Source organism: Pleurodeles waltl, chromosome 6, assembly GCF_031143425.1.
Source record: "Pleurodeles waltl isolate 20211129_DDA chromosome 6, aPleWal1.hap1.20221129, whole genome shotgun sequence".
Lineage (NCBI taxonomy): Eukaryota > Metazoa > Chordata > Amphibia > Caudata > Salamandridae > Pleurodeles > Pleurodeles waltl.
In genome coordinates this window covers 1,064,602,922-1,064,891,279 of record NC_090445.1, presented here as the reverse complement: position 1 = coordinate 1,064,891,279, position 288,358 = coordinate 1,064,602,922, and the positions used below count along the sequence as shown (strand labels likewise).

The window sequence follows — 288,358 nt, the reverse complement described above, 5'->3', positions numbered from 1 at the left end:
AGAATAGCGTGGTTGAGGGAGCGATGGTAATCGCCTCTGAGCAATTTGAACACTAAAGGGTGTAGCCCTGCGGGATGCCCCTCGATCGGAAGGTGGCCTGTGGAAATGGCTGAGCCGAAGGTATTAACCGACCTATACGCCATCTCTTCAGAGGCTAAATAAGCTAAGAAGTTAATTCTAAGGACAACTCCTGCCCCCATGGGATCCAAGTGTCATTGGAGACACCACCCCAGAAAGCGGTTCCATGCGGAGTTATATCGTCTGTTAGTCCCCTCCAAACAGGCCTTGGCTAGGAGAGAGGCAGCCTCTTGTGAAATTCTGGGTACTTTCCATCTTTCCCAGTAATCCTCCAAGCCATAAGATTGAGACAACCCTTCTCTATCAGGGGATGAGAGTTCCCCAAGGGGACGAGCAGGAGATCCAGGAGAAGGAATAGACGGACTGGAAAATCCCAAGAAAGTTCAATCGGAACTTGAAACCAAGCTCGAGACTTCCAGGTCAGCGTAACTAGCACTAGGTCTGCCTTCTGCCTCAGGAGTTGGGATGACGTTCTCATTATCATAGCAAAGGGAGGAAACGCATAACCCTGTTCCTGGGACCAATCCTGGGGAAATACATCTGTCCAAGTCGCCCCAGGGTCTGGTCTCCAACTGCAATATTTGTCGATTTTGTGATCCAGCCTGAAGGCAAACAGGTATTTGGAGAAAGTACCTTTGAACGCTTGAAAAACCCCTTTGAGGAGTTTCAAGGGCTCACATTGTGACAATGACGCGAATGCCAATCCGCCACCTGATTGAAGGCCCCCGATAAGTGTTCTGCCACCACTGACATTAGATTGTCGAGGCAATACTCCCAGAAAGATTTTGCTAGGTTGGAAAGAGCCTTCGACCGGGTGCCTCCCAGATGGTTCATGTAGCGGACCGCCTCCACATTGTCCATCTTCAGAAGGATGCAACATTGAGACTTGTCTCTTGTCCAATATCGCACTGCAACCTGCCAAAAGCTCCAGGCGATTGATGTGAAGAGAACGCTCTTTGGAAGACCACACTCCACCTGTGGTGTATTTCCCCTCAACGGGATCCCCACCAGATGGCCTGGCACGAGACTCTATGACCAAATCCAGCTGAGAACCAAAGATGGAGCAACCGTTCCATGCCTCCATGTGCATGATCCACCACTGGATTTCCTCCTTGGCTTCGTCCGAGAGGGGGATTACTTGTGAATATGTGAGGCCCAACCGTAAGTGGGAGATCTTCAACCATTGCAAGGCTCGATAATGGAAAGAGCCCGGAAAAATAGCCTGGATGGAGGATGACAGGAAGCCCACAGTGTAAACCAGATGATGCAGGGAAATTGTTTCTCTGACCAGAGTCTGTCTGAGTTTGTGACGTATCTTGGATAATTTGCCAGAAGGGAGACTGAGGGTGGCTTTGACTGACTCCACTACAAAACCCAGAAATTGGAGGGATTAAGCAGGGATCAATACCGATTTCAACTCATTGATGACAAAACCGAGAGATTCCAGCAGGTGAATGGAGAATTGGAGGTTTGTGGAGAGGTGATGTGGACATTGGTACATAAGGAGGATGTTGTCTTTGATGAGCCTGATACCCCTGAACTTGAGGAATTCTTCCATGGTTCTTAAGAGTTTATTGAAACACCAAGGGGTGAAGGAGAGACCGAAAGGAAGGGAAGTGAATTAGAACACCTGAGCTCTCCTATGAAATTGGTGGAAGCAACAGTGAGGGGGAAAAATGGCCACTGTCAGGTAATCGTCTTTCAGGTTGAGACGCACTAGCCAGTGGTTTGCCTGCAGGAGGTCTCGTAGCAGATGGATGCCCTCCATTTTGAAGTGACAGAATACCACCTATTCATTGAATTCTTTCAAATTGATAGCTGGGCAATGACCTCTGTGTCTTTTTTCTACCGGATAGAGGTTGCTGAGGAATCCCGAGGGATGGAAAGAAAATTGGACAATAGCCTTTTTCTCCAATAGTTCAGAGATTTCGGCATCTACCAGGTCCATTTGGGATGTGGAAAACACTAGAGGTAGTGGTCTCCTGGTTTGGACGGGAGAACTGTAAAACTCTATATGAAACCCTTTCACTGTCTGCAGAACCCAGGCATCTGAAGTAAGGTTTTCCGAGTTGTGTGAGAATTGCGCCAATATGCACCCAAAAGGACACCCAATAGAGGGAGTTGCATTTACCTTGATGGGAGTTAAAGGTGTTGTTATTGCCCCTGCCGAAGTCTCTGGAGCCCCGTTGTCTGGGATATCATCGGGCCGGGTGGAAGGTCTCAAACGGGACACGTCCTGCTACTGTCCTCATATGTAATCCGATCCTCTGGGGGCGTTCCGAGAAGGGGGCCAGTAGAGCAACCCCTTCCTTGACCGGCCAAGGCAAAAACTCAGGGTAAAAAAAATTTGAATGGACATCTGTGCCCTATCCAAGATGTTTACAAATCTACTTAGTTCTCGAATAAAAGGTTCTCCGAAGAGACCGCCTCGAGATGTTGGGCCCGCCTCTGATTTCACAAATTCCCACAATTTGGGATCCACCTTGATAAGTAATGACCTGTGCCTCTCTGTTTAGATCCCCTTCTTGGGGCCCTTCATGAACTTCACCAGGATCGTCTCCATTCTGGCATCGATCTCGGGTGAGTGTCACCTTGCCGTCCTGAGAGGTAGAGGGCATTCCATCTTAAGACGGTTCCTCACTTCTTTATCTAGGGGTTTATGGAGGCGCCTCGCCACATACGAGGCCACTATGGGCGCTGGCGTCCATTCCGCCGAGCATAGATGAACCAAGTCTTCGGGGTCTAGCATATCAGAGTCTGCTGGGGGAGTGCTGTCTGATACATTGACCCCTTGTGAAGAACCTGAGGGACCCATGGGAACGCCACGGTCTGTCAGGTTCAGTGTCCCCGTCCTTGGAGTGTGGGGAGTCGTCTGGTTTGGATGGGTCAGGCGATGGGGGGGGGTCCATAAAAGCCTTTTTGAGTTGTGCAAAGGCTTCTAGGTCGATGCCATCTTCCCCTGTGCATTTTCGTTTAGGATCTAGACTTTTCGCCTGCCCCGGCGGTGTAAGGCCTAAGGGCCCAGGAGGGTCTTGTCAGGGGTAGAGGGCATTGAGATGCTATCAAATCTAGTTTCCTCTCAAGGGGGGCCATTAGCTGAGTAGCAACCTTAAAGATAGAAGAGTCCATTATCTGGCAGAAATTGTCATCTATTGGAAGGTAGGAGATCTAGTCCTCTTACACATATTCTACAGAGGGGTCTTCAAAGTGGCGTTTTTCAGGAATATTGGGAAAAATGTGGCAGAAATGTACCAGGTAGTACGTGTCGTGTGTATAACCACTGAGGGAAATTAGGGTTCGGGAAGCAGGCCTGATATTTGTGTGCCAAAGGCAGTCCAAGAAAAGTGGGATGTAAATATCTCCCTTTGTTTTCTGAGGGAAAGCAGGATTATACTGAGCTTTTAATGTGCCTGGGTCACGTCCATTTATTGTAGCCTGAGAGCCTTACCCACGACGGGTGTCAGGCTCCGGGTAGGCTCCGAATACGAGTCTTAATATTATTACTGAAAACGGACAGCTCCCATCAAGTGTAGGGAAAGTAAACCTTCCCGGCTGTTGGAGGCCGCAAACACGCGTCAGTTTCAGTTCTGTCTACAATTGAAACTGATGAGTCGGCTGCCGGGGTCTGATAGCACGCAGCATGCCAGGACTACGAAGAATGCGCAGAACCCTCTGGTGGTCGGAAGACCGCCTGCGATTCGGGACATACAGGCGTGACACTCTTGTTGGTGTAAAAGGTCATTTATTAGAACAGGTTTTAAACATCATTACTCAAAACTTAACTATATCTTCTTTAAACAGACTTTAACTTAAACAATTCCTTTTCCTTTATTTCCTCCTTAAAATATCTCCCTTCAATTTCCCTACCGTATCTACTCCCCTATTCTTCCCATGCCTTCCCTGCCTGTAGCCTACCCCTCCTCGCTCTGATCCTTCAAATCCTTGTTTTTCCCCCTGGAAGGGTGGACAAGCCCGCACCTGGCTCTCCACCCTCCCCCATCTCCTGCCATTGCTTCAAATTCACCTGTCCTAAATGACTATTAACCGCCCCTACTTACCCCTTACTTACCTACCTACGATCTCCTCCTTCTGTCTTCCTAAGCTGGGTTGGTGGGCTATCCTAAATAAATCTCCCTCCTACACTAACGTCGGCGCGGTGAAGAGGCCGACCCCACCCTCCACCCCCCTTATATCCCCTGCCTAAAACCCACCCCCACCTACCTCTCAACCAATGAGGCGCCTTGCGCGCCACTTCCCTTCCCGAAAATGCCCGCGGAGAGACTAGACTGCGTCTCTCCCTCTCCGCGGGCCCCTCCAACGGGACATACAGGCGTGACACTCTTGTTGGTGTAAAAGGTCATTTATTAGAACAGGTTTTAAACATCATTACTCAAAACTTAACTATATCTCCTTTAAACAGACTTTAACTTAAACAATTCCTTTTCCTTTATTTCCTCCTTAAAATATCTCCCTTCAATTTCCCTACTGTATCTACTCCCCTATTCTTCCCATGCCTTCCCTGCCTGTAGCCTACCCCTCCCCGCTCTGATCCTTCAAATCCTTGTTTTTCCCCCTGGAAGGGTGGACAAGCCCGCACCTGGCTCTCCACCCTCCCCCATCTCCTGCCAACCAGGGAAACCTGTGAGGCGTTTCGCTGCCCCACCCTCTCTTATTCCTTGGTACACAAATTTGTACCCCATGCGCTTTCTAACATCAATCTCAATTCTGTAATATAATACACATTGCCCAGTTGTGATAAATGTACCCCATCATCGCGAAACAAATCTTTTTCTTGTTCTTTTAGGTCCCCGTGTCTCAGCACTTTGATCCCCTGGGCCCAGCAGAAAACTCTCATAGCTCTATTTAATTTTTTCCGAGCCCGCTCTATGGCTCCGTGATTGATAGCCCCTCTTCAAGCCCTTCTCGGCACAAATTCCGTCCAAATCAAGCATGTTCCACATAGTTTGTGTTTTAAAAGTTCCAAATCCCTCTGCATCATTTGAATCAAAGTGAGCCCCGATAGTTTCACCAGATCATTCTCCCCCAAATGTATCAATAACAAATCTGGGCACCCCCAATGCGGCAAGTTACTCGTGATAAATGGAAGCAGGCTCCCCCACCTCATACCACTCTTGCCCCACCAACGCACTTCATGGTTTCTGCTGGGCAGTCCCAATGATCTGCCGTAAACTTGCTTCTCTGCAAATTTCGCCGCCCAATGTACAAACGAATGGCCGACCAACCATGTTGTCATCTTTCCCTTTTCTGGCCCAGCCACGCAACCTGTAAAGAAAAAACATTGTAACAACTGCCTGGATACACAAGAAACCCCCCTCCCTCCCCTATCTTTCCTCTTCTGTCTGTACCGTATTCTTCACGGCCTAACATATCTTCCGCAGCACCTCGACTTCCATCTCCCTATGGCCTTGATCTTAGCCCAATCCCATCCCAAGTGTGCCGCCTCTGTTGCCGCGCCAATCCTAAAAGAGTGCGTTCCATAATCACCTGCGTGCCGCCCTATCCTTCCAAGTGCCATTCTCATAACTTGTAAAAGTTGGTAACTCGTTAGCTTCTTTCCTGACGCATGCATGAACACACCTGTTTTACCTGCCCCTGGCCATCTGTCTTTGAAACTGACCCATTCCTCAAACGGGCAAGCTAAATCCACACCCCCTTTTCTCAACCATATCCATTTGCCTTTTCCCAGCTGGTCAGTTTTTGACCGTCTTAACCATATCCCCAACCTGTCTCTATGCACATATACCTCTTTTCTCCTTACCCCAATTTCTTTTCCCACCCCCAACAACTCTGATACTCTAAAAGCGCCAAAAAACATCCACAACATACATAACCTAAACAAGCCCACCTTGTATTCATCCCTACAACAAACTGGTAACACCTGTAACATCTCTACCAACATTTCAAACGTAATGGGCTCCCTGGCTGGCTTGTCTCCGCTCGCTCGAACTTTGCTCCATCCCCTCAGCATTTTGCCCAATAAGTCATTACGCGCTGGATCATAACCAAAAAACAATTTGCCATAAAAAGACACACCAGCCAATTTCCCACCAATAGTAGCTGGAGATAAACCCTCCCCGATCAGAAACAGCACGAAACGTCTAGTCCTAGCTTCCAGCATTGGCAGGCTTTGTGCCCAGAAGTTGCCCCAAAACCGTTCAAAAGATTGAAACTCCAACCATGCCATTCTGTAATTATGCCGCGTGGATACTGCTAATGGCATCTCCACCAGCCCCGTGATCATCATGCCCCCCATTCCCAGATGTCTGCCGGGACCACAGTCTTGTTCCGATCCGCTCCAGGTGCCAATTCGCGGAAACGCCGCCACTGTGAACGAGATAGTGAGTCTGCAATCTCGTTGTAAATCCCCGGTATATGTGCAGCTTTAAAAATAACATTCAATGACAGGCATAACAACATGAACTGACGCAACAAGCGCAAAACTCTGAGGTCCCTTGCTCTCTGTCTATTGACCAATTCTACCACTGCCATATTGTCTATCTGAAAAATCACTGTCCTGTTCGCTAATTCTTGACCCCACACTGCCAGTGCAACTAAAAGGGGAAAAAACTCCAAAAACGCAATGCTTCTCCCTTGCTGCGTCCAAACTGCCGGCCATTTCTCCGCACACCACCTCCCGTCCCAATACAAACCAAAACCTGACGCTCCTGCTGCGTCTGAAAAAATTTGTATTTGCCATACCGTGTCCGACTCTCCAAAAGACATCGGCACTCCATTGAAATGTCTCAGAAAGATCTCCCACACTCTAATGTCTTCTCGTAACGACAATGATACTCGTATCCTGTGGTGCGGAAGCACAGCACCTGACATGGAAAGTCCCAAACGCCTACAAAAGGTTCTACCTCCCCTAACTACCCTGCACGCAAAATTAAGGTATCCTAACAGCCTCTGAGCCGTTTTCAGGTCCATCTTGCGCAAAGTGCGCACTTCCTCTAGGCAATCTAGCATTTCCCTCACCTTTGCCGCTGGCAACCTGGCGACCAAATTTTTTGTATCCAGTTCAATGCCCAAAAAGGTTAGAATCGGCACTGGGCCTTCTGTTTTTTCTGGGGCCAAAGGCACACCTGCCTGTTGTGTCAGCTTTTGGAAAGCGTCCAGGGCCCGCCCACATGCCCCGGATGCCGCTGGCCCTACGAATAGGAAGTCGTCTAGGTAATGCGTCACCCACCTATGGCCGCTCACCCTTACGGAAACCCATTGTAAAAAGGTGCTGAAAGTCTCGAACAGGGCACATGATATCGAGCAGCCCATGGGCAGCACCCTGTCCACGTATATGTTGCCATCCAGCTGCATGCCCAAGAGGTCAAAATCTGCCGGATGAATAGGGAGCAGTCTAAAAGCTGATTGAATGTCGCATTTTGCCAATTCCGCCATCCTGCCACATTTCAAAACTAACTTTATCGCATCGTCAACTGATGCGTAAATTACTTTAGAGTCCTCTTGGGCAATAAAGTCGTTGACCGACGTCCCTTCCGGCCAAGACAAATGATGAATCAACCGGAATTCTCCTTGTGTTTTCTTGGGTACCACTCCCAAGGGGGATATCATAAGAGTGTCACTTGGCCACCCAGAGAATGGGCCTGCTATTCTGCCTAAGGCTACCTCTTTTGACAATTTGTCATGCACTATCTGCGGGCGTTCTTTGGCTGACCGCAAATTGTCAGCCCATCTACGTTGCCGAGGGCCTTGGTAACCTATTCTAAAACCTTCTCTAAAACCCCATTTGAGTAGACGCGCTTTATCCCTGTCTGGGTATCTATGCAACCATGGTAACAGAAATTCCAGTCTAACTGGTGTAGGCCCCTTTTGGCGCAGGAGTGCCATGCCCCCCTCTCCCTCTAGCAGCCCTCCACTGTTCAGCTGGGCTGGACAATGAGAAACATTGGGTGACTGGATGACGGCCCCCGCACTTGGAGCAGTCATGCTTGAATCTGCATTGTGCCCTGGAACAAAAACCTTTGTTAAAGTTCCAACAAGCCCCTGCCGTTGTCCCTGTTGTCTTAGTAGTATTGCCCGCCCCTCCCTGGGCGGGGCGAGCTTGAAAGGGCTTATAAGTCACTGGCAGGCCACTCGCAATGTGAGTGGACGCCGCTGTCTGCGCTGATGCCATCCATTGCATCCACAATTCGGGGTCCACGTCACCCCACGGTTTCTCTGGATTGACGCTCACCCGGGCCCTGAATTCCTCATCATAACTGAGCCATGCAAAACCTCCAAAATGCATCTGTGCCTTTCTAATTATATCCATGTATTTGAAAAGTGCAATGGCTCTGTCCGGGTATTTCTCGCAGTATATACTGGCGAATATCAAAAAGGCCGATGTCCAGTTATCCATTGTTATCGGCACCCGAGGTCTACGCTAGCTCCCATTCCTCCTCCTTGGACCCTTCCTTTGCCTGTATGTCCCTATGCAACTGTTTAAACACGTCCACATATTCGTGTTTCCATATTTTGTTTTTTGTTTTTTCCGCCACATGCGAACCTAGAGGCATGGCTAAACCCATGTACGGTAGTCTCTTCCTGTGGCCTCCCCCTTCTTTGTCCTCTATCGTCTTTTCTCCCGTATCCTCCTTCCCCGTTGTAGCCGTACCACTCGTGGTTGTGCCTTCCTTGTCCTTGTTCTCGCCCGTCTTCTGACTGTCGCTATCACCTGCCTTCTCTAGAACTGACCCGTCCCCTACCCCAATGGACCTTCTTGTGTTAGCCTCCTTCATTATCCCACTCCCTTCGCCCCACACTGACCACCAGTTCTTACCTCCAGCGGTGTCTGCCAGACTCCTTGGTATTCTATTTAGGCTTCTGCCTCGCGGCGTAACTTGACGACCGCCCACAGGGCCTTCCAGCGGAGCTTCCACCTGTAAAACAGAGCACGAAGAGATTGCGCCGCTCCTGCGCCCTCGCCCGCCCCCTTTGGTAACCGTATTCCCAATCACGTATTTCGCCATCCTCCCATTCATTCCCTTCCTCCTCATAGTCCAGTTCAAGCTCGTCATCTCCTTCCCACTGGCCCTTGCGCTGGCCGAAATCTCTAGTATTGTCCGATATACTCGCACTTGCTTCCCCACCAGCATGACGCGTGCCATCGGGACGGTGTCCGTGGTCCCTCGGTGTGGAGAAGGCCGCTGCAGACCCCTCCAGAGCTTCGTGCCAACGCGTTTGGGCCGTATTGCGCCCAGTTGGCGTATTCCGTCTCTTGCCAACCTCTGCCGCTGGCATTGCTGCCCTTCTGCCCCCGTGACCGTCTGCGTCACCGGGTTTCACCGCGCCTACTGCCCCTTCGGCCGCTCGAGCCTCTTGTCTCTGTTCTCCCCTTGCCTGAGGCACCCATACCCATGTTCCACCTCCCTGCCCCGGTTGTTGTGGCCCCGCCTGTCCCTTGGCCTCTCTAAGCTTTGGTGTTGTCTCACTGCGGGCCTGTGCCTCGTCCCTGTCCTTACAGAGCTGCGCCCACCTAGCCTCCGTTTCTGCCACTACCTTGCGCCGTTCCCTTATTCTGGCCTCTAAGTCCAATGTCTCTGCCTGGTCCCAGGCCACCTGCATATGCGGGCTCAGGTCCCCCACGGTCCCTGCTCCCTGTGCTGCCTTGACTTTCCCTCCCTTGGCCTGGCGGGGCGCTGCCTTGGACCTTCCTGGCCCGCCCCTGTGCCTTCCGGCATATTTTCCTCTTTTCTTGACGGGCACCCCGAAGAACCCAGGGCTATAGGCCTCCCCCCTGTGATAAGACAGATCTAAAGGGGCAAAATCCCCACTGGGCCCCGCTATAGGTTGCTCTGCCTCCTTGCTATGACTGTCGTCTGCTGCCTCCCCCGCCTTGGGTCCCCCGCTGCCTGCAGGGTCCGCCCCTACCTACGAGCTGGCTGTCGCTGCGTCCTGCGAAACCTGGGTTTCCCCGCCAAACATCAGCGGGCTCTGCGTCCTGTGGGGAACCTGCTGCGTGATCGTGGCCTGCCCGGGGGCTATCGCCTCGTCATCTCCTTCCCCTTCAGAGTCCTGCGACTCGCACGCCGCTATTGCGGCCGCTACCCGCCCCGTGCCGCCCTGCTGGGGCGTGTCATCCCCACCCAGGCCTGATCTAGGACCCCAGGTCTAACCAATCCGCCCTCCCTGCCTCGCCTAGCACGCGTAGTGCGGCCCTTACTGCCTCCGCGTCGTGGCCGGTGGCCATGCTGTGGCCTATACTTCGCTTGTTACAACTACCCCAGGTTTATTGGCTGCGTATGCGTCTCCAATGGGAGTCTTGGTTTGGTCTATCTTGAAGGCTGTGAATGTATATATTTGCTTGTCTTATTATTATTATTATCCCTTTTTTTTTTTTTTTTATGCCCCAAACTATCTGACCCCGCTCTGGGTGTGCCCTGCGCCGTCCCTTGCCTTTGGAAGTTGTACAGCTAACTGCCTAAATGGTGCCCAGAAATTGTAGAAGCAGAAGAGAAGAACAATATATATATATATATATTTTTTTTTATGTTTTTTTTTTTTTTTTGAAGGCCCTTACACGTGGCCTAGCGCTCGTTAATGGCCCTGGGGGCCCCGCGCGTCGGTGCCAGCAAGGCCTGCACCTGCCGGTTTATGTCCCGCTCCTCCCGGTGTCCTTAATTGTGGCAAGAAACCCCCCGGGGACCGCCTCCCGCAAGCGCGCGGCTCCGCGCTGTAGAATTAATGAAAAAGGGGGTGGGGCCGACCTTCTCCGATCCCCCCGCTGGTGTTCTGCCCAACGGAGCCGCTCCCCCCGTCAAAAACGGGCCGCCCGCACCTTCCGCCGGTGCCTTAATAATGGAAAGTAGGGGAAAAATTACAAACGGCCCGCGAGGCGGGGCGCCTGCCTATTAACAAAAACCTACCCAGCGTAGCCCTGTGGCCTAACTGGCCTGCCCAACTCCTTACCTACACCTCCTAAATAAATCTCCCTCCTACACTAACGTCGGCGCGGTGAAGAGGCCGACCCCACCCTCCACCCCCCTTATATCCCCTGCCTAAAACCCACCCCCACCTACCTCTCAACCAATGAGGCGCCTTGCGCGCCACTTCCCTTCCCGAAAATGCCCGCGGAGAGACTAGACTGCGTCTCTCCCTCTCCGCGGGCCCCTCCATGGAGCCAAGTTGTTTGCAGCAAAGGAACAAGATACTTGCTGAACTATTTGTTGTGATTTTCCCAGTATAGCATGGGAAATGTAGTTCAATGAGTGAGTAAGTGCTTGGTTAACGTTGCTGTTGAATAAACTGAAGAAAGGAAAAGCCTAATCCTCGCATCCAGTCCTGACATGGAATTATCAGTCAATGTAGGTATGTATGTATGGCAAGATTTATAAAGCGCATTCCTACTCAATAGAGCAACGAAGCGCTAGGAGGAGAGAGCGTAAAAGAGAAGACGCAATAAAGGGCACTACCCAGAGAAAGAAAGAATTATAAAATAGACAATTGTGATCTGTTGCTCAAACTAAGCCACACTGGGCATATGAGAATGTCAGCACTGAAGAAACTCAGACGAGCTGTTATTAGTATCCAAGAATGGATGTAGAGGCAGGATCTTTTGGTCTAATAGTGAGAAGTATGTTTGGCATCCGATGAGAACTGTAAGACCTATGTGCCTCTGATGAAAATCACAAAATGGCCAGAAATTACTTTGCAGAAAGTAGGTTTGGATATTGTGGGTGCTTTCAGGAATTTGTCATGTAATCTACAATACACAATTGTTTTGACAGATTACCACTCTGAATGGCCAAAGGTAATGTTTGTAGAAAAAGTGACATCAAGCACGGTGCTTGGCTTTCTCATGTAAGCATTTAGCAGGGAAGGGCTTCCTAAAAAATTGATCAACGATAATGGTGTGCAATTCTCGTCTGCATTATTGACATAGTTCTTACACACACACCCGCACCCACACAATACAGAACATATTAAGGACCATATTTATACTTTTTTAGTGCTGCATTTGTGTCATTTGTTGATGCAAAAACAGCACCACCTTCCAAAATACATGTGTATTTTGTAGGTTTGCGCCGATTTTGTGTCAAAAAACGACGCAAATGCAGCGCTAAAAAAGTATAAATATGGGCCTAAGAGAGCATTGTATTATCTGCAATGTAATGTACTGGTAGAACGCTTTAACGGTTATCTGAAGAGAGTGTGCATTTGCCACTTGTGGGGAAAATTCCTTTTGATTTAACTGTGTGTGAAACATTGTAGTCGTACAGGATTACACCACCAGTTACTTAGATTTGCACCATACCTGTTTATGAAAAGGAGACAGCTTACTCTCTTAATTTGTTCTTGGTGATTTAAATCTAAATTCTTGGTTGATCGCACTATGCATCAATGTGAAATGAATGGAGAGAGGAGAAATGTCAAAACTAAAGAATGGAAATCTAGGATAAGATATACTAAGGAGAATAAAACCCCACCTAATAGTATTTCTGTGGGTGACTGAGTCAGAATTTGGCTGGAAGAACATTTAGGTAAAGGGAAAAGTAATTTTTTTGGGCCAGTTGAAGTGATCTATATAAACAAGGGCACTGCTCTATCCCGAGATGGTAAGTGTTTGAGTTTTAAGAGGTTGGTGAAATGCAGAAGCGACAGTGTTAATGGTTTTCTCAAAACTAGCATAAATCGGATGTACCTCAACCATGAAAATGAAAATAATGTTAATTTGGGTGATGGGTTTATTGATAACCGTGCTGATATAAAAGTGAACTAACTTGATTCTAACACTGATGTAGTCAATCCGCCCACAGAAGTGTATAGGTCGAGTCCTATGTGTCCCCATAATGCCCCAAGTCAAACTATGGTCTTCAAAGATCAATCAGTGGCTGAAAGATTAAAAAATGCACAGAACAAGAGTCAATTCGAGAAAGAGTTTATATGAAGATCAAAAACGTAGCTTCAGCAATTGTTTGAATAAAAAAGGACGATGTCTTGTAATTTTAATGCACAACATTACTATTAGAAATGATATGTGTTTTAGGTGCATTTATATGTACCCTATGTCATTTGTTGGTTCTATGCTCTCCCACCAGCCATTTTTGACTTTCCATTACGGTTGTTTCTGCATCACGCTTAGAGTGTGAGGATTGTTGATGTTCTAAGGCCAATTAAGGCAGTTTGGTGAAAGGATTGACAGAACGAGTGGCAGAATAAAGTGTTCACATCCATGCAAATTAGTTGACTCAGTGGTCGTCATTTAAGCTATGCAACTAGCACCAGTCTTCGATGCACTCACAGCAGGACTGTGAGGGAAAGGATTGGAGGAACCCTCAACTGAATAAGTGTAAAAGTGAGAATGGTACACTGATAAGTGTAAAGGGGTATGCACTCTGATGTTGGGGCAATAGATCAAAACTCATGTTATACATAAATACCAAAAGCTCACTTAAAAAATATTTACATGCAAAATTTAGGAAATTGATGCATTAGTCCTTGTAGAGCTCAACAAATTTATTGACAAGTGTATAATGAAGTACATTAGTATTTAAAAATGTAAGACATTACAAAATGAATGTATCATCAACCTTAAATTCGAAACAGCCTTAACAACGAGGGCTGAACCATTTCCCCTCAAGCTAAACGACGCTTGCCTGAAGCATGCATTGGTGTGGTGTCTGCCTTAACCACGCATGTGCCTTAACCACAAATATGTGTGGTTAAGGCAGACGGTCTAGCTGTTCGAGAAGCAGGAAGAGGAAGCAACAGAAATAAGTGAGGCTGGGGCCGGGTTTTGGGTGTGGGGCTAGTTTTCAGGGGTGGGGGCAGTTTTAGGGCTTAGGGCAGGGGGGAGGTCGGGTCAGTTTTTTTTTTTTACGGAGGAGTCGTGTTACTTTTTTAAGGCAGGTAGCAAGTTTTTAGGGGCTGGGACCAGGTTTGGGAGGTTACCTTTGAGGGGTGAGGGGGGCAGTTTTAGGGCTCAAGGTGTGGGGAGGAGTAGGGTTATTTCTTAATTTTTTTATGGACGGACGTTGCTCTACTTTGGGCTCAGGGCGGGGGGTCTGGTTATTTTTTTACGGGGTGGTCTGGTAAGTTTTTTTGGGTAGGGGTAGAGTTTTATGTCTCAGGGTGGAGGGATCGGGATAGTTGTATGGCCTGGGTCAGGGTTTTAGCACTCAGGGCTGGGGGGTTGGGGTCATTGTAATGGTTGGGGTAGGGTTTTAGGGTGCAGAGCTGGGGTGAAGGAGCAGTTTGCAGGGCTGGGTACAGTTTGAGGGCTCAGGGCGGGGGGTCTGGTCGAGGTAGTTTTAAGTAGTGGGCAAGGTTTTAGGCGTTAAGAGGGGAGTCGGGCTAGTTTCAGGGGCACAGTGGGATCCGTTTTAGGCCTCAGGGCTAGGGGTGTTAAGGATTCATGGCAGGGGGAAGGGGCAGTTTTAAGTAGTAGGGTGTTAGGGCCAAGGGCAGGAGGGAATTTATCCCACATCTTCCTTTGCCATACATGCTTTCACAACAGAATTCGCTGTAAAGGCATGTGTGGTAAAGGCATGCGTGGTAAAGACGTGATCATTCTTAAGACCACGTTGTTCTGACATGTGTGCTTTAGGCATGCGTGCTTCCATCATACAACCATATTAAATGGCAAGTTGAAAATGACCAAAAGGACAGGGTGATGTCCTGACATGTATTTAGCTGGACATGTGTGACAAAAGGTCTGAAAGAAAAGGAGTCTTCAGTCAATAAAAAAAATCACAATCATCATCGTAGTAGGTTGACTCCATGCATGAGTTGACTCTTACACGTTCAATCCGTTTACCTTCCTGAATCATTAGTTTTGTTGAAAAGTTCCACCTCCAGGGTTTGTTCATGTAACTTAACCGACTTGCCAGCATATGAACTCAGGAGTATATTTATTTTGAGTAAAGCGCTCTACCCAAGGTGCTACATTAGTTTCATGGTTGATTCCACTATAATGTACAATTCTATTTTTTCACTTTTTTGGTGGATTGGCCAATAAAGATTTAGCAAGAGAGCCACCAGATGGCATAAATCACTCCACTAGTGTTACAGTTAACAATAGTGTTCAAACCTGCTTAACATCTCTGCAATCAAAGTTTTGGTTTCAAAACAATATTTAAATGGTGCATAACCCCCAAATTTATAGTGCCGCTGTGAATGAAGGGTAGGTGTGATGGCGGTGGGTAGAGCTACCGTAAAGACTTTGGGCCTGATTACGAGTTCGGGGGACGTGAACTTCCAACGGGGAGGTTGCCGCCTTTCAGGCGACCTCTCCACCGGACCTATCATGAATTTCCCACTGGGCTGACAGGTGGAAACCAAGGTTCCCGCCCGTCAGCCCAGCCGGAAAGTGGCAGCATAATTGTCGCCGGCTCATAATCGAGTTGGCGCAATGCTGCCGCCCGAAGGTTTCACCAGCACCCTTGCAATGCTCACTGTCTGCACCTGTTCTCCGCCAGCCTTTCCATGGTGGTGAAACTGCTATGAAAAGGCTGGTGGAGAACCAGGTTGTAATCAGCAGGGTGGCACTGCATGCAGCACCACACAGGCTGATTCCGACCTCTGCCACAGTCAGCCCGCCGGAATGACCGATCCAGGCGGACACGGAGATACTTTAGCAGTCCGACTGCCAGGGTCATAATGTGACGATCAGACCGTCAGAGCAGCGTGGTCCTGACCACCACCGCATGTCTGACGGCCTAGTGACTGCCAGACGTGTAATGAGGCCCTAAATACCTAATGTTTTGACGTCTTGAGAATGAACAGAGTGGTGGGTCCCTACACTCAAGGGTGTCCTGTACAATGTGCCAATGTCCACAATCTATTTTTGGAGAGCACTGCTGGAAGTATTGAAGGAGATCATAAAAATGACCCTGTTGGTATTGGAAGGTTGTTTCAGGACCAATAGGTGTTGCCTATGGGTATACCAGGCCCATTTCCTGGATTGTCTAACAAATCTACCTGGATAATCCCTCTTTGATTCCTTGAAATAGTCACTTTTCTTTGTAAAATTTCAATATATCATTAGAAACTGAATATATATGGAAAATTATCATGAAGTACCCTAGGGCAGTGTTTCCCAAACTGTGAGCCTGTGTGGTTTCTGGTGTGTCGCAAGCAATAAATAAAGATGCCTTCAAATTCTTTATCAATCATGTTACATTTGCTGTACTTCAAAGACAGAGGTCAAATGTCCTGCTATGTCTTCTGACCAATTGCTGCTTATTTTGTTAATATGGGGGAATTGGTGTTTACAAACTCCTCTCACTTTCTGGTAAGAGAAAGAAAAGTTAATTAGATGACAAAGAAAAGGTTGTAGGATGTAATTTTTTGTAACACACAACAAAATGTAAATACCTGCAAATGATCTGTATGCATCCAGGAGTTAGGAGAGAAAAAAAAAAGTACTTTTGTGTAATCTGATTTATGATGGAAACAAAGATTTTATTAGGTCAAAACAAATAAAGGCTCTTTATTTAGTGATGCACAAATGATATATATGGAAGATACTGTGAGTATGCTGACACTGAGGTTGAGGAGCTCTGCTCGGTTGATGATTAAAGTACATCAAAATGGAATTTCTTTCGGTGGGCTTAATGACTACTTTCTGTGTGGCATTTATTGCTATCATATAATTGGGAATGCACCCAATGGAACATTCCATGCTCACCGAATTGTTTCTAGTAGAACAATATATGTTTTAGATACCTATGTAGTTGTAGGAGGCTGGCTCTCTAGAGTATCAAAATGACATACACTGTCCAGAGAGTCCAAGCCCCCACCTTGGTATCCAGAGGTAAAAAGCAGACCACCAAATTCTCTGTTTTTGTTGTAGTGTGGGTGAGCATTTAGGCTTATCTTGGAGATATGTTAAGCATTTGTTATACACACAGTATCAATAAATGGGGACACACATTTAGAAAAATAACTCTAGACAAATTTACAAAAATACTTCAGATTTTTATAACATTTTTAAGACCAAGATCATCAATTTACGGTAAGTACTTTTTTAGTTATGATTTTTTAAACTTTAGAAAATGTTCAGTTTTTATGCGTAATTACGTGCCATAGGAACCAATGCTAAAATCTTTAAAAATGCATATAAAATCAGGTAATGCTCTCACAAGTGTCGCCTTCTGTTTTAAGGTCAAGGTCGTCTAGATGTCCTGTGGTCCAGCCAGAGAAGTTTGGGCAGTTCTCGGTTCAATCGGTAGCAGCCGCTTAAAGTTTTAGAGCAGGTGCACAACAGAGATGGGGGCCACTTGGAAACACACTGCACAGATGGACTTGAAGGTAAGTGCAGTGGATCCCCTTGGGGGGTGGAGGTGACAAGGAGTCAGGAACCCCTAGACCACAGCAGGTTTGTTGATGCAGGGGCCAGGGAGGCTGGGTGCAGGGCAGAGAGGTCAGCCAGGAGTTGTGTGTCTTGCAGTCCTTGGAGCCAGGAGCACATCACTTGAAGGGTAGATTACAGGTCAGCAGGGCCACTCTGGGGGTGTTTCTTGGCTGTCCTGAAGTCCCTTGACTAGTGCTTGCATCTGGGCTTATGAGGGTCCAGAATGGACTTTTCTTCCTGATCTCCGACATTGGGAGTCCAGTACCCAGGGTAATAGTACATCTCAGGCCCTGAAACTCCCAGTGCCACCAAACTAAGCATAATGGTAGGGTTTGTGCTTTGGATCTGTTGTGTGGATTTTGGTTGGCTGTTGGGTTTGGTTTGTTGGTCAGCAGCAGGTCAGTGAACTGGATGTCACTGGTTCCTTGCTTGCAGGGTGCAGGATAGTGATACCTTCACTCTGAGGGAGGTTATTCGCAATTTTCAGAAGGCTTGAGGTGCACTGGGGTTTTGTAGAGCCCTCCAGGTTTCCAGGCGACACCTCAGTGGCAACTGTCAAGTCCTTGGAGCAGCAGGCAGGGTTTGGCACTTTTTTATTTGTCCAGCAGGACTTCTGTTCTCGTGCCTCAGGTCTTCTTTGTTCCAGGTCTTCTTCTGTCCATCAAATCTGATCTGTTGGTCTAGAGATGCCCACTAAGTCCTGCATTTAGGGGGCGCTAGGGTGAGTACCTGGCAGTGGCCAATGGGCCATCTGCCTTAGAGTGGCTACACCCGCTAAGTGACCAGCTCCTGTGGGAAGGGGTCAGATCCCTAACCCTGATTGGAAACATCATTTTCCAGGGAAAAAGTGGGGGGCAAAGGTGTTAAAAGGGGCCCTTTCTCACACTAACCCACTGACCCCCCATAATTGAAAGGGGATGAAACTACCCTTCCCCTGAGGAGTCTTCATCCTCTAAGTGGAAGAACCTGGGAAGGCCATTTGCATTAGCACGGGCAGTCCCAGGTCTGTGTTCCACTTTAAAGTCCATTCCCTGAAGGTAGATGGACCAGCTAAGCAGTTTGGAGTTTTCACCTTTCATCTGCTGAAGGCACCTGAGAGGCCTGTGGTCTGTCTGAACTATGAAGTGAGAGCCAAACAAGTATGGCCTCAACTTCTTCAAGGCCCAGAGGACAGCAAAGGCCTCCCTCTCTATGGCACTCCAATTTTGTTCTCTTGGGGATAGTCTTCCGCCTATAAAAGCAGCAGGCCCGTCATGTCCCTCATCATTGGCCTGGGCTAGGACTGCTCATATCCCACGTTCTGAGGCATCTGTTTGGACAATAAACTGCCTGCGGTTATCTGGAGCTTTCAGGGCTAGGGCAGAGCACATTGCATTCTTCAAAGTGTCAAAAGCCTTTTGACAACTCAATGTCCAGTTTATTCTTTTGGGGCATTTTCTTAGAAGTAAGTTTTGTGAGGGGGGACACTATGATGCCATAATCCTTCACAAACTTCGTTTAGTACCCAATCAAGCCAAGGAATGCCCTGACTTCAGTCTGGGTGGTTGGAGCTTGGGCTGTAGTGGCTGAACTTGGCCTCCACCTACCAGGTGACCCAAGTATACAACTTTTCCCTAGCCTATCAGGCACTTACTGGCCTTTATGGTGAGGTTTGCCTTTTGCAGGGCATCAAGGACCTTTCCCAGGTGGATAAGGTGATCCTGCCAGGTGAAGCACTAGACAGCAATATCATCTAGATAGGCTGCACTAAAGGATTCCATCCCAGCTATGACTTGGTTCACCAACCTCTGGAAGGTGGCAGAGGCATCAGTCTTTAATCCAAAGGGCATTACAGTGAGCTGATAGTGCCCACTCAGGGTGGAGAATGATGATCTCCCTTTTACTCCAGCTGTCAGGCCATCCTGCCAGTACCCAGATGTAACATCGAAGGTACTCAGGTATTTGGCTGCCCCTAATCTGTCTATGAGCTCATCAGCTCTTGGAATTGGGTGTGCATCAGTTTTTGTTACAGAATTAAGGCCCCTGTAGTCCACTCAGAACCTCATTTCCTTTTTATCTTCCTTGGAGTGAGGTTTGGGGACTAAAACTACTGGGCCGGCCCAGGGGCTCTCAGAGGACTCAATGAGACCCAAATCCAGCATCTTGTTGACTTCAGTTTGGATGCTTTCTCTGACATGGTCGGACTGCCTATAAATTTCGTTTTTGACTGGTAAGCTGTCTCCAGTGTCCACATCATGGGTACACCAGTTAGTCCTAACAGGGGTCATAGAAAATAATTCAGCATACTGGTTGAGGACTTGCCTGCAAGCAGCCTGCTGCTGCCTTGTGAGGATGTCAGACAAGACCACTCCATCCACAGAACCATCTTGTGGGTTGCTGGAGAGGAGATTGGAGAGGTTTACTGTCTTCCTCCTGTCCCTCATCTGTGACCATGAGCGTGGTCATATCAGCACTGTCAAAATAAGGCTTCGGGCAGTTGACATGGATTATGCTTTTGCGATTCTTGCAACTACCAAGGTCAACCAAGTAGGTGACCTCCTCCTTTCTTTCAAGTATGGGTTAGGGCCCAGACCACTTGTCTTGGAGAGCCCTAGGAGCCACAGGCTCCAACACCCAAACTTTCTGCCCTGGTTGGAACTCCACCTTAGCAGCCTTTTGGTCATACCAGTGCTTTTGGAGCTCCTGTCTGGCCTAGAGGTTTTTACTTGCTTTTTCCATATACTCAGCCATCCTGGAACGAAGGCCAAGAACATAATCCACAATTTCCTGTTTAGGTTCTTTAAGAGGCTTCTCCCAGCCTTACCTCCAAAGACTCAATGGACCCCTAGCCTGATGCCCAAACAAAAGTTCAGAGGGTTAAAACCCTACTCCCATTTGTGGCCCTTCCATGTTGGCAAAAAGCAGACATGGAAGTGAGACATCTCCCATCTCATTTTGAGTTTTTTAGGGAGTCCTCCAATCATGCTTTTGAATGTCTAGTTAAGTCTTTTAACCAGCCCATTGGTCTGTGGATGGTATGGGGTAGTGAACGTATAAGTCACTCCACATTCCTGCCACATGTGTTTCAAGTACACAGACATGAAGTTTGAACCCCTGTCTGATACTACCTCTTTAGGAAAGCCAACCCTAGTAAAAAATACCCAGGAGGACTTTGCCCACTGCAGGGGCAGTGATGGTCCTAAGAGGAACGGCTTTAAGATATCTAGTGGCATGATCCACTACCAACAGGATATATCTGTTTCCTGAAGCCATTTGAGGGTCAAGGGGGCCAATAATGTCAACCCCTACCCTTTCATAGGGTGCCCCAACCACATGTAGTGGGATTAAGGTGGCCTTCGGTTAACCTACTGCCTTACCACTTGCTTGGCAGGAGACACAGGACTGACAAAAGTCCTTCACTTTCTGGGACATCTCAGGCCAGTAAAGGTGATTAACTAGCCTGCTCCAATTTTTGTTTTGGGCCAGATGCCCAGCTAGGGGAAATGTCATGGGCTAGAGGGAGAAGGAGCTCTCTGTGCTGTTGGGGCACTACCTCCCTCCTGGTTGCACCAGGTTTGAGGTCTCTGGCCTCTGTTTACAGGTGTCCATCCTCCCAATAGACACTCTGGGTACCACTGACACTATACTTTTCTTCCTGTGCAGCTTGATGCCTCAGGCTTTCAAGAGTGGGACAGGTTTGATGTCCCTGGCACAGATCCTCCATAGAGGGTCCCCCTGGTCCCAATAGCTCTAGGTTTTAAGGATACCCTTGCCACAGGGGGGATCTTTGAGACATTGTCAGAGTTGGTAACAGAACACATTTTCCCTATCAGGTACCATAGTGACACTAACCCCTGTATCCCTCAGGGCTTCTACCTTAGTCCCATTAATCAAAGGGTGGTGTCTGTATTTCTGCATGTTAGTAGGCTAGGCAACACAGGACAGGTCTACCCCTCCCTTTGTGACTAATGTTGACTCTGTGGGTTCACTGACAAGGTCAGGACACAACTGTGATCCTATCTGGAGATTTGCAACTGCATTTACTGCAGGTGGACTAGGGGCATTTTTCTTGTTTTTACAGTTAGGGTCTCCAGTTTGGGGTCCTTTGGTTTTGAAATCACAGCACAAAGCCTTGTTGGGATCAGAGTGTCTACCTTTGTACCCAGTCTTAGACTGTGAGGATTCGTGGGGCCAACTCTCCTGGGCAGATTTTTGGGGGCCTGATGAAGATGCTGGTTTTGGTTTGGTTTGGTTCCCATCTTTCCCTTGGGGGAAGGGGGCTTTCGGCCTCTTTCTTTTGGTCTCTCCCACCAGTAGTAGTTTTTGTTACCCTTGTCTTGACCCAGTGGTCTGCCTTCTTCCCCAACTCTAGAGGAAAAAGTGGACCTAGGTCTACCAAGAACTGATGTAGTTTCACATTGTAAGAATTATTCAAAATATGTTCTTTCACAATTAAATTGTAAAGCCCATCAAAATCCTGTACCTTGTTACCTTCTAACCAGGCATCCAACATTTTTACTGAAAAATCCACAAATTCTACCCAGGACTGACTCTGGCTTTATGGAGTCTCCCTGAATCTTATTGTGTATTCTTCAGTTGTAAGTCCAAAGCCCTCAATCAGGGTAGCCTTCATGAGGTCATGGGACTTAGCATCTACCTCATTCAATGTCAGGAGTCTATCCCTGCATTTACTTGAGAACAGTTCCCACAGTACAGAGCCCTGATGTTTCCTATCTACTTCCCTGGCTTTGCAGTCTCTCTCATAGTAAGAAAACCATTTGATGATATCATCACCTTCTGTAAAAGGGGGGACAACTCCTTTGGGTAATTTTAAGTTAAAATACCTCTCTTTCTTCCTATGTATGGGTATACTGACTCCGGAGATAGGGCCTAGGACCAACTATCTTCTTTTAACTTCTATTTCCAAAAGTTGAGCTTCTAAAGCCAGCCTTTTGGTCAATATTGCCAGAGCCAAATCCTCCTCTGAGAGGACCCCTACTTCGGAGACATCTCTACCTGCTCTTCCTCATATATATAAAGAAAAAATATTATATTTCTATTCTCTTGTAAGCTTTACTTTGTCTACCCACACCATATGTCATGTCTCTATCAATCTATCATCCATCCCCACTCTGACTCATCCCAAACCCATTCTACTACATTCATTAAATAACCCTGCCTAAGCTCTTCCCTCCTCTTCCACATCTAACCCACCCAAACCTCAGTTTACTACCATGATCTCCCAAACAACTCTACTCAATTCTCCCTCATTTATCTCACCTTTGACTCACCCAAAGCCCCCACTGCTACTATGATGTCCCTAACCCTTTCCACAGACTCTTCCCTCCTCCATCCCCCCTTTACTCATCCCAAGCCTCACTATAACTATAACCTCCCAATTAACACTTCTGGATTCTTCCCTCCTCTACTCCGCCATTACTCCAGTCAATCCAACTAACAAACTCACATATCCAAATTAACTCATAATAATAGTAAAACTGTACTCATATTTCCCTATACTAATCCACCACTAATTCCTTTTGGGTTCCGGAGTAGCGTGCTACTTGGCGAAAAGCACTTTGACGCCTCATCAAGGTTAGTAAGTGCTATATAAATACTATTACAATACAATATAATAACACTCTAGATGGGTTTGAAGACTGAATCTGTGTATACAGTCATATTTACTGAAGATAAAGCTGCCATTCAGAGCAAAATATATGTGTTTTTTATGTATTAAAAGCTGGTATTTGAAGTGAATAATGTCGAGTAACAGCAAAGACATATCAAAAAGCTGGTACAACAAGTTTGGAAGAGAACAAAACAAAGTATGATATGTCAAAAAGTAGTGAAGGTATTTTTTTTAAAAAGCTAATCTTTTGAAAACGCAGGGCAGAAAAAACAAAAGCAGTACACGTGGAGAAGGACAAGAACATGGATGCAGGCCAACGCGAAGAAAGGCAGCATTGGAGTGGGTCAGGCCAAAAATGAAGGTTACACAGTTGATGTAGGGCACGTGAGAAGTGTCGGAAGGTAGCCTCTTTCTAGCCTGGTTACCCCCACTTTTGGCCTGTTTGTGAGTATATGTCAGGGTGTTTTTACTGTCTCACTGGGATCCTGCTAGCCAGGGCCCAGTGCTCATAGTGAAAACCCTATGTTGTCAGTGTGTTTGATATGTGTCACTGGGATCCTGCTAGCCAGGACCCCAGTGCTCATATGTTTGTGGCCTATATGTATTCCCTGTGTGGTGCCTAACTGTATCACTGAGGCTCTGCTAACCAGAACCTCAGTGTTTATGCTCTCTCTGCTTTTAAAAATATCACTGCAGGCTAGTGACTAATTTTACCAATTCTGATTGGCACACTGGAACACCCTTATAATTCCCTAGTATATGGTACTGAGGTACCCAGGGTATTGGGGTTCCAGGAGATCCCTATGGGCTGCAGCATTTCTTTTGCCACCCATAGGGAGCCTAGACAATTCTTATGCAGGACTGCCACTGCAACCTGAGTGAAATAACGTCCACGTTATTTCACAGCCATTTTACACTGCACTTAAGTAACTTATAAGTCACCTATATGTCTAACCCTCAATTAGAGAAGGTTAGGTGCAAAGTTACTTAGTGTGTGGGTACCCTGGCACTAGCCAAGGTGCCCCCACATTGTTCAGGGCAAATTTCCCGGACTTTGTGAGTGCCGGGACACCATTACACGTGTGCACTACATATAGGTTAACACCTATATGTAGCGTCACCATGGTAACTCCGAACATGGCCATGTAACATGTCTAGGATCATGGAATTGTCAATTCCATGCATCCCCGGGTCTCCAGCATAGAGCCCGGGTACTGCCAAACTAACGTTCCGGGGTCTCCTCTGCAGCTACCGCTGCTGCCAACCCCTTATAGAGGTTTCCGCCCCCCTGGGGCCTCGGCAGCCCAGTCCCAGGAAGGCAGAACAAAGGATTTCCTCTGAGAGAGGGTGTTACACCTTCTCCCTTTGGAAATAGGTGTGAAGGGCCTGGGAGGAGTAGCCTCTCCTGGCCTCTGGAAATGCTTTGAAGGACACAGATGGTGCCCTCCTTGCATAAGCCAGTCTACACCGGTTCAGAGATCCCCCCAGCCCTGCTCTGGCGCGAAACTGGACAAAGGAAAGGGGAGTGACCACTCCCCTGACCAGCACCTCCCAGGGGAGGTGCCCAGAGCTCTTCCAGTGTGTCCCAGACCTCTGCCATCTTCGATGCAGAGGTGTGAGGGCACAATGGACAGCTCTGAGTGGCCAGTGCCAGCAGGTGACGTCAGAGCCCCCTCCTGATAGGTGCTTACCTCTCTCTGTAGCCAATCCTCCTCTGTGGGCTATTTAGGGTCTCTCCTGTGGGCATCTCACCAGATAACGAATGCAAGAGATCACCAGAGTTCCTCTGCACTTCCCTCTTCGACGTCTGCCAGGGATAAACCGCTGACTGCTCCAGGACGCCTGCATAACCGCAACAAAGTAGCAAGAAGACTACCAGCAACATTGTAGCGCCTTATCCTGCCGGCTTTCTAGACTGTTTCCTGGTGGTGCATGCTCTGAGGGCTGTCTGCCTTCACCCTGCACTGGAAGCCAAGAAGAAATCTCCTGTGGGTCGACTGAATCTTCCCCATGCTAACGCAGGCACCAAACTTCTGCATCACCGGTCCTCTGGGTCCCCTCTCATCTTGACGAGCGTGGTCCCTGGAACATAGGAGTTGGGTCCAAGTGTCTTCGACAGTCCAGTGGCCCTTCTGTCCAAATTTGGTGGAGGTAAGTCCTTGCCTCCCCACACCAGACAGTAATCCTGTGTACTGCGTGAACTGCAGCTGCTCGGGCTTCTGTGCACTTTTGCAAGACTTCCTTTGTGCACAGCCTAGCCTAGATCCCCAGCACTCCGTCCTGCATTGCCCCACGTGCTGAGTTTTACTCTGATGTCGTGGGACCCTCCTTTGTTGCTCTGAGTCGACCGTCTGTAAGTGCCTGTTCAGGTGCTTCTGCGGGTGCTGCCTGCTTCTGTGTGTGCTCCCTGTGTGGCTGAGCGACCCCTCTGTCTCCTCCTCCAAGGGGCGACCTCCTGGTCCTTCCTGGGCCCTAGCAGCACCCAAAATCCTCAACTGCGACTCTTGCAACTAGCAAGGCTTGTTTGCAGTCTTTCTGCGTGGAAACAACTCTGCATCCTCCAGCACACCGTGGGACATCTTCTGACCAAAGGAGAAGTTCCTGGCACCTTCCGTTGTTGCAGAATCTTTGGCTTCTTCCACCCAGGGGCAGCCCATTTGCACCCTCATCCGGGGTTTGGTGGGGTCCTGCCCCCCCTGGACATTTGCGTGACTTTTGGACTTGGTCCCCTTCCTTTACAGGTCCTCAGGTCCAGGAATCCGTCTTCAGTGTTTTGCAGTCAGTTGTTGCCCTTGCAGAATCCCCTATCTCGATTTTACTGACTTTCTGGGGTAGTAGGGTAACCTTACTCCTACTTTTCAGGGTCTTGGGCTGGGGTATCTTGGACACCCTTAGTGTTTTCTTACACTCCCAGTGACCTTCTACACACTACACTAGGCCTGGGGTCCATTCGTGGTTCGCATTCCACTTTTGGAGTATATGGTTTGTGTTGCCCCTAGGCCTATTTCTCCCTATTGCATTCTATTGTGATTCCACATTGTTTGCACTACTTTTCTAACTGTTACTTACCTGATTTTGGTTTGTGTCTATATATTTTGTGTATATTACTTACCTCCTAAGGGAGTATATCCTCTGAGATACTTTTGGCATATTGTGACTAAAATAAAGTACGTTTATTTTTAGTAACTCTGAGTATTGTGTTTCCTTATGATATAGTGCTATATGATATAAGTGGTATAGTAGGAGCTTTGCATGTCTCCTAGTTCAGCCTAAGCTGCTCTGCTATAGCCCCCCCTATCAGCCTAAGCTGCTAGAACACCTCTAGTCTACTAATAAGGAATAACTGGACTTGGCACAAGGTGTAAGTACCACAAGGTACCCACTATAAGCCAGGCCAGCCTCCTACAAGAAGTGTGATGAGTTAAGATAAAACGTTTGCAGGGGTTATCCCCTTCTCTATTAGAATATGTTTACAGTGCCTCTGTGTCTGCCCACCTTTATATTATATGTGCTCCATGCATTTTGCGCATGTGTGCATGTTGTATGGAACAAGGCTATTTAATGCTTGTAACAAAAACAAATACAAACAACATCTGGAATGTAATATAGTAAATACTACTTAATACTACTTAATAGTTACCTAGCAAATCTTACAACATTAACCATTTGTTATCTCTTACTTTAGTTACAATATAAAGGATACAGAAGTAGTTTATGTTTTTTTAGTTGTGCCCTGTAAACTGTACGGAGCACATTTAGACAGAGACATGCTGCCAGATGGAAGAAGGAAATGTTACATATATTCCAGTGACTCGTCTTTTTTTTTTTTTTTAATATAGTTTTATTAACAATTCGCTGTTTTACATTATGCAGGTCCATTAATGGTAACATCTTGTTCTTATCATACTCATTGTTTAAAAGATACATATTTATACTAAGCGTTACATATGTTTTGTATCTCGACTTATTGTTCATTTTGACCATCTCTTGGTCTTCATTTATCCTTACATCTAATGTTCTGACATTCCTGTTTCAAGGGGTCCTACACCCTATAATTCTGTGTTACACTTTTATTTTATATGTCCGCATAACAGCTTTAACTCAATATTAAACTATAAATAAACATGATGGCTTCTTGTGGATGGCTCCTGTGTTAACTGGGGGAAGTCCTCCACAGGGGACTGAATTATGTGGGGGGGAACTGACTATCCTCCTTCACTCTCCTATTGCATTGTTGCGACAGTACGTGACAATCCCTGCCCTGTCCCGCATATCCTAGTGCGGCTTGCTGGTGCGCTCGTCAGTCTGCGTTTCTGGTGTCGGGAGCCCTCCCCAAGGGGCAACTCTATTGGGCGCATCCGTTGTCTCATCCTTATACCCACTCATGGTCCTATTTCTACTGGTACCGCATTGGGAGCTATTGGTCCCTTCACTAGGTCGTCCCAACTCGTCACTAAGTCCTCCCATTCTGGGGCGATGGGAGTTTGTCGGATGCCTTTGGCTTCCTCAGCTTTCAGGACCTGTAACTCAGCCCTAGTCCATTTCGTGACGTCGCTTTTCCATTCAGTAAGCGAGGGGTGGCTAGGGGCTTTCCAACCCCTCGTGATCAGCCTTCTATAGAGGGCTAGGGCGAGGTCTAAGAAGCGACTCCTGACTTTCCCTCGTGGGGTACCGTTTTTGAGGCCCAGCAGACATATAGCGGGGGTTAACGGCAGCTCTGTGCCAAATAGTCTTGATATGAACGCTGTCACCGCCCTCCAGCAAGCCTGTAACACTGAGCATTTCCACATCATGTGGTCGAAGTCAGCCTCCCCATCACCACATCTGGGGCATGTCCTAGGTGTCCCCCCATATATACGGAAAAGTTGGTGAGGGGTAAGGTACGTCCTATGTAGGTAGTTATATTGGATGTATCGTAAACGGGTGTTACGTGAGATCACCCGGGGATAAGCCAGAGCCCTACTCCACTCCATCTCGGACAGGTCGCGCCCGACCGTTTTCTCCCACCTCTCCCTCAGGGAGTGCAGGGGATCTAGTGCAGCTTCAATCTGGGCTCGATATATTTTAGCAATCAAATGGGGTTCTTCACCTGATGTTAACAGGAGATGTAACACTCTGTGGACAGTGGGCTCTGCATTAATCATATCCCAGTGGTCTTTCAGAGCATGCACCAACTTCATAAAGAGCAAGAATTGACCCTGGGGAAACCCCCCCCTCCTACTAGGTCGGTGAAATTCCTCACCACCCCTTCCCAGAAAAGGTCTCCCACCGTCCCTAATCCTGCTCCCGTCCATGGTCCCAGCCCCAGGCCCCTCGGTCCCATCCCCTTCGGGTCCACGACTAGGACTGACAACGGCAGCGCCGGGGAGTAAGGTGGGCCCACTCCAACCCTTCTCGTACATCTCTTCCAGCATGTCATCGCAACATTAGTCATTAGTTTGTCTCCAAGGGGGGCAGTCTTCCTCTCTGCCATTCGTGCTACTATTCGAGCTGTGTCCAACGTAGCGTGGGAAGTAAACAAGTCCAGCTGTCCCCTGCCCACCATCCAGCCGGACACCCATTGTAACTGAGACGCCAGATAATATGCCTCGAAGTCAGGGGCGCCCAGTCCACCTACATTCGTCGGCCTGCATATGGTCATCAGTGCCGTACATCTGCGGCCATCGTCCCATATTAGCTCCCGAAGCAAAGCGTTCAATTCACGAAACCACGCCGGAGGGATCCATAACGGTAAATTAGCGAAGTAATAGAGGAGGCGGGGAAGCATAATCATTTTAGCCATTATTATTAACTTCAGTGATCGCCAGAACCCGACCGACGACCGTAGCGAGCGGAGTGTCCCACCTAGGTTGCTGTCCCAGAGGTCGCCCAGTTCATGGAATATTTGAATGCCCAAATATTTAAAGGTCCGTGGGGCCCAGTTCACGTCTCTCGGGCATGTTTCAGGGCGTATACAGTCCGGCAGCATGGGAAATACAAATGTTTTGCCTCGGTTAAGGCGAAGCCCCGACAACCCCCCGAAATCCTCCAGGGTCCTCAGAGCCCACGGGAGACCAGTGACTCCATCTCTCAGATAAACAAGTATATCATCAGCGTATAGGGAGATAATATGCTCAGTTGGTCACCATTTAATTCCTTTACCCACTCCCTCCTGTCGCAGCTGGGCCGCCAGAGGCTCAATTGCCAAGGCAAATAGCAGTGGGGACAGGGGGCATCCCTGTCTAGTTCCCCGATATAACGGGAATGTGCTAGATATTGTTCTGCCCGTCTTCACCCTTGCTAGCGGGGATGAGTACAATAGGTCCACACATTTCACCCAGTCCTCCCCTAGTCCCATTTTTAACATCACAGCCCTGAGGTAGTCCCACCTAATCGAGTCGAAGGCCTTCTCAAAATCCACTGCGAGCAAAAGCCCTGCAGGGGTCTTCTCCTCTTCTGGCATATGTAAGATAGTGAAAATTCGCCTTAAGTTCAACGACATGCTGCGGCCAGGGACAAAACCATTCTGGTCCGCGTGCACAAGTGTGGTCATGAGGGGGAGCAACCTGCCGGCCATGACCTTACTAAGGATCTTAAAGTCGCTGTTCAGCATTGATAAGGGACGAAAGTCAGTCACTGGTGCTTCCCTGTTTTTTATCTTGGGGAGCGGCACCACCAAGGCCTCTCGAAGCGTGCACGGCAGCTCCCCCCGTTGCACAGCCTCCGTGTACATTTCCGCTAGCTGGGGACTCAATAGTGTCTTGTATTTTTTATAAAAGTCCATTGGGAGGCCGTCTGTACCAGGAGTCTTCCCGGGAGCCAATTGCGATATGGCCTCATTTATCTCCTCCGCTGTCACCGGTCCCCCCCAAGCTATCCCTCTCTTCCGGGTTCAATATTGGGAGTGGGATTTGCTACAGGAGGTCTTCAAAGGCCTCCGCCCCCAGGTCGTTAGGCTTCCTATACAGGTGCATATAATATTCCTTAAATGCATCGTTAATTGTGCCTGGGCTATGTCTACGAAGTCCCTCTTTGTCTTGTACACTCGTAATGGGCTCTCCACCCCCATTGGGGCGCACCAGCCACGCGAGCAGCTTCCCTGATCTACCTTCCTCTGATTGTAGTGATGCCAAATATTTTTGCATGCTATGACACCTAAGCTGCTCCTCAATCCGGGAATGTTCCCTGCAGGCTCGGTTATATTCCTCGTTCTCCTGGGCTTCAGGACCCTGTCTCAACTCCCCTTCATGTATTTCCTTCTCTAAAGCAGACAGTTCCCTTTCAAGTGTGCGCTTCACTCCCACCGACTGACCCAGGCAGAAGCCCCTTGTCACCACCTTAAGTGTCTCCCATTCTGTAGCCCTGGATGGGGTGGATCCACCATTGATCTCAATATATTCTGCCAGGTGGGACCGAAGGGCGTCTCTATACGCCTGATCCTCCAGCACCGCAGGGGACAGTCTCAATGATGGTATGGGGGGCCTATCCTCCGAAACTCTTAGTGTCAGCAGCAAGGGATTATGATCCGACAGTGTGCGGGCGAGATAATCAGAATGGGTCATGTTACGCGCTAGGCCCGCCGTGCATGTCACTCTATCGATTCTAGTGTGCAGCCGGTGGAGGCCCGAATAATACGAGTAGTCTCTGTCTTTTGGGTGTTGCTTCCGCCAGACATCCACCAGCCCCCAGGTGCCCAGCCATTCACTTAGCTTTTTGGCTATTCTAGTTGACACTTCCCCCTTCAGCGGCGGGGTTAACCTGTCCATGTTTGTGTCTAGTATTGCATTGAAGTCCCCCCTATTAGCAGTTCTCCTGTGCGTTGGCGGTTAAGGTGGCTCGATAACCTAGTCAGAAAGGGGATCTGGTCCTGATTGGGGGCATAAATGCAACTCACAACAATCGGGGTACCATGTAGCCTCCCCTCCAATATCACAAATCTGCCTTCCCGGTCTATGCTGGAAAAGTCTATTAATAGAGGTGTTGCGTGGGCTCTCATTATCCTAAATGAGACTACTGGATTTCTAGGCAGCAGGATCGATAACGGTGTGGGGGACTGAGTCTGACCCACGTGTAAGGAACTCTGTCACCCTAAATCCGGTTGTTGCTCCGGCTAACTAGCAGTGCCTCATTTCTCCCACGGGGAAGAAATGATTGGGCAGCCGAGCGCATGACATCTTTGGAACTTCTCAGGGAAGTCGTGGTCACTCAGATCCAAACCAACTCTCTCATTCACAATATGGTCTCATATACAAATGACAGAGACAGTATAAGTTTTATATAATGTTTTAATAAAACGACTGTATTTTAGATATTAAGGCGTGAGCCGCAATAACCAGAACAATACAACATAGTAGGATTGATATAGTAACCAGGAGAGTAAAACATAGAAATAAAGCTATCATAATTCCTAACCATTTCTACTCTCCCTCTGCTTGTTCTATTTAGAGCACAGCATGTTAAGCTTTCAGCTTGCCTTTCTGTATCACTAGGGAGACGGACACACTCATACCTGAGCAAAGGCCTGTGATCTGGTTCAGCATCTGCAACGAGGCAGTCAGCGTCTAGTTGTGGTTCCCTGGTCGGAATCTCCCTCTTGCATGTATTGGGACAAGGAAGTGATTTTATAACTAACATGTCATCGTGATCACAAAATGTTCCTACGCAGGAATGGCAAGTCTAGACTCCTACCACGTCTATCGGCAATGTACCAGACTGTATCCTTGACTAAAGCACAGAGTGAATATGTTATGAAGAACTCCAGTGCTGAAGTAGGCAAAACAGTGTGATATGAATAAAAAACAACACCGTAGAACTGGCTATTCTGTAAAATAACAGTACGAAGCCTAATAGAAAGCATTTAGAGTAAAGTGCACAGAGGCTCTAAGCTGTTAGCAAATGAATAAAATATATTTAGGGCAAAGTGCACAGAGGCCTAAGGCCTGAAGCTAATGCGCAAAATATACGTAAAACTGACCACACTACAGAGGGACCCCGGCCCTGACCCATATCACTACGCCTCTTGCATAAGCTGAGTACTCCGTGGCAAACACTTGTCCCCTCCAACTGCGACTCAGTTTCTCCACCTCCCCAGCCACCAAATGGGTCTCCTGTAGCATTGCCACTTGCACCCCTCTTCTCTTGAAATAGGAGAGGATTCTATGGGGGTCATTACAACATTGGCGGTAAAAGCCGCTTACCGCCGTGCAGAAGACCGCCAATACACTGCCGCGGCTGCGGAATTCCGCCACAGCTATTATGACCCACAGCTCGGAATCCGCCAAAATTCAGACACCCACACAAGTCCGCCACACCAAAGATCAGTGATAAATTGGCGAAAACAAAACCTCCACCGTCACACCAACAGAAACACGGCCATGCTATCAAGAACCACGAATCCACGCGGCGGTCTTTCAACCGCGGTATTCCATTGGCGGTACACACCGCCGCGCTCAAAATACACACACATCTCCAAAACACTGCCACATTGGACAATTCCAAATACACACACCTGATACACATACACACACCACTCCCACACAATCAATACTATATAAAACACACACCCACATCACCCACAAACCCCTACGACCAAAAATTTAGACGAAGGCCAGAGAGACAGCACAGCATAGACAACCCCACCACACAGAGGCACACAACACCATCACCCACACTACATCCATGCATAAAACACCACACACCACTACATATCACCACACTCATCACCACATACACCACCCCACACATCACCTACACCACCCCATGGCACGGCAAAGACACCCCAGGTTCTCGGAGGAGGAGCTCAGGGTCATGGTGGAGGAAATCATACGGGTAGAGCCACAGCTATTTGGATCACAGGTGCAGCACACCTCCAGAGCTAGGAAGATGGAGCTATGGCAAAGAATAGTCGACAGGGTAAACGCAGTGGGACAGCACCCAAGAAATCGGGACGACATCAGGAAGAGATGGAACGACCTATGGGGGAAGGTGCGTTGCGTGGTCTCCAGGCACAACATCGCGGTGCAGCGGACTGGCGGTGGACCCCCATCTCCTCCCCCACAACTAACAACATGGGAGGAGCAGGTCTTGACCATTATGCATTCTGAGGGCCTCGGAGGAGTCGGTGGAGGAATGGACTCTCGTAAGTCAAAATCTAACTATCATATCCCCCACCCTACCTGCATGCTATCACAGACCCCCACCCTCACCCCCTCCCCTATCACTCCAACTCCTCACATATGTACTACTAACACAAACCACCCATCCCAACACCAAGCCCTGGATGACACAACAAAGCATGGACACCCCTCACTAAAGCATGCCCACTGCACATACCCATAACACCCCCCAAACCATCATCACACAAGCCCCCACACAGGAATAATAGCACTGGGGTACACGCTCACCCACCCATTGCACACCATGATACACACAGATGCAATAATCATGCTTTTACACCCCTGCAGGACCACTACCCAACGTCACCAGACAGGAGGGTCCAGACATCTCTACCCCACCCACAGAAGAGGCCCACAGTGATGACAGCAGCTCTGTCCAACTGGATCCAGATGACCAGCCCGGACCATCGTGGGCCTCGGGACAGTCGGTTCCACACACCCAGTCACAGGCCACCACAGACCTTCCACCCTCTGGTAACACCAGTACAGCACCCACCCAGCGGGCCCATACCTCCGTACCCAGGACATGTCAATCAGCTGTGTGTCCACCACTACAGGGAACCCAGGAAAACCCACCACCCCAACAACAACAGGGACCTGGGGGCAGTGGTAGTGGGCACACGGTCCAGTGAACGGAGGCCCAGGAACACAGGGGAACTGGGAGGGCTGCTGTGCGACAGGGGGCGGACAGGCTAAGGGAACCCACTCTCCATGAGGCCCTCTCCTCCATCATGGGAGCCTACCACCACTCCCAGGAGACGATGGCAACGGTACTGGCCACATTTCAGGAGACCCAGCGCCTGCAGGAGGAACAGTATTTGGGCTTCAGGGAGGAACTCAGAACCATCAGCACCGCCCTGGGCACCATCGTAGGGGTTCTGAAGGAGATACTGAACACCAGGAGGGACACCGTGGCACTCCAAGGGGCCCCTGACACTAGCATGGACGAAGAACTGCCCACCACCTCCGCCGGCGCTAGTGGACAGGAGGCACCGCCACAGGACCACCACACCAGCACCCCACCCCCTGCAGACGGAGAACCACCCCGCAAGCGGTCCCTGAGATCCAGGAACAGGACAGAGCATGATGCCAAGACCCCCGCCAAGAAATGAGACCACCCTGATTGTCATCCCACTGTCCCACTTTGTTACCCTGTCCATATTGGAACTGCCCCAGCTCCACTTCCTATGCCCATATGGGCAGTGCACCTGTGAGACTAATAGACTGGACTCTGCCATGGACATTCCTCCACCATCACCCCTCACCATTTTACCACCCCCCTCCAATATTTAGCACTTCAATAAACACCCTTGAAGCACAAAACAATCTGGAGTCAGTCTGTGATTTTGAAAATGTGTATTAGCAATGACAGTGACAAAATCCGTTCTCAAATGTAATGTCAACATACCTATGTCACACATCTCAAGTCCATGAGGAATGTAAGCAGATGACACACGTTGGTAACTACACCTGTGAAACCGTAATGGAAATGTACAACTCAGTTACCACATACTGGTTGAAATCGACAGACAGGATAGAGGTAGAAGTGTGAAAGTACTTGTAGTAGGCAGGAATGTGTTCTCACCTGTGTGTCACTGGAAATATTGCTGGATAACTGAGTCCCTGTTGTCAATGTCTTCTTCTTCTGCTTCCTCCTCATCACTGTCCACAGGCTCCACAGCTGCCACAACACCGTCATCTGGACCATCCTCCTGCAGAAAAGGCACCTGGCGTCGCAAAGCCAGATTGTGAACCATACAGCAGGCGATGATGATCTGGCACACCTTCCTTGGTGAGTAGAATAGGGAACCACCTGTCATATGGAGGCACCTGAACCTGGCCTTCAGGAGGCCGAAGGTGCGTTCGATCACCCTCCTAGTCCGCCCATGGGCCTCATTGTAGCGTTCCTCTGCCCTGGTCCTGGGATTCCTCACTGGGGTCAGTGGCCATGACAGGTTGGGGTAACCAGAGTCCCCTAATAGCCACACACAGTGCCTCTGGAGTTGACCCATCACATAAGGGAGGCTGCTATTCCGCAGGATGTAGGCGTCATGCACAGAGCCAGGGAACATAGCATTTACCTGGGAGATGTACTGGTCTGCCAAACATACCATCTGTACATTCATGGAATGATAACTCTTCCGGTTCCTGTACACCTGTTCACTCCTGTGGGGGGGGGACCAGAGCTACATGGGTCCCATCAATGGCACCTATGATGTTAGGGATATGTCCAAGGGCATAGAAGTCACCTTTAACTGTAGCCAAATACTTACTTACCCCTGGGGGAAAACGATGTAGCTCTGCATGTGTTTCAGCAGGGCAGACAACACTCTGGACAACACGTTGGAAAACATAGGCTGGGACATCCCTGATGCCATGGCCACTGTTGTTTGAAATGACCCACTTGCAAGGAAATGGAGCACGAATAGCACCTGCACTTGAGGGGGGATCCCTGTGGGATGGCGGATTGCTGACATCAGGTCAGGCTCCAACTGGGTACACAGTTCCTGGATTGTGGCACGGTCAAACCTGTAGGTGATGATTAAATGTCGCTCCTCCATTGTCAACAGGTCCACCAGCGGTCGGTACACCGGACGATTCCGCCATCTCCTCACATGTCCCAGCGGACGGTGCCTAGGAAGGACAACAGCGACCACAGAGTCAAATAACTCAGAGGTATGTACCCACAGTCTACACAGAACACGAAACATAATCCAAAAAGTTGTCTGTATGTGTGTTGAGTTTAGGCCTAGGTATGTGTGACGCAGTTGAAAATGAAGCCATGTGGGCCCCTGAAATGGCGGCTGCCTGACCTCTAAACTGGGACAATGGGATGTGAGGTAACTGCGCTGGCGTTGTACACCGTCGCGGTAGGCGGACGAAGACCGCAGCGCAATGCTGCATTGGTTAACATTGGACCCTATGGGTCCCAGGAGCCAATGACAAAGTGCGCCGGCGGTGATGATACGCACCGCCGCGGACGTCACCGCCGCGGACATGACCGCCATTTTCTATCTGTTCAATCACTCGATACCTGATCTTCGACAGGAGAGGACCTACACTGCAAGTGCTGCTGTGACCTCGATCTGGAAGAGACAATGGCTTGTGCGTCTGGGGAAAGGGCCCCTGCCTTCACTGCACAGGAGTTGGAGAAGCTTGTGGACGGGATCCTCCCCCAGTACACTCTACTCTACGGTCCTCCAGACCAACAGGTAAGAACACAGGGAGGAAGTTGTATGGGCTATGCCTGTGTGGAGAGGGCTGGTTGTAAGAAGGATGGGGCCACAGTTCTGCGTGCATGAAGGACTGTGAATGCATGTGCCACATGGCAAGGGTAGGGATGTGGGCCACTCACTTTGACGGTGCAGTTGGTAATGACTTCTCTTCTTCCCCTGTACATGTCATGTAGGTCAGCGCCCACCAGAAGAAGGATACTTGGCGTGCCATCGCCAAGGACGTCCGGACCCTGGGGGTCCACCACAGACGGAGCACCCACTGCCGTAAAAGATGGGAGGACATTCGCCGCTGGAGCAAGAAGACGGCGGAGGCTCAGCTGGGGATGGCCTCCCAACGTGGGAGGGGTGCCCGTCGCACCATGACCCCCCTGATGTTCCGGATCCTGGCGGTGGCCTACCCTGAGTTGGATGGGTGCTTGAGGGCATCACAGCAGGCACAAGGGGGTGAGTACAACATCATTCTGCGGACTCTGCGCGCAGTGAAGGTGTCTGGGTGGGGGAGGAGGGCTGTGGGTTCCCCTAGGCCAGGGCGAGTTCCGTAGGCTAGGCCCCTCCGTAATGCAGGCCATGTGGCACTCCACACCACCTCTGTAGAGTGCCAAGTACAGGTATACATGCCCCTGTGTCATCTATGTGTGCTGATGTCCACCATAGCCATGTAGGCCATATCCCAGGAACTGCATCTGTAGAGCCCAACAGCGCGGCGTAGTGTAGGGGGCTGCTGTGTCTGTATTGTCCGCCAACGGTAGCGGTAAGCCATGCACTCAACCTGTCTTTCTTCTGTTGCCCCCCCCCTTTTTGTGCTCTCCCTGTTCTTGTGTGCATCAGCATCATCAGGCGGAGGTACAGTGGCACCGGAGCACGAGGGAGCTGCTTCCCACATGGCCATGGAGGGCCACACCACGGACTCGGAATACACCAGTGGGACGGAGGGCGAGGGGAGCTTCACGGAAGTCACAGGATCAGCAACCAGCGACACGGACTCGTCCTCCGATGGGAGCTCCCTTGTGGTGGCGGCAAAATCTGTGCCCCCCACTTCTACAGGTACAGCCGCCACCCCCCTACAAGCACCGCCCTCCCAGCAGCCCCTCAGCCTTTGCCCCATGCCCGCTCACCCAGGAGGGTGGGCATCACCTTCGCCCCAGGCACCTCAGCCCCTGCCCCTGTCACCTCTGCTGCCCTCAGTGAGGAGGCCATTGACCTCCTCAGGTCCCTCACTGTTGGGCAGTCTACCATTTTGAATGCCATCCAGGGTGTAGAAAGGGAATTGCAACACACAAATGCATTCCTGGAGGGCATTCATTCTGGTCAGGCTGCCCTTCATCGAACCCTGCATACTCTGGCCTCAGCACTGATGGCAGCCATTGTCCCTGTCTCTAGCCTCCCCCCTCCAACTTCCTCCACTCAGACCCAATCCCCTGTACCCCAGCCTATCCCAAGCACACCATCAGACCAGCCTGCACACACCTCAACACACAAGGGAAGCTCAGGCAAACATAAGCACCACACATCCCACAGGCACTCACGCAAGCATCACACACATACAGACACAGGAACATCCACTGCCTCCACTGTGTCCCCCTCCTCGTCGTCTCCCTCCTCCATCCCAGTGTCGTCTACACTCTCACCTGCATGCACTACCACTACAGCCACTAGGTCCCGCACCAGCACACCCACCACCACACCCGCTCACCTGCACTCACCCCCCCACTACCATTTACACGTCCCCTGTGTCCTCTCCCAGTGTGTCTGTGACGCCCCCTCCCAAAGTACACAAACGCAGGCACACACCCACCCAACATACATCCACCTCACGACAGCCTCCAGCGCATGCACCTGCACCCAAAGCCACGAAAGTTACACCTCCTACAACCACCTCCTCTTCCTCCACTCCCAGAACCCCTCCAGCTACCCGTCCCAGTGTTCCTAAGAAACTTTTCCTGACCAAGCTTGACCTCTTTCCCACCCCCCCCTCCAATTCATTGGTCCCGTACTAGCACCTCAGCCAAAATATCGCCGGTACCAGTGGTGCCTGTTAGAGGTATGTGGAGTGCAATGGGGCACCAGGCAGCCAGAGTGACACAGAGCCACAGCTCAGCCAGTCCTCCCCCTGTGAAGCACCAGAAGTTGGACAGTGCCCGGCGGGAGTGGGGGAAGACTACAGCCAGCAAAGCCGCTCACAAGGGTCCCAGGGGGAGTGTCCACTCAGCTGTGACTCCTCCCAAGGTGGGGAAGGGGCAGAAGAAATCACCAAAGTCTAGGAAGAGCAGCACGGCGGAGAAGACCGCCATCATCCCCGCTACCCAGGAGGCCACCGCCAGCCCCATCGTCACTGGCCAGGAGGCCACCGCCAGAGTCAGTGCCCAGGAGGGCAGCCCCATCGTCACTGGCCAGGAGGCCACCGCCAGAGTCAGTGCACAGGAGGGCAGCCCCATCGTCACTAGCCAGGAGGCCACCACCAGAGTCAGTGCCCAGGAGGCCACCGCCAGCCACAGCCCAGGTGCCCAGGAGGGCCCCGGCAGCCACAGCCCAGCTGCCCAATGAAGGACCGCCATGGCAAGCATCGCTCAAAAACTGCGAAGTCAAGCACCGCTGAACAGGGCAAGCACCGCTGAACAGGGCAAAGACTGCCATGGCAAGCACCGCTGAACAGGTCAAAAACTGCAAAGTCAAGCACCGCTGAACAGGGCAAGCACCGCTGAACAGGACAAAGACCGCCATGGCAAGCACCGCTGAACAGGTCAAAAACTGAAAAGTCAAGCACCGCTGAACAGGGCAAAGACCGCCATGGCAAGCACCGCTGAACAGGGCAAAAACTGCAAAGTCAAGCACCGCTGAACAGGGCAGGCACCGCTGAAGAGGGCAAAGACCACCATGGCAAGCACCGCTGAACAGGTCAGAAACTGCAAAGTCCAGCACCGCTGAACAGGGCAAAGACCGCTGAGCAGGGCAAAGACCGCCATGGCAAGCACCGCTGAACAGGTCAAAAACTGCAAAGTCAAGCACCGCTGAATAGGGCAAGCACCGCTGAACAGGGCAAAGACCGCCAACTCAAGCACCGCTAGCCAATGTGCGGCAGGGGCAGTGACGGAACTGGGACCGTCACGGGTAGAGTGATGCACTCTGGGCACCAGTCCCCCTCCAGAACCAGTGGAGACATGCATCCACTCCGTATATCCTTAACAGGATGAAGCACGCTGGGCACCGGTCCCCCTCCAGAACCAGTGGAGACTGTTATCCACTTGAGAGACTGTGGCTTTGCACTCCCCAGGATGGTACAGTGGGCAAACCACCCACTGTAGAGACTTGAGAGACTGTGGCTTTGCACTCCCCAGTATGGTACAGTGGGCAAACCACCCACTGTAGAGACTTGAGAGACTGTGGCTTTGCACTCCCCAGGATGGTACAGTGGGCAAACCACACACTGTAGAGACTTGAGAGACTGTGGCTTTGCACTCCCCAGGATGGTACAGTGGGCAACCCACCCACTGTAAAGACTTGAGAGACTGTGGCTTTGCACTCCCCAGGATGGTACAGTGGGCAAACCACCCACTGTAGAGACTTGAGAGACTGTGGCTTTGCACTCCCCAGGATGGTACAGTGGGCAACCCACCCTCTGTAGAGACTTGAGAGACTGTGGCTTTGCACCACCCAGGATACATCAATGGGCATGGAGCCCCCTTGTGGATCTGGCGTGGTGTACTCATCCGGCTGAGGTGCCCCCCCTTCCCTTCCCCCTGAGGTGCCTGTTGTATTTCTATCTGATGCCCCGGCAGTGTTCTCTCCGTTTTGATCAGGTATCTGATGTGGGCCTCGCCCATACATTTTGGGCCCAGTGGTCCACGGACAATGAATGGTGCATTACCTGCACTACTAATCGTGATGTATATTTTGTTGAATGTGTATATATATCTGTATATATTTGGTTACTGTATTTTGATATATTACAATGGTTGAACTCATTTCCTTTGGTCTTTGCATTCTTCCGGGGGGGTTGGGGGTTGTTACTGTAATGTTTGGATATGCATTGGTGTGTGTGTGTTGTAGTGGGTGAGGGTCGGGTGGGGGTGTTGCGTGTGTGTGTCCCTGACTTTTGCCTCCCCCTCCCCTATGTCGTAGGTGCAGTACTCACCCTTGTCTTCGGCGCCGGCGTTGATGATGGTCGTATAGGAGCAGGAAGACTATCGCAGGGAGAATTTGGAGTTCCGGTTCCATGGTGTCCTCCTTCCTCGTGGAGTGTGTAGAGGTGAGCGTTTTCCTTTTGAAATGGCTGTTTCCACCGTGTTTTTATCCATGACGAATCCGCCCCGGAAAAGGTGGCGGATTGGTAGGTTGTGATACTGTGGGCGGTACATTTTCTTCCGCCTGTCTGTTGGCGGTGACCGCCAAGCTGTTTGTCTGTACCGCCGTGGTGGTCGGAGTGTTAAAGTGGCTGTCTTTGTTGGCGGTTTCCACCACGGTCATAATTCCCATTTTTTTACCGCCGGCCTGTTTGCGGTCTTACCGCCGCATTAACACCGTCCGCCAGGGTTGTAATGACCCCCTATGTCTTTTAGCCGGTGTGCCCATCCCCCTAACATTCCATGTTAAGAGATTGTAGTCTGCCATTTTAATATAATAGTCTGATAATAGTGTCCTTGGTTCCCCCAGACCTCTGACTTACCCCTTCCCATGTTCAGACCTTCGCTGCAGCCAGGTAACGCCACCCACTTTGCCAATTTAACTTGTAACTGTAAACCCCAACTCCCCCTCTCCAGGGCGCCTACCAACCTGTAGGTAGCCCAGAAAACTATGCAACAGTGCAACTTGTTCAAAAATATAACTACAGTTGTCGCCAGCCTAAATGGGACAGGCGAGGTTCTGGACTGGGGGGTGGCCAAGTCCGGAGGGGCCTCTCGTTCACCCATTGCACCGTGTCTCCGGGCCCTCCTGTGTTAGGATTATCCGAGTTCATCAGCAGTTTGCGGTGTCACCCTGGGAGCACGCGCCGAGCAGCCCGATTCCCCAGCCGAGGACACCACCGTATCATCCGACTCCTCTCCCGAACCCTCCGGGGGGGACACTCCTCCACTCACTCGGGTTGCCGCCTCCAAGGCCGCCCTCTTGCCTTTTTCTTTTTGTGTTTGCGTTGGCGCCAGCTGCGGGCGATTCCCGGGCCTCCACGCCCTCGGTGCCCGGCGAGTTCGACTCCCAGCCGTGCCCTCACCCACAGGTCGCCCCACCTGGGATCCACGCTTCTCGAGCCATTCTCATGCTTCTTCCGGGGACTGGAGGAAAGTGGTCTTCCCTTCCAGTATCACTCTCAGTCTGGCTGGGTACAACAACGAGTATTGAATCCCTTCTTCTCTTAGGGCCCGTTTGACTGCTAGAAATGAGTTTCGCTTGTTCTGGACATCCAATGTATACTCCGGGAATAGCGTCACCTCTCCGTTTGCTACTTTAAACGGGCCCATCTCTCTAGCCTTCTGTATAAGAATGTCTCTGTCTCTGTAGTGTAGTAACTTGGCAATCACTACACGGGGCGGTCTACCAGGGGCAAGAGGCCTCGACGGCATCCGGTGTGCACGTTCCAGCGTGTAGAAGGGGGACAGGCATCCGGGCGCAACCGTTGTGCTTAACCATTTCTCCAGAAACTCCACCATGTTGGCTCCTTCAGCCTCCTCGGGGAGGCCCACCATGCGCACATTGTTCCTCCTGTTTCTCCCCTCCGCATCCTCGGCTCTTTGTTCAAGCCGTGCCACTCTGGTAGCAAGGGAGGTCACCTCGGCCGCTAGATCTTTCTGTTTCGGCCCAATGTCTGCCAATGTGGATTCCGTTTCTTTGACTCTGTCCACCAATTTATGGTGGTCTGCTCTCAGTAGACCCACCTCAACCGCTACTTGGTTGATGTCGCGTTGTAGTGTTGTCTTTGTGTCTTCTATCGCCCCTAATATTTTGTCCAGGGTTTCCTGTACGTTGAACTGAGAGTGGCCCAGTACTTCCATTTCTTTGTGCCCCGATGGTGTTTGCGAGGTCCATGATTTTACTCTTATGTCGGGCCTTGGGGGGCATCGATTGTAGAGGGCGGGGGGGTCACACCCCAAGGGCGCAAGCCCGGGTCTTATCGCGAGCTCTCCTCCTTCTGTAGTTCCGCACCTCAATCACCACAGGTCAGGCCACAATCCCCAGGCGGGAAGGGCAAGGGCCGCCCGCCTCCTCCCGATGGCGTGGCAGCCGATCCCCCCCGGCTTCAGGGCCGCGCCGCCAGCACCGTGTTAAATGTCCCCAACGAGGCCCCAGCTGTGCGCTCGCCTATCGGCTCAAGCACCATTCAGGGCCGCGCCCCCCTTCAAAGTTAGTGGTGTGTTCTGTTTCCTTGGGGCGCGGCCCCTCCTATTCCTCAGGGCTCGGGAGCGGCCCCGCGCCACTCACCACACTTCGCGGGGTCTAGTCTTGGGGCCCCGGGGCCTCACCGGCAGGGAGAGCCGCCCCTTCCCCCGGGCTCCGGTCGCCAGTCCCAGCCCAGCAACAGCACTGTGGGGCTTAGCCCCTCTGGGGCCCTCCGGTCACCGCCGGACTTCTCTGCTCTCCGGGGGACCAGGCGCGGCCCAGCGCCACTCGTTTCTCCTCCCGGTGGCAACTCCGGGGCTCCGGCGTCGCTCCCTCAGGGAGAACCTCTTGGGGCCTCCCTGCAGACTTTGGCCGTCTGCCCACGCCCGGGAGCGGCTCACTGCCTCACGCGAGGCCCTGGCTCCAAGCGCGGGGACGGGCCGCCAGCCTCTCCTGCGGTCGACAGCCGGGTCCGTGTTGTCACGCACTTCGCGGCTAGAGTGGGAGCCCGGCTGCTTTCAGGACCGGCCCCCAGTTCCCCACCTTCACTTGGGCACCGGATTGCCCGGAGATGGCACGCCTTTCCTTTGGATTTGTATCGGCCCCTCCGGAGCGAGGGGATTAAGCGTGCGCCATCTCCGGATCGTTGGCCACGCCCCCTCCAGTGACTCATCTTTATAACAAATTTGAATGTAAATAAATTATACTTGGATACATTGACAGAGCCAATAATTCGTATTTTTGTTAGTATCTTACCTTGAAAGTCAATCCACAAAAATACATCACGCTAACGGTTAATCAAAATGTTGTTCTAGTAAAATGAAATAGTATGTTTCTCCCTACATTCTGTTGTCTTAAAATTATAAGCTTGGTGTCCCCTTATCTGTAGCATATTAGTGTTCTCTGTCTACAATTCTGTTCTTAGGAAAATCAAGTACTTGAACCATGGTTGACTGTATAGAAAGGCATCTGTGTTCGGTACGGACCACATTTACCTTACTCAATTTTGTGCTGCTACTTGACGGAGATATCTTATAAAATCCCTTAAAATGGTAAGGGATTGTAGACTTTAAATACTCCTGCTCCTGCTGTGGTACATTTACCTTACTCAGTTGCAGATTTGCACAATTGCACATTTACCTTACTCAATTTTGTGCTGCTACTTGTAGGAGATATCTTATAAAATCCCTTTAAGATAGTAAAGGAGTGTAGACTTTAAATACTCCTGCTCCTGAAGACGTGGAGACATGGGGGAAATGCATTGAGCAGAAATGATGTAATGTTTGGTGGTCATGTACTAGATTTAAAGCACTTCAAAACATAGGGGGTCATTCTTAGCAAAGTCTAATATATGTTGCTGGGGGGTACTAAATGGATGTTTATAATGAAGCATGCCGAATGTAGTCATTATCCTTTACTTTCACGGGTCTCAAACAATGGACTTTGTACTACAAGTAGTAACTTGGGAACTGTTGGGGATCATACATTACTGATGATAGATAATGAAGATCCTTCCGGCCTCTTACATTTGGTTTCATGGAACATTGCAGGCCTAAAACACAAATTGATTGACCCAGATTGGCAGATGTACATCGAACAGTTAAATCTCTGTATTTTTTAGGAAAATTGGCTGCTAGGACCCCCCTATAAGCCTGGGTACAGAACCTTCTATGGAGATGTGGTTGCTTCTCCGTTTTGCAGGCTGAAGGGGGGGCTGACTATATGGAAACAAATTCTCGTAATATCTTCATAGACGTTTTGAGCATTGACTCACCTGACATTCTAGGTTTACTTATTAAAACACCAACAGCTCTGTGCTTGTATCTTTTTAACACATACACAAGGCCAAGGAGGAGCAACCAGAATCCCTGGTATTAGGCATGCTTGTGGGTTTCTTAATAAGCTAGGCTCAAATCATTTAGTTATCCTGGGTGGAGATTTTCACTGCATGTTTTAACCAATTAATGGTCTAGATTTAATAGCAGCTGAGGAGGACCTGACATGGGGTCTCCTCTGTCTTGGAAGCAAAAACACTGCCTCATGCATAGTGGGTGTCATGCAGTTGGTGCATCTCACCTTAGAACATGGCCTTCGTGCCGGCAATAGTAGGGCTAAATCTGATAACCCCAGCTCATTTACCTTTAGAAAAGGCACTTCGCATTTGAAAATTGCCTATGTCATGATTAGTGTAATGTTATAGGATGGACTCAGGGATTTTTGGATCGACCCCAGAGAAGATAGTGATCATCTCACCTTACATCTAATGATGGTGGAATTATTTTCTGAGATCCCGCCCTTTTCTGACGATTCTTTTTCCATTGAGCTAGTTATAGGGAACAACATAGATCAATCAAGTGGACTTCAATTGTGCCAAACCTCAACACTTTAACAAAGAAGTATAACATCTATGCAGAAATTCTAATTAATTTTGTAAAGAGGGAACCTACAGATATTCCTGTAGTGAATATCCATTGTGCCCTGGTTGAGAACTGAAGAACATATTTAACCAAAGAACCAAGTTGAGGTGGATAAAGAGAAAACCTAAGGTTCTCCCCCATAGTTAAAAAGTTGTTGATTGTTGCCATAAAATCCAATAATATTGTAGCTGTTGGGATGACAATAATTGGAATGATATGATTGTGGTGGCTAAAAGTACAGCTACATCAACCTTCTGGAGGATTATTGCCCATGGCAGCAAGGATAGGCACATTTTTCCTTTGAAGATATAACAGTTCATTTATTATGTAATTCAGTTGCTTCTGGTGCTCCAGAAACTTGGAAATGTGAAGAAATAGTGCCTATATTTAAAAAAATAGTACCCATTATTTAAAAAAGGGAATTATTTAAAAAAGGGAACAGGCAAGATCCATCCAATTATAAACCAATTAGTTTAATAGACACCTTGCAAAAAGTATGTTTGTGGCAGGTTTAAAATAAAGGTAGTGACTGGATTGAAAAGATGAAGGTCGTATCCCCATTTCCAGGTGGTTTAAGATCACTGGACCACAAGTTTGGGTTTTTATGCATTTTATGGAAATATGTCAAGCTTAAAAATGGTCATATTTATGTCATAATGGTAGATCTCAGGAAAGCCTTTGATCTGGTCCCAAGGAGTTCCCTGTGGGTGGTCCTATGGAAACAAGATGTCCCATTGGATCTTCTATTACAGATAATGAGACTGCATGCAGGTAATTATGCAAGGGTCCGTCTGAGCCCTCAGGGTGAGCTCACAGATCCAATACCCACTGACAGAGGAGTGAGTCAGGGTTGTGTGCTTGCACCCACCCTTTTCTCACTCTATATTAATGATTGTGTTGGTTATTTAATGGAGTGTAGATATGATTCACCGAAGCTCAATGGGTTCCCTGTCCCTGCATTTCGCTTTGCAGATGAAATGCTTTTGTTGTCACAGACAATGATGGGGTTGCAGTCCCTGCTCAACAAATTTAAAATCTATTGCAAAAGGAAGGGCCTTGAGATAAATTCAACTAAAACAAAATATATGGTAATTAATTCACATATGTGAACACTGGGCTCCACCAGCAAAAATTTGGAAAATGTACCCAGTTTTATCTATTTGGGCATAACGCTGGGCTCTAACTTGTCTTGGGCTCCTCAAATAAACAGCAGAGCATTGTCCCTATCAAACAGCTCCATGGCAATATTGGAAAAGCACAAATCTACTACATCAAGGGCCATTTCTCTGGCATGCAATGTTTATAGAAGCAAGGCCCAAGCAGCCGCTCTATATGGAGCTGAGTTATGAGGAATTAATAAGGTGAACAAGCTCACTTAGGGAAATAATTTTGTTTTGAGATTGTTAGATGACTCCACTCATTCCTTTATATCAAGACACTGATCTCAAGAGAATCATGCAACTAGCGGAATTGAGACCCATATTATTCTGGGTGAGACTATGGACCACACAGGAACTTAGCTGCTATAGAGAAGGGCTAATGGAACTTCTGGAAATAAATGAAATCCGGAGCTTTCCATAGACCCGACATGTTGAGTCTTGGCAGTTAGATTGCGCCTGGACTTCTTTTGGAGTAATTCTCAGGTTTTGACAACACCTTCAAAAAGGCAGTCAAGCTGATTTTTTTTTTGGGGGGGGGGGGTTGTGACCAATTTACTCCATCACCACTCTAGACTGGCTAGTCTGACTGAGCAATTGTCACTATTTAAGCCCACTCCATATTTTGAATCCTTTTTGGATGAAGTCCAACCCCAATTGGTCAAATCACTGTTTCTAAAATTCCACTATGACACTCTTCAAACTAGAATACACATCAAGATGGATAACTGATAATAGAGATTTGGTGGCTGTAAAATGCAATTTTTTTTTATTTACACACTAAAGAAAACACAGTGCATATATAATTATTTTGTCCAACTTATGCAATCCTGAGGAGGAAATGTCTCCTTCCTATATGTTCTAATTTGGGATTTAGGAAGTGTCAATATGCACTAAGGATTCTTAAAACTGAGGGCCTCATTCCGACCCGGACGGGCGGCGGATGCCGCCCGCCGGGCGGAAACCGCCCAAACACCGCCCCGCGGTCAGAAGACCGCGGGGGGCATTTCAACTTTCCCGCTGGGCCGGCGGGCGATCTGCAAAAGATCGCCCGCCGGCCCAGCGGGAAAGCGCCTTCCACGAGGATGCCGGCTCCGAATGGAGCCGGCGGAGTGGAAGGTGTGCGATGGGTGCTGTGGCACCCGTCGCGCTTTTCAGTGTCTAAGCAGACACTGAAAAGCAATGTGGGGCCCTGTTAGGGGGCCCCTGCAGTGCCCATGCCATTGGCATGGGCACTGCAGGGGCCCCCAGGGGCCCCACGACACCCGTTCCCGCCAGCCAGGTTCTGGCGGTGTAAACCGCCAGAACCAGGCTGGCGGGAAGGGGGTCGGAATCCCCATGGCGGCGCAGCTTGCTGCGCCGCCATGGAGGATTCCCATGGGCAGCGGGAAACCGGCGGGAGACCGCTGGTTTCCCGTTTCTGACTGCGGCGTTACCGCCGCGGTCAGAATGCCCATGAATGCACCGCCAGCCTGTTGGCGGTGCATTCGCTGCCCTCGGCCCTGGCGGATTCAATCCGCCAGGGTCAGAATGAGGGCCTGAATCTTTTCCATGCATGGTTTTTAGTGCAAGTCGTTATTTGCTTGCAGTTGGGTTTGTTCAGAAAAAGAAAGGCGTGAACTTCAAAGGTAGTCTCCACCCCACCTGCAATGAAATCAAAAGATGTTCTATTATGATTCATATAAAAATGTGATTTTGGAATTTCTATGGATGAATACCGATGTTCTGCAAGTCTGATTGTATTTTGTACTTGATAATGATTTTAAAATTAATGTTATATGCTAAGGAAAAATGAGAATGATTTTAAAGGATTGTAATTGTTTTTAGATAATTTGATTGTGTATTGATTGTTTATACAAGATGTTTATTTGTGCTTTATAAGGTTTGTACTCAAAATAAAGCTGGGTTACTACTTGTTATCACCCCCTCCAGGAGTGATTTGTCATTTAAGATTTATGTTAATGCCTGCCTTGTGTGTGGCTTGTGTACCATTCAAACAATGGTGAACATTGATTATACATGCTAGTCTAATAGCAGTGTAGTGTTGGGCTTATGGCTCATTGACACTGCATGTTCAGGGAGGTCTGTTGTCATAGTCTCAGGCTGCTCTTAAGGTATGTGTTAACCACTGGTCCCATCTCCGGTGCGAAACACACAAAGGAAAGGGGAGTGTCCACTCCCCTGTCCAGCTCCACCCCTAAGGTGGTGCCCAGAGCTCTCCAGGTGGCCACTTGGTTCTGCCATCTTGAAATCAAGATGGGCAGAGGCCACTGGGAGCATATAACTGGGTAGGCCATTTACGTCAGAGACCCCTCCTGATAGGTGGTCACTCCAAAGCGTGACCAAACCCCCTTTTTGGGTTATTTAGGGACTGCCTTGAGGGTGGGTCCCCAGATTAGTCATGCAAGACCCCACCAGGACTCCTCTGCACAGACATATTCTGCTCCTGGCCTCCAGAACCGCTGCTGGGCAACAGAGGAACCGAACAAGGCTGCAACGCCTGACAAGACTTCTCCTTGCAACATTGTTTCCGTACCTCTTGTCAGCATTCTGCAACATTTCCACGGCAATGCATCCTCTGGCATCAGCAAGGATTCAGCTGCACCAAGGAAGCAAGAGGGAATCTCCCTTGGAGTGAAGGAGTCACTCCCCTGCATCTGCAGGCACCTAAGGCAACGACATCCGGTTTTGATCACCTGTCCTCCAGATCTGAAAAGATTCTCCAACACAGGTAGAGGTTCTGAGGGATCCCCTGGGTCCTCCTTGCCTTCTGTACAGCGTGGAGGCTGTATGCCCGTGCCGCTGCCACTGGGACAGAATCCCTGTGCACCGCGACTGTTGCACCAACAAAGGCTTGATGACTTCTTCTCCAAGGGATCTTCAGACTCCAAGTAGCCCCGGCCCCCAGCACTCTACCTCTGCAAGGACAGTCTCCCCTCTGCTGCTCTAGAAACTTAAGACTCCTCTTCAGGTCTGCTGACTGGGCCTCACTGCGACTTACTGTGCCTGCTGCCAGTGGGTTGCTTGTGGGGGCTCCAACTGATTCTACTGGCTCTCCTGTCTTCTGAGGGTCAGCCCGAACTCCCCTCCGAGGGTTGAGCCCCCAGAGCCTTGCTGGGCCTCCACAGCTCTGAAAAACCTCCACAGCTCCTCTTGCATTTGCTTGTGCTTGTTGGTGGCCATCCTGATCACTGACCCATCCACAATCCAGCGACCGTCGAGGGAGAGCTCGTAGGTGACTTCAGGGACTCCTCTGCAGCTTCTGGACCCTGCAACTGGAATTCATCCATCTCCGTCAACCCAGATCTTCAGCTACTAGAGGTTGGCATTGGCTCCTACCCCACCTGGACACTCCCGCATGGACTGGACTCTGTCCCCTTCTTTTGCAGGTCCTCTTCATCCGGAATCCAACCTTGGGTTCCACTGGTCCGGTACAGCTTCTGCATTTCCAACCATGACATCCCCATGTTACCCTATGGGAAAACCGGGTAACTTACCTCTCTGTACCTGGCCACTGGGGAACTTCTAGGTACTTACCTTTAGGGGTTCCACTCTTTCCTAGCACCTGTTTAACTACTCCATACACTCTGGTGGGGGACACCCGTTCGCATTCCATTTTTTTGTATATGGTTTGGCCTCCCCATGACAGAGCGCCCAATGGTTAGAGCGGCAGACCCTGAAGCAGAGATCTGGCTCAAGACCAGGGTTCAAGTCCCGCTTCGGCAGGTCTTGGGCTCAATTCCCTTGGACCAGATAATTCTCGCCTCGGTGCCTAATCTAATTAATGGGTCCCACTCTGCAACTCTGGGCAATAGCTTGCTTAATCTCCACAACGGCCCCAACAGCGCTTGGATGCCTGGCTTCACCCTGGGGGTGCCCAGGAGTGGGTGCCTCACAGGGAAAAGCCAGGAGGGGTTCCATAGTGGTATGAGTACAGCGCATTGAGACCCTAACGGGTGAGTAGTGCGCTATACAAGTGCAAAGTTTACGTTTTACGTTTACCCCAACTGGGGTGGTGCGACGCTTAGGGCCCAGGGCATCCGTGGCCTGGGCCTGTGTGCCATTCTAGCGTTTGCTGGCTGTGTTTCTTATGCCCTCTTGCCTTGCGAGACAAGGTGGAGGAAGGAAGTCGGGAGTCACGCAGGAGGCGCGTCACTTCCGCATGCTGACGCTGCATCCACGAAGGGGTATTGAGGTGCCCCCACAGCTCGGGCCTCGGCCTTTTCATGGATTAGGCGTGTCAGCGGGCAGAGGTTATCATTGGAGGAATCATCCAGTGGCTGCTTGGACCCTAGAGTGCGCAGCGGTGCTGGGTGCCAGTGTTGCCCCCAACAGCCTCTCACTTGGGCACCCGTGTCACCCGGTGCAGCCTCTACTTTGGGCACATTTGTCTCCCCTGAGCAGCCTTCCTGTCGTGCTGCCCTTTTTTCAGCGCCCGTGTCGCCTGGGCCCTGGAGGGGTTTGCTCCCCTCTGCCACTTCCCCACACATCTCCTCTGTGCCTCACTCACTGGGGCCTTGTAGCCTTGGGGGTAGCGGTTACAGACCCCCTTTCCTAGGAGTTGAGGCTTCTGGGCTAAGTGTGTCTGGGTAAAGGCCCTGATTCAATCCTAGGCAAAGACTGAGCTCCAAGCTTGCTAGCTGTTCTTCTTTCTAATAAGTTGTGGCTATAACCTTTCCTTCCCCCTGGGTTTTTCTCCCTCGATCGTGCACGGCCCACACTAGGCAAAGCTGTGCTGCCTGATACTGTAGGGGACCCCAGAGACATGCATGGTCTGTAGTCATTTCTTACTCTAAATTCCCTCTAGTTGATGCCTGGGTACTTCCCCATCTACTTGCCCGAGTAGCGCTATCCCTGCCCCGCCTTCCTGGCCGTGAGACTGCCCAGGTCGTTTTCAGCCAGCTTGGATCGACGTTGGCTTCGGCCAGGGCCTAGGAATGTGGACCAGGGATAGCTGGTAAGTGTGGGCATTGCGGGAGGGGGATTGTTCCTTTGGTATTTTCTAGTGGTGCATGCCTATATTGTTTGTCTAAGAGGTTTTTTAACTTTTTGATACAAGATTCATTCCTGGTATTAGTCACTGCGCTGGTTCATGGCTTCGTAGAAAAGCTGGGTAAACAAGAGGAAAGGTAAGAACCTTGAGCTGGCCCATTTGTTGAGATTAGTTTTGGAAAAACTGGGTGAGGGAAGTTCCGAGAGCTTTGACTCTGAGAGAGAAGAAGCCAGGGTCATAGGTGACTATCCTTGTCGGTCTCATGTTCCTCCCCATGCTGCTTTCCCCCAGTCAGGCGTAGGATTAGGAAGCAGACCCATGCCCTTCCTGCAGAGAAGGTTATTGAGTCTGTACAGCAACCCACTCCCCCAGCACATCTGATGCTCCTACCCTCGCTATGACTACTACAATATCTCAATCACTCGCTCCTAGCGGGGTGTTCAAGGGGGTCCTTTAATGCAAACCAATGTTAACACCCCCTTGGTTGGGTGCCCGCCCGATGAGCAAGTTTCACCTCCGGCAGGTACACAGGGGGTCTGTGCCATCTTGGCAGACATCAGGCAGGCACTATCGGTCTTGTCCTCAGCTCCCCCGGGGGGCACTGCTGGTGAATTTCAGAACAAGTCATCTCCTTCCGTGGTGGCTCCTCCAGTGCCATCCCCTCAGGCTTCGTCTATGATTTCTATGACCCTGGCGCAGCCGTCGCCTTCCACAGTGGCCTCCTTTCAGTGGCCCAGTTATTGTCCAACCTGGATATTCCTCCAACCCCGGTCCCACCTGCCGCACCTGGGAACCTTCTGATGCCATGAGAAATGCCATTGCTAATCTTAAACACCAGATTAATGCCATCAGTGCATTGCGGTTCACAGGGAAAGCAGGTCATTGTAACAAGAGCTCGAGTGACATGCTACCACAGGGCGGGAGGGACACCCTTAGTTTGGATTCTGAACCAGGTAAGGTCAAGAACCAGAGTGCGAGCAGGATACGTGGTCTTTATGGTTCAGTGGGCACTGGTCAGGATATAATATTGTCTTGGCCAGGGAAGCTAGTGTCACACGTCCCTTTTGACATGAAAGAAAACATTTGGAAGGGGGAGTTTGTCGATATTTTCTCACTAATTAGGGCTAAAAGAAAGGAAGCGGATCAGAAGATAAAAGAGGGTAAAGACACCTCATCAAAGGATAAAAAAAACCAGGGTTGAAGAAAATATAATGAATTTGTTATTTGGTTTTAATGTTTACATGTCTGTAATGCTAGACAAAAAACCTGAATCGGCAACTTCCATGATATTCTATTCTAACAAGATACTGAAAGCACATCATGTTTATGGGAGCACCGCATGGTTAGAGTACGATAGGAACTTCAGGGGGGAAAAAGTAGAGGATCCAGATGTAAGCTGGGACCTGACTGAAGTAAATGCGTGGCTTGAGTACGTGAATAACAAGATACCTGTGAAGCAGCTTTTTTGCCAACAACACACAGGGGACAGGAAGGGGTCCTGTTGGCCCTTCAATAGAAAGTTGTGCTCCCGTCATGCTGGGTCCTGCATGCTCAAGCATAATTGCTCCTTTTGTGGGCATCCATCTCACCCTCAGTTTAAATGTAATAAGAAACCCAACGAGAAAGACAAAGAGGGGAGTACGCCCTCAAGCTAAACATGTGTTGCCCACCCCAATACAGATTTCAAGATTGCTCCTGTGGTTGTATTCATATCCCAACAAAGACACTGCAGAGTTAGTGTACATGGGTTTCTCTTCTGGTTTCAGCATGCCTACCCTCAGTGTAGCCCCCATCCTGCACTGCAGTAACTTGTTGTCAGCTTGCATGCATCAGGAGGTAGTAGCTGTTAGACTTGGCATCCCTGGCATGGTCTCCCCTAATTTTTTGCCTCCGTTTCCTAGGTTGTTGAGGTGTGATGAACTCGGTTTTAGTTGTTTTTGTTACTCTGGGAACTTTACCACTGCTATCAAGTGCTAAAGTGCAAGTGCTCCTATGTAAAATGTATGGGTAATTGGATTTCCATGATTGGCATATTTGATTTACTGGTAAGTCCCTAGTACAGTGCACTACAGGTGCCCAGGGCCTGTAAATCAAATGCTACTAGTGGGTCTGCAGCACTGGGTGTGCCACTTACATTAGTAGCCCTGTAAACATAGCTTAGACCTGCCACTGCAGTGTCTGGGTGTGCAGATTTTAACTGCCAATTTGACTTAGCAAGTGTACTCACTTGTCAGGCCTAAACCTTCCCTTTTCTTACATGTAAGACACCCCTAAGGTAGGCCCCAGGTAGCCCCATGGGCAGGGTGCAGTGTATGTTTAAGGTAGGACATATACTTTTGTGTTTTATATGTCCTAACAGTGAAATACTGCCAAATTTGGTTTTCACTGTTGCAAGGCCTATCCCTCCTATAGGTTAACATGGGGGCTGCCTTTAAATATGATTAAAGTGTAGATTCCCTTTGGGAGCGGATAGACATGTGAAGTTTAGGGTCTCTGAACTCTCAATTAAAAAATACATCTTTTAGTAAAGTTGGTTTTGAGATAGTATGTTTGAAAATGCCACTTAAGAAAGTGGTGATTGTCTTGCTTAAACCATTCTGTGACTCTGTCTGTTGTGGATTCCTGTCTCAGTCAGTTTGACAGTTGGGCTGTTTGCACCTCTCTCTAGACAGTGACACAAAGGAAGCAGGGGTGCAGCCTGCATATCTTGATGAGCCATCTGTGCAGGAGGGAGGGGAGAAGTGGTCACTTACACATGAAAGGGCTGTGCCTGCCCCTCACACAATGCAGTCTCCAACCCTCTGGTGTGTGTCTGGGTCCTGGCTTGGGCAAGGCAGGATTTCACAAACAAGAGAGACTTTCCTTTGAATAAGCCTACTTCAAAGGCCAAAATGGGTATAAGAAGAGCACCCAAAACCACAGACTTTAGATCACTTCTGAACATCAAGAGGAACCTCTGCCTGGAGAAGAGCTGAAGAGCTGAGGAAAAGTGCTGCCCTGCCTGTGACTGTGCTTTGTGGAGCTCTCTTGCAGTTGCTGCTTCTGCCTGTGCAAGAGGACAAAGACTGGACTTTGTTGTGCATTCCTGCTTGTGAAGAAATCTCCAAGGGCTTGTCCTGAGCTTACCTCCTGTTGTTGAAGTCTCAGGGCCATCAAAGACTTCTCCTGCCAGCACCTGGACTCTCTGCTGAGACTCCTGCCCTGCCAAGTCCAGTTCCTGGGGCTCTGGAAGGTGAAGCTGGCAGACCAAGACTGAAAATCCACAGACTGCTGTGTGGGGAAAATTTCAACGCACCTTCTGAGATGCGGCTGAGAAACGACGCGCCGCCAGCATTGCGGCTGAAATCAATGCTCCACCTGCATCGTGGCTGGAAAATCGATGCACGCAGCTGGAGAAACTACGTGCAACACCTGCTGACGGTGGCTGATAACATTGCAACCCACATAGCGCGGTTTTGCTGATATCTTGCGGCAGGATTTTCGACGCAAACCTTGCTGGGTGGGGAAAAACTAATCAAAGCCTGTCCGGACCCGAGTGCTTGCCAAGATCAACACATAGCTCTCCTGCGGAGAGGAAAAGTGACGCACACCGACCCGACCGGAGAAGGAGAAACGACACACGGTCTCGCTTGCGGATGAGAAATCAACGCACCACTAGCCTTTTCCGACACACAGTCACTCGTGCATGTTATTTTGATTCTACCCAGGTTTTGTTTCAGCGCTAACAGTGTTTTTACTGTTTCCTTCAGGATTTAAGACTCTTTTGCTTTTAAAATTAATAACTTGACTTGTGTATGTTGGATTTTTGTTGTTTTGGTCTTGTTTTGTTTAGGTAAATATTTCCTATTTTGCTAAACCTGTGTTGTGTCATTTTATAGTTTTTTCACTGAGTTACTGTGTGTGTTGGTACGACTACTTTACACCTAGACTCTGAAGTTAAGCCTGCCTGCTTGTGCCAAGCTACCAAGGGGGCGAGCGGGGGTTAACTGAGGGTGATTCTCCTTTACCCTGACTAGAGTGAGGGTCCTTGCTTGGACAGGGGGAAACCTGACTGCCAACCAAAGACCCCATTTCTAACAGTAGCTAAGAATATTGAGAAGCAGAAGTAGTTAGGCAGAGTAGCCGGCCCCTTCCCCACACCACTGTTGGCGAAGTTTGTTTGCTAGTCACTTGGAGTGGTTCCCAAGAAGGAACCTGGACAACATAGGCTTATTCATAATCTTTTTGCCCCTAGGGGTTCCTCTGTGAACAAAGCAATCGATCCTCAGCTAAGTTCAGTCCATTACTCCATGGTAGACCTGGCACTTGTGAGGCAGCGCAATCTGGCCCGGGGGGGGCCTCCTGGCAAAGACTGACATAGAATCTGCCTTTCGGTTACTCCCAGTGCACCCTGATGATTACCACCTGTTGGGCTTCCAATTTGCAAGCTCCTATTATTATGATAAATGCATGCCAATGGGATGTAGTGTGTCCTGCACATACTTTGAACAGTTTAGCTTTATGTTACAGTGGAATTTCACCATGTGCACAGGCCATAAGGAAGTTATTCATTACCTTGACGATTTCTTAGTGTTGGGCCCCCTAGATTCAGGGAGGTGTTTGTGAGCTTTGAGGGCGTAGACTGCCATGTGTTAGAAATTGGGGGTTCCCATAGCCCTAGAGAAAACTTTGGGCTCTTCCACTTGCTCGACATTCCTTGGCATCGAAATTCATAAAGTTGCTGGTGAGTGCCGCCTCCCTTTGGATAAGATTATGGCAATTAGGCAATCAATTAGCGCACAAGAAAGTCACCTTGCATCAACTTCAGGTTCTGGTAGGTCAGCTAAACATTGCCCTAGGGATTATCCCCATGGCTCGCCCATTTTCACAGTCCATAGCTAGGGCAAGGACAGGCCTTAAGGAAAAGCATTATCACACCCGGCTTTCTTCAGAGGTTAAAGAGGACCTACAGATCTAGTTCTCCTTCCTGCAACATTTTAACAGTGTAGTGATATGGCCTTCTCACCCCAGATCCAGTTCAACCTTGGGTCTTTTTACTGATGCTGTAGGCACTGTGGGGTTCGGAGCCATATTGGGCTCTGAATGGTGCAGAGGGGATTGGCCGGTGAATTGGCATGACAGGGGCATCACAAAAAACATGGCTTTCTTAGAATTATTCTCCATTGTGGTTGCAGTGAATGTATGGGTGATGGTGTTCAAGGACAAATCTGTCGTTTTCTGGTCTGACAACATGATAGTAGTTGAAGCGATCAACAGGCAGGGAGCCTCGTGTAGGTTTGTTCTCAGATTGCTGAAACATTTGGTCCTATTGTGTTTAAAGCTTAACATTACTTTTCATGCCAAACATGTTCCAATCGTTCATAATAATGCTGCTGATGCCTTATCTCGCTCCATGATGCAGGAATTCCGGAAGTTCCACCCTCGGGTAGCAGAGAAGATGACAGAGTTCCCAGCATATCTGTGGACGATTGAAGTCCAACCCTGCAGGAATTAGTGGTGGCATCGCTAGCAAGACACACATGGGGTCTTATCAGAAGTCATTTAAACAATATAGATCATTCCAGCTCACTCTCTAACTCTCAAACATGTTTGCAACTGAGGCCATTTGCTTTTTTTTGGGTAATCTTAAAGACCAGGGCAAGCCAGTATATTGTGTGAAGGCTCATCTCACAGCCATCTGCTTTTTCACAAAATTACATGACAAGGAGGGCCAAATAAACTCCTTTATCATTAAGAGAGCAGTGGCTGGCTGGGCATGCCTTAAGGGCAATAGGAAGGACAGCAAACGCCCCCTTACGGCCCAGACCCTATGTCTCCTCCTGTCTAATCTCCATAGGGTCTGTGCTTCCCCATTCAAAGTGACACTGTTTGTGGCAACATTTACTGTAGCCTTTTATGGTGCCTTTCGCGTGGGCGAATTAATAGGCTTGTCTAAGAGGGATTTTACGGGGGGGCCTGACTGGTTAATGATTTGGTTACGAAAGTTAAAAACTGATCAAGAAGGAAAAGGGGCAGCAATCAAACTTATGTCTGCGCTTGGTTCCCCCTCATGCCTTGTGGACCACCTGGGGTCTTACTTAGTACTCTGGCCTGCTACGGGTTCCCTGGCTTTGTTCCTTCATGTGGGCAGGGATTGCTTGTCGCGTTACCAGTTTTCAGCAGTTCTGGCCACGGCCCCAGAGGCAGCTGGAGTAGACCTGGCGTTTTATTCATCACATTCTTTTCCAAAAGGGGCAGCCACGGTTGTGGCAGATGCGGGCATGTCATCGGAGAAGGAGAAAACAATTGGCCGGTGGTCATCAATGTCTTACAAACGTTACATTCATCCTGAGTGGCAATGACCGTGTATCGTTTGTTGACAGAGTACTCAAGCTGGTGTCTTTTTTGTTTCAGTAGTATGCCGTCTCGTGTAGTATTTGTTCTTGGTCACTCCTTTGTCCGGTGGGCGGCCTACAGGTTGCAACTGCTCCATAAGTCCAAGCCGGCACCCCTATGTGACTTGTCCTTCTGGTGGTGTGGGATTGGTGGCCTGCATGTCACACAGCTACAGCAGCTGGTGAAGATGGCAAAATGGTGCGAGGGACTCCAGTTCCTGGACCTCACCATTATACATATAGGAGATAATGACTTGGTGCACATGGGGCGCAAGGCCGCCAGGGAGGCAATTTTAAAAGAAATCACTCAACTGTCAGAGGACTTTCCAGAAGCAGCCATCACATGGTCTCAGATGGTACTGCGCCGCTACTGGGGAAATAACATAAGGTCTAGGACAATTAATGTGTTGGTGCGATGTCTGAACTCTGAACTGGCGAGGCTGTGCCCTGGACCGGGGCACCTATGGAATATCCCACACAGACTTTATCCGATGCTGGGACAGACCGTTTTATTGCAGATATTTGGTCTTTCGCACAGAGTTTGTTCTATGGTGGGGAGGGTGAAGGACCTCTTAGCCCCTGGTCTCCCTCGTGGTGGGAGCTGAGATACTAAATTCACCCCCAAGCAACCGGGGTCCCCAAAGCAGGGCCCCCTGGATAACACCAAGGGTAGGGTCCTGCAGTCCTGAACCAACCAGCGGATGTACACACCAGCTTGGGGGCTAGGGTGCCCAGATCGCTGGGAAGAGCACGGGGCTCCCGCTCCTGGCCATCCTATTGCACCCCCATGGCAGCTTGGTGTTTGGGGGGGGTGGAACCTTGACCATGAGGACAAGGGACGGCGAGGTGTTGAGGAAAGCCCCCACAGATACAAGTGAGGTACAGTTTCACCTGTGTGGTCCAACAGAGTTCAGGAAGGCTGGAAGTTCCTGGTGTTGTGGGTGGTAACAAGATACATATTGCTCAGTATGATTATTGCCTGACTGAAATTTGCTTTGCCCGATTCATCAGAATTATTTGTGAAACCTTTTGCTCTGATTTGTTTTGTTTTGTTATGAACTTAAAAATGTGATACTGACTTATTACATTTGAACCTGGCTAGTGTTGTCTGGAGTTATATGATCAATTCTGTAAATAAACTCTTCCACTCTCAAATTCCATTCTGTGTTTGCCGGATTTTCGTTGGGCTGGTGTTGGGATGAGGGCCAACAGGGGGCATCCGGGTCTTATGACAGACCACCACCCCAATTAGGGTAGTGCGGCACTTAGGACCCAAGGCCTCTGTGGCCCGGGCCAGTGCGCCATTCTAGCGTTTGCTGGCTGTGTTTCTTCCACCCTCTCACCTCGCGAGACCAGGGGGCAGAAGGAAGTCGAGAGTCGTGCAAGAGGTGAGTCACTTCCGTCTACCAACGTCATATCCACGAAGGGGTATTAACGTGCCCCCAGCTCAGGTCTCTGCCTTTTCGTGGATAGGTGGTGTCAGCTATCGTTGTGAGAAAGCGTAGCTTATATAATCTATATTAACATGAAATGCTTATGAACTAGTGTGTGATAATGCCGCTTAAGTAATTGTATTGATGTATTTTGTTTAAATGTGTACCTGAAATGTGACCACGGGGAGTGGCCGCTAATGTATACGGGAACTAATAGAAAATACTAATATTGATAAAATATGATATTAAAGTGTGGTTTTGTACTAATTATTAATGATTGCGTTATTGAATTTGTGCTGAAATCCTTGTGGCCTTAAGTTAGAATGAGCCAAAGCTTAGCTGCTTGGCTCTCATATTAAACATATTTTTTCCTATTTTGCAGTGTGCTGACTCGCAAAGGACATGACCCCTTGTTTTCTTCAAACTAGAAGCTAAATGTAACCATAGTAGATCCGTTCCCATGAAATCCACATTGCTTGTACAAAATATTAGACAAAATGAAACAGTGTAGATTAATATAATGTACAAGTTCGTTAAACCCGGTGAAGATAATGGAGTTACTGACCAAAAGATGTGCAAAGAATTACAGAAGGATGAAATCATACCGGACGTGCTACCTCAGAAGCCACCAATCATGTGGACCAATGAAAAGCTTGTAAAATAATATGGGGTGAAAGATTAATGACATAATCTGTTTTCTTACTGGGTAAAGATAGTGGGGTATAACCTCGGACCAATGAAATAATAGGGGAATGTACAACGAAAAAGGGATAAAAACCCATGACACAGGGAGCCATTTAGAATTAGGTAGGGAATGCTATCGATTTTATCCAGAAACTTTGTCACTCTGTTTGGTGACTTATTGGTTTTGCTTAGAACCATCCTCGTCCTTAGATTGCCCATTTTACACTTTACCTCCTTATTAGGGAAGTGCCCCTTTTACCCTGGAGCTGAATTCTGACTGATGGCGATTAGACTGATGTTCTGAAGACGAAGACTGAACCTGAGTGCTGACCTAAACCTTGGAGGGTAACTATGACAATACAATTGTGATTTGTCTGTTTGCTTTTCCTTTCTAGGTACCAACTGCTTACTTTAGACAGAGACCATAGCTAGATGTTTTCCAAATTGGTTTTCTAAATTGTTTTGCATGAAGCCCAACATGCTAATGCTAATCAGTGGTTAGGACAGGGGTTCACTACGCCGACGCAAATAAACAAATGACTGAATCTATGCTTTGTTGAACCAATGCGTTATTGACACTCTGCTAAATTGATCTATGTTTACACCGTGCTATGTCTTGATGTTTGTGATTCTCGCCTTAATGAAATCTTATCAAAGTTTCCATATATCGTGACTATGCTATTATGTTTCTTGGTTTTGAGATTAACACATCTACTTTTAGAATTGTAACTAATAGGGAATAAAACTCATAAAATTCTACTAAACTGGTGTGGTTATTCATGACTACAAGGTCATGGTAGTGTCTTGAATTGATTAATGACTTTGACTAAAGTGAAATGTATTGTTGTGGTAAATATTGATGACATTATTGACGTATTGTTTGACATATTGATTAGTTATCTCGTCCTAAGGTGTCTCTCAACTGGGTCAAAAGATTCATTGGCCTAAAACGAGTCATGATGTGTAATAAATTATCCTAAAGGGACGCGTTAACAGTTGTCTCCCACCTTCCCATCCCTGGGATCTGAAGTAGCGGGAGCTGAGATACTAAATTCACTTCTAAGCAACAAAGGGGTCCCCAAAGCAGGGTCCCCTGGATAACACCAAGGGTAGGGTCCTGCAGTCCTGAACCAACCGGTGGGTGTACACACCAACTTGGGGGCTAGGGTGCCCAGATCGCTGGGATGGACACTGCTTCTGGCCATCCTGTCGCACCCCCATGGCAGCTTGGTGTTTGGGAGGGGCCGAACCCTGACCATGAGGTCAAGGGACAGTGAGGTGTTGGGGAACGCCCCCACTGATACTGGTGAGGTACGGTTTCACTTGTGTGGTCCAACAGAGTTCAGGACGGCGGGAGGTTCCTGGTGTAGTACGTGGTAACGTTACACATATTGCTCAGTATGATTTATTGCCTGACTGAAATTTCTTTGCCCGATTCAACAGATTTATTTGTGTAACCTTTTGCTCTGATTTGTTTTTTTTAATGAATTTAAAAATTTGATATTGACTTACTACATTTGACCCTGCCCAGTGTTGTTTGGATTGCTATGATCAATTCTGTAAATAATCCCTTCCACTCTCAATTCCATTCTGTATTTTTTTTATTTTCGTTGGGCTAGTGTTGGGGCTAGGGCCAACTGGGGGCATCCGGGTCCTATAGGGCTCTCACTAATTTAAGCTTTTCCTGATTACTTACCTGTGTATATCTGTGCGTCCATACCTCCAGAGGGAGGTATAACAATGGTAGTCTCGTTTGGGTTGTCTATAATAAAGTACCTTTATTTTTGTGACACTGTGTGGGTCCTTTCATGTGTGATAAGTTACTGTGTGACTACTGTGGTATTGCAATTGCTTCAAATGCCTTCTAGATAATGCTTGGCTGCTCACTACAGCTACCGTAGAGAGCCCTGGCTGTCTAGACACTGTAACACTATCTAATTAGGGTTTGCCTGGACTCAGTATAAGGTGTAACACCATAGGTGTCCACCACACACTGGGCCAGCTTCCTACAGGCGTCTTAATATGTCTAATAATGTATTCCAAAATGTATGGTGTAAGGGACATCTCCAGGGCATATGCTGAAAATTGGGGGTTGTGTGTCCACACCTAGAGCAGGCTCCCATGTATATTCGACCCACCTTGTATGGGCTGAAGTATGCTCTGTGCAATAAACTAAATTGAATGTATTTGAATGTAGCACTTTCTTTAGGTATTCTAGCACTGCTTGCCACTCTTTGTTAAAGACACGGCCCACTACACTTTCCTATTTATCTCTCGGCTGGCCCAGATAGCTTCTTGTCATCTCAATTAGTGAGGTGTAGAACCAAGAAATCATCTTCCGACCTATAGCCATCGTGTATAATGTCTGCATCATTAGATGCATTGGGAGCTTAGCAGCATCTATATTCCAATGCCGTTTGAGGGCAAGCAGTGCTCTTCCATAGAGCATGAACTGCCCTCTAGGGAGGTCCCGTTCATCGACTATTGTTTGGAAACTCAGTATGCTGTTGAGGAAACGATCCCCTATCGTGTCAAACATCAGTTCGTTCCAGCTCTGCATGACCCGGTGTGTTAAATTGCCCTTCTGTGCTGGTAATCCCTTTAAGGGTACTGCAAGCGCATATGGTATTACCAGTCGTGCCTAACGGACACGTCGCTTTAGAAATTCTGACGCTGTTCTAACCATTAATGGAAGGTCTCCCTTCACTTTCGAAGGTGTGAACTTAGATGCTTGCATGCCCCCCCCCCCCCCCCCCTCCCCGCATATGTGTGTGTGTGTACAGGCGCCTTCACTAATGTGGTACTCCTCCAGAAACAATGTGAGCCATTGCAGGGGGACCACCAAATAGTGACCACTAAAGTCTGGAGACCCCAAAACACCATGTAACCTTTATTACTGTTTTACCTATTTCTTTCGAAATGCACTACATACCTGTTTTTCTCGGGAAACCTATCAATACTTTCTCAGAAAGGTGGTGTTAAATAAACTGGGGGCGCAAGGGAAGGGGGATTGTTGATATGAAGTGTTCAATTTCTGGTCTTTACGTCTCATTTGCTTTAACGTTTTTCTTTTTCTTTTTGGCTACTTGGGGTTATCTGGTTGTGGTAGGAATGGGTCTCAAGTAACATATAACAGAAAAATATGATACGATAAATGGATATTACTTCCGAATGCATTTTCACTTGGTACCACAAGTTCAATGACACATAAAAAAGCGTTTAGGATGCATCGACTCTGCCCATTTTCAATCCCAAGTGTCAATCGTGTTGAAAACACTTTAAAGGGAGTCAAGAATACTTGTCCATTTAAAAAAAACATAAGTCAATACAGTTCGGCGTGTACCTGCAAACTGAATTTACAAATAAGATTTTCACTCAAATATGCACCCGCAAAAATCATTGTTGAAACCACGTCGAGCAAATCATGCAGCAAGCGCCAACACAGTCCGTAACATTCTTGTGTTTTAAAGCCCAATAAAAAGTGCGCTCGAGAGCGAGGCTTGAGACGCACTGTCCGAGTAGTTCTGAGCCAAGGCACTGACTGTATGGTAGAACTATCTAGAATCTGTGTTGTCACTTCCTGTGGAATTTTCCCGGGGAACTTGAGTGCGCAGTGTGGTACCAGACGTGGGCGGGGCAGGCGCTTCATAATAAAAAGGAGGGAGCCAGGCGGGGCCGTGCAGAGTGGATGCAGTCGAAGCCTTGTGCGATTTTCTGAAATTATTATTTCCAGGAGCTGCAGTTATCCTTCGGTACGCCTAGAGGACATCACCTGAACGTGCTGAAATAAAGAACCGATCACATTGTTGTGAATAGTATTAGATTTAAAGAATTCGGCGCTTTTGGTGCTGTTCGTACAGGTAAGTCTTCGTGTGGCGCAGTACCTCTTTGTCGCCCCTTGAGCTATAAAGGAGGCAATAAAAATGGGTGTTGGTTTCGAGGGGTGTTGGGGATGGGTAGAATAAGTCCTGGTTGAACGTATCTCCATGTCGGTGACAGGTGGATGGAAGACTTAGGTGCAACATACGGGTGTACGCCCGCAAGGGTAGAGAAGGGAGTCCGCTTCAATTGGCGTGATTTATGAGACATACGGATTTACTTGTACTAGATCACGGGCGGTGGGGACTAGGTCCAGGTAGGGGTAATGACCGTAGTGGGAGGGCACGTAGTCCCCCCCCCCCCACCTCGAGAGAGTAAGTTAATAGCAGTTCCGCTTTTCTCTCGTGATTAGATTAGGATCTTGAGGGGTCAGTATGGAGTTCTTGAGCAGTAACTGGTTATAGTTCTTATTCAGGTATGTTGGTGATAGGTGGAAGGTGTGGTTCAGTTCTCCTAAAGCCCTATGTGCCGCTGTGGCATGATAAAGGTGATGCTTGGGGCCATATGTACGAACACATTTTCCCATAGACAGAATGGGCAAAACTGCTTGCTAGATCTGACCCTTGATTCCCTCAGAAGCGTCGGCGTCAATGCCTTCCTCTCACTGCTACGTTAGTAGCCTTGTTTAATGGCAGTGTGCGAACAACTCTTGGGAGGAGACATGTGCCAGTGCCACCACACGCCCCTCCCAGGTGCGCTGCTGTGAGAGCCGCCTGTGGTGGCGTGGGACGGTACAGCTTGTTCTGTTGCCCAGGATGCTGGCACTGACTCAGTACAAAGAAGGTGGGGGCAGGAGGAGCGATCGAGGAGAGCTGACCCCCACCCCCCCTTGTGTTCTACCAGAACGGCATGTAGGCGGGCTCGAGCGAGGCTGTGAGGATTACTTCCCTTGTCTAAATACATTAGTTTCGAACATCGCTTTGCGTTATAAATCGGCACACATCATTGACATCGGGGCTTTTTGGTGCCCTATCCCGTCCTGGGACTGTGTCACCTGAATCCATAATCGGATACATCTCTATAAACGTACATCTATCAACTGAAACCAGCATGATGACAGCTACAACCTGTAACGTACAGACTGTGACCTTTGTTCACGCAGTGCAATTTTGCAAGCCCGTGCACCTGTACAGGCGGGGATTGCGGCGTGTCCTGCTACATGGTCAATTTAATGTTACTACTCAAACTAACTCTACGGCGCCCATAAACAGCATTACTTCACACCTGTAGTCATCACGAACGACCAATATATGTATTCCGCATCCTCTTAAATAGTCGACCGGCGGGGAACGGTCGACTAGAGCACGCTTTTTTTGGGGCATTTGTCGTGTAATCTTACCCGAGCACGAATGCTTTTAAGTAAGAAATCGCAAGGTATGCAGTGTATTACGTTGCGGTGACGGTATGAACGTGTGCCGTATTGTCCGTTACTGGACGAAAAAATGTCTTGCAAATCCCAGGTTTTTCCCCAAATAACGAGACTTTACTTCAACATCAAAAAACTTATATTTATTTGGACTGTCGCGATTTATTATGTTCAAGGCTAGTAGTGTGCCTATAAATAAGCCTTCAATATTCGTTGACAGTAATTTGTCGTTTTTTTTTTTTAAGAGTACTCCAAAACCCGCTAGAATGTGGCCAAATGAAAAAAGGCTTAAAACCCAATGTGTACGTTAGGAGTATAGCGTTGCATTTGCATTGTTAAAATGTAATCTACTGAACCCGACAGCATCTTTCCAATCATTTGTTTCAGTGATTTTTTTTTTCTGTTTTATTTATCCTTTTGCCTTTCCTGAAGCCTAAAGATCATCAACATGACATTTTGCGTAGAACGAATTTCTGACATGCCTTGAGATAGTTTATATTTCCAATTATAATGCCAGGGCAGAACATGCAGGGGCTTGATAAAGTTCGAATGGCTCAGAAGTTCTTTCTGACCCTACCCCGATAGCATTCCCATTACTTGATCTTTTATAACGTGAGCCACCCTGTACTCCATAGGCAGTAGTACCTCGCCTTTCCTCAAATAGGTATTAGTAAACAAGTTAATTGAAATACAACGATCAGCTTGATACGTTTTTCTAGGCATTGTGTTAATGGGCCATCATTTTGGTTGCATCTTTTTTCCCCAATCAAGTTTGACTACCAAATTGGCCGCAAAAAGTAGATACCATATCGTTTTCATACCAGTATTGTGAGAAGGACACGATGACTCCAGTACTTTGGGAGATTACCTAGGAATAGACAATTCGGGGTCTGCTCAGGCTTATTCAGTTCTGAATTGACTTGTTCCTATGAGGCTGCCTCTCAAATCCACTTCAACCTGTACCTATTTCTTTTTTTAACATGATAACACAAAATAATGAAGTGTAGCTGGTATGCCCCTCTTCCTTAACTTACGCTGCAGTTCCGATCAGTCCGGTGTCAAAGGCTGGATAAAAGTTGAGGGAGCAGCTAAATAATTGTCCTTTCCTCTGTCGTCCGCTACCCAATATCCCTCAAAGCAAAGCAGTGGTCCAACAACCCTGTTATTATATAAACTTTGTAAAAAATGGGCCAGCTCGACCTCCATTATATATAGGGGCTTGATCAGTCCCCAGCCAAAATTCGCTAACATCCTTTATTTATAACCCACTTAAAGAAAGGACATAGCTGTTCACTACAAAAAGTGGACAAGTGACATAATATTGCAGCAAGGCTTGTACCTTGGTCACCGTTTCTTCTCGGACTCGTACCCGGCATTATTTTAATAATCACCCAAGTCCAGCAAACTTATCTTGTTCATAGCCCTAACTTAATGGGCGGTGGGGATGGGGTTTTCTTGTAGACATTGGTTAAATATTGTGCCCAAACGCCATTGCTCTAGGGCAATGGAGAATAGGTAAATTCTCCTCCAACCTACTGTCAGATTCATTGGTTTCCATCAAACTAACAACATTTCTATATTCTTAACACTCCTTACTGGCTGTATTAACAGCCCCCACTGATTTCCAACTTTTTACTGTACATTTTACTGGACCACTCCATGTCTCCGACCTACTGTTTAGTTGGAACTCCATAAAGTGCACTAGCACTTTAATAATAGCAAGGGCGGATTCTCTGTGGGCCATTCACTTTCTCCAGTTGTAATATCTTTAATATACCCACTCTGTATACATATAAGCCAAAAGTGTATAGTGGTCACTAACTAACTCAACCAGTTTTAAAATTTGGTGGTCAAACCACTCAACAGATACAAAATGTGATCAAATTGTAATGACGCTGTTTCAGGCCTGCACTAAAGATAATGTGTTCCTCTTTGTGACTAACACAAATTGTACATTCCTTACGCAAATATATACAAGAGCCGATATTCGGGTACCTAATCAGTTCCACATCTAAGTGAAGCTTTGTTACGTGGCTCTCATCCAGGCTCGGTTCCAGGAATTTATATCTGGATGGGCCGAGGGGGCGTTTGGGTGGGTCAATGTGTGCCCAATATTAGACTATTCTGGAGGTAGCCTACAACCTGGGCTCTGGTGCCACTGCACCTGCTGCATCATTGGAAGGTAAACCCCTGTCTACTTTTCCTCAACTCACACCTCCCCACTACAGCTTGCCTCAGACATGAGCTAAGGTTGCCACTGGGCTGTTTATTTTTTTCGGCTTGCCCAGAGTTTTGTCTCACACAGTAGAAAAATAGGGAACATTATCTAAAGGCGGTATTTTTCTCCCTATCAGTACACAAGTAAAACAGCTATTAAAACAGTCCACTCATAAGATGTGTTCTTTATTTCTCGTTGACACAAGTGTGAAAAATCACATTTGCTGACATGGAGGAATCGCTTAAACAGTTGATTTCTATGTGGCCTCTTTTGCTGTTACTGGGAGGGGCCAAGGTCATGTTTGAGTGGGCCTGGCTCACGCCAGAACCGGGCCTGCTCCCATCTTAAAAAAAAAAAAAGTCACGCCTCCTCAAGATTAATTCCCAAGCTTGACACTGTCAAAGGTCTGTATAACTTAAGACTGATTGAACAGATTGAAATCTCAAGTTCATTTTCTCTTCTTAAACGTGTAAAATATAACGTTTAGTGGTGGCCTTTGGGCGAAATTTGCAATGATATTTCAGCTTTTTACCATGTTGTGGAGTAAGGTTCTTGTTCTTAAAGGAGTTTTGAGCGCGGAACCTGGGATTGTCCTGGACAATAGTATGGTCCTACATCTACAGGGACACATCAAGCTCCCTCTACATAGAGGCAGTGTACTGTCCTTTTTACAGGTTCCAGCTTGCATCGTGGTGCTAGCACATTACCATAATCCTAGTGTGAGAAGGGTTTTTTGTCATTGGAGTGGTGCCCAAATAGCCCACTCTTATGTAGCTGCCTGCTACAAGCTGACCCAGATTCTTGTGCTAACATCCCAAGCGCTAAGTGTGTGTATGTTTGGTCTGTGTTAGACCCTCATAGGTGCCTGAGTGAACCAGAGAGGAGGCCAGTGGTTTTCATTTTGTAAGCCTATGATTTGTTCATGTGCACAAATTGGAGGTGCCTACTTTCCCAGGTAGTGGAAGTGTATTGTTGACACGAGACTGGAGGGAGCGCAGCTACAAACTGTATTGTGGAAAGAGGGCATAGGCTCCTCTTAGAAATTCAACAAGGTCCTTTTGCTGCAGAGGGCTCCTGGTTAGTCTCCCTGGGCCAGATGTTCAAAGGGATCTAGCATTTGTTAACGAGCTGAATCGCAATTTCGGTCCAGTAAGAAATAAGTGACACTTCGATATGTACAGAGGCATTTAGGAAATTGCAAAATGCGATTTCTACCCAGTAGAAATTGCATTTTTCGATTCCCTAAATAGGAAATCGCGAATCAGGATTTCCTAAACAGGAAATAACAAATAGTGATTTCCTATTGCAATTTCCTAAGCACATACACAAAGCATTTCCTAAATGTGAAATTGGCATTCAGGAAATGCTATTGTTGTACATTCCATTTTGCGTTTCCTAAATAGCGATTTGTTAGGAGTTGCTATTTAGGAAATGAAAATAAGAATTTAGTACATCTGGTCCCCTGATATTCGTTAGATGATGGGAGTAATGTACAGGAATGCAGTCCCTGTTGTTCAGTGTGAATGTCCTTCAGTAGAAGTCAGGCTTTTGTTTATTCTCCTTATCACTGTCAGGTGTGGTTATTGTTAGATAGGAGATGACTGCTGTGAGGTGCATCATGTTGGATCATTTCATTGGTCCGTAACATGTAGTCTGGGGACCCCGGGGGTTTGCAAATACTACCTAGGGGGGCGCAACTGTTTAGAAAATTAAATAGAAAAAGAAAGCTTATAGAAATACATAATGAACGTGTAAAACTGATTTTTAAAATTATGTATATGTGAAGGTGTTTGACATTGGAGATTACAAATTAAGTCAGTGTATTCGGATTTGATTAGGGGGAGCAATGCAAGTGCATCAAACAGAATATAGCGTTGACTGGCCTCAATTGAATATAGAAAAACTCTACCCTTTCTATTAAATTTTTGTTTTGTTAATATTTTTTGTAAATTCAATAAAATATAACATAGTTTGTGTGTATTTGTTTGATTGCTTGTTCCTGGAATTCTTTTGTGTATTGTTTTGCAGTTTCCATCATCGAAAAAAGTTTAGATAGGGGGTCCCTCGAACCCAGTAATGATTCTTTTGGTTTGGGGGGGCGGGAGGAGGTACCCAGTTTCAGTAATGATTTCATGTGGTCCACAGAAGTCAAAGGTTTAGAATCATTGCTCTAGAGTCTAGAGTAAGGCAGACCTGAAAGACAGCCTGATAGGGGCAAATGAAAGTGAAGCTAGAGGATACACATTTGCTGTCTGCTGTACCCGTATAGCAGGAGCTGTTGACCCACTCGTTCTAGTTCAAATTTCTCTCTAAGGAGGGAGTTCTCCAAAGTGTGTCCAGACGACTGAACATGAGGGAAGGAGACAAATCAACCCTGCAAGAGGAATCCGTTGCCAGTATGGGTAAGAGCAGTTAAGCTTGATGCTGTGGGTGTAGCTTGACTGGTATGCTTCTAGCTCAACTAGTCGCTAAAGCAGTTTCCACAGCACTGCTTTAGTATGCCTGAGAGGATCGTGCTTTCGAGACCAAGGGCCAGATGTACGAAAGGATTTTACCCATTCTGTGTCTATGGGAAAATCCTTTCGTACATCTGGCCCCTAGTCTCGAAATCTTGGAACTTGCCAAATTGTACCCGAAGAGATACTGCAATCGCAGCCCGTGGGGCTTGCCCCAAGAGAGCCAGAGCTGTGTGTGCTGAAGAGACCAATGCCTAGTCCGCGGAATTGCCAGTGTGCGTGAATGACTTTGTTATGACTAGAGTCTGTGGCTCTTACTCATTTGAATGAGCAGGCTGCGCTGCTATCAGTGAAGCTACTGCCTCAAGGCACTAGACCACTGTGTGCTCAAGTAACGGGCTGACTTGAAGTGCACCTGATCAGGCTACGGTACTGCTGAACTTTGAAGTCCCTTGACAGCCCAACTCTTCTCATCTAGGAATGAAAACGGACTCCAGTGCCGCCTCCAGCACCCGCAGGCCTAGCGACCTGCACTGCTAAACTCAACAATTCATACAGGTGGAGGAGGTCCTGCCAAGACGTGCAGGACCCGCTCAACAAACAGCCAGTGCTTTGTTAGCAGAAGATGCCTCTGGACACTCTTGCGCAGCCCTGCGTCTGCTTCCCCTACAGATGAGGTGGTCTGACTAATCTGTGGCTAGTATGTCTTTCAGACCACATGGAGGACCAAGACTGAAGTTTAGTAGGCCGGATCAAGACCGACTGACTCCTGTTTGGTGACCTATGAAGACTTGGAAGCAGACTGCACAATGCTGCTTAAAAGGTGATATGGGGAGGGTAATGCTGCACCTGTGCCTAAGACCTACACCAGGATGGAGGGGAAAGAAGTAAAGAGGGGTCATCCTCCCCAAAGAACAAGAACTGTTCCTCATGCTCTTAAGTACCCAACCTTGTGTAGTGTAGTATTGTGTTTTTTAAAATATTATTGGACCATTTTCTATTTTCCCCATGTTATGGGTGCCGTTCAGACATATTTCCTTATATTCATAGTAATAGTAATCTCAGCATTTATAGTATTTAAAGCTGTAGTACACTACTTTCTTTTATACTCTTACTTCCATAACCCCTACCCCCCACCTCTTAATTTTGGCCTCAGCCAAACCATATTCCTCAAAGTGAAAAGTATTAATATGAGAATTTCAAAAGGTGAGGATGTCAAACTATCCTTGAATGTACGTGGAATAAACATTGTCAACACGTTTTCAAACTTGCCTCCCTTCCTTTAGAAATGCAGAGTTGTATTCTGCCTGTCTTTCACACTAAATCTGACAATTAAACAGCCAATGAAATGCAAAGTATGTTATAAGCAATACACGTGAGGCAGGTATTTTCTAAATAAATGGCCAGATTCCTACATATCTATAGTGTGTGTACACACACACAAACACTACGCCCTCCCAGGACCTCACCAGTAATAGGTTCCGCTTCCCCCCTCCTCCCCCTTCCCCTCGTATAACTTATAAAGATAGCAAGACCAATCAACTGGAAACTAGTCCCACTTGATACAGATGCAGGAGCAATATGACTTGGTGCAATAAAGATTAACGGTGAGTAATCCAGGCATCATCCTTCTCCATTCCACCTCATCTCATGAGTCCTACGCATTAGTTCAGAGAACAATATTTGCACAACAAACATCCAGAATAATGAGCTTCTAAGCAGTTGAAACGTAATCCATAGCAATCGCCAATGACTGAAAGGAAGCATGACACGTATTTATGGTGTAAAATAAAAGTATACGGGGATACCAAAGTAGCAGAATCATAGATGTGTGATGTGGATACACCTTTACATTAATTCCTGAAGTCTGCCATTCACCCCCCCCCACCCCCTCCACCACCCCAAAAAGACATTGGACTAGTAACTCCCAGAACCACTAAAAGTGTAGCAATTGGTGATAAATTGTAGCCTCCAATTGTTGATTTGAAAGTCTTCTCCTCTGAAGGGCACAGGGTGTAGATAACTGAGCACCCTACTTAAGGAATGCTTTACAACAAGTCATATTCATCCAGCTGCACAGCCTGCTTCTGGGGAAACACATTCCTCTCTGGCCAGAAGTCTCCAGTCATTGTGAGCAGTACAATAGCATTTGAACAAGTGAAAACCTGATATGAGCTTGGGCTTTAAATTTGGGTAAGGCTTCAACACTAATACCCGAATGAGAAAATATAAATATAGCACCAAACACCTAGCTGAAGTTATGACATCATAATGTAAAAGGAACACCCTCAAATGGAATATTCTTCTACCCCTGAAGAACCAGTTAATGATCCCATAAAGGCAACACAGGCCTGACGTTTGGGGTATGCCAGTCCAAAGCTCCTCATCAGATGAGTCTTGGCCTTGAGGATATAATAAAGATGTGGCCAAAACATGCAAAGGTTCACAAACCAGGCGAGAAGAATTCACGCCGCACACCAAGAGCAGAAAGCCTTCCAATGTTGCACATATGCCTGAAGTGATGTGCACAGAGAAAATCGTAAGGCCCGGGTGGCAATTGAGACTGGGAAATTGCTTTTTGGTTCCAACTGTTGTCAGTCGAATAATGGAACCAAGATGTATAAGACCTCAATGGAACCGTCAGAATGACAGGACTGCACCCTCTTAATCTTGTGGAGACCCCAGGGAAGTGGATGGAAAAGGTGGGAATGCAAATGACAATAACTGGGCAAGTAAAAGGACAATCCATTCCCTACTGGAAGCAAATCACATCCGTTTACCCATTCTGGTCTCTTGAATTGCTGAAAGGCCTTCAGCAGAGGTGCATCAATAATGAAAACACTTGACATACGGGGTTGGCCTGCACACTTTCTGGATTCTGGTGTAGATAGACCATTAAATAAGTGCAGGGGGATTTCTGCACATTTCATCAGAGCAAGGGAAGTAATGGAAGATTTGGTGCTCTTGCCCTTTACTCCCTCAGCCTGCTGCTGTATGATTGTCATTTTATTGTCCATCCAAACAAACTACCTTCCTGTGATGCAGAAAAAATAACTGCATTGCAGTCAAAATAACATTTAGCTTCCTTCAACTTGACAACATATCAGCATCTTGGGATTGTCAACCTATCCTGAGCCAGTGCAGTTACCTAGGGTGACATTCCAGCCCCTGTTGCTGGCATTCATTGTAGGGACCGCGGAAGTCTGAGGCCGAAAGTTGCTTCTTCTTCCTACCTCCTTCAGTGATAAACCTCCTCCATTACCCTTGTGTGGGACTCTGAGAGAAGGAGGAACCTTCAGGAATTGATAGTAGTCCCAGGATGCTGCATCATCAGTGTTTAAGGTTGTACTTAATCTTCTGCTTATAATGCAGTCAACCCAAGCCACCACAAAGCTGTATGCCGCCGTAGATTCTTGAGACCTCATCCATTGATGGGATGGAGTCTTCTCCAGAGACTAGCCTTCTTCAGACCCAGAACAACCCCAAGGTAAGAAATCAGCTTCAGTATTAGCATGTGGAAGAAATGCATGGCAGGAGAGGTGGTGAATATGGCTCCCAAGAACTCCCTTACATGGCATAGTAAACGTTTGGACTTGTTGTTTCAGGATCCAGCCAGAAGCACACTGCAGGTTAGAGATGCAACATGAGCAACCAGTCATCGAGGTTTGGATGCTACCGAATCCCTTTCACATGCCGGAGACTCACCAAAGGGGCTAATAACTTTGTGAATATCCTCTGTGCCAACCTTCAACCCAATGCACAGTACTCAAACCTGGCAAACTGGAAGTGTGAGTGAATTGCAAACCTCAAGAACCTGATGCCTCGAATGGTTCGGTACACGGAAATAGAAGTGCTACAGAACAATGGAAGTCACTTGGGGCAACTTCAGGCATGATCTGTTAAGACATCATTCGAAGAGTCACATTTCTGATGAAAACATTTGGACCCTTCGTATTGGTAATTGGAAAATCTCACCCAGGCGTGGGCACTAGAAAGATTGGAGTACATGCCCAAACACCACTCCTCCATTTGGTGCTACAATGATTACTTTCTTGGCTAGCAAGTCTGACACCCCTTATGCAGTCTTACCTTATTGGTCTGCCGGCCAAGATATTCATTGGTTTCCTGAATCCAGATTAAAACACCAAAGCTCTTTATGGCATAATCTTAATTGACCACTTCAGCATCTAGGTGGCTGAAACAAACTCCTCCCAAACTTTAACAAATGTAGATCGATGACCCTTTGTTCCCGCCCCCCCCACCGCCCACTCTACCTCGCTGTCTGGTGATGCAGGCTTATCCTTCAGGCGGAAGGAAAAGAGAACTTTGACGATCTGGTAAGATTTCCTTCTGCATCACCTGAATCCAAAAGAGAGTCCTTCTCTGGGAGAAGAGTGGACTGCACCTTTCGAGCTATAACATCTAGTGGATAAAGCCAGAGGCCTCAGGACAAGAAAAGGAAGCAAGAGTACTAAACACCGAGGCTCTCCCCCATCCCCTCAAGTTCTTATCCAACATTTTCTGATCCCACTGACCTTTGATCCCATTCTTCCTTTGTCAAAGTCAACTCAGAGATAGTCTTTGGACAAGGACTGATCAATGTAGTGGTGCAGGTCTTCTGAGGAAAAAGGCCTTAAATGTAATAAAAAAAATGTTTCCACTGTATGAGAGTCGGGCTCTGAGCCTGCATTCAAGCAACGAGCCAGGTTGGGCAAAATGGAATCAATATTTAACATATCGGAAGTGTTTTACTTCTGTGGTGGTAATAATATATTTGGAGAATTTGTCTCTGTAATTGCTGTTGATGTTCAGCATGGGTGCAGCGTTGTGGGTGTCTTGGTGCCCTGTCTCAGTGTTTGGCTTTGGTATTGCTCATGATGCAATGACTGGAATAAGGAATTGACTGTAGGGGATTGGTTTAAGTTACATTCTGGTCTTTCATTATTAAATCCTGATTTCGTTCCAGTTATTAGTCCCACCAATTCTCATGCCTTGGCTTGCTGATGGAAGAGGTTGTCTTTCTGGGTAGGTGGTCCTTTTTGTATACCTTCAAGAAGAGAGTAGAACTAAAAAAAATAGTTCGAAAGGAAAGTGTTAAAGAGTGCTTGTCTAATTTGAACATTTCAGCTTGCTTCATATACAAAAGGACGTGTTTACGAATCAGGCTTTGCTTGTAGGAAAAGTGCACGAGTTCCAATGAGCTTTGCAAGTTACCAATACTTGGGTGTACTGGAGATGCACAAATAACACATGATATTCGTTTTTAGGTGGAGCGTACCAGCGTGGAAGCGTTGCTTTTCCAACGTGTTGGTATGTATCTGGGCTTTTACCCACGCCCATCACTATCACTCATTCATGGGCTTGCCTTTCAAAAATCCTTTGTTATTGATAAATGCTTTACGTTTGTCCCTCCTTGGCAGTTTTGTTACTGCCTTGGGGACCGACCCTGTTAACATGGATAACTGAACTTTTGCCGATAACGTTCACTGCAAATCGAACTTCTTTTCTTTTTGTGTCTCCCCTTCACGCTCATGGCGGCTGTGACACTTTAAATCTGCTCACTTATGTCAACTGTTGTAGCTTTTATTTTCAGTTTGTGTGGCAAGAAAAGTCCAGTTATGAATTTACATCTCTAATAATAGCTCTAACAGGGCAAACGCGAGACCCATTGCATTGCAAGTGCTTGTTGACATTCTCATCAATATTGGATTATTTTCCACTTATTTTAATTAAATACTCAAGTAAAACACCGGAAGAGTTTACAGGGAGTGCAGAATTATTAGGCAAATGAGTATTTTGACCACATCATCCTCTTTATGCATGTTGTCTTACTCCAAGCTGTATAGGCTCGAAAGCCTACTACCAATTAAGCATATTAGGTGATGTGCATCTCTGTAATGAGAAGGGGTGTGGTCTAATGACATCAACACCCTATATCAGGTGTGCATAATTATTAGGCAACTTCCTTTCCTTTGGCAAAATGGGTCAAAAGAAGGACTTGACAGGCTCAGAAAAGTCAAAAATAGTGAGATATCTTGCAGAGGGATGCAGCACTCTTAAAATTGCAAAGCTTCTGAAGCGTGATCATCGAACAATCAAGCGTTTCATTCAAAATAGTCAACAGGGTCGCAAGAAGCGTGTGGAAAAACCAAGGCGCAAAATAACTGCCCATGAACTGAGAAAAGTCAAGCGTGCAGCTGCCACGATGCCACTTGCCACCAGTTTGGCCATATTTCAGAGCTGCAACATCACTGGAGTGCCCAAAAGCACAAGGTGTGCAATACTCAGAGACATGGCCAAGGTAAAAAAGGCTGAAAGACGACCACCACTGAACAAGACACACAAGCTGAAACGTCAAGACTGGGCCAAGAAATATCTCAAGACTGATTTTTCTAAGGTTTTATGGACTGATGAAATGAGAGTGAGTCTTGATGGGCCAGATGGATGGGCCCGTGGCTGGATTGGTAAAGGGCAGAGAGCTCCAGTCCGACTCAGACGCCAGCAAGGTGGAGGTGGAGTACTGTTTTGGGCTGGTATCATCAAAGATGAGCTTGTGGGGCCTTTTCGGGTTGAGGATGGAGTCAAACTCAACTCCCAGTCCTACTGCCAGTTCCTGGAAGACACCTTCTTCAAGCAGTGGTACAGGAAGAAGTCTGCATCCTTCAAGAAAAACATGATTTTCATGCAGGACAATGCTCCATCACACGCGTCCAAGTACTCCACAGCGTGGCTGGCAAGAAAGGGTATAAAAGAAGGAAATCTAATGACATGGCCTCCTTGTTCACCTGATCTGAACCCCATTGAGAACCTGTGGTCCATCATCAAATGTGAGATTTACAAGGAGGGAAAACAGTACACCTCTCTGAACAGTGTCTGGGAGGCTGTGGTTGCTGCTGCACGCAATGTTGATGGTGAACAGATCAAAACACTGACAGAATCCATGGATGGCAGGCTTTTGAGTGTCCTTGCAAAGAAAGGTGGCTATATTGGTCACTGATTTGTTTTTGTTTTGTTTTTGAATGTCAGAAATGTATATTTGTGAATGTTGAGATGTTATATTGGTTTCACTGGTAATAATAAATAATTGAAATGGGTATATATATTTTTTTTGTTAAGTTGCCTAATAATTATGCACAGTAATAGTCACCTGCACACACAGATATCCCCCTAACTTAGCTAAAACTAAAAACAAACTAAAAACTACTTCCAAAAATATTCAGCTTTGATATTAATGAGTTTTTTGGGTTCATTGAGAACATGGTTGTTGTTCAATAATAAAATTAATCCTCAAAAATACAACTAGCCTAATAATTCTGCACTCCCTGTATTGTCTCTTTTTTGGTTGATGGTCGCAGGGTATCTGCATAGCAAGGAAGTTGGTGCAGGTGTGTGGAACTACGTAATACACAAACATAAGCGGTAAATGGGGTGAAACAAAAACAATTTTCGATATTGGGTGTTGCTTGTTTTGTTAAAGACAAATGTGACTTGATTCTACAGTGGCGACCTGTGTTTTCAGTTCTGCACTTTTGTAATAACCTAATGCAATGTTGGTGTTGTAGCCTTGTTTGGCTTCCATTGAACTAATTGAAAGTAACTCAGCTGAAATCGATGCTTTGTAGGTTAGAAGTTAAGAACCGCCACCTGTTCCGACCTGAAGTGAGGTGGTCGCCTTACTTGATTATTTTGAGAAGTATTTTTTTCTGGAACATCCTTTAACGTTTATTCGCTTTTATTTCTAGTCCTCTCTGGTTGAAGAGTACCGTCACATTTATCCACAATGTTGATGATGCTGCCTCCTTCGAGTGAGTATTGACTCTAGACTTCAACCTGCTTTCTAAATTTTTATACTTCTTATTCTTTAAGTTGAAAAGGTGGGGCTAAATAACCCAATTAAGTAAAAATGCAGTGGTTTCAACTTTACATGCAAGGATGCAAATGTTGCAGTATTACTTGTGTTCTATGGTCAATGAACTGCAGATGTAAATCAGTTCTCTTTTTCACCCTTCCGTCACACACTTGTGTTGTCTTTCTTGCTCTCATACAGCTACTCTATGACTTAAATACAGTTACAGTTTATTGTTCGTTTTGTCATTGTATATTAACTTGCAGCAATGTTACCTAATTTTGACACACAATTAAGTCAGTGGAACCTTAATGCTTCGCAGCAGCTCTCAGCAGTTGGAAAGAATAAGCAGCATGCTTTTTTGCCGGTGCACTAGCTGCCCATGGACCTGTAGCAAATGATTGTGTTTACAGTTGATGATTGCTGGTGAATGCCTGAAGTTCTAATTACCGTCGAGTCCAGGTGAACAAAAATACAAAGTGAAACGGAATAATGCTGCAGTTAACTAAGGCGTTTATCTCCTTTCTGGTACGTGCTGCTCCCACTAGTACTTCCTGGGCAGATTACGAAAATCCGAGGTCGTAGAGAGTTGAATGGGTTTCCAAAGGGACAAAGCTTGGCATCACCTCTGCAGCTCGTTCCGTTTCAGTGAATGAAACAGGCATTGTATAGAAGATCTACAGCATGCCCCCACAAACCGCTGGTTTTGAGTGTGGGTGATTCAGGAGTCAGCTGTATTATTTTGCAGAACTGTCATGTCTGGAGATACCAGGCTATATATGTGGGTTGATATTCCCAAAGTCCATGCGCCGAAGGGAGGGTGGGCGCGTTGTTTGGTGAGTGGTTGAGGAGCAGGGAGGGTAATTTCAACTCGTAATTGAGGGCATTAGAATTGCAGTGAGCCCAGTTGCCACTGGGAATTTGTTTACACTTCGTGAAATGTCAGATATGGAAAAGTCATCCACTGCAGAGAAAGAACAGATTCCGGATGCCCCTTGTGCACATGGTTACGGTTCTCTGGGAAATTTGCTAAACACTGCCTTTCGTCCCTTCTGCAAAAAGATGGCCAAAGTGAATCTAGTGTAAAGAAAGGAAAAAGTCGGAGCAGCGTAATCCAGTATAATGAAAATCCTCTCCGGTAGAAATAGATAACATGAGGCCAAAATAAAGTTTTTTTCCTTCATCCAGGCTATCCGAGCAGGGGTAATCTTGAATAGAGGCAGTGCAGGGCTGCCCCAATGCTGATCTCACAAATCGAGAATGTAAATACGGTGGTGCCTTTTGGCAGAATATATACCTGAATGACTTGATGTGCATCGTCAACCTTATGTCACAGCAAGCACGGGGTGCATCACATTTTTAATAACCAAAAACAGCAGAGAATTTGCTTAGAGGCAAGGAGAAGGGATAAGTTTGCTATGTACCTTGTGACAGGCAGACATTGCTACAAGATGCATATTTGTCTAAATTCCCTATAAACGTGATGCATACAAAAAAAAATTATGCTTAAGGAGGATACAGTTGTGTAGTTGAAACGATCCTCTTTAGGACGGCGGACAGCCCGAATACCTCTGTCGGATCGAAATTGCTACCAGTCCACAACCTTTACTACTCTTTAAATGTAAGATGGATGGATACTGTAGTTATGATCTGCCCCTCCTTATAATAACCTGTTGTGCTGTTCGTCTTAATATTAGGAACTTCCGCAATTCAATCTAGAAAGGCCACTAGAAGTTGGTATTTCAGGGTATACAATGGCAATTGGTGGCGAGGGACTCCAGAACATTAAGGTATAATCTGCACAAATAATCCATTCTCGGCCTCATCTCGAAGACTGGTATTACAAATGTGTGTCTCAGCCTTCAAAATTCGTACCATGGATTCTTTGAAAACTATTCCAAGTAATGAAGATGAATGCAGCTTGTCAGATGATCCACTTCAGTCTAATAAGCTGATTGACTGGACAGTACAATTCCACTCTAGGAAGTATGGAAGACCGAGGAGGATACTTTCAGTTTTATGAGCCAAAAAGCCACTTCTTTGTGATTGTTCTAATGAGATTTCTGTAGCCAAGACTGCTGCAAATTACAGCTCCAGCTGTTCTTACAGACGGATCAAAAATCAGTCTTTACTCGAAGGACATTAAATGACCCCACTTGGAATTACTTTCATTGGGCTCACGTTTGAAACGGAGCCTTAATGTTGTGGTGAGTGGAACATAAAGACTACTTAAAAGCCTGAAAGCTTTGGTCTGAAGAAAACTGCCGTCTTTACTGGGTGTTATCCGTTGTGGAACAGAGTGAAATTCCTTGCTTCGAAGTCCCTCCTTTCCGAAATAAATGCTTTTCATCCCCGCCGAAGTATTCTACCTCAGCAAGTCCGACAATCATTTTGTCTTTGTTGGCTTGTTATGAACCTTTTGACTGTTGGCGTCAATCTACACTACCTTATGTTTAGAACATAGTGTTGATGTGGCATGTAACTTGGGCATGTTTAGATATTCCCCAAGACCATATGTCACATACATGAACCTGTTTATTACCCTTCCACGGCAGAGGTGGTATCCTAAAGGAGCCACTGTTTCTCATCATTCACGTGGAAGAACGGGATTTCACTTTAGTTACGTAGATCTGGAGTCAAAGTAAGGACCTCGTCCAGTTCTACGTTTACACACTATCTTTTAGTGCAGCACAGCTATGAGAAATTGCATTTCATTGATACTTATTGGCATCATTTTAAAGTGGCTTCTTTTACCACTATGTGCCATTTTGCTCTGTTTTAAATTAATAATGTATTGCCACTATGTGCCATTTTGCTCTGCTTTAAAATAATAATGTACTGTTTGCTATCACAGTATTTGGGCTGTTTGCCTCTAGGAGGCAATTGAAGAAAGCACTGCATTCCCTTACCCATATGACACCCAAAAGGATAACTCCTCTGGTCTCATTGTAGCCAGGATTTGTATAATTTCTAAAGAAAAGTGGCACTAGGGTGAGTTAGGGAATTTGTATATTCAGAATTTCTAAAATGACACAGCACATACCAAGTGAATGTATATTAGTGATTTGTAAATCATGCTTTCTCAACTTCAGAATTTAGCATCTCTTTATCTTGGGTTGAAAGTCATATTCTTTCAAACACTGCTATATGTTCCCTTCAAAAAGTTTCAGCCTGACCTTTTTTTTTCTTGATGACTAACCTTAATCCTAGAGTATTCTGTTTTCAAGAGCCAGATTTTCTTCTGTTCGACACTTTCAGTTGGCAGTTGTGAAATCGTTTTGTTATGTTTTAGCATTAGGGTTTTAGTAACCACTGTTTCGTTCTCTTAGCCTTTTAGCTAAACTCAAAGATGCCCGAAGATCAGATCCATAGTTTAAATGAAATCAAGAGGCTACGGCCACCCATCTAACTCTGAAACTGGGGTGTTGGGTGTCAGAACATTGGTGCTGCATTGTAACCTAGGTTAGTAAATTTCTCACTGAGAAACTGGACTTTGTAGGTTACATTTTTTCTTTTTTTAATTAGGCAATGTTTGCTTTCTTACTGGAGTTAAGAGCAAAGGAAAGTGAGTTGGGCCACAATTGTGGCTTGACTAACGAAAATGGATTGTACCACACTCTGGGCCAAGTGAGGGCTTCTTTTAGAAATTAAAGGTTATGTTCTACATAGTAACTATGCCTTGTTTCTTCCAGTTTTCCTTTGTCCCTTGTAAGACATTGGCATCCTCTAATTTGTAGGTCCTCTGACTTTTTTTTTTCCATATGACCCGGACACTGATAAAGAGGGGGGGGGGGGGTCCTTACCACTGAAGAAAATGCGGAGATTGCATCTACTCCATTTATCCTTGGAGGTTCATTCTCTGGTTTAGTTTGTTGGAAACACGGCATCTAACGTAATTGTTCTCTTCAAAAAAAATTCCAGACTATACTGCAGTAGTAACACAATAAGATGATGGATGGAGTGCTGAAACTTTTAAAATACTCACCCCCCAGTCACAGATCGGGGATAAATCCATCGTTCTTTTGCTCACCATGCCACCCCAGTTTGGACCCAGCCATATGCAAAGCAGTCTTGACACTGTTCCCCATGAGAACAGTCCAGCCCGAACTGCCTGGCCAAGACCTCCCTGGACCGTAAACAAGTATCCTCCGTCCGGTTTCCTTTTGTAGTAAACAAGATACCTAAAAGTTTCATCCTCAGTGGCTTCCTTTTTTTGCTTATTCTTAAAAAATGTTGGCTGTATAGTGAGTGGACTCTAAGCCAGAGGATTGAGTTAATTAACAATAACCATAAAAATCCTGTTATGGTGTTCGTTTATAGTCTCAATTATTCCCTTACTTTACAGTGAGATTGGTTAATCCTGTTCCAGATTTAAAAAAACTAAATCTAAGCTTTATTGGCAAAGATACTTTGGTGTAGTCCAATATTGGACAGACTGGAATAGAAAGGGGGAGGGGAGTATTTTACAGATAGACTTCTCTCTTTTTATAGAGGTCAAAGATTCTCCTCAGGTCGACTGGAATAGTATAACATGGCTGTGACTGTAGAAAGTGCTCATGCTTGGAACTATTGTCACAGGTAAGAAATTTATTTTACAACTTTGGAGTCCATTTCATAATATTAGCATCTGAACTAGATTAGGCTTTCAAATGAAAAACCAAGTGATGTCTTTGATCAGATGTGCGCTTCAGACTTAACAAAAGCCTTACCTTTGTATTATTATTATTATTATTTTTTTTGTAGCAGATCTGCTTGTCCCCCAGTTCCACGAACTGTTCTCCTATTTTGTTATAAATGTAATTCTGTTCAAGGTTAAGATTGTTTGGAATATCATCTAGAAGCTTTCCAAAAACGTTTTCCTTTGGAATTTGCGTAAGCTATTAATAGGCCCAGTGGTTAATTTCTGAAGAGAAATGTCCAGGGAAAATGTGCAATTCTTTTAAGTAGTACTACTTTCCGTTCCATTGCATGCTATTAGTGCCTGGATTCCTAATATTGGAGTTGTTGATGCTGCTTTGAGGTCCAGAAGTGATTCTCAGTCAAATGTTTATTGCACTCTCGGGCAGCAATGAATGTACCAATCGAAGTAACACTTTCATAACTTTCTACAGGACTATGAAGTGTGTTGGTAAAAAAGGGAAACGATGATGAGCAGAGAGCTCCATGAAGCACTTCATTAGCGATGTTACTGAACCAAGCAGTAAATGATGAGACTTGTTGAAGTGTTAAAGTATAATTTGACATGTGTTCTTGTAGCATTTTATTTAGACTGGACACATTAGGAAGGTACCTCTTTCACTGCTTTTGGAGATACGTAGTCACCGCTTGATGGGTAAGTAATGTTTTAATCTCATGTACTGCATCAGGTCACTCATCTTTTCACACTAATCCGTGAGGTGAGCCTACTACTTATTGCTGTTTCCGTCTCTCATTTGTGAGTGAGAGTAAAATCTTTTTAGGATGTATTTATTTATATAAATAAATATGTTTAGAATGAAGAAATTGCGTATTCACACTTTTCTTCCTTAGTTTTGCACTGGATCTCCTGCAAGTTCCTATATTTGAACGTTCTCTCCTATTCATAACTCTTAAACATGAAACTACCATGTTGAAGGCACCGCACGTTTCTGGACCCTTTCTTCCTGAAGCTGAATGTCGCACTCACTCACGGTGAGGAATGGAACCAGTGTCTTATTTTTCTGATCTGATGGTATTTGGTTCTAGAGCTGCTGGGCATGTCAGAATTGTTTTATTTATTCTTCATTGAAATTTGGCATCCTTTCAGCAGCTGATTCTTGTCTGCTGTCATCGTGATTGAATTTCTGAACAGGTCTCTTCAAATTGAGGCGCTTTTATTGATTTATCCAAGAAAACCCTAAACTTTAATCTACATTCAGGATTAACAGTAGATTGTGCAGTATTGAGATTCACAAAAGATCCTCAACCTGCTCAAGTGTTCAGGTCAGTCGTGTTTGTTGCTGAGGTTGTTAATGTTTTAGTATTGTAAGAGTAGCACACAAGGAAAAAAAAGTACTGTCGGTTCCAAGCCAACCCTGCTTCTCCAAGATACAAGTCTGGAGTTTGCTGCTGGAGCAAGGATAAAAGGGTTCCTTTGTTCGGTATTCGAATCGCAGTACACCAGGGCATATTTGATGCATTCTGAAGGTACCCTTCTCGTATGAGTCTAGCTTCCAATTTCCCAGTGTAGAATTTGGTAGGTTTTTCTCACTTTAAAACATACGTAATACATGTTGACCTACTCCTCCCTAGACAAGCCAAAGTTGCAAATAGATAACACAACAGAACGAGTTTTTCTGATTCTGCGTTGACAAGACAGCTTGTGTGTAAGCTTTGTCAGCGAGTTACATGGTGTCTGCAGTCAACACTCAAGTAGTGGAGTGTAAACAGGTAGAGGAAGGGCGATCAAGCATATTAATAGGGAGAGCCAGAGCCGAGCCATGGCTGTAAAAGTTCTTGCACGAGCCGATGTTTGAAAATACTTGCCATGCGCGTCTTGCAAAATAGATCACGTTAGAATATGATCTGGTGTCTTAAATCAAAAAAATTATTTCAGGTGTTTGACCTTAGTACATAAGATACAGTTAGAATTTTTAAATATGAACTGTGGCGTTAGTGCCCCATTAGCATTACGTTGGTATTAATGTACTAACAGGCAAGTTAGTGGTCATGTGTGCCCTGTACGGGCCTAAATCTCTATTAAATGTGGAACAGCATTGTAGTCTATTAAAATAAAACCCTTTTTTTTTTTTGTACAGGTCACATCTTATTGAATGCCCATACTTGGAATTGCTCTTGTGTGTGATAATGAGCAAAAAGGAGGATAAGTGAAATAAAGTATTTGCTTAGGGTCTCACAATTTGGTGGAAGTTGGAATTTGTCTGATTTGCCAGTTCCACACTCCAGCTAAAACACTCGATGCGTTTATTTTTCTAGCATCAAAGGTTGATATGTGTTGCCTATGTTCTTGGTGTAGGAGATTAGAGCTTGGGTGACAGGCTGAATCCATTTTTTGGGGCACTTTTGCATAGCACAAAGCTTGCCCTAGGACATGAGAAGCGTTTCACAACAGGAGTAAACGGTTTATTTTTTTTGTCTTTCTAAGACTGGTGGATTTGCCAGTTTCACAGGAGGTTGAAATTCGGCTCTGGTTCACCGTGTTGCATGGACGGCAGCTGTAACCACTCGGCCCCATCGCCTTCAATCAAAGCTTGGCTCGTGTTGGGCTCCTGGTTCCAAGAGAATCTCAAGTTGATCCACAGCCAGGCATCTGGCTCGAGCTTTCAGCAGCTTGCTGTGCTCTACTAACAGGTTGTGGAAAGAGGGAGGGAAAGAAGGAAAGGGATGATAAAGTGAGTCTTCTTGGTTTACCTGCACCTTGATAGCAAAAATAAAAATTAGAATCTGACAAGGTATCTGGCCAGAAGCGTATGTGCAATTAAGTTTGGTGGAGAGCATGAGGTAGAGATGGATGCGAAGCAGTGTGGGGAGTATTGTAGGTGGGTCCAGCAAGAGTTCAGAAGGTTTCACCTAGGGAAGAAGACAAGAAAAACAAGGGCTGGGCTTATAAAGTGACATTAAGAAGCCCTCGTTAAAAGGCCCTGCCACAATTAACAGTTCTGCATTACTGTGTTTAAATTTTAAAAGTATAGCAGCTATTCCCAAAGAACCACGCAGAGTGTAATGGATAATATTGCACCAGCAGATAGTAATTTGGATTTAGAACTTCTCCAACAAATCGAAATATTTTCTGTTATTTTCGAATTCACCTGAGGCTCGCAGTCTCTAATGTTTGACAGTGCAGTTTCTTGCTGACTTGGCAATGTAGTCCCTTCATGAAGAAAACCTTTTGATGGCTCTTACATTATCAGGTGTTACAACTTCTCTTTTCTGCAACCTATATGGGCCCTTCTCAGGCATATCGCAGATTGACCTTCTTTCATATAAAAAGGCTGGTGGAGATCTTTCAATTCATCGTCTTTGGAACATTCGTTCTGCTAAGTTCCCTCCTGGCAGCAGACTTTATGAAGTATGGAATTTACATCTTGGGAACATTATTTCATGAAAAGCATCCTGCTATCCTGTCTGTACTTCCGCTACTTTTCTTACTCAATAAGTTCTTGTTTGGTGTAATCCTGATTTGAACCTTCACTAGAGGGAGCACAAGTTTGGGGCATGGTGGCTCTTGCATTCCTTTTCAGAGGTTCTTTACTTGGTCGCCAGCTGTATGGCTCCCATCTCAATAAGTTCTTAAGAATTACATATCTACATGGTAAAACCAACTCTTCTTTTTATCCTTGAAAGATAAGAATGGTGATTTAAAGTTTCACGAGAGTTCTGTTGTACTTTAAACAAGCGAATAGGTAGCACAACGCTAGATCTTTTGGATGAGCATTATACTGCATCTTCTTGGATGGTGAACCATCCTTCATAGACTAAAAGTCCTTCGAGAGATCTTGACGTACTCCCTGACACCCAGTTCGAGTGGGAATGGAATATATCCGTATCTTCATTAGCGATTTAATTAAGGTCTCTGGCATTTACGGGTCTGCTACACTACATGATGCTGCACCTTTGGTAAAGGTAATGAAATTGTGTTTGTATGTTTAAAAAAAAAATGTTTTATTATTATACTGGTAAGTTTAAATCATTATTGGTTCCTAGGCCTCATTACCCCTATACCCCAGTAGCCAGTTTATGCTTTCATTTTGGCTAACTTCAATACAAATATTTGTTTGTGGGAAGTGTTTCAAGCGTACCATGTACCCGGAACATATAAATTCGATCATGCTGCACTTAGCAGTTCAAATATGTTCATATTTGGTTCGATTTCTGAATTAAATTCATTATGAGGAGAGCTGTCGGAGGACATGTCAACATTTCCTTTTGCCCTTTGCAATTACAGAGGTCGCTGCTAGACCTTTCTTTCTTTGTCTGACAGTTGCAGTTTAACCAGTAAACAACTTTACTTTATTTTATCTTAGAGCGATGTTAGTCTTGATTTTCTGAAACTGAACTGTGCAGATCTGTTACTGCAATTGTAAGTATTGCCACGTCTATAGCCCGCTCTTGCACTAGAAGATATTAAATGCCAGTGAGAAGTTGCCCACTAAAGCTGAACAGCCTCAGTACTGGGTCTGTGATTTGTGATGAATACACCAAGTTTCGGATGAATGAACTAGTCTGTAGAGAATGTGGGGGCCCTTATGTCTCGGTGTGCCTGGGTGTCGGCTCATGTTTCCCCTTGGGAGGCTGGAAGTTAATTTGCCTTTTAGGCCCCTGGAAATGAGACTAAGGACATCTCTGCTGCATTCCTGGGATACATTTGTGTGTTTTTTTTATTTATTTTTTAAGTAGTATGCACTGCTAGGTGACTAAGATTCATTCCCCATCCTCCGTTATGGGACTCGGCAAGGCTCTTTTGGGTGGTGAATGTCTGCTTGGTTTGTTTTCAGGTTTAGGATATCTCCTACGACAAATGCCTGATAGCATAAAAATTCTGCACGTGGTGTGTTTTCGATTCATTACCAAATTTGCAAGTAGTATTGGTTAAGAGAGTCATTTTAGTAAAAGGTTAAAATAGTGTATAATACCTCGTCTGTCCTGCGTGCTCTAACCTGTGTTAGAGGTCTTACCAGGATACATCTTTTAACTTGAAGAATGCCACAGTTTTCCATATATGATCCGCAATCAAGACCTTTTTGGCTGATTTTAGTTGCTTTTTCAGACTTGAGTCTTTATGATGTACTCAAGTTCTGCTAAAACCTTTGAACCGTTTCGGTCAAGTGATGCAGAAATGCGAGGTCGTAAAGTCACTGATCTATTTTACTTCTACCTTCCTGGTCTGATGTCACCCTGGTGCTGTCTGCCAAAAGATGAGAACGTGATTTCCTCTTGCTCTCAAGCCAGAGGACGCTCCAGGAAGATAATCTTGTGTGTTTTTTTTTTAATTTTTTTTTTTAACACGGCAGTCTTATGTGGTGCTGTTAAAGCAGTTACTACCAGCTACGGTCTTGTGTGTCTCCTGGTAGAAAAGACCTAATGATGACACCAAATAGGTTTACAATAAAGTATTGTTGTCTTAAGTGTCCTGGAATGTTTGACTCTTCACTGCAGGTATTTTCACATACTTTTTCAAGTAAATTCAAGCATTGCTGTCTCGCCTCAAGTTACAAATCAAGACCGCTTCACGACCAGAGTTTTTCCTACACAATATGTAACCATTAATAAGGACATGTTTTTCTTAGATGGCTTAACCTTTACACTTCTACTGTTTGTCCAGCGGTTTATATTTTTTACTTGATGTATGAAGCCTTGTGTTTCCTGATATTGAATTTAATTATATCACCCTTGAACACCCATTTGTGTGTATATATGTCCTGGAATTATCAAAGTCTGCATCAGCAAGACTGACTGACCAATATTGGCTCAGGTACTAGAGCAAATGGAGCTTCTATGGCCTCCTTAAATCTCCCCCACTTCATAAATATGTGGGCCAACCAGTTTAGGCCGCCAGGCATGTGCACTATACTTCTGTAGTCTCCGTGCATGGAATAGATACTTATGCCCTAGAAATGCTGTGCAGCTTGTTTTCCAGGTGGCATACATGGCTTGACATGACTAAATTCCATGTTCTGTCAGCTGTCCACATTGAGTTAATTTTAGTCTTCTTTTTAAAAGTACTTTAACTTTTTTGAAGTGCACAATCTTAATGGGATTCGCCAGTCTAATTATTTAAAACCATGAATCTAAAGCTTACTAATGACGACGTCCTAACGGTGCTCGTTTCCGCATCTCCTAAGTTTTATCTTAAGTTAACTTGCTCCCTCAAGCTCTTGATGTAGTTCTTTGCGAATGGAATCAAAATTTAATAATTCTAGAAAATAAGACTCGGGCATGCTACATCTTTACGCTTTACGTCAACTATGCTTTCATTTGTAATGTTTTTTTTTTTACTCTTGCGTTTATGAAGGAAGACCCACTTCTACATATCACCTTCCCAGACAGCAAATTTAACACACCTGTTTACTGCATGCTGAGATCCTGTTAACTGAGTGCCATTTTTCATACAGTTAATTATATTTTAAATAGACTCTGGACTTTTGGAAGAAATGGTACTCGGAGTTGTACTGTGTTGCATGGCTGGATGCTAAGACTCAATCCTTCGAATGGTGGCACTTCCAAATCTACTTGTTCCGTCCGAAATGAGCTTATATGATGTAGAAAAGGTTCACTGAGCACTGTAAGTGGGCAGGCACTTTGGCTATGGAAAGTAAGCCTCCACAGAGGGGAGTTCAGACAAGTGGATAGGCGCGCTTCTGGGTAGGGTTTCCTGGTTGGATATTTTGAACTTGCAGCAGTGCTGCTATAATCACAAAAGATGGCCGTTATGAACCGCAGTCGTTTTAAACTAGACATAACATCGTTGTGAACCCAGTTTGTAGCATTCTGTCTCTAATGAATTAAAGTGGTATTATGTGTAATACCCTTGAAAAGGTTCATCATTCCTAGGGAATATTTCAATTGCATGTATTCCCACATGTCTGTAAGCTGTTTCTCGAATTTGGCATGAAGAAAACCTTAGACATAAATGGGAAAGGCCACGTTTTAAATTAACAAAATTGAAGAGTCTAGCCAACTGTCTATTCCAAGACTATTCATCGGTGATAGCCTGGGTTGAAAATGACCTTCAGTCTAGTATAGTTTAGAAGTCAGTATCACTAATATGTTCTGGTGGGGCAAGTGGATGAAACTGGCAAATTAGAAGAGAAGAAATACTGATGCCAATAACGATTGTATCAATTCTTAGATGACTTTATGGACCAGGCAGAGGGCCGTATACTTAATCAGCTTCTTCACTGGTGATGAATGAATGCCGGAGCTGTTCCTGCATAGGATCATTTTGTCACACGTTTAGCAGAATTCCAGCAGGCTTATGCTGAATAAGCTGGAGATGCTAGTTTCTTCAGTATCTATCGGTAATCAAGGCTCGACTTTTTTTGGGGGGTGAATGATACAAGTCACAGGCCCATCTCTCTCACCCTTTCTCTCCCCCCCCCCCCCCCCCCCCCCAAAGTCTTCAAATGCTTGGTTCTTTTTCTTATTGCAAACACTGACAATCCTGAGCGGTTGGGCCCACTCCCTCGTAGGTAGGATTGTCTTTGCAATGGGTGTCGTTTTTAAAAAAAAAAACATATATATTTTTTTTTTTACTCAATCTCCAAACGCTATTGTCTTTTATTTTAAGCTGTCTTGGGTACAACAAAAGAATCCACTATAGGACAAGTATTGACATTTTCAAATAACTTTTATTGTTTCAATGGTATTTGCAGAGTTTCGTTCATACCAACCAATATTGTTTCACCCCGTTACAATGTCTGTTAGGCTGGGATTTTCTCCAGACTGAAAATATAAACATCAACAATCGATTTAGGAAGGGATATTTTTCATACCCCAACTTTGCACCACTCATGGCCCGTGTGTAGGGAAAGGTTGATTTAAGGATGGTTCATAGAAGCCAAGTCTTCGGTGCCTACCTTATTCCGTGTTGAGAGGGGTAGCTTCAAACTCTGCAGCCCGTCTCTCTGCGTGTTGCGACCACATTCCCTAAGGACGCCTTTTGTAAACACATTGTAGTCCTTCACAGAATGTGCCCCTAGTACACATGTCATGATTGCAAGAAGTCTCCCGCTATCTTGGACTATCTAAATCTAGAAAGTCAACAGTATTGCCCCTGTCAATTCCTCGATTGACTAAGCTAGATAGGCTTTCTAAGGTGAGAGAAACCAACTTCACCTATAATTTCAGAATGCTTCATTGGTTTATTCCTAAAAACTGGATGGCACAAAAATAGGTAATATGATTATGATGGCCTTCCTTCAGTTTGCATGTGGGAAGGTCACATAGGGGAGGAGCCATTGTAGCAAACCTATCTCTGCGCATTGGTCACCAAAAGATATGACTTTGTAGAACTATTCCCAGTGGAAGGCTAACGCTATCTTACAGTACTCTTGGGCTGTTGAGAACAGATTCGGAACTTAACATGTGTCTGCAAAGTGGTCTAAGTTAGGGCTTGAACTCAACCATCATCTTGCTATGAGGCTATTCACCTTTTTTGTTATAAAGGCTCTTCACACCCAAACTTCATGCGGGCTTTTAGTGTCAAGTGGAGCAGAAGTCCATAATATTAAGGAGATAAGAAAACAGAAAAACCTGTAAGAAAAAGGAAAGGCGGAAGACTTTGCATTCCCCTTAAATCATGAGATTGAAAAAACATTGATATTGATTACTGATGTATGGGGGGGGGTCCTCCTCCCGATTCTGATTCAGAAACCACACGCGGGTGAGACTCATCCCACCCACCAGATCTTTGGACTCAGTGAAGAGGGGGTTAATCAGATTTATTCAACACAAATCAATAACATGAGAAATCTAGACCATATAAATACTGTGACCAATTTGGCTGCAGTAACAAGACTCCTTGTTTCAAATTTTTATTACAACCACAGAGCCAATGTAATGTAAATGTTATGCAAAACTAAGTCATAAACATGCATGAAAATCATAGGCTCACCGAAACGTGGAAAACGATTAAGCCTAATACACATCAATTCAATTAAACACTAAAGGAGAATAACACAAATTATCAGAACTATAATATGCACATCAAAAACAAATTTCAAAGCAGATGATGGTGACATCAGTAAATCATAAAAATTCAGTTAGTAACAGTCAAATTTTAGGTTTGGGCCATCCTTATCCCTATTACGAATTTGGACTTCCATGTGTGGGGACGGGCTAACACATACGGACAAAAATAATTTTGGAAAATCATCTAACTAGTAATCACTATAAAAATACACTAGTTTAAATTCTCTAAGTTGAAAAGGAAATAAGAAGAACCGCATTGCAGATTATATACCTCTCCTCATGGACAGCAGACAAAGGATTTGTCGGTCCAGAGCGCTCACAGGTTCTCAGTATCAGTAGACAGCAGCATCAGGGGGAAACTGTAGGGCAGGACAGCAGTTAGGAATTTGTTGGGCATATTAATACTAAGCAACATCAGTAAAAAGGACATTATAGGATCAAAGGAAAACGCATAGAGTTAAAGGCTAGAAATGGTAGAAGACTTGGGAGTGGAACAAATGGTGACAGCACGAACACTTAAGAAGTCTCCTAAGTTTTCAAAAGTCTCTCCCTAACTAAATGTCCATAGACTTCTGATTGGTCCTCCGAGTGGACCCATCTTGTGCAAATAGATCAGTATCCAATGAAAATTATAGACGCCCATCGGATTTGCAACTAATCTGGATTTTCTCAGGGTAGATGCAAATGGCCAGATGTAAGAAGCCATTTGCATGGTGCAAACTGCGAAAATCGCAGTTTGCGCCATGCAAACAGCCTTCTGCGATACTCATTCACAATTTGCGAGTCGGTTACCGACTCGCAAATTGTGAATGCGACTCGCAAATAGGAAGGGGTGTCCCCTTCCTATTTGCGACTCGCATCGCAATGCAGAATTACTTTGTGACCGCGAATGCGGTCGCAAAGCAATTCGCAGTTACCACCAGTGTCACACTGGTGGTAACTCATTCGCTAAATGAAAGGGGTCCCCATGGGACCCCTTCCCCTTTGTGAATGTGGGCAAAAAGTTTTTTTCAGAGCAGGCAGTGGTCCAATGGACCACTGCCTACACTGGAAAAACGAAACCAAATGGTTTCGTAATTTTTTTTCATTTTGCAACTCGTTTTCCTTTAAGGAAAACGGGCTGCAAAATGGAAAAAAAACTGCTTTATTTAAAAAGCAGTCACAGACATGGAGGTCTGCTGACTTAAGCAGGCCACCATCCCTGTGAGTGCAGGGACTCGCTATGGGGTCGCAAAACGCGACCCACCTCATTAATATTCATGAGGTGGGTCTTTGCGACCCCATAGCGAGTCGCAGACGGTGTCTGAGACACCGTTCTGCATCCGATATTGCGACTCGGAAATTGCGAGTCGCACCGACTTGCAATTTCAGAGTCGCAATATTGGACTTTGCTACATGTGGCCCAAAGTCATCTCGATGACTTCACACAGTTCTGTTGAAAAATAACAATTTGTATAACATTTGAAACATTGAGGTTTCTTCTCATGAACCACAGGATGATCCCACAGTTCACATTTGAATTCAATAATACTTGTCTATCCGATAGCTAGAACAAATATTGCTACAGTTCGAGGTCAGCAGAATCACAACTCAATACAATAAGACATTCTTCAACACATAAGCACACTTGGAAAATATTTCAGGTCAAAGGAAACATGACGAATTAGCACGACTCACTATTGCAGCAAAAATGAATCTTCAGGCCTAGTCTGGCTAAGAAAACCTAAATATATAGTACTAATTACTAAACACTTATGCTAATACGCATCATTTAACTAGCATATGCAAAACTAATTCATTTATTTGCAGACATCATTAAAGCATAATGGTTGAAATAATTAATGTGTGTTTGTCTGCACACAACTCTTCATAAAATCCATATACATCAGTATAAGCACGGTTAATTCATGTTCATTACTCACAATATATTTTTCATCTCAACTGTATCTCTAGAAATAATACCTTTAACATTAATTCATGTCAGTAGTTCACTAAACTATAAATTCACAACATCTGCCATGGCAAAAAGCAATGTTCAAATAAGTGGAGGGCACAATTATAATTGAAACGTGCACATTTTTTACATTTCATGTTAATTTCTATTATAGGCTTTTAAATTAACATCTCCATAACTGATGCTTTTTGAGGTACTGGATAGAACCTCTGGTAACTCTCAGATCGCAATAATGTGCAGCTACAACAGATATCATAAAGCCACTTTTACCCTTGATATTTCTTACAACAAACAGTACTAGGAAGGGTACTTAGCTCAGTAGGTCAAAAATTGAGAAATGATGTGGAATGGGGAGCTTGTTTGGTGTCTTGCATACTTTTTTTTATTTTTATTTTTGTATTTTTTTTTTTATAAATGATATGGATACATTCAGCTGTCAGTTTATAGGAAACACACCATCAACTTGATCCTGGCTGTATTCAGCCCATTTTATTTAAGGAGGATCTTGATGTAATTAAAATGTATATAAAAGTGCTAGAGGAAGCGTATGCTCGTTATAAATTAATGAGACGAAGTCAAAACCAGGGGAAACAAAAAATTGATTGTAGGTAGTCTACCAGCAGAAAGTGCAATTCAAGTGGAAAGGCAGTGTATCTGGTCCATTACTGAAGGGCATGTAGGAACCTTTACCTCGACTTGTTGAAGTCTGCCTTTCTTACTCTATTCTTCTGAAATAGTTCTACTGTGTAATTGTGTTAAGGTGTTATTGCCTACTCTCGCCTTTTGAACTATACCTTCCTGACAAATTTGACTAGAGTGGTTAAAGAAAAAAGTTGTTGCCGGCGGGTACAACATCCGCGAGAGAAATACATTGTTGCAAATGTCAAGCCAGTAGGGGAGATTCTCCATAGCCCGTGTACCGATCCAGTATCTACATTGAAAGATACTTGTCATTACGTTTTTTAGAGTTCGGTAGTTTTGTGCACTACCTATTAGATCATTGTGTAAGTTTCCACATTGATAATGTGGATGTTAAATGCCAACATTTAAATTGTGTTTGACAAACGTATCTGATTTCAAGTCTCTGATTTGACAAATCTTAAAGTGCACACTGCACAAGTCCCAGTTGGTGCTAAGGAAGTGTTTGCATTCTCCACTACATGAGTATTATGCACAGAAGAGAATACTTTGAGTGCACCCTGATCTGATGATTATCTACGTCGAATCCTGTGCAGTATATTCCATAAGATGATGGATCTCTGTACCATTCTTGCTAGTTTGAATTTGGAAGTTATCCGTAGTAATCTGAACTGAGCTACCAATGTCGAACATACGTTTCAATTGTCAGACTCCTATTATATTCCCTGTGAACCCCACAGAGGGCCACAAAGCCCCTTGAATGCATTTACCCCCACTGGTAGTCTTTGGAGGCATACCACATTTTGAGAGATGCTGAAGGATCCTCTGACATTAACAAGTTTCTTCCTAGATGCGGGGCTGACTTCAGTTCTAACTGGAATTGGCCTAATCACCGCTTACACGTGTTTATAGAAAAGCAAGGAACATCCAGATTAATTTGACGATCTGCCTATTCTGAGGTATAAGCAACAGGGCTTGACCAACACCCCAGGTTCGAGTTTCCTCCAGCCAGTCTGAGATGGCTCTGATTCCGCCAATAGATTTCCACTCAGTGGGTTCCTCCGTGTTAGACCAAAACTGGAAAAACGTTGGTTTAATTTCAACCATCTCTATCATAGGACAGGAGGTAATTGGTGAAATCAGATTATTTATGAATTAAATCTATTTTCTAAACAAAATGATTTTTGTAGTATTTGCACACTTGGGTTCAACCATTATTTGAGAGTTAAAACATAAGATAAACCGAGTCCCAGGGTCCTCAGTTATAGGGTTTTAGGATCCTGTCCTATAAGATAATAGTATCAGTAAGTTGTTCAGCTTTGGTATCCCTAGCCTACCCAGGAGGTGAGCTCTCACTTGCCCTGTCCCCTCCTACCATGCCCTTCTCCTCTCCCCACTTTCCTGATGGTTTTCCTTAGTGAAAGGAAATACATTTCTATGCTTTTTTTTAAAGATAGGATGAAGATAATACCCAGTAGTTTAAAATTGTTGACTGGTGTCAAGGGGCACTGCTCGTTCCAAAGGTGATTTAGCGTGAAAAGTAAGACTATTTTCACATCTTGTTTGCTCTTCATCCTGATTTTGAAGACATCCATAACATTTGAATCTGCAGTTGACATCAGTGACGGAGAACCACTACGGCAGGCAAGTAACCAGTTTGTCCTGAGGTTTGCTCAATGTTCTGATGTAGTGTTGGAGCTGTTATTTGAATGTTAGAGTGAAAATGAACTATGCTTAATGTATTTCACAGCCATTTTATAGTTAGAAAGAATATAAAAATGTTAATCTACCTCCTAAATGTCCACTCTTTCTAAAGGTCACATAGCTGATTACATAACATCTGTCTAAAAGAAATTACAATGGCAATATATTTTCTTGAATCCATTGGGAACCAAGGTTGGACTCAAACTTTCAGCACACCTCTAGATTATACACCCACCCCCTTTCCTGGGATTACGTTATAGTCCTTTTGGTTCTTTAAGACCAGTCTGAGCATGGATACTAATTGGGTTACAAACACTAAAGACAGTTTACGAGGAAGGGCCAAGAATTTAATAACTAAAATGTCCTCATCAGAACCGAATTGAGGTACTTTAAGCTAGATTGTGCAGAGTTCCTGCATTGTGCTGTGCATTTTGTAAGGTGACAAGTTAATCACAACAAAAAATACTTTTGCCAAGTACTCTCCATTTAGTTGGGTCGCAAACATAATACCCGAAATATATAGCGTTTTTCTACCATCTGCTGATTAGGTGTGTGTGTCACATTGTGTGTAGGCACAAGACTTTTTATGATGAACTGCCTTGTTGCGTCCTGCTTATCTCCTGTTCTGTCCAGATGGTAAACACTGAAAGCTCACCTTTTTATGAAAATGACTTTAGTTAATTTAATCTAAAACATGTGCATGTTATTCATGTTTTTCTTTAACATAAAAGCAATGAACAAATTTTGTGATGTATTGTCAACGTCTGTATTTGTATTTCTCCAATATAAAGTGGACATTTCACAATTAACAGCTTCAGAAGTGACTTCGAGATGCTGTCAATTATTTTCTTGGAGAACCTGGCAGTTCATCGTTTGGTGGTGATGGTGAACATAGAGGATGGGGTGAAATATCTTAAGATAGTGGGGTATTGAGATTTAAAGCGGTAACGAAACAAACACTAAACCAAACTGACTGGTTTCCATTTTGTGTTGCTGGCTTTGTTTGCTCTGACCTACTGTTTTCTTTCAGATCAAGAATCTCATGAACTTGGCTGGCATTGGAAACCCCTCATGGGCAGGGTGCAAAACGCGCTAGTAGGACTTGATCCGTAACACTTTCTTATAAAGAGTAGGCGTCTAATTATATAAGAAATACATTTTTTTTTAAATATGACAGGGTTTAAGACTTATGAGCATGGTTTTTTTTTTATTCGTTCATTTTATGGTCAGTTTTGGTTAGAGATTAAGTGACATGATGATAGCGATGTTATTTATTTCTAGTGAGGTGTTCCATTGGCAAGGTGGTTTATTGTACCAAGTTCCCACATAAAAAAGATTTCTTTCTTTAAAAAAAAAAAAACTGGATGGGTGCTGTACCATGAATAATTTTGCCTGGAACAAATTGCTTATTTTGACCATTCAAATTAATTCTATTGCATTATTTTCAGTTACCTCATTTATTTACAAAATTGAGGATTGACAGCATCAAAGACTATCATTGCCTTAACCATTGTTTTGATTTATTGGCTACAATTATAGATTAAGTACTTAACTTTTGTAAACCACTGATGCCATTTAATCTTGTATAGCTGCAAGTGTGGTTAAAAAAAGAAAACTTCTCGATTGATTATTTTTTGTGACTACATTATTAACCAGTGGAACTCAATTACCAGAAAACCATAGCTCGTAATTATTCAGATGTTTATACGGTTCGAATGGCTTTATGTTTATTGTATGGATCTGAAACTGCCTTGACTTACCTGGCCATATCGGTTTGGAATGTGAAATCCATGCTTAAATAAATGGTTTAAAGTTGAACTAAGCATTCTATCTGCCTTTTTTTGTGGCTAACCGAATCGTTTTCCTTTAGCTGCAGTTCGTTTCGGCTTCTTTCAGAGACTGAATTCATTACTGAGAGAAAATGGATGCAGTTTAAATCAAATCTGTAACTTACACAACGTGCACATGAAGAATGTTTTCTATTTTTTGCCATCATTACTTGATGGAATACTCAATCTTCCCGCAGAGCTGGGAAGGGTGGCTACTTTACAATTGCACCTTCCGGCTCCATGTCTGGTGCTGCTGGTTTCCAGCAAGGGTAAGCAGAACTAGATTTTGGCGATCAGAAGCAAAGGGATACAACCAGCAGAAAGAAATGTCCTGTAATATGTCTGTAAAATGTACTGCATCGACATGAACATTTTTCAGAAGGTTGGCTTGTGTACCTTCTGCCTGTTACTGATGGGGAACGATCAAACAAAGTTTGAGCACTACATTTTGAGGTAGCAGATATTAGTGACCCACTAAGCTGCGCATCCTCTCCAAATCACGGCGGGCTCTCATGGAATGTTTCATCCCCCAGTTGAATACTACACAGGGCCTCATTAGGAGATGCCCTGGGCATATCTATAGCATGATAGACATTGCTCCTAGGAACATGTTTCTGGACCCAAGATTACCAGGTTTAAAAATCACTGGTTCAGAAACAGTCTCGTTTCTTCGGATTCACGCCCAGTGAAGCTGTGGGCAAAGGCACAGCCTGGCCCCTGCAGCACCACGGGAGTGGTAGATTCGCACCACCTTTTTCTCCCCAACCAGGTTATTGCCATGCTGTGCTGAGCCGTCTCCTTAGGGCCACGCTCTTCAGCACTTCGCTGCTGCTATTTGCCAACAGCACAAAGCAGTTGGCAAATGCCTGTGGAAAACGTCCCAATACTTGGCATGGAAGGAGCAATGGCATCTGGAAAAGTACTTCGTATTCATGTTCTGCAAGTGGTGGTAAATGCAAACAAGTGTCTGGCTGTGTGTTCATGATTAGCACACTAAAACCAAACCTGTTAGCTTTGGCAATGCCTGGTTCGTTCTTTTCTGCCTGCCACTGCCTGCAAGACTTTGGGGGTCGTGCTCAGTTGTTCAAAGATGTTCCTCATTGACTGAACAACTCCCCAGAAAAGAATAGGGGAAGCTAGCACCTGGCCTCCCCCAACAAATACCACGTGGGTGCACCCCCCGAGCTTTGCTGAAAAGGGATGAGAGGGTTATCAAAGCAGAAGCACAAAATTGTATTGAGCTGAACTTTAAAGACATGTAAAAGTACAAACTAGCCAGCAAGATGATCAGAGTTGATGCTGCTTAGATGGCCAAAAATACCAATAGTGCAACAACCATAAAATCTTCCTGAAAGAGAATGCAATCAGGTGACTGGAGAGAGATTCGTTTACTAGCAGCTTAAGTGATGTAAAGAAAGGTCAGAAACCAATGTAGGCCTAAGTTAAATTCATGCTCTTGTTCCTGTGTGTAATACCTGGGATACTACTCAATCTCGTTATAAAACTTATGCTCGGATTTCATTACACTTTGAACAATGTTGCTGACCCAATGTGATTTATGGTGCACATACATGTCCTTAAGTGATGGTGGTGGTGGGGGTGGGGGGGGCTGCCAAACCCTTTGTATAAATGTATTTATATTCTGTCAAGTCAGCACAAACGTAACTGACAAAATGTGCTCCGGAAAAAAATACACTTTAGCAAATGGGTCATAAAATACCAGGGAGAGAACCCTGCCGCCCCTATTAATGTTTCACACTGTTCTGGCCAAGGCTTATTGTCCTGTACTTGAAGGCATTTCTTAATTACCCTAGGTATTTGTAGTGCCATATTAAACTTAAACACCATAAATTATATTTAACCTCTCCATTGTGGTGTTTTTTTGTTTTAAGTTATTCCGGTAACAGCGTTTGCACGCCCCCCGAGACCTCTTATATTTTCGTTAATTGGAGTCGAGCTCGACTAAACATCACCTGGCCGCGGGTCTCGTTCTATCTCACTTGGTGCTGAAACCACATTTCAGCTGTTGGGCTGGGGAAGGTCAAAATTTACTTTTCTGTCCCAGGCTGTTCGTTTGCCAGTCCTTATTCTAAGTGACAGTTGCATGTTCTGGCTCAGATCTTAAGATCAATTAGAAAGGAATTTTCTCGAAACACCATTAAAGAGAATAATAATCTGTTCTGCCAGTGCCTGTGGCTGAAAGGTAATCATCGTGTGCTGCTGTAACCCCGCTAATACAAAGATGGCACCGCTTTGGAACGTCTTTTTCTTCTGGGGAAATTCAAGTTTCGGTGCCTTCGTCTGTCAACGTTAAAAATGTTTTCACTTTGTGGGATGGAAGTGGGCCTGGAGCAGTGGTGGGGCTTTAGGATCCTTTCTGTCACCTCAGCCACAAAAGGGCCTTAAAGGGGCAGTACTAAGGAGAGGAACATGAGCTTGGAACGGCAGGGCCTCAGCAGAAGCTCCTACCCTACGCCAAAGACAAAGAAAATGTTACATGACTACTCCACACGTGGGGGTTGCAGATCCACTGAAAGACTTAAGCAGCGCAGGAGCTTTAAGCTATAAACAGCTTTGTAGTTGGGCTTCTAGCTCTTTTGTGTTCCACCTTGTGATAATAGCTCTTCACAGGGAGATGGTGTGAGTAAAGGCAGCCGATATCTAGTAAAACACTGGCTCCGTGAGAGTGGGCAGGTCTGCGTTGTTAACTTTATATTTATTGTTTTCATTGTGGGTCTCACACCAGTCCTTTTTAATAGGAGATAAATAGGTGCAGGTACTCGGTCTACTGAGCTGTGGATTGGAGATGGGGCCAGAACAGGTCTAAGGACGGGACGAGGTGACCAGTTTTCAATGAACCTTCTTTCTCAGTTCTCTCCTTCACATCGTTTTATCATTGGATACAAGCCATCTGTTCTCTCACATTTTCTGTCTTTCCCTTTAGCCGCCCCTTTATCTCCTGGATCTATATTTTTCATTTTACATTTAGGCCTTTATTTTTCTCTCCACTCCTTTCCTCCACCTCTTTATTACCCTCTTCACTCTATCCACTATCGTCCTTCCCTTTCTCCTTGGCGCTTCCCCTCCTTCCCAGTTCTGTTTTGCTCATGTTTCTTTTTCATGGTCCCTACTCCCCGATCTCAACTCTCGTTCCATTTCCCCCTACTTGACTTTCTCTCGTTCTCTTGTACTGCTTCCGCTCTTTTTTTTTTTTTTTTTTCCTCCTTGCGCCTCAGACTCTTTCCGTAGTTTCTCATCCCTCTCCCCGTCGATATATTTCTCCCTTTGTATTTCTCTAAATCCTTTTCATCTGTGCTTGCTGCAGGCAAAGTTTGTGTTTTAAAAGCAAGGCAATCGACAGTAAAAGCAGACCCTAAAACAGGCCCACAAACAGCTAAAAAACGGCCCATCACACCGACCTGAAAGACTACCTCTTAGTAATGCCAGGTTGTCCTATAGGCCAAAACGACCCTGGAGGGTCCTGTAGATTTGCCTGCCTCTGCACTGGGCTGTGGCCACCGAGAGAGAAGGGACTGGGCCTGTGCTTGCTTTATTTATTTATTTTGTTTTTAACTTGTAGTTCGGGCACTGTAGACTCGCCCATCTTCTTGTTGACTACATAAGGCCAGTCTCTGCTTAGCTGTGCACCGGTGCCACTCCTGGTTATCGGACACTTTATCTGTGGCAACTGCATTCATACTTCTGGTCTAAAAGCTTCACTTTGGCATTCCATTACTAGACCCTGACATCCATCCACATATCCTCTAGAATCGTACATCTTCATGATCGGCTTTCCTGGTCTCCCGAGCAGCACTTAGGCGCAGGTGCCTAGAGGTGCATAAACAGCGCTGTGGAACCGGAAGATAACCAGGCCGTTATGACATCTTAATTTGTGTGCTGCTTACACATCTCTTGAATAGTTTTGGGCACGTACTTGCAGCAGTATAAACCAGTAGAGGACACTCTGGGGGGAGGGGGGGGGGGGGGGGGGGCAATGCTCCAGAATCTTAAAGACGGGAATGGTGTTAAAGTGCTCGTTAGTGCAACTAAAGTTATTGAACAAATCAAGGCAGACATGCTGGAGTCAAGTTTTAGAGCTTGAATAATCCTAGCGCTACAAACTGAGTTACCAGAGAGCTAACGGGTCATGTTAATAGAAAGAGTGCTACACACTTGCACTGCTGCGTCGGTCAATACACGAAATGGGTGTGTAGGGTGTTTGCTTGAGCAACCATGCTTTCTGCGTCCTTGTGGGCTAAAGGGAATGCAAGTTGCTTTATGCCACTAATTGCAAGAAGAGTGGGTATCTGGAGGGAGAGAGGGAGATTAAGTGTGGGCAGTTTATTTACATTTTATATTTTTTTGCAATTTTATATAGTGCAGGCATGAGCCAAAGGCATCACAGTGCTTTACAACACATAGGACACAGGTTTACATTAATAGTTGAACCTGGACGTTTACATCAGTGTATGTATTCAGGTTACCACAAGAGACTGGTGCAACAATAGGGCAGAGGACACGAAAAGTTAACAAAGGGAGTCAGGGCGCAGTGGAGAAAGTAAACACGTCTGGTCGAGGGTGAATTAACCCAAGATGTCTGTTGAATGGGGGAAGCTTGAGGTCCTTTTTGAAGGTTGTTAGGCAGGTGGTTAAATGGAGTGAGGGAGGCAGAGTTTCAGATTTTAGTGGCACTACAAGAGAAAGACTAGCTTCATGAGCAGGTATTGGGAATTCCTGAAACTCCTATTTGCTCCAGAGATTTTCAGTTTCTTGTTTAGATGGGGGGGGAGGGGGTAGGAGGAGTGCAGAGCTCTGTGGGTAATACAAGCAATTTTTTAATTGGGCCCGTGCTTCAATGGGGAGCCATTGGAGGGTTAGCAGGGCAGAAGAAATGTGGTCATATTTCTTGAGACCTAAGATGAAGTATGCTGCAGTATGTAGTGTTGCTCTCAGTGGGCCTAGGTCAACTTTGGGAATGCCTGAGAGAAGAGCAATTCCATAGTCTAGCCTAGAGAGAATGAGAGACTGCATCACTGTTTTGATGTCTTGTTCTAGAATCAATTATCTGATGCCCCAAAGCTGCCTAAGTTGGCGTGCGCTGTTGGCCATGGCTGCTATGTGGCTGTGAAGATTGAGACGATTATCAAGGGTGATACTGAGTGACCTGGCACTTGTGACAATGGCAGGGCAGCTTTGGAAGGTGGGAAAGTTGGCCATCCATTCTTGTATTGGCGTTTTTGCACTTGGATGTGAAATAAAAAGATTCTGTTTAGTTGGGTTGAGTTTTAAATGGTGGTTGGACTTCCAATTTTGAATCTTTAAGAGTGTGTTTTGAAAACAGGGCAACATCCTCTGGGGATGATATTTTAAGTGTATTTGGGTATCATCGGTGTAGAGGTGGAATAGAATCTCACAGAGTTTCTGAGAATCAAACATACTGTTTCTAGGTACAGGTTGAAGAGGTCTGCGGAGAGGATCGAACTTCTAGGGACACCTTGGTGAAGACTGACTGGTTTGGAGAACGAGTTGCACATTTTCACAATTTGGTAAAGGTTGGATAGGTAGGAGGAGAACCAGTTGACAACAGTGCCTCCACATCCTGTGTGTAGTCATGACGGTTCACACTGTTGAATGTGGTGGATAAATCCAGGAGACCGGTGTTGCTGGAGTTAAGGATTCTATGGGAGTTGTCAACTCTTCGGGTGATCAGTTTCTGTACTGTGACCTTGGTAGAAACCAAATCGGAAAGTGTCAAGGAGGTTGTTTGTATGGAAGTGCGAGGCTAGTTGGGATACTATGCAACTTTGGAGGACTTTGCCTAAAAATGGGAGTGTGGAGACTAGGCCATTAGAGTCCATAGGGCTGCACTGGTGCCTGCGCTCCACTCTGTGTCGACAGTAGCACTTGAGCAACACCTGCACTGCAGAACATAACTCCGCTGAGCCTGCCCTGCTGCCTATGAGTACCATTTCTCTCCACAGCTGAGACGTTCCAGTACTCAAATGGAGAAAAATATCAGGTACGGGTACCCCGTACTGGTGAGTACTGGCCCATTTAAAGCACCCATATTATGCTAGTTTGCATGTATCCAACTAGACTGTGATTGACTTGTCTAATGAGATTCGTGTTTCAGGAAAGTTCTGTGGGGGTGCGGGCGGGGGGGTACATTGTTTATGTCCTAGCATATCATATATACCCTGTAGTACAAAGGACACAGTTTAGTGCTGAAGTAGAAAGGTAATGTCTATGATGCCATATCTTCAGTAAATCCTGAAATTTGTAAAGCGTGGCGTATCACCCCGAAGGATATCCAGGTTCTGTGGGTGGTTGCTGCAAACTAGCAGCTATTTGTTGAAGAGCCAGGTCATAAGCTTCTTCCTGGAGTCGAGGAGGGTGTTGATGATATTATTTGTGTGGGGTGAGGAGGTGGGGGGGGGTGTTGGGTAATTTCAGATCTTGGTGGTGAGGTGGGAGAAGGAGTGTCCACCGTAGCGGCTGTGACGGAGTCTGGGGACTTCTGCGAGGGTGGAGGAGCAGAGTTCCCTGGTGGAATGATGGAAGGAGAGTGTTGTTGAGATTGGGTCCGATGTTATGGAGGGATTTGTATGCGAGGGTGAGAACCTTGAATTCGCACCTCTTGTGTACGGTCTGCCAGTGGAGACTTCCGAGGTAGGGGGGGTGATGCGGGTCCACCTGGGAAGGTCCAGGATGAGTCTTGCTGCTGCGTTCTGGAGGTGGAGCTGGGGGGAGGGATGAGGGAGTCCGACGTAGATGGCGTTTCCGTGGTCTAGTCTGCTGGTGAAGATGGATCGTGTTGCCATCTTTCTGATTTCAATGGAAATCCATTTGAAGCAGATGTTACACCAGAATTCACTGACACCACTGAAGGGGACAACTTGTTCGGCAAATTTGTACTTTGTGTAAGAGACGAATGCTGACTGAAGTGGGCTGGCAATTATTATACACAAACATTAATAAATAACAGCAACAATAACATTGAAACACACTGGGTCAGCAACATGACTTAATATACAGCCCAACTCATTTATAATGCACCGTTGTGCAAGTTTTCTTTAGACCCCACCCCACCTTAATTCCCAAGTGTTTGACCACAGTTGCTGGCGTGAGACTTGCTGTGGTAATCTGCCTTTGAATTGGGTCTCGTTCAAGACGAAACAAATTGGTGTCTATATAACCTAGTAGTTGTGTTACAGCAGGCCTGAGTGCTTTGCTTCAAATACCGTGTTTAACATTGTGTTTATTAGATTCTAAAAACAACGACTGATCCTCCGGGCATATACTCGACTAGGAAAACATCAGTCATAAATAACAGGTCAAGCACATATATCAGCCAGATTATGGTTAGTGTTCCAGCAACTGGGGTAAATATCAGCGATAGTTTTCCGATCACATCCACGCCAGGCAGAGGTCCAGAATAGTTGGTGCTATCTTCGTCCTAATCGGCTGCAGATGTTGTAGTTTCTCAGAAGTGCTGGTGGGCATCAGAGTGCACCAGTGTGTTGGGAGCACCACTGACTGCTCAGACGTGTCCTCTCTAAAAATCACCAAACTCTTGACCTGCCAATGTCTGCCACCCCAGTGGCGCAGGGTTGATGGAGGTAGTGGCTGCTCCTCGGCTGGACAAATTGCTTTCCTCGGTTTCAAATATTTTTTCGTTTCTTTCCTCTGTATAGTAGTTTGAAAGATAATATTGATTTGAAAATGGACCCCATCTCTCTCATCAGTGTAAAAAGACAAGTATTTTTAAAGGATGATTACAATGAGTAATTTGTTTCTTTTAGTATTACCGTTGGCACAGGCCTTTCATAAGGATCTATAATGGACCTGTAAGAAAACGAAACGAAGTCCACAATAGGTTCCTATGTAAGCAAGAGCTGTTCTTATAAAGGAGTACTTAAATACTAATAAGACATTGTGGAAACCAAAATGTATGTTTTTAAACCCATAGAAGAGGAGATTAGACCTACATATGGAAAATGTAAAAGTAAAATACAGTTAGAATTCTAATCGTTTTACAGACTACGTTACGATATATTACCACATAAGGATGTTAATGAAAGTGCTATGCTCCAAATGCTTAGTTCAACTTTAAAACATTTCTTAACGTTATTATTTACCCAAGTAATGTTTGTCATTTGTCCATCTCGGGATTTTCTAAGAAAATGGACATCTGGACAACCCACTAAAGCAATTCTGTTTTGATCTAATTAGATGAAAACGTAACTTTCTGTAAAGCATTTTGTTCTCTAGCTTGGCCAGAAATGTGAAATTAAAGGCAAGCCCATACAATACACATACAGGTCGCTGAATGGACTGAAAAGGCAGTTGTTAGTAAAAGAGGGTGAAGGTATGGGGTGGAGAAAGAAAAATCCTCTGTATTGGTGGTTAACATGATGGCTCACTGAGAGATGATTTAATGCTCCAACATGGGATCCTCCTGAGAATAATATGCTACAGAAATCTTCTCCAAAAAAGGGGACAAACCTGTACAACTTGCCAGCATTTTAATTCTCAATATTTTCAATGTAAAACTTGTGGCTCTCCTACCCTGTACGAACATAGTCCAGCTAGTGAAGAAAGTGACTCCTGCAAAACTTTACCTCCGTGCTTTTCTCATTTTTGTATAATTTTGATTAACCCTAAGGGTCTCTGGAAGCCGACCTGATTTTAGGAATTTATATTGTCCCCAGCGTCTTCATGTGTGTGTGTATATATTTCCTTCACTTGTATTTTTCCCGTCATGGAAAAGTCTGGCCTGTCCTATGTCAGTTTTTTGAGAGCTTGATCACATTAGAGGAGAGTAATAACGTTACAAGTTTCAAATTCTTTCTGTAATGTCACACATTTAATCTTTATCTCAGTATCCAATAATTGAACCCCCTACTAACACACCTTGCTCTGTGAGGGAATTGTTGATGAAGTTTGCATCATTGAAAGGGATGGTGGCAAGCACCTGTATGACCTATTTCATGGTCATGTGTGGTACCTCGCCACAGATTATACAGTGATCAGTCTTATGGAAAGGAGCGTTGAGACACCTAGAAAAAAGCTGGACTGGAGGTCTTCACATCTTTTAGGTCTGCCATACCCTTGGCGAGTAGCATTTCTTGCTTTCACATATGATCAGATTACCTCTTTGGCACTGCCACTGCTGCTCATGCTGCATGTGCTCAAGTTTTCAGGTCCACTAGATGGAAAGAGAAAGGATAGCTTTGAAAGGCCAGACACTTGGGTGCAGCTTGATTCCTTTGGTTTAGAACAATTGCCTTGTATGAGAGGTGCAAATTCATTAAAGGAATCTCCATTCAGAACACAGTGACCTTGGGCTGTACCAGCTGGGCCAAGATGGTGCAGTTTAAAATCCAGTCCAGTAGCTGCATGCTCCCCAAAGAAGGGGCATGCACAGTAAATGATGAAAATATTCCTTTTAGAGTCTAGACTACCACTACAAATGGAAAACTGAAGATTTTCACTCTCATGAGTTTGATAGACCTTCTTCCAAATTGTCCTGTAGGATGATCAGGGAGCTTTAGCTGACACGAGTTTGGTACGGCTTCTAAGAGATTTTGGAATGCACTTTTGCCTTCATCCAGGCCTTTCAGCCCAGAAACATGAAGCAAGTCTCTCCCTGCCCCACTTGGGTAAGTGCAAGTTTGACATAGACAACCTTGTGTCAGCTGATTGACTCTCCAAGCAGGAACTCCAGCTTTCAAGAAGGAGGGGGATGGTAGCTGGAGCTACTTCAACACAAGGTACCATGTGATCAAGGGTCTTGACAGTTTAAAAAAAAAAAAAACACCGTAACCATTTATTTTTGAGACTAAGATACTGCTCTGAGTTACCGGCCACGTCTAAAGTTCCAAACCTGGCATGTAAGCGTGAAAAGGGAACAGACAACGCAAATGGGGGGTCACTAAGGTGGGGAGAAGTAATGCAGGGTGCCTCATGCAGTGAAAACTACCAGTCACCGCCACCTGCTGTCACTCCACAGCCGAATTTTAGAGGACAGCAGTAGTCTTTTATGAGAACATTTGTCACATGGTACACTTCTTAAGCAAAGTGTAATGCTCTGCAGTAGAAATAATAGATGGTGTATATGCAGAGTGACTTGAGCTACTCGTTGAATTCCATATGCAGAAAAATAAAAACAAATCACAAAGTGGGGCAGAAAAGCAGATGAGGAACATGTCAAATTTTGCATTGGACCCACTATCAAAAAGGAGGCTTAGAGTTTTCGTTACAGCTAAATGGTTAGGTCAGTGTAGTTGATTCAGTATTATTGCGATGCAGTGTAACACATGCAGTATAGATGGGTGGGGATAGGCTTGCAATATATGGGCACTGTTCATCCACCCTTTTCGGGGATCACTGGGTAGACAAAAGTGCCATGTCCAGTGCCCATTTTCCCCCATGATTCTTGAACTTAAGTAAAATCCAGTTATCAAAGTACATGAAAGTGGTATCAAGCATCCAGGAGCTGAGCATCATTTATAGACTATACTCCATGCGTCTTCACAGTCTGCACTTTGTTGTACTTGCAAGTCGAGTCCCACGCCTGTCTCGGCATGGGGATTCTGAACCATTGTTGCACAGAAGAATCAAGTCTTGTCTGTCATGGGCAAAGGCATTGATATCATCATTGCAGTTGAGATTTTCCACGAGAACAAGGAAGTTAATGTCCCGATTTTTTAATTTTTTAAAAATATTTTTAAGGCAGCACACCAGCCACGTAGGTCTCTTACTCAAGTATGCTAACGGCAGCGCCAAAATAGCAAAGTAGGGGACTAAACCTGTGACATAGTTTTACTTCTCGTAAGTACTAGGACCTTGAACACACTACATATTGAAAAACACGGCTGAGGTTTTCGATTCGCAAGCAAAATGCTCAGAATAAAGTTCTGAACATCTTAATTAAAAGGTAAAACATCTTTGAGTTGTCAGTGAGGAGCTTGACCTGGAGGCCCTCATTGATATTGATGGATGGATCAACTAACGGTGATGACTGGACCTTGTGCCGTTTTTCAACTGGCAAAGGCTTTTCAGTCTTCAATGTTCATAATCTATTTCAACATTAACTGGCAAGACAGTTTCTGTCAGTCATGCTCAGCTTATCAGTTCAAATGGAGGTGCTGCAGGCGAAGCTGCGGTCGCATCGCAGCCCCCAACAGCAGAAGAGGCTTAGAAGTATGACTGGTTATCCTCAGTGCTCCACTGCTAAGTCCCAGCCAGACCTGCCAAACTTGGCAGCTGGGTAATCTGCAGGAGGTTAAGCAACTCCTCTGTTTTTTTTTTTTTTTTAGTAATGGCGCTGGTCTCATCCTAAGAAAATGGCCATCACTCTAAAGCATACTGTGTCCTTTAGCGAAATACTTGAACTTTACGTTCTCAAGATGCTGACTTGGAATCAGGTCCTGGAAGCAATCCAGAATGGTAAATTGTGGTGTCCGCTGCATGTACTAGACATTCACTTTCATCCACCTATCCTGCAGGAACAGAGGAAGTACCGCTGTTTCATGGAAGGAAACCATTCTGCTAGTTACTGTCCTACCTTAATGCATCCCCTAATTCTTTAAAGTTCTTGGTTTCTATGGCTGTCTTTCAGTGGCAATGTAAGGTTGTATTTAGCTGGATCTGTATCGCACTTCGTTCCCCTGACAAGATGAGATGGATGGCATGTTAATCCATCGAAGGGGTATAGATGGAAGAATGGGTCTTGTGGCCTGTATTGACAGTTTTGATGTCATACCTAAGGACCAGAATGGTGCTCTTTTTGAGATTTGTTCCTGCATCTAGTTGTGAAGCTGAAGCAAAAAGCAGCGAGGGATGGGACTCTTAATATTCAGAGTTGTTGTAGAAGTGATAATGAATGCAGTGTCCACAAGTAGGAAGTGTTGGGTCATACATGTATGGAAGATACTTCTCATACCATCTTCCCACAAGCACGAGGCTGTGCGTGTTCAAGTGTATGGGAAAAGCAAGAGCACACATGACGTAACAAGTCAAGCTGGTAGCTACCATCTTTAAAGTGGTCTGTATCATGTAGTTTAATCCCTTAGAGCTTAAAACCTTGGAAAATGCCACAGGTTGAACCATGCTACCCTTCATAGTGCACGATGTCATTGACTATTATATAAACTAGTCCACACTGTAGTGACATACGACCATAATGCATTATGAAACAGAGTTCCACTCAGGAGTGATAATGGATCAACTACTTGAAATCGACGTGCAACTAGTTGTGACGTCTGCTTTAGGGGACGATCGAGGAATGTCAGATGAGAAACTAATTGGAATGTTACGCATCTGTAAGCAGCATAGCCTGGGGTCCACCCACCAGCAGAGAAGCAACTCAGTGGAATCTGCATCGTACAGTAAACAGTAATGTTAATTAGGGGGATCAACCTGGGAACAGCAGATGAGAACCCAGTAGGACTCGGCATAATACAAGCGGCTATAGCATATGCTTTTAGGGTCTGTCAGGGAGCATCAGAGGAACAACCTTCGGAAAATGGCAGTAAGCAGCCAGCCATGATATGGACTCCGGTTTCCAATGAGAAGCAGCAGTAGAATAACCCCTGGGAGTGAGATGCGGACACCTGTAGATTACGCTCTGGGTTCTTCCTGGTTATTGCAGAGGAACATAAGGAATGGGCATTCTAGAACCTGTTGCAGTATATGATTTGGTGGCTCTGCCTATGAATGGCAAGGATGCAACCTACTGGAAAGTAAATAGGAATTCTATCCTCTTCATGCTAATCAACATTACCAACAACTTTAACATCTACTCTGAGTCCACCCAAAAGCAACAGAAACACAGATATCTGTAGCAGAGACAGCTGTAGTCATTTGTTTTTGTGCCTACCAAGATGTGGCAGAAGAGAATCTTCTGGGAACTGGCACCATACAGAGCATCCTACAACCAGTCGCAGTGTGTGCCCTAAAGAGTCTACCCAGGACCATAAAGAGCTGTCCATGTGAATAGCACTTCAGAGACTGCTGTAGTAGTTGGAGGGTTAGGTGGTGTAGTCGTGTGGCAGAGGAATATCCCATTGAATGGGAACTATGCAACCAGCCCTAGGATCTGCTCTTCGATGCCCACCCAAGAGCATCAGCAGCAAACAATCGGAATTGCCTTTGTAGATGGAACTAGTTTTGTGGCAGTAGGTGTCATTTGATGGCCTCATTGGCTGTTAAAAAGGATTTCTCTAACCTGTTCCTTTAAATCCTCATGGCCGTAAAATGAACCTTACCGGTATTGGAAGGACAGCGGCCATGTCTATGAAGATATGGCATTGTGTCTCTGCCTCTAAGATGATGCACTGGGTGTGTTCATTTTATCTAGCAAAGGTTTTGTACTGTAAGTGTCCCCTTATAGCACAACAACTTATTCCAAGACATACTTTAAAACACTTCCAAGACTGGATTAGCTCTTCCCCCACCAGTCTATGGCTGACGTGCACGCCAGTCACTTGAACGTCTATTCAAAAACGCGGCAGGCATTACTGTTTGGGTTCTGTTGAGTCTAATTTTTTGTCCGCCATAGGCATCACACCTTTTCAAATGTGCATTTCTCTCATACCCCCTCCCAGGCCTTAAATCACGGTTTGCCACTCGTTTAGAGCATGTTAACCTGTGAATGACCCCATAGTGAAATTGAAAGGTTACTTACCTGTCCCGAAAGGTCTCCATAAAGTTTCTTACCTTGATTAATAGGGTGGAGCACTTGAATGCTTCATTAAAACCGAAGAACTAAAACTGTAATTTCTGGTGTTAAAATGGAGTGTGCTTAGAAGGTCGGGGGACTCTTGATTGCAAGTCTTTACATTGATAATATTCAGGTTTAAAAATATGCTGCAAGTGTTCAGATAGTATTATTGTGGCCTTCTGGGCTTGGCTATGGGACACCAATGTACAACACATTAATCTGCCGAGGATACCCATGCTGGATAGATACCTGTTCTTAAAGGTAAGTATTTTTTTCTTGGGAAGATTATCAAGAAAAAGTGTCGTTGAAAGCAGCTTCTCCCTTTTGCACACGTTTTAGGTCTGACGTATAAAGTGGGCTTAAAAAAATAGAAACCAAGTGCAGACATCCTGAATTACTGGCTAGTCCTTTAACTCTCCCGTTTTTAGATTGTTGGCATGCAAGGGAATGTATTAAACCAGGTATTTGGGTCCCCTTAAAAGTTTAGCTTATAGTTCTGCACTGTTGAAAAGTACTCGGTGTTTGGCATTATGGTAATTCTGAAAGCAGGCATTTTCTGCAGTGCCTATCACAGACAATTTAGCCTGTAGAAACTTTATATTTTATTGGGGTTACACTGAAACTGTTCATTTTCTTTTAATTCGGAGCCAAGCGATGTCACATGCTGCGTTTTCAGAACCCTACATTATCTGCCATTTCCAGCTGTTTCACATCCATTAGAAAGAGTTTGCCCCGATGGAAGCATCAGTGGGATTCTTTTGATAGTTAATGGTTTCAAGTATATTTGTTGATTGCTTGCTTGCTTATAAGGTTTTTTTAATCTGGTATTGTCTTCGTTGGAGATTTTTCTTTTGTTCTGTGACCCTAATTCGCCTAAGTGGCTATACTCCGATCTGTCATGAATCAAAGATTCCTGCTAGTTTAAGAAAGACTACTCCCTTCCCATTCTTAGTTCGTCTTTGCCCTTTGCGGTCAGAATGACGTCAGGTATTGTCAGCATATTCAGGAAACTGAAACACAAAATACCTTTAAAAAAAATTAAAAAGCGCGAGTTGTGTGGTGTTTTTTTTTTTTTTCCCCGCAGTCTACGCAGACATTTTGGTCCCCCTGGGAATGGCAGCCCCTGTAGCCTCTGGCGGAACATCGGGCTATTTTAGAGAAGCTGAGCAGGTTTTCTGCCTTTCAGCTCATGAATCCCATCAAGGTGCCCTAAAACTAAGAACGCCTTGAAGTCGAAGACTCTTGACAGAGCAAAAGCGACCACTTTTCAGCAGTTTCGATAGCAGTGAAATTTTACCAGCACAGAGGAATATGCCGTTGATAGTCTACCCATCATCCCTATAATGGGAGTAGAAATATTTTGGGAGGCCTCTGCTGAACAAGATTGTCGTGCATTTGTTGATGCAGTATTTTATTTGTTACCGTTTTTTTTTTTAAACCTGTAAATTGAACTGTTAAACCACAGTTTACAGCGTTAACAAAATCGTTATTATAAAATAATGTAAGTGTCTTCTGTTTACAGTGCAATCACCTACTGCGTCTTGCTCTGAAAAAGTACCCAAGGCTTTAGCTCCCTAAGGTGCTGATAAATTGCCAAACTTCACATGAAACTGAAATGCAATTTCCATGCGCCCCATATTTTATGAAGTTTCTTCGGACAGCCTCCATCCAGTCTGTTAAATCATCTTCGCAGCGTCAATGCATCAGTGTAGGCGTCTGTTCCCCTGCCCCTCTTTTGGCGTCATTAGACTGCCACATTTATGAACATTATATCATATTGCCGTCACTAGCGCCAAATTAACTAATACTTTATGCATCAGCCTCCACAAGACTTCCAGAGGGTTGTCTCTTAACAAACCTCCCAAAAGCCTTCATTTTATGGCACAGTTACAGTTTAAGATAGAATGTTACATACAACCCACAATCCCTGCAGGAATGGCCTTGATTTTCTGTATCCGATCACATAGGCGTGTTTTTAGAGCAGTGGTTCCCACCAAGTGGCCCGGGGATCCCTGGGGGGGTCCACGAAGCCTCCTCAGGGGTCCTGCGGCTGCTTAGAAAATGTAATAATATTAACAGATTAAGTACCCATCTTTCAGTAATGACTCGTTGGGGTGGGAGGGGGGGAGGCGGGGTCCCCAGATTCCAATAATGATTCGAGGGGGGGTTCCCGGGTTCCAGTCATGCTAAAGTCCACAGAAGTCAAAAGGTTGCGAGTAGAGTCTTAGATCCTATGTAGGACTTTGAGCTAACTGAGCCTTAATCTCCTTATTTGGTGGGCGCATTAATGCCTCTTGCCAGTCATCCTGCTCAAATATGCCCGCAACATTTTCCCTTTTTTTAAGCGTCAGTTAAGTGTTGCTTTTAAGCATTAGTACTTGTAGCAGAACTACGTCTCTTTGTCTTTTTTTTGTATTGCTTGGATAAAATCTGGGAACAACACAAAGGCCATTTGATTCTTATGTGGAATAAATCCGGTCTTCTCATCTGTTGTACAATGGCTTTCTGCGTATGTAGTTCATAAAATTCGGTACAGTTGCTCTGGGAAGGTCCTAGGCGGTATCAGAGGAGGTTGTGTGGCAGATTAACAAGTACAGAATTATCGTGGGGACAAAATATCTTGGCAAAAATATCAAGGACCAAAATATCATGAATGTAAGGGCAGATCAGCATTGTACGCATCTGTGTATCTTGAAAATGTACAGGGTATGTAGATGTAGAATTAAGTATAGTAAATCTATGCTTACCTATATAGACTTGCATTCACCAGAATTTGGTCCTTCATTATTTATTGCGGTTTACGATGTTGATGTCTTATTTGCCATATTTTACCTTTTAAACGGAAACCTCATAATGGCCATCAATCCCCTTCTCTGTTTTGAGACTGGGCTGACAGTTTTTATTTATGATTTACCACTTTCTTTAACTTGCACGAAGGGGAGGGAGAGACCACAATACAGATTAATTTCCAGGTCCTTATCGTAAATAACCAGTTTTCCCTGTTACAATGTTGCTTCTTTGTGAAACTTCCATACCATTCGCCACTGCACTTTGCTCCCCAGGACTCCTTCACTGACTGGTCACTCTCTTAGTTGGATAGCATTACCTTGTATCCAGGGCTTTATTCAAGACTTGCAGGCACTGCCTGTGTGTAGTCTATTCTGATTAGGCTGAAGCATTGTCCCCTGAGTTTCCAAGTCATCTTACTTACTGTTACTTGTTTAGAATCTTTTCCGCAACCCCATCGTCACTGCTGTCTATCCTCTTCTTCAAAGGGCATATTTTATTCTCTGGCTAGATCTTTATTCAGTCATTCATCATATGTTGCACTTCCTAAATAGCCTCCTGCGCCCCCTTCTGCTGCAGATGTCCCCCATCAGACAGTTGTTTTCGGTGTTGGATGCTGTTACAGCTCTCACCCTCCTTCTAACACTGCTTCCCTTTTGTCTTCTCTTGGCCCTTATATGTGGCCTCTTGCTCAGCTGCTTGAATGTAGGTTGCTGAGGAAGGAGAGCATCTGTCCCATACTGTAGCTCAACTCCAATGGACAGTTGAACTCCTGACAGGGCTCTTTCAGATGCCTGTCAGCACCCTCCACCACTGAACCAGATTGGTGCTTTAAAGCCGATATCGTGCTCCTTGATTATTCAGTCTTGTCCACCAAGTACTCATTTGTGTTGTTATTGAACTTGACCACTCTCCTATAAAATGAAACTTGGAGGGCTTTTTGTATGTGCACAGTTCCAGGTTGTTAAACCTTCGCGTTTCCTTCTTCACATCTGTTCCAGATTCCGCATTATAGGCTATTCTGTCTTCTTCAGTTTAATAGAAGGGACCCTGCATCCCTTCATTATTTCAGCTACCTTCGTCTGCTCTCACCACCAAATTACAAGAGACTGGAAAACTTGTAGATAATGTGTTTCTTCAGTCAAGAAAGCATGGAGCTCTGACCTTAAGTATAGTCATCTGTGATTCTATTAAAGGTTGTAGTATATGGCTTACTTTGTACCGCTATTGACTTCTAAAGCGTATTTACTGATTTTTTGCAACAATGCACTTATGATAGTGGACACTTTGAAGAGCAAAGGAGCCACTTGAGATTTCATAACAAGAAACCAACTGCAATGTGCCAGGGTGAGGCACATGGTTGTTAGTAGTCCACTATACCATTCTACATAGTACTGATCAAGCCTGTTTCTGAACTAGGACAGGTGTTTGGTTCTGTTCTTCATTTCATTGGCATGCACTGAGAAAGATAAGTTATATTGTGTATATTGTGCTGCACGGAACTCTATAGTCATCATGATGTTGTTCAGAATATATTCTATTCAGTTTTTGCTTTTTAGAAAGTCAAATCTTTAACAGATTTGTTTGACCACATTGTATAACTCCATTTGTTTCTTTCTGTTTTCTTTAAACACAGTCCCTTTTTTTTTTTTTCTTTCTTTTTTTAAAATCTGGAGCACGTTTGTTTCCGCATTACAAACTCAAATTACACCCATGCCCGTTTCTTCCCTGTTAACATTGACTGCAAATCTTGGACATGACGTCTTGCTACCTAAAAGCCAAAGCTGAAAACAGACTTTTTTTTTTACCCGTAGTTATGTACCCACTTCCCAAAACCTAATTGGGATCCTGTGTTCATTGCTTTCCCAAATGGCGTGTTGTTGAATTTTAAGTTAAGATTGACGCAGATTCTTAACTTTTTCTGTAAATGTTTATCTAAGCATCTAGGCTGCCTCCTTTTCAGTACTTTGTAGGTCAAGATGGTTGGAAGAGCCAAATCCATCTCAGATTTTCAGACGATCCCTATAAGATACATTTGCATACGTTTAATATCCAATGAACACAATCAGCCAGCAGTTATCTGGAAACTAAAATGAGCCCAGCTTTCGTCACACCTGTATTGGACACTCCGATCATGACAGATGTCCGGACAAGGACTTTGTTGTCCTTTTAGCTAACGTCCCTGAAATTGAACCACGGTTTACAGAGTGAACTCCAGCGGAAGAGTACTTGTTCCTTAAGAAGCAAAATACAGCTCAGTACCAATCCAAATATCGTACAGTAGAGCCCTTTGGATGATTAACCAAATGTCCATTAACCGGATACAGCCAGCTAATCCAAAACAAAGAAAACACCTTTATGTGACACACCTCTGTTAGTAGGAGTCAAGACACAAATTACTGTGACGTTTTAGGCCATAGTCTGTCTTTATTGTTGGCCATAGTAAAATGGATTTGAGGAGGGTTAGACCTTTCTCTAAAGGTGCTAGATCCGATGCTTTTATGTGGGCTGAGGTGATGGGCTTCTTTATCACAAGGCACAAGGAAGTAGCTCCTTCATTCACTTTCTAGATTAATTCATACATATGTCAGCACTCTAATATTGTACTTAAATCTGCCTTTGATTAAATTCCTTTTTTTAAACATATAGATCGTTTAGAGACTTGTTGCATAGTAAAATGAGTCTTACTTGAGATGAATAAATATTTATTGTTTATGTATTATCTTTCAAGTGCAGTTGAGAAATGGCAGATGGTGTCATGTCAATATGAAGCGGGGAGGGGTCCATGACTGATGTCCTAGTGCTCCAAATTAAAAGAAATATATATACATATATTGGCCTCCTTTTTTCAAGACGTGATAATTTTGAAAGTAATGCAGTTTTCCCTGGGGTCTTTGGAATTTTAATGTTAAAGCAAGCTTTTTAAGCTATGTTTTACTTCCCCCAACTCTTGCCCTAATTCTTTTTTAGATCACGGGAGAAGGCGGAATGACTGCCTCTAAGGAGGAAAACGGCAATGTTTTTCAGTTCCACCTGGATGATATGCGCAGAACAGTATGCGGATCACTGTTTCAGTTCTTGCACTAGACCTACATTTGAGCCATTTATAATTACATATAAAATCGTTGTGGGGAACTCAGATATTTGGGACAATTTCATGTCCATTTTGTATTGTCAGATATAGGTCACTGAATATGAATGATGGTAAAAGAAAAGTCATACATGATTTTTGTTTGATTTTCCCCGTTCCATCAGATACATTGTAACAGCTGCTGAATCTTCTGTGGGAAAGTAAAAAAAGCACCCCTTTGGGTTTACATATTACTTTGTCAAGGGTACCTGACTTGTGGGTAATAGCAATAAAGCCCAGCTGATCTGACTAGAGAGGTTTGATTTAGAAGTTAAGTGAAATGTTCTTGCTATGAAGTCATTTGAAATGTTAGGGAGGAAACATTTGAGTCTCACTGGCATTCAATAAATACTTTGTTTGCTACTGACCAGTGAAGGCATATGTGTTCTGGCAGTATAAACCAATATGGATAATTGTTGGCTGTAGCCCCTTGTTAGTAGTCTGTATACAGTGCCTTAATTTGATCTGGTATATGTCAAACTTGTTACCCTCTGCACTTACCATGGATAAGCCATTGAAGGAAGGGGCATAACACAATCTGAACGGTGCATACATTACACAAATATAGCCAGAAATAAAACATTAGCATCTAGTCCTGTTAAAACGAACAAGGTTCTCTGTGTTAGTTACATTAGTATCGGCTGAATGGAATTTTGAGTCTTAAAAACAACTGCAAGAGCATGATATTCCTGTTCCGAATTAGATGCCAGAAAATCTATTCTCCAACAAAATACAGAGAAGACAAGTGAAAGGTTTCTCAAACCCCACCTGTGTAGGAGATTCAGGTTCCCTAGCCAGACCTTTGATGCTCTTTTGCTTAAAGCCTGCCGGGTACTAGTTTCTAGTCTTGCCTTTAACTAAAGGACGTTCTTACTACTTTCTTGTTCTAACTACTTTTTGTCTGGTCTTTAGGCGTGTTTCAGAGCACCAAGAAGCTGTTCCTGAGTGATCAGCTAGGATGTACCCAGATAGCTGATTTTGCCCGTAAGAATGCTGCCAACGCCTTGTCCCTGGCTAATATGGTTATGGGCCTTTCATCAATTCTCTGCAGTCTGAATGGGTGAGTGCAAACGATGCTACCTAATGAGAGCTGTGACAACTCAGTGAAAAACTACATTGTTTTAGTGTGACACAGACAAATCAGATTAAATATAAATGTGTTTCTTCCTGTAGGAGACTGAAGCTGTTCTAGCCATTCTAAATTTTTATTGTGATAAAGGGATGTTTCAGTTCTCTTAATATCCTTATCACCTGTTGAAAGCTCTGAACTGATTTATTTAGCTTTCGTTCCAATTTCGCTGCTGTTCATGATGGATATGTGGTATGCGAACTGGCATAATAGATCAGCAGAGCTATAATCCTTATTGGCTTCAATCATAGACCGTCTTGCCTAGCCATTCTATTTGAATCAAGTTCTAGTATTCCTGTGGGAAAGCACTAATCTCACACGAAAGCCTAGATTGAATCGTAATTTCCTTTATGGCAGTAATCTAAATGGTAGGACATTTCGGTATCCTACATACAAGAGTTGCCTTTAGTAATTTTATGTTCGGTGGCATGTGTTGCTGCAGATACACATGCTGTGCATAGTCCGCCGTCTGGTGTTGGGTCGGAGTGTTACAAGTTGTTTTTCTTCGAAGAAGTCTTTTCGAGTCACGAGACCGAGGGACTCCTCCTACTTTGGTTCCATTGCGCATGGGCGTCGACTCCATCTTAGATTGTTTTTTTTCCGCCATCGGGTTCGGACGTGTTCCTTTTCGCTCCGTGTTTCGGGTCGGAAAGTTAGTCAGAATCAACGGAAAATTCGTCGGTATTGTTTCGTTCGGTATCGGGTTAGATTAGAATCGACACCGAATCTTGAAGAGCTCCGGTAGCCCTTCGGGGTAATTTCGATCCCCCGTCGGGGCCTGGTCGGCCCGACCGCGTGCAACATCGAGACTGATGGAACGGACCCCGTTCCGATTCTGTCCTAAATGCCACAGTAAATATCCCTATACAGACCAACATTTGGTCTGTAACTTGTGCCTGTCACCCGAGCACAAAGAAGAAACGTGTGAGGCCTGTCGAGCGTTTCGGTCGAGAAAAACGCTCCGAGACCGAAGAGCAAGAAGGTTGCAGATGGCGTCCACGCCGACAGGACAACAACGGTTCGAGGAAGAGGGAGAAGAAGAAACATTCTCCATCCACGAATCGGATTCCGAAGAATTCGACGTAGAAGAAACCGTGAGTAAGACGTCGAAACAAGCATCACACAGAAAAACAGACAAAGCCCAGGGGACGCCACTGCCGACAGGCCATGGCTCAACCCATAAAGTAGGTGACCGTCCATCGGCACCGAAAAAGGGCGAGCTGGTGCCGAGATCGTCCGACTCAGGTCGAGACACAGGCACGCAGCAATCTCGGGACCGAGAAACTGCCGCACAAAAGGGTCGACACCAAGACAGCGGCACCGAAGCTGCTCGGCACAGAGATAGCGGCACCGAAGATGGTCGACGGCAAGAAGGTACGACACCGAAAAAGAGGAAAATCTCTTCGGAGCCGAAAACAACAAAAGACACGGTTTCGGTGCCAAAACGCCCAGCAACCGAACCGAAAGCCAGTTCCTACTCAGAGGAACAATCACTGTCCTCCCAACTTCAAAAACACAGATTTGAGGAGGAATTACAAACAACAGATGTAGATCACACGCAAAAGCGGATCTTTATACAAAGTGGTACAGGGAAGATCAGCACCCTTCCCCCAATCAGAAGAAAAAGGAAACTAGATTTCCAACAACAAGAAAAAACACCACAAGCAAAAGTGGTGAAGAAGGTAACTCCACCACCCTCTCCACCACCGGCAACTCATATATCACCGGCACAGACTCCGTCACAATCACCAGCTCATACCACCATGAGCCAAGATGACCAGGACGCATGGGATCTCTATGACGCCCCAGTATCGGACAATAGCCCTGAGTCGTACCCCACTAAGCCCTCACCACCTGAGGACAGTACAGCGTATGCTCAGGTGGTAGTTAGGGCAGCAGAGTTTCATAACGTATCGCTACTTTCAGAGCCTATCGAGGATGACTTCCTTTTTAACACCCTGTCCTCCACCCATAGCAATTATCAAAGCCTTCCTATGCTCCCGGGAATGCTAAGGCACGCTAAACAAATCTTTAAGGATCCAGTTAAAAGCAGAGCAATAACCCCAAGAGTGGAGAAGAAATACAAGGCACCACCCACAGACCCTGCTTTTATTACCTCACAACTGACACCAGATTCAGTTGTGGTAGGAGCAGCTCGTAAAAGAGCCAACTCACACACATCAGGCGACGCACCACCTCCTGACAAGGAGAGCCGAAAGTTTGATGCAGCCGGGAAAAGGGTTGCAGTACAAGCTGCAAATCAGTGGCGCATCGCCAACTCGCAGGCACTCCTAGCGCGATATGACAGAGCCCATTGGGACGAGATGCAGCATCTCATCGAACACCTCCCCAAAGAATTCCAACAACGGGCAAAACAAGTGGTTGAAGAGGGACAAAACATATCCAACAACCAAATCCGTTCTTCTATGGATGCAGCAGATACAGCTGCAAGAACTATAACTACTGCTGTAACGATAAGAAGGCGCGCATGGCTGCGCACATCCGGCTTCAAACCTGAGATACAACAGGCAGTGCTCAATATGCAGTTCAATGAACAACAATTGTTTGGACCAGAAGTGGACACTGCAATTGACAAATTAAAGAAAGACACTGACACAGCTAAAGCCATGGGCGCACTCTATTCCCCGCAGGGCAGAGGCACATTTGGCACATTTCGCAAAACTACTTTCAGAGGAGGGTTTCGAGGTCAAGCCACACAAGCCAGCACCTTACAAACAACACCGTCTACCTACCAGGGACAGTATCAAAGGGGAGGCTTTCGGGGCCAATACAGAGGGGGCCAATTCACAAGAAACCAGGGAAAATTTCAAGGGCCCAAAACCCCTCAAAACAAGCAGTGACTCACAAGTCACTCAACCCCTTCACACAACACCAGTGGGGGGAAGACTAAGCCAGTTCTACAAATCTTGGGAGGAGATAACAACAGACACTTGGGTCTTAGCAATTATCCAACATGGTTATTGCATAGAATTTCTCCAACTCCCTCCAAACGTCCCACCGAAAACACACAAGATGTCCAAACAGCATATAGACCTTCTAGGACTAGAAGTTCAAGCATTACTGCAAAAAGACGCAATAGAATTAGTACCAAAAACACAAAAGAACACAGGAGTTTACTCACTGTACTTTCTAATACCGAAAAAGGACAAAAGTCTGAGACCAATATTGGATCTCAGAACACTAAACACCTACATCAAATCAGACCACTTTCACATGGTCACGTTACAAGACGTAATACCACTACTGAAACAGCAAGACTACATGACAACGTTAGATCTAAAAGACGCGTATTTCCATATACCGATACATCCCTCGCACAGGAAATACCTAAGGTTCATATTCTAAGGAATACATTACCAATTCAAAGTGTTGCCATTCGGAATAACGACCGCACCAAGAGTCTTTACAAAATGTCTAGCAGTAGTAGCTGCACATATCAGGAGGCAGCAAATACACGTGTTCCCGTACCTAGACGATTGTTTAATCAAAACCAACTCGCTAACAAAGTGTTTACACCACACAGATTATGTTATACAAACCCTTTACAAACTGGGTTTTTCCATCAACTATGCAAAGTCACACCTTTTGCCGTGTCAAACACAGCAATACTTAGGAGCGACAATCAACACAACAAAAGGGATAGCCACTCCAAGTCCATAAAGGGTTCAAAATTTTCACAAGGTGATACAAGCTATGTATCCAACACAAAAGATACACGCAAAGATGGTCTTAAAACTCCTAGGCATAATGTCCTCATGCATAGCCATTGTCCCAAACGCAAGATTGTACATGCGGCCCTTACAACAGTGCCTAGCATCACAATGGTCACATGCACAGGGTCACCTTCTAGATCTGGTGTTGATAGACCGCCAAACATACATCTCGCTTCTATGGTGGAACAGTACAAATTTAAACAAAGGGCGGCCTTTCCAAGACCCAGTGCCACAATACGTGATGATAACAGATGCTTCCATGACAGGGTGGGGAGCACACCTCAATCAACACAGCATCCAAGGACAATGGGACGTACATCAAAGAAAGTTTCATATAAATCACCTAGAATTGTTAGCAGTATTTCTAGCGTTGAAAGCATTCCAACCAATGTTAACCCACAAATACATTCTTGTCAAAACAGACAACATGACGACAATGTATTATTTAAACAAACAGGGGGGAACACACTCGACACAGTTGTGTCTCCTCACACAAAAAATATGGCATTGGGCAATTCACAACCACATTCGCCTAATAGCACAGTTTATTCCAGGGATCCAGAACCAGCTAGCAGACAATCTCTCTCAGGATCACCAACAGGTCCACGAATGGGAAATTCACCCCCAAATCCTGAACACTTACTTCCAAATGTGGGGAACACCTCAAATAGATCTATTTGCATCAAAAGAAAACACAAAATGCCAAAACTTCGCATCCAGGTACCCACACCGGCAATCTCAAGGCAATGCTCTATGGATGAATTGGTCAGGGATATTTGCATACGCTTTTCCCCCTCTCCCTCTCCTTCCATATCTAGTAAACAGATTGAGTCAAAACAAACTCAAACTCATTCTAATAGCACCAACATGGGCAAGACAACCTCCAACAGGCCAGATCTGTTAACACAACACAAGCAACAAATCAGGCATCCAAACCCAGCATCGCTGAATCTAGCAATTTGGCTCCTGAAATCCTAGAATTTGGACACTTAAACCTCACACAGGAATGTATGGAGGTCATAAGACAAGCTAGAAGGCCATCCACTAGACACTGCTATGCAAGTAAATGGAAAAGATTTGTTTGCTACTGCCATAATAATCAAGTTCAACCATTGCATGCATCTCCAAAAGATGTTGTAGGGTATTTACTACATTTGCAAAAGTCAAATCTAGCTTTCTCTTCCATAAAGATACATCTCGCAGCAATATCTGCATAGCTGCAAATTACTCATTCAACTTCCCTATTTAGAATACCTGTCATTAAAGCATTTATGGAAGGCCTAAAAAGAATTATACCACCAAGGACACCACCTGTTCCTTCATGGAACCTCAATATTGTCTTAACAAGACTCATGGGTCCACCTTTCGAACCCATGCATTCTTGCGAAATGCAATATCTAACGTGGAAAGTTGCATTTCTCATTGCCATTACATCTCTAAGAAGAGTAAGTGAAATTCAAGCATTTACTATACAAGAACCATTTATTCAAATACACAAAAATAAGGTAGTTCTAAGAACCAACCCAAAATTCTTACCAAAGGTCATCTCACCGTTCCACTTAAATCAAACAGTAGAATTGCCAGTGTTCTTTCCACAGCCAGACTCAATAGCTGAAAGAGCACTACATACATTAGACATCAAAGTAGCACTAATGTACTACATTGACAGAACAAAACTAATTAGGAAAATAAAACAACTATTTATTGCATTTCAAAAACCTCATACAGGAAATCCAATATCAAAACAAGGTATAGCTAGATGGATAGTTAGGTGCATCCAAACCTGCTATCTTAAAGCAAAGAGACAGCTGCCTATTACACCAAAGGCACACTCAACCAGAAAGAAAGGTGCTACCATGGCCTTTCTAGGAAATATTCCAATGAACGAAATATGTAAGGCAGCAACATGGTCTACGCCTCACACATTTACTAAGCACTACTGTGTAGACGTGCTATCTGCACAACAAGCCACAGTAGGTCAAGCTGTACTAAGAACTTTATTTCAAACTACTTCCACTCCTACAGGCTGAACCACCGCTTTTGGGGAGGTAACTGCTTACTAGTCTATGCACAGCATGTGTATCTGCAGCAACACATGCCACCGAACTGAAAATGTCACTTACCCAGTGTACATCTGTTCGTGGCATTAGTCGCTGCAGATTCACATGCGCCCACCCTCCTCCCCGGGAGCCTGTAGCCGTTTAGAAGTAGATCTTGAACATTTGTACATTTGTAAATATATTACATTAAACCTTAATTTTGTACATACGTATTTGTTCCATTGCATGGGCACTATTAGCATTCACAACTCCTACCTCACCCTCTGCGGGGAAAACAATCTAAGATGGAGTCGACGCCCATGCGCAATGGAACCAAAGTAGGAGGAGTCCCTCGATCTCGTGACTCGAAAAGACTTCTTCGAAGAAAAACAACTTGTAACACTCCGACCCAACACCAGACGGCGGACTATGCACAGCATGTGAATCTGCAGCGACTAATGCCACGAACAGATGTACACTGGGTAAGTGACATTTTCATTCCTTTACATACATAAGTAGCATGGGAGTGGTAATTCAACCTCAGTATATCAAGACAGTGGTCACAGGTACACATTGTGCATGTCAAGCTTTTGCCAGTGTCACATGTCAGAGGGTTGTCTCAGTACCTCAGTTGTAACAACTGGCGTGCCCTAGCCTAGTGGACAAGAAGTCATGGCCACCTATTGCCATAGTTACCTGTATGAATTCCCATTTTACATTACAACATATTGCTCGACTTGAGCACAGGGTTTTCAACCACTGTTGAACCATTTTCAGGTTTTTGTAAGCGTGAATTTCATATACGGTTATGATGCCATTGGTAATGCAGCATTGATGTAGGAAGTATGAATGTTTATTTTTGTGACAAACGTTCCCAAAGGTTAACGCTCTATATTCTGGAGCGGTCGATGATGTAAAGCCATTCTGTAATCGTATAAATGTTTCAGATCTCAACCTATAGCAGCAATATGAGATAGTTGGTTAATAGGTGTGTCAATGAATGAAGGAGTTGGAATCATCACGGCAAAGTAAGTAAAGGTTTTGTGATGCGGCTTTAGGAGCATGGTAACCACAGATGTCATGCTACCGCCCTGGTTTACACATTGAAGGGACTGTGTACTAAATATTTTTATGGTGGTTTCTGGCAAGGAAATTGCTCAGTGGCCCTCCACATGCGTGGTGAAATCTTTCTTCATGTCACCACTTATTTTATATTTTATTTTTTTGAAGGAAAAAGGCACAGTTAATATGGAGCCTGGGCATTCTCCCAACCCGTATGAGCCTCAAGCATGGCCTGCAATCTCATGAAGAAAACTTTATATAGTGGAATTTGAATATTCGTTTAAGGGTGCTGTTATTTAAGAAATACCAATTTTTCACAAAAAAACTCTTCTAACCAGAGAAAACGGCAGCATAAGCCACAGTTCCATTTGATTCCCTATTTTCTCCAGTGATGGGACATAAATGTCTCTCAGTACCACCTCTTTGTCACGGTTGACTTGAATCTAGGTATCTCTTAGATCCAGTTCACCATTGTAAGGAATATTCTAATGGATATTCTATTTCTACCTGTTATTTGGCGTTGGCAAGAGGGAAAACACACTTATCCCAAGTTGATGTTTATGCATGAGAAATCAGAACTTCAATTCCCTAATTACAGATGGCAACTTGAATGCAGAGGCTTTGAAAAATAAGAGAATGGCATCAGAATGTAACAATAGCAATACTTTTCAGGCTGCGATGGAGCTGCTATGGGGATGAAATTTCCTAAGTTGGCATGCCTGTGGCTTCACTACTAGCTCAAAAAGCATGAAGGAGATAGTGAAGACATCCCTCACACGTACCCCTGCCACTCGCAAACGACCAGAAATACATCCATTTATGTGGATTTTGCCTTTTGACTTGGTATAGATGGCTGCTCTAGTCAAATCTAGAAACGAATCGGGCACACACTCTTTAATATAGCCATGAGAAATGGCCATACCAATGTATCAAAGGCCTCTGTATCCAAGAACACTGAGACTGCCTCAACTCCAAAGTGATCTGATGCATAACAGCAAATAGGGTCCACAAATTGTGAGAAATGGCAAACCCTGTTAGATATGGAAGCAACAGTTTATCCATCATCAGCGTGACTGTTCATTTTCACACTGGCCAATACCTTTTGTCTGACTATCTGTATACCTGGCATAGCTCCTCATCGAGTTTCAGCAGTGCCTTGTATTGTCGCTATTGTGGTCTCATCAAGATGACTAGGGCCTCAGAATACACCAGCCAATAGGTGTGAAGTCAATACATCCTTATTTCTTTTAAAATGTAGCAGTTAAGCCACCAGACCAGTTATTTGCCACCTACAAAACTTTCATCTCACAAATATTGTGCTTCACCTAGCGTAACTAAACAACATTGCTTAGACATCACTAGCCCTCCAATATAGAACTTGTAGGTCTTCTGGATTGTCTAATAATGGGGGTCGCAACCAAAAGTTTTTTTGAAAAAAAAACAAACAAAAAAACATAATCAGTGATGGTGGAGCACACTTACTCGCGAAACACCACATCCAGCAACGTCCCTCACGGAAACCTCCATCTGCAATACTCCCAGCCGAACTGGGTATGTGCAAGGTGCACAGGGGAGTAATTCAAAACCATCTTGGCTAAGTAAGCTATATTTGGCGCCCGGTTGGTTACATTTGTGGACAGTCCAAGAGTAGGACACATGATGTATAGAATGCGTATGCTTAATTTGAAACATTACTGGCTCTCCATATGACAAATTAAGTATGCCATATCCTTAATTTGGCACAGGTTGACCCCGCTTTCACAGAAGGCCAGGCTAGGAGATATCAATAGGTTGAAATCTCTACCCCATAGATTGTGCATCACCCTCTTCTCCCACCGAGTTCCAGAACATCAGGTAAAAATCCTCAAAAACCAAATTAGGAGCCTATTTCTTTTCCCATGTAACAGGATTATCGTGAAGCTGGCAGGTGAACAGTAGCAGCCTTCCATTATGTGTCAGTGTGTACATGCTGGGGATACAGGACACCTTTACAGATTAAGAGTAGCCATGATCCATGCTCCTGGGACAAGCAAAGCAACAAAAAGAAGCCCCGTTTAACAGTAAATGAAAGGAAAGGGGGCTTATGTGTCACTGTAAAATGCAATTTCAAGTTTATGGTGGTCCAGATGGGCCTCCACCAGTCATGGCTTTCTCAGGTTATTCAGCTCTTTCACACTCCATGAAATAAGAGCTAGTATATGTCAGAATGAGAGGGTATGCTCTAATGGTAAATTCTGCTGCACCATCAGTTATTTTATACATTGCATATGCCTGTTAAGTGTTAACTAAACATTACTCCGATGGTATGTAATGATTTATTATTTACCGGGTAATCTTCATTACTGCAAATGCCATTTTTCCTCGGTCCAGTACTTACTTCATGAGGTGTCTAACCCCTAGACAGAACGTGACCCATCTGGCTCCAGTCGAAGCAAAAAATACACACTCCGTCTCTCATCAGTGCCTATATCACCATTCTGGCAATAAAGAGGGCTGGAACCTATCACATTTGCTGTATATCGCCAAGCTATTAAGGAATCCAGGTTGTGAATGGGAATCTGGAGGGAGGGTCGTAAGTGTTACAAAGAAGAGGCTATTCAGAGTATGAGAATGTACCAGTTAGTAACTGAATCCTTACCTCTTCAAGTCATTTTCTCGTACCTTTGCTAAATTCATGTGGATATACCATAGCGATTAACAACACGATTCCACCGAATATGGCAAATAATTCTCACCTAATGCATATTAATTTGTAAAGCAAAAAACAGGAGTTACAATCTTCAAAGCATAGTGGCTGTTAATAATCTGGAACCAAATTCCATAGATTTGAGTCTCCCTGTATCTAATTTATAATGCAATTGCCCAAGCGGCTGTTTTGCATGTATCTAAAACAGAAGCCCAAGAAGCAGACTTTCTGTGAGTGGACCTGCCCCTATACTTTTTAAGCTGCGTCTATTTAAAATCGGAGTAGAAGCCTTTTTCCCATTACGAATGACCTCAAAATTAACGAACACATTTTCACATTGTCTATAGTCCTGTGACCCTAAAAAATAGATCTTTACGGTCATTAACGTCCTGTCTGTGTGTGAAGGTTTCATTTCAGGAGTAATAGGTGCTGAAAAAAGAAGGTAAAATGGTGACTTCATGCTGATGGAAAGAAGACATTACTTTAGGACAGTAACCTAATCCTAACCTAAGAAATAGTCTGAAAACATTCTTAAATAGGAGGGCCTAACAGACAAAGCCTGATTCCCTAAGTCTACGGGTTGATGTTATAGCCACCAAAAAAGAATACCTTCAAGGATAAGCATTTTTGATCTGGCTCCAGTGGCTGAAAGGGATGGTAGCTCCTTAAGCACCAAAGGAAGGTCCCAGGAAGGGGCAATCAGTTTAGTATTTGACCTCATCAGTAGTCTGGTACCTAAGGAATCCATTTCAGAAATACCACAAAGAGCTCGAACCACTCTTATTGGGACCTTTTGCACCTTTGAGGTGGCAATGGCTAGATCTTGGTGAAAAACATTTTTGAAGAAATTGCAAATTCAATTTAAACTCAAAATAGCAGGATTCAAATATCTGTTCATACACCACGTAGAAGAGTATGACCAATGATGATCATAGGATTCATTAGTAGTTGTCTAGATTCCTGAACTAAACTGGCTATGGGACAAAAAAAAAACGTACATTTTCAAACCCTCCTCCCAGCTGCCATACCCTCAGTTGTATTCTCTTGCATGTGCCTATAGAGAAAAGGAGAGATGAGTAACACTGATCTGTCGCAGGGACCCATTGCAGCACTCACTCTATCATCCTCAAAAATGGAAATCACCCCATCTTCTGCCAAAAGGGGCCTACCAGAATGAGACCACCACCATCTTCCTTAACCTGGCGCACATTCTGCGTACCAAGGAAAAGGGAAGGAAGGCACACAACAGATGAGGATGCCATGGACGTGTCGGACATCTATTCATCAACAATCTTCCTCTTCAAAACTGTACAGAAAATACGAGTTGCCAAACAAAAGTTGTGGAAAGAAGGAAACACCCTGCTTAACAACATGTCTGCTAAGATCTGTCCCCTTAATGTAGGTTGCTGACAGGGACATTATATGGCCTTCAGCCCATATGATTATTTAGAAGGTGAGATCCACAAGAAACAAACCCTGTGCCTGGCTCCTTCGTTAGAGAGGATTTCTTGACCAACATGTCTGTTATCACTAGCTGATTCAGAAGTAGCTGAGAGAAGTGAAGGAGCGCATGGTAAAGTGCCTTCCAATTTGAAGAATGAGGCGGTTGTTCTGGAAGTCATCTCCCCTGTATTGATTTACTGCCCAGAGCTGCACCCCATCCAATTTTGGTTGCCCGTTCAGAAGGCAAGGTGATGGCTTAGCCACGGAGACCCCCCCCCCCCACCGTTTAGACTGCTAGAATTCAGCGGTCACTGCATTTTCCCCCATTTGCCTTTTGTTACAAGCAGTATTTCCTCCATATTGTGTGTTGTTGGATTCCAGTATCCCCAACAGATGACGGACCAGGTGAAGGCAAGCCCAAGGAACCACAAATACACACGAGGCCTGCAGCAGAAGAAGCAAGCGAGATATGAGCATTTTATATCGTAAATCATTGTCTTGCAGACACTGCTTTCTTTCCTCTGCCCTTGTATGAGTAACAGACTGCATATTCTCTGTGTTCTCAGTCATGCCTGGCTCACCATCCCCAGATGAGTTTGAAAGCCGGGTTTGATGAATACCAGAACTTGGTTGGGTGTAAGGTGAACTTTCTCCACTTTTTTCAAAAGTCTTTGACCTTCCAATGTTGAGCAAACTATTTTGGTATTATATTTAAGAGCAGTCTTTGAGGCATACTGATTAAACCAGTTGTTGAAAATAAGGATGGATTAGTAGTCCACTGCTGTGAAAAATAGCCACAATCGGTGCTAGGATTTCTGTAAGAGGCAGTCAGTCCTAGAACCCGTCAGTCAGTAGTACCCGAAATTGCCAGGAATGACCCTCTGCATAAAAATAAAACCTGAGGAATTTCTGATTAAAAGGATGTGCTGGAGTGTGTATAATGAGGTCATCCCGTCTCCTGAAGTTAGAGGTATTATCCTCTAAAGACTCTAAATTTTGAAGCAGGTGTTTATTCAGGAGCTCATTCAATTTCTTTAGATTATCAGGTTGTATTTTTCTGACAGTGTTTTGTCTAGCAAACCACTGGTATGGAATCCTACCCTTTTCTCGCACACTGGAACGGGACATATTGCATTCTTCATCCATAGTTAAAATATTATCGAGTCGGAGCCAAGCTTTTTACTGGATCTGAGTATGCGTAATGGGCCTGACCTGGGTCTTGAGGGATTTGTTTGAATTCCAGTGAACAACTTATTTTCAATATTTACAGAACTTGTGTACCCAAAACGTTTTCCTTCCACGTCTGCAAAAAGAAAGAGATGCCCTTGGACAAGAAGCTCAGCATGGATGATGACAGTCCCTGGGCTATGGCAGAACACATGCAGGGATTTAGAGTTCTGACACATGACAGAAAATAGCCAGTTAGACTTGTTCCTTTTAGCCTGGAACTGAAACTGAACTTTGTCTTCTTCATGCTCTTTCAGGAGGGTCTGTCTTAATTTGTGAGTATGGTTCTTGAAAGCCCTGTGTAACATTTCTTCTAATAGGTCTTCGGACAATTTACTAAAATAAAAAAATATGGCGTAATTTTGAGCTCATTTTGCTTTACAGTCAGTCTGATGAGTGTGTCACTGGGCCGTCAAATTAGAAACCATAGAAAAAGTAGATGCTTTTAAAATATCACGAGAAACACCAGAAAGGAACTTGGCTTGCATTTACATTTTCGTAAACAAGTCAGAGTACTCCACTCCTTCCTGAATGGCTGAACTCCAGCCCTGGAAATCCTTTACTAGAGATTGGGAAGCATAAACAGCATTTATTGCGGCCCTCAAATCAAGCTATAAACATGAATAACTGCTTTCAGGAATGCTTCCATTTTATAATCCTCAAAATCGGCCACAAGGACCTCCTCAGCTATAGGCGAATCTAAAACACTTGGGGCAGATTTGTGAAAACAAAATTAGAGCGCCCCTTAACGCCCTACCCTAACGCCACCATGCATGGGCCGCATTTAATATATGGCGCCCCATGGTGGTAGTTAGGGAAGTAGCGTAAAGTATTTTACACTAGTTTGGCGCTTTGCAGGATTAGCATACATTTTTTTTTGCTGCAAAGCACCCAGAGGACGCATGCATTGCGCTTCTTTGTAAATATGGTGCAGCGTTTTTGGCCTAATGCCAAAGCGTAAAAAATATGATGCTAATGTGTCATTAGAATTGCGCTAGGCCCTCTTAAATCCTGTCCTTACGCTTGAAGGTATTCTTTTTGGAACCATCTGTTAGGTAAGCCATCATCAGATCAATTTTGATCGTTGCAGGTATTTTCAGAGAACCTTTGGCCAAGGGTTATAAATGAGCCAAAAACTTTGTAATATCGGCTTTCTATTTTCCATTATGAAATCCATAATTTCATTTATAATTGCCAAACAAGGAGGAGGGCTGAATTGTAACTGTTCACTAGACTGGAGCAGTGGTGGCTGGTGAGGTTTGAGAGTGGCGGGGCTGGACTTGGTCCCGCGGGGTGCGGTATAAGGGTATTAGGGGGGATTTCTGCTTTTTTACTGCCTAGCCACTGGGATCGGGGGCATTTCTTTGCATTGGGGTCCATGCCAGCCTTGCTGCCACACCGACTACTGTGGAGGATCAACATAACTATGCTGCTGCACCAGTCGTGTCTGAGACCGCCTCCCCCATGTAAAAGGACCCCTTGTGCACTTTCTTGTGAAGCCCGAGGCTGCTGCAAACTATGCCTACAACACTTGTAGCCCAGCAGTGTGCACTTGCAGTTATTAGTGCAGCAGTGACTATTACATTCCATTGAACAATGCACAGTGGCTCCTCTTTGGTTGTGATTGGCATCAGCTTCTGTTACAATTTCCACAAATTGCAATATAACTTCTATTCAAACAATGTCAATGTCACATTTAAATGGCATCACCAAATATCCAGTGTGTAAGGAAAACACTGAAATAGAGTATAAAGGTGAAAGGCAGAGGGGACAAAGCGCAATAGAGAACAAAAGCACACCATAGGAGCGGCCAGAGGCCACAGGAAGACACCAAAGGAACAGCAGGTAGAGAAAATACTGGCTTAAAAGAGAACAGCAGGAAACTCAAAGATAATGCGTGAAGCCGGTCAACCAACCCCAACTCCCCACTTGATTCCCCCAACTCTGTCAGCAGGTTTACAGCTTTACTAGCAGTAGCTTCTGTCTCCCCCTTGTATGCTCTATTAATTGCTCCAAGTCCACCCCTACTTCGTCCACCCCTGGGTGCAACAGGACAGGAACATGACCTGGTCAGCACCACCAGACAGATTGTACGTTGATCAGCAGGATTTTAGCGTCCTGATCACCGTCTTGAAAAAGAGTGCCAGTTGCTGTTGGCACAATACAAAAGCTAGTCAATGGCTGTTGGCACAATACATACTAATTAGTACAATTATAATGTACTTAAGGCTGATTTTGTGAAGCAGGAAGATGTTCTGCAGATGTATTCCAACCACAATACTAAATATGAGCCATAGGTGCGCTGCAGGCAGGCCTACCGCTTGTATAAACATCGTACTTTCTTTTAATCAGGAAGCATGCTTGCTTGTTGAATAAAGGTAGCTTGAAAATCGCCGACTGTGACTGACACACAAGAGTGGCTGGAAGCTGTCAGTGCAGCCACGGAAGGTCAGTATTAAGAGTTGTGCTTTTAATTATAATGGTGTGCTGATCTGTGACCAGCACAGAGGCTCATGAGCCCTAGCCTAACCACATGCAGGAATGGCCATTAACACAAGAATGCCAGGTAAAAGTGCTCGAGCAGAGCCCTCGAGCCACGGCACATCAACTGACATCCGCGTTGAGCTGGAAAGTGCTAATCAAGCAAAAATGTTTAAAAAAAACAGGTTACCGTAACTTGTACAAACGTGTCCAAAGTGCTCCGCACACATATTTTGATCAGGACGGGCAGCTGAAGGCTGCTGCCAGGAATCCTGTATGTAATCTTCGGGGCTCTGTGTGAAGTGAGGAATATAGGAAGTGATGGGGACACTCAGACATGGACGGTTGAACTAATAAAAGATGTATTGGTAATAAGGAAGGTTTACAAGTAATAAAGTACAGATCCCAGAACAACACAAACGTGCAGTGCTATATACAAGGACTCTGCAGACTGCAGTAAATATTCAGCCATGTGTCTGAACACTCAGCCACAGATCGGAGCTAAAAGGCATCCAGCTTCAAATCATGTGCGCGAAGCAGTGTTTCTCATTCACACCACAAATTGACTTGAGTCTGCGCAGACTCGATTTTGTGCCTTCCAGCTTGCAGCCAGACTACCACACCCATTTCCATCTCGTCACAGGGTGTGTGTCCCACCCCACCTTGTGACAAGTTGGGAAAGGGTGGGGTGACAGTGCTTTCCAGACCCTGATTGACGTGGAGACTTGGAGCTACAGGGCTTGCATATGAAACGCCTGTGGCTAACTTTTCCTCCACGTCATCAGGGGGTGGAGGCTGGGCCTTGATGCTCAGTCTTTGCCGAGCTGGTGACCTCACAGGCCTCAGGGCTGTGAGACTGTCAGCCCAGCAAATACTTAGACTTTTGGCCCACCCAGGTTGAGAAACGCTGTGAAAGAGCGCGAGTCACGTGTCCCCACTAATTTTATCGACAATCACAGCAGTAACACAGCGAGTGAGACAGACAGTGCACCAAAACAATTTACAAGCATATATTAAACAGATTGTTTGATGGCATGTGTAGCTGCAGATACACATGCTGTGCACATCCCGCCATCTGGTGTTGGGCACGGAGTGTTACAAGTTGTTTTTCTTCGAAGAAGTCTTTTCGAGTCACAAGACCGAGGGACTCCTCCCATTTCGACTCCATTGCGCATGGGCGTCGACTCCATCTTAGATTGTTTTTTTTTCCGCCATCGGGTTCGGACGTGTTCCTTTTCGCTCCGTGTTTTGGGTCGGAAAGTTAGTTAGAATCTCGGAAAAATCGTCGGTATTGTTTGCGTTCGGTATCGGGTTAGTTACAACAGATCGACACCGAATTGAGAAGAGCTCCGGTGGCCCGTCGGGGTTTTCGATTCCCATCGGGGCCTGGTCGGCCCGGCCACGTGTCTCTTCAAGGCTGATGGAACGGACCCCATTCCGCTTCTGTCCAAAATGCCATAACAAGTATCCATATACAGATCAACACCTGGTCTGTAACTTGTGTTTGTCACCAGAACACAAGGAGGATACTTGTGAGGCCTGTCGAGCGTTTCGGTCGAGGAAGACACTCAGGGACCGAAGAGCAAGAAGACCGCAAATAGCCTCGGCGCCGACAGGACAAGGGTGTTTCGAGGAGGAGGAAGAAACATTCTCCATCCAGGATTCGGAGGAGGTCAATCCCGAAGAAACGCCGAAAACCGTGAGTAAGACGTCGAAACAAAAAACTCACGAAAAGACTGCCAAAGCCCAGGGGACGCCACCGCCAACAGGCCATGGCTTAACCCGAAAAGTAGATGGGTCCATCGGCACCGAAAAAGGGCGAGCTGGTGTCGAAGTCATCCGACTCCGGTCGAGATACAGGCATGCAGCAATCTCGGGCCCGAGAGAGTGGCTCCGAAAAGATTCGGCACTGAGACAGCGGCACCGAAATTGGTCGGCACTGAGAGGGCGCTACGCCGAAAAGCAAAAAGATTTTGTCGGAGCCGAAAAAAGCAGCAGAAAAGGTTTCGGTGCCGAAACATCCGGCCTCCGAACCGAAAATTAGTTCCTATTCAGAGGAACAAGGACTGTCCTCTCAACTGAAGACACACAGGCCCATATTTATACTTTTTGACGCAAAACTGCGCTAACGCAGTTTTGCGCCCAAAAAATTAGCGCCGGCTAACGCCATTCTGAAGCGCCATGCGGGCGCCGGATTTATTGAATGGCGTTAGCCGGCGTTAGCCGACCGGCGCTGCCTGGTGTGCGTGAAAAAAACCCACGTACACCAGGCAGCGCCGGCGTAGGGAAAAATTGCGTTTGGGCGTCTAAAAATGGGGCAAGTCAGGCTGAGGCAAAAAAATCGTCTTAACCCGATTTGCGCCATTTTTTTACGACGCCCATCCCCCATTGAAATGACTCCTGTCTTAGCAAAGACAGGAGTCATGCCCCCTTGCCCAATGGCCATGCCCAGGGGACTTCTGTCCCCTGGGCATGGTCATTGGGCATAGTGGCATGTAGGGGGGTACAAATCAGCCCCCCTATGCCACAAAAAAAAATATAAAAAAATACTTACCTGGATTTACCTTAATGTCCCTGGGGTGGGTCCCTCCATCCTTGGGTGTCCTCCTGGGGTGGGCAAGGGTGGCAGGGGGTGTCCCTGGGGGCAGGGGAGGGCACCTCTGGGCTCATTCTGAGCCCACAGGTCCCTTAACGCCTGCCCTGACCCAGGCGCTAAAATCCAGCGCAAATGCGGGTTTTTTAGACCCGCCCACTCCCGGGCGTCATTTTTGCCCGGGAGTATAAATCCGACGCAATAGCATCGGAGTCATTTTTTAAGACGGGAACGCATACCTTGCATATCATTAACGCAAGGAAGGTGTTCACGCAAAAAAATGACGCTAATTCCAGGAACTTTGGCGCTAGACGCGTCTAACGCCAAAGTATAAATATGGAGTTAGTTTTGCGTCAAATTTGCATCGAAAAAAACGACGCAAATTCGGCGCAAACGGAGTATAAATATGCCCCACAGATTTGAAGAAGAATTACAGACAATAGAGCCAGATCACACGCAAAGGCGGCTCTTTATTCAGAAAGATACAGGGAAGATCAGCACTCTTCCCCCAATCAGAATGAAACGAAAACTTGCCTTCCAAGACAAGGACAAACAGCCACAAGCAAAAGTGGCTAAACAAATAACACCACCACCATCCCCACATCACTCTCCACAACTATCACCGGTAGCCACTCCACCAATGATGCAATCCCCAACACATACGGGGATGAGTCAAGATGACCCTGACGCATGGGACCTTTACGACGCACCAGTGTCAGACAATAGTCCTCAATGCTATCCAGCAAGACCCTCGCCACCTGAGGATAGTACAGGCTACATTCAAGTGGTATCAAGGGCAGCAGCATTTCACAATGTCAACCTTCACTCAGAACCCATTGAAGATGACTTCCTTTTTAATACACTGTCGTCTACGCACAGTCAATATCAAAGTCTGCCAATGTTGCCCGGAATGCTAAAACACTCCAAACAAGTGTTTGAAGAGCCTGTCAAAGGGAGAGCCATTACTCCAAGAGTAGATAAAAAATATAAACCGCCACCAACAGACCCAGTGTACATCACACAACAGCTATCACCAGACTCTGTTGTAGTTGGAGCAGCGCGCAAAAGAGCCAACTCTCATACTTCAGGAGACGCGCCACCTCCAGATAAAGAGAGTAGAAAATTCGACGCGGCAGGCAAAAGGGTGGCGGCACAGGCAGCAAACCAGTGGCGTATTGCAAATTCGCAAGCTTTGCTAGCCAGATATGATAGGGCCCATTGGGACGAGATGCAACACCTTATTGAACACTTGCCAAAGGAGTTTAAAAAAAGAGCGCAGCAAGTGGTCGAAGAGGGACAAAATATCTCCAATAATCAAATTCGATCAGCAATGGATGCTGCAGACACAGCTGCTAGAACTGTCAACACAGCAGTAACGATAAGGAGGCATGCATGGCTGCGTACATCAGGATTTAAACCAGAGATACAGCAAGCTGTGCTGAATATGCCATTCAATGGACAGCAGTTGTTTGGGCCGGAGGTGGACACTGCAATTGAAAAACTTAAAAAAGACACTGACACGGCCAAAGCCATGGGCGCACTCTACTCCCCGCAGAGCAGAGGCACATTTCGAAAAACACAATTTCGAGGGGGGTTTCGAGGGCAAACCACAGAAGCCACAACCTCACAAACAAAGCCCACTTACCAGAGCCAGTATCAGCGGGGAGGTTTTCGGGGACAATATAGAGGACAGTTTCCAAGAAACAGAGGAAAGTTCCAAAGTCCCAAAACTCCTCAAAACAAACAGTGACTTCAAGGTCACAAATCCCCAACACATAACACCTGTGGGGGGGAGACTAACCAAGTTTTACACACATTGGGAGGAAATAACAACAGACACTTGGGTCTTAGCAATTATCCAGCATGGTTATTGCATAGGATTTCTCAAAATCCCTCCAAACGTCCCACCGAAAACACACAATATGTCAAAACAACATATAGATCTTCTAGGACTAGAAGTTCAGGCATTGCTACAGAAAGAAGCAATAGAATTAGTACCAAAAGATCAATTAAACACAGGAGTTTACTCGCTGTACTTCCTGATACCCAAAAAGGACAAGAGCCTGAGACCGATACTAGATCTCAGAACATTAACCCCTTCTGTGCCGAGGACATAGTGGTTACATCCTTCGGCACAGTGCTGCTGTGCCGAGGACGTAACCACTACGTCCTCGGCACACAGCCCAGAGGGAGCGCTCTCGCTCCCTCTGTGTGCTTCCCCCCCCAAAGTCAGGGATGGAAAGGGAAGCCCTTCCCCTCCCACCCCTGACCCCCCCAACCCCCCCTGTGACGTCAGCGCGCGAGCGCCCGCTGATTAGTCACACGGTCTCCCCCATCGCGCTGGAAGCAGAGCTTCCAGCGCGATTGAAAGAGAAATGCTTTTGCATTTCTCTTTCAATCCCATGGGGGAGGCCCCGAGAGGCTTCAAAGGGAAGGAAATGTATTTCCTTCCCTTTGAAGTCTCTCACAGGGTTTCAAAAGCCGGATTGCTTGCAATCCGGCTTTTGAAACCCCACTAGACACCAGGGATTTTTTTTTTTTTGAATGAAACTGTCAAATGGGAGCGACCCCTTGGGCAAGGGTCGCTCACAGGGGGGGCATTTTTTTAGGAAGCCCTTTTTGGCCTATTAGGCCTATCTGCCCCCAGGGGGGGCAGAAACCTCTAGGCACCAGGGAGCTTTTTTTTTTTTTTCTTTTTTTTTTGTGATGTTTTCTTTTTTTTTAGGTGGGGAGCGACCCCTTAGGCAAGGGTCGCTCCCCTAGGGGGCAATATATATTTAGGCCATTTCTGCCCCCCTTGGGGGCAGATTGGCCTATTTTGATGAGGCCAATCTGCCCCCAAGGGGGGCAGAAACCATTAGACACCAGGGAGTTTTTTTTCCCGCGAATTTCACGCAACGGGAGCGACCCCTTGGGCAAGGGTCGCTCCCAGGGGGGGCATTTTTTTTGGAAAGGCCTTTTCGGCCTATTGGTATTAGGCCGATCTACCCCCAGGGGGGGCAGAAACCTCTAGGCACCAGGGATCATTTCTTTTTTTTTTTTCTTTTTGTTATGTTTTCTTTTTTTTTTTTAGGTGGGGAGCGACCCCTTAGGCAAGGGTCACGCCCCTAGGGGGCAAATTATATTTAGGCCATTTCTTCCCCCCTTGGGGGCAGATTGGCCTATTTTGATGAGGCCAATCTGCCCCCAAGGGGGGCAGAAACCATTAGACGCCAGGGAGTTTTTTTTTTTTGCATGAATTTCACGCAAGTGGAGCGACCCCTTAGGCAAGGGTCGCTCCCTAGGGGGGGGGATTATTTTAGGCCATTTCTGCCCCCCGGGGGGGGTAGATCAGCCTATTTTGATTCGGCTGATCTGCCCCAAGGGGGGCAGAAACCACTAGGCACCAGGGATTTTTTTGTTTTTTTGTTTTACAGATGGGGAGCAACCCCTTGGACAAGGGTCGCTCCCCTGGAGGGGCAAAATGTATTTAGGCCATTTCTGCCCGCTTTGGGGGCAGAAAGGCCGATTTAAGTCAATCTGCCCCCAATGGGGGCAGAAACCACTAGGCACCAGGGATCTTTTTTTTGCGCCGTCACGCAAGGGGAGCGACCTTGTAGGCAAGGGTCGCTCCCTGGGGGGGGAGTAGGGGGGGCAAAATTATTTTAGGCCATCTCTGCCCCCCCCCCCTGGGGGCAGATCGGCCTATTGGTATTAGGCCGATCTACCCCCAGGGGGGGCAGAAACCTCTAGGCACCAGGGCAATTTTTTTTTTTGTGTTTTTGTTTGTTTGGTTTTTTTTTTAGATGGGGAGCGACCCATCAGGCAAGGGTCGCTCCCCTGGGGGACAAACTGTGTTTAGACCATTTCTGCCCCCCTTGGGGGCAGATTGGTCGATTTGAGGTCAATCTGCCCCCAAGGGGGCAGAAACCACTAGGCACCGGGGATTTGTTTTTTAGCGCCAATGTCGCGCGGGGGAGCGACCCCGTAGACGAGGGTCGCTCCTGGTGGGGGGGGTGGGGGTTGGGGATGCAAATTTATTTTAGGCCATTTCTGCCCCCCCTGGGGGCAGATCGGCCTATTAGGCCGATCTGCCACCAGGGGGGGGGGCAGAAACCTCTAGGCGCCAGGGCCAAAAAAATGTTTGTGTTTTTTTTTTTGTATGTTTGTTTTTTGTAGATGGGGAGCGACCCATCAGCCAAGGGTCGCTCCCCTGGGGGGGCAAACTGTATTTAGAGCATTTGGTCGATTTGAGGTCAATCTGCCCCCAAGGGGGCAGAAACCACTAGGCACCGGGGATTTGTTTTTAGGTGCCAATGTCACGCAGGGGGAGCGACCCCGTAGGCGAGGGTCGCTCCTGGTGGGGGGGTTGGGGATGCAAAATTATTTTAGGCCATCTCTGCCCCCCCCCTGGGGGCAGATCGACCTATTGGTATTAGGCCGATCTACCCCCAGGGGGGGCAGAAACCTCTAGGCACCAGGGCAAATTTTTTTTTTGTGTTTTTGTTTGTTTGGTTTTTTTTTTAGATGGGGATCGACCCATCAGGCAAGGGTCGCTCCCCTGGGGGACAAACTGTGTTTAGACCATTTCTGCCCCCCTAGGGGGCAGATTGGTCGATTTGAGGTCAATCTGCCCCCAAGGGGGCAGAAACCACTAGGCACCGGGGATTTGTTTTTTAGCGCCAATGTCGCGCAGGGGGAGCGACCCCGTAGACGAGGGTCGCTCCTGGTGGGGGGGGTGGGGGTTGGGGATGCAAATTTATTTTAGGCCATTTCTGCCCCCCCTGGGGGCAGATCGGCCTATTAGGCCGATCTGCCACCAGGGGGGGGCAGAAACCTCTAGGCGCCAGGGCCAAAAAAATGTTTGTGTTTTTTTTTTTTGTATGTTTGTTTTTTTAGAGATGGGGAGCGACCCATCAGCCAAGGGTCGCTCCCCTGGGGGGGCAAACTGTATTTAGAGCATTTGGTCGATTTGAGGTCAATCTGCCCCCAAGGGGGCAGAAACCACTAGGCACCGGGGATTTGTTTTTAGGTGCCAATGTCACGCAGGGGGAGCGACCCCGTAGGCGAGGGTCGCTCCTGGTGGGGGGGTGGGGGTTGGGGATGCAAATTTATTTTAGTCCATTTCTGCCCCCCCTGGGGGCAGATCGGCCTATTTTTAGGCCGATCTGCCACCAGGGGGGGGGGCAGAAACCTCTAGGCGCCAGGGCAAATTTTTTTTGTGTGTTTTTTTTTTTGTATGTTTGTTTTTTTAGAGATGGGGAGCGACCCATCAGGCAAGGGTCGCTCCCCTGGGGGGCAAACTGTATTTAGACCATTTCTGCCCCCCTTGGGGGCAGATTGGTCGATTTTAGGTCAATCTGCCCTAAGGGGGCAGAAACCACTAGGCACCGGGGATTTGTTTTTTGGTGCCAATGTCACGCAGGGGGAGCGACCCCGTAGGCAAGGGTCGCTCCTGGGCAGGGGGGGGGGGTGGGGGGTCAAATTTATTTTAGGGCATTTCCCCCCCCCCTGGGGCCGGCTGAGCTAGAGGCCAAAATCCACAGGTAGGCACTTTGCATAAAACACCTCTGTTTTCTGTGAAAAAATATGTTGTGTCCACGTTGTGTTTTGGGCCATTTCCTTTCGTGGGCGCAGTCCTACCCACACAAGTGAGGTACCATTTTTATGGAGAGACTTAGGGGAACGCTGGGTGGAAGGAAATTTGTGGCTCCTCTCAGATTCCAGAACTTTCTGTCACCGAAATGAGAAATGGTTGCAAAGGATTCTGGGTAACAGAACCTGGTCAGAGCCCCGCAAATCACCCCATCTTGGATTCCCCTAGGTCTCTAGTTTTCAAAAATGCGCTGGTTTGCTTGGTTTCCCCAGGTGCCGGCTGAGCTAGAGGCCAAAATCCACAGGTAGGCACTGTTTTCTATGAAAAAATGTGATGTGTCCACGTTGTGTTTTGGGCCATTTCCTGTCGCGAGCGCTAGGCCTACCCACACAAGTGAGGTATCATTTTTATCGGGAGACGTGGGGGAACCCTGGGTGGAAGGAAATTTGTGGCTCCTCTCAGATTCCAGAACTTTCTGCCACAGAAATGTGAGGAACATGTGTTTTTTTAGCCAAATTTTGAGGTTTGCAAAGGATTCTGGGTAACAGAACCTGGTCCGAGCCACACAAGTCACCCCATCTTGGATTCCCCTAGGTCTCTAGTTTTCAGAAATGCACAGGTTTGGTAGGTTTCCCTAGGTGGCGGCTGAGCTACAGGCCAAAATCTACAGGTAGGCACTTTGCAAAAAACACCTCTGTTTTCCTTCAAAAATTTGGCTGTGTCCACGTTGCGCTTTGGGGCGTTTCCTGTCGCGGGCGCTAGGCCTACCCACACAAGTGAGGTATCATTTTTATCGGGAGACGTGGGGGAACGCTGGGTGGAAGGAATTTTGTGGCTCCTCTCAGATTCCAGAACTTTCTGCCACAGAAATGTGAGGAACATGTGTTTTTTTAGCCAAATTTTGAGGTTTGCAAAGGATTCTGGGTAACAGAACCTGGTCCGAGCCACACAAGTCACCCCATCTTGGATTCCCCTAGGTCTCTAGTTTTCAGAAATGCACAGGTTTGGTAGGTTTCCCTAGGTGGCGGCTGAGCTACAGGCCAAAATCTACAGGTAGGCACTTTGCAAAAAACACCTCTGTTTTCCTTCAAAAATTTGGCTGTGTCCACGTTGCGCTTTGGGGCGTTTCCTGTCGCGGGCGCTAGGCCTACCCACACAAGTGAGGTATCATTTTTATCGGGAGACGTGGGGGAACGCTGGGTGGAAGGAAATTTATGGCTCCCCTCAGATTCCAGAACTTTCTGCCACAGAAATGTGAGGAACATGTGTTTTTTTAGCCAAATTTTGAGGTTTGCAAAGGATTCTGGGTAACAGAACCTGGTCCGAGCCACACAAGTCACCCCATCTTGGATTCCCCTAGGTCTCTAGTTTTCAGAAATGCACAGGTTTGGTAGGTTTCCCTAGGTGGCGGCTGAGCTAGAGGCCAAAATCTACAGGTAGTCACTTTGCTAAAAACAGGTCTGTTTTCTGTGATGTGTCCACGTTGTGTTTTGGGGCATATCCTGTCGCGGGCGCTAGGCCTACCCACACAAGTGAGGTATCATTTTTATCGGGAGACTTGGGGGAACATAGAATAGCAAAACAAGTGTTATTGCCCCTTGTCTTTCTCTACATTTTTCCCTTCCAAATGTAAGACAGTGTGTAAAAAAGACGTCTATTTGAGAAATGCCCTGTAATTCACATGCTAGTATGGGCACCCCGGAATTCAGAGATGTGCAAATAACCACTGCTTCTCAACACCTTATCTTGTGCCCATCTTGGAAATACAAAGGTTTTCTTGATAGCTATTTTTTACTCTTTATATTTCAGCAAATGAATTGCTGTATACCCGGCATAGAATGAAAACCCACTGCAGGGTGCAGGTCATTTATTGGCTCTGGGTACCTAGAGTTCTTGATGAACCTACAAGCCCTATATATCCCCGCAACCAGAAGAGTCCAGCAGACATAACGGTATATTGCTTTCGAAAATCTGACATTGCAGGAAAAAGTTACAGAGTAAAACTTAGAGAAAAATTGATGTTTTTTTCACCTCAATTTCAATATTTTTCTTTTTCAGTTATTTTCTGTAGGAAACCCTTGTAGGATCTACACAAATTACCCCTTGCTGAATTCAGAATTTTGTCTACTTTTCAGAAATGTTGCGGTTTCTGGGATCCAGCGTTGGTTTCATGCCCATTTCTGTCACTGACTGGAAGGAGGCTGAAAGCACAAAAAATCGTAAAAATGGGGTATGTCCCAGTAAAATGCCAAAATTGTGTTGAAAAATTGGGTTTTCTGATTCAAGTCTGCCTGTTCCTGAAAGCTGGGAAGCTGGTGATTTTATCACCGCAAACCCTTTGTTGATGCCCTTTTCAGGGAAAAAACCACAAGCCTTCTTCTGCAGCCCATTTTTCCAATTTTTTTTAAAAAAATCGAAATTTTCACTGTTTTTTGGCTAATTTCTTGGCCTCCTTCTGGGGAACCCACAAAGTCTGGGTACCTCTAGAATCCCTAGGATGTTGGGGAAAAAAAGGACGCAAATTTGGCGTGGGTAGCTTACGTGAAAAAAAAGTTATGAGGGCCTAAGCGCGAACTGCTCCAAATAGCCAAAAAAAGGCTCGGCACAGGAGGGGGAAAAGGCCTGGCAGCGAAGGGGTTAAATACCTACATCAAATCAGACCATTTTCACATGGTTACTCTACAAGACGTAATCCCACTGCTCAAACAACAAGACTACATGACAACACTAGACCTAAAGGATGCATATTTCCATATACCAATACATCCTTCACACAGAAAGTACCTAAGGTTTGTATTCCAAGGGATACATTACCAATTCAAAGTGTTGCCATTCGGAATAACAACTGCGCCAAGAGTTTTTACAAAATGCCTGGCAGTAGTAGCTGCACATATCAGAAGGCAGCAAATACATGTGTTCCCATACCTAGACGATTGGTTAATCAAAACCAATACGCTAAAACGGTGTTCACAACACACAAAATATGTCATAGAAACCCTACACAAACTAGGTTTCTCAATCAACTACGCAAAGTCACACCTGCAGCCGTGCCAAACACAGCAATACTTAGGAGCAACAATCAACACAGAAAAAGGGTTTGCTACTCCAAGTCCACAAAGAGTACAAACATTTCACAATGTAATACAAACCTTGTATCCAAAACAAAAAGTACAAGTCAAAATAATACTGAAACTACTAGGCATGATGTCCTCATGCATAGCCATTGTCCCAAATGCAAGGTTACACATGCGGCCCTTACAACAGTGCCTAGCATCACAATGGTCACAAGCACAGGGTCAGCTTCTAGATCTGGTGTTGATAGACCGCCAAACATACATCTCGCTTCAATGGTGGAACAGTATGAATTTAAACCAAGGGCGGCCTTTCCAAGACCCAGTGCCACAATACGTGATAACAACAGATGCTTCCATGACAGGGTGGGGAGCACACCTCAATCAACACAGCATCTAAGGACAATGGAACGTACAGCAAAAACAGTTACACATAAATCACCTAGAACTGTTAGCGGTATTTCTAGCGCTGAAAGCATTTCAACCCATGATAACCCACAAATACATTCTTGTCAAAACAGACAACATGACAACAATGTACTACCTAAACAAACAAGGAGGGACACACTCAACTCAGTTGTGTCTCCTAACACAGAAAATATGGCATTGGGCTATTCACAACCACATTCGCCCAATAGCACAATTTATTCCAGGAATTCAGAATCAGTTAGCAGACAATCTCTCACGGGATCACCAACAGATCCACGAATGGGAGATTCACCCACAAATACTGAACACTTACTTCCAAATTTGGGGAACACCACAAATAGATCTATTTGCAACGAAAGAAAACTCAAAATGCCAAAACTTCGCATCCAGGTACCCACAACATCAGTCTCACAGCAATGCGCTATGGATAAACTGGTCAGGGATATTTGCTTACGCTTTTCCCCCTCCCACTCCTTCCATATCTAGTAAACAAGTTGAGTCAAAACAAACTCAAACTCATACTAATAGCACCAACATGGGCAAGGCAACCTTGGTACACAACACTACTAGACCTGTCAATAGTACCTCATGTCAAACTACCAAACAGACCAGATCTGTTAACACAACACAAACAACAGATCAGGCATCTAAATCCAGCATCGCTGAATCTAGCAATTTGGCTCCTGAAATCCTAGAATTCGGACACTTAGACCTCACACAAGAATGTATGGAGGTCCTAAAACAGGCTAGAAAGCATACCACTAGACACTGCTATGCAAATAAATGGAAAAGATTTGTCTATTACTGCCATAATAATCAAATTCAACCCTTACACGCATCTACAAAAGATATAGTAGGATACTTACTACATTTGCAAAAAACAAAACTAGCTTTCTCTTCCATAAAAATACATCTTGCTGCAATTTCAGCTTACCTGCAAATTACGCACTAAACTTCATTATTTAGGATACCAGTCATAAAAGCGTTTATGGAAGGCCTAAAGAGAATTATACCACCAAGAACGCCACCAGTTCCTTCATGGAACCTCAACATTATCTTAACACGACTCATGGGCCCACCTTTTGAGCCCATGCACTCTTGTGAAATGCAATACTTAACGTGGAAAGTTGCATTTTTAATTGCCATCACATCTCTAAGAAGAGTGAGTGAAATTCAAGCGTTTACCATTCAAGAACCATTTATTCAAATACACAAAAATAAAATTGTTCTACGAACAAATCCCAAATTTTTACCAAAAGTAATCTCACCGTTCCACTTGAATCAAACGGTAGAATTACCAGTGTTCTTCCCACAGCCAGATTCTGTAGCTGGAAGAGCTCTACATACATTAGACATCAAAAGAGCACTAATGTACTACATTGACAGAACAAAACTAATTCGAAAGACAAAACAACTATTTATCGCCTTTCAAAAACCTCATACAGGAAATCCAATTTCAAAACAAGGCATTGCTAGATGGATAGTTAGGTGTATTCAAACCTTCTATCTTAAAGCTAAAAGAGAACTGCCTATTACACCAAAGGCACACTCAACCAGAAAGAAAGGTGCTACCATGGCCTTTCTAGGAAATATTCAAATGAACGAAATATGTAAGGCAGCAACATGGTCTACGCCTCATACATTTACCAAGCACTACTGTGTAGATGTGCTAACTGCACAACAAGCAACAGTAGGTCAAGCTGTACTAAGAACATTATTCCAAACTACTTCAACTCCTACAGGCTGAACCACCGCTTTTGGGGAGATAACTGCTTACTAGTCTATGCACAGCATGTGTATCTGCAGCTACACATGCCATCAAACGGAAAATGTCACTTACCCAGTGTACATCTGTTCGTGGCATTAGTCGCTGCAGATTCACATGCGCCCACCCGCCTCCCCGGGAGCCTGTAGCCGTTTAGAAGTAGATCTTAAACATTTGTACATTTGTAAATAGATTACTTGAAACTTTATTATGTACATACGCATTCACTCCATTGCATGGGCACTATTACTAGCATACACAACTCCTACCTCACCCTCTGCGGGGAAAACAATCTAAGATGGAGTCGACGCCCATGCGCAATGGAGTCGAAATGGGAGGAGTCCCTCGGTCTCGTGACTCGAAAAGACTTCTTCGAAGAAAAACAACTTGTAACACTCCGAGCCCAACACCAGATGGCGGGATGTGCACAGCATGTGAATCTGCAGCGACTAATGCCACGAACAGATGTACACTGGGTAAGTGACATTTTCCTTGTATTGCTATGTTTGCGATGTTTTAGTCTAAATGTAAGGAGGGCGGAGCCCCGACACCCTTATACAGAAACCGCCACTGCACCGGAGTTAGTGCTTAGCATTTCATCTGTTACTGCAATCTGGGTGGGTGGGGATTAGTGCCTGCATACCTAAATAGGGAACAAAAGTCTGCCTTCTGAATAAATTTGCTCATATGAGTGGTTTCAGGGACTTGAACTTCTGCTGCCTCATATTCAGTAGATTGCCAGAACGAAAGAGAAGTTGGTGAAGAAATATTCACTGAAGAAATCGACAAAGCAGGAGAAGGAGAATAATGGCTGCTAAAATAATCCTTTGATTTCTGGAGAGTGCCAAGAACTAAAGGCCAATGAGAATAACTGCTTAAAGTTCTGTCCTTAGTGAATATTTGCAACACTGTGTTTTACTCTGGGAGTGCCACTTGAAGTAGTATATCGTCATAGTGAGAAAGTGTCCATTAATTGGTCTTCGTGTGTCCTTTTCTATATGATTCAAGATATTTAATCTTTTTTCTTAATCTTCAAGACACCACCAATCTGCCTGCTGGTTGCTTCTAGTTGGAAATATTCTGGACTTGGCCGATGGTGCAGTTGCAAGGCGACTTAATACCTGTTCAGCTCTAGGTAGGTTTAAATGTACCTTTTTAAGATTATGTAACATCTACAAAGTTTCTTTAGGTCAGATAAAATTAAAGTGATGTTGAGTAATGGAAATGAAGTCATTTGGGGCAGAAAAGCATATGCCATAGATGTTACATTGGGTGTTTTTGTTTGTGTATGTGGCAATAGATCTATGCACCACTGGTGAGAATTTCTTTTATATCTTATTGGTCATTTCACCCATTGCTTACTATTGGCTTTGTGGTTTGTAACTCACAGTTGCTTGCTTTCTGTTTGCTGCCTTTTTTCTTGCTTTAGGCTGCCCAGCTTGAGTTCGTCCCTCCCATGAGCATCCATTGTTTACTGTAGCCTTCCAAGTACACACTTTCTGAAAAAACGGCCTTTAAATCTTGTTCTTATCTTGTCACATTTGCTGTGTTTTAAGAGACAGATCAAATCTCAGGTCCTGTCTTCCGAGGGAGCTTGGTTTTACTTTTCTTTCTCTGACTTCAAATCAAGACAATTTATGTGACAATCCTGTGAGAGTAGAAGATGTAGGATGTTATTTTTTCTAGCACACAACAAAAATGAATTGTGCTGATATTTCAGAATATTTCAATTACGAAAGTGGAAATGAAGCTCGAATTTTTGTAATTGTGAAGTGGAAACAATTTTTTGTGTGCGATCAAACCACATCAATATATTAGGTGATGACATTTTGCAAGTGTAATTGTCTTCTGAATTGTAAGTGCTGTACCACACCATGCATATTCTGCATATTCCACACTACATCACTCCATTTTACAGCACTCCACTTTACAACACTCGACTGCTCTCTCTGCGCTTCCACTTTGCCATGCCACTCTGCTCTATGACGCTCCAGTCTACTGCATGCCACTCCACTCTGACACTCTACGACACGCCACTCAACTCCATTTACCTTACTCCAATCTTCCCAACTCCACTCTTCCCCAATATATCCCACTCCCCCACTCCATGCTACCCCCAGTTCACTCCAATCTGCCCCAGTTCATCCCATTCCACTTCACTAAATCTATCCCAATTTCTCCAGTTTTGGATCTTTCATAGATTCACATGTTTGAATCATCCCCGGCATCGAGATGGGAGTCCCATTGTACCTTTCAATATAGCAGTAAGTGAACTACCCTAGGCCTTACTGGCAATGGACAGTCACCAATATAGCCTGTCCACATTGTTTTTAAAGAAAGAACCAAACTTGAACTACAACCAATATGGCAACAGCACCCTTTATAACACTCCAGTAGGAAATTGGCTCTGTATATATTATCTTAAAGTGAGAGATAGTGTGCACAGAGTCCAAGGGTTCCCCTTAGTGGTTGATAGTGGCAAAATTAGATAATACTAATGCTCTATTTTGTGGTAGTGTGGTCGAGCAGTAGGCTTATCAGAGGGTAGTGTTAAGCATTTGTTGTGCACACACAGGCAATAAATGAGGAGCACACACTCAGACTTAACTCCAGGCCAATAGGTTTTTAAATAGAAAAATATATTTTCCTAATTTATTTAAGAACCACCAGATTCAAGATTAGCGGTAAGTACATAAAATGCAAGGCACTTCACACAGGTAAGTATATAACATTGATTTAAAACAGTAGTAAACACAGTTTTGGTTAAAATGGCAAATAGCTATTTTAAAAGTGGACACTGCAAAAATCAACAGTTCCTGGGGGAGGCAAGTTTGGTTAGGTTTCTCAGGTAAGTAAAGCACTTACACAGTCAGTCTCCTGAGCATATGCAGCCCCCATTGAGGGTTCACGGAAACGCCACAGCACCAGCAACACAGGGCCGGTCAGGTGCAAAGGTCAAAGGAGGGCCCAAAACACATAGGCACCTATGAAGAACATGGGTGCTCCGGTCCTAGTCTGCTTACAGGTAAGTACCTGCGTCCTCTAGGAGCAGACCAGGGGGGTTTTGTAAAGTACTGCGAGGACACACACAAGCCTACAAAACACACCCTCAGCGGCACAGGGGCGGCCGGGTGCAGTGGACAAAGTAGGCGTCGGGTTTGCTATTGAAAGCAATGGAGGGACCTGGGGGTCACTTAGACGATGCAGGCAGGGCACAGGGGGGCTTCCCGGGCCAGCCACCGACTGGGCTAGGATGAGGGCCGCCTGCTGGTCACTCCTGCACTGGTAGGTGGTTCCTCTCGGTCCTGGGGGCTGCGGGTGCAGTACTTGGTCCAGGTGTCTGGTTCCCTTGTTACCAGGCAGTCGTGGTCAAGGGGAGCCTCTGGATCCTCTCTGCAGGCGTGCGTCATTGTGGGTGTGCAAGGGGGTTGTCTCAGGGTGTCCAAGTCGTTTGAGTCGCCTGAGAGTCCTCTCTGCAGTGTTGGTTTCTCCAAACTCGAGCCGGGGGCGTCGGGTGCAGAGTGTGAAGACTCACGCTTCTGGCGGGAAGTGGAGTCTCTCTTTAAAAGTTGCTTTAAAGTTTCACCTCGTGGCATCACTAGTTCTACTCGTTAGCCACATTGGTTGCCTGCAGTAGTTGTGTTGTGTTTGGTAATGTTCTTTCTGGGAGATAATGTAACTGCAGGTTCCTTATTGCACCCACCTTTCCTTTCTGAGTGGTTTCTTTTTAATTAAAATGGTCCAAAATTAGATACTGCCAATTGACTTGTGCTCTGCTTCCACGGAACATGAATATTCAAAGAAGAAACTGCCTGTACACAGGGGTGATGCTTAGATGCAGCTTCGCTCCATCACTTCTGAGGTGGAACTAAACAAATGCAGAGCTGCAATGTGCCCCTAGCGCGGGGTAGGAGAACTGCTGTAAAACTTTTCCGGACATAATATGTTGCCTGGGAATATTCTAAAGGTGAGGAATTTAACATTTCCTAGCAGTCATAACAGAATTTTTAAATTCTATTAAGGACCCGAAGACAAGGGTTATGCTTTTTTCCTTTGCTTTATTTTATACAGCAGCCGTTTTTAAAGTGAAACAAAAGACTACCATTCCCAGCAACCCTTGTGAATGAGAACTTGAATGTCAAATCAGGTTACCCCAGCCCCGTAAAGTCCTTCCACTACTTCACACCTCTTTGTTCGCTCGAGATATGCCATCGCACAGTCTTCAGCCATCTTGTTTAGATCAGTAAGATTATAAGAAATAAAAACACAGCACTGTAACTTGCCCAACACAATCACATCAGTGAAATCAAATACTCAGCCTAACCAACATCATAAATTACAGTCTCTTATGCACACTCCATCACCATTACAGAAACCGATTTTAAAACATGTACTTACTGGTCACATTGAGGGATGAGGTTGAACTTCCCTGGGAAGGATAATCTTCGCCTCCCTGTATTTAATAGAATTGAAACTTTCCGTTAAGACAGCTAGGAAACGTTTCATTCTATGTCAGGACTGGAGACTTGGATTATGCTAGTTTTGCTAGGCTTGCCACCACCAAAGGGGCCACATCGACCACCGACTTAAAGTAGAATCTCTTAAAGGAGGAATCTGAGGGTCAATCTGCATACATGATGTCCCCCAAGTGGGCTCTCTGGCAGAATGCCTTCGTGGTGATTGCACCCCTTGCCAAGTGCGCTCTAAACACGTTGGAGTCCATGCCCACTTCTGCATGATCTATTGAACCCAACGGGTAATAGTAGATGTCACTGCCCTATGCTGTTTCCAAAGAGATGCCGTTCACCCGGAAGTCGCAACTCACCCGTCATCTCCTCATAGCCCTTAAGGCACTGACCACACGCAATTTAGGCATGTCTCAAAAAGCAGGATATGTATTAACCCTGGTTTTGGACTTGGTACGTCTGCTGACAATAAAGCTAACCCCATCCAGGGAAAAGACTGTAGCTGAAATATTCAGGGTGGGAACATCAGGCACTTTCCGACACAACACTTGGCAAAAGAGCTTGGCCAATTTTCCAGATAGCTTCTTCCTGGAGAGGAACCTATTTGGCTGCCACAAGAGAAACAGGTTGAGCACCTGGTTAACATCCCAGAGAACCAAATTGTTTGAGGTCTGTAGCTTTTCTCAAAAAGCCTGGCATCATCCAGCATCTCCTGTAATCTGCCGTGCCATCAAGGACCAGGAGCCTTCAGGTGGGGAGATTGGTCCAGGTTCAGCAAGAGGTTTGGAAACAGGGAGAAGAGGGATTGGAAAACCACAAGAAAGTTCTATCAGAACTGGGAACCAAAATTGAGACCTTCAAATCAGAGATATGAGTACTACTTCCGCCTGTTGTCTCCTGACCTGGGCAGAAGCCCTGATGATTACTGAGAATGGGAGAAATGCATACCCTTTCTTTGGGTTCCAATCTTGTAGGATTAATTTGCCACTGCTGCTAGCAGATCTGGCCTCTAACTGAAGAACCAGTCCACCTGGTGATCCAGGTGGGAGGCAAACAGATTGACCGTGAATGGGCCCCACCTGTCCAACATTGCAGTAAAAACCTGTGGGAGCAGTTTTCACACATTTGAATTGTAGAAACGACAGGAGTACCAATCCGCTACCTGGTTCACCAGGCCTGTGAGGTACTCTGCCGGTACTGATACGTGATGGTCCAGGCAGTAGTGCCACTAATTTGTTACTAGATCAGAAAGATCTTTAGATGGAGTGCCCCCCAGGCCGTTGAAGTATCATCGCTGACACATTGTGTATCTTGGGGATGCCAGAGGACTGGACCCTGTCTTTGGGCCAAAAACAGACTGGGAAAGACGCCGCCAGAAACTCCCAGCCGTAAATATGTAACCTCTGTTCTGGTGGAGATAATGTGCTTCCTTTGGAAAATTCCCCCACATCTCACGCCCCAGCCTTGCCTGCTGATGTTTGACTCTATGGCCATGTCCGGAGCAGAACCGCAGATTGTATTAAACCCAAATCTTTGACTGGGAGTGAATGTTTGATTTGTTCAGCATTCTGTCCATCTGTTCTCTTTGCTTTTGTCGCCCTAAGTGGGAAGGGCCAGACGTGGGTCCTGTGCTCATTGTGTTGCTAGATTCAAGCTAGCCTGGCTGGTGAAGGGTGAGCCAGGAAGCCTGTCCTGGGTGGACCTGGTCTGACAGTTCAGGCTGGACTGTTCCCATGGGGAGCAGATTCAAGACTGATTTGCATATGGCTGGGTCCAAACTGGGGAGGCGGCGTGAGCAAAAAAAATGATGGATTAAACCCAGATCTGTGACTGGGGGTGAATGTTTGATTTTTCCTGCATTCTGTACATCACTTTAGCCTGGCTGTGATACCCCGAAACCTGTCCCAAGATGCTTGTTTCCGGTCCAGGGAGGATCTAGGCTGGACTGCTCCCATGGGGAGCAAGGTCAAAACTGATTTGTATATGGCTGAGTCCAAACTGAGGTGTGGTGAGCAAAAAAAATGATGGATTGAACTCAAATCTGTGACTGGGGGTGAATGTTTGATTTTTCCTGCATTCTGTACATCACTTTAGCCTGGCTGTGATACCCCGAAACCTGTCCCAAGATGCTTGTTTCCGGTCCAGGGAGGATCTAGGCTGGACTGCTCCCATGGGGAGCAAGGTCAAAACTGATTTGTATATGGCTGAGTCCAAACTGAGGTGAGCAAAAAAAATGATGGATTGAACTCAAATCTGTGACTGGGGGCTGAATGCTTCATTTTTTCAGCATTCCATCCAGAACGTTTTTTGCCTTTGCCGCCCTGGGTGGGAAAGGTATCCCCAGAGGTGGGTCTCACTGTGTCACTGGATTCAAGTTAGCAAGGCTGATGAGGGGTAATACTCCGAAACCCGTCCCAGGATGCTTGTTCCCAGTCCAGGAAGGACCTGGCCTGGCAGTTCAGGCTGGACTGTTCCCATGGGGAGCAGGGTTAAGCCTGATTTGCATATGGCTGGGGGGTAAAGGGGTGTGGTGTGGTGAGCAAAAGAACGATAGATTAAACCCAAATCTGTGACTGGGAGTGAATTTTTGATTTGTTCAGCATTCCGTCCATCATCTGTTCTTTTCCCTTTGTCCAAGAGAGTGTTGACCTGAGTCTATAGGTGCCCTATCTTCAAGGGAGAATGGCATAGGAAACGGACGGGACTCCTGTCATGGTAGCCTGTAAAGTTCAATGTGGAACCTTTGGACCATCTGTAGGACCCATGCAATGGAGATTACGGACAACCAAGCCTGGAAATAATTAGCTAGTCAATCCCATACTTTTAGTTGGGAGGAATAGTGAACACTGACCGTTAGAGTAGGTGTGAGAGGCTTGTGCCTTGAAGCCACCTTTGTCACAGAAATGCTGGCTCTGGGTGGGATAGAAGGTGGAAAAGCAGGACTTGTCTTATCAATTGCCGCGTTTGAATTCTTGCCAGACAGGACCTCCAGGGAAATCATGTACTCTGAGACCTTGGCTTCCTCAGCCATGTCTAAAATCTTGGGGAGGGGACAGATAGTACCTAACAGCTTATTGAAGGACTGCCAGGATCTGTCAGTACCCTTCTCAGGGGTCCTCCTTAAATTCCTTCCCTCCAAGGACAGGTGCGGGCACTCCAGCTGCAGGACTCTTTTTCTAAAGATTTAAACAGGCGTCCCACCACATATCTGGCCACCTTATCTGCAGGAGCCCATTCAGATGACCTTGTGTAGTATATTGTCCAGGTCCAGCTTATCCACATGTGCGGAACATGGCTGGCCTGTTGGCAGGAGTGGATTCGAAGAGGAACACCAGGACCTTAAGCAGCCTGCGTTGTCATCCAAATCGCCTTGGGAAACGTCCCCGTCATGATTGCCTGGTTAACCAGGTATTGAAGGTGCCAGGGGGTGGGTGGAGGGGCAGGAAGTGAGAGGGTTTGGGATGTAGGTACGTGGGTTAAGAGGGCCCGCTTGAGTCACGCAAAGGTGTCTAGGTCCAACCCTGCTCCCTTGATGTCTTGAGAGGATGGCTTTGCACCTCATGCAGCTAAGAGAAGAGGAGAGACCAGGGGCCTCAAGTGCATCATGTCTGACCTAGGGAGTCGAGCCCACTCATGCGTAATCTGCCTCGCATGGTGTTCTGCCATGGTGGCCATTGCCTCCTCAACCGCCCTATAAATGGAGACGTCCACTGCCTCATAAAACTCCTCAATAATGTCAAAGGTTCCCTTCCCTTTGAGGGCCTTCAGATGTCTATGTAACGTATGGCTAAATGTATAGCTATACTAGGCACAACGGGCCAATTATGGTACTGGGGGTCCAGTAGTAATGTGTAAGCATGGGTGAGGCCGCACAAATTAATGGGTTTAATGCCTGTAGACATTATCCCTTCAGATTACTGGGATAGGCCATCAAGCCTCAGTGGACTACAGTACTGACCAATACAGGCGTCGCACAATACTGACCCCTCAGGGCATCAAGGCGAATCTGCTACTGAATACAGACCTTAGCTGTGTAGGACGCAAGTTTTGAGACGGGAGGCAAGGCTCCTGTCAAGAACTGCAATGTGCACACTGACAATTTCACTCAGGAATGCAAAATATCTGCGCTGCAGAGATGACAAAATAGCTGTGCTGGTTGCGGCGCCACCTGCTGGATAGTGGACTGCACCAAGCACCCCTCTATAACAGTAGACTGCTGCAAAAGGGATGCCATGTGTACCTGCAGTGCCACTGTAAACACCAATAAAACTAGCACCCAAACGCCGTTTGAAACGATCGGCACACTTCAGTAAAGCACTAAGGGCCTTGGATTTAGAGTTGGGCAGAGGGGTTTATTTAGTTGCAGATTCCTTACCTTAGAATTTCCCTGATGTCTCTTTCTGGATCTGGAGATTTTTCTCAAGCAGTACCCCTGCGTGCTGTTGAGTTGCATTGAACAGCTTTGTGTCCGTCGTCGGGGTTGTCTGTGCCAGATATGATGTTGTGGGTCCTATAAGGGCACCACCCCGGCACGCTGACGTCAGTTTCTTTTCATGACTGTTGCGTCTAAACTAGGGCCCTTGAAATCAGTTTGCAGAGTGGGTAAGATTGGTGGATCGGTAAGGAATCTGCACCTAGATAGTGTCTCTATCAGATAAGGCATACCAACGGTAAGTAACTTTTCTCCAGTATTGAATCTTTCATAGATTCACATGCTTGAATCATTCTCCGTTGTCGAAGTGGAAGTCCCACGGTGCATAGAAAGCAGTAATTCGAAAATGTTACTTTTTAAGTTAATGCAAAAGACATTCACTTTAATAGTTTATCAGTGTTATTAGAAATGACCCAAAGGCTAGCCAATCAGGCGACAGCACCCTTTAGAACCTTCACCACAGAGGCTCCAGTATCTCAGATTTTCTACTGCCCGTCTTGTGATCTCCCTGAGATCTGCTCCGTTTAGAGAAATTCTTCTGAACACATTGATTTTTCCTTTTGGACTAGCAGACTAAGATTTCTAACATCATGTCTACAACCAAGAAAGGATTATTTTGCCTCTGCAGCACATGTGGAAAAAAAAGGCTCCACTGAGAAGATCCTCACAAGGATTGCATACTGCCTTCACCCAGAACACTAGATGAAAGATTGCAAGATTTGTCACACTTTCTCTCACAAAACCCTTAGTGATAGAGAGGCAAGGCTTCTGCTTTGGCAACAAAAGCTAAAGGCCAAGGAATACCCTCTATCTGATGACGACAGTGACACTTTGGAAAAAACTGTGGCCTCTTAAAAAGAGGAAGAGATCTTGTAGAGTTTTTCTCGAAAATCAAGTAGGGCAGTCAAGAAAACCCATTAATGGAGATAAGAACAGAGGAACATCCATCCACCTCTCAAAAACATATTTCCTCTGGAAAGGGTAATTCTGAACCTTCCACACCACCTGCCAGCACTATACTGGTTAAAAAAAAAACTACTGGATATCTTCTGCTGCCTCCGAGAACAATAAGATCATTCTCGTCGACGTACCACAACGGCAGTGACATTTACTGCACCTCCTTCCCCCTTGATAATGATGTCGTCATCGTTATCATTGACGACGATAACCTAAATCAAGGTAAAGTATAAGCCTCCCTTACTGTTGACGACGCTTCAGGTACAGAGAGGATCGACAAAAGCGTCTGTTAGCCCCGTTGAGGAAGAAGTTCTGTTGCTCGTCGTCGGACCTGTCAACGTCAACAAAGCCAGGGAAGTCTAAACCATCGACTTCCATACAGTTGACAACCGCACTGTCGACAACTCAATCACAGTCGATGAGGGCCTCATCGACAACAGCAACATCACTGCCTTCAAGGCCTGATTTGGAATCACACCAATGTTTTTTTTTTTTTTTTTCCTTGTTTTTTTTACACTTAACACTAATACCATTAAGGCGAAAGTCAACACAAGAGACACTTAACATCCCATACCTCACCCAGTAAGATATTATCTGCCCCTCGGAATAAACTCCTCAACGAGGAGTAGGAATATTCAGATGATGGACTTTTCGAAGTGGCTTGTAGCACTTCAGACTTATGCATTAAATGCCAAGAAGAGGATGAAGAGGACCAACAGTATGACAAACAACCATACGTTCAAGATCCATTAGCATACTAACCAGATGCCAGCTATTCACAATAACAGCACAAACCTACAGTGCAAATGCCAGTGTCACTGGTCTCCAATTGACAACATATGCTACAGGACTACTATTGCAGATTCCCACCATCAGGGTCTGCAACTCCACTGCCACAGACACTGCTCCAGAGCCCACCGCCTCTAGGACCTTCTCCCAGAGGTCAATCTTCAGACTTTCCAATATCCTTAGCACTGCTAGCATCTTTGCCTGCTCCACTACCTGCACTTCCAGTAGACAATCCACCTTCCTCAGCTGAGGATCAAGAAGAGGGTGAGATTCAAGATACTGCCTCAATGAGTGGGACGACTACCAAAGACAGACACCGTCCCCTTCCACTCCACCACCAGTATATTCGCCGGGAGACATGGTTGGGTTCTTTAGTGTTATGGAACAAGCTGCCAAACGATTTCAGCTTCCCATTGTCACAAAACAAGCTGAATGCTTTCTTTATGACTTTAAAGAGCAGTCTAGGAAGTCAGTTTCTGCACTCCCGATAGTGGATTCTAATTGGGAAGAGGGCCTTAAAATAATAAAAACTCCATCCTCAATACCCAGCTATACCTCCCAGATTGGACAAGAAGTACTGAGAACTCCCCAGCTTGTCTGGTTGGCCAACTTAAACCTGACTGTGATAACACAGGCAGCCCAACGCAGGTCAGGAAATCCATCTTCTCCACTTTCTGCGCCTCGGGATAAGGAAGGTAGATGCCTCAACACTATCGGGAAGAAATGTTCTACGATAGCAGCTACAACAGTCCGAGGGGCGAATTCCTTGGTGATCCTAGGTCAATACGACTGCCAAATGTGGTTGGACATCTCACAATACATTGATCTCCTTCCTGAAGATGCGAAATCTGAAGCACAGAAGATTCTACACAGGGGAGAAAAGATTTACACTGAGGCCATAGACTGTGCCATATATGTTTTATCCACAGGCTTTCGACAGCTAGCCAGAGATGCACAACTAAGAATCCAGGGAAGGCTTAAAAAAACTTTTTTCCGCTCGGAGGTTTAGATGAAGATAAAAGACATGCCATACAGTGGTGAATTGCTGCTTGGTAAGCATGTTGATGAAGCACTCCAGTCAATAAAGACGGGCACCAACACAGCCAGATTTTTGAGCATCATCCAATATAGAAGACAGCCCTTTCGAGGAGCCAGGTATCGAGAAGTATTCTCCTATAGAGGTGGTTTCCATCAGTACCGGCCCTATCAGGGCCAATTCTGTCAAACCACTACCCAACGACAGCGGCCCTATAGGCAGCTGCCATCAGCAGCTTCCAGACACCCTGCCAGAGGAAAGTCTTCCTCTAGTGGCAGAGATGCTTAAAAAAAAAAAGTGACCCCCAGCAAGTGCCGGCCACCATCTCACCTACTCAAATAGGGGGCAGAATTTCCAATTACCTCCATCAGTGGTCTCAGATCACGTCAGACCAGTGGATCCTCAATATTATCACCAGGGAGCATACTGGAGTTTTAGCAAGCCCCTCCGAATGTGCCAACGTGAGGACCACCATCTACACATTTGAAAAATCTCCTATTGCAGATTGCCACAATGATGCACAAGGGAGCCATAGAAATCGTACCGAAGTCTTGGAGGGTAACCAGCTTCTACTTTCGCTTCTTTCTTATTCAGAAAAAGACAGGAGATTGGTGCCCCATCTTGGATGTTCGTCAACTCAACAAGTTTCTGAAAATACAATCATGCCGTATGGTTACCCCTTCAGGAAGTGTTATCTTCCGAATCAAGGGGATCATATGACGGCCTTTGATCTCCGAGATGCCAATTTTCATATCCCAATACACCCCAGCCACAGGAAATTCTTACATTTCAGGGTAGCCATCACTCACTACAATTCAGAGTGTTACCATTCGGTTCAAGGTCAGCACCTTGAGTATTCACCAAGGTCGTAGCTCCAGTAGCAGGATATCTCAGACAAAAAGGAGTTCAAGTATCTCTGTACTTGGACGATTGGCTCATAAAGGCAAACGCAGTACACCAAGCGGCCAAGGACACATAAACATGTCTATCTCTTTTCTGTACCTTAGGCCTATCAGTCAACCACCCAAAGTCACATCTAACTCCAACAACGAGCATCACCTTCCTGGGAGCGGTGCTGGATACAGAGAAAGCAAAAGCATTCGCCTCCCAGGAGAGACAGGTAAAGATTCACAACCCTAACATTGCGACAAGTCTTTTCTGGGTATGCCTTCCTCTTGCATTCCCCTTATACCAAACTGCTGTCTCCACATGAGATCACTTCAAGAGGAGTTGGACAATCAATGGCTCCAAATCAACGGATATTTAGACAATACCGTTCAGATAATGCCTGCAATGAGGCAGGCCATGAAATGGTGGTGCAGGCATCCAACATCTTCAAGGGTCTCTCCTTCCTGACACACATTCCGTAATATGTCATGACCACAGACACGACCCTTGTGGGCTGGGGTGCTCAACTCTGATAGTGAGAGAAAAATGAACCACCCATGAAGCAGCGCTCTGTCAGTTTGCTGAAATTAAAGGTCATCTTTCTGGCGCTCAAATCTTTTCTAACCAAGATTACAGGCTGAATGGTTCTCATCCAAACTGACAACACCACAAGCATGCACTACCTCAACAAGCAAGGCGGAACACGTTCACCAGCGCTATCTCTTTATGCGTAAGAGTTATTAACTGGGCCCGTCGACACAGCATAACTCTCAGGGCAGAACATATACCAGGAGTTTCTAACACCCTTTCAGACTCACTAAGCTGGACCACAACAGCCTGCCATGAGTGGGAGCTCGACCAAACGACTCTCACTCATTTTTTCAATTGTTGGGACAAGCCGAGCTTAGACCTCTTTGTGACGAGAGAGAACAACAAATGGCAGTACTGCACAAGTTGGCAACCGCAGAAAGGATTGTAGGGGAATGCATTTTTGTTCAGATGGTCAGGAATTTAGGCTTGTGCTTTTCCCCTGATTCCACTGATCCCAAAAGTTCTAAAGAAGATGAAGAGAGCCTTGTCAAGTACTGCTCGCAGCTCCTGAGGGGGTCACACTAGTTTTGGTTTACAGAGCTCTTGCTCTGCTCAGAACAGCCTCACATTCCATTGCAACCAATACAAAACCTGTTACTGACGAACCAAGGCCAGGTCTGTCATCCCAACCCGACTTCTTTTCGGATGTCAGCCTGGCTCCTGAGTTTCATGAATTCGCTGACCTAAATATTCTTTCAGATTGTCGAGTTACTCTCTAATGCTAGAGCCCAGACTAAGAAAAAAACATACAAACTTAGATGGAACAGATTTTGTATCTGGTGTAGGGATTCGAAGGTCCACCCTTTCTCATCTTCACCAGAACAAATACTACCATATCTTCTTTAGCAAAATCCGATCTTTCTCACTCGTCCATCAAAGTGCATCTGGCAACCATTTCTAGATCTCGTCGTACCAGTAACTCTCCAGTAACTCTCCATCGTCATGGTCCTCGAGAATAATAAAACTATCCTTAAGGGGCTATTCAGGTTGTTTCTTCCAGTGAAAATCCCTCCTTCTCCTCCTCCTTGGCAGCTCAATGTTGTTGTACTATCGCAAATTACGAAACACAAATTGGAGTCAATTCACATGGCAGAGTTGAAATACATTTCCTGGAAGACAGTGCGTCTCCTAGCACTTATTTCAGCAAAGAGAGTCAGCGACATCCTGGCATTTACAATCAAACAACCTTTTCTTCAGTTCATGGTTAACAGTGTCATCCTCAGGAACAATTCGAAATGTATCCCTATGGTCCCATCAGACATTCACTTAAATGAACCAGTGATATTGAGAATGTTTTTCCCAAATCCTCAAACTCCAGCAGAAAGATCATTGCATACATTCGATATCAAATGATGTCCTAAATTCTACATACACAGGACTAATAACTTCTGCAAAGCAGATCAGTTGTTTGTGGCCTAAAGGGACCTCAGAAAGGGATTTCCTGTTACTAAACAGATTATAGAAAGGTGGATTGACGCTGCCATACAATTTTGTCATCAGTGAGCAGGAAAACCATTGACGAACAGTCAAAGCCCGCTCCATCTCCACAGCCCTTTTTGCAGGTGTGCCTATACAACAGATATGGAGAGCGGCAACTTGGTCTAGTAGGCACAATTCTACTGAGCACCACTGCCTTGATGCTGCAAAAAGAACGGACACAGCAGTAGGACAAGCAGTTCTGTGGAATCTATTTGGTGAGCTACTATTCTTCCCACCTGCCACTATTTGTGTGCATGGTATTTTTATACTATGATGTTTACTGCTAACTATTCTGATTCAAGCATGCAAATCTAAGAAAGATCCAATACTGGAGAATAAAATGAGTGACTTACCTGAAACTGTGTTTCTCCAGTATTGTTATCTTTCATAGATTCATATGCGAATAGAGACTCCCCTTATGTTTCCTTGTTCTTTATTTCACTTGTGCTAGAAAATCTGAGAGACTGTAGCCTTTGTGGTGAAGGTTCTAAAGGGTGCTGTCGCCTGATTGGCTGGACTTTAGGTCATTTCTTATAACACTGGTAAGCTTTTAAAGTGAATGTCTTTTGCATTAACTTCAATGTAAAATTTTTGAATTACTGATTTCTATTTACAATGGGACTCCCACTCCGAAGACGGGGAATGATTCATGCATGTGAATCTAGAAAGATACCAATACTGGAGAACCATATTTACAGGTAAGTAACTTACTTTCGTCCATCTGATAGACATCTAGGTGCAGATTCCTTACCTTAACATTGATACCCAGTCAATACCTCCCTGGAGGTGGGTCTGTGGAACAAATTCACACCGGAAAGTCCTGCAGGACCGAGTGGGAAAAATGCCCGTCCCAACTGACATGACTTTCCAGGCAGTAGTGTTTGATAAACATGTGAAGAGATGCCCACGTTGCTGCCTGACAGATACTCAGGACCGGATCCCCACGTGCTAACACAGTGGTTGCAGCTTTAGTTCTGTTAGAATGAGCATGCAAGCCCTCCTGGGGTTGCTTCTTAGCCAAAGCGTAGCACATTTTAATGCAGAGTAAGATCCATCTCTATATGGTTCTCTACCGCACTGCCCGATCTTTCTTTACACCCACATAACCTACAAAGTTGATCATCCACACGGAATTCTTTGGTACGATCAAGGTAGAATGCCAATGCTCTTTTTGAGTACAGGCGGTGAAGTCTCTTCTTCCTTAGAAGGGTGTGGGGGTGCGGAAAAAGTAGGCAAGGTGATGGATTGGCCTAAATGGAAGGGCGTAACCACTTTTGAAAGAAAGGAGGCCTGTGTGCGAAGCACCAGTTTGTCAGGATAGATGGAAAGGCAGGGAGGCATAGATGACACTGCTTGCAGCTTATTCACTGTGCGGGCAGATGTAATGGCCTCAAGGAAGGCTGTTTTCAAAGTGAGAAGCCTTAGATAACTATTGTGGAGAGGCTCGAAAGGAGCGCACAGCAGGAATGTCAGAAATACATTCAAGTTCCAAACGGGGATAGTGAATGGGAAGGAGGAAACCTATGAGTAAGGCCTTTAAGGAACCTATGTAACATAGGAGATTTAAACAAAGAAAGCTGATGAGGCAGCCGTAAGAAAGCAAAGTTTGCAGACAACCGTTTGAGAGTGCCCAAAGCAGAACCCTCCTGGGCCAATGAAATCATAAACAATAGAACCTCAGAGTGGAGCAGAAAGGGGGTCAACAGATTTGCCTTTGTACCGTGCCACACATTTCATCCAACAACAGGCATGTACTGTTTCAGAAGGTCAAAACCTGCCAACTGCTACCGCTCGATCTCCACGCAAGAAGGTGGAGACTGGACAGGTTTGAGTGGTGAACCCTTACCTCCATCTGCAGCAGAGCAGTCCAAAGGGACAGTCTGATCGGAGGATTCTTGGCCATGCTCAGTAGCTCAGGATACCAGACTCTTGTTGCTCAGTCCTGAGCCACAAGGATTACTTGAGCCTGGTCGTTCTTGACCTCCTTGAGAACTCTGGGCAGAAGTGTATGGGAAGAAAGGCATAAAGAAGGCCTGAGCTCCACTCAAGACAAAGGGTCGTCGAGTGAGTGGCGCCTTGGAGACTCCAATGTGCAAAACTGATGACATCATGTGTTCTCTGCAGAGGCGAACAGATCTAACCAAGACTCTCCTCACCGCTGAAAGAGACCTTGCACCACTTCCGGATGGAGACGCCATTTGTGATAGACTAAGCATTCTCGGCTGAGTTTGTCTTCTCTGACATTCAGAGAGCCCGCTAGATGTTGAACCACCAGGGATATGCCCTGCTGTTCCAGCCACGTCCAGTGGCACAGAGCTTCTTGATAAAGGATCCATCGCCCTATTCCATCCTGCTTGTTGCATTACCACATGGCGGTGGTGTTTTCTGTGAACATTTGCACTACTTTCCCTTTGAGAGTGGGAAGAAATGCTTTCAATGCTAGTCTGATCGCCTGAGCTCCAACAGGTTGATGTGGAGACCGACCTCCGCCGGAGACCAGATACCACTAAACTCTGCCTCTCCCGGGTGGCCAACCCATCCCAGGAGTGACACATCTGTCACTACTGTCAGATCTGGCTGGGGAAGGGAGAGGGATTGTTAGCCACCACTGCAGACCTCACGCAGTTCTCTCTAAGATCTGGACCATGCCAGAGAGATTCCCCTGATGCTGCACCCACTGGAACTTCAGGTCCCACTGCAGAGCCCGCATATGCCATCTGGCATTTGTCGCCAGTAGTAGGATGCAGAAGGCCATGAGGCCCAGCAGCCTCGGAGGCATTCTCACCGAAATCCAGGACAGAGGCTGAAACATCAGTATTATAGCCTGAATATCCTGGACTCGCAACTCTGGAGGATAGGCCTGAAACTACACTGTGTCCAGAACAGCTCCCATGAAAGGGAGCGTCTGAGAAGGGAGTGAGGTGTGAATTCGGCATGTTAAAAGTGAACCCCAGCAAATGCAGGTCTGCCTTAGTCTGGAGGTGGGATATGACAGCTTTGGGCGAGTCAATCTTGAACAGCCAGATGTCTAGATTGGGGAAGACTGATGTGCGCAGATGAGCTGTGACCACGGCCATCATTTTGGTGAACACCTGAGGGGCACCTGTAAGGCCAAAGGGGAGCACGGTGAATTAAAGCTGCTCATGGCCCACCGTGAGCTGCAAGTAACGTCTGCGGGCAGCCACTGGAATGTGGAAGTAAGTGTCCTGCAAGTCCAGCACTACCGTCCAGTCTCCTGCATCCAGGGCAGTTAGAACCTGAGCCAGAGTGAGCATTTTGAACTTCTCCTTCTTGAGAAAGAGATTGAGGGACCAGAGGTCTAGGATAGGGTGGAGGCCCTTGTCCTTTTTGGGCACCAGAAAGTACGGGGAATAACAACCACGACTTACTTCTGGCACATGGACCCCCTTCTATGGCTCCCTTGGGCAAGAGAACCGTAACCTCCTTGCGGACAAGTGCCAAGTGATCCTCTGTCATCCACTTGTGAGATGATGGTATGGATGGAGGAGTGGTCTCAAAGGGGAGGGTATAGCCTATCTGCAAAACCAATCTGTCTGACGTGATGGACCGCCAGTGACGCAGGTGATTGCGAATCCCGCCTCCGACTAGTCCCTACTGGGGATACCCTAGACCAGGAAGGTTTGGAGGTAGCTGCGGGTGAGTGTAGGTGCCGGTGGGGGCGGGGTGGGGGGGCAGGGGAGTTTACTGGTCGGACCGCTGACTCATGTGATCCATGAGGACAGTGGATCCCACATCCCCAGCCATGCAGAGACTGGACATCTTGCATGGCCCCTTCTGTGGCAATGAAAGGGGCGAAAAGCAGACTGAGGTGGACGAGGGGTAGCCGCAAAGCCCAAGGACCTGGCCGTAGCACAAGAATCCTTTAAGCGCTTCAGCGCCAAATCTGCTTTGTCTCTGAAGATTTGGGTGCCATCAAAGGGCATGCCCAGAAGATTGGCTTGGACATCCCCTGAAAAGACAGGCGCTCTCAATCAGGTGTGGCACCTTGGGGCCACCGTTGATGCAACCGCTCTGCCAGTTGCGTCCAGTCACATCTGTTTGTGAACTTTGGAACTTTGCTGCTTCTCTACCATCAGCAACAGCCTAAGAGTACAGCCTGGGCCTCCTCCGGGACCTCTGCCAGCACTTGTACAACTGCATCCCACAGTGTGTGAGGGTAACAGCCTAATGCTGCTTCTCTACCATCAGCAGCAGCCTAAGAGTACAGCCTGGGCCTCCTCCGGGACCTCTGCCAGCACTTGTACAACCGCATCCCACAGTGTGTGAGGGTAACAGCCTAAAATGCTTGCAGTGTTCACGGACCCCAATGCCAGGCAGAAGGAAGAAAACATCTTCTTCCCAGGTTGGTCCAGCATTTGGTTTTCCTATCCAGGGGTGCGGAAGGGAACATGTCCTGGGGTGTAGAGGCTTAGATAACCAAGCTCTCAGGGGAGGGATGTTGCATCAGGAATGCTGGGTCAGTCGGAGCAGTTCGATGGTGGCACGCAAAAGTCCTGTTTGTTAGGAACAAGTACCCTGCAGGACATCGGTAAGGGCTTCATTGAAGAGCAATCAGGGTTCTGAAGGAGCAGGTTGAAGCACCTCTGTCAGGAGGTTAGTCCTGACTGTCACCGAAGGCAGTTCAAGGACCACGGACGCGCTTCGCACCACCATAGAATAGGACACTTCCTCCTCCGTAGCCATGGTGGGGAGAGAAAGCATGCCAGTGTCAGGGAAAGTATCCAGACCACTGGCTTCACCCAGGTTCGTACACCAGTCCAAAGGGTCATGTAGCTGGTATTCTAAAAGGTCCAGCGACCCCTCCCGTTCCTCACTGTACCCCAACCCATAAGAAATAAGGGTCAGGATCTGAATAAGGGGTAACGCCCCTGTTGAAGTTGGAGTCGCATGATGCCGGTCTGGCTTTGTGTTAGAGTCTGCAATGAGGATGAGGAGAGGGGCAACGCCACTCGGTGGCACGGACATGGTCAAGAGCATCAGCGTTGGAATGGGTGTCTGGGAAGGTTGAGGTGGTACGACTAACGCAGGTTTGGATCCAGGAACGAATCCCTGGGTACCCCATGGAGCCGAGGCTGACTCTACCAGCACGGAACCTGAGAGGCCCCTTCCGACCCCACAGGGCCTGAAGGCACTCCAGTGGTGTCTGACTGTCCAAAGATGAGGTGCGTGGCCTTATAAAACTCTGATTTGGGCAGGAGTCACTCCACGTAACAAAAACTCAGGGAGGCACTGAGCTGACCCAGACAAAGGGTCTAAGGAGAGGCCTAGAACGATGACGCTCCCTTTTCCGAGGGTGAATTCGAAGAAAGCTTGTTGTTCTTCAACTTCTTGTGCCTCGACTTACCCAATAATCCACAGGACTTGGCGTGGGATGAAAATTAAGTGGGGCGCCGCAACCGTTCTCGGGACCTTCACTCCCAAACGGAATCAGTACCGATGTGGAGCCAAGCGCTGGGCCGCAAGGAACTTTAGGGACTGCTTCCCCAAATCGTTCGGATTCACAGCCTGGCACTCTGAGCACGATTTCAGGTTGTGGTCGCACTCCGTACAACACAGGCACACAAAGTTTGGATCCATTATGGACATCACCCGATAGCAGGATCCGCAGGGCCTGAACTCTGCCTTACGCAGACATTATCGATCCCTGGAATGTCAACCACCAAAGAAATTGAGCAAAAAGTTGAAAAATATCAGTAAAAAAATGACTGAGAGGTAGCTCTTCTTTGGAATGGCGCTAGGCTGGCGTGGGAAGAAAAGAACTGACGTCAGCGTGCTGGGGTAGTGCCTATATAGGACCTCTGACGTCATATCCGCGCGGACGTTGCCGATGACCGACATGGAGTCAATCAACACCACATAAAGGTACGCTGGGGTACTGCTTGAGAAAAATCTCTGGACCCAGGCTGAGGCCTGGGGGAAATTGTAAGGTAAGGAATCTGCAGCTAGTTGTCGCTATCAGATGTGACGGATATGCTGTCCACCGTATTACATTTCCATAGGCTATAATGGAATTGTATACGGCGGATGGGATATCCGTCTTGTTTGTGACAGAGTAACCCCCCCTCAGCCCAACTCTAAATAAGGCCCTCAATCCAAGTGAAATATCGGAAGCAAACAAACATACAATTGTAGAAGGACTTTGTTGAGGCTGGTGTTACCTAATTGGATGTTAAAGATTTCTCATTACCAAGGGTTGCTGGGAATGGTAGTTTGTTGTTCCACTTTAAAAATGGCGGCAGTAAAAGCGAAGGAAGAAAGCATAATCCAAGCTGGACATAGATTAAGCATTTAGGTAGAATATCTACAGGAAGACTGTTACAGTAATTGTATGAGCGCATGTCGTCTACTCATCGTATGTCTGTTCCACTGTGTCTCCTTGTTTTGTTTCCTTCCCTCGAGAATGCACCAAGTTTTTTTTTTTTTTTTGTCTGTAGTGTTTGCTTTTATGTTCTTTTTGTAGTGGAATATACCACTGTCCTATGCCGATCAATCTCGTTTGTTAGTTGCTTTTATGCCTCCGCGTTTTTGCACTCCCCTCCCTCATTGTTTGCTTTCCAGATTTTTCAAAACTCTTCCAAGTTAGCCACTTTTCTCCAGCCAGTCTTTTCTGAGCCGCAAAACAACACAAATGATGTAACTTTTATAAAGTTACGTGTTGCAGTACGAACTAAGGCTAAGTTTGCTCATGACTAGTTCTTGTTTTGGTCGCATTCCTCGTAATGCCGCCTTCCGTCTCATTTGGGAAAAACAACTTGGGTTACATATTTTAAAGTCTGGCCAATTGGTGATATAGGCGTTTGCCTGCTGCTTACTGTTAAAAGGTCATAGGTTGAGCAGTTCAATAGCTCGCCATACCACTCATACCATAATATACTATAGAATAACAGACCATGACTCACCACACCTTACCATACTAAACAATAACAGACCATAACATACCATATTGTACAGTAACACATTATATGATAACAGGCCATGCCATACAATACAATACAATAACAGTCCATAACATACTGTAAGATTACAGACCATACTATTCCATACTTGATAGGCCATACTATGCCATTCTACCTAATGATCAACCTCACGTCCTTACTGACTCCCTCAGACCTCAAGTACTCTAACTCTGCTTTACTTATACCTGCCCCTGAACACTAAAAATATGGATCACTGCCACTCGCTGTAATACCGTCACTATATCTAGTCCTATACTCAGTGTGTGATCTGGGTTAGAGAAAGATTTCTTCATAATGGCATGGATTGATGAGAGGACATGGCTAAGTGTATCTAATGACGATGACGTAAATATAATCATAGTATCTCCGATCATATTGAAAAAAATCAACAAATGTATTTTTGGCAATGTTAGGATGGTTGGCACAAAACCAGGCTACAACCTAATCTGTTGTCATTTGTTTTGTGATATATATTTTTCCACTCTGGAGCTCTTTTTAGTTTGTTTTAACAGTGGGTTCCTTTGGGAGATCGTGAAGTATGACGTTGTCCAAGCCAGTGGCGGCTGCTGCTGAACCGGGGTGGGGGGGGGTGGAGGTGGCGGGTTGAGGGGAGGATAAATTAAAAAAGATCACTTGCCTGTTCTGTCCGGAGAGTTGTTACGGCTCTACGCTGTCCTCTTCTTGACTCCTGGCAGCACAGAGGCTCCCAGACTCCCCTAAGCCAATCATGACAGTGCTGTCACCAGCATGACAGCAGTGTCGTGATTGGTGTGAGTGGCCTGGTTTGGCACGCAGACAGGGAGTGGGAGCCTGTGCACGTTCCCCACCCGGCTGTGCTATACAGCTGGGTGGAGAAATGCTAAGTTAGCTTGTCAGTTTGGCTAGACCAACACGGCCGGCCAAACAGTCATACACGCTTATGGTGCACATACCCCTCCTCCCTGTGACACAGCCCAGCCCCGCCCTAACCTGGCTCCGGGTGAAAAATAAAATAATAACATTGCGTTATCATTTTATTTTAACTTGTTTGCGCTACTCGCTCAGAGCAGTGGGGTAACGCTCCACCGCCTTAGCGAAGGAACCGCTGCTGATTCGAACACAAGCTGGTGCAATCTTGTTAGAGTGTGTGCCCAGTAGCATCATCTGTTTTAAGCTAAATAGACTGTACACATTTCCTTATAGACTTGAAGAGCTATGGGCCAGATGTAGCAAACGTTTTGCGACTCGCAAACGGCAAAATTTGCCGTTTGCGAGTCGCAAAACGCGTATCCCAATGCAGAAATGCATTTTGCGAGTCGTTACCGACTCGCAAAATGCATTTCAGACTCGCAAATAGGAAGGGGTGTTCCCTTCCTATTTGCGAGTCGCATTGGGATGCAATACCATTTGCGACCGCATATGCGGTCGCAAATGGCATCGCAGTTACCATCCACTTCAAGTGGATGGTAACCCAATCGCAAATTGGAAGGGGTCCCCATGGGACCCCTTCCAGTTTGTGACTGGAGCCCAAAATATTTTTTCAGGGCAGGGAGTGGTCCAAAGGACCACTCCCTGCCCTGAAAAAACCGAAACTAAAGGTTTCGGTTTTTTTTTTTTAAGTGCAGCTCGTTTTCCCTTAGGGAAAACGGGCTACACTTCAACAAAAAAAAACCTGCTTTATTTAAAAGCAGGTCGCTAACATGGAGGTCTGCTGACGTCAGCAGGCCTCCATGTTAGCGAGTGCCTATACTCGCAATGGGGCCGCAATTTGCGACCCACCTCATGAATATTCATGAGGTGGGTCATTGCGACCCCATTGCGAGTTGCAGTCGGTGTCTGAGACACCGTACTGCATAGCAATTTGCGACTTGCAAATTGCGAGTCGCAGGGACTCGCAATTTGCAAGTCGCAAATTGCTTTTTTCGTACATCTGGCCCTATGAACCTTAAATGTCGAATTTGGGCATTGTTTTTACCAATTGTGCCTTGCAGTGGCTCAATCAGTGCAGTGGCTAAAATTTGTTGATTGTTGAAATCTAGCGTGTGTAATGAATGATTTCTCCCTAAAAAAAAAAATACGCAAGGATAGAGTATTTAACTCCGCTCACTCAGCCTTTCCTTAACTTAGGAGCAACAGCTTTTCTAGGGAGTGCTTTTAAGCCTTCATTTCTTTTGTGGGTTGCAGGTTTGAGCAATATGGTTGTAATTCTTATTTTTTAAGAATCACATTAAGTTCTAGAGTTCATGATTAAAAAAAAATAATAATCTCCATATTGATCCTGGTGAGTGATTAAAACTGCTGTTAAGAAATTGTGTATAGGAAGCAGCAGCTTCCGTCTATTCATTCACTGATATAATCTGTGGCCCAAAGTCATCATGTAGTTGAGCTGTTTATATATATATATATATATATATATATATGTATATGTATATGTATATATATATATATATATATATATATATATATATATATATATATATATATATGTTCGATGGCATGTGTAGCTGCAGATACACATGCTGTGCACATTCCGCCATGTGGTGTTGGGCTCGGAGTGTTACAAGTTGACTCCATCTTAGATTGTTTTTTTTCCGCCATCGGGTTCGGACGTGTTCCTTTTCGCTCCGTGTTTCGGGTCGGAAAGTTAGTTAGAATCTCGGAAAAATCATCGGTATTGTTTGCGTTCGGTATCGGGTTAGTTACAACAGATCGACACCGACTTTTGAAGCGCTCCGGTGGCATTTCGGGGGTTTTTCGATCCCCCGTCGGGGCCTGGTCGGCCCGGCCACGTGTCTCTTCAAGGCTGATGGAACGGACCCCATTCCGCTTCTGCCCAAAATGCCATAACAAGTATCCATATACAGATCAGCATCTGGTCTGTAACTTGTGTTTGTCGCCGGAACACAAGGAAGATACTTGTGAAGCCTGTCGAGCGTTTCGGTCCAGGAAGACACTAAGAGACCAAAGAACAAGAAAACTGCAAATGGCGTCGGCGCCGACAGGACAAGGGCGTTTCGAGGAGGAGGAAGAAACCTTCTCCGTCCAGGAATTGGACTCGGATGAGATCGATCCCGAGGAAACGCCGAAAACCGTGAGTAAGACGTCGAAACATAAAACTCACGAAAAGAGCACAAAAGCCCAGGGGACGCCACCGCCACCAGGCCATGTCTTAACCCGGAAAATAGGTGACCGAACATCGGCACCGAAAAAGGGCACGCTGGTGTCGAAGTCATCCGACTCCGGTCGAGATACCGCCACACAGCAATCTCAGGCCCGAGATAGCGGCTCCGAGCAAGTTCGACATCGAGACAGCGGCACCGAAATGAGTCGGCACCGAGAAACAACGACGCCGAAAACAAAAAAGGTTTTGTCGGAACCGAAAAAGGTAGCCGAAAAGGTTTCGATACCGAAACATCCGGCTTCGGAACCGAAATCAAGTTCCTACACAGAGGAACAAGGACTGTCCTCACAAATGAAAATACATAGATTTGGACAGGAATTAGAGGCAATGGAGCCAGACTACACCCAAAGACTGCTCCACATCCAAAAGGATACGGAAAGATCAGCACTCTCCCTCCTATTAGGATGAAACGCAAACTTGCCTTCCAGGAGAAAGACAAGCAGCCACAGGCAAAGGTGGCTAAACAAGTAACCCCGCCACCATCTCCACAACGCTCTCCGCAACCTATACCGGTAGCCACTCCACCTACGATGCAATCACCGACCCACACAGGGATGAGTCAAGATGACCCTGATGCATGGGACCTTTATGATGCACCAGTGTCATATAATAGTCCTGACTGTTATCCAGCTAGACCGTCGCCACCAGAAGATAGTACAGCCTACGCACAAGTGGTGTCGAGGGCAGCGGCATTTCATAATGTCAGCCTACATGCAGAGCCCATTGAAGACGACTTTCTATTTAATACACTGTCGTCCACACTCAGCCAGTACCAGAGTCTTCCCATGCTACCCGGGATGCTAAAACACTCCAAACAAGTGTTTGAGGAGCCTGTAAAAGGAAGGGCCATTACTCCAAGAGTGGAGAAAAAATATAAACCGCCACCAACAGACCCCGTGTACATCACACAACAGCTAACACCGGACTCAGTTGTAGTAGGGGCAGCTCGCAAAAGAGCAAACTCACATACTTCAGGAGATGCACCACCTCCAGATAAGGAAAGTCGCAAATTCGATGCAGCAGGCAAAAGAGTGGCGGCACAGGCAGCAAACCAGTGGCGTATTGCAAATTCACAGGCTTTGTTGGCCAGATACGATAGGGCTCATTGGGACGAAATGCAACATTTTATAGAACATTTGCCCAAGGAGTTCCAGAAAAGAGCACAGCAAGTAGTAGAAGAAGGACAGAGTATCTCCAACAATCAGATACGTTCAGCTATGGATGCTGCAGACACAGCTGCTAGAACTGTCAACACAGCAGTAACAATAAGGAGACATGCATGGTTGCGTACATCAGGATTTAAACCAGAAATACAGCAAGCTGTGCTAAATATGCCATTTAACGGACAGCAGTTGTTTGGGCCGGAGGTGGACACTGCTATCGAAAAACTTAAGAAAGACACTGACGCGGCCAAAGCCATGGGCGCACTCTACTCCCCGCAGAGCAGAGGCACATTTAGAAAAACACAGTTTCGAGGGGGGTTTCGAGGGCAAAGCACAGAACCCACGACCTCACAAACAAGGCCCACTTATCAGAGCCAATATCTGCATGGAAGTTTCCGGGGACAATATAGAGAGGGACAGTTCCAAAAAAATAGAGGAAAGTTCCAAAGTCCCAAAACTCCTCAAAATAAGCAGTGACTTACAAGTCACGCATCCCCAACACATAACACCTGTGGGGGGGAGACTAAGCAATTTTACAAACATTGGGAGGAAATAACAACAGATACTTGGGTACTAGCAATTATCCAGCATGGTTATTGCATAGAATTTCTCAAATTCCCTCCAAACGTCCCACCGAAAACACACAATATGTCAAAACAACATATAGATCTTCTAGGACTAGAAGTTCAGGCGTTGCTACAAAAAGAGGCAATAGAATTAGTACCAAACCAACAGAAAGGAACAGGAGTTTACTCTCTGTACTTTCTCATACCCAAAAAAGACAAAAGTCTGAGACCTATATTAGATCTCAGAACATTAAATACCTACATCAAATCAGATCACTTTCACATAGTGACATTACAGGACGTAATCCCACTGCTCAAACAACAAGACTACATAACAACACTAGACCTAAAGGATGCATATTTCCATATACCGATACATCCTTCACACTGAAAGTACTTAAGGTTTGTATTCCAAGGGGTACACTACCAATTCAAGGTGTTGCCATTCGGAATAACAACTGCGCCAAGAGTTTTAACAAAATGCCTAGCAGTCGTAGCTGCACATATCAGAAGGCAGCAAATACATGTGTTCCCGTACCTAGACGATTGGTTAATCAAAACAAACACGCTAGAACGGTGTTCACAACACACAAAGTATGTCATAGAAACCCTCCACAAACTAGGTTTCTCAATCAACTACACAGTCACACCTTCTGCTGTGTCAAACACAGCAATACTTAGGGGCGACAATCAACACAGCAAAAGGGATTGCCACGCCAAGCCCACAAAGGGTTCAGGCATTTCACCGTTTAATACAGACCATGTATCCAAAACAAACAATACAAGTCAAGATGGTGATAAAACTCCTAGGCATGATGTCCTCATGCATAGCCATTGTCCCAAACGCAAGGTTACACATGCAGCCCTTACAGCAGTGCCTAGCATCACAATGGTCACAGGCACAGGGTCAACTTCTAGACCTGGTGTTGGTAGACCGCCAAACATACATCTCGCTTCAATGGTGGAACAGTATAAATTTAAACCAAGGGCGGCCTTTCCAAGACCCAGTGCCACAATATGTAATAACCACAGATGCCTCCATGATAGGGTGGGGAGCACACCTCAATCAACACAGCATCCAAGGACAATGGAACACTCAGCAAAAACACTTTCACTTAAATCACTTAGAACTATTGGCAGTATTTCTAGCGCTAAAAACTTTTCAACCCATAATAAGCCACAAACACATTCTTGTCAAAACAGACAACATGACAACGATGTATTACCTAAACAAACAGGGAGGGACACACTCAACGCAGTTGTGTCTCCTGACACAGAAAATATGGCATTGGGCGATTCACAACCACATTCGCCTAATAGCACAATTTATTCCAGGAATTCAGAATCAGTTAGCAGACAATCTCTCTCGGGATCACCAACAGATCCACGAATGGGAGATTCACCCCCAAGTACTGAACAGTTACTTCCAGAGTTGGGGAACACCACAAATAGATCTATTTGCAACAAAGGAAAACGCAAAATGCCAAAACTTCGCTTCCAGGTACCCACAAGATCAGTCTCAGGGCAATGCGTTATGGATGAGTTGGTCAGGGATATTTGCTTATGCTTTTCCCCCTCTCCCACTCCTTCCATATCTGGTAAACAAGTTGAGTCAAAACAAACTCAAACTCATACTAATAGCTCCAACATGGGCAAGACAACCCTTGTACACAACACTACTAGACCTCTCAGTAGTGCCTCATGTCAAATTACCAAACAGACCAGATCTGTTAACGCAACACAAACAGCAGATCAGACACCCAAATCCAGTATCACTGAATCTAGCAATTTGGCTCCTGAAGTCCTAGAGTTCGGACACTTAGACCTCACACAGGAATGTATGGAGGTCCTAAAACAAGCTAGGAAACCTACCACTAGACATTGCTATGCAAATAAGTGGAAAAGATTTGTTTATTACTGCCATAATAATCAAATTCAACCCTTACACGCATCTGCCAAAGACATTGTAAAATACTTACTGCATTTGCAAAAGTCAAAGCTAGCTTTTTCTTCCATTGAAATACATCTTACCGCAATTTCAGCTTACCTGCAAATTACGCACTCAACTTCACTATTTAGGATACCAGTCATAAAAGCGTTTATGGAGGGCCTAAAGAGAATTATACCACCAAGAACACCACCAGTTCCTTCATGGAACCTCAACATTGTCATAACACGACTCATAGGTCCACCTTTTGAGCCCAGGCACTCTTGTGAAATACAATACTTAACATGGAAAGTTGCATTTTTAATTGCCATTACATCTCTAAGAAGAGTAAGTGAGATTCAAGCATTTACCATACAGGAACCATTTATTCAAATACACAAGCATAAAGTAGTTCTACGGACAAATCCTAAATTTCTACCAAAAGTCATATCACTGTTCCACTTGAATCAAACAGTAGAATTACCAGTGTTCTTTCCACAGCCAGATTCTGTAGCTGAAAGAGCACTACATACATTAGACATCAAAAGAGCGTTAATGTACTACATTGACAGAACAAAACTTATTCGAAAAACAAAACAATTATTTATTGCTTTTCAAAAACCTCATACAGGAAATCCAATTTCTAAACTAGGCATTGCTAGATGGATAGTTAAGTGCATTCAAATCTGTTATCTTAAAGCAAAAAGAGAACTGCCTATTACACCAAAGGCACACTCAACCAGAAAGAAAGGTGCTACCATGGCCTTTCTAGGAAATATTCCAATGACCGAAATATGTAAGGCAGCTACATGGTCTACGCCTCATACATTTACCAAACACTACTGTGTAGATGTGTTAACGGCACAACAAGCCACAGTAGGTCAAGCAGTACTACGAACATTGTTTCAAACAACTTCAACTCCTACAGGCTGAACCACCGCTTTTGGGGAGATAACTGCTTACTAGTCGGTGCACAGCATGTGTATCTGCAGCTACACATGCCATCGAACGGAAAATGTCACTTACCCAGTGTACATCTGTTCGTGGCATACACTGGGTAAGTGACATTTTCCATATATATATATATATATATATATATATATATATATATATATATATATATATATATATATATATATATATATATATAATGTATATATATTATTATGTATATAGAGAGAGAGAGAGAGATGTATTCTGGGATTTAACCAGTATAGCTTTTTAAAATGTACTAACTTCCTGTTTCTTCCAGTCTAGTCCTTAAAGAACCCGGTTAGTGTGATCTCTGCCTCTCTTTCAACGTATTTTCCTACTTTTTTTTTTTAAATTGCCAAACATTTCGAGGAGTATAACCAGAAGGCTGGTCCAAGCCTAGATTTCCAGTCGTACTACTGGAAAGATTGTGACTTCCCCTGCAGGCCATAGTGTAGAACTCCGCACAGCAGGAATAAAAGAAATTTTGCAAATGCACTTTTGTCCACATTGAGCAAAATATTTTCCCTGTGAAGAAAGCCCTTCCTCAGCATATATGTGGTGATCCGTCCCTTTTGCTATTTTGACAAGAGACTTTAAGCTAGCCCTGTGCTGGAGTAAAAATACGATTCTTTTCAGGGTGTTAATGGGGTGGGTTGGTTTTTGGGAATATAAACAAACTGGCATTCACGTTCTTACCCCTTGAGAGAGATGGCTGCAGATATAGCTACACCTTTATGTGTATTTACACCTACCTGATTTTTTTGTTAATTCCTGCCAGTTGTAAAGGTAAATTCTGCCATAAACATACGTTTGTGACAAAATGTACCTTTTGAGTAGGCCTCTATAATCTATGAATTGTTATTGTGTGGTGAAATTATAATTTTACAAATGTAATAATTTCCAGTCACTTTAGTCCCGCATGTACTCTTTTGAGTGCCAAAGTGTGGTGTGCTCGTAATCCGGAAATAGAAAGCATTATTAAAAAGATGCAGAAGTGTGTGGATAGAGAAAAGACAAAGGGGGTCATTCTGACTCCCGGCGGGCGCGGTCACCGCGCGCGCCGCCAAAATACCGTACCGCGGTCGGAAGACCACGGTGGGTATTTTGAGGTTTCCCCTGGGCTGGCGGGCGGCCTCCAAAAGGCCGCCCGCCAGCCCAGGGGAAAACGTCCTTCCCACGATGAAGCCGGCTCGTAATCGAGCCGGCGGAGTAGGAAGGTGCGACGGGTGCTACTGCACCCGTCGCATATTTCACTGTCTGCTGGGCAGACAGTGAAATACAAGCGGGGCCCCTGCAGTGCCCATGCCATTGGCATGGGCACTGCAGGGGCCCCCAGGGCCCCGCGACACCCCCTACCGCCATCCTGTTCCTGGCGGGCGAACCGCCAGGAACAGGATGGCGGTAGGGGGTGTCAGAATCCCCTCGGCGGCGCAGCAAGCTGCGCCGCCTTGGAGGATTCCAACGGGCAGTGGTAAACCGGCGGGAGACCGCCGGTTTACCCTTTCTGACCGCGGCTGAACCGCCGCGGTCAGAATGCCCTCGGGAGCACCGCCAGCCTGTTGGCGGTGCTCCCGTGGTCGGTGGCCCTGGCGGCCGTCAGAATGACCCCCAAAATGTAGTTCTTGTACGTATTGAAATGTTTTTCTCTTTGTGTTTGTACAGGTGCCAAACTGGATGATTATGCCGATTTCACAACTTTTGGCCTGGCTACCGGTTTGCTTCTCAAGTCTGATGGCATCCTTGATGGCTTACTTGTCATAGTCTATGTGTTGGCAGTCTTCACACGACTGTGTTTCTTCTCCAGCGGTAAGCCAGAGTTGTATTTCATTTAATATAAAGCCTCTTGTGGGGGCAGTAAATCTTTACATCATGTCTCATAACTCTTAAATCATTCACAGTCTCATTTCCGGTGAAAAGAGGGCTGTATGTCAATATTTCGACCTCCATAATTTTGCATTACCAATATGTCCGATTATTTATTTTGATTAGAAAATATTGACTGATATCTACCCATTCGTTTATTTATTTTTTATGTTTTGCTTTTTTAAGAAAACTAATATTTAATTTACTGAGTATTTCTAATGCTTTAACCCTACACTTGATCATATTGATTCTCCTTACATAAAAATCAGTTAGGGTTTTAGTTTGAACGAGCAGAATCACTGACATGCATCCGTTATGGTTAGCGCAACGCAGGGCATAGCTCGCGCCACCAGTAGTACTTCCAAAATATTTTAGTTCACATAAGCATTCTAGTACAGTCCCTGCTTGATTATGTTTTTACCTATGTAAGGAAGAAGTTAAAGTACAATTTTTGGCAACCCTTACACTAGGGTGACCACCTGGTATTGAGGCAAAATCTGGACAGCAGTGTAAAAAAAATTAGAACAAAGGATAAAAATTCAGGATAAACATTCAGGGCGAAGGGTCAAGATTCAGGACACAAATTCAACAACAAACGTCAGTTTTACAGACACATCTAAAAGAGTTCATACCCTATTACTTTAACAGTAAATTTATGTACACTTTTCTTTTTAACTTGGCACTATTTGTTTACTGTGGTCTTTTTGTGATTGCCTCCTGGTATGCCGCATTCAGGTGTCAGTCAGTCAAATAACTTTATTCGGCAATTGCCATAAAAGTACAAACCAAGACACATTTCCCAATCTATAAATAGTAAAATAAAACTTTAAAACCATTACTGGAAGCACCAGATGAACATCCAATCTGAAACCCCTTGACATACATAGATAAATATACTAGACATGATTAAAAATCACAAAGTCAGAAAAGTACAAATGTTAGCGTTAAAAAGATATACTATACGTACATAAAATATTTAAAAAGGAGTAGGCCTTTTCCTAATGCGTAAAGAAGCTGTGACAAAGTCTAATACATGGTGACAAATTTGGATATTAGGCAATCTCTGAAGGTATAGCAGGGCTTCCTTATAATGAATAGGTCTAAAAAGACGTAACGTGGGTAAAATAAAGGCCCCTCTAGGTGCAGCATATAAAGGGCAAAAAAGAAAAAAATGCAAAGTGCTCTGGGTTGATTTGGAGTCACAGGGGCAAAGCGGTAAATCCTTTTTCCAGAAACATGGTTCAGGGAAAGCTACCTTAAAATGAATTAGATTAAGTCTAAAAAGTGTTAAAAAGGAAATTATTTTAAAACTTGAAAACCAAGACAAATAGGGTTCAAGGCATGGAACAGTCACAATCCGAGAATAAGAATCAAAAGATTTCAATTTCAGGGAACTATAAAATCTCAGCTCTGATATGTGCTTGGAATAAGTAGACTTCAAAACAGACCTAGAGTTTGTGGTTAATAGATGGGGATCATCAAACATATATCTAAGCCCTAGGTTCTCAAAGGAGTTTTGCAGAAACATAAGCCAGGGAATCCTATTTGAGTATTCCAATTGAAGACAATCAGTGATACAGTCTTGGACCAAACTTGCCATAGGGTTTGACCAACATTTGATCCACAGCAGTAGGGGAGCCATAAAGACCCTGTCCTCCAAAAAGCACTGACCCAGTTCTTCATGGCAGATTATGTTTGCGGTGCATTTTGGAACCAACAATAATCTGCGCAGGAATTTATTTTCTACACTCTGAAGAGACGGTATTTTATTATAGCCCCAGACGCCTGCCCCATAAAGGACTGATGCAGTGCATTTGGAATTATAAAGAGTTTTCAACTGAGCAGGGGGTCTGTGACCTAGTTTATTTGAAAAGCGAAAAATTGCTTCATTGTTCCTTATCAACTGTTGGAGCTTAAAATTAATGTGTGTCTTCCAGGACAAAGAAGAACTCATGTACATGCCTAGATAACAAAATTCTTTGACCTTATTAAGAGTGTGCCCTCCCATAGAAAATAGTTTAGACTTTGTATTGCGTGGGCCACAAGTCATAACAAAAGTCTTTGGGTAATTTACTTTCAGATCCAGATTCAGCATAAAATCGTAAAATACATCCAGTAGTCCCTGTAAACAGTTTGCAGTACGGGCAATTAAAACTGCATCGTCAGCGTATAATAAAACTGGAAGGTGTCTCTGACCCATCTTCGGTATGTCCTTTGCATGTTTTAAAAGTGAATCATAGAGCCCATTTATATAAATCAGAAAGAGAAAAGGGGCTAAGATACATCCCTGCCTTACGCCCCTAGTTGACGGGATGGGGGAGTCACATTACATCCTTGTTCAGTTGTAAATTAATGCCCTTCAGCACTCTGTCAAGGCCATCACCCCTACCCAAATCTACCCAATCTTTCCTGGAGAGAAAGCAACAGCAAAATGTTGATTACGTTTCTTAAAATTTTAGAACCTATGGTAAACAATTTGGAGAAACATAAAGGTAAGTAACTCTATGCTAGTTTAAAAAAGTTGAACAAAAACATCTTGCGCACCTCAATTTCCAATGGTCTTTCAGCCTAAAAAATAAATAAATGAGGCAGAGCAGATGGTGTGGGCGACAGTTTCACACCTAATGTCAGGATGTGAGGTACCCACAACTTGTCTGTAGTCTCACAGAACTAGAGTTTACGTCCGGGACTCTACATTTATCTCAGAACTGGGAGCCCGGACTACTAATCAAAGATAATAAAAGAGGAGGATGCATTCTGGAGCAGATGGGAGATCCACTGCAACTGATTCAAAGGGTTGTTGCTAAGAACTGGATAAATAAGGAAGAGAAGAACAAGGTGGAACAATTCCCAAAATCAGACAAGATGGGTCCACCAAGAGTATCGGAAGGTATTACGTACCTGAGGAGTTGTCTCTGCAGAAAGGAGGGAAACAGAAGAGGCACTGTCAAGTAGTTGAACAAGCAGCACCTACCCACCCTGGCAAACTGTTCAGGTGCAGTGGTCCGCTATTCATGCTTCTGGAGGGTTACAAGTGGCCAAACCTCTTGCAAGATTGTGCAAGGCAATTGCCCACACTGTCCATGCCTTATATTTTCTATTTGGGCAAAAGCCAAACCAGTCATCTGGCTTATCAGGCTTATCGCTAAGTGTCAAAGTACTCATAGAATCTTCAAAATATTTGGGAAATAAATTGCACAAACAAAATGTAAGAACATGAGAAAGATATAAAATGTAATTAGTGTTTCTTTAACATACAGTACTGTTTTCCCCTTTTTATACAATTAGACCTCAGATTGAACTGGGAACCAGTTACATTTTGATTCATAGGGATTAATATCTACCATTTCCCCACTGATTTGCAGGATGGAAGTCTCAGCAGAGCAACACGGTCCCTCTGAGCCCAGTTTGCTTTTTGGTCTACTCTTCTGCTTTCTGTAGTGGGCCACGTATCACTAATGAAGATGGTGTGCTACCCTGATTTTTGTATGATTTTGCAAACCTTCCCCTGCTCATTTCTTCTTCAAACCCACCACAAATTGGCGGTTGCCGGGGTGCCATCGGGAAGCTCTTTCCACTCTAAAGCTATCTGTAGCTGTGGGTGGATTACGCCTTCCAGACTTAAAAACGCTAATACTTAGTTGCACAGGTCCAACGGGTGGCTCAACGGCTGTCTGCCCGTCCCCTTCATGACATGGGGTTATCCTGCACAGCTTTCTTGTGCCTTGCTAGAAGCTAGACTCTCTGACACAGAAACCCTGTGCTCTTGCACTACCTTTTGTTAGGCCTTCCCACTGGCAAAGTATGTCTGAACTCAGAGCAACTCCATCCATGGTATGCTGCAGGAATCTTAAAATTGGGTGATTTGTTTATGGACAGAAAGCTACCAGATTTCCAAACCCTTGTGGCAGACTACCATCTTCACCCGGGTCAACTCCTTACTAACAAACACCTTCAGCAATCATTAAATGCCCTATTTCATGTCTGCCACCTAGCACTAACCCTACTTGATGTGTGCCAGAATCTATCTACCATAGCGCCTGGTGGCAAACTAAGATGGCTGTACAGACCTTTCCTGCAACATGGAGACCACTCCAGGGCTTCTCGTCATACTACCTGGGAGATTGATGTAGCCAAACCTCTGCAAGATACGGACTGGGCTAAAATACTGAACCTTCACCACAAAGCATCTCGTGGCTGCCACTTTAGGTACATTCATAGAGCTTCCCTGGGATTGCATTCTGCCTCTGCTTGCCATTGGCTCTGTGGTTTGTAACTCACATTTCGTTGCTTTCAATTTGCTGGGTTTGTTTAGGCTGTCCAGCTTGAGTTTGTCCCTTTCCTTGCCCAAACCTTATTTACAGTATCCTTCTGAGTGATCCCTTTCTGTACACAGGCTTGAAAATCTTGTTCTTATCTAATCACATTTGCTGTGCATCAGAGAACAAGAAAAAATGTCAGGCTCTGTCTTCGGTGGGAGCTTGGTGTTTACTTTTCTTTCTCTGACTTCAAAGTGAGAGGATTTATGTGACCATTTATGGGACAGTCTTGCTGGCTACTGGGGTAGGAAAGAGTTTTTTTTTCTAGCAAACAACATTTAAATGAACTGTGCAAGGACTTCAGAATATATCAGAATTAGGAACACAAATCAAGCACATGAAATACAGGGGAAAGCTGCAATGGCCGGCCCCCGCTACAGGTGGGGGTGATGCCTGGCCTGGGGGGAGTGGGGCTAGCACCAATGGCCTCTCGTCATTGGTGATTGATTTTCAAATTTCACGCGTTAGCGCCTATGGGAAGCAGGGTCACCTTAGCTGTCGGCAGGGGCACAGGTAGAGGCATTTAAACCTGCCCTCAAGCGCAGCATACTCGCCTCGCTGTGGTGAGTGGTGTACCCCTGCTGACGGCCTTCGCGAACCCCCTCTCCTTTTTCCTGGAGGAGTCGTCCTCCCCCCTGTTCCCCCCCCCCGCAACCCCCTCTTCCCCCCACATTAATTGTGAATTTGTTTGGAAACAAATACCTTCATATAATTTAAAATAAATCATTACGCTCGTTGATACGATTTTCACATATCGTGTGTGCGCTGTAGAGTTTTATTAGAAGAACTGTATGTCCGTGCAAATGTAATGGTAATTTCAATCAAAAACACTCTAGTCCAATCAAGACCACTCAATTCAATGCCACTTTACACTATGCTACTATACACTGTACCACTTTATGCCTCTCTACACCATTGTGCTCTGCACTTCTGCACACTACAGCACTCCAGTCTAGGCCACACAAATCTACTCCGCACAACTCAACTCTGTCACTCTGCAGCCCTGCACCGTACACCACTGCACTCTATGCCAATACACTCAGTGTTAATGTACGCTTTATGCTAATGCACTTTTCTATGCAACACTCAACGCCCCTTCACTCTACACCAGTACCCTGTATGTCACTCTAATCTACTCTGTGCCACAACACTCTGCATCACTTTACTCTATTCCATTACACTCTATGCCACTACACTGTACCCTGCACCTCTCCACCCTATGCCGCTACACTCTACACCACTCTACCCCACTGCACTCTACCTACACAACTGCATTATATGCCACTGCACTCTACTCTGCACCACTGTACTCTACGCCACTGCTCTCTATGCCACTCTACTGCACCATATACCACTGCATTGACACACTACTTTGCAACACTGCACTCCGCCTCTGTACTCTACACCACTCTACTCTGTACTATTGCATTCTATGCCACTGCATTCGATGTCACTTTACTCTGCATAACTCCACTCTACAGCACCATACTTTACTCTGCACTACTTTATACTACCCTACTCTGCACCACTCTACCCCACTACATTCTGTGCCACTTAACACTACTCTAAACGTTACGCCACTGCACTTTGCACCTCTCCACTCTATGCCACTCTACTCTGCCCACACACTGCTCTGTGCCACTGCACTCTACGCCAATGCACTCTAAACAAAGGCACTGTATGTCACTGCACTCTATTCTGCACCACTGTACTCTACGCCATTGCTCTCTATGCCACTCTGCTCCACTGTACACTACTAAATTGACACCCTACTCTGCACACTCCCCCACTGCACTCTACACCTCTTTACTCTGCACTTTTAATAACTGCATTCTACGGCAATACTCTCTACATCACTGCACTGTACTCCACTCTGCAGTGCAATCTACAGCACTGTACTCGCGATGGTCCCACTATACGCTACTCTACACCACTGCATTCTGTGCCACTCAAGTCTACTCTGCATGCACTATACACCACTCTACACTACTGCGTTTGCTGCCACTATTGTATGCACTCTACTCAACTGTACTCTATGCCACTATACTGTGCCCCATGCCAGTGCACTCTTAACTGCACTCTACCCCTCTGCACTCTACTTTGCACTTCTGTACTCTAACCCACTCTACACCACAGCACTCCAGACAATTGTACTCCTACAGCACTATACTCTGCACTACTCTACGCTACTGTACCCTGTTCCACTCTATACCACTGCACTCAATGCCACTGAGGTCTACTCTGCACTCTACGCCACTGCACTATACACCACTCTACAGCACACTCTGCCACTCTATTGTACACCACTATGCCACTCTACTCTGCACCACTCCACTCTACACTGCTGCAATCTACTATGCACCAGTCTAATCTATGCCTCTGTATTCTGACACTGCATTGTATGCCGCTGAATTCTAAGCCACTGTAGTCAATGCCACTTCACTCTCCACTACTATATTCTGAAACACTCAATGCTAATGCACTCTACACCAGTCAACTCTACTGCACGCCACTCTACACAACTCCACAGTATGCCATTCCTAAAATGACACACACTGCCACTCCACAACACTTTACGCCATTCTTCGCCATTCCACTCTGTGACACTCCATGACACTTTCATCTATATCACTAACTTTTAGCCGTGCTGAACAGCAGCCACTCTGGTGTATAACATGGCTAAAACACATTGGCAAAACCAGTAACTCTTGCATAGATGCAACCTATTGGCTTTGGCCAATATTTGTTAGTACTATGAGATGCAGAGGTCCCTAAAAGCACTGTGAATGTGTACGTCCTTATTTTGAACATACACTACACACAGCATACTATGGGCTGCCACAAGATGTGCAAATACTTTTAGGATACATTTTTAAAAAAAGCCCTTCTAAAATACACATTCCAATAATTTACAGATTATTCGTAGTGCAAATATTTTTTATAACTGTCCATTAAAACCACACACTCCCTCACCTTGGAACACCCTTGCAGTACCTCTCTAAAAGAAAATACTTTGCCATCAGAAAGCTTCAAGTGGGTCCTTTGATTAAAGACAATACAGGTTTCCAAACCCCTTTGCATTTGCAGATTTACCAGTTGCGCACATTTGCATTTCTTTTGGGAAGGAGATCCCCTGAACGGAAGGCCCGTTTTTCTGTCTGCCCCTCCCTCGGGATCAGAGCACAGAAGACTCCCTGCCTTTCCATAGAGCTGAGAAAACGGAACTGTCCTAATGGCATTTGTTCTTTGACTGAATTAAAATTATGGACAAATGCTGTCCGTTAAGCCTTTTATCACAGACAACGGACGGAAAGGCTAAATTACGGGCAGTCCGTGAAAATTACAGATGAGTGGTCACCCTACCTTGCATGAAATGCGCCCCATATTTTATGGTAAAGAGTAAGGGCCTCATTTATGGAAAGTTAGCACCGCCTTTGCGTCATTTTTTGACACAAAAGCGGCGCAAACTTACATAATTACATTTTGTAAGTTTACGCCTCAAAAAATGAGGCAAAGGCGGCGCTAACTTTTCATGAATCAGGCCCTAAATATCTTGGATTCACGTTTACCTGAGTGCCGCTGTTCGTCAGATTGAGGCAACTGTCTACAATCCAGTCCACCTGCATGCTTGCGCCGGTTCAGTTTACTGAGTATCGCAAAACATAAGACTGCCATTGAACAAATAAAAATGATATCCGCAAGAGCCGCCTGACACAAAGGAACGGACGCTGAATCGAGGACAGGCTGACCAGTTGAGTGGTTTAATTAAGTTGCCGGAGGACGACTACAATATTGCTGTCGCCCTTAAGTTTAGAAAAGTCCAGTATTTATTTTAATATGTCGATAGCATCTACAAATGATAGACTAAATAAGAAAGTGCACGTGTGACTTATCTTGTCAGTGACGGTATTTGGACAAGGACACTGGTACCCAGATATGAAGGGTGGGCTAAGATAAACAGCATGAAGCCATTTGAAGCATATCTGGACTCACAAGCAAATAACATATTTAATTAAAACATCAGAATAGGTGGAAACATACATGAAAAGGGAAATCAAAAAACCCTATATTTGGAGAAATTACTACTAAAAGAATTTAACAAATGTTTACTCTTTAAACCGGTACTTAAAAGTAGAACGATTCCCACGAGGCCTCAGTGTCTTTTTGCTGGAGGAGATATATGCTAGGTTAGACCAGGCGAAATTGTAAAAGGAAATTATAGAACTAGATAAGGAAATCCAAACTATAGATGAACAGGATGAGATAGGCCTCATTAACAATGAAAGGACATCTATAAAAAAACATGAAAAGGAAGTCAGACTAAGAAAGCAGGAAGTTCTCTGGCAAAAAGAGGTTATGCACATGTCATTTGCCAAACGGCTCGAATTTCTAGAAAAGCGTGATAGTTTAGTCAGAAAAAAAAAACCAGCAAGCAGTTCAGATGTGGCATCGCCTGACGAGGAGACCTCAAAGCAACCAGAAAGCAGTAAATAGAATGACTTTTTTTTAAGGCGAAACACTAATAAAACACCAGAGCCAGCATCCAGGCAGAGGATGAGGAATGTCTGAAGGGAAAGGAAGAACAACGAATGGAAAACCAGAAAAGAAAAACCCGAATGGATATGGAGCAAGAATGGAAAAGTGGTCCAGAAAATAACTGAACCACTTCGCAAAAGTCCTACAAATGAAGATGAGAAAGTGCCGAAAAGAGGGCATAACTTTTGCCTGGCAAATGCACTTTAAATATAGTATTCCTAAAGATAGATATACGTTTAATACGACATGTGACCAGCAAAATCCTGCATAACATAAAATAACAATAAATGATATTGACAGCGAGAAAGCAATGGAAACAACATATTTTGACTGTTGAGGACATGCATATTCTAGAAACCTTGTGTGACCTGGCGAATTGCTCTATACTGAAAGACAGATAGATATTGATTTATGGAACAAATTCATATAGAACAGACATGGTAGAATTGAAGCCCTTTTGTAGGAAAATCAAGATTTTGCCCAATTTTACTGATAAGAAGTAAGAATCTAGATTAGATTAACAAAACATACCAAAAAGGGTTAGAAAACCAGAGAAGAAAGAATGGCTTTCAAAAACTTGAAACAAGACTACTCTATAGCAATAAGAGGCCTATGAAAGCGGAACCATCTTCAGTTTAACCAAAGAAAAATGCATCAAAGAAGCACATAGACAACTACAAAAAGTTAATTGACTTGTTCCCATATGTGGGGCAGCAGATTTATGAAGTGCACATCATCACATCCCCTGGCAAAGTACATATAGGTGAATGTGGTGATATTGTGCCCACCCATCTAACATAAATTTGGACTGAGGTATGAACTTTCTTGTTACCGAATTGAATTATAAGGATGATGTACTCAGTGATTATGGAAATGATTGGATTAAGTTCACAAATTGGAATTTTACTGTTTTTTTTAACAGATACATTGGGATTTTTTGAGCCTAGCTATGCAAGTGGCTGTTTTATGGTGGGGAACAACTCTCATTGGCTTAACCTGACAAATATCTAAATATAAGATAAGAACAGCTTGATTAAAAATTAGTGCAATATCGGACTAACACTTCGAATTTATTTAAAAAGAGGGTAGAATAAAACATATCCTAGCTACTATGAAGGAAAGGTTCAATTCTGTTAAGGACATGGAGGCATTGATTATGCTTTAAACCTTGCTTCTTTATTAGCCCAACAGCCCCACATAGATGATAGAGCAAAACATCAAGCGCTAGGTATTTCACACCCCATGAGTCCAAGCAAACGTTTGCAATGGTCAACAAATACGGTATGCCATGAAGCATATAACAACATCCCCAAGGAATAGCACTTCCTCTTTATTGGTGTGAAAATCAGTTATGTGACCTTCTTTATCGAAATTCATGCTTCTGGTCCGTGCCTGTCAGGAATACAACCTAATTAAAACTTGTTGCACTACAATAAATCCAAGAACAATGCAAGTTGCCATAATCGTCCCATTACAAGGATCCAAAAGGAAAAGACACTGGGCCTCATTCGCCGGAAGCACCGCCAACAGGCTGGCGGTGCTTCATATTACAGCCGTGGTCTCCCAGCCGGGTCCGGCGGTTTCCCGCCGGATTTCCCCCGGCTGGGGGAATCCTCCATGGCGGCGCTGCTTGCAGCGCCGCCATGGGGATTCCGACCCCCTTCCCGCCAGCCTGTTTCTGGCGGTTTTCACCGCCAGAAACAGGATGGCGGGAACGGGTGTCGTGGGGCCCCTGGGGGCCCCTGCACAGCCCATGCCACTGGCATGGGCTGTGCAGGGGCCCACTAAAAGGGCCCCAGCAGGATTTTCACTGTCTGCTTTGCAGACAGTGAAAATCGTGACGGGTGCCACTGCACCCGTCGCACCCCTGCAACTCCGCCGGCTCCATTCGGAGCCGGCTTCCTTGTTGCAGGGTCTTTCCCGCTGGGCCGGCGGGCGTCTTCTGGCAGTCGCCCAGCGGGAAAGTCTGAATGACCCCCGTGGTCTCTTGACCGCGGAGCGGTCTTCCGACGGGGTTACTTTGGCGGGCGGCCTCCGCCGCCCGCCAAAGTCGGAATGACCCCCACAATCTCTTTGTAAGTGAACACTTGCACGATAAAAAATTGTACCTCACCCAATGAGGAACACATTGGCTAATGTATCCTGGGTGTGATAATTGTTGCTTCCATGTCTTTAATAGAATTGAAACTTTACTTAACAGTAGCTGGGAAATAGTTTATTCTATGTCAGGACCAGTGGCTCAGATTATGCTTGTTTTAAGTTTGCTTACCATGACTGAAGCCATCTGCATAACATGCTTAAAATAGAAATAATTAAAAGTGGAGTCAGATAGCCGGTCTGCTGCCTGCAGAATATCCTCCAAACGTCCACCAATGGAAAGGCCTTAAAGGCCATTGCTCCACTGGTTGAATGCACACTGAAAGTGGAGGTATTGATTACCTTTTTCAGTCAACTACCCAAGTGACCCATCTGGCTACTGTGGGGGAAGACAGGCTGAAAAGATCTTTTTCAATGTAATCAATAACCGATTGGCCCCAGCAGGTCTAAACTATGCAGTTTTTTCTTCATAAGTCCTAATAGAGCAGAGCAAACCCAATTTTGAGAGATCTGGGAAGGCTGGATAATGCACTATTCTTATACTGATCTTACATGCGTGACCCCTAAAGGGGTAAAAATTCACGCACACATGAACGGTCTTTACATTGGACACTAATTTGCATGAAACCAAACATAGAAGCATGGCTAGCTTACCACAAGTTCTTTACTTGAAAGGTATGTATTGTCCTGCCAGGATTGAAACAGGCGTAGTACCCTACTGGTGTCCCATAGTTGAGAATACCTGCATTGAGGGGAATTGGACAAGTCTAACACACCTTAGCAGTGTACTTAATAAACAATGTTGTTCCCCAGGGATACCATGCCAAGGCTCGTGGCCTGTGGAAATCATTGAACGGACCGCATTGATTGTCCAGTAGGCCAGACATGTGGAAGAGCAGCACGTGGACTATATCTGACACCACAGGATCCAAATCCCTTTCCATATACCAATGGGACGATCTACGTGAAACTACACAGTACTGTTTAAAGGTAGAATGTGTCGTTTTTCTGATGAGGCTCACAGCCTGTCTTTGAAGGCCTGGGCAGCCCCAGCATCCCCTGAAATCATCCACACCATGAGCTATACTGACCCATCCAGGATCAATGGATGTAAGTTGCCCTCTGAGTCCTGCAGTATATTCAGGTTTGGAAGTAGGAGTGGAACATCTGTAGAAAGTTCCAGATGACCTGGAAACCACACTTGCGACCTCCAGACTGGAGTTATCTGGACCACATGTCTGACGCAGTTGCAGTCCTGTAGGGATGCATCTGTCAGCAGAGCCCGGGGCGTCTGGTCTCCAACTGAAACTTCAGAAGCTGGTGATCTAAACGTGACACAAACAAGTTCACCTTGAAAGGGCCCTATCTGTCCATGATCAAAAGAAAGAGAAATAGATTAAGCTTCCACATGAGGTGCCAGTCCATAGTTGTGCTTCCCTGTGATGTTCTCCGCCTTGACAGAGATCCTCTTGTCCACAGAAGAGTCAAAACTCCTTGCCAAGTTCCACCAGCACCTTCGACCTTGTCCGTCCGAGTCAATTGATGTATCAGACTTCCAGTACATTGTCCATGTTCAACAGACTAGAACACAGTGCCCTCTCTCTTGTGAGACTGAACTGTGAAGGACCCTGCATGCTGTTCTAAGCAGTTTATATACAAATCTCTTCCCTGCTCCAAACACACGCCTCTTGTTTTAACTCACCCACAATGAGTTCCCAACTTAAAAGGCTGTCTTTGGACTAGGTCACATCCGGAACGAAGCAAAGATGGCCTTTCCGTTCTAGGCCAGTATCTGGTCCAACCACTATTGTATTTCCAACTTGGTCTTCAAGGGCAGTTTTATCAAAGCTGTGTAGGGAAAACCTTTCCTGAGATGAGCAGCCTTCAATCTCTGAAAGAGCTCTGTAGTGAAGGAAACCCAGTATCGACAACGCGAAAGACCGACAATCCTGGCCAGACAGAGCAGGGATATGGTCTTTTTCAAAAGTGCGTGTCTTCATGGTTTTCCTAATAGGGATCATTTCTTGTGGGGAAATTTCAGAGTTTGTTGGACCTCGGCCGGCCCCTCCAAAAGCCTGTTTGCGGAAAAAAGTTTAATGGATTTTTGGACTTTGTCCAACAAAGAGAACGTTTTGACAAAATTGCTGAGTTCTTTTATCAACCGCTGTGAAAGCAGGTTTTGTTTTATGTGGAATCCATCTTGTCTTGTTCACCTTTTATGATATTCAGTGATGACATAGGCCTGCAAAATGTGTTCAGAATTGGATGGCTGCAGATAAACTAATGTACCCAAACAAATAGCTTGTAATGCAAGGCCTCCTTAAGAGATGTCTCACGCAACATGCATTGCTTTATTCGCCCTGCAAGGGACATCCATCTGGATCTCAACATAAGTCTGAGGCCAAGAGTCTGTTTTTAATTGTCAGGTGTTGTGAAGAAATTGTTTTGCTGAAGCCTTGGGAAAGTCCTAACCATTTGAGTATTGTGAAGGTCACGCTTGTGGTCATCTTGTATCATGCTGCCATCACAAAATGTTTACTGTGATTGGTTAGATGCTTAATATTTGTGTAACTCCATGCATTTGATCAGCAGCACGCCATGTATTTGTCCATGGTAATACCTTTCTCTCATAGGGGATTTCCATGTATAGTCATAAGTGTTGAATAATTCCGCCTGCCTGCGGGACCCCAAAGCACTTTTTCCAATATAACTTCTTAAGTCTTCATGTTCGCCTTAATTCAGGAAGGCCTGCAACATCACTTAAGAATGTCAATATGCACCCTAAAGGAAAGGCTACAGCATCCAAAATTCTTCATCCAGTTTGCTTTAAAAAGGACAAAGCTAAGGCACATGTATTCAAATGCACGAATGAGTTGAAATTTTTGCAGAAAAAATCCTTCACAAACATTTTTGTAATGCATAACAATGATAGAGTGCAGGGCAGTGTAGTTCATAGGCTGCCATGATAAATGAAGAAAAAGGAGACTGATTTTAAGAACAACCAGTCCTCCAGTATTTCATCATGCCTAGAGAGAGATAGTTACCTCAGTTCTTTCTGTAGACAGTTCTAGCTGAGAGTAATGATATACCTGAGATTATTTTGTCTAGTCCACCGTGGAGGAGGGAGGGTTGCTTATGACTATCGTGGAAATACCCCTACGAGACAACTGGAGTTACAGGTAAGAAACTGTCTCTTCTCTCTGAGATTTTCATGTATAGTCATAAGTGTTGAATAGAATAGCAAGCCCATCCCATAAACACCGGAGGAGTAAATAGAATGAAATACGCTGTCAAGCAAAGAGGTTCCAGAGAGAAGCCTGTCCTACCTGATCATGTCCTGGCATCAGTCAAAAAAGTAATGTTTAGTGAATGTGTGGACAGACCGCAAGGTCACAGCTCTACAGATGTCTGCTAAGGGAACATTCCTCATCAAGGCAGTCATGGCAGACATGCCTCTGGTAGAATGTGCTCTTGGTCTGCCAGCTAGGGTTTTGTTAGCTAGTTGGTAGCAAAATAGAATATAGGAGACAATCCATCTAGAGATTGATTGTTCTGAGGTGGCCAGACCGGTGCAAATCGGACCATAATTAACAAACAATTGTGGAGATTTTCGAATAGATAAAACCAGATCTAAGTAGAATTTTCAAACCCTCCTTGCGTCTAGAGAGTGGAGCTCCCTCTCTGCTGGAGTAGATGGCGTTTGAAAGAAAGTTGGCAAGGAAATAGACTGGTTGACATGAAAGTCAGAGATAACCTCTGTCAGGAATTTAGGGTGTGTTCGCATCACTACCTTGGAGGAGTGGAATAATGTGTAAGGCTCGTGAGCACAGAGAGCCTGAATCTCGCTAACCCTGCGTGTTGATGTAATTGCCACAAGGAAAGCAGTTTTCCAAGTTAGTAGTTGGAGAGACGCCTTGTGTATGGGCTCAAAAGGATTTTGCATGAGGTGCGAAAGGACCACATTAAGCTCCCAAGGTGGAGAAGGGTGCCTAACTGGAGGAAAGACCTTCTTTAGTCCTTCCAGGAAATCTTTGACTGGTATCCTAAAGGAGGTTTGTGAAAGACCTTTTATGTATGCAGTCAGAGCTGCCAGATGGACCATAATCGACGAGCGTTGCAGACCAGATTTACCTAGGTGTAACAAGTATGGAACAATTACATCTTCCTGGCAAGATGTAGGGTCAATCATTTTGGAGGAACACCAGATGCAGAATCTCTTCCATTCGAAGAAATATGCCGTACGAATGGATGGCCATTTCGCCTCTTAGGATTTACATACAATCCTGTGGAAGATTTAGGTGCCCATACTGTACTAACTCAGGAACCATGCTGCCAAACAAACTCTAGGAGGAGAGATTGGCCAGTGCCATATTGTCTGGGCCTCTTAAGACAAGACTCTGGATCTGGTTACCCCTGCTTGTTCTGCTTGTTCAGATAATACATAGTGGTTATATTGTCTGTCTGGACAAGCATGGTGTCTGTGCTGAAGGATGGGAGAAATGCCTTGAGAGCTAGGTGCACCACATGGAGCTTGATGAGATTGATGTGGTATGACATCTCCTTGGAAGACCAGAGGCCTTGTGTTTGTAAATCACCCATATGGGCTCCCCATCCGAGGAGAGAGGCATCTCTCACGATATATGATGGAGGCTGTGGATGAAAAGGCATCACTTGTAGGAGATTGGTTGGAGAACACCACCAACTGAGGGATCTGATTGCGTGGGTGGACAGAAAGATTCTGTCTTACCAGTTTCCAGACAGTTGATTCCATTGGTCCTCCAGGCACTCCTGAAGAGGTCACACGTGGAGGTGCGAGCCTTGGGGTGTCAGAAAGATGTAGGAGACCATGGAGCCTAAAAGTGAGGAGACTGTGCACACTGCTGGGTGGTGCATAAATTTGAGTGCATGACACTTCTGGAGAATGGCTAAGCGGTGTTCCTCCGAATGACACACTTTTGCTTGTAGTGTGTCTGAGGTAGACACGGAGACAGAAGGCTGCCTCTGAGGAATAATGTGATCTACACTCTTTAATGAACATTGGGTGGCCTGGTTGACTCCTCTAAGTGTTTGGAAGATAGGTTTGAGTATGCAAAAGGAAGCGCACTGCAGAGACCTGAGGACTGTGGAAGTCTTGAGTGGCCGCAAAGAACCCCGACCAGAACATTTAATTTCTTGTTCACCTGATACAAGACCCCTTACTCTGTATGATAATTGAACAAGGCTTACATTATGTTATTCCATTATTGGGTTCAGAGCTCAGTTTGGCGTTTTGTCTTTGGGTCTGCATCACAACAGGAAAAATTGGATTTTGTCTGCTCCACAGCAAAAAAACAGCTGGTCTAGAACAGTATTGGCATTAAAAAGCACATTGGGCAAAAACGCTATTAGAAGCACTGACTGTTAAATCCTTCATACTCTCCTTTTAGGTCTTATAAGAATTCATCCTTTATGTAGTGGAAAATAAAATGCAGCATTTTGATTTTGACACTCCATGTTGGCATTATTAGATTAGATTAGCATAAGATCCACAATGTGTGGTTTCCTTGAAATAATAACTAAGAAAGCTGGAATTGCATTTGCCAAGATAATAATGAAGAACACTGTTCACCTTGTCAGTGTTTCAAGTGCAAATGGACTTTTATATCTGCCATGATTGATCGTAGGTGTGCCCCTAGGGTCCCCATTGACTTGAAACATCCAGATGACGTTAGTTATGGGACGTAGGGAAAGCTTGATGACAACGAGTATTCTTTAAGTCCCTTAGAGGTACTAAGCCTGACAGAGGAAGCATGATTTTTGGATGATCAGTTTGAACACTAAGGGGGTGATTCTCACCCTGGCGGGCGGCGGAGGCCACCCGCCAGAGTTCCCCCCCTCCAAAATACCGCTCCGCGGTCGTGAGACCGCAGAGGGTATTCTGGCTTTTGCACTGGGCTGGCGGGCGGCCGCCAAAAGGCCGCCCGCCAGCCCAGTGCAAAAGAGCCTTCCCACGAGGACGCCGGCTCAGAATTGAGCCGGCGGAGTGGGAAGGTGCGACGGGTGCAGTGGCACCCGTCGCGTATTTCAGTGTCTGCAAAGCAGACACTGAAATACAAAGTGGGGCCCCCAGGGGCCCCACGACAACCCATACCGCCATCCGGTTCCTGGCGGGAGAACCGCCAGGAACAGGATGGCGGTATGGGCTGTCGGAATCCCCATGGCGGCGCAGCGAGCTGCGCCGCCATGGAGGATTCTAAAGGGCAGCGGAAAACCGGCGGGAGACCGCCGGTTTTCCGCATCTGACCGCGGCAAAACCGCTGCGGTCAGAATGCCCTGCGGGGCACCGCCAGCCTGTTGGCGGTGCTCCCGCCAACCCTGGCACCCCCTAAATTACATCAAAGTCTGAATAAAAGTGCAGCGGTACTGCAACCACCTAAGGTTGTAAAGCTGGCTTGGCCAAAAGAGGGATGCTTAGACTGCATACCTTGAGCAAAAGAGACCAAGTGGACTCATCCTCAAGGGGCTGGACAACAGACCTGAAGTATTAGACAGCCTGCTTTGAATCATGACTGATTCAACGCTGAATATCTTCAACGCTGAAGGAAATTGACCTCGAAAGTCTGTGACAGTGTGCTGTTTCAGAACCAACAGAGCATGGACCGTGGAGGACTGTAACAGACAAGTGGGTATCCTCAATAAGGCTGAATGACTAGCTTGTCAATTTCACATACATACCACCAAAAATATCTCCACAAAAGCACAAGATCAGCTAAGACCACAAAACTACAGAGGGGTGAGTGTTTGGTGGGAAGGCAACAGAGAGCCAATCAAGGTGGGGTGGGAGCAGCAGCAGGGAGAGGAAAGGGATATATATATATATTTTGTTTTAAATTTTAAATAAGAAGTAAAGCGAGACTCGGAGGTGTGGGTGAAGCAACAAGACAAACTGAAGTGGTGGAGAGTGCAGGGGTTGAGATGTGATGGGTAAATCAGCATACAAAGGTGAGAGCAAGAAAACACACACACACTATCATATAGTGCTGAAAAAACGTAGTTCCCTGAAACTCATCCACATGGGTAACAGGAGTCATCAAGTCCTAATAATAGTAAATGAGATGTCCTTCAGAAGATGGACAAATACAAGAAGAATTGAGAATAACACGAGTAAGAAGTAAGCTAATGAGAAATAGATGAGGCAAATCTCGTGTAGTGAGCAGACCCATGGCACACTTAAGTATTGTTATTGTATGCAAATGACTTACTTAAGTCTGTAGATGAGACCTATAAAAGAAACCCTGTTATTTTATTTAAAACTATTTTGAAAGAAAGTCTGATAAAAATAAAGGTTGCAATGACTTGTAATATGTGTGGAATGCACTAAGAAAGAACGTTTTTTTTCCCGTTTTTTTTGTAATTGATTGCTGGATCGTGTATTCATCAGTACATCTAACAAACGTCTTATGGTGCTCCTTGAGTAGAAGGCTGGGGGTGTCTTACCTCCCCCCCTACAGTAACAAAGTTATAGCTTTATGTCTGCCTGCATATCTGATGTCCTTTCTGTTTCCTGTTATTTCTTCGAATTTTTTGTGAATATAGTAGGATGAGAAATCTCTAGCCCTGCTTTCTTTGATAACCTTTAATCTAATCGTAAATTATTCATTAGTTTGTTGCCACTTGTTTTGAATGTCCAATTTTTAGTAGTGTTTTTGACATTTTCTTTTCTTTTTTTCTCCATGTAGGTATTCCTTTCATGTACCGTGGTCTCCCTTGTACTTATGCTTCGGCAATCTTGGTTTCTACTTCTGTGTTAACTGGAGGACATTTGGTGGTCTTGCGCATTGTCGCTGTTGTGATGATACTGTTTATGGTGGACCAAGGTTTTTACCCCCATGATAAAGTTCTGGAGTCACAGCCGTGGAAAAAGATAGTTTTTATAGTGGGTAAGTAAACTGGTTTAAAATTTGAACCAGAATCTCATTTAATGTGGTTTTCTAAACTAAAATCGTTAAACTGTTACAAACTAAGGAACAGTTAGTCGAGCATTATATAAAAATTGCACCATGCTTTGTAGACTGAAAGAAAATGTAGAACTGCGAGAAGAGAAGTCTGGAACGTAAAGCATAACATCTGAGTAAAGAAATGTTCTCCTCCCAGCCATCGGCCCCTCTCAAACCCCTAATCAATGGATCCGGTTTAATCCAGGTGGTTAGGGGCTCTTGTGCCAGTGTGAAAACCATGGGCACCTGCAGGCAGCCCTGCCTGGTTCCATTCACAGGTTCAATGAAGCCTGACCTCATACCGTTTATGTTATTGGTGTAAGAGTGGTACCAATTGCCTGTATTGAGAGACAAAACCCAGTTGGTCCCGAACTGCAAACATAATTTCATTCTAGAGTGTTAAAGTCATTGTCATGACCAGTGACATCACTAGTGTTTGCTCCTGTACTTTTTCATCTTATCTCAAAACTCCATATAATCGATAGAGAATGAGCTTTGTTCCATTATTTGGCAGAAAGCTAGACTGAACTGGCTGGACCAGAGTCATTGTTTGCTTTATCCTAGTCAATAACACTTAAGTGAGTATTTTAGCTTCAGCATTTAACAGTGATATGGGCCTATACGAGGCACTCTCGTCTAGTGGTTTGCCCTCTTTCGGTATCAATACTATAGTGGCTAATCTCTGACGCTTGAATCTGCCCCAGCTCTGGCCGCAGCAAATATGTTGACCATATTTGGGGAGAGTTTGGTGGCCATATTTTTATATAATTTGATGGTGAACCTATTTAATCCCACAACTTTGCCTGATTGCAAATCTATACTTGCTGCAGCATTCTCATAAATTATGCTCTCAGCTTCAAATGCCTGCCTATCTTCCGTCGACAGCTGTGGGAGTTGAATGTCCTTAAGGAAATCCTGTATTTCCTATGTGCAGTATGTACTGTGGATGAATATATATTCTCAAGTAGTAATACACAAATTCTTCAGCTATTTCCACGTCACTCTTTAACAAAGCCCCCCCCCCCCTGTGTTTATAAACTCCATGACCATGCTTCTAGTACAGTCGCTCTCCACACCAAACAAGCCAGTTACTTTCTTAATTTTTTTTTTTCCCCCTTCCCCACATGGATCTCTGGTGGAAGGATGGAAAATTGGCGCAACCACTATTTTCAACAAGGTCTCCATAGTCTTGCTGTTTCAGGCATAGCATGTGGGTTAACTCATCAAGCTAAGGAGCCACCCTATACTGAGGGTCTACTGTTTCAGGCTTTCCCTTTGTACCCATTTCTTCTTTTGTCTTCTCCGATCAATTATATTATCTGGTCTCTGGCCACAGTTTTGTAGGCCTCCCACACAGATGAGGGAACTATTAACTGTGAAATACTGATCTGGCACAGACATCCAGCTGCAGATTTCTTACCTTAGAATTATCCCCCGGGGTCAGACTGGATCTGGAAATTTTCGAGTAGTACCCTTGCCTGCTGGTAGGTGGTGTTCGGTTCCAAGTCTGTGCACAGTACCATTTGGATCAGTTCTTCCTTTCAATGCCAGATTGCGCAGAACTGTGAGGTTTTCCTGGTGTGATAGGAATGTCTCAAGAAACCAGCAGGAGCCTGTCAGACTGATATCTGTGACAGACTCCCACTTGGTCTGTCTGTGGACTCCAGGCCCCTCACCTCAGTGGAGCCACCGCCAGGGTCTGCTTTGCACTTCTGCAATTATTTCCCAGAGCGACCCCCACCAAAATGCATGAGCTCTATGAGGCCATGTGCCTAATTTTTTAGTAGCTCGACCCCTGTAGAGGCCTTTGGACCCCATGCGTTTGGGAGGGGCCCCAACTAGAGTCCTGTTGGTGAATACACATTCGGCACTGCACTGCCAGTGAAACTGAGGCCTTCTTCGGTACCCACTCATGCTGCTGCCCTCAGCACCATTGACTTCCATGGAGGACACCATCCCCATCATCCTTGACTGACACAGAGCAGGGCCAGCATCATACAACGCTGGTTCCAGCGCGGTCCATAGCCATGCCTTCTGGGTCAAGGCCTTTTATCTGTGACAGGCTTGGTACAGGGATGAATGGGAGATCTATGGCGACCCTGATGAATATTTTCACCCATTTGATGATAACGAGGACAACTGGAATTAGGATCTGGCGGATGCCAGTGAGTTAGACACCTCAACTTACACTGGTTTGGTATCTCCTCCTAATGTGACTACAGAGGAAGAGTCCTCTTTTGTTATAGTGGTGCATAGGGCAGCTGAGGTCTTGAATCTTCAGCTGCCCTCAGTAGCAGTCAAGACTAACATCTTGACGGAGGTGCTTAAAACAGACTTCGCACTCCAAACCGTTGTTCCCCCCCTGTAATGAAGTCCTCACCGGACATCCTCTTCAGACCCTGTTTCAAGCCCTGCACAGGGGCTCCTGTGCATAGGACCATTGCCCACCGCATTCATTAGGGGGCCCCCTGTTTCCTCGCCCTGCACCCCATTCCGGAGAGCTTGCTGGTTCAGCCTTCCACTTCCAGATTAAACCCTTGCCCATTCCCTTCCACTCCACCAGATAGGGAATCCAAGAGGCTGAATACCTTTGGCAAGAGAATGCTCTCTTCTGGTAGTGTAGCATTGCGGTTGGTGAACACTGCGTGCCCCTTGGGCTGTTATTTCCACGTGGTCTGGGACTTGGTTGCACAAGTGCTGTTCAGGCTGTTGCTGACAGGAGAGATTTGGCAAAGTTTGTCATTCGTTGTGGTCTGGACATGATCGACTCGAGAGGCAGAGCGCTTTCTTCATCTGTGGCCCTCTGGTGCCAAACCTGACAAGGACTACTGGCTTTTCCAGGGTTGTCCAAGCATTGCTCACGGACGTGCCCTTTGATGGCACCCATCTCTTCAGAGAGGAGGAGGACTCATCACTAGAACGCTTTGATGACTCCAGGGCTATAGCCAGGTTCTTGGGCCTCTGTGGCCTCTCACCACACCCAGACCGCCTTTTGCCCTTTTCTTGCCACGGAAGGGGTTTCCAAACCTGTTGGTACCATCCCAGCCACCACATCCAGCAAGCCTTCACACTTTTTCATGACAGAGGACACAGTTCCCACAGACCCCATGTGACAGGAAGCAAGAGTTTGGGCCAGTCAGCCACTCCCTTGGCAGACACAGCCTCCAAGTGCCTTTAACTTGCCCTCTTACCATCATGGGCCACCAGTGGGGCAGAATAAGCCATCACCAGCGCCACTGGCGGTCAATAACATCAGACTGTTGGGTACTACCGATTCCACGAAGGGGCAACTCCATCCTTTTTATGGGATCAGCACAAAGTGCTCTGCCCATTCTGTCAACTCTATTTGGGCTTAAAACCACACCCGTGCCACGTCAGTCACTTACATTGGTTTGTGGGCTTGCCTTTAAAATTCCGCTTGCTTTCATTTGTGAAAGGCATGCATACGTCATGCCTTTTCCAGTGTTTAGCCCACCTACACAGCACTGGTAAAGTACCAAAAACATACGAGGCTTGATGTTTTCAGCCTGGAGTTCGGACTACTTTATCTGTTTATTTTCCACGCAGCGCGATTGCGCTGCATTTTTTTTGCTTTACAACGCTAATATCTCTAACTCGAACAAATGTGAGACCAGTTGCATTGAAAATGCTTGTTGTGGTTGCCCCTCCACCCAGGTCACCCATTTATAAATGGTTGATGGAGGACCATCTTTCCTTACTCCACCTGGAAGTGATGGTTCTCTTGGCCAAGGGAGCTATAGAGAGGGGACAGGCATCAAAAGAAGGTTGTGGTTTCTATTCCCACTACTTTATAGTACCCAAGAAGGACAAAGGCCTTCATCCTATGCTAAGTCTGCACTTTGAAAATCTCTCCCTCAAACTAGAGAAATTCAGAATGCTCACGCTTGCTCAGCTTCTGTCTGCACTAGACTTAGGAGACTAGATGATAGCATTGGATTTGCAGGATGCATATTTTTACATACCCATCCTGCCTGCCCACAGACGTTACCTGCAGTTCATGGTGGGCCAAAGGCACTTTGTTTGCTGTGCTTCCTTTCGGCCTTACCAGCACCCCTTGGGTGTTTTTTCAAGGTGATGGCAGTGATTGCATCACACCTGCTGAGGTCTGGGGTGCCAGTCTTCCCCTGCCTCCGGGATTGGCTGTAGAAGGCAGGCTCACCCCAGGTGGTTGTCTCCCATGTCCAGACTAAGGCGAACCTCCTGTACTCGCTGTTGTTCAAGATCAATGTGCCGAAGTCTCACCTGACTCCCTCTCAGGCGCAGGTCTGGGCATTGTGCTGTTTCGGGCTAATTCTCCTGAACAGTGAGTCCAGGATATTAAGGCTATGACCCCGATGTTTCCGCCTCTATCCGAAGTTTCTCTCAGATTGACACTGCGGTTGTTGGACCTCTCAGCCTCCTGCATCCTGCTGGTCTTACATGCCTTTGGCATATGCTGGCTTTGCAGTGGGATTTGAAGTTCCAAAGGGCACCGCATCAAGGGAATCTCTCCAAATTGGTCCTGATCGCAGAGGGAACTGCAAAAAAACCTGCTGTGGTGGTTAACGAACCACAGTTTGGTCAGTGGCAGACCCCTTTCCCTACCCCAGTCAGAGCTGACTGTAGTGACAGATGCATCACTCCCGGGCAGAGGCGGCCACCTAGGAGTGGTGGAGAACAGAGGACCTTGGTCTACAATGGAGTCTGGACTCTACAAAAACTTATTAGAGCTTCAGGCGATTTGCTTGGCAATGAAGGCTTTTCTACACTCCATCAAGGGAAGGCTAGTGCAGGTGTTCACGGACAACACCACTGCCATATTACCTGCAGTAAGCAGGACTGGGTGGGGGCGTGGATGCTTTGTGAAGAGGTGCTGTGTCTCTTGACCTGGTGGGCTCTCTGAACGCCAGGGCAGACAAACTCGCCAGTTGATGGCTAGTGGGTAACGAATGGCATCTCCATCAGGTGATGGTGCAAGGCCTTTTCCAAGAGTGGAAAGAGACTTGGTTAGATTTATTCACAACTGCAGAGAACTCGCAGTGTCAGCAGTTCTGTGCACTGGATTTTCCAAGTCGGCTCCCGCCCGGAGATGCTTTTCTTCTCATGTGGAGCTCCGGCCTCTTGTATGCTTTTCCGCCACTTCTGCCCAGAGTTCTCAAGAATATCAGGAACGACCGGGCTCAAGTCATTCTTGTGACCCGGACTGAGCACAGAGACTCTTATCACAAGCCATTGAGCATGAGCATTGTTTTCTGGTCAGACTTCCTCTTCAGGAGGATCTTCTGTCTCACCAACAGGGGAGGATTCTGCACCCAATTTGCCTTCATGTGTGGAGTTTGAGTGGCAAAAGTTAAAAGCCTTCGACCTTCTCACGAAATCTGAGATGTGATTCTGCCAGCCCGGCACCCTCCACCACATTGGTATATGCCTGCTGATGGTAAAATTTGTGGCATGGTGTGTATAAAAAAGCATTGATCCCCTATCTGCTGCTCTTTCTCATGCCCTATTTGTTCTTCCTTTTGCCCAGCAAGGCTCTGCTCTGGGCACAGTGACAAAATATCTAGCAGCAGTATCTACATTTTTGCGGTTGTTAGACCAACCTTATTTACTTAAGTCACCCCTTGTGATGAGATTCCTTAAGGGTTTACAAAATGTTTCCCCCAAGGTGATTCATTATTCCCCATTGGGTCTTCAACTGATGTGTGCTCCTTTTGAGCCATTAAACAACTGTCCTTGTCAATTATTAACCATCAAAACTGCCTGTTCGATGGCATCTGTCGCTGTAGATACACATGGTATGCATGAGCTCGCCATCTGGTGTTGGGTCGGAGTGTTACAAGTTGTTTTTCTTCGAAGAAGTGTTTTCGAGTCACGGGACCGAGTGACTCCTCCTTCTGTGCTCATTGCGCATGGGCGTCGACTCCATCTTCGATTGTTTTCTTTCCGCCATCGGGTTCGAAGTGTTCCTGTCGCTCCGGGTTTCGGAACGGAAAGATAGCTGAAAACGGAAGATTTTCGACGGTATCGTTGCGATCCGGTTCGAGATAGACACATACGACGACGCGTTGAACATCGAAGCGCTTCGGTGCCCTTCGGGGTAGATTTCGGCACCCCGTCGGGGCCTAGTCGGCCCGACCGCGTGGAGAACAACGCCGATGGAACGGACCCCGTTTCGATTCTGCCCCGAATGCCACAACAAATATCCTTATACGGACCTACACTCGGTCTGTAACCTGTGCCTGTCACCCGAGCACAGCGAAGAATCCTGTGAGGCCTGTCGGGCGTTCCGGTCCCGAAAAACTCTGCGCGACCGTCGAGCGAGGAGACTGCAGATGGCGTCCACGCCAAAGGAGCGTCGACAGTTCGAGACAGAAGAGGAACAGGAGGAATCCTTTTCCATCCAGGATTCAGACTCCGACGAGCTAGACTCTACAAAAACTGTGAGTAAGACGTCGAGATCAGAACTTAAAAAAGGAAAGAAGGCCCAGGGGACGCCACTGCCAACCGGCCATGGCTCCACCCAAATTCTCGGTGACCAACAATCGGCACCGAAAAAGGCCCATTCAGTGTCGAGATCGTCCGACTTCGGTCGAGACACCGGCACGCAGCCTCCTCGGGACCGAGAGAGTGCTAAACAGAAGCATCGACACCGAGAGTTCGGTGTCGACACGGATCGACGCCGAGACAGTGGCGCCGAAGACCATAGAGGCCAAGAATTTTCGGCACAGAAAAAGAGGAAGGTTACCTCGGAGCCGAAAAAACAATCAACAGGGTTTTCGGAGCCGAAAAAAGCGACATCAGACCCTGTTTCAGGCTCCTATACTGAAGAGCATTCTATGTCTTCACAAATGAAGAAACATAGATTTGAACAAGAACTGCAATCCACTGACGTGGATCACACGCAAAAGCGTATCTTTATTCAGCAGGGGACTGGGAAGATCAGTACCCTTCCACCTGTCAAACGAAAGAGAACGCTTCAGTTTACTCCTCAGCAACAAACAGCACAAAAGGTAACACCTCCTCCCTCGCCTCCACCTGTAACTCCGGCTTCGCCAACTTACACCCCGTCACATTCGCCAGCTCACACCGCCATGAGCCACGATGACCAAGATCAGGATGCGTGGGACTTGTACGACGCACCAGTGTCTGATAACAGCCCAGACACATACCCAACTTGGCCATCACCACCGGAAGACAGCACAGCCTACTCACAAGTGGTGGCTAGAGCAGCACTATTCCATAATGTGGAACTACACTCAGAACAAGTAGAGGATGATTTTTTATTTAACACCCTCTCTTCAACCCACAGCTCCTACCAAAGCCTGCTGATGCTCCCAGGCATGCTACGCCATGCAAAGGACATTTTCAAGGAGCCAGTTAAAAGTAGGGCAGTGACGCCTAGGGTGGACAAAAAGTATAAGGCGCCTCCTACGGACCCTGTATTCATCACCTCTCAGTTGCCACCAGATTCTGTGGTGGTAGGGGCTGCCAGAAAACGGGCAAATTCACACACTTCTGGGGATGCACCTCCCCCAGATAAAGAAAGCAGGAAGTTCGATGCAGCCGGAAAGAGGGTTGCTGTCCAAGCAGCAAACCAGTGGCGCATCGCAAATTCACAAGCGCTGCTAGCGCGATACGACAGAGCCCACTGGGATGAGATGCAGCATCTCATTGAACATCTCCCAAAAGATCTGCAAAAAAGAGCAAAACAGGTTGTTGAGGAGGGTCAAAACATTTCCAACAATCAAATACGCTCCTCCATGGATGCAGCAGACACGGCCGCAAGGACCATTAATACGTCGGTTACCATCCGTAGGCACGCATGGCTCAGAACGTCTGGATTCAAGCCAGAAATTCAGCAGGCAGTGCTTAACATGCCAGTAAACGAAAAACTTCTGTTCGGTCCAGAGGTCGACACAGCCATAGAAAAGCTCAAGAAGGACACTGACACTGCCAAGGCCATGGGCGCACTCTACTCCCCGCAGAGGATCTTATAACACCTTCCGCAAAACACCTTTTAGAGGAGGGTTTCGGGGTCAGGCCACACAAGCTAGCACCTCACAGTCCGCACCGCCCACCTACCAGGGACAGTACAGGGGAGGTTTTCGGGGCCAGTATAGAGGGGGGCAATTCCCTAGGAATAGAGGAAGATTTCAAAGCCCCAAAACCACTACCAACAAGCAGTGACTCACACGTCACTCACCCCTCCCACACAACACCAGTGGGGGGGAGGATACGTCAATATTACGAAGCATGGGACAAAATAACTACAGACACATGGGTCCTAGCAATTATCCAACATGGTTATTGCATAGAATTCCTGCAATTCCCTCCAGACATACCACCAAAATCACAAAATTTATCAAAATACCATTCACAGCTTCTAGAGATAGAAGTTCAAGCACTAATGCAAAAAAATGCAATAGAATTAGTACCAAGCACACAAATAAACACAGGAGTTTATTCACTGTACTTCTTGATACCAAAAAAGGACGAAACACTGAGACCAATTCTAGACCTCAGAGTTGTAAACACATTCATCAAATCAGACCACTTTCACATGGTCACACTACAAGAAGTGTTACCATTGCTCAAAAAACACAACTACATGACAACCCTAGACCTCAAGGACGCATATTTCCATATACCAATACATCAATCACACAGGAAATATCTAAGGTTTGTATTCAAAGGAATACATTACCAATTCAAAGTATTGCCTTTTGGTTTAACAACCGCTCCAAGAGTATTCACAAAATGCCTAGCAGTAGTCGCTGCACACATCAGAAGGCAGCAAATACATGTGTTCCCGTATCTAGACGACTGGCTAATCAAAAACAGTTCGCTCACACAATGCTCAAACCACACAAATCAAGTCATACAAACCCTCTACAAACTAGGGTTCACCGTCAACTTTGCAAAATCAAACATTCTGCCAAGCAAAGTACAGCAATATCTAGGAGCCATAATAGACACGACAAAAGGAGTAGCAACGCCAACTCCACAAAGGATCCACAATTTCAACAGAGTCATTCAACACATGTCTCCAAACCAAACAATACAAGCAAAAACAATACTACAGCTCCTAGGCATGATGTCCTCATGCATAGCCATTGTCCCAAACGCAAGACTGCACATGAGGCCCTTACAACAGTGCCTAGCCTCACAGTGGTCTCAAGCACAGGGTCACCTTCTAGATCTGGTGTTGCTAGACCGCCAAACTTACCTCTCGCTTCTATGGTGGAACAGTATAAATTTAAACATAGGGCGGCCTTTCCAAGACCCAGTGCCACAGTACGTAATAACAACAGATGCTTCCATGACAGGGTGGGGAGCACATCTCAATCAACACAACATAAGAGGACAATGGAACATACATCAAACAAAACTGCATATAAATCATCTAGAATTATTAGCAGTTTTTCAAGCACTAAAAGCTTTCCAACCAATCATAACCCACAAATACATCCTTGTCAAAACAGACAACATGACAACGATGTATTATCTAAACAAACAAGGAGGAACACATTCAACGCAGTTAAGCTTGTTAGCTCAAAAAATATGGAAGTGGGCAATCCACCATCAAATTGGTCCAATAGCACAGTTTATTCCGGGGATCCAGAATCAGCTGGCAGACAATCTCTCTCGATCACCAGCAAGTCCACGAATGGGAAATCCACTCACAGATTCTGAACACCTACTTCACACTCTGGGGAACACCACAAATAGACTTATTTGCAACAAAAGAGAACGCAAAATGCCAAAACTTCGCGTCCAGATACCCACACAAGCAATCCCAAGGCAATGCCCTATGGATGAACTGGTCAGGAATATTTGCTTACGCTTTTCCTCCTCTCCCTCTCCTTCCTTACCTAGTAAACAAATTGAGTCAAAACAAACTCAAACTCATTTTAATAGCACCAACTTGGGCAAGACAACCCTGGTACACAACACTGCTAGATCTGTCTGTAGTACCACACATCAAACTGCCCAACAAACCAGATCTGTTAACGCAACACAACCAACAGATCAGACACCCGGACCCAGCATCGCTGAATCTAGCAATCTGGCTCCTGAAATCCTAGAATTCGGACACTTACAACTTAGCCAAGAGTGTATGGAAGTCATAAAGCAGGCCAGAAGGCCATCCACTAGACACTGCTACGCAAGTAAGTGGAAAAGATTTGTTTGGTACTGCCATCATAATCAGATACAACCACTAGACGCAACTCCAAAACATATAGTAAATTACTTGCTCCATTTACAAAAAGCAAAGCTAGCCTTCTCTTCTATTAAAATACACCTTGCAGCAATATCTGCATACCTGCAAACTACCTATTCAACTTCCTTGTATAAAATACCAGTTATCAAAGCATTCATAGAAGGGCTTAAAAGAATTATACCACCAAGAACACCACCTGTTCCTTCATGGAACCTAAACGTGGTTCTAACAAGACTCATGGGCCCACCTTTCGAACCCATGCACTCTTGCGGATTACAATTCCTAACCTGGAAAGTTGCCTTTCTCATCGCCATTACATCTCTAAGAAGAGTAAGTGAAATTCAAGCGTTCACAACACAAGAGCCTTTTATACAAATACATAAAAATAAGGTCGTCCTACGACCTAATCCAAAATTTTTACCAAAAGTTATTTCACCATTCCATCTAAATCAAACGGTAGAACTACCAGTTTTTTTCCCACAGCCAGATTCTGTGGCTGAAAGAGCACTACATACATTAGATGTCAAAAGAGCATTAATGTACTACATTGACAGAACAAAAAACATCAGAAAAACTAAACAGCTATTTATTGCATTCCAAAAACCTCATGTAGGTAACCCAATATCAAAACAAGGTATAGCCAGATGGATAGTTAAATGCATCCAAATCTGCTACCTTAAAGCAAAAAGACAACTGCCCATTACTCCCAGGGCACATTTAACAAGGAAAAAAGGTGCTTCAATGGCCTTTTTAGGAAACATCCCAATGCAGGAAATATGTAAGGCAGCCACTTGGTCTACGCCTCACACATTCACCAAACACTACTGTATAGATGTGCTATCCGCACAACAAGCTACAGTAGGTCAAGCTGTATTAAGAACTCTATTTCAGACAACTTCTACTCCTACAGGCTAAACCACCGCTTATGGGGAACTAACTGCTTACTAGTCTATGCATACCATGTGTATCTACAGCGACAGATGCCATCGAACTGAAAATGTCACTTACCCAGTGTACATCTGTTCGTGGCATCAGTCGCTGAGATTCACATGGACCCACCCACCTCCCCGGAAGCCTGTAGCAGTTCAGAAGTTACCTTCAATTTTGTACATTTGTATATATATTATTTAATCCTTTAATACGTACATACTTACATTTTTCATTGCGCGGGCACTATTACTATAGTACAACTCCTACCTCACCCTCTGCGGGGAAAACAATCGAAGATGGAGTCGACGCCCATGCGCAATGAGCACAGAAGGAGGAGTCACTCGGTCCCGTGACTTGAAAACACTTCTTCGAAGAAAAACAACTTGTAACACTCCGACCCAACACCAGATGGCGAGCTCATGCATACCATGTGAATCTCAGCGACTGATGCCACGAACAGATGTACACTGGGTAAGTGACATTTTCATTCTGGTGGCCAGTACATCGACCAGGAGGGTCAGCGAGTTGCAGGCTCTCTCATTGAACCTGCCATACACTGGCTTTTATCCTGTGAAACTGACACCTGCCTTCTAGAGTCACGTAGGCCAGATGATTACCATACCTCAGTAGCGTAACAATACTTGAGTGGGCCCCCCATGCAAAGTACAGAGAGAGGTCCTCCTCCGGACTCAACCAGGAGCTCTCAGGCCAGGGAACTAATGATGGGGCCCCCTGGAGCTTGGGGCCCCCGTACTGTGGGGGGCTTTGTTATGCCACTGCCCCACCTCGGCATTCTAAGAAAGATCAGCAGCTCTGTCTTGATCCATAAAGAGTGTCATTCTACCTTGGCCACACAAAAAATAATTCTGAGTGGATAATCAACTTTTCGTAGGGTATGTTGGCCGAGAAGCAACCACCTGAGGGCTTGCATGCTCATTCCACCAGAGCCAAAGCTGTGACCACTGTGTTAGCTTGCAGAGTTCCAGTCCTGTACATCTGTGAGGCTACAACGTGTGCAATGTGGGCCTGGGTGCACATGTTCACAAAGCTCTACTGCCTGGACATTCGGGTCTGTCTGGATGAGCATTTTGCCTTTTCGGTCCTGCAGTACTTGCTTGTCTTAGTCTGGTTTGCAGACCCACTTCTGGGGAGGCAATTGCTAGGGTATCAATTCTAAAGTAAGAAATCTGCTGCTGTAAGTCTCTCTCTATCAGATAAACAAATCACTTACCTTTGGTAACGCCTTATCAGGTAGAGATTATGGGGGTCATTCTGACCCCGGCGGTCATGGACCGCCGGGGCCAGGGTTGGCGGGAGCACCGCCAACAGGCTGGCGGTGCCCCGCAGGGCATTCTGACCGCGGCGGTTTGGCCGCGGTCAGAAGAGGAAAACCGGCGGTCTCCCGCCGGTTTTCCGCTGCCCAAAAGAATCCGAGCTGCGCCGCCATGGGGATTCTGACAGGATGGCGGTATGGGGTGTCGTGGGGCCCCTGCAGTGCCCATGCCAATGGCATGGGCACTGCAGGGGCCCCCGTAAGAGGGCCCCACTTTGAATTTCACTGTCTGCATTGCAGACAGTGAAATTCGCGACGGGTGCAACTGCACCCGTCGCACCTTCCCACTCCGCCGGCTCCATTCAGAGCCGGCGTCCTCGTGGGAAGGTTGTTTTCCACTGGGCTGGCGGGCAGCCTTTTGGCGGTCGCCCGCCAGCCCAGTGGAAAACCCAGAATCACCGCGGCGGTCTTACGACCGCGGTGCAGTATTCTGGAGGGGGGAACTCTGGCGGGCGGCCTCCGCCGCCCGCCAGAGTTAGAATGACCCCCTATGTCTAGCCATAGATTCCTTACTGATCCTCCCAACTCTAGGACCTGATTAATCAATGAGAGTTTCCCCTTCAAAGAGGCCTAGCAACTCACACCAGTGGTCAATCTTTATCATGGCTCTGCGCTTCTGGCATGGAGAGTTGTGAAAATAAACAGTCAGTATGCCGAGGTGGCCTCTATATAGGTACCATGCACATCATTTCTGTCTGAACGACAAAGTGGAACCGAAAGATGCCAGGGGTACTGCCACGTTTCCCGAACCAGTCTACCACAAGGAAATTATTCTAAGGTAAGGAATCTGCTGCTAGTCTAAACCAGATAAGGGGTTACAGAAGGTAAGTAACTTGTTTATCTGTGTCCTTTCTGAGCCCTCTCTCCATGTTTTAAGATACCAGGGGCTAACAATCCAGTGACGCCCTATCACCTTCCCCTCCACTCCTTTTGGCACCTTAGTGCTCTCTCTTACCACCACCCATAGGGAAGAGGGGTCTAAAATTTATCTGGATTCTGCAAAGCAATCAGTATGCAAATACTGTGTCAGGAGATAGTCTATTTGTGAGAAACTCGTGTGAATGCCTGAGTAAAATGCATACAGCTTTACCAAGAGATTATGGGCCAGATATAGGAAGCATTTTGTATGGTGCAAACTGCGAAAATCGCAGTTTGCACCATGCAAAATGCTCATCGCGATGCTTTGTGAATGCGACTCGCAAATAGGAAGGGGTGTCCCCTTCCTATTTGCGACTCGCATCGCGATGCTAAGTTGCTTTGTGGCCGGGAATGCGTCGCAAAGCAATTCGCAGTTACCACCCGTGTCACACGGGTGGTAAACCATTCGCAAAAGGGAAGGGGTCCCCATGGAACCCCTTCCCCTTTGTGAATGTTGCCAAAAAGGTTTTTTCAGAGCTACTCAGAAAAAACGAAACCAAATGGTTTCGTTATTTTTTTTATTTTGCAGCTCGTTTTCCTTTAAGGAAAAGGGGCTGCAAAATAAAATAAAAAACGGCTTTATTTAAAAAGCAGTCACAGGCATGGAGGTCTGTTGTCTTCAGCAGGCCACCATCCCTGTGAGTGCAGGGACTCGCTATGGGGTTGCAAAATGCGACTCCATAGCGAATCGCAGACGGTGTCTTGGGACACCGTTCTGCATCCGATTTTGCGAATCGGAACTTGCTACATCTGGCCCTATGTGCTTGCAATATATCAGTTAGCCCAAGTGTATCTGGGAAGTCCAGTAGAGGCCCAGACCTCACTTATGGCTCTCTCAGTTTCCCCCTTATCTAATTTTCTTTGGCCACCAGGTTTGAATCTCCACCTAGAACAGGTATACTCGGGTGTAGTTGAAGCAATAAAGAGCGAATCTCTGGGAGGGTGAAAACGTATACTTTAGTTGAGACATAAGACCCACTGCCCTGGAATTGGAAGTGTGTGCAAACATCTTGTAGTTATACCTGTCAAATGCCTTACAATTATTATCTCTCAGGTGTGTCTCCTGTATTATAACATCTGAGGCATGTATATTAAGGTGTACTACATAACGATACCCCCCTTAATTTTGCTGCCAAGACCATTAATATTCCAGGTCAATACCTTTTTAATGAGTTTTCTGTAGCCATCTAAGTTTATTCACTCTCTCACCTGAATGATGTCTGGGCAGTTTTCCTTCCATACTGACTTCCATGTGTAGGTGTCACCTCTTTACTGATAGCTTGGTGGTGGCTGTATAGAAAAAGACAAAAACTAAACTCGCCATTTCCCTGTCCTTTACTTAACGAAGTACGAAAATTTGTAAAGTGTTTTGTTGCCTGACAACCTCAAAGACAGCATCTTGGTCTCTATGATTGGAAACAGTTCTGAGGCACCCTCCCTTGTTCGTGGAGACATATCCGTCTACATCTGCATATTTGTCCATTTTGTTTTGCTTAATCCTGTTTCCCTCTCTGCCCTCCACCATGTTAAGTTGCAGAGAATGGAACCAGTACTCTGTGATAGGTGGGCCACCTGGCCCAGAAACAGAGGAAAGTATCTTGCACTGGCCTACCAATGTGGCCAGAAGGTTTTACTCCCTGCTGCTTCCTGGTGGTGGGGAGCACCTCTTTGGCTTGCCTTTTGGCTCAGCTTTCTTACTTCTTTCTGTGTTGTTGTTGATGCGTTGGTAAGACGAGGCAAAATTGAATAGATATGCACACCAAGGCCTTTGTCTCCCGAAGACTCTTGTACCCTGTCTTTCGCCACTTTGCAATTTTCTTTTTTGTTTTTCCTGGTCTTTTAATCAAGCATCTTGCCTCTGTGTGCGCTTTATTAGCCTGCTTTCACATCCTTTTGGGGAGAGGTGGTGGGAAAGGACTGGAGAGAGAATTGTCTTCACTATTGCCGATGTGCACCGAGGTGGAGCCCAGTGAACAGTCTATTATTTGGCACCTCCCCTCCTATGACCTCCTTCTCCACACATTCTTTAATACCATCCTTCAGCAATGCTCCTTATCGCTCCATAGCCCCTATTTTGCATGCTTTTAATTTCATTTGTTTATAATGCTACTGGTACCATTGTAGGGTGTCAGAGCACTTGCCAGGGGCGGTTCCTTCCTTGGAGCATTAAGACGTCGCCCTTCTATTAATTATGGCCCCCCTCACCCTAACTAAATCATGTGAAAACAAGTATTAATATATTTAGACTGCGGTAGTCAGCTGCCACTGCGGATGGGTTCCTTTTAATCGTCAGAGTGTGTGTGGCTGGCAGGGGGAGGGGGCTTAAAATTAATTGACGACAGCAGAGCAGACAGTGCTCAGCTCAGCAAGAACCAGTCAGTCAGGAACAAAGTGCACGTGTCGGGTTGGACTGGTGCCTTCCCTGGCCAGCCTGACATGCGCACTCAGGAGGAGCCTCACCTGCGCAGTTTGAGAGCCCAGGGGATAAAGCTGCAGTCCCCCAATCTCCTGAATGGTAAGATGGGCTGCCCAGGCCAATCCCGGCGCTTCTGTCATTCTATGTTGACAGCGAGGGAGCAGCATCAGGATTGGCTCAAAGACACGGTTTGTTAGGGCTACTTTGACGACTGCAGGAGAGACAAGTAGTGCGGAGATGGGAGGCTCAGTCCTGCTATCCACAGAGCAATGGGAGCATAGTGACCAATCACTGTATGGCTTTATTGTGAAGCTGTGCAGTGATTGGCCATAACATCGGAAGGTAAAAGGACATTGCATGAGGGAGAACGCATTTCGGCGGAAATAATAGATTGTGCAGTGGATGTAGCCACTACTGCGTTTCGTCAACTCACAGGTTCGGCTTTCCTTCAGAGGCAAGATTGGTGAAAGGCCACATTGTTCCGTCCGGAAGTGCAGAACCTTTTGATGGCCAAGCATTGTTTGGAAACATTTTGACAAGACATTGCAGTCGATTAAATCCGACACAGACACAGCAAAACCTTTGGGGACTCTATAGTTTCGGAGGCCTTCCTTTCAAGCCACGAAAGGGTATGGGATGCCTTCATATAGGGGAGGCTGCCAGCAATACAGATACCCGTCATATCCTTCCTCTTCTCAGCAATTTCGTCAATACTGACCCAAAGGCAGCCGTCACAACAGGTTTGCCTCCATGGGATGCTAAGTTCGTCCTACAGAAGACTCAGCTCGCAGAGCATGATGTATTCAAGGCTCCGACTAATGCCTACCATCCTCCCCCAGTTCTAGGCAATCCCAGTTCCAACAATGGCAAAGCATAACATTGGACAAGTGGGTCTTATAGCTCGTAAAGTGTGGACACACACTAGAGTTTGTCCAAATGCCTCCTCACAGAACTTCACCGAAGTATCCAGAACAACTAGAGAGAGATCAACAAAATGCTCCTCAAAGGCACAATAAAAAGGGTACCCCCACAGCGAGGAAAAGGTTTTTACTCCAGATTCTTTCTCATTTGCAAGAAGTTGAAGGACTGGAGACCGATCCTCGATCTCAGAATTAAACACCTACTTGAGAAAACAGTCTTTCGTGACAAGCCTACAGGATGTCCTTCTGCGGTTGAACCAGTGAGATTTTATGTCTACCCTATACCTAAAGGAAGCATATTTCCACAGCCCCATTCACCCAGCCCTCTGACAATACCTGAAATTCATGGTAGCTGTAAGCCATTTTCAATTATGTGTCCTTCCATTTGGCCTAAAGTCAGCTCCCAGAATATTCACGAAGTGCCTAGCTCCTATTGCAGCCTTTCTCAGAGAAGAAAACATCAAGTATTCCCATGCCGAGATTGGCTGATAAAAGCAGACACCTATGTAGGAGCACGCAGGTCAACAAGAAAGTGTGTTACCTTGCTCAGCAGCTTCAACTGGGAGAAATCCAAACCTCAACCATCTCGCCCAATGACTTTTCTAGGGGCAATCACTGGACACTCAATCCTCCATGGCGTGTCCCACTGTGGAAACACAGCAGAAACTAATCTCTCTAGCAAGATCAATACAAAGAGAAGAATACATTTCAGTACGCCTCTTCAAGTCCTTATTGGGCATGATGTCCTCATGTATACCTCTAGGTCCTCTCTGCAGACTCAAAATGTGACCCCTGCAAGAGCAGCTCAACCTACAATAGCTCCAGATTTCAGAAAGCTGTGAAGATCAGATAAACATTACTCCGGCAATCACCAAAGCTCTGGTGTGGTGATCTCAGAAACATCATCTGTCTGTCGGTCTATCTTTTCTTCATCACCCAACACCATGGACAATCACCAGTGCTAAAGTGTAAGTGTTCCCTGTATAAATTGTATGTGTTCATTGGCTTAATCCATGATCAGCATATTTGATGTACTAGTAAGTCCCCAGTAAAGTGCACTAGTGGTGCCCAGGGACTGTAAATCAAATGCTACTAGTGGGATTGTAGCACTGGGTGTTCCACCCACATTAGTAGCCCTGTAAACATGGCTCAGACCTGCCACTGCAGTGTCTTTGTGTACAGTTTTAAACTGCCAGTTCAACTCGGCAGGTGTACCCACTTATGCCAGGCCTAAACTTTCCCTTTTTTTACGTGTTAGGCACCCATAACGTGTAGGCCCTGGTAGACCCATGGGCAGGGTGCAGTGTATGTTAAAAGGTGGTACATGTAGTTATGTGTCTTTCATGTCCTGATAGTGAAATACTACCAAATTCGGTTTTCACTGTTTCAAGGTCTATCTCTCTCATAGGTTAATATGGGGCTGCCTCTAAATATTATTAAAGCACAGATTCCCTTTGGGAGCAGATAGACATATGGAATTTGGGGTCTCTGAACTCACAATTTTAAAATACATCTTTTAATTAAGTTGGTTTTTTAGGTTGTGTGTTTGAAAATGCCACTTTTCTAAAGTAGGTCTTTTCTTGTTTAAACCATTCTGTGACTGTGGATTCCCTGTCTGTGTCAGTTTGACAGTTGAGCTGTTCACACCTCTTCTCTAGACAGTGACACAAAGGGAGCTGGGTTGTTGCCTGCATATCCTGATGAGCCATCTGGGCTGCTGGGAGGAGTGGTCACTGACGCCTGAAAGGGCTGTGCCTGCCCTCACACAATGCAGACTCCAACCGCCTGATGTGTGTCTGGGGCCGGTCTGGGCAAGGCAGGATCTTGAAAACAACAGAGACTTCTCTTTTGAAGTAGGCCTACTTCAAAGGCAGAAAGGGGTGTAAGAAGAGCACCCAAAACCCCTGAAAATCAGATTACTTCTGGAACCAAGAGGAACCTCTATCAAAGAGAAGAGCTGGAAGCTGGAGGGGTACTGCCCCTTTGCCTGTGTGCTTTTGCTGGGTTGGCCTGCAGTAATTGCTTCCACCCGAGAGAGGACAAAGACTGACCTTTGTGTTACTTCCCACTGGTGAAGAATCTCCAAGGTCTTCAACAACAGGAGGCAAGCTCAGTTCAAGTCTCGGGGACCTTAAAGACTTCTCTCTACCAGCACCTGGGCTTTCTGTTGAGAGTCCTGCCTGCTAAGTGGTGCCCTAACCTATCTCTGGGCACTGGAAAGGTGAAGCTAGTGGAAGAGGATAGAAATCCAGGCAAAGACTGCCGTGCGGGGAAGCTTTCGACACACCGCCGGCCTTGCGGCTAAAATCGGCGCTCCACCTGCATCGCGGCTGGGAGATCGACACAACGCGGCTGGAGAAACAATGCGTAACACCAGCAGCGGTTGCTGTTAACGACGCAAGCCCCCACGCAGCGCAGTTTCTTGTCACTGTGCGACTGAATTTCAATGCAACATCGCTGGGAGTGGAAAATCGAAGCAAAGCCTGCCCGGGACCCAGGTGCCTGTCCAGATTGATGCATCGCTCTCTTGCAGGAGAGAAGAACGGGCGCACGCAGACCGGAGGAGGAACGACGCACGGTCTCGCTTACGAGTGAGAAATCAACACATCGCTGGCCTTTTTCAACACACACTCGCCCATGCAGCTTTATGTTGACGATACCCAGGTACTTTTGTGCAATAACAGCATTCTCATTGTTATCTATGGATTAAGACCCTTATTCTTTTTAAAATAATAACTTTACTTGTGTATGTTGGATTTTTGTCATTTTTGTCTTGTTTGGCTTAGATAAATATTAACTATTTTTCTAAATCTGTGTAGTGTCATTTTGTAGTGTTTTCACTGAGTTACTGTGTGTGTTGGTAAAAATAGTTTAAACATTGCTTCTGAAGTTAAGCCTGCCTGCTTGTGCCAAGCTACCAAGGGGATGAGTGGGGGTTAACTGAGGGTGATTCTCCTTTACCTTGACTAGAGTGAGGGTCCTTGCTTGGGCAGGGGGTAACCTGACTGCCAACCAAAGACCCCATTTATAACATCTCCTTATTACAATGATGACCATAATTCAGGCCGACTTAACATCCTTATTACACTATGACTGAACACTCTTGATATGTTTTGGTGACCCTTCTAGTTTATTTCTCCTCTGTGGCTGTCTTGTTTCTTTTTTGGGGTGGGGGAATTATGTTGCCTATAGCAACACAAAAGGATGAAGAACGGATTTCTGAAACGATTCAAACACTCACCCCAGTCACAGATCTGGGTTTGATCCATTGTTCTGTTGCTCACCATGCAACCCCAGTTTAGACCTAGCCATATGTAAATCAGTCTTGACCCTGTTCCCCAGGAGAAAAGCCAGCCCGAACTGCCATTATCATTTTGTGCTGCTATAATTGTGTTAGCTAGCCAGCAACTCTGATGGTGGGTGGTGAAAGTGGTATTCTATTGGAATTAGCATGGCAGATTTAAATTAGGATGTTAAATGGCAACACTTTGTTTTGCTGCAGATAGAGGAAGAAGGTAAATGGAAGTGCTTTAGTTATATGCGGGCCACTGGAATTATATGACCAGAAAAGACAAAATTATGAGGCAGGGTTGACCTATTTATGTGGAAAGAAAAGTCCAGTTATGAATTTACAATGCCAATAGCTCTAACTCAAGCAAATGCGAGACTTGCTGCATTACAGGCGCTTGTTTTATAAGTGTGTTCACACTTTGTTTTTTTCCAAGTTGTATTGTTCTTTTTGTGGGGGACTCTTGTGTTTCTGGGCAACTTTCGTATTTAGGACAGCCCCAACTTTTTTTTTTTTTTTCTTTTCCGCTTCTTAGTTAACACCCACGTCTAGCTGTATTTTAGCATCTTTTTTTTTAATTCCGAGAGGTACCTTATCTGTGAATGGCTTTTTTCTGTTTTTGCAGTGGAATATTTACCAGATCAGTTTGGGAATCAGGCCTCTTATCCCTAGAGAGTTTACACTCAAAATACCTTTTCTGCTTTTCCAGAAATTTGGCCCTCGCAAATTAAATCACTGGAACTCTCTGAGCCAGTGTCCATTTTAATATTCCTGCATTTTGAGACTGATCAAACATTGTGATAAGTGTTATGAACTAAAAGGCTTAATAATACAATCATAAGAAAACATTTAGGAAACCTATCTAGAATCAGGCACTGGTCTTTTATCCCTTGAGAGTCTTTTAGACTTCGAATAAGCAATATTGTGAGTTATATCAATCCAAAATGATCTCTCTCCCCTTAGAACAATGATAGCCTTCAAGGAAAATAAATGTCCATGGCAGCAGGCGTTTGGGTGAATATCGTTTACTCTTAGCGACAAGGCTGTTTATCATTAATGGCGTTCCTGTTGGTATTGTTAGCCAGTGTGCACATTTGGGAGAAACTAGTTTGTCTTGCCTGTGCAATGTATTCTTTTTGGAGCCTAGAAAGCTCCCCTGCAGAAAACCTAGTGAAGTTCTAGTGGGGAGGACTATTGACATCTTGGGTGGGCTGCCGTTATCGAACATCTGCATAAAACATATCGGCCCAATAGAATCAAAAGTACAGAACATATCAAGTCAAACCACAATAAAAAACAGTAAAGTATGTTGTCAATAATAACAAAGTTTCAGTAAGGTTCTGCAGTGGTGTTAACTAATGTAAATCTAAATCATCAACTAAGTGAAAATCAGAAAACATTAAAGTATGAAATCCCGAATAAACATCTATTTAAACTGATACTTTTATTGCAATAATTATAATACGCCAACGAAATAGAAAAGGTGTGTGTTATTTGAAGGAACAACAGATTTGGAATCTTTAGAGTTTTAAGCTTGGATGTTAGTTTCAGTGTGTTTCATTTTCCATCTTAGCTGAGGAGTGGGAATTAATTGATGATGTATGTGACTAGCTTCCAGTCTTGATGTAAAATCTTGTGTTTTCAGCCATTTTAATTCTCCTCACCGGTTTCCTTCTGTTTTGCAGGTATCATGGTGGTCCTGTGTTCTTCCTCCGTTTTGCCATATGTGTACTTCTTAATTTGGTCCGTCTCATATATTCTCTTCCCTTATGCTATCTGGAGCTACAAGTCGGAGCCCTAGATGTTTTTTTCTGTCTAGGTACCTTCGGCGTAGCACTGTCACAGTTGTTCAGAAAGACTGTCTTTGACCAAAATTGAGACTTCAAATGATGAGCACCGTGACCAACGCCATTGATGGCCCTCTTATGCCTATTACTGCAATGCCAGAGTCAGACCATCTCCATTGGCATGCTGCTGTGTGCGGGAATTGTGTTTAAGACATTGGCTTTAACTGTTCTGTGGTCCATGCATTTGTCTAGGCCAGATTTATGCAAACAGAAGGACAATCAGTATGTTACGTTAGTTAGTGATATCATCTGACCTTACATAGCATCTTCATGTTGAACAATATCCAGGCTTTGCACCTTTACCCTGTGAGAGCGAGGCATTTTTTTTTCACTAGTTCCTAGCTTTTACTAGTTAAATTTACTCACTTTCATAATTTGAGACTCTATTATTTCTGTGCTATACCATAGGCAAGTCCTCCTTTTTGTCCATAGGGTGAAAAAGGCCATTGGCTGCAGAGGTTAATGGAGTGGATGAAACAAAAGCTTGTCAGATTAAAAACATTACATTGGGTGAGAAGCAGTTCTATATATTAGTTAAATCTGAAGCAGTATAAATTTGTATTTTTTTAAATTTGTATTAGAGGGTGATCCGTACCAGATGGACCATGGATCAAGCATACATGTATATCCTAAGGATGCCCTTCTCTATCAATTCATGTACAAGCTAGCATCAGTCTGCTGCAGTTTCCTCCTGCTAACTTAATTAGTATGAACTCCATAAACAAATACCGTTTTGAAAGGGAATTCATAGTAGAGAGATGGTATTTTTTGTGAGTTTAAAATATTTACAATTTTAAAATACTATGCTTTTAGGGTGTTCTTGAGAAATGTAATGAATAATTCAGAAGAGTAAGAAACAAAAACTGCTCAGTGTTATTGACCCTAGACCTGTAAAATGGCTATAGTATTTTCACCTCTGTAATAGCGACCGTATAATCTGATCTAATATGAGTCTTTCCCATAGTTTGTGGCCTTGAAGACCATACAGGTCTTTCATAGAGATAAAATTAAATCCAGGTCATTAATCACCCTGAAACTTACGAAAACAAAGAAAATGTACAATGCACCTAAAATGCTTGTTTATGCTATTGAAGTTCAGATAGTTCTACTAACATGAAACGGCCCTTAGAGATAGTGTATTCAGTTATGATTGTAAACGTGGGATCTTGGAATAGCGTTCTTAGATTTGCCTCCGAATTTATGTTAATACATGCTTCCTACAAGAGGAATTTTGCCTCGTCAAAACCAAATTTACCTTGGAGTGGAAGTAAGAGGGAGACCAATGTTTGTGGATTTTTTTTTTTTTTTTACAATTTACACCTGACCTATGTTAGTGTCAAGTGAAAGAGTATCTATACTAAGCTGACAAAGTGTCACCTCGTTTTCTGCAGCTTCAGGAAAGAGTGCAAGTGTTGTCCTTAGAGGAACTGCCTGACAAAAAAAATTACCTCCTCATTCCTTTCCTCTTCCCATCCCATATGTAGTTGAGAAACATCGGTCTCCTCACAGTTATCTAGCCAAAGCAAAATAATACTCAATTGGCCCTCCTGATCCAGAAAACCCCTTTTTAAAGAAACTAGCAAAATATCAGATGCCATGAAAAACAAATGCTGATTTTTAAATAGGTCTAAAAGGGTACCTAGTGAACTCTGTCTGGTTTGATGTTCCATTTCAACCTTTGTTATTTGCCTTCGTGATGAACTGAAAAAGCACCTTGATACTGTAATTAAGATCACCATAGCTTTTAAAAAGTCGAAAGTCTTATCTTAGAAGACTTTAAAGTGCTGCGTCTGAAGTGTCAGCATTTGTTCATTGTCTTTATTTCTACATCTCTGCTAATATTTAAGGCCAGGAGTGTTTTCCTTCTCAAGTGCAAGGCCTTCTCTTTTGTTTAGTACGATTTATCTGTAGTTATACGCTTTAGTACTGAACTAGAGTTCAGTGTCATTATCTGGTTAAGTATCTCACATGGTGCACACTACCCACTTTCTCGTTTATAATAGACGAAGCTGCAGCGCCATAGCTAGTCTGTTAAAAAGTTAATTATTGTAAACTATTTCCCTTTATTGTAGCCCGTGTATTGCAGGCCAGACCTCATGATCCTTAAGTACTGTTGTCAAATCTCAACTCTCAAATGTATGCAGAGTTTGAAAGTGTAGTTTTGCAAAACTTGCTTTGTTATCATATGTACATTCATCGCTCTTGTCTTACATTTTGTTGCATGCAATCTAGTAAAAATAACAAAACATTCAAAGGTGCTTTATATTAAGAGTAAGCACAGGCGTACAAAAGGTTTCTGTGACTAACTGTATACACCTTATCTTGGCAGTTGTTGCAAAATATTTTTGTATTACTCAAATGTTTCAGTGCACAGTCGTTTCTTCTCAAGTCATTAGATCTTGAGCACATTTTGCAATTATAAATGCAAGTACTCTGTTGGGTTTTGTCTAGACGTGTTAAAATGATATCAGTAATTGTCTCTCATTTAATTGTATTGTTGGGCTTGAGGGTAACACTTAACAAAATGGTGTAATGAAATCAGAATTAATTGAGTCAGCTGTCCCTCCTTTGCATACTGATTGTGTTTGTAAAATCTGACATTATGTGTACCTAATGTAGTGTACTTTTTATTATATCCAGCTCCCTTCCAATTTCCAAATTTCTGCCATTTACAGAAAGAACCAAAAAATCAGCTAAAGTAAGGTGAAATATGGAGCTCACTAAATGATCACGTAGAAGCTAACTCCTCATCAGCATATAACTCTGGAATGTCTCTTTGTGCACCAATTATACTTTTTCTGCTTGCAGGAAGCAATATGACACATTGATCATCTTTCTGAACTATTAGAGGTATTCCCAATTTATTAGCTGCTAATAAAATGAGTGGTTCCTCGGTGCTAAAAAGTTTTTACAAGGTGGCTTCAGTCTCCTGTCAGTGACACCCTCCCTCACTTCACAGCAGCAGTATTGGAGGGTTTCTTGTGAGCCTTAATCCTGTTATGTTTGGCGAGTGCTGAAGTCCGGGCTCATTCCAAAAAAGATGCATACAGCAGTTAATAAGACATAATTGAAAGGACAATGGGAAACGGATGTTATCATGTTTGGTTTTGGTGTGATTTCTTTTTTGTTTTGTTTTTTGTTGTTATGATTGTAGCAACTTACCTGAAGATGAGCTTTCACTGCATGGATCCTGTCTCTGCACCCACTCTTGAGCTATTCTCCAAGCAAAATTATAAGTGGAACTGGTTTGCTTCTGGGTCTCTCCTAACCCTTCTCAGGTCTGGATGAAAGTTGGTTTTGTCGGTGTAGCTAGGACTTGTATATTTTTGCTGTTGCATTTTCCTGTAGGAATAAGAACTGTGTTTCCAAAGATGGAGATTTTAGCCCAGTTTACCGTTACCTTTTGAGAATCAGAGGGAGGCTCCCCTGGGTAGTCTGTGACATTACTGTTCCTAGTGGTAATATGCACTGTGTTTTAGGTTATGTCCACCATAATATAGTACTATTATCTCCACAGCTAAGCCCATTACAACGTTTCTTTGGGGCCTCTTACTAGTGTCCCTTGACATTTTGTTACCTCAGTCCAGCCATCATCCCTGAGGTTATTTTTGTCCAGCAAAAAATGATAGTTGATGAATTCAGGTACTTTATATTCAACACAAATCGTGAATGTTCTCCAGTCTACAGTTTCCGATCTGTCTTTTGGCCCCAGCAACTCAGTCAGGGGTTTGAGCATGCTCACCGTACGACATGAAAGTTGTGTCGGTTGAAAAGCCAAAGATGTGGTTTTGGCCTGAAATGTGCATTTTGTTCCAAGCTCTTCTTCCTTTTCCTCAAGAGTTGTACTCGCACTAAATTTTAAGTGCAAAACACTTATTGGTGTAAAAACTGATTTGCAATTAACACATTTATAAGAAACACATTCTTAAAAATCAATTTACTTATTAAAAACAAAATTAATCCACTCTACTCTTGGTTGACACATTGGCTTATCTGTAATGTGTTCAATCCGTGTCAATTTGTTTCAGCAAAATAAAATATTAAATTCTCTGCCTTATTTAGATTGTGTCTTATAAAACTGCATTTGAGGTTTTCAAAATGTTACCTCAGCATTGTACTTGCCGAGTGATCTTTTAAAAGTTCTCTAAATCCATACTGACAACCTTATTTCTATTAATGGTAGTAGGAAGAATCAATGTTTTCACAGCAATACTCTAGGGCCGTATGTGACACAAATAAATTAGGTTTTTGATGATTTAAATGTTATTTTCACTTGTTCTTGGCTTTTTTCCTTAAGCTTCACGTGCAAATCGGGAAACTGGACTCTTCATTCATGAGGAATGCAGAAAGAAGCCTTTAATAGACTGAGTATTCACTGGAGGATATATGAGATAAAATGAGTACATCTGTCTTGGCAGCAAGGAAAGAATACACTGAACAATCTACCGTTGTGTCTTTGACAAAGTACTGCATTTATTACTGCAGTGTGCTCATCTTTTATTTTTCAAGGACTTTTAGCGAGCCCATTACATCCTTGAAAGTGAGAACAATATTAAAACACTTAAGTGGGAGGACTTATTAGAGTCAAGTGCAGCAGAATTAACTTATGGAATTCTGCCACGCATGATTCTAATTGTGTTTATGTTTCGACACCTAGTTTTTCTAGGTGTTGGGAAAACATGACCCAGTTTTTGCATCTGGTGATTCTGGCTGGAAAAAATGTGCTGCCTCATTCCCGGTTTTTTACTTTTTGTTGTTGTTGTGTGTTTTTTGTTGTTGTTTTTTTAACCCTCCCATACCTCCCCCTTCTCTTCCCATCCCCAATTGCGGGGAGCATACAAAGCCAGATAACAATGCATTTCCCACGACTGCTGCCCCCTTCCCTTCTCTCGCCACCCAACATAGAGATCCCTATGTACCTTTACTATCTTCACTGGGCAAATGGTAAATGTACGCATTAAGCCCTAAGGAATTGGGAATTCTTTGTGGTTTTGCAATCAGAAATAACCACCTCACATGGCATTTCCCTTTCTGGGGTGTTTAATTTATAGCTGCATGGTACTGGGACGGATTTACTGTGCATAACTGTAAAGTACAATTTTGCTATGCTCCCAGAACCCTACAACTTGTAGTCAGCCCTTCTTTCTACTACTTATAAGTAGGGGAGGAAAGTGCATTTCATGCCAATGGTATGGTTCACAAGTTAATATTTTGTATGCTAATATTCTAGGCCACATTGCATTTCCCTGCTCCTTGCACTGAACCCATAGCTGTTGCTTGGTCGGTCTCAAAGGCTGGTATGAAATGTAGCACTAGAGCTAAAAGGTGCGTTTGTATATTTTTTTGTACATTAAATAACAACGGAAACTCACACATATTCCCATCTGTAAATTTTCATTTTAACAAACGTTTTCCAAGTTTCATTCTCATAAGAGGTCATAATGCTGGATTATTACATTTATCATTCCCTGCAAAATAATTTGATCATTTTTATAAGTGAGTGTTTTTCATTTTATCTTCAGTTTTCTTACACCGCTAGTTTACAATGTGCTGTGTAGAACTTTGTCCAGTGCTGAATGTTTGCAGTTAGGCAGTCTTGTACAGTTGCAGTGCAATGTAGGACTGGTGTCCTACATTGTTTTACACTTAGATCCTGTTTTATCCGTTAGGCAAAGGGCCACGGAACAATGTATATAAGTGTTCTTGATGAGTTGTATTTGAAAACGAATGTATTGTTTGCAATAAAGTATACATGTCTTGGAAAAAACTGCTGTTTTTATGACATTGTTTCTATTAGTTGTCGTGACTGTGATCTTCATATTTCAGATTGGAGAAAAAATACGGGAAGTGCCAGGATTAAACTGTAAGCAAATGGCACTAAAATAAAAAATCAGAATGTGCACAGAAGGAAAAGATTAGATAAGGGGAAAGGGTGACGCCAGAGAGCTGATTTTTAAGAAACCACACTGAGGAGATGATGACAGGCCTTTTGGTGTGGCCAAACAGTCTTGATTGAAGACACTACGGGTCATATTTACCAGAAACTGGCGCATTACAAGTGCTGTGCCACTCTTCTTGCAGCCCCCTTGCTTCCCCTATCGCCACCATGGTAGAGCCATATTTACAATACGGTGCACCATGGAGCATGTTACGGGCAATAGCGTCATTGTTTTTTTTACGCTACTGTAATGCTATACTGGATCAGCATTAAAAAAAAAAAAAAACGCTAATCCAGTATAATGTTAAGAGGCTCATTGAAATCCATGGGAGCCTCTTTTTAACACCTGCTTTATTTACTACAATACAGCACACCCCTGTGTTTCCCCCTGCGCCAGCGCTAAATATGCTGCTGTGCACCAACGCAGCAACCCTTGCACCATAGTGCAAGGATGGCTGCATTGAGGGGGGAGATTGTTTTAGTGCATGAAGGTACACCTTCCTGCACAAAAACAATCTTAAATGGCGATTTGCTCTGTGTGCTGCAGAATACAGCACACATAGAAAGAGCGAAAAACAAGGAGAAATGAAAGCATTTCCCCTTGTTGCACCATGCTAATGCCATGTCTGAAGTGGCCTTAGATTTTGGTGCTGCCTCTGTTTTACAAAAACTCATAAAACTTGGGCAGCGTCAAAATGCAGTGGGTATTGCTGTGGCACGCCCACAGCAACACCCATTGCACGCTCCTTCCACACAAAGTGCTGCGTGTGAAGCGGCCATGTTTACAAGGTGGTATTAAGCCACAAAAAGTGGCTTAATGCCACCTTAAAAATATAATGCAGTGCATAGCACCACTGGAGCGTCACTGTAAGTGAAGCTTCCGTGGCACTAGGGGCTCTTAAATATGCCTCTTAAATTTCTCCAACCCAAGCTGTGTTATACAGCCGTGTGGAGAACAACAGGCCCATGCTGGGAGCCCCCAGTCCATGTGGGAGCACAGAACTAGCCTGCTTAAGCCAGTCCCAGTGCATCTCTAAAGCTGGATAGTAGTAGAAGTACTAGCATTACCAGCATGAGCAGCATCTGGACTGGTGTGGGGGAGCTTGAGAGCATGTGCATCAGCTGCAGAAGAGCACCATGGTGTCAGTTGGCAGGTAAGTTATCTTTTATATATTTATAGGTTCGATGGCATCTGTCGCTGTAGATACGCATGTTCTGCAATAGCTCGCCATCTGGTGTTGGGCCGGAGTGTTACAAGTTGTTTTTCTTCGAAGAAGTCTTTCGAGTCACGGGACCGAGTGACTCCTCCTTTTGTCTCCATTGCGCATGGGCGTCGACTCCATCTTCGATTGTTTTTTTTCCGCCATCGGGTTCGGACGTGTTCCTGTCGCTCCGAGTTTCGGAACGGAAAATTAGCTAATTTCGGAAGATTTTCGTCGGTATTGTTGCGTTCGGGATCGGCGTACTTAGATTCCACACCGCATCGAAGATCGAAGAGCTCCGGTGCCCTTCGGGGTAGTTTTTCGATCCTCCGTCGGGGCCTGGTCGGCCCGACCGCGTGCTGAAGAACGCCGATGGAACGGACCCCGTTCCGTTTCTGCCGCAAATGCCACAATAAATACCCTTACACAGACCAACACTTGGTCTGCAACCTGTGCCTGTCACCTGAGCACAGCGAAGACACCTGCGAGGCCTGTCGTGCGTTCCGGTCCCGAAAAACACTCCGAGACCGTCGAGCCAGAAGACTTCAGATGGCGTCCGCACCGACAGCCCAACGGGAGTTCGAGGAACAGGAAGAAGAAGGTACCTTCTCGATCCAAGACTCAGACTCCGAAGGATTCGACGATACACAAACCGTGAGTAAGACGTCGAAATCCACTCAGAAGAACATTTACAAGGCCCAGGGGACGCCACTGCCACCAGGCCATGGCTCGACCCATAAATTCGGTGACCGCCCGTCGGCACCGAAAAAGGCCCAAACAGTGCCGAGATCGTCCGACTCCGGTCGAGACACCGGCACGCAGCCTTCTCGGGACCGAGAAAGTGCTGGAGACAAGCCTCGACACCGAGATGCCGGTGCCGACACGGCTCGACGCCGAGACAGCGGCACCGAAACAGATCGACGCCGAGAGGTTTCGGCCCCGAAAAAGAAAAGAGTCACCTCGGAGCCGAAAAAACACGCAGACAGGGTTTCGATGCCGAAACAAACTGCAAGCGACCCAAATTCAGGCTCTTATACAGAAGAGCACTCGCTAACCTCCCAAATGCAGAAGCATAGGTTTGAGGAAGAGCTGCAAGCAACTGATGTGGACCATACGCAAAAGCGTATCTTCATACAGCAGGGGACAGGAAAAATAAGCACCCTTCCCCCCATTAGGAGAAAGAGAAGGTTGGAGTTCCAGACGGAACAGACACCACAACCAAAAGTGGTGAAAAGAGTTACCCCACCACCCTCTCCTCCGCCTGTGATTAACGTCTCACCAGCACAAACTCCATCACACTCCCCAGCTCACACCACCATGAGCCAGGGTGACCAAGATCAGGACGCATGGGACCTATACGACGCCCCAGTGTCAGATAACAGTCCGGAGGCATACCCTACAAAGCCATCTCCACCAGAAGACAGCACCGCGTATTCTCAAGTGGTGGCTAGAGCAGCACAATTTCACAACGTAAGCCTCCACTCAGAACAGGTCGAGGATGATTTCTTATTCAACACACTCTCCTCCACCCACAGCTCCTACCAAAGCCTGCCTATGCTCCCTGGTATGCTCCGGCACGCAAAAGACATCTTTAAGGAGCCGGTCAAAAGTAGGGCAATCACACCAAGGGTGGAAAAAAAGTATAAGGCGCCTCCTACAGACCCGGCTTTCATCACTACACAGCTGCCACCAGACTCTGTCGTTGTAGGAGCAGCTAGGAAAAGGGCCAACTCTCACACATCTGGAGATGCACCACCCCCAGATAAAGAAAGCCGCAAGTTCGATGCAGCTGGTAAAAGAGTCGCAGCACAAGCTGCAAACCAGTGGCGCATCGCGAACTCACAGGCACTACTTGCGCGCTATGACAGAGCCCACTGGGACGAGATGCAACATCTCATTGAACATCTGCCCAAGGACTTACAAAATAGGGCAAAACAAGTGGTTGAGGAGGGACAGACCATTTCCAACAACCAGATCCGCTCCTCCATGGACGCTGCAGATACAGCTGCACGGACAATTAATACATCTGTAACTATCAGAAGGCATGCATGGCTCCGAACGTCTGGATTTAAACCAGAGATTCAACAAGCAGTTCTCAATATGCCTTTTAATGAAAAAGAACTGTTCGGTCCAGAAGTGGACACAGCGATTGAGAAACTCAAAAAAGATACGGACACTGCCAAAGCCATGGGCGCACTCTACTCCCCGCAGAGCAGAGGGAATTACAGCACATTCCGTAAAACGCCCTTTCGAGGGGGGTTTCAAGGTCAAAGCACACAAGCCAGCACCTCACAAGCCACACCGTCCAGTTACCAGGGACAGTATAGAGGAGGTTTTCGGGGACAATATAGAGGAGGGCAATTCCCTAGAAATAGAGGAAGATTTCAAAGCCCCAAAGCCCCTACTACTAAACAGTGACTCACAGGTCACTCACCCCCTCCACACAACACCAGTGGGGGGAAGAATAGGTCATTATTACAAAGCATGGGAGGAAATCACTACAGACACTTGGGTTCTAGCAATTATCCAACATGGTTATTGCATAGAATTTCTACAATTCCCTCCAAACATACCACCAAAAGCACAAAATTTAACAACACACCATTCCAATCTCCTGGAGATAGAAGTGCAGGCACTATTGCAAAAGAATGCAATCGAATTAGTGCCAAACACACAAATAAACACAGGAGTTTACTCACTGTACTTTCTGATACCAAAGAAGGACAAAACACTGAGACCTATCCTAGACCTCAGAGTAGTGAACACTTTCATCAAATCAGACCACTTCCACATGGTCACACTACAAGAAGTATTGCCATTGCTAAAACTACACGACTACATGGCAACTTTAGACCTCAAGGATGCTTATTTCCATATACCAATACACCCATCGCACAGGAAATACCTAAGGTTTGTATTCAAAGGAATACATTACCAATTCAAGGTACTGCCTTTCGGATTAACAACCGCACCAAGAGTCTTTACCAAATGTCTAGCGGTAGTCGCTGCACACATAAGAAGGCAGCAAATACATGTGTTCCCATATTTGGACGACTGGCTAATCAAGGCCCATTCGTTCATACAGTGCTCAAATCACACAAATCAGATCATACAAACCCTCTTCAAACTCGGGTTCACCGTCAACTTTACAAAATCCAACATTCTGCCGCGCAAGGTACAACAATACCTAGGAGCCATAATAGACACATCAAAGGGAGTAGCCACTCCAAGTCCACAAAGAATTCTAAATTTCAACACCATCATACAACGCATGTATCCAACACAAAAGATACAGGCAAAGATGGTATTACAACTCCTAGGCATGATGTCATCATGCATAGCCATTGTCCCAAACGCAAGACTGCACATGAGGCCCTTACAACAATGCCTAGCATCACAGTGGTCTCAAGCACAGGGTCACCTTCTAGATCTGGTGTTAATAGACCGCCAAACTTACCTCTCGCTTCTGTGGTGGAACAACATAAATTTAAACAAGGGGCGGCCTTTCCAAGACCCAGTGCCACAATACGTAATAACAACAGATGCTTCCATGACAGGGTGGGGAGCACACCTCGATCAACACAGCATACAAGGACAATGGAACGTACATCAAACAAAACTGCATATCAATCACCTAGAACTTCTAGCAGTTTTTCAAGCACTAAAAGCTTTCCAACCAATAATAGTTCACAAATACATTCTCGTCAAAACAGACAACATGACAACAATGTATTATCTAAACAAGCAGGGGGGGACGCACTCCACGCAGTTAAGCCTGCTAGCACAAAAAATTTGGCATTGGGCAATTCACAACCAAATTCGCCTAATTGCACAGTTTATACCAGGGATACAAAATCAACTCGCAGACAATCTCTCTCGAGATCACCAACAGGTCCACGAATGGGAAATTCACCCCCAAATTCTGAACACTTATTTCAAACTCTGGGGAACACCTCAGATAGACTTGTTTGCGACAAGGGAGAACGCAAAATGCCAAAACTTCGCATCCAGATACCCACACAAACAATCCCAAGGCAATGCCCTATGGATGAACTGGTCAGGGATATTTGCTTACGCTTTTCCTCCTCTCCCTCTCCTTCCTTACCTGGTAAACAAACTCAGTCAAAGCAAACTCAAACTCATATTGATAGCACCAACTTGGGCAAGGCAACCCTGGTACACAACGCTGCTAGACCTATCAGTGGTACCCTGCATCAAATTGCCCAACAGGCCAGATCTGTTGACACAGCACAACCAAAAGATCAGACACCCAGATCCAGCATCGCTGAATCTAGCAATCTGGCTCCTGAAATCCTAGAATTCGGGCACTTACAACTTACCCAAGAATGTATGGAAGTCATAAAACAAGCAAGAAGGCCATCCACCAGGCACTGCTATGCAAGTAAATGGAAGAGGTTTGTTTGCTACTGCCATATTAATCAAATACAACCATTACACACAACTCCAGAACATGTAGTGGGTTACCTGCTTCACTTACAAAAATCTAACCTAGCTTTCTCTTCCATTAAGATTCACCTTGCAGCAATATCTGCATACCTGCAGACTACCTATTCAACTTCCCTATATAAAATACCAGTCATTAAAGCATTCATGGAGGGCCTTAGGAGAATTATACCACCAAGAACACTACCTGTTCCTTCATGGAACCTAAATGTTGTCCTAACTAGACTTATGGGTCCACCTTTTTAACCCATGCACTCCTGCGACATACAGTTCCTAACCTGGAAGGTGGCATTTCTCATCGCCATTACTTCCCTGAGAAGAGTAAGCGAGATTCAGGCGTTTACTATACAGGAACCTTTTATACAACTACACAAAAATAAAGTTGTCCTAAGGACCAATCCTAAATTTTTGCCAAAGGTTATTTCACCGTTCCATCTAAATCAAACAGTGGAACTTCCAGTGTTCTTTCCACAGCCAGATACCGTAGCTGAAAGGGCACTACATACATTAGATGTCAAAAGAGCATTGATGTATTACATTGACAGAACAAAAAACATCAGAAAGACTAAACAACTCTTTATTGCATTTCAAAAACCTCATGCAGGAAACCCAATTTCAAAACAAGGTATAGCCAGATGGATAGTTAAATGCATCCAAATCTGCTACCTTAAAGCTAAACGACAGCTGCCCATTACACCAAGGGCACACTCAACCAGAAAGAAAGGTGCTACCATGGCCTTTCTAGGAAACATCCCAATGCAAGAAATATGTAAGGCAGCCACATGGTCTACGCCTCACACATTCACCAAGCACTACTGTGTAGACGTGTTATCCGCACAACAAGCCACAGTAGGTCAAGCTGTATTAAGAACATTATTTCACACTACTTCCACTCCTACAGGCTGATCCACCGCTTTTGGGGAAATAACTGCTTACTAGTCTATGCAGAACATGCGTATCTACAGCGACAGATGCCATCGAACTGAAAATGTCACTTACCCAGTGTACATCTGTTCGTGGCATCAGTCGCAGTAGATTCGCATGTGCCCACCCGCCTCCCCGGGAGCCTGTAGCAGTTTGGAAGTTACCTTCAATTATTTATATATGTATCATCTCAACCTTAAATAGGTGCATACTTAGTCACTCCATTGCATGGGCACTATTACTACAATTCAACTCCTACCTCACCCTCTGCGGGGAAAAACAATCGAAGATGGAGTCGACGCCCATGCGCAATGGAGACAAAAGGAGGAGTCACTCGGTCCCGTGACTCGAAAGACTTCTTCGAAGAAAAACAACTTGTAACACTCCGGCCCAACACCAGATGGCGAGCTATTGCAGAACATGCGAATCTACTGCGACTGATGCCACGAACAGATGTACACTGGGTAAGTGACATTTTCATTTTCCTCCCCCCCCCCCCCCCCCTTTCAACAATGCCCCACCACGCTTTACTGACTGCAGCTGCCACTGTTGACCCCTTTGGTGCCTTGCTCTAGGCTGCGCTTGGGACACGTGCATGAGTTCACAGTAATGGGTAAATCTGAGCATAACTATTTCAACCTGCTGTTCGAAACCTACTGCACAAAGAAATTGCCAAATTGTGACCCACTAGGGAGCTGACCCAGTGCTCCGGTCTCTGGGGGTGATATTGAGTTGCAGTGTTTAATCAGATTGCTCTGCCTTAACAACTTCACACTTGGAGCATTGAGTCTATTGTCTTTCTCTTAGTTTAGGAATGGCGGAGCATGTTCCAATAAAGTCCTTATGTTAACATCTTGGCATATGAGTCACGCTATGTTAGGTGAGCCCTCAAATGAGCACCTTTTTTTAACCTTCCACAGTAACACACAATAGTTAAATGCCCATGTTATCCACCCACTACATCCTGCACTGTGTCTTGTAATATTTACCTTTGTAATACTGCTTCAAATTATGATTCCTTCCAATCACCTTCGCTTGTTGGTGAGGTGGACAGATCAGTGTCACAGTATACCTCCTAGGGAATTATGACTAATTTGTTAGTACTGCTGTGTGGTGTATTTTGGATGTTGGTGTGTAGGGGCGGGTGAGGAAGACGGGTTGTAATTGTTTGTTCTTAAGCATAACAATCTATACACAGTAGCATGTTACACTTCACGTTTAAGGGATCAAAGATTCCCTGTGCAAATCCTACACTGAAATACATCATACCACTTTACCTAGATGTATACTAAGACTCCTATATGATGGTTCCTATGAATGCATTAAATGTCTGCTTGCCCAACGAACATTTTATAAATTTGGATCGGGACCTCCTCCGCCAGGGCAACAGAGTAAAATACTCTGTTGCCTTGGCGGAGCTCATCCTAGCCACCGAAAAATAAATCTGGCCCTTAATTCATTGACAAGAAGTGCCGTCAAGGCAGTTGCTATCAATGCATTGTAAATTTGCTGTACGGCAAAGTTACAACCTTTTTTTTTTTTTTTTTAAACCCATAACAGAATTTTGTATTTTGGGGGAAAAAAAATACCTACCTTGCCATGGGAGTTATCTTCCATGGCGAGGGGGCAGGTTTGTACTGCCTTACTGCCAGGATTTACCTGGTGGTGATGGGCAGTGAAAACTGACCTGTTTATATGCTTGTCTACATTAGGTGGCTGGGCATACAGGTCAACCTCTGATGACCCTTTCTGCATCGGGGGCTGCTGGAGGGGGTCTAACCACGTTGGAGACAGAATAGTCTCCAACGTGGTTACACCAAAAGTCCTCGCACTTTGAAATCTGACCATAATGTTGGCGGGAACAGTATTTTGTGGTCCTGGAGTACTCTTTACACCAGCATATAACTCTGACGATAATTGTCCAGTGGACATTTATAAATTTGGCAGTTGGAACCTTTGCCAGGGCAACTGTGTAAAATTCAAGACGTGCTTGACAGACATGGTATTAAGATTGCACTTCTATAGGAAAAACGCCTATCCCCAGCATCTGCTAAAGTAATGGCAAAGAGGAGAGCTGTGCAGCGCTTCACTTCCTCATACTGCTCCAACTCCAGGGGAGTAGCTATACTTAGGAGAAAGATTCTTCTTTCCATTCTATAAGCTGTATGTGTTCTTTGGGATATTGAAAGCCTTGTGAGGGACACAAATAGCTCTGTAAACACATATGTCCAGTGCTTTAAGTGAGCAGGTTCTGTCTGGTACGGAATAGCTGCACTTCTTCAGGGTGAAAGGGGAGAGTAACTGCATTTCTCTGCAAAGCTGCAACACATTTAATGTGAAAGTACCAGCACTTCTCAGGAGCAAACAGGTACTCTAAACAGTGAGTACCAGCACTTCTATATGTCCGATCTGATAGACTTCTATTTGCACATTCCTTACCTTTAAATTTCCCCCAGGCGTCAGTCTGGAGATTTTTCTAAAGCAGTACTCCTGCGCGCCATCTGTGGCGTTGGTCAGCTCCGTGTCCGTTGTTGATGTGTGCGCCGGATATGACATCGCAGGACTTATATACGCATATCGGACACATTGATGTCATCTTCTTTCCACACCAGCCAAGTGCAGACCCCTCAGTCGCTTGTTGACAGCTCTTTTTTTTTTCCAATGTTTTGTTAAAGATTTTTGACTGTTTACCCTCCTGCAGTGTTGAATGTTGTCATGCAAGACCGGGTTCAAGCCCTGTGGATCCTGCCGCCAGGTGATGTCCGGGACAAACCTACATCCTTTGTGCTTGTGGTGTTTGGAGTGCGACAAAAGTTGTGCTCTAAGTGCCGGGCCATAAATCTGAAAGCTTTGAGGGAATGGTCCCTAGAGCTAATGGCAGCCGGCGCTCGGCTCCGCATCGCTTCTGATCTCTGTTGAGAGGAAGGTCCTGAGAACGATCGTGGAGCCCCCATTTTTCATGATCCCACTCCAAGTCCTCGGGACAGTCGGGTAGTCGAGGCAAAAAAAGATGTCAGAGAAGGACAAGGGTTCTTTGACTTCACCCTGTTGGTCAGCCTACGCAACGAGGGAAAAGGAGTGTCGTTGTTCCAGGCCTCTGTCCTTGGAGCCTGCATTTGGGTCAACCCCGTGCCTCCCCGACTTTGTGGGAGCCAGAGTGGCCCCTGCTCAACTTTGAGTTTTATGAGGCCATGTTCTTTATATTTGGGCAGTCTGTCTCTGCTGGAGCGCCGTCAGGACTCAGTCAGCAGGGACCCCGAAGGGTTCCGTGCTGACAGCTTTGGCCATTCCTGGATCTGAACCGGCGACAGTCATACCAATTTGAACTCCCCCCAACCATGGCTGATGTTGACGCTGCCCATGTCCACGGCCCGCGTCAACCCCATCCTCATTGCCGACGCCATCATGGAGCCAGATCGGCAATGTCAATTCTGATTTTGACAGGGACCTTGCTCCTTAGGTCAGATCCTGATCATCATTCTTTTGGGCTGGGCTACTGTGAGGATTGGGAGGGGTTGCTAGACCCAGCTAGAAGATCCCATGGACTGGCGGATGGACCTGGGTGAGGCCAGTGGCCTGGACCTTTCCCCTGACACTGGCATGCTTTCTTTCCTTACCATGCCTACAGAGAAGGGAGTGTCCTACTCCATGCTGGTGCAGAGAGAGGCTGAGGTCCTGGGCCTCAAGCTGCCTTCGGTGGCTGTCAGGACTAACCTCCTGACAGAGCTTCTTCAGCCTGAGGCTTTCACTTCTGAACCCCTTTTGCCCTTTTGATGAAGCCCTCTCTGATGTCCTGATGGAGACCTGGTCCAAACCCAGCACAGGGGCTCCTGTGTACAGGATGATTGCCCACTACCATAGACGAGCTCCAAGTGACCCAGTGTTCTAATGCAACATCCAATCCCAGAGAGCTTGGTTATCCAAGCCGCCACGCCTTCGGGTACATTCCTTTCCCCACCCCTGGATAGGAAATCCAAGAAGCTGGATCATCTTGGGAAGAAGATGTTTTCTTCCTCCAGCCTGGTATTGCGGTGAGCGAACATCGCATGCCTTTTGGGCAGTTACTGCCATACTTTATGGTGCACGGCTGAGCAGGTGCTGCTACAGGTCCCGAAATAGACCAGGGCCATTCTCTTCAAAGTTGTTGTTCAGAGGAGAGACGCAGCAGAATTCACAATACAATGTGGGCTGGATACAACCAACTTGCTAGGCAGACCGTTTGCATCAACGGTAGCCTTAAGGCACCATGCTTGGTTGAGGACGTCTGGCTTTTCAGGGGATGTCCAATCCAATATTATGGACATGCCCTTTGATGGCACCCGTTTCTTAGGAGACAAAGCAGGCTTGACGCTCAAGTGCTTTAAGGAGCTCTGGGCTACGGCCTGGTCCTTGGGCCTCTCAGCTGCCACTTGCCCCCCCTCGGTCTGCTTTTTGCCCCTTTTGCAGCTACAGAAGGGGTACCCAACCATGTTCATTCCCCTCCAGCCATCATGCTGCACATGCTGCCCAGCCTCTGCATGGCCGGGGATGTGGAATCCAGAGTCTTCGTAGATCAGGAAGCCAGCAGTCTAGCCAGATGTCCAATCCATCCTAATGGACATGCCCTTTTATGGCACCCATCTCTTAGGAGACAAAGCAGGCTCACTGCTCTAGCGCTTTAAGGAGCCCCAGGACAGGGCCAGGTCCTTGGTCCTTGGCAGCTGCCCCTCGCCCCCTCAGTTTGATTTTCTCCCTTTTCGTGGCAACGGAAGGGGTGCCCACCATGTTCTTTCCCCTCCAGCCTTCCCAGCCTCTGCGTGGCCAGGGGCATGGGATCCAAAGTCCTTATGGATCAGGAAACCAGTCTAGCCAGTTGTATCCACCCCTCCCCACAGCAGCCTCCAAACCTTCCTAGTCTGACGCTTCCCCACCAAGGACCAATCAAAGGCAGAATTCACCATCACCTGCCCCGCTGGCAGTTCATCACATCAGACAGGTGGGTTTTTCAAATAGTCTGAAGGGACTGCACCCTCCCCTTCAAGACTACCCCTCTATCTGTGCCACCATCCTAAGATCAGATCACAATGGGTCACTTGGCACTACTCTACAAGGAGGCTACGGCTCTTTGGGCCAAGGGAGCCATATGGAGAGTTCCTGTGCCAGAAGTAGGTTGTGGTTGTTACTCCTGCTACTTTCTGGTACTCAAAAAGGACAAGGGCCTCTGCCCTATCCTAGACCTCCAGCCCATCAATCTTTTCCTGGGGAAGGAGAAGTTCAAAAAGCACACTCTGGTTCAAGCTGTATCTGCCCTTTACCCAGGAGTCTGCAAGGTAGTGTTGAACTTGAAGGACGCCTATTTCCATATTCATGTGCTGCCTGCCCAAAGACATTACTTCTGATTCACGGTAGGCCACAAGCATTTTCAGTTCACCGTACTCCCCTTAGGCTTTACCAGCACCCCTCGGGTGTTCACAAAAGTGATGGTGGTGGTCTCCGCTCATGTGGGCAGATCAGGGGTTTCAGTCTTCCTCTATACTGATGACTTTCTGTAGAAGGCAGGCTCCCCCCAGACTGTTGTCTCCTACCTCCAGACTTCAGCGGACCCTCCTGCATTTGTTGGGGTTACTATAAATGTGTTGAAGTCATACCTGACTCCATCTGACGTTCCCTTTCATTCATCAGAGCTATTCTGGACACGGTGCAGTTTCGGGCTTATCCTCCAGAGCGATGAGTCCAGGATATTCAGGCTATGATTTTGATGTGTCAGGCTCTATCCTGGATTTTGGTGAGACTGACTCTAAGGCTGCTGGGCCTCATGGACTACTGCATCCTGCTGGTGTCAAATGCCAGATGGCAAATGTGGGCTCTGCTGTGGGACCCGGAGTTCCAGTGGGCACAGTATCAGGGAAATCTCTCTGACATGGTCCAGATCTTGGAAGGAACTGCGCAAGATCTGTGGTGGTGGCTTTTGAACCGCCATTGGGTCAGAGGCAGATCCCTCTTCCTTCTCTAACCAGATCTGACAGTAATGGCAGATGCGTCACTCCTGGTATGGGCAGCCACATGGGAGAGGAGATCGGAGGCGTCTGGTCTCCAGCGGAGTCAGGGCTCCATACCATTCTTTTGGGGTTCAGGACAATCAGACTAGTGTTGAAAGCATTCCTTCCCTTTTAAAGGGAAAGTAGTGTATGTGTTCACGGACAACAGCACTTCCATGTGGTACTGCAATGAACAGTGGTGGGGTGGGTTTGTGGACCATTTGTCAGAGGTTCTGTGCTTCTGGACATGGCTGGTACACCAGGGTATTTTCAACACCTGGTGGACCCTCTGAACGCCAGAGCTGTCAAAACGCTGGCAATGCCTGGTAGATCATGAATGGCATCTCCATCTGGAGGTGACACAATGTGCAATGTCAGCAGTTTCACTCTTTGGAGTCTCCAAGGTGGCATTCGCTCAGCAACACTTTTCGTCTTGAGTGGAGCTCAGGCCTCCTGTACGCCTTTCCGCCCATACCACTTCTGCCTAGAGTTCTCAAGGAGATCAAGAATGACCAGGCCCAAATAATCCTTCTGGCTCCAGACTGGGCACGAAGAGTCAGGTGTCCAGTGCTATTGAACATGGCCATCAATCCTTCGATCAGACTGCCCCTGTGGGAGGATCTTCTGTCACAGCGGCAGGGAAGGGTTCTCCACCTGAATCTCTCCAGTCTCCGCCTTCTTGCATGGAGATTGAGCGGCGGCAGTTGAAATCTTTTGACCTTCCACCCAAAGTCTGTACCATTATCTTGGAAGCCAGGGGTCCCTCTACCAAAACAGTAGACGGCTGTCAATTTAACAATTTATGGCATGTTGCGCAGACAAGTCTGTTGACCCCGCCCCACTCTGTGCCTCTCTCCGGTGTCATTTTATTTATACTTTCTTTGGCTCAGCAGGGCTCGGCTTTGGACATCTTCAAGGTTATTTGTCTGCTATATTTGCTTTTCTGAGATTACCTGACCACCCTTCTTTGTTTAAATCTCCTATTGTCCGTAGATTCTTAAAGGGTCTTAACCATATGTTTCCATCATCACCATTCATAATGCCCTAATCAGATTTGAATCTGGTTCTTAATTTCTTAATTGCGCTCCTTTTGAGCTGCTCTATAATAGTCCTCTCAGGCTTCTGACGTTAAAAGCAGCTGTACTTGTGGCCTTTACATCTGCCAGCAGGTTGAATGAGCTGCAGGCATTGTCACCTAAGCCACCCTACCTTTCCATCTATCGTAACAAAGTGGTCCTTCGCACCAGGGCTTCCTTTTTTGCTAAAGGCGGTCACACCCTTTTATGTAGGCCAATCCATCACCTTGCCTACTTTTTACCCACCCCATTATCCTTCTAAGGAAGAAGAGAGACTTCAAGGCCTGGACCCGAAAAGAGGGTTGGTGTTCTACCTTGATAGTACTAAAGAGTTCTGGGTGGATGATCAACTCTGTTGGGTATGTGGGTGCGAAAGAAGGTCAGGCAGTGCAGAGGAAAATTATCTCTAGATGACTTGTTCTTTGCATTAAAATGTACTAAGCATTGGCTAAAAAGCAACCCCCGCAGGGTTTGCACGCTACTTCTACCAGAGTGACAGCTGCAACCACCATGTTAGCACACTGAGTTCCATTCCTGGACATCTGTCAGGCACTAACATTGGGGTCTCTGCAAAGGTCCAGATGGACGGAAACTTTGGCTGTTGGGTCCTGTAGGACTTGCATGAAATATCTTGGTTCACAGACCCAGCTCCGGGGATGGTATTGCTTGGGTATCTATCCTAAGGTAAGGAATCTGCAACTATAAGTATCTATAAAAAGAACAAGTTATTTACCTATCAAAAGCACAAGTTACTTACCTTCGGTAACACATTATCTGGTAGAGACATTCTAGTTGCAGATTCCTTACCAACCCACGCATGGTCCCCTCTCTGCGAACTGATTTATAGGTACAGGGACTTCCCTATTAGGGCCCTAGTTCTGACACTCCAGTGGTCAGTGTTCTTCATGGCTCTGCGCTTCTGGCATGGAAAGTTGTGAAAAGATACCGATGTCAACGCATTGAGGTGGAGCACATACAGGTTTAGCGGTGTCATATCTGACACACATGATACCAACAATGGAGCTGGAGTTCACTGATGCCACTTAACTGTACACAGGGGTAATGCTTGAGAACATTTTCTGAATGCAGACTGACGCCTGGGTGAAATTCTAAGGTAAGGAATGTCCGACTAGAATAGGTCTCTACCAGATAATGCATTACCGAAAGAAATAAACTTTTTTTTTTTTTGTAAGCACTGCGTATGGCACAAATGTGGACGGTTTGATTTTCTTTAGTAAGGTGTGGAACAGGATAATTAAATTGGCCCCTTAGGAAATACTATTGGAGGGTGACTTATACTTTGCTGAATCCTGCTTTTTACAGATTGCATATCACTGCTAGAAGTGGCAAAGCAGACGCCTCGATAATCAATGATCTGATGACTGCACATGACCTGGTGGATGTCTTTAGGATCAGACACCTACAGAGGCAAAAGTATGCGTTACACTTTCTATGCACATATCATGATCGCAACTGGACTTTTAGCTGTCCTATAGGGATGCTAACACATGGATACAATCGGTATGACGTTTCCCTAAAGCACTGTCAGTATAGTTCCCATTTAAGCTGTTCCTATGGCTCTCAAGCAAGCAGGTGCCACTCCCCATTCCCATGGAGAATACATCCTGATGCATTAACTGATGTAACAGTCCGCAGTGAAAACAAGGAGGAAATCTTGCAATATTTCAAAACAATCGGCTCTGGCTGAAAAATATGAGTGACTTAGGTGGAGCCTTCAGGTTAGTAATAAAAAGTGCTTGCATAGCAAAGCATATTGGTATCCTTAAGACACTCAGAATTCATATGCACAGATTAGAACACGAGACCTGCAGTATGATGGATTCAGCTACCTCTAAACTAGCCACAATCCAATCGAAGGTATCCAAATATAATGGTATTAGTCGAGAGGCAAATCGAACATCTTGGAAAAAAGTAAATTGATCGCTCCTTCAGTGAGGGTAAAAGACCTGGTAAGACATGATAGAGCGTTTCGACCTAATAAATTACCTGTATCTGAACGCTCTTAGGTCGATGAATCTTTTGGCCTAGTGGAACTCTCCGTATTCGGGAGTAAACAATCAAAATCAACAATCAATAATCAATAACGAACATAAGCAATTCCCCGATCAACATAACACTTCACAATTAATCCAGAATACATTTCGGCGAAACCATGACCTTTCGGTCATGAATAATCACACCAGTTTATGCAAAGTTAATGAATTTATTTCCCTATATTAACAAAGCTAGCACAATGTAGATGTGTCTCAACACCAAATGATATATGTAAATGAACATTAATAGCTGTCCATAACGACGAAACAAATGCAATCTATGCAGCATCTGAACAATAATGCCTTCGATAATAGCAACGCAAACCACTAAAACTATAATCTGTAATGAGCTAATTGCATACATTTAGTCAGCATAACAAGGTCTCAAATTGCATCGTGCATCAAATGAATCCTCATCTAACCTCAAATTAGCATCGGCATGTGGGACTTCATGCAAAAACAATTTAGCAACATTAATTTGGAAAACTCCTAACTAGGGCTCTTATCAAAAATCAGCAGTTGGTTACCTAAAAAGAAACACAATGCAATTGTACAATTTCTTTCATATTTACCAAATTCAATCAGCATTCAAGGAAGTCTTCGTCTCACAGGTACCGATTTCGATCAGCATGGGTACCGGTTCCGATCAGCATGGGACGGGGCAAAGGGGCAGGGTGGACAGGGCAATTGCCTCTCAGCGGCAAAATAAAACTATTACTTTATGCAAAGGGACAAATCAAAGTTAAAGTCTCTAGGGTGAGAATTACTTCTCTTTCTCTCGATTAGAGAAAGCATCAAAGTCTCTCAAAATGGCGTCGAACATCAATTGGCATCGTAGAAGATAGGCAATAATGTCTGATAGGTAATGGCCAGTAATAGCTGCTTTCTTCTTGTGCACCTGGTTTAAATAGACAACAGTCCAAATCCAGTAGGGTCTTCCATTGGAGGGTTCATAGGTTAGCTTCAAATTGTCCAATCAAAAACAACAGTTCTCAAGCTTTTACTTAAGCATACATTATCCTTGGAGACGGGTACGCAAGTTGCAACATTTTATACCAATTAACTCACTTTCAGAGCTTCCATTGTCCGCACCTGCAGATTGACCTTGGAGCAAAGAGAAAAATGCCAGGCTGGCACGAAACCTTAAGATAAGCATGTGAACGGTCTCACTGGAAAAGTACAGCTTGAAGCAAAAATACACGTTTATTAGCACAGTGGAAAAATACGAGCATCTAAATCGTGAGACGCGGCAGCTAGGCCAAAGCCTCCACTAAAGTCATGCTGCTAAAACATTTCTGACAAGCAAAATCATGGCACACGTTTACGATTATGTCAAATTAGCACGATTCTAATACATCACGTTATATAAAGCACGCTTATAAATGTTGGCAAACTACTCTGAGGGCGCATTTGTCCCCGTACAATCTTTATTAGTTCGGTTAAAGTCACACTTGATTATTGCTACACTACGTTTAAGCGCAAATAAATGTAAAACCTTCATCTCAGCTTCATCAATCCCTCCTCTGATGACTACTTGTCATCACACAAAACTGTGCCCACAAATTTTATTCCATTAAAATTCTGTCAGTTCTCTCTGCCTTTTATCCCCTTGTCCTTGCTTTGTATTCTTCTGCCATTCTTTTCATCATTTTCTCTTCCTTCCTTCTTTTAATTCTTTCCATAATCATTCTTATTCCCCTTTTTATTCCCCAGATTCCAAAAATGCAAATCAGTACTATTAATATTCCCTGTATTATTTTTAGCAAGATTCCATTCCAAATGCCACCAAGCCAACTTCCCACTGACGCAATTCCCTTTCCAACTTTCTCCCACACTCCTGGTTTTTTCAATTCCTTCAAATCTGCACTTTCTTTTGTTAGGTTAGCAAGCATTGTTTTAATCTTTGCACTGTTATCTGGAATATACGTACAACAGTGTCAAATCTGCACTTTCTTTTGTTAGGTTAGCAAGCATTGTTTTAATCTTTGCACTGTTATCTGGAATATACGTACAACAGTGTCGTGCACCAAGCATTTTGCAAACGCCGCCATCCTTTGCTAAAAGAATGTCTAAGGCAAGCCTGTTTTGAAGAGTCATAGCTCTTTCCGCTGCAAGTTCAGCATCCATCAGGATTATAGCACCTGAAAACTTTGTCAACATGTTATCCACTATAGTAGACAACTTTCTTATTTTGATGGAATTCAACACAACTCCCAACGAAGGAATCATGGCTCCAAATATATCTCCTACCACAGCAGCTGCGGTCTCTCTTTTCTGGATACGATGGGATCCAGATGTCTTTGGAATCATCGATAGGTCATCCAGTTGATAAACCTTTGGGAACACTATACCCAAATAACATCTCCCCCACCATCCCTTTGGAAGACGATAATAGGCATTATGCCCACAAATGTAATATACACCCGGTATGACAGGGTCAAGTCCGTTCAGCATGAATGTCCATTTGGCTTTAAAGATAAACGTATGTTTACATTCACTCGCTCCTACAAAAATGTTGTCATAATAAGATTCACCTCGATATATACAAAATTTCCCTACATGCCAAGCATCTAAAGCTATTCTCCCTTGTGTCTTTATTGCAGCAAAATCATAATTATCTACTGAAGTCCTCTTATGTAGTTCCTTTTCTAATTTCGCATTCATGTGTGCCATTCTATCATCTGTGCGATCTAAAAAGCTTATTTCTACTGCAGATAGCGAGCAGGTAAGATTCTCCCTATGAGCGTGAGCCGTTTCAAAAGGTAGCATTGGCTCGAAAAAATTCCCTCATTATTTTAGCATCCCAATCTTTAGCAATCTGGCTAAGCTGCGTGATTATAGGAACATATGCAAAAGTAACATCATAATTTGAGTAAAAATACAGTATGTTAGTTTGACCATAAAATCTAGAAGTCACTATGCTACATGTAATCCCATATGTAAGAGGCATGTGGTGATAAGTCACCCCTTCCGTTACCGATGTCGGTATCTGTGTACATACATAACAATCTTTCGCATCCATAGTCTCAACATATTCTGTTAGCAAGCGATAGAAAACATTATACGAAAGCTCCTTTTTATCATGCAAGTGTCTCTCATCTAATTCTAGCCTTTTCAATGCAGTTAGTTCAGTGACAGTAACAGGAGCAAAAGTAGAAGCATCAATTTTCTCATTCTCACCTTTACCATGCATTCCAAGCACTATTGCCATTATTATTAGTACACATGCAATTACCAAGCCTATACACGCATATTTACAATATTTCTTTCTACTGTTTTGCGTCATGATCTGTATAGAATCAGAAAGCTAGAAGCACCTATAAAAGAAACGATTTAGCAATTCAGTTACAAAGCTGAACGAGCGCAATGTTCACACAGTTTTCTTCTGGAGCCAAGTCACTTATCGGTTAGCAGCATTTGTCTCAATTCGGCAATAACTCAGTCTCAATTCGGCAATAACTTTTTTTTTTTTTCTTTTTCAAAGTTCAATAACTCACTCTCTCTCTCTTTTTTTTGTTTTTTTTTTTCAGGTGGCACGTTGTCTCAAATCGTGTTTAAGAGTCAATCAGGTTTTCAAAGTCTTATCAAGTTAGCAAATGTCTCATCCGGTTTAGCAATGTCTCAGCTGGTTGTATCACGTTATATTATAGCAAGCAATGTCATTTACCAGCTTTTCAATCAACAGTGTCCATAAAACTTTTCTTTTCTATTGGTATCTCTTCTTCTTCGTTCTCGAGGCTAAGAGATACAAATTCGTCAGTCCAATCGTCATGGACTACATATGCCCATTCTGGACCGGAATATCTCCTGTTCGGTATCCTTTTCCTCTTCAATTTTGCATCTCTTTTTGACTCTGCCTCACTGGTACTTTCCTCTTTGGCCAAGTCTTTCCCTTCACTTGAGGTTGGTACCACGACAGACACTTCTTTTCTTTTCTCTTTCACTCTTGGCCCTTCGTCATTCAGTTTTTCTCTAGTTCCTAATTTTACTGGCGATCTACTTTGTCTTTTCTTTGCACCGTGTCCATTTGATGGACCTGCGATCTCTTCTGAAGAAGTTTGAATAGTTTGGTTCTGTTCTGTTTTGTCCCCTCCTCCTGAGGAGTCAATCACGTTTTCCTTTTCTTTATCTGTACCGTCTGCTTCTGGGAAAGCCCTCCTCTGATCAGGCTCTCTTGCTTTTTCACCTCTTTCGAGCCCTTCGTCACTGTTGCTTTCGTCAGGCTCTTTGTCACTTTCAGCTGCTTCAGGCTCTTGGTTTCCTTCAGCTGCTTCAGGCTCTTTGTTACCTTCAGCTGCTTCAGTCTCTTTGTTACCTTCAGCTGCTTCAGGCTCTTTGTTACCTTCAGCTGCTTCAGGCTCTTTGTTGCCTTCAGCTTCTTCGTCGCTGTCTGAAGTTTCTCCTTGGTCTTCCCCAAGTGAATCTGTTTCTTCGTCTTCAGAGAATATTTCTCTCTCGACTATTTCTGCCTGTTCACTTTCAGTTCTGTTTGGCTCTGTCTCAGCGCTCTGTACTTTATTATCAGGAACTGGCAGTTTCAGCGCTTCAACTTCCTCATCTGTGGGACACAACACTTTCTTTGTGTGACTGGCGTGAATCCAGTTGGGAACCCCCGCACACTTCACAGCGGTAGTGGTTGTCAGGATCACTTGGAAAGGGCCTTTCCAACGGGGTTCCAGACACGACTTCCTCACGTGCTTCTTTATCACGACCCAGTCACCTGCTTTCAGTGTGTGTCCTGGACCTTGGATCGGTGGCAAGGTGGTTGCTTCCACCTGGTGAGAGAAAGAGCGAACCACGTCAGCCAGACCTTTGCAGTAGTCTAACACCATATCATCTGTAATATTCAAAAGCGCGTTTGCGGGAACTGCAGGCAGTCTCATGGCCCTGCCCATGAGAATCTCGTGCGGGGACAATCCAGTCTTTCTGTCAGGGGTGTTTCTCATTGACATTAACACCAAAGGCAATGCGTCAGGCCATTTCAAATTTGTCGATGCACATATTTTCGCCATTCTCGATTTCAGTGTACCATTCATTTGCTCCACCAGTCCTGATGCTTCAGGGCGATAGCTACAATGCAGTTTTTGCTCAATGTTCAGCGCTTCGCAGAGTAACTTTATCACCTCGTTATTGAAGTGACTTCCCCTATCTGATTCTAAAGAGATCGGGAATCCGAAACGTGGTATTAACTCTCTCAACAATAGTTTTGCAACTGTAAGGCTGTCATTTCTACGTGTGGGGTATGCTTCAATCCAGTGACTAAAAATGCACACAATCACCAACACATACTTTAGACCTCCATGCACAGGCATCTCAATGAAGTCCATCTGCATCCTACTAAACGGGCCACTGGCCCTGCCAATGTGGCTCGCGTTCACAACCGTTCCCTTCCCTGGATTCATCTGCTGACATATGACACATAGATGGCAAACTGCTTCTGCAGCTTGACGAAATCTGGGGTTAAACCAATCAGTTTTGAACAATCTTATCATGGCATCTCTCCCTAGGTGAGCTTGCCCATGATAGAACCGCGCTAGCTGCGATAAGAGACAATTTGGTAAGACAAATTTTCCCTCAATTGAAACCCATACGTCATCTGGTCTCTTTGTGCATTGTGACTTAATCCAGGAATCTTTTTCATCCTCCCTGACGCTATTCTGTAATTCTTTTAGTTCATCTATTGTATCCACGACCTTCAAGGCAAATGCTTCAGCTGGTTCGAGCTCTGGCTCACTTATTGAATTCCATTCATCCCTAAGCAATATACAGTTCAAGGCACAAAATCTTGCGACTTGATCCGCATATGCGTTTCCCAAGGAAACATACATAGTCCTGTCCTTTTGTATGAGCACTACACTTTACCACTGCAATTTCGGCTGGCATTTGAATGGCGTGTAACAATTCCCTTATTCTTTCCCCGTTTTTCACTGGCGACCCTGAAGAAGTCAGAAAACCTCTCTGTGACCATAGTTGCCCAAAGTCGTGCACGATTCCAAACCCATACTGACTATCAGTATAAATGGTGACCTTCATCAATGTGGACAGCTGACATGCTCTTGTAAGGGCTACAAGCTCTGCTACTTGTGCGGAATATACTCCTTGAAGCCAGGACGCTTCCAAGACACCTGTTACAGTACATACAGCATATCCTGCTTTCAAGATTCCCATTGCATCTCTTAAACATGACCCATCAACAAAAATAATTTGGTCATTTTCATCAAGCTTAGTATCTTTGATGTCAGGTCGGGGTTTTGTGCAAAATTCAGTCACCTGAAGGCAGTCATGCTCGACGTCTTCAGCGTTCTCAATTTCAGCATTTTCACCGGGAAGCAAGGTTGCTGGATTCAACGTAGTGCACCTTTTCAGCTGCACATTCGGTGAGCCCAGAATTATTGTTTCATACCTTGTGAGTCTTGCTCCGGTCATGTGTTGCGTTCGGGAGCGGGTCAAAAGTATCTCAACTGAGTGAGGGACCATGACTGTTAATGGATGTCCCCTCACTATTCCTTCACTCTGAGTGAGGCTGATACCAACTGCTGCTACGGCGCGCAAACACCCTGGGAGTGCTGCTGCAACCGGATCCAAAGTAGCTGAAAAATACGCTACTGGTCTGTTTACGCCACCATGGGCTTGGGTCAAGACAGACAGAGAACATGCATCACGTTCATGACAAAACAATGTGAAAGGCTTTGTGTAATCAGGCATACCTAAAGCTGGAGCCCTGCACATGCATTCTTTCAATTCGACAAAAGCATCCATCTCATCTCCTTTCAGCTCAATTTCATCCAAGGCATCCTTCTGGGTCAATTTCAGTAAAGGCTTTGCTAGAGTCGAGAAGTTGGGAATCCACTGGCGACAGTAGCTCACCATCCCCAAAAACTTCCTCACCTCCCTCCTTGTCTTTGGTGGACTCATTTGAAGTACACTTGTTATTCTTTCCTTCATTATTCTCCGTGACCCTTTCTCTATTTGGTGACCCAAGTATTTCACTTTCTTCTGACAGAACTGCAACTTTGAAGGAGACACCTTGTGTCCATTCCTTCCCAAGTGGTTCAGTTGGGCAATGGTATCGGCTGTGCAGCCACTTTCTGTCTTAGCTGCAATCAGTAAGTCATCAATGTACTGTACTAGGACTGACTCGAATGGCAATTCTAACGCTTCCAAGTCTTTCTTTAGTATCTGATTGAAAATGGACGGTGACTCAGAAAACCCTTGAGGAATTCGACACCAACTGTAAACTCTGTCTAAGGATTTAAAACAAAAGAGAAATTGACTGTCCTCATGAAGAGGCACTGAAAAGAATGCTTGTGACAAGTCGATGACTGAGAACCACTCGGCATCGCAAGGGACTTGGAACATTATCACAGCTGGATTCGGTACTACAGGGCAGCATTTGACTATGATGTCATTTATTTTCCTCAAGTCCTGCACTATTCGGACCTTTCCACTCGGCTTTATTAGTCCCATGATTGGTGAATTACATGGGCTGCTCAACACTTCTTTCAGTACTCCCTGTTGCACGAATTCGTCAATTAGTTGGGCGACTTTCATGAGGGTGTCTTGTGCCATGTGGTATTGTGGGGTCTGAGGAAAGGTTACATTGGGCTTTACTGTCACTTTCACTGGTTCCACTCCTTTCACCAATCCCACCTCTTTTCCTGTCATATCCCACACTTCCTTTCCGACTGTTTCCCGTAATTCAGCTGGAATATCTTCTTCAGTTATCATCGGAAGAAGGGTAATCAGAGGGCAATTTTCATCGACAACTTCCATCTCGTCCCCTTCTATACTGTCCTCGTCTTCCCCATCACTGCTTGTCTGAATTCTGATTCCATCGTACGAGCACATAATCGAACATCCCAATTTGCACAATAGGTCTCTCCCTAACAGTGCTATCGGGCTTGAGTCACAGACCACAAAATTATGTAACCCTTGGTAGTTACCAATGCTGATTGGTACTGGATCCGTGATTGGGTTCGTCAGGTACCTGTTTGCTACTCCCACCACTTGAACTGTTCTCCCTGAGAGGGGCAAATTTGGTACTTCAATGCTCCTCACAGTTGAACGTGTGGCTCCTGTGTCCACCAAGAATGAAACACGATGACCCCTCCACATATGGACCCTTTTGATCAACTTCCAAGGATGCTGCAAGCACACAATTTCCCTCCTCATCTGAACTTTCACTCTCCCATACATTGTTTATTCCACTCTCACTGTGTAATGGGAACTGTTGAACTGTGCCGTTTGTACTCATCACCTGACTCGAGACCTGTGGAGGAACCATCACTTGCTGCTGACTCATTGGTGCCAAGGGTATTTGCATTTGCTGATTAGGTACCATTGGTAACTGCTGTTGCATTGGCTGCATTTGCGTCATCTGCATACGAGGCATCTGCACCTGCTGCGGCTGCATAGGCTGTAATCCTTGCAGCTGATTTATGGTCTGGAAATTTGGGTTTGGACCTCTCATTTTCGGTCCCCTCATTGTCTGAAATGCATTGACATCATTGTTTTGCTGACCAACACCTGCACCTTCCTGCACCACCATTGGGCACTTGCGTTTCCAATGTCCGACTATTCCGCACACGTGACACGGCATCACCCTTTTCATTGCCTGCATACCATTCGGAGTCACAACAGTGTTCAAATCCGGACCATTATTTACAAAACCTCCTCTGCCTCTGCCTCTCACCTGTGGCTGAAACACCATATTTCCCTGCAGCTGCGGCTGCGGCTGCGGTATCTGCTGTTGGAACCCTTGCAAACCTTGCAACCCTGTCTGAGCTGCTTTAAGTTGCATCATCATCACTTTCTCTTTCAACCTTTTCTGTTTCACTTCAATTTCGTCGCTACAATATTTCGCATAATTCAACACCTCATCAATCGGTTTCGACTGCCAACAAATCAAATGCGACTTTATCATCTGACTTATCTCTGGTCTCAGCCCTTCCACAAATCTGAACACAAAATGAAGCATGTCCTTCGCCTCTATTGATTCCGTGCCACTGTAGTTCTTAAACGCCTTCAACAACCTCTCGTAGTAACTATGAATCGACTCTTTAGCCTCTTGGGCAGTTCGATCAATCTTCTGCCAATCCACATTTTTCGCGGCAACCTTCGTCTTCAAATGCTCAATCACCTTATAGTACAAGCTCATCACCATAGGTGATGGTGCACCCGTATCCCTGTCTCTCTCTGGTTCGCTTGTCGGCCAACCTACAGCTCTTTTGCATTCCTCCCACAAATCTGCCGGAACCACAATCTCAAAGAGGGTGTTCAGGTCTTCCCAAAGACATTTTGCAAGCTTCACAAACCTATCAGTCTGTTGATACCATTCAATCGGTTTCTCTCTCAGTTTGGGAAAATCATCCGTAAAGGATTGAATGTCGCTTCTGTGCCACGGTACATGTACTAATTTTCCCCCTGCTGTCTCCCTCATTGGTAACATGGTTACTGCATCACTACTCTGTGGCCTTTTCTCCTTGTGCTCTGGGACACTGTCTTTCTTCTTTTCCTTTTTCTTCGCCCACCTGCTTTCCCATTTGTCTAAGCACCTCCACACTTGTGCACTCTGCAGCAATTCTCTAAGGTGCGTTTTCATGCCTGCTGACCTCATGTGTTCAAAGTCTGTGGTCCCAAAATCCAATCTATAGCTCCTGCTCAAGTGCTTTGTCTTGTCTATCTCCACCCCGTTTTTGTCAGCTATTTCTTGCAACCTTTTATGTACCTTGTTCACTTCTCTCGTAATCCTTGGACATAAATACCTCAGCTCTTCTTCTGTGTAGGACTCTAACCTATTCACACCCATAGTCCCTTCCACCAACTCTTCTGCTTCCATGCCCAATCTTACCCTATTCAGGTAGTCTTCTCCCTTCCCACTTGTTGAGCTTTGTGTGGAATTCAGACTGTTGAACCACTGTGTCAGCTGTTGCGCATTCAGCCCCATCAATGTAGCATTCACATCAACTGCCATCGATGGTTGCGGCAACTTTTCAGTGCTCGATGATAGCGGTATTATCAGTGGGGGACTCGACCTCACCACTGTTGACTGAGCACATATGGGACTAAACTCCATCAAGGACCCAGATCCAGTTGGCTGAGCCGCTATCGGAGTTATCCCTGGAGTGTTTTCTATACACCTCCTTTCCGTCCCATTCTGCAGCATTGATCCTTGACCGCTCATACCTGAGTTAGGCTGAACGTACAAAGGTACCGGTGGACCTACAGTAATGGGTAGTGATATCGCATCTGGGTTCTGTCCATTTCCCATGTTCTGAGACATGTTCATTCCCACACTATGGGTCATCATTGCCGGCATGCCCATCTGACTCCCCGTCATTTGAGCATGTGCTGTTCCCCCCTGCATCTGCTTTTGAGGCATCAAAAACTGAGTTGATTCAGCTTGTGCCAATGTTGGGTTGCAACCATCCTGTACTCCCATTACGGTTTGATCTAGAATCATTCCCGTACTGTTATCACTGCTGTAGTACCTTGGGACCTGCGGCTGAAAATTTTCTGCTGGTTTCAATATAGGCACATCTGGATATATTCTCCTAACCTGCGGGGTGAACAGTAAACTCGGGTCCTTAGATCCCGATGACGTTTCTGAACTCTGAGTTTCATTGTTCTGTACCGGTGCCGGAGGGGCAGAACTGGTACTTGGACCTTGTCCACTCTCTGCATAAGGCGGTGGACGGTCGTTCAGCAATTGCATGATGAACTCCTCATCATCTGACTCATCTTCTCTATCTTTGGAACACCTCCCGGTTGTCTTACAGGTAGCTTTCTTGCCTGTCTCTTCTTCTTCCTTAGCAATTGCGGGAAACAATTTTATCCCCTGCAATACATCTGATCTCCACACCTTCTGTGCATTGTCCCACCTAGCGTCCGCTAGTGTCTTTTCTACCTTTCTCATCCTGGTCTCGAACTTCTTTTGCTGTTGCTGTCTAGCCATTAGTTCCCAAATCGCTAGAGCCTCAAACTGTGCTGGCCTCGGAGGCACCTTCATGTCGTACATCGCGAATCTCAAATTCTCTAGGATCCTTATATTGAATGTCCCATGAATCGGGAACGCTACGCTCCCATGTTTCTCTGTCAACTTGTGCCATTGCTTTAACCAAAGGCACGGGGCTACCCCTTTTTCCTCCATTACAATGTAAGCTGGTGTACCTTCGGGTGGCGTCTCCTCTCCTACGCTCGCTTTAATGTAAGACTCCCCCTTCATCGCACTCTTTAATGCTTTGAAAAATTTCATTTTCTCGTCTTTTATTTCACAAAGTTTGTAATCAATAGGGTGACTTTAATTCCCGGAATACTCTTCGCTTGCCTTTCCCCTTCCAATCGAGCCCCACGGACTGCGTCCAATCCGTGCGCGACCCTTCTCTGCAATCAACCTATCCCAGCGCGGCTCCTAGTGACGTCACACTCACGCACACTGCGGCTGACAAAGCCTCGCGGCTAATCCTCCTTCACTCAGCTCCTCTCGTAACAACTTCTAGCATGTATCGCGAGCAACCAAAATAATAATAAAACAGATCTGTCGGTTTACTACAGGAAGGGTAACCCAATCGCTTCAGGACCTTAGGGATTTTTCACTAGCCTCGGCAGTTATTCCATCTTTCTCGGTCCCCACTTTCGCAAGCAAATCTGACCCGCAGACCTACTCTCAACTTGTCAATGATCTATTCTAGTGCACTTAGAATTTTGTCAAAGCCCGAAGTCGAAGTTTCTTTCACTCCCTTAACACACGTACCGACCCGTTGACAACGCCCGATCAACCTACTAAACCGCCCAGACCACAACATAAAACAACATACTCCGGAGTCTCTTGACCTCGCAGGGCCCGTCTCAACAACAACAACCACGTGGACCTTTTTCTGCACAAAGCGCCACACGCACATGAAGTTCGACGACTTCCCTACTCTCACACTCGGAGTCGCACCTCCGCTACTTCTATGAAGTTCGACGACTTCCCTACTTCTACACTCGGAGTCGCACCTCCGCTATTCTCTAAAATCCTCGCAACCTTTTCACACACTCTGCGGCAATAAGCTGTGCAAGCGCAAAACCCTAACTTCACTCATACCGTCACTAGTACCACCAACGCCGATTCCACATCTCCGTTCTCTCCATTCGCAAGCTCCGAGATCCCGGGAAAGTCGCGGTGGACCTAGCCCATCATCATTCTGTCAATCTGTTTTACCCAAGAAAATCTAATTCAACTTCTCGAATGGGGTCTCAAAAGGGCGTAATCGTTAATTCAACACCATGTACTTTAAGATACGGGGTCCCAAGGGCGTAACCGTTAATTCAGCACCATGTACTTTAAGATACGGGGTCCCAAGGGGCGTAACCATCCTCTGCTACCATCTACTGATAGAGCGTTTCGACCTAATAAATTACCTGTATCTGAACGCTCTTAGGTCGATGAATCTTTTGGCCTAGTGGAACTCTCCGTATTCGGGAGTAAACAATCAAAATCAACAATCGATAATCAATAACGAACATAAGCAATTCCCCGATCAACATAACACTTCACAATTAATCCAGAATACATTTCGGCGAAACCATGACCTTTCGGTCATGAATAATCACACCAGTTTATGCAAAGTTAATGAATTTATTTCCCTATATTAACAAAGCTAGCACAATGTAGATGTGTCTCAACACCAAATGATATTTGTAAATGAACATTAATAGCTGTCCATAACGACGAAACAAATGCAATCTATGCAGCATCTGAACAATAATGCCTTCGATAATAGCAACGCAAACCACTAAAACTATAATCTGTAATGAGCTAATTGCATACATTTAGTCAGCATAACAAGGTCTCAAATTGCATCGTGCATCAAATGAATCCTCATCTAACCTCAAATTAGCATCGGCATGTGGGACTTCATGCAAAAACAATTTAGCAACATTAATTTGGAAAACTCCTAACTAGGGCTCTTATCAAAAATCAGCAGTTGGTTACCTAAAAAGAAACACAATGCAATTGTACAATTTCTTTCATATTTACCAAATTCAATCAGCATTCAAGGAAGTCTTCGTCTCACAGGTACCGATTTCGATCAGCATGGGTACCGGTTCCGATCAGCATGGGACGGGGCAAAGGGGCAGGGTGGACAGGGCAATTGCCTCTCAGCGGCAAAATAAAACTATTACTTTATGCAAAGGGACAAATCAAAGTTAAAGTCTCTAGGGTGAGAATTACTTAAAGTCTCTTTCTCTCGATTAGAGAAAGCATCAAAGTCTCTCAAAATGGCGTCGAACATCAATTGGCATCGTAGAAGATAGGCAATAATGTCTGATAGGTAATGGCCAGTAATAGCTGCTTTCTTCTTGTGCACCTGGTTTAAATAGACAACAGTCCAAATCCAGTAGGGTCTTCCATTGGAGGGTTCATAGGTTAGCTTCAAATTGTCCAATCAAAAACAACAGTTCTCAAGCTTTTACTTAAGCATACATTATCCTTGGAGACGGGTACGCAAGTTGCAACATTTTATACCAATTAACTCACTTTCAGAGCTTCCTTTGTCCGCACCTGCAGATTGACCTTGGAGCAAAGAGAAAAATGCCAGGCTGGCACGAAACCTTAAGATAAGCATGTGAACGGTCTCACTGGAAAAGTACAGCTTCAAGCAAAAATACACGTTTATTAGCACAGTGGAAAAATACGAGCATCTAAATCGTGAGACGCGGCAGCTAGGCCAAAGCCTCCACTAAAGTCATGCTAAGCTAAAACATTTCTGACCAGCAAAATCATGGCACACGTTTACGATTATGTCAAATTAGCACGATTCTAATACATCTCGTTATATAAAGCACGCTTATAAATGTTGGCAAACTACTCTGAGGGCGCATTTGTCCCCGTACAATCTTTATTAGTTCGGTTAAAGTCACACTTGATTATTGCTACACTACGTTTAAGCGCAAATAAATGTAAAACCTTCATCTCAGCTTCATCAGACACGACCAAGCCTCTAGTGCCTCTGATGGTGTCACTATAAATAACGACAATGGCTGGTACTATGTAAACACTGTCCTTGAACACGACGTATTTCTGCTCTGATTTATACTCATCCAAACCGCTTGCAAGGGTGACCAAACAGTTGACGAGCTTGATGGCGTTGCACGTGCATAGTTGGGAAATAGTCGTCAATTTCTGGTACAGCCTGTCTCTGTGAAAACGATAGCAATGGTCATTAACAGTCTTCCAGGTAATAAAGCCCCTGGTACTGATGGGCTAACAGGAAAATTCTATAAGGAATATTGCTCTACCCTGGCTCCTCACCAGCTGAAGCTCTTTGAGGTAGTACATGAGAATCGCACTTCACCAGACTCCCTGAGGGAGGCATCCTTTGCTGTGCTTTAGCCTCGAGTGCCACACCTCTGCAAGTCATATCGACCACTCTCGGTAATAACAATAGACACCAAAATTCTTGGTAAACTCCTAGCTAACAGGCTGTAACCTTTTTCTGACTCAGTACTTCCAGACCAGTCCTCATTTGTCCCCTCCAGGTATAACATATGAAGTGTTAGAACAATTTTTGCCCTCGTTCACTAGCTAAACCAGAGTTGGTGGCTGTGTTCCTGGGTGCAGCCAAAGTGTTAGACTCGCTGGAGTGGAGCTTTACGTTTCACATACTTCAGCAAGTGGATATGTTGCAGTTATTTGTACTGAATCTAGTTGCTGTGCACTCACTATCCCCTGAGCAAGGTTTCGGGTTAGTGGCCTTGTGTCTGCCCCACTGGGAAAAACACAAGGTACCAGCCGGGGATGCCCCTTATCTTTACAAGACCCTCTCATGTAGATTACGATCTGTAAAACTGATAGCACATCTGGACTAGTGCTGGAGCAAACTACTTGTCTATGTGCGCCAATTACATGGTAATATACCTTAGAGATCCCGAAGACCATGTATTGACCTTTATCAAGCACTGTATAAGATTCGACTTACTTTTGCGTTGACTGTAATTTAGAGAAAGTTCCTCACCGTTTCTCACACCCCATGACTATCTATTTAGCTAGTGTACAGAATCAGTGAAATAACTTAGACATTTGGATCAGTCATGAAGTAGATACTACACTACCCTTTGAAAGAACTACGGGATCGGAGTCTGCAAGCTAGAAGCCGGAATGAGCGCTGGTCTTCCTTCCCCCTATGTTTAGCAAGCAAAATAGCATTATTGAAAATTATTGTGTTCTTTATCTATTCGACAACAATACCAGTGATTAAATACCTCTTTGATACTCTCCACCCTTTGCTGATAAAACTTGCTTGGACCAGGAAGATGCATCGGCTTAAATGGGAGAGCCAACCTCACACTCCCATACGAACACAAGGGCCCATATTTATAATTATTTTGCGCCGCATTTGCGCTGCTTTTTGACGCAAAAAATACAATTGTATTTTGCAAGCTTACGCCGCTTTTGCGTCATAAAAAATGACATAAATGCGGCGCTAAAAAGTATAAATAAGGCCCATTTTTGGGCCCTAAATTTCAAACTATTATCTACCCATTCAAGCATATAATGCCCGATACCGCTACTAGCCACCAGAATGTCTACAACAGTGCTAATGGAAGGGGTGTCGTACAACCGTTCTCGCTGCATACCATATTCACCACTGTGTGACGTCGAAAAGAAACAAAATCAATACAGTGGATTGTACTATGCGGGCATGCGAGAAGTTAACGAGTCAGGACGGAGACGAATCTACCACACTCGCCTAATTTACCTCTATTGCACCATCCAAAACCTAACTCTTAAAGCAAAGCATTAGCGGATCTTCGTGAACTTGAATTGGGCCAATTTGAGGATATATTCCCAGAGTGGAACCGTATCCCAATATATATATAGCATAGTTGGTAGAGAGGGCTACTCTCCCTTAGCAACATTTCTGTAGTGCAAGCTACGTTCGGCGTGCAGAGCCGCAATCCTCCTTGAGAGGCAGATGGAATGCTGACCTGTGCAGCCTGATGTCAGAAAAGGACTGGTCCTTTTGTGCGTTAACCGAGTCCTTTTCAACTAACAATAGTTCAGGAATCATGTACTTCAGGTTTCTTCACAAAATAGATCAACCCCATCTAGCTTAATGAAGCATAGATTTGGAGAGGATGGGTTCTATCCTAGATGAAAGGCCACAGACCTCTTGCTTTTACCAGGCTAATGCCCATTTGCCAACGAGTTTTGGAAGAGGAGTTGACCAAAACAGTTAATGGTTAATTTTCCTATCAAACCAGAACCATATCTATGCCTATTTGGTTTTGTCAAAAAAGACCCACTGTGTGTCAGAAACGTGCTGCTCTGGCCCTGTTACTTGCAAAAAGGCGAACTGCGATGGATTGAACACGGACAAATATAACATTGTGCTGCTCTGTGTACTTGCTAACCATCTAATTAGTTGAGAAATAATAAATACATAAAAAAATATAAAAAAGGCTACATTAATAATAAGTTACACATAACAGTTGGGTCGGTTGGAGACTCGGGCAGAGGTATGAAAAGCGGCACTGCACATAGTGCAGCAGCACTTTTCTAGCGCCCCCTAATGCCACCATGTGTGCGCCGTATCTAGGATACGGTGCACCATGGCAGTAGTTGGGAAACTAGCTTCAGAATTTTTGATGCTAGTGCGGAGCTTTGTAGGATTAGTGCAAAAAATGTTGACGTTAATCCTGCTAAGCCCATTAAGGTCAATTGTAAATAATGGTGTGCCTCCTTTTAACAGCTGCTCTGAGCATGCGCTAAAAATGCAGAAAGAAATGACGCAAAGAAATCTCTTAGATTTCTTTGCACCATTTTTCAGCCCTCCTAACGGGGAACGCCCCCTTTGCATGCATTATGCCTGGCGCATGCATAATGTAGCGCAAAGGGTTACAAAGTGGCACGGATGCATTTTTTGCACCACTTAGTAAATTTGGTGCTGTGATTTTGGCTTTGTTGGACCACATTAGCATAAAAAAATGACACTAATGTGGCGCAAGGAGGCACTAGGTGCTCTTAAATCTGCCCCTCCGTGCTTCTATGTGCTCAAAGCTTTCAGCGCTAACATTAAACTGCGCTCGTGAAAAACGTAGCCACACAAGCTGTCACTGCTTTTATTTTCACAATATTTAAGGATTAGATATTTTGAGAGGTACAGAAAAATAAGTAAAGGGAAAAAGATAGTCAATGGCTTGAAAATTAAACCAAGTTGCCTACCATATTCAACAGGAGGAGGTTGTCCAAATAGGTAGACTTGGAAGAAACTAGAAATGTCTGTGTGTTAACGGGATGTGTTTAGCAAGGCTGATCTTTTATTTCTTCCCTGCTTGTTGGAGGTTTGAAGTCTTGTCCATTTAGGATTGTAATCACATGGAAATTAGGTCTTGTCAGACCGGTGGCAATGTGTAAAAGGTGCTGTGCTGACTCACTTGTTTGTGAAATTTCATGATCTTTACTTTGGGTTAAAGTGACTGTAGTGGGGGAGTTTATCCCCTTAGACATGCAGAGTTCTCCCAACAAAAATGCTTGTTATGTAGTAGTATGATTAAAGAAAAAAGACAGGTAGTGCACTACTGACCTGCACGTTTGTAGCTGTAAAACCTATGAGGGGTAGCAAGAGAAAAACCCATTGTATACATCTAACTAAAGCCACATGTTTATTAAGGCAGCCAGCAAGCAAAACCTTACAGCTGACATCAGAGGCTAAAAGTTTTCTAATGTTTCGGTAAATACAAAATTAAAATTAAAGCATTGTTCTGCTACATGCATGTGTTCTGATGCATACGCACTGTAGGAAAGTCCTCCTTTTTGCCCTGGTCATCCCCACACTTTTTGGACAGGTACTGGTGGTTACTGACTCTTGGCTGTGCCCTGGGTACTACTTACCAGTCCCAGGGCCAGTGCTCTGTGTAAAATGGATATGCAAATTAGGCTAATTATAATTGGCTAAATTAACCTACCTATAAGTCCCTAGTATATGGTAGGACATGTAGGTTTAGGGACCACAGCATAGGTAGTGCACCCATAGGTGCACTGCTGAGGTGCCCAGTGTCATTTTAAAGGCAGGCCTGCCTTGCTGGCTGCTTTTAAATTAAAGTTATATGCAAATTCGACTTTGGAATTAAAAGTAGTTCCAAAGTCTTAAACTACCTTATTTTTACATATAAGTCACCCCTAAGGTGTGCCCTATGTGCCCCTAGGGCTGGGTGCCATGTAACTATAAGCAGGGACCTTATAAAAATAGTTTTATAAGCCCTGGTGAGGTAAAAACAGCCACATTCGTTTTCCCTCATTGTAGTTAATGGCCTTCATAGGCTAGAATGGGGAGACTTATTTTAATTTTTAAAGTCTCCTTAAAAAATGGATACCAAGAGTTTGGTATCAAATTAATTGTTGTAATAAATCCCACAACGTCCAGTTGTGGGATTTAATATAACTTGTTCCGGTAAAGAGTTTTAAACTTTACCTGAAAAGTTGCCAATTTCAGCCCTGCATTGTTTTTGCTGCTGTGCTCTGATTGGCCAGCCTCTAGCAGCCTGGCCAGGCTGCTTTGATGAGGTGTGAAGTGGCCTGGCTTCACACAAAGGAATATGCCTGTGGGAGGGAATCTCCCCTCAGCAGATGGTGAGGTAGGAAGGGGGAGGGCTGCCAAACTGGTCTTCAAAGGCAGAGAAGGACATTTGGAGCAACCAGCAACACCCCCACATCCTGCAACCCCAGACAACTAGGTGCCCCCTTGATTAGATTAGGAGAGGGCAGGAGAGGGGTGTGTTTATGTTTGTAGCCACACCAGTGGGTGGGCTCAGCAAGATGTAACCTCCAAAATTCAGATTCAGCCATGATGGATTTTTGGAGAATGTTGCCTTCTGGGATTGATTTTTGCCACACTTCCCAGGAAGTGGTCATCACAGGGGGAAGGACCCTGCACCTGGTTGGAGAACCAGGACCCCACTGCTTTTCACCCAGGAGCAAGGATAAAACTGGCAGACCTGAACCTACACCTCAGTTTCCTACCACATCCAACAAGGAAGAACTACAGAAGAAGAAGGACTGCCCTGCTGGACCCCTGGCCTGCACCTGGAACCTGCACTCAGAAGGACTGCACCAGCTGCACACCCTGGGCTTCACCACAAGAAGGACTTTGCATGGCTTCAACTGGTTCAAGGAGGGACTCCCTGTTTGCTACAGGTGAAAAATTGCTAACCAGAGTCCCCTGCACCAACTCCTGAAGAAAGCCACCAGCTGACCACTGACCAAAAAGGAGTTTGCACCAGGTGCATTCTGGGAGTTGTAGTCCGCACCCCCAAGGACCATCTCAGAACTTCTGGGCCCTTGGGGTGAGCTGGGGACCTCAAAGGAACCTTAAAAGGACATCTGGGAGAAGCCCCAGAAGTTTGGAGAACTTTTGAAAAAAAGCTCCATAGAGGGACCGACCCGCCGCGGCAACTCTAGCCGGCTTGCCTCAACCGCGACCCGGCCTGATTTGCTGGTTCGTCCCGGTAAAGAAAATCTCAGAAAAAGAGACTAAGTCCGAAGGTAAAAAGTTGACCGGGACCTCCCAGCCAGCGTATCCGAGGAGGGCTCCAGGGACGTCGGATCAAGATCCAGGTTTACCCCGGTCGAAGGATTTTCACTTCGAAAAAACGACTAAGTCCAAAGGTAAAAATCTCCACCGAGGATTCCCGCATCGCGTATCCGGAGAAGGGCTCCAGGTGGTCGGATTGGACTGGCAGGTTCGTCCCGCTGAAGAAAATCTTCGAAAAAGAAACTAAGGGGGTCATTCTGACCCTGGTGGTCACTGACCGCCAGGGTCAACGACCACGGAAGCACCGCCAACAGGCTGGCGGTGCTTCCTGGGCTATTCTGACCGCGGCGGTAAAGCCGCGGTCAGAAAAGGGGAACCGGCGGTTTCCCGCCGGTTTACCCCTGGCCCAGGGAATCCTCCATGGCGGCGCTGCTTGCAGCGCCGCCATGGGGATTCCGACCCCCTTCCCGCCATCCTGTTCCTGGCGGTTTTTACCGTCAGGAACAGGATGGCGGGTATGGGTGTCGTGGGGCCCCTGGGGGCCCCTGCACTGCCCATGCCAATGGCATGGGCAGTGCAGGGGCCCCCTAACAGGGCCCCATAATGATTTTCAGTGTCTGCTTTGCAGACACTGAAAATCGCGACGGGTGCCTCTGCACCCGTCGCACCCCTGCAAATCCGCCGGCTCCATTCGGAGCCAGCTTCCTCTTTGCAGGGGCTTTCCCGCTGGGCCGGCGGGCGATCTACTTGAGATCGTCCGCCGGCCCAGCGGGAAAGTTGGAATCACCGCCGCGGTCATTTGACAGCGGTGCGGTGTTTGGGTGGTGCCCGCCGCACGCCGGGGTCGGAATGACCCCCTAAGTGTGAAGGTAAACTTTTAATCGAGGCCTCCCGCGGCCTGTAACTGAGCAGGGCTCCATCGCGGTCGGCCTTAAACTTTGACTTTGCCCCGGTCGAGGTGCAACCAGATGACCCGATTGCCGCTTTTTGTTTCTAGGTGCTAAAAAACTGTAATTCTTTAAAAATTCATATCTCCGGTTTCTCTTATCCGATCTTATTCGTTTTTGTGTCATTTTAAAGATAAAAATATAATCTATTTTTATGAATTGGTTTTGGATTTTTAAACTGTTTCCTGTGTTTTATTTAATTACTGTTTTGTGATATTTGAATGCTTTGCACACTGTCTCTTAAGTTAAGCCTTGACGCTCGTTGCCAAGCTAACAAGGTTTGAGCTGGGTTTAATTTACTGAGACCTAACTGGACCTTAGTGGAGGTTAGTGGCCTATTGCTAAGTGTAGGTACCTATTTGCCCTTACCAATAACCCATTTTCCAACATTTTTGGTGAGCAGTGGTGGGATCCTGTACTTGTGTTCAGTATCACATTACAGTTTTAAGTAAAACAAATTAAAAATCCTTTAAATTGTCCTAGTGCAAAACTTGTTTTAAATTTTTAATTTGGATTAATTTCAATTATTGAATTTTTGTGATTTTTCTAAATTCTTGCTTCCAATTTTTGCAAAAGGTTTTTGTTGACACAAAACTAGGGAACCATGGAGCTTGATCTGGCTAGCCTACCCACACTGACAGTAGTCCAGCTTAGGGGGTTGTGTACTGAAAGAGGGTTGCCTGCAACCACTGACCTCAGGAAGCATGTCCTGATCAAATCCCTGACAGCATGGGCTGAGGCCCAAGAGGTAGACTCAGAAGAAGCTCCAGAGGAGGGAGAAGTAGGGGAGGATGCTAGCTCCAACCACTCAGGGGAGGGAGGGCATCTGAGCCTAAGTGAGGATGAGGAAGACCGGTCCTCATTACATACAGTCACTAGGGGCAGACCCAAAGCTAGTTGCGGGAAGGGGGTCCCTTCAGGAGGAGAGAACCTGTCCCTCAGGAAAAGAGAGCTGGAGGCCCAGCATTCATAGCTTTGGAGGCAGAGAAGCTGGCCCTAGAAAATAAAAAGTGGGCAAGGGAAGAAAAAAGAGATGGTGGCAGTGACAAAGAAGCTGAGGTATCCATGGGTGGGGGTTTTGCCCCAGATTACCCAAGGGGGTGGTTCCTGCCTATGTAGAGGGGGATGATATAGATAAGTGGCTGGGGGCCTTTGAGAGGGCCCTCCAAATGAGGAGAGTCAAGCCTCAGTACTGGGGTTCACTTCTTTGGGAGTTGGTTCCCAACTCTGGGAGGGATAGGCTCCTAACCTTGAGGGGGGAGGAGGCAGACTCATACCCCAGAATGAAGAGATGCTTGCCTAAAACGTTTGGCCTGGCCCCAGAGCAGTATAGGCTCAAGTTTAGGGACACCCAAAAGACAAGCACCCAGTCCTGGGTGGACTTTGTGGACATTTCAGTAAAAGCACTAGAGGGCTGGATACAGGGCAACAAGGTAAGTACCTTTGAGGGGCTGTACAATTTGATTATGAGGGAGCACCTTCTAACCAATTGTGTCCAAGAGAAGCTCCGCCAGTATCTAGTTGACTCTAAGTTGACCAACCCCAGAGAGCTGGGGGAGGCAGCAGATGACTGGTTAAGAACTAGGGTTAACCAGAAACCCCCAGGGGGTGATCAGAAAAAGGGAGGACATGGTTCTTCTCAGGGGAAGAACCAAGGGAAGGATGATAAAAAGCCCAAGGAGTCCTCACAAGAGTCCCTAAAAACTTCTCAAGGTGGGGGAGCCCGAGCCATTCCACTTCTAAGGGGAAAGGGTATCAGGGAAAGAATTATGATCCTGCTAAAGCAGGAAAATTTCAGGAGCTTGCTAAGGCCGAAAAGTGTTTTGAGTGTCATCAACCTGGACACAAAAGAGGAGATGCTATCTGCTCCAAGAAGCCCCCCACTGGTGGGCAATCCCAGGGGATTGCTAGTGTAGGGTTGGGGGTGGAATTTGGCCCAGGGCTGGGATCAGGGTACACATAGGTCACCTTAGTATCCGTGGGTGGGGTGGACATTGCAACTATGGCCACCTTACCTCCCAGCATGGAGAGGTATAGGCAGAGGCCTAAAGTCAATGGGACTGAGGTGGAAGCTCTGAGAGATACAGGAGCCAGTGTGACAATGGTCACAGAGAAGCTGGTTTCTCCAGAACAGGTCTTACCTGGTGTCTTCCACCAAGTGACTTATGCAGGTAGCAGATCCATCCCATGGCCATGGTGAATCTAGAATGGGGAGGTGTGACTGGCCATAAGAAGGTAGCTGTAGCTCCTGCCCTCCCAGTAGACTGTCTGCTGGGAAATGATCTTGAAGCATCTGAATGGTCAGAGGTGGAGAGAAGGGTCCATGAACAGATGCTGGACCTTCCTGAATGGGTGTGTGCTGTGACCAGGTCACAGGCAGCACAACAGGGAGGTGTGGGGCACTTGGACCCTGAAACAATGGGCCAAGCCTCCAAGAAGAAGAGAAAGGGCACTGGGTCTGGCTTGCCAGCCCCTACAAGTACAGAGGATCAGGAGGAATCCAACCTTGAGGGGGAGGATCTGACCTCTGAGGGAGGGACACTTCCCCTGCAAGCTCTGCCTGACTTGGCAGAACTGCAAGGGGCAGGTGGGGACAGCAGAGAAGAGTTGTGCCAGGGACAAAGAGAGTGTCCCACTCTTGAGGGCCTGAGGCAGACTGCTGCCAGGCAAGAACAAGGGGATACCAGTGGGACCCACAAGGTTTACTGGGAGGATGGAGTTCTCTACACTGAGGCAAGGGCCCTCAAACCAGGGGCCACCAGGAGAGTAGTGGTCCCCCAGAAGTATAGAGAATTCCTCCTTACCTTAAGCCATGATATCCCCTTAGCTGGACATTTGGGACAGACCAAGACCTGGAACAGGCTGGTCACCCATTTTTATTGGCCCCAAATGTCAGAAAAAGTAAGAGTTTTGCAGCTCCTGTGTCACCTGCCAAGCTAGTGGCAAGACAGGGGGCAAGCCAAAGGCTCCCTTGATACCACTGCCAGTGGTTGGGACTCCCTTTGAGTGGGTGGGGATTGACATTGTTGGTCCCCTAGACCCACCAACTGCCTCAGGTAACATGTACATTTTGGTGGTTGTGGACCATGCCACCAGGTACCCTGAGGCAATACCCATCCGGACAGTCACTGCTCCCACAGTGGCTAGGGCCCTACTTGGTGTGTTCACCAGAGTGGGGTTCCTAAAGGAGGTGGTCTCAGATAGGGGCACAAACTTTGTCAGCCTTTCTGAAAGAGATGTGGGATGAGTGTGGTGTTACTTATAAGTTCACCACCCCCTATCATCCACAGACCAATGGTCTAGTGGAAGGATTTAATAAGACCCTGAAGGGCATGATCATGGGTTTATCTGACAAACTGAGGAGGAGATGGGATGTTCTCCTCCCATGCCTGCTGTTTGCCTACAGAGAGGTGCCACAGAAGGGGGTTGGATTCAGCCCCTTTGAGTTACTGTTTGGGCACCCTGTAAGAGGCCCATTGAGCTTGGTGAGAGAGTCTTGGGAAAAGCCTCTCAGAGAGTCCAAGGAGAATGTGCTAGATTATGTGCTGGGCCTGCGGTCACGCATGGCTGAGTACATGAAGAAGGCAAGCAGAAACCTGGAGGCCAGCCAGGAGCTCATGAATCTCTGGCATGATCAGAAGGCTACCATGCCTGAGTATCACCCAGGACAGCTGGTGTGGGTTTTGGAGCCCATGGCTCCTAGGGCACGTCAGGCCAAATGGACTGGGCCCTATCCAATTCTGGAGAAAAAGGTTGAGGTCACCTACTTGGTGGACCTTGGCACCCCCAGGAATCCTCATAGGATCCTGCATGTTAAGAGGCTGAAACCCCACCAGGACAGGGCAGACATGACCATGCTGATGGTCACTGATGAAGGAGGAGGAGAGTGAACCTCTGCCAGACCTCCTGTCCTCAAATGCACAAGATGGGTCAGTGGAGGGAGTGGTGCTCTCTCCCAAGTTGACAGACCAGCAACAAAAAGACTGCAAACAGGTTTTGGAACAGTTTGCTAGTCTGTTCTCCCTGACCCCTGGACTCACCAATTGGTGTGTCCATGACGTTGACACTGGTGACAGCTTGCCTGTCAAGAACAAGCTCTACAGGCTGTCTGACCAGGTCAAGGCCAACATCAAAGCTGAAGTGGCTAAGATGTTGGAGCTCAAGGTAATTGAGCCCTCTGACAGTCCTTGGTCCAGTCCAGTGGTATTGGTGCCCAAACCTAATCCCCAAGGTGGGAAGAAGGAATTGAGATTTTGTGTGGACCACAGAGGTCTAAACGCAGTCACTAGGACTGATGCTCACCCCATACCTAGAGCTGATGAGCTCATTGATAGGTTGGGGGCTGCCAAATTCCTGAGCGCATTTGATCTGACCTCAGGATACTGGCAGATTGCCTTAAGTCCAGGAGCTAAGGAGAGGCCAGCATTTCCCACACCAGAGGGCCACTTTCAGTTGAAGGTGATGCCCTTTGGCCTGAAAAATGCTCCTGCCACCTTCCAACGGTTGGTGAATAGAGTCCTGTCTGGGTTGGAATCTTTCAGTGCAGCTTATCTGGATGAAATAGCTGTATTTAGTTCGACCTGGGAGGACCACCTGGTCCACCTGAAGGAAGTGCTTCAGGCCCTGCTTAAAGCAGGCCTGGCTATCAAGGCAAGCAAGTGCCAGATAGGGCAAAGCTCAGTTGTGTACCTGGGCCACCTTGTTGGTGGAGGCCATGTACAACCTCTCCAGTCCAAGATCCAGACTATCCTGGATTGGGAGGCTCCTAAAACCCAGACTCAGGTCAGGGCCTTTCTTGGCCTGACTGGGTACTACAGGAGGTTTGTTCAGAATTATGGGACCATAGTGGCCCTTCTGACTGAGCTTATCTCCAAGAAACAGCCCAAGAAGGTCATTTGGACCCCAGAGTGTCAGAAAGCTTTTGACACCCTAAAACGGGCTATGTGTTCAGCACCAGTGTTACTGGCCCCTGACTATAGCAAGGAGTTTATAGTGCAAACAGATGCTTCAGAGGAAGGGATTAGGACAGTGTTAGCACAAGTTAATGAAGAGGGCCAAGATCAACCAGTTGCCTTCATCAGCAGGCGACTACTCCCCAGAGAGAAAAGATGGAGTGCCATTGAGAGGGAGGCCTTTGCTGTGGTCTGGTCCCTGAAGAAGTTGAGGCCATACTTGTTTGGCGCTCACTTCTGTGTACAAACTGACCATAGACCTCTCAGATGGTTGATGCAGATGAGGGGGGAGACCCCAAAATTGTTAAGGTGGTCCATTTCCCTACAAGGGATGGACTTCACAGTGGAGCACCGACCTGGGACTGCCTATGCCAATGCAGATGGGCTTTCCAGGTTTTTCCACTTAGCTGATGAGGACTACCAGGGTGTAGGTTAGTACCCATCAACTTTCATCTTGGGGGGGGGGGGCAGTGTAGGAAAGTCCTCCTTTTTGCCCTGGTCACACCCACACTTTTTGGACAGGTACTGGTGGTTACTGACTCTTGGCTGGGCCCTGGGTACTGCTTACCAGTCCCAGGGCCAGTGCTCTGTGTAAAATGGATATGCAAATTAGGCTAATTATAATTGGCTAAGTTAACCTACCTATAAGTCCCTAGTATATGGTAGGGCTTGTAGGTTTAGGGACCACAGCATAGGTAGTGCACCCATAGGTGCACTGCTGAGGTGCCCAGTGTCATTTTAAAGGCAGGCCTGCATTGCTGGCTGCTTTTAAATTAAAGTTATATGCAAATTCGACTTTGGAATTAAAAGTAGTTCCAAAGTTTTAAACTACCTTATTTTTACATATAAGTCACCCCTAAGGTGTGCCCCTTGGGCTGGGTGCCATGTAACTATAAGCAGGGACCTTAAAAAATAGTTTTATAAGCCCTGGTGAGGTAAAAACAGCCAAATTAGTTTTCCCTCATTGTAGTTAATGGCTTTCATAGGCTAGAATGGGGAGACTATTTCAATTTTTAAAGTCTCCTTAAAAGATGGATACCAAGAGTTTGGTATCATTAATTGTTGTAATAAATCCCACAACTTCCAGTTGTGGGATTTAATATAACTTGTTCAGGTAAAGAGTTTTAAACTTTACCTGAAAAGTTGCCAATTTCAGCCCTGCATTGTTTTTGCTGCTGTGCTCTGATTGGCCAGCCTCTAGCAGCCTGGCCAGGCTGCCTTGATGAGGTGTGAAGTGGCCTGGCTTCACACAAAGGAATGTGCCTGTGGGAGGGAATCTCCCCTCAGCAGATGGTGAGGCAGGAAGGGGGAGGGCTGCCAAACTGGTCTTCAAAGGCAGAGAAGGACATTTGGAGCAACTGGCAACACCCCCACACCCTGCAACCCCAGACAACTAGGTGCCCCCTTGATTAGATTAGGAGAGGGCAGGAGAGGGGTGTGTTTATGTTTTTAGCCACACCAGTGGGTGGGCTCAGCAAGATGTAACCTCCAAAATTCAGATTCAGCCATGATGGATTTTTGGAGAATGTTGCCTTCTGGGATTGATTTTTGCCACACTTCCCAGGAAGTGGTCATTACAGGGGGAAGGACCCTGCACCTGATTGGAGAACCAGGACCCCCCTGCTTTTCACCCAGGAGCAAGGATAAAACTGGCAGACCTGCACCTACACCTCAGTTCCCTACCACATCCAACAAGGAAGAACTACAGAAGAAGAAGGACTGCCCTGCTGGACCCCTGGCCTGCACCTGGAACCTGCACTCAGAAGGACTGCACCAGCTGCACACCTGGGCTTCACCACAAGAAGGACTTTGCCTGGCTTCAACTGGTTCAAGGAGGGACTCCCTGTTTGCTACAGGTGAAAAATTGCTAACCAGAGTCCCCTGCACCAACTCCTGAAGAAAGCCACCAGCTGACCACTGTCCACTGACCAAAAAGGAGTTTGCACCAGATGCATTCTGGGAGTTGTAGTCCGCACCCCCAAGGACCATCTCAGAACTTCTGGACCCTTGGGGTGAGCTGTGGCCTCAAAAGAACCTTAAAAGGACATCTGGGAGAAGCCATAGAAGTTTGGAGAAGCTTGGAGAACTTTTGAAAAAAAGCTCCATAGAGGGACCGACCCGCCGTGGCAACTCTAGCCGGCTTGCCTCAACCGCGACCCGGCCTGATTTTCTGGTTCGTCCCGGTAAAGAAAATCTCAGAAAAAGAGACTAAGGGGGTCGGGGACCACGGAAGCACCGCCAACAGGCTGGCGGTGCTTCCAGGGCCATTCTGACCGCGGCGGTAAAGCCGCGGTCAGAAAAGGGGAACCGGCGGTTTCCCGACGGTTTTCCCCTGGCCCAGGGAATCCGCCGCCATGGGGATTCCGACCCCCTTCCCGCCAGCCTGTTTCTGGCGGTTTTCACCGCCAGAAACAGGATGGCGGGAACGGGTGCACCCGTCGCACCCCTGCAACTCCGCCGGCTCCATTCGGAGCCGGCTTCCTCGTTGCAGGACCTTTCCCGCTGGGCCGGCGGGCGCTCCTTTGGGGGGCGCCCGCCGGCCCAGCGGGAAAGCCAGAATGGCCTCCGCGGTCTTTTGACCTCGGTTGGAATGAGGCCCTAAGTCCGAAGGTAAAAAGTTGACCGGGGCCTCCCAGCCAGCGTATCCGAGGAGGGTTCCAGGGACGTCGGATCAAGATCCAGGTTTACCCCGGTCGAAGGATTTTCACTTCGAAAAAACGACTAAGTCAGAAGGTAAAAATCTCCACTGAGGATTCCCGCATTGCGTATCCGGAGAAGGGCTCCAGGAGGTCGATTTGACTGGCAGGTTCGTCCCGCTGAAGAAAATCTTCGAAAAAGAGACTAAGAGGGTCATTCTGACCCTGGCGGCGACCACGGGAGCACCGCCAACAGGCTGGCGGTGCTCCAACGAGCATTCTGACCGCGGCGGTTCAGCCGCGGTCAGAAGCGGAAAGTCAGCGGTCTCCCGCTGACTTTCCGCTGCTCGTGTGAATCCTCCATGGCTGCGGAGCGCGCTCCGCAGCCATGAGGATTCCGACCCCCCCTACCGCCATCCTGTTCATGGCGGGAAAGCCGCCATGAACAGGATGGCGGTAGGGGGGGTCGCGGGGCCCCTGGGGGCCCCTGCCGTGCCCATGCCGATGGCATGGGCATGGCAGGGGCCCCCGTAAGAGGGCCCCGCAAAGTATTTCAGTGTCTGCCTTGCAGACACTGAAATACGCGACGGGTGCCACTGCACCCGTCGCACCTTCCCACTCCGCCGGCTCGATTACGAGCCGGCATCCTCGTGGGAAGGTCGTTTTCCCCTGGGCTGGCGGGCGGTTTTTCAGCAACCGCCCGCCAGCCCAGGGGAAAACTTGTAACACCCGCCGCGGTCTTTTGACCGCGGCGCGGTATTTTGGAGGGCGGCATCCTGGCGGGCGGCCTCCGCCGCCCGCCAGGGTCGTAATGAGGCCCTAAGTGTGAAGGTAAACTTTTAATCGAGGCCTCCCACGGCTTGTAGCCGAGCAGGGCTCCATCGCGGTCGGCCTTAAACTTTGACTTTGCCCCAGTCGAGTTGCAACCAGATGACCCGATTGGCGCTTTTTGTTTCTAGGCGCTAAAAAACAATAATTCTTTAAAAATTCATATCTCCGGTTCCCCTTATCCGATTGTATTCGTTTTTGTGTCATTTTAAAGATACAAATATTATCTATTTTTATAAATTGGTTTTGGATTTTTAAACTGTTTCCTGTGTTTTATTTAATTACTGTTTTGTGATATTTGAATGCTTTACACTCTGTCTCCTAAGTTAAGCCTTGACGCTCGTTGCCAAGCTACCAAGGGTTGAGCTGGGTTTAATTTACTGAGACCTAACTGGACCTTAGTGGAGGTTAGTGGCCTATTGCTAAGTGTAGGTACCTAACTGCCCTTACCAATAACCCATTTTCCAACACGCACGCATACGTTATCACGCATGCATACACAAGTGGAGTGACGTGAATGCCAGTAGCTGTCACATCACCATACTGCTTTATTTCATTTATTTTTTGATGATGCTACAAAGTGATAGTGAAAAACCCAACGTACATACTCTTTCCTGCTGCTCCTGTCCTTTATTGGCACCTACTTAACCCCTCCACTTCCGCCTCCCCTACCTGTCTGCCTTTTTTTAGGAGGTACAGCAGCTGCAATTTGCTGACTTTGCACTCCTTTATTGAAAAAATGCACTCTTGTAAATCTTGGGTCATTCTGTTATCATGATGTATATGTGATGACACAAGTAAGTATGTATGATCGATCACAAGTGCTGTTAAACATTGACAATAAACATTTTTAGGTCTCTCGTACCAGACAGCGCAGGATGTGTCTGTTGCAATATGTACTGAAAGCTTCCAGGGGGCTTAGAACCCGATTGTAGTTTGCTATAGGTTTGCTTCGTTAACACACCCAGTAAATAAAAAGAAACTCTTTTTGCATGCTTAGTGCACTCACCTACAGTATGATTAAAATGACAAGGCTGTCCATGTCATTGACTTCTTTTTCTCTTGTTTAGTAATGCTGTAAAGCATCAGAGCCGCTGTACCCCATGGCAGAAACAATTGACAGATTCAATAAGTCCCAAACATGAGACCTATTGGCAATTGTTGTTTATTCTTTATCCAATAGAGGCTAGTATGACCCCAGTGGGTGGCAATAATGTGGCTGTAGTACCACCTACAGGCTGGTAGTACTTACTGCCACATTATGACCGTGGCAGAACCGCAACGGTAATACCGCCAGGCTGCCTGCAGCCTGGCGGTCCCGGCGGTTGTAATCCGCAAGCAGCGCTGCCCTGGGGATTACGAGTCCCCATCCGCCAACCAGTCCATGGTGGTAAACACCACCATGGAAAGGCTGGCGGTATGGGAGACTCAGAGGGCCTCTGGGGGCCTCTCCAGTGCCCATGCACTTGGCATGGGCACTGCAGTGGCCCCCATGCACAGCCCTGTCGCACATTCCACTGCCCGAATTACGGGCAGTGGAATGCGCAATGTGTGCTGATGCACCCGATGCACCTAAACATTGCCGCTGTCTCGATTACGAGCCGGCTTCAATGTTGTGGTGACTTATCCACTGGCCCAGTGGAAATGTCATAATAAGTGATCACTGTGCCACTGGATTCAAGCTAGCCTGGCTGATGAAGGGTGATACCCTGAAACAGGTCCCAGTATGCTTGTTTCCGGTCCTGGCCTGGTAGTCCGGTCTAGCCTGTTCCCATGAGGAACAGGGTCAAACTGATTTGCATATGGCTAGGTCCAAACTGGGGTGGCATGGTGAGCAAAAGAACGATGGACTAAACCCGGATCTGTGACTGGGTGTGAGTGTTTGCATTGTTCAGCACTCCGTCCATCATCCTTTTGTATTGTTAGAGTTGCCCTAAGTGGGAAGGGTATGCCCAGACGTGGGTCCTGTGCTCACTGTGCCACTGGATTCAAGCTAGCCTGGCTGATGAAGGGTGACACCCTGAAACCGGTCCCAGGATGCTTGTTTCCAGTCCAGGGAGGACCTGGCCTGGCAGTTTGGGCTGGCCTGTTCCCATGAGGAACAGGGTCAAAACTGATTTGCATATGGCTAAGTCCAAACTGGGGTGGCATGGTAAGCAAAAGAACAATGGATTAATCCCAGATCTGTGACTGGGGGTGAGTGTTTGTATTGTTCAGTACTCCGTCCATCATCCTTTTGTATTGTTAAAGTTGCCCTAAGTGGGAAGGGTATGCCCAGACGTGGGTTCCGTGCTCACTGTGCCACTGGATTCAAACTAGCCTGGCTGATGAAAAGTGATATTCTGTAACCGGTTCCAGGATGCTTGTTTCCGGTTCAGGGAGGACCTGGCCTGGCAGTTGGGCTGGCCTGTTCCCATGAGGAACAGGGTCAAGACTGATTTGCATATGGCTAGATCCAAACTGGGATGGCATGGTGAGCAAAAGAATGATGGATTAAACACTGGTCTGTGACTGGGGGTGAGTGTTTGCATTGTTCAGCACTCCGTCCATCATCCTTTTGTATTGTTATAATAGGGCACCAAACGTACCGCCAGCTCTGGCGTTATGTTGGTGCCCGTGGTTTCGGCTGACTTTTTAAAAGACCACCGAAGTCATAATGAGGGCCTATGTGACTTGTGACGTCCCCAAAAAAATCACAACAAACTACGTGAGCATGTTTACACTTTCAATCACATATGTTCGGTAAATATTGCTTAAGAAAATATCACAGCAGATCTAATTATTGCTCAAAATATCGCTTTGGACTTCTAAGACCAATTCTTCAGAAAGTGAGTCAACAATTCAGTGTCATCTGTAAAACATGCGGTTACTGGCAAATCACAGAAAACAAGTACAATTTTAGAAGACAAGCATCACAACAGTTCAATGACTATAACCCTGTAATTCTACATATGTGGAATGCTAACATGGATATACAGTTTGCAGATGACAGTGGTTCCTCATTGTTACTTCCTACGTTACAAAGGCAGAAAGAAGAGACACAACGGAAGTATGGGAAAAATATATGCTGAGCAATCTTTAAGTAAAAAATTACACAAATTTAGCCCACATATGCTATCTCATCATGAGGTGAGTAGCTATGGAGCACGTGACTGTTTAAATTCCTCAAGCTTATATAGTAAATCAAGGGCCATCATGTGGCTTAGTTTAGGATTGTCATCAGCACACTGAAGAGTTCAGAGAAGCTTACCTGAAACTGAATACCTTGTACATTTGGAGTCCACAAACTGACAGTTAAAATATGTTGGACACATACTACTGCAAGAGACGTCCAATATTAGAGAAACTATCCCTCTGTGACTTTGCTCAGTTCTACACATATAGGGAAAAGTGGCACAATGAGAAATGTCAGGTTGAAAGTACCAATGGTTGTTTTATATGCCAAAGTAAACCTACTGTTATTGATCATTGTACACTAATTTGTGTCACGGGGGAAAAGAAAGAATTCTACTATTTAGCACTTAAAAAGAAAAACTTACAGGGCCCTTTCAATTCTATGAAGATTCATTTAATGTTTATAAAAATGACACTGCATTGCCTGAATTTCAGGCTGGCTTTCAAATGTTGGAACAAGAAATAGAAAAAGAAAACAATATGAATGCATACCTTCTATACAACATTGCATCCACTAATAATACTTCCACTTCCAGGACTGATGACCCATTTGGACAACCAATTGATACTGAAACTGTTGTTGATATGGATGAGGTTCAATCTACAGTGGACCAATTGAAAAAGGAAATAGATAATTTAGATAATTTAATATCTCAATTAAATAGCAAACATATACAAATACATAACAGACTCAGTACTTTATGGACTTTAACATTATAATGGATTATGCGAATTTAGTATTTATGAATTTATATTACAGTATGTGAGTGGCCCAGCAGAGACTGGAAACGTTTTCTTATTAAAGTAATTACTGATTATGTGCATAAATTTGCTAGCTCTAGTTTATCTTGTGTAGTTACTGTTCATACTGGCTTAGCAGCACATAACATCAAAGGAATTACCTTATATCATCCACTCCTAGTAACTGTGGAGCATGATAACAAACTGGATTATCTAAAATTAAATACTGGTGCATGACAAGAACTTGGTAGATTCCTCAAAAATTCAAAGTTTTAATCATAGATGAAGTGAGTATTGTTTCATACTTCATGTTGACGTTTGTTCATCTGCATATGCAGGAGATATTCAGAATGTCTTATGATGTGTTGTTTGGAGAGAAACATGTTGTTGTGCTTGGTGACTTATTACAACTTACACTTGGAAAAGGTCAACCAATTTTTAACAAACCTTTCCAAGAACAAACTGTGAATTGTTTAGGAAGTATAGCCAGTGTTAACATTTGGTTACATTTCAGATATATCCAGAATTAGCACAAAATATGAGGCAAGCTAACAATGAAGAATATGCCAAGATAACGAGATTTGCCTTGTCATTGTAACAAATAAAGCAAAGAGTATGCTTAGGAAATGAAATACAACTATTTTTTTTCCCTACCTACAATGCTGAAGTTAAGCATTATCTTCTTTCACAATCACAACAAAATGTTTAATGCCAACCGTTAAATAATGTGCTCAATTAAACTATTAAATGCTACATCCAGACAAAAACACTTATTCATCTTCCAAAATATAAACTGGAGAATCAGAGACTAAAAATACCTGTAAGCAAAAGTTTAGCTATAAAATTACAAAAGATGGAAAAATCTAATTCATGTACAGTGGAATTGGAGAAAGATTAACAGCTATGTAAAATTTGTATAATTTTATGTCGAAACTTACATGTAGCAGAAGGGCTAGTAAATTGAGCCACGGGATTTGCAGTGGATGTTGTGGAGTCTGAAAAAAAAAACAAGACATTGAATTTATTGAGGTAAAATGTGACCATATTAAACACCACAAACAGATCTCCAGCTGTGCGTGAAGATTTTTACTTTTTAAAGATTTGTATATTAATAGAGAACAATGTCCTCTTTATTTGACTTATGCTGTAACAATACACAAATCACAAGAACGAAGTTTAGATTATGCACGGATTAACATTGGCTCTACAATATTCAAGGGTGGAAGAACGTACGTTGCTTTTATTTGCATTAAAAAACATACAGGACTGTATATTACTGATTTTGATGAAAAGAATGAATGCGGACAGTAACTGTGTCAAAGAATATAACTGTTTGCGAAACACACCCGCTCCTCATCTTGGTCAATTTTCCATTGTGTTAAAATCTGAAATGTGTTTTAAAAGAAAAATTGAAACAAACTACAATGACAAGAAAACGAAGCACCTAAAAACAGGAAACCAAACACTGAAATAACAGGACATTCATTTAAAAATCAAAACGGTATAAGTTGGGACAGCAGTGTCTTCTTTTCTACCAAGTGGTGGCTGCTGTCAGCAAAAAATGGTGGGGTAGTGCGAGGGACAATAACAACAAAAAAGATAACTTACCTTCTGCCCGATGCCTCTGTGCGCTTCTGCTGATAGAGCACTTCCTGCCAGACCCCCCTATGCCAATCCAGGCACTGCTGTCATGCATGAAAGAAGCACCAGGATTGGTCTGAGCAGGCTGGTTTTGTGCTCCCACAAAGACTGTGGGCTCTCAGCCTGTACCTGCTGTTCTCCACCTGGCTGTGCAAGACAGCTCAGGTGGGAAAATTCTAAGTGCACATGTCGGATTGTCTGCCTTGAGACAGCCGGCCTACCCGACATGCGCACTTGGAGTGCCCACCACTAATCCTCCATGCTTGATGCTGTTGTCAGGATGCCCCACCCCCAAGACTCACTTTCGTAATGAAAAAGAAAATGATAACGAAATAATTTTATCATTTTATTTGGCTCTTAGCAGTGGGGCAACGCTCCTCTATCGTGTTGGAGGAGCAAGCTGCTATTTCTACCTAATGTCTGTAAAAGAAATAATCCACCAGCATGTGGATAAACACTACTGCAAATCCTTCATGAATCTTCATGAACAGATTGTGTCACAGAACCACATACACCACTATACAGGTGCCATAAGAGATACAGTAGATGTGGGTACAGGTGTGATTCTATTTTCCATCAACATCAAGATGTTCAAGAATCTCGTATGGGGGGGTTGGACTGAGGAACTAGATGAGGCTGATTGGCAGGAGGCCAGAGAGCTGGCAATATTCGTCCAACTACAATTAATTCAGTTATTACTTCCATTGCACCTATGACCCTCCAGAGAATGGGCCGCGCCCAGATCCTCCCTGATGCCAGCTGTGCATGGTGCCAATCCACGGAGCTGACTTCTTTCACACGGTGTGGCTGTGCCAACGAATTGCCCTGTACTGGTCCTGGGTGGGTGCTGCTCTATCAGTGGTTCTGGGAACCCACATACAATTAACACCAAAAGTGGAACTGCTGGGTTTGCCTGGGGGCGGTCTCATGGGGACAGGACATTACTTGGACCAGCAACTCTGGTAGGTAAAGGGGACATTGCTCAAGCTTGGAGGCAACTCTCCCCAAGACACTAAAGCAATGGCAAGCTGGCATGTACTGGTGTGCTAAACTGGATGAACCACTCTACATTGCCAGGGGCTGTCCTGCTTAGTTCTCCAAAATCTGTGGGAAATTGTGGTAATACTACCTTCAACATTGGATTCCCTGGCGAGTGACGTAATTTAATCTTGAGGGGGTATGGAAGAGAGATGGCGGGGGTAGGGACTGATGGCTTGATGCACCATTATTGTTGCTTTTGTCCTTTCCTTACTCTTCATTCTTGCTATTTTTATTTGAAACCTAATAAAATCTGTTTATCAAAAAAATAATTCTGTATGGCTGTTCTAGGAATAGTAGCTACCAAAACTCACCACAATTGTGACCTGTTTGGTATAATCTTCTCTTGGGAACATAAGTGTTTCAATTGTCTACATTTGAGCTCCACTCTTGCAAACTTTAAAAGATTTGTATATCTACCAATACCTGATTACAAATCAATTCTACTAATATCTAAATCTGTGCAAAACAACGCATGTCCAAACTGTAAATCAGAACTGGTGTCCACACTTAATTTAACAATGGTAACCAAATAGGTTATTTTTAAAATTCAGCGATGCAACAGACAAATAAATACTTTATTTCTACCTAGAATGCTTCACAAGGTCCTATTTTAGGATGCACTTATACTACTAATGCTATTATTTTTCATCACGGAGACACTGCAACAGCTGGACACTACACAATCTACTTAAAGAACAACACAGGTTGGATAGAACATGATAATACAACTCTTACTTTTAAGCACACACTGACTAAAAATTTACAAGACAGTTTTCTTATTTCACATCAAAAGTTCTAAGATACGATATTACCATTGTTATAAAGTTAAAACAGCACTTGTGCGTTGTACTCGCACAATTCAGAAGATAGGCCATTATGTAACCTGGCCTGTTGTAAGTACTGGTGTCTTACGTGCTTTCGCATGTATTATATTACTTAGTTAGATATTTGAGCAGTTGGACATGCACAGCATCTAAAGGTGTTTTTTCACAACCCAATTGGTTTGGTTTTCCCCAGTGTTCTAAATTATGTGACTAACTGTAAATGTTCTAAATGATGACATACTAGTGTTACAGAAATGTTACATTTGAGACATTTGGTTGGTTCTGAAAATACGTTTTTACCTTCTTTTTTTAAAACTTTTTTCTGAACTTTTTTTAAAAAGGTCAATATTTGTATCCAACAAAAAAAACTGAACATTAACAGGAAGACAACAAAGGGAAAAAAAACTAAGGATGTTTGAGAGTGCGCCAGTGAACTATGACAAGGTCACAGTGTATATTCAGAACTTTCTCTCCTGCAACAATTACTTTATGGAACAGCAGACAGTATGTTGTAGTACTGGCATACTGGTCCTCAATAAGAGGACTTGCAGTGCGGTACCAGGAGCAGGTGCTGATGGGGGAACAGATGGAGTGGGTGGAGGTCCTAATGAAGCTGAAGAGGTTGAAGGTATTGCAGTTTCGGAAGAAATGGCTGCTGCTGATGTTGCTGCTGTGGCCTTTTGCAACTCCTTCTCCCGCTTCCTTTCGGCCTGGCCAATCGCCTCCACGTGCTTGTGCATAACTATTGTCCCAAAAGAGTGCTGCTGTTGGTTGCCAAGAGAAATAATCTTATGACAAAGGTTGCAGGTGACTAGTTTTGCATTATTGTTTTTCTCAAGGTGGCTAGTACAAAAACCCCTAGACAACAGACACGTTAATTGTTTTGTGGCACTCCACCTTTGAGTCCTCCTCATGCATCATCTGTTCTTCCTCCTCCTGATGCGGACATAATCTTGCTTGTCAGCCATTGGAAAGTCAAGAAAACTTTCCCTGTGCAAAACAGAAGGCAGGCTTCTCCCAGGAGGTCATATCCCACCTCCAGCCTACAGCAGATCTCCTGCATTTGCTGGAGTTCACTATCAACATGCCAAAGTCATCCCTGACTCTCTCAGACACTCCCTTTCATCGTAGCCGTTCACAGTGCAGATTCAGGAATATCCTCCAGAGCAGCGAGTCTGGAACATTCATGCTATCATTCTGATGTTTCAGCCTGTATCCTGGATTCATTGAGAATGACTCTGAGGCTGCTGGGCCTTATGCCCTCCTGCATATGAGGGCTCTGCAGATGGTGCCTGAAGTCCCAATGGGTTCAGCATCAAGCGTATCTTTGTGACCTGGTCCAGATTTTGGAGGGAACAGCAAAAGTTCTGCAATGGTGGCTGACGAACTGTGATTGGATCAGCCGTGGTCCCTTCTCCCTTCCTCCACGAGAGTTGACTATGGCGACAGATGCACCACTCCTGGATTAGGGTGGCCATCTGGGCATTCTGAAAGAGATGGAGAACTGAGAACTCAACTCCACATCAACCTTGTGGAGTTGAAAGTAGCTTGCCTGACATTGAAAGCCTTTCTTTTTTCCATCAAGGGAAGTCTGATTTAGGTGTTTAAGGACAACACCACTGCCATACGGTATTGCAGCAAACAGTGCGGAGTTGGGTTGTGGCCCCTGTGTCCAGAGGCCATACGACTTTGTACATGGCTGGAATGTCCGGGCATGTCCCTGGTGGTTCAACATCTGCTGGGCTTGAATGACAGCGGAAGAGCTCAGCCATCCATGCCTCACGGTTCACAATTGGTGCCTCCATGCAGAGGTGGTGCAAGGTCTCTACAGAGATTGGGAAGAACCTTGGTGAAAACTGTTTGACACCACAGGGAATGCACAGTGCCAGCACATCTGCATGCTGGAGTTTCCAAAGCTCGGAGACACAGTTCATCACGAGTGGAGCTCAGGCCTCCTGTACATGTGTCCCCCAATAGGAGTCCTGCACAGAGTTCACAAGAAGATCATGAATGAAGATCAGGAACGACAGGGCCCAAGTCATTCAGTGTGAATTCAAATCAAGTCAATCTGAATTTCGTTTCACGGGAGAGCACGATCATCGAAACAAAAGTCGGCTCCCACCCAGCATTTTCAAATCTCCCTGGGAGCACAGTTGCTTTTCTTGTCCATGCTCCTGTGGGCAGGCAGACCACTGTGTCCAGAGTGTAGGTTCACTAGGACACAGGTAAAGAGCTGGCCCTGGGGATGAGGTTCCAATGGCCTTTCAAGGCTCTGAGAGGTGGGGCTGGGTGCCCTTCGCCTGTACCTATGTGGTGGCTGTAGACAATAAGGTCCTCAGGGTCATTGCTAGCTCATGGAGGGGGACCGTTCGCCACCCTCCCTTTTAATTTTAAATCGACCCCAGGGGATGGGGTCCCCGAGTCCCATTGCTGGCTTGAGGAGGGGGGCTAGCTCCTTGCTCTCTTTGATGTGAATTCGACCCTGGGGGATTGGGTCCCTGGCCCCATTAGTAGCTCGGGGAGGGGAGCCACTCATGCCCCCCTTCCCCAAATTAATTAAAGACCCCCGGGCCCTGGCCCAGCCAGGGGGGGACAAATATATATATTGTTAGACTTTTCATCCTTGGAGTGGTCTCCCTTAACTTTTGGCTCTGTTCCCAAGGTTGTTGATGTGTGTTGGACTCTGATTTTGCTGTTTTTGTTACTCTGGGCACTTTACCACTGCTAACCAGTGCTAAAGTACAAGTGCTCCTTTACAAAATGTGTATGTAATTGGCTTATCCATGATTGCCATATTTGATTTATTAGTAAGTCCCTAGTATAGTGCGCTAGAGGTGCCCAGGGCCTGTAAATCAAATGTTACTAGTGGGCCTGCAGCACTGGTTGTGCCACCCACATAAGTAGCTCTGTAATCATGTCTCAGACCTGCCATTGCAGTATCTGTGTGTGCAGTCTTAACTGTAAAATCGACTTGGCAAGTGTACCCACTTGCCAGGCCGAGACCTTCCCTTTTGGTACATGCCAGACACCCCTAAGGTAGGCCCTAGGTAGCCCCAAGGGCAGGGTGCAGTGTAATGTTAAGGTAGGACATATAGTGGGTCATTACAACCCTGGCGGACGGTGTTAAAGCAGCGGTAAGACCGCCAACAGGCCGGCGGTAAAACAAAAATGGAATCACGACCGTGGCGGAAACCGCCAACAAAGACAGCCACTTCAACACTCCGACCGCCACAGCGGTACAAACAAACAGCGCGGCGGTCACCGCCAACAGACAGGCGGAGGACAATGTACCGCCCACAGTATCACAACAGGCCAATCCGCCACCTTTTCCGGGGCGGATTCACCGCAGACAAAAACACGGCGGAAACAGGACTTGGAAGGGAAAACGCTCACCTCTACACACCCCACGAGGAATCCGTATGCCATGGAACCAGAGCTGTACATCCTGCCAGCCCTTATCTTCTTGCTCCTATACCAGGAGCACGAACGCCGGCGGCGAAGACCACAGTGAGTACTGCACCTACGACACAGGGGAGGGGGGAGGGAAAAAACAGGGACACACACATGCAACACGCAACACCCCCACCCTCACCCACCACAACACACACACTAATACAGCATGATACATTACAGATACACCCCCCACACCCCCGGAAGAATGCAAAGACTAAAGGACATGAGTGTAACCATTGTAATATATTAAAATCCAGTACGCAAAAGTATACATATATACACTATAAACCAAATATACACCAAGAATAGCAGTCCAGGTAGTGCTCCATTGAAGTCCGTGGAACACTGGGCCCAAACGGTATGGGCGAGGCCCACACAAGATCCCCGACCATGACGGAGAGAACACTGCAGGGGCATCAGATAGCAATAAAACAGGCACTTCAGGGGGAGGTAAAGGGGGGGCACCTCAGCCGGTTGAGTGCACGACGCCAAATCCACAAGGGGGCCACATGCCCACTATTCCATCCTGGGGAGTGCAAAGCCACAGTCTCTCAAGTCTCTACAGTGGGTGGGTTGCCCACTGTTCAATCCTGGGGAGTGCAAAGCCACAGTCTCACAAGTCTCTACAGTGGGTGGGTTGCCCACTGTTCAATCCTGGGGAGTGCAAAGCCACAGTCTCACAAGTCTCTACAGTGGGTGGTTTGCCCACTGTTCAATCCTGGGGAGTGCAAAGCCACAGTCTCACAAGTCTCTACAGTGGGTGGTTTGCCCACTGTTCAATCCTGGGGAGTGCAAAGCCACAGTCTCACAAGTCTCTACAGTGGGTGGTTTGCATTATATATGTTTTATAAAAGTGTGGCACACCTGACCTAATCTTGATGCAACCAAAACTGTAATACCTAAAGCATTTCCTATAGAAATTATAAAAACGTGAGGGTCTTATTCCTATTGAAATTATAGTTAGTGCTCTAAAAAACGAAGGCCCATACTTATACTTTTTGACGCAAACCAGCGCTGGCTTGCGGAAAAAAATGTACAGACGGCTAACGCCATTCCTACGCACCATGCGGGGGCCATATTTAAGGAATGACGTTAGCCAGCGCTGCAGGCTGGTCAGAGTAAAAAAAAAAGACTCAAACCAGGCAGCGCCAGCGTAGGGGAAAATGGGGGGTTGTGCATCAAAAAATGGTGCAAGTAAGGTTTGAGTCAAAAATCATGGCTCAAACCGGACTTGCCCAATTTTTTGACGCACAACCCCCATTGAAATGACTCCTGTCTTAGCAAAGACAGGAGTCATGCCCCCTTACCCAATGGCCATGCCCAGGGGACTTCTGTCCCCTGGGCATGGCCATTGGGCAAAGTGGCATGTAGGGGGGCCCAAATTAGGCCCCCCATGCCACTTAAAAAAATAATAATAATACTTACCTGAACTTACCGGTACTTACCTGGGATGGGTCCTCCAGGGGTGGGCGAGGGTGGCAGGGGATGTCCCTGGGGGCAGGGAAGGGCACCACTGGACTGCTTCCATGGTCAGAGACCATGGAAGTGAGCCCACAGGTCCCTTAACGCCTGCCTTCACCCAGGCGTTAAAAAATGGCGCACATTAGGCTGTGCACCGTTTTTTAAGGCCCGCCCCCTCCTGAGCATCAAAATGACGTGGGAGTATAAATAAGGCGTACAGGCCTTAATGTCATTTTTTGAGCGGGAACGCCTACCTTGCATGTCATTAACACAAGGCAGTTTCCCGCATCCAAAAAATGACGCACACTGAGGTATTTTGACGTCCGCAGGGTCGGGAGTCATAGTATAAATATGGTGCACGATTTGCACCGAATGTGCGTCAAAACTTTTTATGCACATTCGGCGCAAATGGAGTATAAATATGCCCCTAAATGAAGACATATTTTCTGAGTTCTCAAATAGCGACAAAGCAGTAAATTATTTGCCATATTGATGGGGTTTTTTATCCAGAAGATCACTTGATTATATGTTATACTTAGGGGAGGTAATGTGGTGTTAATGGTCAGAGTTGCAGACTTTGCAACTGGGCAAACAGATTTGAGTTTCAACGTCAGCTCAACATCCTGTGATTCTGGATGAATCACTTAATCTCCCCATATCTAAAGCCCAAAAGGAATGTGTCCTTGTGTAATGTAACTGATGCTCTTGTAAAGCACTTCTATGCCTTCGGGTCAAGTCGCAGCTATAGAATTTTATTTTATTTTATTTAAGGCACAGATTTATACTTTTTGCCGCAAAACTGCACAAACGCAGTTTTGCGGCAAAAATATAGTGGCAAATTCGGTGCAACAGAAGTATAAATACGGGCCTAAGTGTTTTGCACACTTCTGTCATTGGGCTACATTCGGGTGATATTTGTGCTTCATTTGGGCTCTTCTTTTGCTCTGGTGGCCATCTTGAGAGACTTATTTGTTATGAAGCTCCCTAATCTACGCATTTACTGCAGTATCCACAGTAGAAAATGCTTTCAGTTTTCCACTTTGATTACATCAAGATGGCGGTCAGGTGTGCCACACTTTTGCCATAAATTTAGAATGTTAGCACTCTAGTTGCTCATTAGGACACTGTAGTAAAACTGCTGATCACGGGGAACTTAACTAGCAGCTTGTTGCTGGTATTGAAAATGCATGTTTTAGTCTAGATGTCAGAATGTTTTAATGAAATAGAAGAGGAAGATATTGGAGAACTCACTTAAAATGTTTCCTATATTTTCTTTCTACAGCACTAAGTGTAAATTCTATGAGAAAATGAAAACCCTCATGTTGCTCCTTTTTAAATTAAAAGTAATACATTTTATCAGTTTGATTCAATCAAGATTGCTTCAGGTGTGCCACACTTTTGTCATAAGTAAAACTGTTAGTGCTCTAGTTGTTCTTTAGAACACTCTGGGAGGCTGCAGTAGAACACAATGAAATCAACTGACAGGCTGCCAGTGTTGCCAGATTGGGCGGTTTCCCGCACAAATGGGCGATATTTTTCCCAATTGTGCAGGAAAAAAAAACAATTGCGGGGGCCCCGATTGTTGGGCTATTTTTAGCCCTGTGTGCGTTAAAATCGCAGCGGGCGGCGCCGCCGGAGATACTGGTGCCCCGGCCAGGCCCCGCCCGTGAGATAGCGAGTTCGGACTCGCGGCGGGCGGCGCACACAGCAGCAGGAAGCAGCGTGTGCGCCACGCAGTGTCTCAGGGGGCTGTCAATTGGTAGCGCTTTCGCGCGCTACTAGATTGACGGCCTTCTGCCCCACTGAGAGCTCCACGGAGCTCTCAGTGGAGCAGAGGGCCGTCAATCTAGTAGCGCGCGAAAGCGCTACCAATTGACAGCCCCCTGGAGCGACACTGCGCGGCGGCGCACACGCCGCCCGGCACCACACACAGCAGCAGCAGCTGGCAGCAGGGCACAGTGCCCCCCACCTTAGCTGATGATGGGGGCAGAGGGCCATCAATCTAGTAGCGCGCGAAAGCGCTACCAATTGATGGCCCTGAGAAGAAGTATTGGCCTGCCCCCGCGGCATTATTTAAAATGCCTGCGTGGGTGGGCGCCAACAGTGGTGAGCCAGGAGCAAGCCAGTGTGTGGCACACTGTTGACTCACTGGCTGCGCTGAGCACCTGGTGGTGTATTCTGGTGTGTGGCTCTTTTCTTTTTTGGCCCTGCCGTGAGCCTCAGCCCTCAGCCTGCACAGGTGTGGTGCCCCCCCACCCTCCCTTGGAAAAGTCTCTTTTGTTGTGCGCTTCAGCCTTGGACCCCAAATTAAAGCCAGCGCCCAGCCCCAGAGTGTGTGATTGGGGCCCGGTAGAGGGGAGACACCCCCCCTGGCCCCTTCCTATTGTGTAGGTTCTACCTACGTCCCCTACCTACACTGACGTGCGGCCGGTTGGTGCGCAGCTGCGTAAGACAAGGTAAGTGTCTTTCAATTTGTACCTTTGTGACTTATTGTGAGTAGATGTATTAAGTACATGACATCCTTGGACACTTAAAGTAGAGGTATGCTCAATAACCATTGGCAATTCTAGATAGTGTTTTATTTATTGCTTTGCACATGATTATCCGTGAACTTGGGACAATGATTGCAATTTCTTTTGCAGTTTCAGGTAGTCCCCTGGGCTCTCATCTTGACATAGTTCATCATTGATCAGTTCCCAGCTGACCTGGCAGGTTAATTGTTGCACCATGGGCAAGTGGGCACAATATAAAAAAATATACAGAAAAGAGTGGGAGTTGGATCCTGAATTAAAAAGGTGGATTGCCCCTGTCAAATCGGATAATTCCAAAGCGGCCTGCAAGTACTGCCATATAGACCTGCGTGCCCATTATAACGATTTGAAGCAACATGCAGCAACCACAAAACACCGCTCTCGCTGTAATTCAGCAAGTGCTTCCATGGCATCCTTTGTACAACCCATTCCTTCATTATCTAATGACCAGAAAAGAAGAGAAATTAGGTTTGCCATACAAACTGCTTGTTGCACATCCATAAATAATATAGATGGATATGGTGAAATTTTGAAGGATGAATTCCCTGCCTTCCGAATGCACCGTACCAAATGTACAGCACTAATTACTTCTGTGTTGGGCCCATACTTCAAAGACGAAATGCTGAAAGATATCGGAACATCACCGTACTCCTTATTAATTGATGAATCAACAGACATTGAAGTAAAAAAACTGCTTTGCATTTGTGTGAAGTATTTCAGCATGAAGCATAAAAAATTAGTCAGCACCTTCCTTGGAATGCTAGAATTAAATCAGGGCTGTGCCGAAGATATAGCAAATGCAGTGTTAAGCTTGCTTGAAAGCTGTAACCTTGAGACTGAAAATTTAATAGGCATAGGCACTGATGGAGCAAGCGTCATGTGCGGAAAACATCACTCAGCATTCACCTTGTTGCGAGATAAGCAACCTTCCTTGCAACTTGTGCGCTGCATTTGGCACTCCGTGGACATCATTGCAAAGAAAGCAATAAAGAGCATTCCAAGCAATGTAGAATTCATGATCAGAGAAACATACAACTGGTTTTCCCACTCCCCAAAACGCCAGGCCGACTACAGGGAATTGTATCTGACATTGGGCGGAGGCATGCCCCTCAAATTAATTTCACCTTGCGAAACACAGTGGCTAGTGATGGCAGATTGGGTAGATCGTTTATTAGAACAATATGATACCTTAAGCTTACACTTTAGCACAGCATCCTCTGTGGAACACTGCTATGCAGCAAGGATGCTCCAAGAAATGTATCACGATGAGACCAACCTACTTTACCTTACTTTCTTAAAGCCTATTCTTCAAGATATAAAAGTTGTTAATAAAATCTTTCAGCTGGAATGTGGAGATGCACTTCACATCTTTCGCGACCTATATACTCTGTATGTGTCCACACTGAAAAGGATACTTAAACCAAGTGTTTTTACCAGTAATCCTCAAGAACAGTTGCAGAGCCTAGATTTACAAAGTTCTGCCATTTATCTTTCTCAAGAGGATGTGGATCTTGGTCTTGCTTTCCGTAAGAAGCTGGAAGAAAGTAAACTCACCTCTGTTTCAAAGGATGGCATTGTGAAAAGGTGCCTAGAGTTCTTGAAAGTATTGGCATGTGAATATCAATTTCGCCTTCCAGAGTCACTAAGCATGCTTAAAAAGTTAGAAGTTTTGAGTCCCCAAAAAGTGCTTGCAGATTGCAAACCTCCTGTAACTGACTTACCACATACCTTTTTCACATACCCATTGGAAGTACTAGAGTCTCAGTGGAGAATGATATCCTCATGTTCATTTCCTGAGACTTCTAACATGGAATCCTTCTGGATGGAAGTGTATAACTACACTGATGCTGCTGGCAAACATTGCTTTCACGAGCTTGCAATGGGTGCTATAAAAATGTTGACACTCCCAATATCCAATGCTCATGTTGAAAGGGTATTTTCCCAAATGACGCTGCTGAAAAATGATAGACGAAATAGAATGGGCCTAAAACTACCATCAAATATTCTCTACATAAAGTTTGGACTGAAACGCATTGGAATTGAGTCCTATTCGTTTGGGCCTCCCCCGGAATTGCTTGCAAAATTTAATAGCAGTCTGTATGATTAAAGTCCGAAATTCAGCCCTCCCCCAAGGAATGCATGCAGCTCGGACCTGCCCTTGCCACTGTTGGCTGCAGACGGAGCCATGCCTGCCAGCCCTCTAGTGACAGGACCAGAAGAACACTTTCTCAGACCTGCCCTCGACCACTGTCAGCTGCAGAAGGACCCATGCCAGCCAGCCCTCTAGTGACAGGACCAGAAGAATACTTTCTTAGACCTGCTCTTGCCACTGTCAGCTGTAGAAGGAGCCCTGCCTGCCTGCCCTCTAGTGACAGGACCAGAAGAACACTTTCTCAGACCTGCCCTCGACCACTGTCAGCTGCAGAAGGACCCATGCCAGCCAGCCATCTAGTGACAGGACCAGAAGAATACTTTCTCAGACCTGCTCTTGCCACTGTCAATCCCAGAGCACTGCATGGCAATCCTGATGGTGGCGCCAATCCCAGAAGAGCACCATACTCCAGTTTCTCCTACTTTAAGCTACGTACATTGAAGTAAAGAACTTGCTTGAAGCTTGTAGCCTTGAGATTGGAAATTTAATAGGCATAGATGGGACAAGCGTCATGTGCAGAAAGCATCACTCGGCATTCACCTTGTTGAAAGATAAGCAACCTTCCTTGCAACTTGTGTGCTGCATTTACCAGTTCTTTAAGACCATTGCTAAGAAAGCAATAAGGAGCATTCCAGGTAATATAGAATTGATGATCAGAGAAACTTACAACTGTTTTTTCCACTCACCAAAACGCCGGGCCTACTACAGGTATTTGTATCTCACATTGGATGGAGGCCTGTCCCTGACATTAATTTCGCCTTGCAAAATGCAGGACTAGTGATGGCAGATTGTGTAGAGCGTTTAATAGAACAATGATGCCTTAAAATGACACTTTAGCACAATATCCTGCAGGAAAGATGCTCCAGAAATGTGTCATCATGGTGTCCTATGTCTAGCACCGGTATGCATCAAGAATGCGCAATAAAATTTATCATGAGCAGACAAACCTATTTTTCCTTACTTCGATGAAGACCTTGCCATTGCCATGTATTAGCTCTAGGACTACCACAGTTATGCCAGTACAGATGTAGAGATGATCTACGGTTGAAGTCCCAAAACAATTTATGCTCATTTGCTAAGACATCAGACCTGGTAAATTTATGAATGGAAGTGTATAACTGCACTGATGCTGCAGGCACCCATTGTTTCCATCAATTTACTTTAATGGATCCTCTGCCACTGTCATGTATTAACTCTAGGATCACCACAGTTATGCCAGTAAGAGATGAAGAGATTGGCACCCCTATTTTGAAGAAAGGCTGCAACAAGATTTGGGACAATCTCGATATCTCTTTATTGATCGGTGGCTCTGTGGAAGTAGGCAGGAGAAAATCCATGCTCTTGTGCCTAAAGTACTAAAGTCAAAATCATCACACAGTTGTAAGCAGCTACCTTAGCAGTATGGGATTAAAGCCGCTCTGGACAGAAAATGGAATGTGGCACTTAACGTTCTTGCAACCCTTGAGTGATGCCAAGAGTCATTTGCAGTTTCCCGTTACCAACTTTGTTTACTTAAAAGTACATGTCTTAATATGGATGTTGGACTTGCTTCCGGTCCAAAGGTGAAAGAGAATAACTATTCGCATTGGACCCTTTTACAGCCACATCTCCTTGCAACCTTTGTGATTGAGATTTACAATTGTCGAACACGCCAGCATTTACATTCTAATGCACCTAGTGTGTCTGTGATCCTTTTTGCTGCCACTTCAAATGATATCAAATGGGTAGAAAAGGAGAGAAATCAGAATAGCATCAGAACCTGATTAAATGAACCATTTGTAGTTTCCCTTTACCACCAGCCAAGTATGGTTTTCAAGCAATATATGATGTCTTAAAAGTTACACTTTTCTGTTGTGTCCTATGTGTACCACTGGTATGCATTAAGAATTCTCTACGAAACGTATCAAGAGCAGGAAAACCTATCTTTCCTTACTTCGATGAAGACCGTGCAATTGCCATGTATTAGCTCTAGGACTGCCACAGTTATGCCAGTACAGATGTAGAGATGGTCACTTTCTTTTGCACTTTCAGATAGTCCCCGGTCGTCTCAACAAGACAGTTATTCATTGAGCTGGTTATCCCAGCTGCCAAACAGTTGCAGGTTAATTATTGCACCATGGGCAAGTGGGCTCAATATAATAAAAGGAGTAGTAGTGGTTTCTGAATTAAAAGGACTGAAGGCCCTGTAAAATGAGCTGATACCAAAGCTGCATTCAAGTACTGCCATAAAAAATTGCATGCCCATTCCAATGATTTGAAACAACCTGCAGCAAACAGAGTAGGTGATTGAATGAACCATTTGCAGTTTCACTTTTCCAGCCATGTTTACTTACCAGTGCATGCCCCGCATTCTGCAACAAGCATCTTGCGGCCTAGGAAGTGGCTTCTGCCCTTGCTTTCTGTCCTCAACCGAAGGAAAATGATCTGCCTGCTACAAAGGGCTCCAATGCCAAAACTGGTGTCAAAAGGACTGCTGTGAAGTTGATGAAAGCGATGCTCAGCCAAAAGCTGTGAACCCGAGAA

General features: G+C 45.5%; 1 protein-coding gene across 9 annotated transcripts; it reads left to right on the top strand.

Annotated features, from left to right (window-relative positions):
- The first annotated feature begins 63,401 nt into the window (after positions 1-63,401).
- Positions 63,402-224,029, top strand: TMEM269 (transmembrane protein 269). 9 transcript variants are annotated; one of them, XM_069240053.1, is made up of 9 exons: positions 63,402-63,614; positions 77,416-77,478; positions 82,011-82,097; positions 96,515-96,613; positions 117,869-118,016; positions 147,228-147,325; positions 177,259-177,402; positions 196,130-196,330; positions 218,101-224,029. In XM_069240053.1, the coding sequence occupies exons 5-9, from the start codon at positions 117,976-117,978 to the stop codon at positions 218,214-218,216; spliced, it is 600 nt and encodes a 199-aa protein (XP_069096154.1). In that variant the 5' UTR covers positions 63,402-63,614; positions 77,416-77,478; positions 82,011-82,097; positions 96,515-96,613; positions 117,869-117,975; the 3' UTR covers positions 218,217-224,029. The 9 variants fall into 9 exon arrangements, with proteins under 9 accessions (XP_069096154.1, XP_069096147.1, XP_069096155.1 ...); XM_069240055.1 differs by lacking the exons at positions 82,011-82,097; positions 96,515-96,613 and adding exons at positions 74,941-74,983; positions 116,797-116,880 and having other exon boundaries at positions 63,434-63,614; XM_069240052.1 differs by lacking the exon at positions 82,011-82,097 and adding an exon at positions 74,941-74,983 and having other exon boundaries at positions 63,434-63,614.
- The last annotated feature ends 64,329 nt before the right edge of the window (positions 224,030-288,358 follow it).

What these genes read in the sequence shown, in the direction of transcription:
- TMEM269 (XM_069240046.1), top strand. Translation starts at nt 77,454, where the DNA reads ATGTTGATGATGCTGCCTCCTTCGA. An exon ending in GATGATGCTGCCTCCTTCGA is followed by an intron (nt 77,479 to 117,868) that starts GTGAGTATTGAC and finishes TCTGGTCTTTAG; the next exon opens with GCGTGTTTCAGAGCACCAAG. An exon ending in ACTGTGTTTCTTCTCCAGCG is followed by an intron (nt 177,403 to 196,129) that starts GTAAGCCAGAGT and finishes TTCTCCATGTAG; the next exon opens with GTATTCCTTTCATGTACCGT.